Source organism: Petromyzon marinus, chromosome 6, assembly GCF_048934315.1.
Source record: "Petromyzon marinus isolate PM22_M1 ecotype Great Lakes invasive population chromosome 6, UKy_Petmar_22M1.pri1.0, whole genome shotgun sequence".
Classification (NCBI taxonomy): Eukaryota; Metazoa; Chordata; class Hyperoartia; order Petromyzontiformes; family Petromyzontidae; genus Petromyzon; species Petromyzon marinus.
The window spans coordinates 15,877,395-16,120,767 of record NC_133672.1 but is presented as its reverse complement, the minus strand read 5'-3'; the positions used below and the strand labels follow the sequence as shown (position 1 = coordinate 16,120,767).

Below are 243,373 nucleotides of genomic sequence, written 5' to 3'. Positions count from 1 at the left end.
AGGGACATTCAATACAGTGCAATTATCATGCGTTTACATTTGAAGGCTTTTAAAATCACAATAACGTCGTCATCACTGTTGTTGGACAACCGTTGCTGGACACATCGTAGGTGCGTGTCTTCAATACACGAGATATATTATTTGCGGTTTGCAGCATGAAGAGTTCATCTGTATTGTTTCCCTCCGGCGTACCACTGCACTTCGTGAAATGTTGCCGTAAAAAAAATAATTATGATGCAGTCACATTTGAAGAGGGGAGGAAGTGAGAGCCCAAGATAAATTGTTGTATCCGAGTACTGCTGCTATGAAACAAGGAGCGCATTGTTGACGTTTTCGCCTGGCAACATGCAGACAGTGGAGGCAGTATGCGTAGATCACGCACACAATTCCAATTTGTAACTACGAATCCATTCTCAATGGTAGAAATATCTTTACTGCTGTTCCTTCTGTTGACACTAATGAAAAGGGAGCCGTGTCATTGGTACGGCATGTTCATAATAGGACGTTTAAATACGGAACGCTTGCAGGATGTTTAGATTCTCGTGAAAACCAGCGTGGGTTTTGTGTTCACGCTAACTGTGATGGATGAGGAGGAACTACTCTGGGAAGTTGTTTTGGCATCACCTTTAGGCGATACACAGGTGCTTCTCATAGCCAATACATTCTGCAAATGATGGCGCTGGCAATGAGCAAAGCAAGTCTCGTCTGCACCGGGCACGTGGTTACGATACATTGGTTTGGCTGATCTTTTAATGTACACATTGATGCGTTATAAATATTACATTACATTAAGAAATATATTTTTTATTGCATGTATTTGTTACCGCGGTGTAAAAATACATCCATAATGCAGGTTTTTTTGGTTAGATCGCGGAAATATATAAATGTGTCGTTAAACCCGCCACAGCCAATTAGTAAGGGTTACATAAACAAAACATGACAATTACTAGTTCAGCACACTGGTGTGTTGGAGAGTAAACCCACAACATTTACAATTCAAGTAAAATACAGTTTGCTACGTGGTTGTTTTAGTGCATTTCATAACTTTGTCCTCGACAAAAATGGATTAAGTATCGCTGTACACGAATGTCACTAGCCCTGTACAGCGCTTTTGCTTGGCAACTGCACACCGTCAATGAAAGTAAGCTCCGGAAATCAGTGCATTGTCCTGAACAAAACGAAGACTCAATCCTCGCTCTTTTACGTCTGCAGAAATTGTGCAATCGAAATGACTCGCAGAATCACCAACGAGAAAACACTGTTTGCCTTCATTCTTTTCAAAACTGGGTTATCTCCTGGCCATCACTTTCATAGGCATGCTTATTTAAAAAAAAAAGTTAGACCAGGAAACTAGCAGCTTGAGTTTGCAGTGCTTGTTCTGACACGACTTTAACTGTAATATGTTAAATATACTCGCCCTTAAATCTTGACTTATAGCTTTCGTGACTACAGGAATTCATATTCTTGGGTATTTCGGTAAAGTCACGTAGGTTCAAAGAAAATAAAAAAAACTACAATGTTTCGATCGCAAAACAAGCGTTCGTCATCAAGAAAAAATAAGTATTTTTTGGTTTTTATTTTATTTGAACCTATCTACGTGACTTTATCGAAAGACCCAAGAATATATAGTCGCCTTTGTCTTTAAAATTGTACCCATTGAAGACTCTTAATTAACTTTTCAGGTTATAACTGGGCCATGCAAGGAGGCGAGTCTGGCAGGGTGTTGCACGGTTTGGTTTGCAGAATCACCATAGTACAGCACTGTCATTTTCATAATCTCATTCTTGTGCTCCATTATATGTAAAGCTGACAATTTGGGGGTATGGATAATTGCGGGATGTCCTTTCAGAAGACCTCTGCCGAGTACCTTAATGGGCTCGATGAGAAGGGAGGTGCTGCCCTCTATTGAAGGAAGTACGTGTTCTCTTGCAGCCTCGGTATGCGGGATGACTGATAAATAATTTAACGCAAAGAAACGAATACATCCCAGTTAAATCAACTTATTTTAATTCAGGAAATTAAGAGTCTCGCCAGCTTGGTCACCCAACAGCGTGCTTGCTATTTATGAGCATTGCTCAATGGTCAGGGTGTGTGAGGAGCCTGTGGCACGTTCTGGCCAGCAGGCAATTCAGCATCACTTTAAAACTTTTACTAAACAATTTATTTTATTTTATTTGACCAGGTAAGGCCCACTGAGCTCCATAGCTCTTTTCAGAAGTGACATGGCCACAAATGATAGCTCACCGAAGTGGCTAATCATGTGGACATTTATGGCAGCCAGAAACAAAGCAGCCAAAATACACTCGAAATGCAACGGAGGAGACACTGAACCCACTCCTTACGTGCTCCTGGCATGCTGGACTGAGTGAGGTCTCTATTAGTCGCCACTAGAACCATTCACATGAAAGCGGTGCCTCGTAGTTTGAATTCTACAACAACCGCATCAGTAGCCAAATGCAAATGCGATTTCTCGTGATCGAAGGCCTTCAACTTGTACTCACTCGTATTGGTTTCTTTAGCTGAAGTGCAGTGGCTGCTGGTGTGTGTGTGGTCAGGGTTGACGAAGCTGTTTTCTACCCAATGTGAGCCTACACACCCGTGTCGTGTTTGCGCGTTCATTTTGTGTGGCCTTGTGTTTTTCGTAGCCTTTAAAGCATATCTATGACCATTCAGAAAAAAAAGCATTACAACAATGAACAATGTCATTAAGGCTGTGTAAACTGGTTTTGCTAAACAAGGGGCATGATGTCTTATACCATCAAGGGCAGAAACACTTCTGTAAATCGAGCAGGGCCACTAAATAATTCAACCAGTATTGTGCAGTAATGCATCCCATTAGTATTGCCTTACCTCCTATAGGGAGTAACGGTGACCTAAATGCTCTAGGATCTCGGAAAAACCTTCGCTCGACAGTGGGTGCTGGAATGCACAGGGCATTGTTGATCTTGCTGCTGCACTAGATTGTGGTGACATCTTTGAATGGCCCTTGAAATCTCTTTCCCCAAAAAGTGATTTTATGTGTGGATGTTGTTCGTAACCTTATTCACCTGTGACTGTTAATGCTTAGTTACGTTTTAATGTTGGCCCATTGATGAACATAAACTATATTATTTAGCATTTGATTAATAATTGACTGGCAATTACCTCGTAAACTCTAGTGAACTTCATGGAAGTTACAGTCAGGTTATTAGAGTTGGATCTAGTCAAATTACAGTCGACTGTAGTACAAATTTGAATGAAATGTTTTAGTATTTTAAGAATTTACATTTTAATACTGCACAGTTTCTGAGTAAACTACAACATCGTTCTCAAAACATGACATGCCACATTCATCTTTGGAATCATTATCTTGGCAATTAATGTTTTCAAATATTCAAACAGTTGTTCTTTCATTGCCTGTATATAACAGTAGGTATTTAGTTAAATGTGATCGGAGGTAAATATCCTTGGAGGAAATATAATTTGCTGCATTATATCGCAAATGGAACAGTGGCGAGGGTATATATGTATCTATTTACAATATGCAGCAGTCAAATTTCGTAAGCGATAACAAGCGCGAGAATAAATTATGCAATTCAGAAGCGTTGGAATTTAGAATTCATTTTATACATAACAAACATTTAAGAAAATATTTTTTTTTATTGTTTTCAAAACAAGTGCATTATATCTGTGAGATCAAAAAGCGACTGAACTCCATTGCCATTTGGAAGAAAAGCTTGCGGGCACTGGGGCTGCGCTTTGAAAGAGCTGTGCGCTACGGAATCCCTTGGCTTTGTAGGTAAAGAGCACGCAGGGCTGCAGTTTTATGGCTCTAAAATCTCGTCCCTAGGGGCATCCATCAACTGGGACAATCATTTGGAGGGTTTCTCCTGAAAAATTCCTTTACTTCTGACCAATCAGACTTTAAAAAAAAATTGTAAGGTTAGTGGCTGCTGTGTATGGAAGTTCAAAGAAAATTTATGATTTGCAGCTGTTGAATAACTGTTTGGCATCGTTCACATTGGCTGATTGTTTTAAATGTGTGTACAAATCTATGGATCGTAAAAAAATGTACTATGTGTTTGTATATAAACATATAGAGTACTGTACTGTGTTCGTTAATATAGAAAATTGTAAAAAAAGGTTTTAGGAATAGGATAGTCAACTTAACCTCAGGGGAAGACCCTGCTATTCCAAATGGTCAATAGAAACGGCATATACGTGACACCAGTGCACCATAATCACATTATAAACAAAAAACATATGCACGATGCTTAAAAGTATGCCTCTCGTTTAATAAAAAATAATCGATTTTATAGCATCTACAGTACATACAAAACGATCTCAATACATTTGTTTAATTCAACTTGTTTAATGTATATTTAGTATTTTTACACACTCCATTCTCCATGCCTATATACTGAAAAGGCAGCTTGGAATCTGATGGTTTCATATCTCTGAAGCTGCATGCGTTTGTAATTTTCTCTGCTTGTGTTGGGATTCGAAAACACGAGGCCAGATGCAACACTGGGTGCACGTGACACAAGATGAGTGGTTGCGCTCCTTTCATCTGGAGCGCAGCCACCAACCCAGCACTGGGCCACAGGGCATAGTGCCACACCACCACACACTTCAAATTAATACATTGGCGGTACACCGGTGCACAGGTATTAAAGAAAATCGCAATAATTACTTATTTTTATTTTCCCCACGATTCGCAACCCCGATCAGAAAATATTGCGGGGTGCGTGAAAATCAGTTATCGTGATCTCGAAGCAGTCGGAAGACGAATGTTATGTGCAGCTGAACACAAAGCTTCACAGTCTGTTGCAGTACAGCAGCACCCAGCCTGATGACGATTGGCTGCTCTGTGTTTTGACTCGTGCCCTATACATGAACAATTCTGCCTATATTAGAAAACCTTGTCCTTAAGTAGCATTTGGTGTTTCACGAGAGATTTCTAGTTTGACCTCGTTGCCATTTCAATAACCCTAACCTAACGATCACAATGCTCTACTTGCCATACTATCCATCGGCGGTTCAAGATGACAACGAATACGATGTCACAATCTCCATTTATGGCTTTATTTTGGTGGTTTCTAAAAGTTTTTTGGTTTGGCCATGTTTTTGTTTATTATAGTACGGAGTTAGACTGATGGCCTTAATCTAAGTTTTCTTGTTGTTGTTGTTTGACTTGCATCCCACTGAGATTTTTGCACACAGCGTTGGTGTGCGGTGCTATTTCATGAATATTTTGATGTTTTTTCCTGGATTTTTACTTTGCACATGCACAAAGTCACTTTAAGATGTTTTCTTGTTCATGTTTTTTTGTTTGTTGCGGTTGCACCCGATTCAAGAGCCGAATGGCTCACAGGGCTATACCAAATAAATGAAACTATGAAAATGAAGGCAACGTCGGCAAGCTGCTGCTGCTGTTGCTCCAGGTGCTCGAACCTCCTGGTCAGCCCATAAAATCGCGTGCCACGGACCCAAATCAATGGGTCAATATTGACTTTTTTTTGGTTTTAGCAAGTTTCGGTAAACTTAATAAACATTCAGATCGCGTCAAACTTGGCAACAGAGTCAATTAAAGACTGATACACAGATTTTCTGATTAAAAGTTAGATTTTAGACTGTTTTATGAGGACCGGTGTGTTATGCTGCACCGGTGTACCGCCAATAAGTCCACATACACATGGAGTTGCACGACCTATAAACCGTGAAGAGTACGTGTTGAACCCAGTTGCCTTACAACGTCTGTTAAGACATTGGCTTTGCTACCGTTTAATTGGTCGAGATGCTGTGGTGTTGCTTGTAGTGACGAATTATGAGCTGTTAAATCAGCTGATCTTTTCAGGCAGTGGGCGAGAGCTTCGCAGAGACACCGGAGATAGCCTTTGGCGAGCAACCCTCGTTGCGTCAATGGGAAACCGACAGAACGGGGAGTTTCTGCGGCAGGAAATTGACCCCATCGTCGGCAACATTGCATGCTGCTCATGTTGTCCGTATTGACAGAATCAATGGTGTTGTTTATCGCTTCAGCCTTTGGGGGGGGGGGGGGCGGGGTAGGGAGATGGAAGTGTGCCGATGGTTTATTTTGTTTGACAGCAATTGACGTGTCTTACTGAATAAGGGAGGTGTAGGACAGAGCTCTTCCTGCCCCCAACATCAGCCTAAATAGCCAATAAAGGCAGCCTGGTCAGTGCAGCCCTGCACATCCCACCCCACGCAGGTCACAAATAAGCCATGACCACTACATTCATCACGCAAAGTGAATCCAATATTTACCGTTCAATGTATCAGTAGTACGGTAGGTCAGTGCCGGATTATCCAAGTAGCAAAAGCAGCAAATGCTACGGGCCCCGCACTTTCAAGGGCCCCGCGCTAAATGCTTTCGAGCTATCAATTCCGGTTCAGTGATTCTGCACTTGCTTTATTACTATAGTACTATACCGCCTTCAACTTTGATGACCGACTGGGTGTTTAAGGTTAGCGATTTGTCGTATTATCTGGCTGTACAGCAAATGAAAAAATACAATTACTTCACTATTCAAGTTAACAATTAGTGTTTTTATATGAACGTTTTTTTATAACATATGCTACATGCCCCGCACTGGCTTAATCCGGCACTGCGGTAAGTATTAAGTCATTCATAGCATGGTATGCCACATTTTCCTTACGACAGAAAGTAATGTGTAAATATAGATACATAGACAATGAGTCAGCCATAGACAATAATATTTTGATTTGTTTTACAGTGTTGCTTAAATGTGTTTGAATACCACACAGTATTTTCATATTTGGTGCTGTTAACATTCTCACAGAGCAAACATTCGAAATGGATCATTCAGCTGATGAAGGCTGGCAGAAGTGTTTTGGTTTCTTGGTTCTTTTAAATAAATATTTGTGGTTAAGCACAAGCACTGTCGAGGCATCGGGAGAGTATTCACTGCATGATATGTGCACTGTAGGGTCAACACCATAGTGCCCATCGAGAAACACGTGTGTGTTGGTGTACATAATGCATAGGATGATACCATTTACTGTATTTAATGGGTACAATCAAGTGAATGTCTCGTAACGTTTAGCAAACGTGGGATTTCTTGAAAGCGATATTTGTATCCGAGTGCTGCAGGTGACCTATGCTACAATGCATTAAAACATTTACAAGTCGTTTGCACACAATGCCTAACACATGGGATTATTTAATTGAGTAAAAACAATTTACCATTGGCAAATATTATTCAAGAAAAGTGCTCCACTGTGTCATTAAAACAGCGCAAGTTCTTTGAGAACATTTGTTGTTCTTTGTTTTTAAAAATAAAAAAAACACATTGGAGCCATGCCCTTGTAGCAGTCTGGTGCGATCTCCACTTCGACTCCCCACAATTATTAGCCAGAGCTATACCAGGGCTGGGCCTGGCGTCGCTACTTCCTCAGTAGCCAGCGGCAACGGCTTTTTGTTTCATCTGCTCGATGTGACTTTAACGAGCTGCGGCGGGGGGGGGGGGCGCGGTCGAAAGTCTCATTTGTGCTGAGCACGTGTAGCAGCGGTGGGGCTGCCGCTGTGTCACAACAACGCAGTCGTTTCTAGATTTAAAGCTTTCGTGACTGCAAGGATCCATACTCTTTGGTTCTATTGGGTAAAGTCACGTAGGTAAAAAAGATGATTTTTGTTATTTTTTTATTTTTTTTACCTACGTGACTTTACCCAATAGAACCAAAGAGAACGCAGTCGTTCACGGTCGACGGAGAAGGCGCATCAACGACGACGGCGGTAGCGGCGGCGGCGGCAACATCAGGGCTAAGGAGGTGCCGCGCCAAGAGTGACCGGTGAACATCCGAAGACAAAAGAACCCAGGGAACGCGCCCTTTAGCGCCGGCTGCAGAGAGCACTTGACACGAGAAACCCCTCGAGGGTCGGAGAGCGGCTTCACTCAAGTTCAATGGCGCATTGGCAAAGCGACAGGATCATAGAAAGAGGCCTGTACGGCAGCACAGCACCGAGTTGTAATATTGCAAAGCATGAGCAAAATAACAAACAACAGCATCAGCGGCGTGTTATGGTGACATTGACAAACACGGCAGCAATCTACACGCCAGAAAGTGGCTTAATTATTGTTGTGTTTTCATTGTCTTTATTTTTATTTCAAAACTTAATCGTTTAATGCAGTGGGTTTTAACCTGGGGTGCCCTTCATGGGAGTGCGAGACACGTGGCACAGATTGTTTTAGAAGGTAAATCATCGAAACACAAATTAAACACGGGCACGTAAGTACAACTACTTTGTTTCATCAAACTGATGTATTTACTAACATTTTTTTTTTACGATTGAGAACCAAAGGGGTGCAAGGCTGCAGTCAAGGTTAAGAACCACTGGTTTGATGGATCATTAAAACACAAATGCATGAGTCTCAAATAAAATGTATTATGTTTTATTTTTATTATTTTATTTCTATTCTACGTGACTTTACCGAAAGAACCAAGAAGATGAATCCCTGCAGTCACGAAAGCTTTAAATCAAAATTTAAACGCATAAGTGTCACGATACGTATAAAATATAACTTTATTTTAACTTGCACTGGCTTCCAAGCTCTTCTTCGAGGAGAAACAGCTCCTTACAAAGGTATCAAAGGCACCACGGCACAAAACATTTGATTCTACAAAAAAATAGAGGATTTATTTTTTAACATCGCATTGCATAAAATGTGCACAGCATAAATGCACTCAGCCCTGGATCGATAATATCGCTTCACGAGCACATCACGTCATTTTCAAATAACAAGGGCGTTTTATTTAAATGATTGCATTGTAAAACTCTATTGTCAAATACATCGAAAAAAGTTCCAATGGAATTTTAATTTCCTTCGAAAAAGTCTCAAATAATGTGCTGTTAAAACAACGCCATATGCTAAGTAAAAAGAGCATACAGTTTCTCGTAAAATTGAATACTGAATAAAATATCAGATAAAAAAAAAACGTTACAATATAACATTTTCAGATGTCAAAGTAAAACCTTGAAACTCCAACAGCTCTTGTACATATATCAATGTCAAGTCATGTAGAAGCACAACACATACACCATATTTTAAATATTCAGATTTAAATGTTTAATTTGTAAAAATGAAACTCACACAGGCTATTACCAAGGGTTTAATAAAAATGATATGAGCTCTATGCATCGTCTTCTTTTCCCGGGTTTAAATCAACCTTTGATGAACTTCTCATCTTTTAGAGCGTTTTAAAAGCCGAGCATTCACTGCTCACGGTGCAGGCATCGAATCTTGTTAAATACTGTGATCGGCTTGAGAAGCTTCAACTCCAGCTTAGCGCTACTCGGATTGTCAAAAAATTGCCACCTCCTACAGCGTCTGCACTTGTCCGTCTTCCGCCGACAATCCTTGGCGCGGACGTGGGCCAACTCACGTGATGGTGCAGCAGCGGCAACGCGTCGAGCGCTTGCATTTTTTCCTCTGCAGAATGGTCAGGATGGCCTCGTCAAACACAGCCTTGAGCCCCTTCTGAGTGAGCGCCGAGCACTCCAAGTAGCAGTGCGCACCTATCTGAAGGATGAAATTAGGCAAGAGTTAGGCTGCAATCATCCCCGTTAACTGCCTCAAGGCAGCGGTGGAAAATCCACATTCCTGTGGCAGGGGGATGAATTTATCCATACGACAGCCACTGCTGCCTTCCCATCGAGTGGTGAGATGAACCAAGGGGTGAATGCAATCATTTTTACATGACCCTTAAAATGGAATCAAACTACATCCGCAATGAGAGCGCGATATCGATCCCTACCGTATCCCCCACATCACTGGGCGGCAGTGTTGCGCGGTGAAGGGCACGGTAATGCCTCTTGAGATTGTATCATTTCCCAGCACATAAGCGTCCTCTGTGCGCCTACCTGCTTTGCGAGCTTCACTCCTTGTTGGTGAGTCATGGGCTTCTCCTTCAGCTCTTTTAGTCTCATGAGGGTTTTGGTTGCATCTCGCAGATCAATCTGAAGGCATCGTTTACAGACAAAACAACGGCCATGTGAAACGCTGTATAGATATGGATTATACCAAATTGTAAAGAGTGCTTCTGATTTGCACCGAAAAAATCAGTTAACCATTAAACACATTTACAAACAAACGTTAGATATGCACATACATTTGTATGGTCTTAATTCACTTAAGGCTAATCACTCTTTTTCGGAAACATGCAGTTGTAGCGGTGTATAATTATGGACACAATTCCCATTTTTTCCCTGGTCGGCAGGTTAGTACGTGAGCAGGCCGGCTTTGTGTGGTGAGCTGCACTCGAGAGCTTTGTCTCTGCGTTTCGTTGGCTTTGTGCCCAGGACTTGCCTGCGTGCCGACCAGGAGGTAGGGCACATCGGGACAGCAGGCCCTCAGCTCTGGGACCCACTCCTCCTTGACGTTGTGGTAGGAGGCCGGGTTCACCACTGAGAAGCAGATCATGAACATGTCCGTGTTCGGGTACGAGAGAGGCCGGAGCTGGTGATAGTCCTCCTGCACGCGGAGACCACGAAGGAAGTGTGGGTTATGAACTGTCTGGTGCCTTGTGTTTTAATTTTGTTAGGACGTGTACTCCAGCAAAGGTCAAGGTGCAGCCCTGCAATTGCTTGCTCATGCCACTGCTGGAAGAAGAAAGGACTCTAGTAGGGGGAGCTTTAGTTGAGCACCTCCCTTAATGGTTTGTGGCATACTCTTCCGTGCTGGGCTGACGTCTTGAAAGAGGTGAGAGTATTCACGACTTACCCTAGCACATATGCCCTGTTAATCGACTAACTCTGCAACAATCAGTAGCATTCAAATGATTTTGATTGTTACAAAAACATACATAACGTTTACAAATGGAATACAGAATGTGTCCACCATATGTCTCAGAATTGCCATGCAGTATGAGTGTGTTATATTCGAAGATTTCGTGTTTGCAGGAATTACTCTTTGGTTATTTCGGTAAAGTCACGTAGAAATAAATTTAATTAAAAGAATAATAATTATTAGAAAAAAATTAAATAACAATTATTATAAAATTTCTTTAAATAATTATTATTTAATTTAATTTCTTTTTCCGTGATTTGACCGAAAGAACCAAAGAGTATGAGTTTGTTGTTTGTATTTTATATTTCAATTTCCTATAATATGGAATAAAAGTTCACACATTGAAAGTTTTAACAGTGAAAGCAGTAGCAACGTATATATGTATATATAGCCATTAAAATGTTAAATTATACCTGTCTCTACGGATATTTATTTCAAAATAATGAATCATGCCTGCACATGTATTAATTCCTGCCAATATTCCTTGTGCGAAAATGGCATTTGGCATTTTGCAAATGGCATAGCACCATATAGCAAAATACCTCCGCGGCAAATATTAACGTCCGGGTTTGCAAATATTTTACAGATGAAAAACAAATCTGGGAGTTTTTTGTTTGTTAACGGGTGGTGGACGACAGTGGGAGGGGGGTGGCTGGCGGGCGGTGCGGCACATGGGCATGCGGTCTAGGGGCCGTGCGTAATTGGCCGGGGCCCTCTCTCGTCCGTGCCAAGCTATGAATAGCACACATTGTGTCTGCCGCCGCCACGTCACACGCTCCTCTCGGGAAGTCGAGCGAGCAGCGGAGGAATTCCGGCACCCCCACCCCCTCCTCCTCCTCCTCTCTCTCTCTCGCTCTCTCACCCCCAGTGCAGTTCGCGGTGCGGCGTATTGAGACCGGCAACTCCTCGAGGAGCCCGATGCGAGTAATCTGCAGTACCCACCTGTCCCGCCGTGTCATAGAGACCCAGGAGATAGCAACTTCCACCAACTTTCACATTCACTGCGGAGAGAAACGCGATCTTTACAATGCAGTAGTGAAGGCGATTTGCATCGATGAGCAGTGACAGATGCCTCTGTGCCCTCGTCTTTCACGCGGTCTTACGTGCGTTTGTAAATAACCAAATGAATATCCATCAATTCTAATTTCATCGACAGGTCTTCTTGTGAGCATTGCGGTGTGAGAATCATCATAAACGGCCTCCGATAGATGATCGACGGTCGATCGGGACGCGAGATTATTTTGGTTATAGCGAGCAGTGCCCTTTTCAATATTTTAATCCTCGATTCGCCAATCGGTCACCCGTGGCAAGTGAGCGTGAGTTGGCACTCTGGGTGTAATTGCTATTGGTGCATGGAGCAATGTGTGACGGTATAGCAATGACGGCTCATCTCTCCGCTGGGGAGAGGAATGCGGCGACAGGGGCGAGGGACAGCTGCCCAGGAATCTCGCACGGCACGATGCTCCAAACGCAATAAAAGATTGCCATTTTGGAAACAAAAAAGTGCCACTTTATAAGTCCTGTATACAACTGTACTTTCTTAATATTCTGGAAAATCGCCAGATGATGCTGGATGTAATTACCAGCGAAACGTCGTACTCAAATAATAAATGTTGTGGATTTACTCTCCAACACCAGTGGGCTGAAGTAGTAACTATTTGGCGTTTTGCTTACGTGACTAATCCATTACTAATTGGCTGTGTCGGATGGTGGAGGGTTACGACACATTTATACTTACGTGATCTAACCCAAAAAAAACTTTATTATGAATAATTTTGGTCGCGAAATCCTACGTGTTAAAGCGAACTAACTGCCTTTTCTGTTTTGTTTAACGCTTTCGCAGGCGTGACGGGTTGTCAAGGGCGCGATCATTTGTAAATATGTATTCGGTGTAGAAATTGCCATTGGGCTCGAAAGTGGGAGCAGAACGAAGTGTGAGCTCCCTGGTGATTCTATGAATCACATCAAAGAGTGGGTGTCCATTATAATATTGCATTGGAGGATCTTTTTCATGTAAATCCTCTTGTGTAATCTAATCTATTCGAGTCAATTCGTGATTATTCGCGTTCAATATATGTGTACGACACCATTAGTCAGGCCAATGTAGAACACAAATACGTTGGAATCCCCTTTGAATTGGAGAAACAGCAATATTTTTTTTGTTCATTTCAGCAATTAACATAAAGCTGTCGCTGCACATCGGCCGAATGTATTCCCGTGTCGCCCTCTCGTCTGCATTGAGGGGAGCACACACGACGGCTGTGTGCTCCCGTGCCTGTAATGTCTCGCGTGTACCTGCTTGTGCCCTATATTTTATCTCGTCTCTGCTGTATGTGCCGCTTGTTTTGTACTATCTTGTGCACTGTTCTGTCTGCCGTGATTACTTTCACGTCTGGTGCTGTCTTCTTTGCATTATCTCGTCTGTCCTCTTTTTTTAACTTTTCGTTCATCAATATTTTTATTTATTTATCTCGTGTTGTACGTCTCATTCTGTCTCCATCACCTTGCGAACCTCTCTGTGCTGTGTCAGGCAGGTCATTAGCGTGTAATTAACATATTCTTAGTGTTGCGAGTCATTATTTACATGATTTGGTGATGTTACGTGGCGCAGAAGCACAATTAATACAAACAACATTAAGTCGCCACATTCATCACTAATACTGCCTTTAAAATGATACATAATAGGTGACGTTTCGGGCAATGGCCCTCCTTTTGTATGCTATGAAGGGGCAGTCACATGAAACGTCGCTTATGATATGTATACATATATTTATTTAAGGCAATGTTGTTAACGAATGTGTTGAGTTTATAATATATTATTATTTGTATAATTTGATGACGATTTTACCGGGAGGTGTGGTGCTATTCGAGGAGTGAGACTCAGCAAAACGTTGAGCAACAAAGTGTTAAATGAAACTGTGGCTGACATATGTTTAGCAATTAAAAATACCATTATATACATTGTTTATAATATTTATTTTAGGGATATATAGTGTGCTAAAGAGCTTAAGGTATGTAATTTTCATCTGTGGTAAATCTGATTTATGAGGGAAGGTAACGATACATTAAAAGTTATTTACCGTAATGGATTTTAATTTAGAAACGACGTTTCTGATTTTGTGTGTGTAGGAAACATGAGGGAAACCATTAATTAGATCAGTGTGTTCAATATCTACAAATAATCCCGGTTAGACTTGAATGACATCATCCATAGAAAAAGAAATCAACACACCCGTTAACAACAATGCCTAAATAGAAAATATATACAATTTGCGACGTTTCAGGCAATGATCCTTCCGTCCTTCTTCATAGCACATCTATAGAATGTTGTTCCGACCAAATCTTTATACACCATTTCCATTTGTAATGTACTTAATCCCATAAATCATGATATACACACAATCACGTTACGCAATATCCCGGGGTTGGTAGGGCTCATTTGATGACAGTATTACCATCACATTTACATGTATAATGCTGGGTTTTTTTTTAAATACCAAGCGTAAGGACGGGATGGACAAGATCGTACAATCCACAATGATGACGATGCTGCAGTCACGGTAACTAAGAACATACTGCACAACAACTACATTTTTGTTTAAAACGCGTGCATCAACCAATCACAATGGGACCACTCAGGCGTGGTGAGGACACCGCGTGTCCGCGAGGACCTTGAGGTGACGACACGTCGTGCTCGGGACTCCCCCTGGGAGGACACGAAGCCACCAGACCCAAATTCAAGAGACTGCGGACGATTTAAGCGCATCGACAGCGCGCTCGTCGTGCAGGTCGCGCGTGGCCGCGCGAACGCCACGGCAGCTCGGGTGATGACGACGTGGACCAGGCGATTCTACGTGGACGACTGCACAATGGGACAGGTGACTATACACAGGGGCTGGTGATTTTGGGGCTTTTGGGAGATTCCTATCGACCAGACGACCATTCCGCACGGGCGAGGTGATCGTCCCCAAGTGCCAGGCTTGGAGGCCGTGGAAGTGGCCGTACCTGCGTAGTGGTCGAACACGGTTGGCACGTACTGTTCCGGGAAGGCGTCGTTGGCGTAGCTCATGATGAGGCACGTCTTGCCCACGGCCCCGTCTCCCACCACCACGCACTTGAGCAGCTCGGGCGAGCGTTGAGCGACCCCCGTGGACCCTGCCTCGACGATTCCCCCGCCCGGGCCCCCATCGCCCTCGTCCGACTGTCGGAGGCGGATGAGGCTGCGCGCGTCCGCCCTCCTCGCCATTGACCTCCCCACCCACCCCCCAGCGTGCGGGGGGGGGGGGCGCGCTCCGGACCAAGCCGAACCGAAGTGGGTCGGGACGCGATTGCACTCGGCGGTTCCAACCTTTCCCGCCGGGCTTCTCTCTCCACGCGGGGGGGGGGGGGGGATGGGGGACCTTGGGCGGGAGGGAGCGCGGTGGATTTCGGCGACTTTTTACGCAGTGCGCGGTTTGTCCCCGCACGGGACTCCGCGCTCGCCGAGCGCCGAGACCCGCTGCCCCTCCAGGCGCATCATCGTGATAGCTGCGTTCTCGCCGGGTGTCGAGGAGCGCCGAGAGCCCGCGGGGTGAGCAGAGCGAGGGGGACTCTCGCTTGGAGTGCGGCTGGGTTCGGGGAGGGGGTGGCACCCGCTCCGCCAGGAGAGTAAAGAGCCTCCAGCTGTGGATGCCAGACGGCGCTCTCGTCGGGGTATTGGGGAAAGGATCTCGCTCTCTCGCTCTCTCGCTCGGTGTGGGAGAGAGAAGGATCCCGTCTCGCTCGCTCGCTCGCTCACCGCAGGAAGCCGAATTGCCCAGCCCCAAGCGAGGAGGAGCAACAGGGGGAGGCCGTGACCCCGCGAGTCGCGGAACGGCGCCACAGCCGCGCCCGGACACAGCTACCCCCTCTCATGCCCCTCCCTGCCCCCCCCCCCCATCATCCTCCTCTCTACTGCCTGCTCCTGCGCTCCTGCCTGCACCATTTCCTCCGACTGCTTCTTGCTCCCTCCTCGCGACTGCCCGTGTAGCTCCCTCCCGTGAGGCAAGGCAAGTTCAACGGTGCCAACCGCGCCGGGCAATACGTCAGAACGATAACAACGAACAGGCAGAGAAGGTGCGCGTCATGGTGGCTCATCGGTTCGCTAACCTCTTCATTCATCGAGGTGACAACCCACGGATGTGGCCATTCTCTTTCGCGAGGGAGACCTGTGACAACAGGGGGAGGGTGGGGGGGGAGCAGTAAAAGGGCATTTCTGCAGCTTTTCTTTCCCGCTGTGAAATGGACAAGTGTAACAACATTGACGTCTATTCATATTCTTAGCTCTTTCGGTAAAGTCACGTTGAAGGTAAACAATAAAATAATAAAATATATATAAAACAATAACAAATTTCTCACGACGTTTCGACCATAACACAAACCGACACACCTGATGACGACCGTTTGTGTTATGGTCGAAACGTCGTGAGAATGTTTTGTTGTTTTATATATATTTTATTATTTTATTGTTTCCCTTCAACGTGACTTTACCGAAAGAGCTAAGAATATGAATAACTGCAGTCACGAAAGCTTTAAATCAAAATTTAACATTGACGTGTGTTGGCGGGAGGGCTCTAGCCCAGTGCTTCTTAACCTTCACTGCAGCCTGCACCCCCCTCTGCTTCTCAGAAAGGGCATCTCGTCCATAAATGACGTCACGCGATTTTGGACGATTTTTGACCCCCCTCCTCGTCACACGGCGTCACAAAAAGTCAGACCCCCCCTCAAATATGACGTCACAAAGCTCTGCCCCCCCCCCCCCCACAAAAGCATATTTCCATTTTGAAAATAATACATGCTTCAAATCGCTTTAAACTATTGTCATTGCAGTGCGTATTTAATGTGGCGCTGCACTCTGATGTTGTAGGAGTGTTGTTATAACAATTAGTATTGTTCTAACGATTCTATATTTATTAAATTTGCGCATTTTGATGTGACGTCACATTTCTCAACCCCCCCCCCCCCCTCGTCACACATCGTCACAAATGTCTGACCCCCCCCCACCCGTAGGTGCGTGACGTCATTTATGGACGGCCCATTAAGAAGAACCACTGCTCTAGCCTATAACACCCGTGCAACATTTATCGAACAGACCACTCACTGCTCCTCCCTGCAGATGAGACTCGGAGAAGCTCAAACCGTTCCGGGGGTTGGCCGCTAAAAACATTCTGCTGAAAAATATTGACACGCAAGTCTTCTCACAGGCGCACGGAAGGGGGACTTGACATTTCTACGTGGCGTATTGCCAGGAGAGTTAAGGCGAATCAGATGCCAATGTTTGTGTTTAATATTTTATTCCTTCGTATTTATTGGTGGAGAGGTTTAGGAGACTTCAGCTGAGTTGGCTGCGCTGGACCAAAAAAAACTTCCGCAAACTCAGCCCCGGGAGTGCCGTTCGAGCAGCGAGAGAAGCTCCCGACATCCTGGTCACACTCACATATACGGGAGAGACGTATCCTCTGACCAAAATGTAAAACCAGTACAGTATTTAAACTCGTCGATCAAATACAATGGAGGGAAAGCTTAAAAGTTATCGGTGAAGCATTTCGAGCCAAATGGTTGAAATGACACAAGAAGGAGGGACACGTGGATCTGAGAAAAAAACGCAAATCAGAGACGTGGTATTGACAGTAAAAAAAAATAGTAAGTGGGCTTGTGCAGAACACATCGTGGCTAGAATGTATGATGCTTCATGGACGACACAGGTGACAGAGTGGCAGTCAGCGGAGGCAACACGCTCGAGAGGATGACCACGGCGGAGATGGGGTGATGAGCCAGACGTATTGTGGCATCGCAGGACCATGGTGGATTACGACGGCGTACGAATGCACGCCTTCCGTCAGCAGTGGATAGTCCGTGGCTGATGTACGTAGCTATGTTGAAGATATTTCGCACCGTATCGGAGGTGCGGGGGAAGGACAACAAACTAAACACAACAAGCGGTTCTAAAGAAATCCGTTTTCAATCTAGTTGATTTAAAAGTGCACATCTTCAGTGGCTTCCTAATGTCGGACGGAAGAGCTTTCCAGACGGCCGCAGAAGCGCCATGACCGAATTCAAACTCATGTACCCAGGCTTAGCGTCACTTGAACCTGCGTGCTGTGCGCGTCGTGCATGCTAAGCGAGGCTGCTGCATCACTCCACGTAACATTGCGTGGGTTTACAACCCTTAAGCCCGCAAGGGCTCATTTGATCGTCTCGGGAGAGGGAGCGCAGCGTGCACAGACGACACGGTACCGCTGACCTGGCACTGGCTCCGGTAACTCGAACCCTGCAACGCGCCTCCGCACAGGTCAGACGCACGCGTGCGTATCACGTTGTCAGGTATCGCGTTATCCCCATTGCCCTTCAAGCTTCGGCTCTTTGTCTAAACACTGGCGGTCAGGAGGGAGGTAAGAGCATTCGCGAGCTGCGATTGTGAGTTTGACTCCATTTTCGCTCTGCTGTGCCAAATTCATCAGGAGATGGCTTATTTCTTTCACATTCACGCGACGAGTCCTCGATTTGAATGAGCGCCGTTATTTTCAGACGTTAATTATCGGATTAAATGTGCCGGTGATCATAGACATACGCCGACGACAAAATTTGCCTAATTGTGCCAGACCTCGGAGGCTAAGCAGAGCTGAGCATGGATAGTTCTGAGAAAGGTGTCCACCAGGGCTGTAGATGGTGGCAGAGCTGAAAGTCACCCGTTCGTATGCATGGTGGGGTTTCTTTTGGTATTCTGGTTTCATCCCACATGAAGCACAACTCTCACTCATGGAATTGGTCAACCATCCCAATGCAGGACACCCCTCAAAACGGCCTTGAGACTCAGTGAGGCTTTTATGGGTTAAATAATTGGCATTCCAAGCCACCCTTCTGGTTAGTGCATAAAAAGTCAATCAAGTATAGAGTGGAAAATAGTTACGAACATCAATTCTGCCAATTGTGATATTCAGAAGAAAAAAGCAATAACGTGGCTTTAAAATTGGGACTTCGTTGGACCCAGTACAGAAGCACAAATTAAATATAACTTTGCCATTTTAGTCATTAACACTGCCCAATAACAGAGTAATACATAATGGGCTAAATATTTTGGAAATAGAATTTCTTATAAACTATAAACGGGCCACACGTGGTGGCCACGACGCTCACCTGCAATCCAGCAACTTGCAAGCGCGGTTGGTGAATCACACAGAATCAATGAGCCACGCATCCGCAGTGAAACGAGGTCCCATCAATGGCCAACACAGCAAGGAGGTTTCTGCTCACCCATGCGACCAGCTCCGTAGAACCGCGCACAAAGGTGAGTGAGCTCACGACCGGTGCGTGGGGGGCACCAGTGTGTCTGTGTAGGACGAGGCTCACTATAGTAAGCCTATAGCACTGAAATACTGGACGCGCAGCACGTGCTGGGCATTAGAAGCACAATGAACGCCGCCTGCACGGTCGTGTGTGGACGCGAGGATCCGATAGCGCGTGGGTGGGCTCCGGCCCTTCCCGACTGAAACATGTGCCCCGTATCATTATAAATAGGGACAAGGGCGCGGGGCTCGGCTCAGTAAACAGTGTCGCGTTGCATCGGGGAACAACAAAGGCAAATGTCCCCCGTATAGCCTCCACAGACTGTTGGGGCAAGTGCTGTTAGCGAGCAACAATGAGGGCCGGCACGGCACACGAGGGAGTGGATGGCCAGTACCACGCATTTGTCTCCCCAGGTGCAATGTTTACACACTACACCAGGGTACTCATTTGAGGCTGAGTCGACCTAGAAGAGGCCCAGGAACCGGTCCAGAAAATCGTCACTGGTGTTGGCCGTGAGCGGGAATTGAACTTGGTTCATGTGTGTGTGTGTATGGTTGGAGGTTGCGGACACGCAGCCTGACCATGACCAGAGTGACATCGGCCTCTGTGGGGGGCTCGGCCCAGACACCCCCCTCCCGGCTCCCGCCCCCACTGGCGAGCCCCCCCCCCATCCCACCACGTGTATTGAGGCCTATTATTGGCTTACATCGTTCCATCGCGCCCAAGTACCGCACACCGTGTACACGAAAATAGCACGGTATTATATTTTGAACAGAGTATACGCTAATCGTAGCAGTAAAAAAAATAAAAATAAACTGTCATTCTTTGTTATTCCAGGAAAGCCTCGTGACGGTACTGCTCGGGATGCTTTGGATGATTTCGTTTCGTTTTCGCGCGTGGGGAAAGTTAAGGAAGAACTTGGGGGGGAAACCCCACGCAATGCGAAGAGAAAAAAAATGTAACATTATAAAGATCTACCTTCTGTGCTGCATCCTACAGTGACCTCGTCGCTCCCACTTGCGGGTGTTGCACGGGCACCGCAGCCCCATCTCTGCGTGACGCATGCAGGTGGGATAATCGGTAATTACCGATTTTTTTTAAATTGGAACACAAAACGCACCGGTGCTGGGCTAGCACCAGGCAAGTTGTCATGAAAACTCGCATGGGCTGCGTCCCCCCCTCCCCCTCCAATGTTTGGTGGAGAAAGGCTCAGCGCATTCCAGTTTTCTCCATGAAGCCACTTGCACGTACAGTGAGGGAAAAAAAGTATTTGATCCCCTGCTGATTTTGTACGTTTGCCCACTGACAAAGAAATGATCAGTCTATAATTTTAATGGTAGGTTTATTTGAACAGTGAGAGACAGAATAACAACAAAAAAATCCAGAAAAACGCATGTCAAAAATGTTATAAATTGATTTGCATTTTAATGAGGGAAATAAGTATTTGATCCCGTCTCAATCAGAAAGATTTCTGGCTCCCAGGTGTCTTTTATACAGGTAACGCGCTGAGATTAGGAGCACACTCTTAAAGGGAGCGCTCCTAATCTCAGCTTGTTACCTGTATAAAAGACACCTGTCCACAGAAGCAATTAATCAGATTCCAAACTCTCCACCATGGCCAAGACCAAAGAGCTCTCCAAGGATGTCAGGAACAAGATTGTAGACCTACACAAGGCTGGAATGGGCTACAAGACCGTTGCCAATCAGCTTGGTGAGAAGGTGACAACAGTTGGTGCAATTATTCGCAAATGGAAGAAACACAAAAGAACTGTCAATCTCCCTCGGCCTGGGGCTCCATGCAAGATCTCACCTCGTGAAGTTGCAATGATCATGAGAACGGTGAGGAATCAGCCCAGAACTACACGGGAGGATCTTGTCAATGATCTCAAGGCAGCTGGGACCATAGTGACCAAGAAAACAATTGGTAACACACTACGCCGTGAAGGACTGAAATCATGAAGCGCCCGCATGGTCCCCCTGCTCAGGAAAGCACATATACATGCCCGTCTGAAGTTTGCCAATGAACATCTGAATGATTCAGAGGACAACTGGGTGAAAGTGTTGTGGTCAGATGAGACCAAAATGGAGCTCTTTGGCATCAACTCAACTCGCCGTGTTTGGAGGAGGAGGAATGCTGCCTATGACCCCAAGAACACCATCTCTACCGTCAAACATGGAGGTGGAAACATGCTTTGGGGGTGTTTTTCTGCTAAGGGGACAGGACAACTTCACCGCATCAAAGGGACGATGGACGGGACCATGTACCGTCAAATCTTAGGTGAGAACCTCCTTCCCTCAGCCAGGGTATTGAAAATGGGTCGTGGATGGGTATTCCAGCATGACAATGACCCAAAACACACGGCTAAGGCAACAAGGGAGTGGCTCAAGAAGAAGCACATTAAGGTCCTGGAGTGGCCTAGCCAGTCTCCAGACCTTAATCCCATAGAAAATCTGTGGATGGAGCTGAAGGTTCAAGTTGCCAAACGTCAGCCTCGAAACCTTAATGACTTGGAGAAGATCTGCAAAGAGGAGTGAGACAAAATCCCTCCTGAGATGTGTGCAAACCTGGTGGCCAACTACAAGAAACGTCTGACCTCTGATTGCCAACAAGGGTTTTGTCACCAAGTACTAAGTCATGTTTTGCAGAGGGGTCAAATACTTATTTTCCTCATTAAAATGCTAATCAATTTTTAACATTTTTGACATGCGTTTTTCCGGATTTCTTGTTGTTATTCTGTCTCTCACTGTTCAAATAAACCTACCATTAAAATTATAGACTGATCATTTCTTTGTCAGTGGGCAAACGTACAAAATCAGCAAGGGATCAAATACGTTTTTCCCTCACTGTATTCGTCTTCCGAGACTGGGAAACCCCTGGAGCCACGACGGGATCCTGGGCACCGGTGTTGATTCTGGCCGTTGCTGGGTCGTGGCTGGGTCAACAGAGCCTGCTTGCCAGTGCTCGTGGAAATGAGGCCATCGTGCGTTTTGCACAGAGGAGCCTCGTGGTTCGACCCTCACGCTGGGAAGAGCCCTTACATGAATTCAAGAGAATAAACACTGCGGGCGCCCACTCGGTTCAGCAGACTTGAGCTGCGTCTCCCATGACTCGTGCATTCGCATGACTTTAATGAAACAGTCGGCCAGATTATAACGATTATTATTTATGTAATTAATATCTGTGACTGAGCCGCAATTAAATGTTGACTTAAAACATTCGTGACTGAAGGAATTCATATTCTTTGGTTCTTTCGGTAAAGTCACGTAGATTGAAAAACAATAATAAGAATAAAGTGAATAAAAATATAACAAAATAAGCATATTTATTTTCATTCACTTTATTATAATTTTTCTATCTACGTGACTTTACCAAAGAATATGAGCTGCAGTCATTATTAAAGGTGTGTGCGGAGGGTCAGTGTTTGCAAAACACACGCCGTTTCTTGTGAACACACGCACACAAATACAAAGTTCCCCCCGTATAGCCTTAACAGACTGTTGGGGCAAGTGCTGTTAGCGAGCGGGTGGCCAGCACCACGCCCGACCGCCTTTGTCTCCCGAGTGGCGATGTTTACACACCGCATCAGGTACTCATTTAAGGCTGAGCCGACCTATGGGATGCCCAGGACCGGTTCAGATGATCGTCACCTGTGTTGACCGTGAGCGGGAATCGAACCCGGGTCGCCAGGTTCATAGCGCAGCGCGCTGACCGCTAGACTACCGCTCCCCACGAACACACAGGCGTTCACACACACACAAACACTCACAAAGGCACACACACGAATAAACACGCGGACGACGCGCGATAACCCACACACGCAGTGTTTAAAGTGCCAAGGAGAACGACGAACTGCAGTCATGAGAGGGTTTTTTCTTTCTTCCCCTGTAATAAAAATAATAGTAATATTTATAAGTTTAGAATAACACACCAACTTGTGTAAACGCACACAGCCTTTATTGTGAAAAAATCCCCTCCCACAATTTCCTGAAGAAGTGCATTGCGTCTTGACTTAAAGCTTTCGTGACTACAGGAATTCATATTTCTTTGGGTCTTTCGGTAAAGTCACGTAGATAGGTTCAAAGAAAATAACAAAAAAACTAACGACGTTTCGATCGCAACACAAGCGTTCGTCATCAGGAAGAGACTGTAGGGGTCTCGCGTCTTCATTTCACCGGGTGACCCGGCACAACCACATCCAGTAAAATACCCGTCGCTCTACAGAGAGCTGTATATATATAGGGATTGTTCACGCGCCACCTCTACTCCGGTTTTGCCAGCGACCCGGAATATATTCGGCGAGAAATTAAAAACCCCGGGACCGTCTCGAACGTTACGAGCGCAAGGTTGTGACGACGTCTCATCGTTGACTCAACACCGACACCACGAGGACGCGTCGTGCGCATTTCAGAACTCTTTCACTTGCCAGCGATGCATGCGTGGTCAATTTCCACGGTGACACCACTACAAGAGCGGCACACGGGGCCAGCCATCACGACAGCATCAGTGAGCGGGGTTTTTTTTAAACGCTCCTACGCAGCAGGCTGGTGAAGTGCACGAGAAAAGCCAATGGCATCGACGTGTTTTACGCAAACTGCATCGTCGCAAGCAACCCCGTAACCGCGGGCGGGACACTGCTCTAGGCTTTCGTGTACACGCAAGCCACGTACAAAAACGCATTATGACCCTCACCGTCTCTTTGGAATGGGAGACAAAGGCACGGTATAAAATGTATCAAAATATCGCAATGACGCTAAACGTATCCGCAGCTGCGTCCGAACAAGACAGAAGCGCCATCGTTTATCGAGCAAGGAGTCACGAGTAGCCCCATTGTATCTCACGTGCGGCAATAGCGTCCCGTGATTTCGTTTCATCCTTCCCGCAACCATACGAAGACAACAACCACAACAACCTCAAGTGAGGCCTACCGCTTGGTAACGGCCATCAAACGATACAGTATGTATCCGTCACTACAAATATCTTATCGGTACTAAATGGGAACTTACGGGGAATATTTTCGACCTGCTAAATAATTAATACGAATGTTTGGAATGCAAACGCGCTCAGTAGTAGCGTCACTAAATGCGAGGCAGACACTCGCAGTAACACGATTGGCTGGGGATGCGTGCGGCAAAAAAATATATTTGGAACAAACAAAAACATCTGTACTCAGTAAGGCATTGTTTTTCCTGTACCCCCCCCCCGCTCCCCGTTATAGCGACCGTCTCCAACAGACACGGGTTATGGAATCCGGTCCCAGGTGTGTGTCCTGACCAGGAATGCGGCGTTTTTCATCAAAAACAAAGCGTCTCATACTCTTTGGTTCTTTCGGTAAAGTCACGTAGTTAGAAATAAAATCAAACAAATCACGACGTTTCGATCGCAACACAAGCGGTCGTCATCAGGCAAAATAGAGTATGGATTCCTACAGTCACGAAAGCTTCAAATCAAGATTGAAAGCGTCTCATATTGGTCGAGATCGCATAATAAAACAACCCGCGCTGACGGTTACACGCAGCCCACCACGTTTCATCTTCATCCAGACACGAAATCTTGTGCCGCCGACTCCGCACGAAGGCATGCACTTGCTTTGGAATGTAAATTCCCATCAGATGAGCTCGCGCATCTGGAACCACGCGTGTCCAAATGAGAGAGAGAGAGTGATTGCGCGTAGTGTCATTTCACGTGCCCGCTTCTCTATCGGCAGCCCTTTGAAGTTTAGTTCGCGTGATCCTGGCGGTGGCGCTGTATGCCAGCGATTTTTGACACGCAATCTGAAATAACAGAGCAATGGTTCTTATAACAATTTACTGCACCCTGCACCCCTTTGGTTTCTCAATCGTTAATTGTTCTATGGTAATAAATACATAGGGTTTCATATTATATGGTTCTTTCGATAAAGTCACGAAGATAGGAAAACATTATAAAAAATAAAGTGAATAAAAATTATCGCAACACAAGCGGTCGTCATCGGGAACAGGGAGGTTAGCCTCTGAGGGCAAGCTGTTTATGAAGGTATAGAGATGGGTGGGGCAGCTAATGTTAATGTAGGAGAAAGATAAACAAATCTGGCATGTCTCGCACCTCCAGAAAGGGCATCACACACCCCAGCGGTGCCTGCACTCCAGGTTAAGAATCATTGCCACAGCGTCCTAATTGCCTGTAAATCTCGCAGTTCACGAGCGTTGATTCAAGCAAGCCTCTGCTGATGAGTCACTGTGTGCCGGAACCATTCCAGAGTTTGCTCGCCTGGACACAATGCTGCTGAAATGATGCACTCCCATAAGGGCCGTTGTGGTTGTTGGTAGTGTAAGAAATGCAGTACTGTATATATATACTCTTTGGTTCTTTCGGTAAAGTCACGTAGGTAGAAAAATAATAGATCACGACGTTTTGATCGCAACACAAGCAATCGTCGTCAGGTGGGACAACCACAGCAAGAAAAAAACTGCTGAAGTAGGCGAGAGATCTGCCGTGGCACGAGGTTACATAGTAGGCCTCGGCAGTAGGGGGGTGAGAGAAGGGGGGAGGGGGCAGAAAGTGAACCCCGCGGCAGCACCCGGGTCACTGGAGTAGAGATCGGAGAGAGATGCACAGAGAGAGAGACACACACAGAGAGTCGGAAATAACAGCTGACATAGGCAGGTAGGATGGAAACATCACAGTCAGTTAAGACTTTACCTGGTTAATAACGTCCTTCCAATGATTGCTCAGTTGAAGTTGGGTCTGTGTTCATTTATCTAGATGGCTTCATGAACACATCTCTGATAATAGCCGGTGGGTTTGCAGAGTACCTTCGTTTTGGAAAAGTCAATTTCGTGTGAGCCCACTGCGTTAAAACAATGATCAGCAACGGCAGAGGTATTGGTCCTACCGTGTTTCAGATCTGCCTTGTGTTCGCGAACGCGGCCCGAGACATGTCGTTTCGTTTCCCCAATGTAACTGCTGCCGCAGTCACAACTCAGTTTGTAGACACCCGGGTATTGCATATCAGGAATTACATCGTTTACAGATGGGATCAAATCACGGATTTTGTTTTCTGTTTTGAAACGAACCTGGATCTTGTGTTTGTTTAAGATTTTGGAAATCTTTTTGGTAATCCCTGCTATGTATGGCAAAGTGATGGTATTGGTTGGATCCTCAGATGGTTGTCACCCCATGGCTGGGGAGACAGCTTTGCGGATTGTACGTTCAGAATATCCGTTCATCCTAAGGGCTTGGTGTACGTACTCCAGCTCACTGGCTAGGTGATGCTGGTTGGAGAATCAACGGGCCCTATGGTGTAGTGTTTTGATGAGGGAATTCTTCTGGTCTGGATGGTGGTAGGAGTCAGGCTTTAGATAGACATCCGTGTGGGTGGCTTTCCTGTAGACAGTGTCCCAACGAGCCATCGGGTCTCTTCTCGATCAAAACATCCAGGAATGGTAGCTTGCCATCCTTTTCCACTTCCATGGTGAATTTGATAGATGGGTATATGGAATTGATGTGGTTGAGAAATTGGTTCTATGCTGGCAGGCCATGTGGCCAGATGACGAACGTGTCATCTACGTATTTCTTCCACAAGGAAGGACGTAGGGTGGATGTCTGGATGGCATCTGTCTCAAATGTTTCCATGAAAACATTCGCTACCACTGGCAATAAGGGAAAACCCATTGGGGTACCCTAATTTTTTTGTAAAATGTACCATTCCAGGTGAAGTAAGTACTGTATATATGTTTCAGTGAAGACGGGTATGTGAAGCTGTCCGAATTATTTAAATGGTTGAGGAGTTATAATCCCTATCGGAGTCAGAGTAGCCCAACATTATCATCATCACCACCGTCATCACGTACATATACCACCCTTTCATCAATCCAATGCAGGGCGAACGCCTCCTCCACGTCGTGCTGGTCGTGGGGGTTCTTTGACCATACTTCACCAGGCCGGTCGGTGCGGGTTGGCGGAAGCGGGGAACTTTAATAAGGTCGTTTTCGAGTTCGCCTTTGACGAGCAAAAGTAAAACAGCGGCGCCGTAGCCGAACGGGAAACCCGTTAACGCCGACCAGCAGGTCAATGTTGCATGCATTGCTCCTGGCGCCGCAGCCGTCGCTTGATGGGAAACACGCGGGCAGAACTGACTCAAGATAATTTACTACTATGATGAGCCAAAAATGTCTGTGTGTCCCACGCGTGATGTCACTCCACGTCGACCAGCCCCCCGCATTCATAATCGTGAACAGGTTCCGTCCTCCACATGGACCCCCCTTCAGAATCAGAATCAGAAAGGGTTTTATTCGCCATGAAAGTTCGCACAGACAAGGAATTTACTTTGGAAGGAAGGTGCATACATTCAACATATAGGAATCTTAAATCTTAAATAAGTGGTACACAAGTCTAACTATACTAAAGGTACAAAGTCTAACTAACACTAAGGGGCTAAAGTATGTAAAATTTTGAATAAATATTGAATATAAATATAAGATACAATCTAAAAATACAAAAAAATACCAATAGTGTAAGCCCTTGGCCTTGTTGAAGAGGCCAGCAGTGGTAGGGAAGAAACTGTATTTGTGGCGTGAGGTTTTGGTCCTGATGGACCGCAGCCTTCTGCCGGAGGGGAGTAGCTGGAACAGAGAGTGTCCAGGATGGGAGGAATCGGCCACAATCTTCCTTGCTCACCTCATGGTCCTCGACGTGTGCAGGTCCTCGAGGGTTGGTAGATTGCAGGCAATCACCTTCTCAGCAGTGTAGATGATACGCTGTAGTCTGCTCTTGTCCTTGGCAGTGGCAGCACCGTACCAGACGGTTATGGAGAAGTGCACCATCATTGTCTTTGGCAGGTTGAATTTCTTCAGCTGCCGTAGGAAGTGCATCCTCTGTTGAGCTCTCTTGGTGAGGGAGCTGATGTTCAGTTCCCACTTGAGGTCCCGGGAGAGAATAGTGCCCAGGAAGTGGAAGGACTCCACAGTTTTGACTGGGGAGGCGCACAGGGTGGTGGGGGTGAGTGGGGCTGTATTCTTCCTGAAGTCCACAACCATCTCAACTGTTTTGATTTAAAGCTTTCGTGACTGCAGGGATTCATATTCTTGGTTCTTTCGGTAAAGTCACGTAGAAGGGAAACAATAAAATAATAAAAAATATTAACATATATTATTTTATATATATTATTAAGAATATATACATCTCAACTGTATTTAGAACATTTAGCTCTAAGTTGTTCTGGCTACACCAGGTCACCAGGTTGTCAGCTTCCTACCTATAGTCAGACTCATCCCCACCAGAGATCAGCCCAATGAGGGTGGTGTCGTCCGCAAACTTCAAGAGTTTGACGGACAGATGATTGGTGTACAGGGAGAAGAGCAGTGGGGAAAGGATGCAGTCCTGAGGAGTTCCGGTGCTGATGGACCTGGAGTCAGAGACTTGTGTTCCCAGCTTAACGCACTGCTTCCTGTCAGACAGGAAGAATGTGATCCACCTGCAGGTGGCGTCGGGCACGTTCAGTTGGAAGAGCTTGTCCTGAAGCAGGGCAGGGATGATGTTGTTGAAGGCAGAGCTGAAGTCTACAAACAGGATCCTGGCGTAGGATGCTGGGGAGTCCAGATGCTGTAGGGTGAAGTGGAGGGCCATGTTAACTGCGTCGTCCACAGATCTGTTGGCTCTGTAGGCAACCTGAAGGGGGTCCAGGAGAGGGTCTGCGATGGCTTTGAGGTGTGCCAGGACCAGGCGCTCAAAGGACTTCATTACCACAGAGGTAAGGGCGACCGGTCTATAATAATTCAGTCCTGTTGGCCTTAGCTTTTTGGGCACAGGGATGATGGTGGAGGACTTGAGACAGGCTGGGACATGGCATGTCTCCAGGGAGATGTTAAAAATGTTGGTGAACACTGGAGACAGCTGGTCAGCGCAGTGCCTGAGGCTGGCTGGAGAGACAGAGTTCGGCCCAGCTGCTTTGCGTGGGTTCTGCCTCTTGAAAAGTCTATTAACTTCTCCCTCTTGAAAGGAGAGAGTCGTCTCTGTAGTAGAGGTGGGGGATGGGGCCTCTTGGGTGGGAAGGGGTAGTTCAGGACAGTCCAATTGTCTTTCAAATCTACAGTAGAACTCGTTCAGGTCGTTGGCTAGGCGGGAGTCGTTAGTGGTGTGAATGTTTCTGGGCTTGTGGCTGGTGATCTGCCTGAGCCCTCTCCCGACAGAAGCAGGGTCGTTAGCAGAGAACTGGTGTTTTAGTCTCTCTGAGTACAGTCGTTTAGCCTCTCTCACCGCCTTGCTAAACCTGTTCTTCGACTCTTTGAATCTGTCTCTATCCCCACTCCTAAACGCTTCCTCCTTCTCCAACCTCAACCTTCTGAGCTTTGCTGAGAATCAGGGCTTGTTGTTGTTGAAGTTCACCTTGGTACGTGTTGGAATACAGCAGTCCTCAGAAGCTGATGTACGACGTCACAGCCTCTGAGTTCATCCAGACTATTGGTAGCAGTCGTGAACATACCCCAGTCAGTACAGTCCAAGCACGCCCGCAAATTCTCCACAGCCTCACTGGTCCACTGTTTAGATGTCCTCACAGCAGGTTTACAGAGTTTTAGTTTCTGCCTGTATGCAGGAATCAGGTGGACCATGGCATGGTCAGAGTGTCCTAGTGCTGCTCGGGGGACGGCGTGGTAGGCTCTACTGACTGTAGTGTAGCAGTGATCCAGAGTGGTAGGCATTTAATTAATTGTATGTATTTTGGGAGTTCGTGGCTGAGATTACCTTTGTTAAAGTCGCCAAGTACGATAACCAGCGAATCTGGATTCGCTCACTCCACACTCAGAATCTCGTCGGCGAGCATGCGTTGGGCCTCTTTTACCTGAGGACCCGGCGGCAAGTAAACTCCGACCAAAATGAGCGACGCGAACTCGCGAGGCGAGTAGAAATGTTTACAGTTTATAAAAAATGATTCAAGGAGCGGAGAACAATGTTGCAGAATCACTGTGACATCTACACACCAGCCACTGTTAATGTAAAAAAAAATACCACCGCCTTTCGTCTTGCCGGAGAGTGCTATGTCACGATCCGATCTTACAAGATGGAATCCTGCCAGTTGTAGCGCAGTGTCCGGAATCAAATCACACAGCCATGTCTCCGTGAAGCACAAAACAGAAGATGACAGAAAGTCTCTGTTTTTCACCATCAGTAGCTGAAGTTAGTCCATTTTGTTGCACAGTGAACGTACGTTGGAGAGGAAAAAGCTCGGAAGCACTGTTCGGATCCCGCGTCTGCGTAGCCGTACGAGAGCCCCTGACCGTTTACCCCTTGGGCGGCGTTTAGCTGCTTGAGCAAAGCCTAGCGCGGCTTTGACTAGAATGCCCACTAATTCTGCCGCTGGAAGCAGAAAAGTGGGAAATAAATCCACAGGAGTTGTTTCCCTGATGTTTAAAAGTTCGTCTCTTGTTAGGAAACTCCGAAAATCTTACCAAAACACTGAGCAGACAAAACAAGACAAAACAGGGGGCACCGACCGGCTGAGGCTACCATCATCGGCGCCATCTTCTCACCAGCACGGGTGTGCTGAACAGCAGGCCCCTCTCACCAGCACTGGTGTGCTGAGCAGCAGGCCCCTCTCACCAGCACTGGTGTACTGAGCAGCAGGCCTCTCTCACCAGCACAGGTGTGCTGAACAGCAGGCTTCTCTCACCAGCACAGGTGTGATGAACAGCAGGCCTCTCTCACCAGCCCTGGTCTGATGAACATGAATAATCATGAGCATGTGCCGTAACTCCACATGGAGCACCCTCCCCCCTCATTAATAATTATGAGCTAGTGACGTCACTCCACATCGAACAGCCCCCCTTATTAATAATCAATATAAGGTGACGTCCTACGAATGGACACCCCCCCATTCATAATAATTACAGGGTGACGTCACTCCACATGGCGGGGGGGGGGGGGGGTGCGAGGCGCCTCCTTCCCCCTCCTCGGCGTCAACTTACAACCCTCACTACAAAGGCAGAACCCTCACGTCATGCGATCTCCGTAACGCGATTGAGACATCGAAGTAAAAAGGACGTCATTATGAACAAGGGATTGTAACCTTTAAATGAAATAGGTCTGTGTCACCGCGCCCTTGCAAATTGCACACGCATTGATGTAATGAATATCACGCTGCGGTCTGGTTTTCGCTTGCAAGTTTCAGATTTACTGCAATACACCCGGCAAAATGCTAGTCATAATCTAATCATCGAGCACGTGGTAGGAAAGGCGATGGGTGGTGGACGGGGGTTCAATAAACACATTCCTGCAGAGGGAGCTGGTAGGAACGTTGGCTTGCTCGGTCAATGGCCAGGGTCAACGGCGGCACCACGTGGTGTATTCCGCAAATATGCCCGACTGTGAGGGCGGGCACAAGCCGGCGTGAGTAGGTGAAACGTTGAGTCTTATAAGGGCACCACGGGGTGACCAGCCCCTCCCCACCCAGCCCCACCCCATCCAGCCCCACCCCTCCCACCCCCCACCCAGCCCCACCCTCCCCACCCAGCCCCTCCCCACCTTCCCCTCCCCACCCAGCCCCTCCCCACCCAGCCCCTCCCTACCCTCCCCTCTCCACCCAGCCCCACCCCTCCCACGTGGACAGACATCCACAGACATACACAATAAATCCCCTGCCTCCTGTGAATTTATCCCGGTTGGGCTTCCAGTCCACTACGTTTCCTACCAGTATAATGAGATAACTCATCCGCGTGTGAGATTTTTTTTGTACAAATATTTTTGCTAATTATGCAAAAGCTATGCATCGTGGCTGATTATGGTGACAGCTATATTTACAGATTTAAATTATTCTTCCTGGTTCAGCAGTTCCACTGCTGGATTATTTTTTTCCACCTGAGGGCGACCGCTTGTGTTGCGATCGAAACGTCGTGATATGCTCTGTTTCATTTTATTTTTCTACCCACGTGACTTTACCGAAAGAAACAAAGAGTACAGATTAAATCATATCGCATATTTCACGACTGCATATTAATAATAGTTAATGCAACTGTGCAACATTTTGACAGTATGCCAACGTTACATTTTACACGACGTCACTCCCGTACTTAACACAGCGAAAGCGTGGGTGTTTAACTGTGTTCATTTCCACTGGAGTGACAACGCGCTATTGCGCACTATTAATATAAACGTTTACATACATCATTATTAAATAATGCTGCAACGTTTCTCTTTGCATTTAAGTATCGAAGTGCAACGTTTCTAGTGTTAATCAAAACACAAAAAAGCATCGCTTTGAATGCACACATTACGGTTGCAATTAAAATACTCAAAATAATCAACACCCTCGAATATAGTAACATTTAGTGGGAACTAGCGGAAAAAAACACACGTGTGCAGTGGCAACATGTCAGGCTTGTTGCGCACGAGAGAAATGCTATAGAAGTGGGAAAACACGCGGATCACTGTGTAACAAAAAATATTAGTTTTTTTGTTCCTGGGTAGTAAGTGTTATTTCCTAATTGCTCATGCCTCAAAAGTACAGTAAATGGCTATTATTCCCCACAAACTTTGCTTTTGTGATCAGGACACAAAAGCAACGTTAATAATCCACTCCATTAATAGCACTGTGTAACAAACGTCAAAAAAATTGTTCCTTGGTAGTAAGTGTTATTTCCTAATTGATCATGCCTCAACAGTACAGTAAATGGCTATTATTCCCCACAAACTTTGCTTTTGTGACCAGGACAGTGATATTATGAAATGTTCCTACCTTCAATGAGAAAACGCGGTGTGCATTTGTGTCGTTCTTTCACATATAGTCCCGGTCACAAAAGCAAAGTTTGTGGGGATTAATAGCCATTTTCTATACTTTTGAGGCATACGCAATTATAGAAAATTAACACTTACTTCCCAGGGACAAAAATCGTGTCCCACAATTCCTGCACCGCCTCGCTCGGGACACTGAACCTACGGATGCTCGCGAGCTGATTGTGACGACACGGGGCCTCGGCTGATCCAAAACTCCACGAGTCCACGCGACTGGAGAAAAGCGAATTTTTGTGTGTGTCTTGCGTGTGTGCGCGCAGCTAACAGCACTTGCCCCTACAATCTGTTAAGGCTATACGGGGGATCTTTACAGCTAGAGCCGCGGTAGCGACACCTTTTTTTTGGAGCGGACCAGAGTATCTCTCGGAAAATAAGTGTACAACGGCCGTAGACGTTGGAGCACCGTGCAGGATGATAATGGTTCTTGCTGCACTTGCCCTCTGGCGCCCCACATCATTAAGAAATCGCATCATCAAAATTGCTCCTGGAGTCAGAAGTGGTTATTGCGCAAGTGAGTCTGGCTTGTTCGAGATGCTGGGTCGTTCTGTCCAATGTTCACGCAGACGGCCAGGAGGTGACAGCACAGCCGTGGATTCTTGCATCTATCTGTGCGGAGCTTTGAATGTCAGCGCCTCGTATTTCATAGGGTTTCTACAGGAACTCTGATTTCCTCCTACGTGCCAAACTAGCATTCGTTGAATCGAACCAAACGTCCCCAATGCAGGAGCTTCCCGATAGCGAGTCTCGAGGCTGAGTTGAAGATTCCCCTGGGCAAAGAAGACAATTATTCCGTGCACTGCAATAGAAATCGTGGCGCTTTCCCGCCCGTTCCGCCGTGGGAAGAGACCTCGCGGTGGCGTCCGTCAGAGGGCGCTTGGAGCCAGATGACCCAGAATATTGCGGTGTTTCCATGGATCCTGCAGGGACCAGGCACTCCACAGGCAGTGCCCGATTATCCCAGTAGAAAAAGAAGCTACATATGTAGCTACATATGCTACGGACCCCGCGCTAAATGATTTCAAGCTATCATATTCCGGTTCAGTGATTCTGCACTTGCTCTATTACTATAGTACTATACTGCCTTCAACGTTTATGAACGACTGAGTGTTTAATGCTAGCGATTTGTCGTATTATCTGGCTTATAGAAAATAACAAAAAATGCAATTGCTTTACTATGCAAGTTAAACATTTGTGTTTTAATATTTCTGTAGTTATTTATTTATTTAGAGCCCCTTTATAGCATTTGCTACAGGCCCCGCACTAGCTTAATCCGGCACTGTACACAGGGTCCCAAAATGTTTACCCCACAGGGATAGATTCGAATTAAATAGGTTTGTGGGGGCCCTACCCCCCTACTGAACAGGAGTACCCCCCCCCCCCCCCCCGTAAGAGACAGGTCCTCTGAATGACTGGAGAGTCGGGAATAATGATCCATTAATCCAGGAAGCCACACGAAGCCGACGCACTTTTTCAGGAGGATTCTACATTTTGGATTTTTATTTTAAGACGTTTTCATCCAATTAATGCGCTACTGTAATCCATCAAAGTTAATTGCGTCCGCCCAACATCGCCACCACTTTCTTCCGTCTGCCAGATCCAACAGCATTGATACAATCGTCACGTAAGGGGCCGTCATTAAATGACGTCACGCGATTTTGGACGATTTTTTTACCCCCCCCCCCTCGTCACACGGCGTCACAAAAAGTCAGACCCCCCCCTCAAATGTGACGTCACAAAGCTCTGCCCCCTCCCCCCCCCAAAAAAATGATTCAAATAGCTTTAAACTATTGTCATTGTAGTGCGTATGTAATGTGCCGCTGCACTCTGATGTTGTAGGAGAAAACATTTATCAAAACGTCTATTTAATTAAGTAGAACGTGTTGTCTATATTTATTTAAAGTTGCGCATTTTTATGAGACGTCACATTTCTCAAACTCCCCCCCCTCCCTCGTCACACATCGTCACACATGTCTGACCCCCCCCCACCCCCCCTAGGTTTGTGACGTCATTTGTGGACGGCCCCTAACCTCTAAGGCCTGTCCGTACAGTCGCTAGGGTGTGGATATGAGCGTCTCCGCCCTACACACACACACAGACTTGCGATGCGTTCACTCGGTGCACCTTTTGCATACTGGGTCCTAGAAGTCTCGGCTGCACTGAGACCACGCAGCGTCCACACGAGTGTGGTGCACTGAGACTACGCAGCCTCCACACGAGTGTGGTGCACTGAGACTACGCAGCGTCCACATGAGTGTGGTGCACTGAGACCACGCAGCGTCCACACGAGTGTGGTGCACTGAGACTACGCAGCGTCCACACGAGTGTGGTGCACTGAGACCACGCAGCGTCCACACGAGTGTGGTGCACTGAGACCACGCAGCGTCCACACGAGTGTGGTGCACTGAGACCACGCAGCGTCCACACGAGTGTGGTGCACTGAGACCACGCAGTGTCCACACGAGTGTGGTGCACTGAGACCACGCAGTGTCCACACGAGTGTGGTGCACTGAGACCACGCAGTGTCCACACGAGTGTGGTGCACTGAGACCACGCAGCGTCCACACGAGTGTGGTGCACTGAGACCACGCAGCGTCCACACGAGTGTGGTGCACTGAGACCACCCAGCGTCCACACGAGTGTGGTGCACTGAGACCACGCAGTGTCCACACGAGAGTGGTGCACTGAGACCACGCAGTGTCCACACGAGTGTGCACTGAGACCACCCAGCGTCCACACCAGTGTGGTGCACTGAGATCACGCAGCGTCCACACGAGTGTGGTGCAGTGAGATCACGCAACGTCCACACGAGTGTCAACATGCACGGTAGCCAGGGAAAGAATAACCCAGGCAATGACCCTGACTTTTGTCCTGACGCTGATCCTAATGCTGACCCTTTAGTGTTGAGACGTGGGGGTGGGGAGGGGGGAGTGGAGGAATTGCACGGTGTCTTCTTTCGTGGGCCATTGTGTCCTCGCTTTTCCAATAGAACAATACAATTAAACAAAATAAATATTGGTCTCGTCGTCAGCTTTGTCTCTGTAAACGTGGCGCTGGCGATGAACTCATCTGACGCGTTGAACGACGTCGCTACTTGACTCAGTAATTTTCAGCCGCACTTGAAACAACACGGACTTCAACTGGCTTCAGTAAAGCTGGAAAGAAGAGCGCCGAGCTACAGAGAGACGGAGCTGCACCCCTCTTGAAACTGCACAATCCAATCCCACGCATGTGCAGTTGCACCCAGGCGGTGATGGCTATGATGCTGGGACGGGGATAATGATGGGATGATCATGTGGACGATTGCAGGTAAAAGGGGTTGTGTCCAAGATACGGAGCATAGTCCCAGTCCCCCTGAGACGCAGATACAGCATCCAGAGACACGAGGCAGACACGGGGACACAGACACAGCACCCAGGCCGACAGAGGCGCATGAGCTACGTAACCCCAGTGAGACACAGAGAGACGCAGTCTCCATGAGACAGAGCCGGCATTCAAGGAGAGAGAGAGAGAGATAGTCTCCGTAAGAGCCAGCGGCACAAGTCTCCGTGAGACACAGCCCCAAGGAAAACCCCAGAGACACCAGCGCCCGTGTGGGTCAGACGCCACAGAAGCAGAATCTCCGTCAGACACAGAGACACAGTCTCCGTGAGACAAAAGGGCAAGTGCTGTTAGCGAGCACCTATACATTTCAGTTTCATTTATTTGGTATAGCCCTGTGAGCCATTCGGCTCTTGAATCGGCAACAAACAAAAAACATGAATAAGAAAACATCTTAAAGTGACTGTGCAAACAGAAAATCCAGGAAAAAACAGCAAAATATTCCTGGAAAAGCACCGTACACCAACGCTGATGCCGGCACGCGGTGGGCGGACAGCACCACGCCCGACCGCCTTTGTCTCCCTAGTGGCGATGATTTAACACACCACACCAGGTACTCATTTGAGGCCGAGTCGACCTTGGGGAGGCCCAGGACTGGTTCAAATAATCGTTACTGGCGCTGACCGCGAGCGGGAATCGAACTCGTGCAGGCGGGTTCGTAGCGCAGCGCGCTCGCCACACAAAGACAAAGATCTCCCTCCCCCCCCCCCCTGTAACAGACTGTTGGGGCAAGTGCTGTTCGCGAGCAGCGCTTATGAAGGCCGGCACGGCACGCGAGGGGGTGGTGGTGGTGGTGGGTGGCCAACACCACGCGCGCGCACTCGGCCGCCTCTCCGCACACCCCCACGTCCAGCAGCGGGCGCCTCGCCACGCGCTTCGCATCAGCAGCGGCAGCACAACAAGCAAGGCGAGAGACACACACACAGTAGGAGGGTGGTCTCTCTCTCTCTCTCTCCCGACGTCTTCGCAGCGCGCAAGCGCCACCTCCCAACCCCGTGCTCACGCAGGCTGACAAAGCTCGCAGGCTGATACAGGGCACGGACTGCAGCCGCCAGCCACAGCGCTCGGACTGCAGCAGCAGCAGCATGCGAAGGCGCGTCCAGGTCGAGCGCGCATCCTCGCCTCGCCATCAGCGAGCTTCTTGCATCAGCAGCAGCAGCGGCAGCGAGCAATAAAACAGCAGCAGCGGCATCAGCCACTCAATCTCGCATCCGCAGCGGCATACGAAGGTAGGCGATGCAGAGGTTGTGCGCGCCAGACTATGTGCGTATGCATCGGCGAAGCGGCGTGTTGCATGTTGGCTTGTGCGCGCGCCTTATAGCGTCGATTCCGAGTGCGCCGTGTGTGTTTGTGCGCGTGTTCGCTGTGTACGAATCATGCTGTCCGCCCTGCTGTTTACGCACGCGCGCGCGCACTATAACCGCCCGGGGAACGAAAACAATGACATCGGTGTTGGTTCGAAGGGACTGGTTATAATCCCACGCAGAGCTCTTCTTAACCTTGATGTTTGCACCGCTGTGTGCTATTGATACTTCCTAAGCATCGTCGCATCACAACCATAGTTAGAATCGCATCGTCGTCTTCATCGTTCTGTCGTTCACGCTGTCGTCGGGGTCTTCACCGTATCATCATCAAATCACAATCGGTTATCGGATGTTTATATAAGCAGTAGAATGGTACGTGCATTTGTATAACCTCCGGTCGACTCGACACAAAGTGTCGTATTATCGTGGGGTATAACGTGTGAATGATCTGTCTGCATGGGTGTTCGTAAGCAGCTTATGTGTAATGAATAAATAGCTAAAGTATGTATGTATGCCACTGCGGGGTTTGTCGCTTGTTAAGAATCACCCATGCCCTTGATGCGCAAGACGTGTACCACGGTAGTTGATTATGTATTTAATTATGTAATACATTGTGCGCGACAGCATTGTATACGATACATTCATATCACCGTGACGTTCGTATTTTACATGGGCATTAAATATGAACCATCTCTCTGGCAAGTGTCCCTGGAATTGCTATAGTCGGGTTCCACGCAGTAGTGGTACAATGGTAGTGTTGTACCCTTGTTATGTGGCTGGCGCTCAAGGGTTTAATTTCTCACTCGATATTTTCCGGGAGCGCTGCCGATGCTGGCTTGGAGTAAGGTATTATCGGCGTAAGGCACTTCCACTAGAGTACAAGCTAAGCCTATCCATAATAATCCCGTAGGTTTAAACATAGAATAATGAGGACAAAATAAGGCGAGATGGATGTGGATCGGTGCCAATATAATTCCCGGAGCAGCGCTGCGGACTATTTCGGCTGAAATGAAACACCGGTTACAATTGGCACTCACAGTGCGTGCGGGGCCACTTGACCCATAGGAAAGCCACTGTGTTATAGCTATTGTACGGTATGGGGTAATGCCGATGACAATATCTCCCGTAATACGCCCGATTTCATCTGAAGGTAAGCGGGATTGAGCCTGGATGGTGAATGCTTGGGACGGGTGATCACCACAAATGAAATAGGTGTTGCAGGCTAATGCGAGACTACGTTGCCAGCAGAGGGCAGTGCAGGCAAATGATTCGTTGTACCCTACTTCTGTGCTCCCACGTGTATTGCTGCCGGCCTTCACCAGACCGCAGTGGCCAGAGTGGTGAAGCATGGTCAAATAATCACCACCACGACCTGTACGGCGTAGGGAGGTTCCCATCCAACAGTAGATTTATAGAAGGGCGTTTACGTGGTACGGTATATTATTCCTACCGTATCAGCTTTATAATTGAGCATACGGATAATTTGGGTAAGTGCAATGTTCTGGCTTTGAGTGTCACTGAAACCCATTTAAATTGATTAAATTGTTGGACCGATGTACTGAGAAAGAGTGACTCCGCGTGGGGGCTCTTTGTGAGTAATGGATAACAGCGTCTATACAATGTTCACGTTATACTTGTGTGTCTACCTGTCTATTACATTCATAATTTCTAGAAAGGCGAATTCCACCCCGTGCACAGACCTAAACTGTATAATTGTACGTGCCCTAATAAGAAGAAGTGGAAATGTTGACCGTAATATGTTTCTCAAGAGTTTGGGGGAAACGGTGTTGACACCGTGACTTTCCACTTCTCTTTGGTAAACGCCCTTGTGTGTCGCTACGGTGGCGAGATGTTAACTACTTCGCCTTGTATACAGGAGGGCGTGGGTTCGATCTCGACCCAAATGCAATGTATATTTGGATTTTATACTCTTTGGTTCTATTGGGTAAAGTCACGTAGGTAAAAAATAAAATAACAAAAATCACGACGTTTCGGCCACAACACAAGCGGCCTTCATCAGGTGAAGGGACGAGACTGTCTGGAGGACAGCGCTGGAGTGAAAAAAGCCACGCTCAGATCACGACCTTTAAGCTGTGTGAGAAGATATTTGGATTTTGTACGTTCTCCCCGTGATCGCGTGGATTTTTCTCCGGCTCCTCCGGTTTTTCCCTCCACATTTATAAACGTCCTTTTAGAGTATTTGGCTGCTATAAATTGCCACATAAGCCATTTCGTTGAGCTATCATTTGTGGACAATTCGCTTCTTAAAAAGAGCTATACACCTATAGCTCAGTGGGATATAGGTGTATATAGTTTTAGTTTAGTTTTACATTTGGAAAAATACGTTTAGAGTATTTGGCTGCTTTACATTTCCACACGATAAGCCACTTCGTTGAGCTATCATTTGCGACCAGGTTGCTTCTGAAAAATATATAAATAGCTCAGTAGGCCTGACTTGGTAAAAAATGATTGTGTGGACTTGAGAACATCACTAAACATCTTGTTCTTTTCGCTAATTTCAGTCGTCCATCTATAGTTGACTTGCCCTGTGTGTGAAGATAATATTGGCTGTCCTATGGATGAACTGACCCCTGTCACAGGAATGTGGAATTTCCACAATTGGCTAAGGGCTACCATTTGTAACGAGAGCTAATATTTGCATTGGAAACTTGAACAATCGTAACTACGTTTGTAAAGCACCATGGAAACGGCGCTATATACATCCGAAATATAATAGAAGAGATGCTGTCGAAATGACCTAATCTACAATAAACAAACACAAACTCTCATGATCGTGTTTTGGGCCAAGGTCAGCCTTTTAACACTTGCACTGGGTAGTGCGTCTGCGAACAGATAGACCCGACTAGGTCATCACGGAGATGACAGATGGTCCTGCCATCTCTGTGATGCATGCAATGGTCCGTAGTTTATCTTTCAAATCGACTCCAATTAGTGCCTGCTTCTTAATGGGAAAAATAACAATGGCACACACCATTAACATAACAGTTTTGTAACCAGTTATACACTTACATGGCTCACTGTGAATTTAAATACTGCACAGTAAATGCTATATTTGACTTTTTGTTGTGTCCCGTAAATCTCACCTGTATGTTGTAAAAACAAAAACACGACGTGCATGAGTAATTAAAAATCTGATCAATACAGTGATGTAACCAATGCACTCGCATGCTGTGTGCAGCAACATCATCATCATCATAGTGTGCCCTGAGAGGAGTGCTGTCGAAAGCCGTCCATTTCATTTGCAGCGATCAGCTCAAACCCACGGATTAGTCAAACATTAACAGACGCGTGGAGCCTGCTGCCATCGTTCGCTACGCGACGGGGTGGGGACGCGTCATCCCGCCGTTTGGACGCAAAGCAACTCACTAAAGAACCGGGGTACATGGAACGCCGCCGCCGCCGCATTTACAAACAGTTCCTTAGCACTCTACAAACACGATTGGTCAACACCGAAGGGGCTCCACTCAACACCTACTTACGCCGCCACCGCCGTGGCTAAATACTCGCCCACTTGACCGGGAAAAGGGGGCCTCCCTGGGCTGGGCAGTGTTGGTTGGCATGTGCGGGCGCAGCGTGCGCTCCTACGGCGATTGGTGAAAGTTGAACTCACACCGCGGACTGGGAATTGAGAGTTAATTTTAATTTACAGTCGATGAGCATTCTACTTCGTGATTCTCAGAAGACGTAGTGTGTTTGTGAGTTCAAGGCTGATCCGAGCTATTGCATCTGTGAAAAGTTCACACAGAAGGCACTGGCACGCTGTTTTTGTTTGCAGGCTCAGGCAAGTAATAATTTACAGCACTTCCTGTTGACTGCTGGCTTCAAATTCCTCTAAATTAGATCTTTACCCGACTTTCCTTTTGCTGTGACATACCAAGCATTCAGGAGCGGGGCATGCTCATGCAATGTGTAAACGTTGCTTTGCTTGTGGGTCTCGGTAGCGTTTTTAATCTGAAGAGTCTCTAGTCAAGCTCTGAATGCTCTATGGTTTTGTGCCAACACTAACACCCCCTGTTGTTTAGCAACAGTTGCTTATAGCAGCTAATGCCTGGATCTCATTTTTTGCAGGATTCTTTCTTTAGAATTCTAGTTTTGGATCGACGCCTTTCTCCGGACACCGTCGAGGATGCGGCTCTTCACGGCCACGCGGGACTCCTGACGCCTTGATCCTCGACCGGGACGAGGAGGAGGAGGAGGAGGAACGGAATCTTGAGAATCGCCGGAGCCTCGAGCCGACTCGCGAGCCATGGCGGCGCCCCAACGCACGCCGCACCTCGTGGGCAAGAGCGACCGCAACTTCCAGGACGTGATGCAGAAGCTGCAGGGTGAGCAGTTGCGATCGAAACGTCGCGATCTGTTATTTTTTTCTACCTTACGTGACTTTAGCGAAGGAACCAAAGAGTATGGTGAGCAAATGGTTAACGCGAGCCCGGCGGCATCAGCACTGCGGCGTTTCTGCTCGCACCGTGATGTACGGGCATCATCAGTTATTTCGCGTCCTATCGCAGGGAAAAAAAAAAGACCTTCCCTTGCATCCTCTCCTTGAGAGTAATGGTACATTAAAGATCTATTGATTTTCATACGCATGTATTATTTATCAGAAAAAAAATGTACAAATGAAATAAAGGGGCTATGTTAGCATGGTGCACGAGCACGATGCACAAGGCACGTCGTGAACGCTGAATATAGCTGAAATATATACATGAGGTTGACGCTCTGAGCACTGGCCCTTGTTCATCATAGAAGAGACATTAGCTGACTCGTAGTTGGAGATCACACTCTCTTAAAACCCTTTCTGATTCTGATTAGACCCTCACGGTATGAAGTGTCATCTCGAGCAACTTTATCGATCTGTCTGCCCTCTGCTGTGATTAAGAACTATTGCCTGCATCATTGGTGTACTACTGTACTACATGGACTTCTCTGTGATAAGACGGTATTAATAATGAATGCAATGAGTTATTAGTTATTTGACAAAGGCATTATCGTGAATAAATTACCACTGTATCCACTCGTAGTGCATTCTAAGATGATGCCAAAATACACTACTCTATTGTCTGCAGAAAATAACCGTCCTCTGGACAAGTTTGGAGGAAGGATACTTAAGGATTCATTCCAATTTTTCCAAGCCCATCGTCAAATTGACACATTCATATCCACTTGTGAAGGGTGCAGTTCGAATGTGAACGTGCACAACAATTATGATCGTATCGTGACTCATTGCAGATAGATTCATATATATTCAAATCGAATTTAAATTTGGCTGCTCTCGATGGCATCTGATGAGAGTCGCAATTAAATTTCCTTGCCACTGGCGATATTAGTTAAATATAGGCACGTCCCTTTATGAAAACATTATTTATGAACTCCGCTCCAAGTAACTGGTTCGAACAGGGTCACATTGTTTTGCTGGAATTAGCCATTAATTGTGGAAATATTTCCATCAAGGTCAGAAAAAAATACGCGAGCAAACGCCAATTAACCCCAATTTCCCCGCACCTCCGATTAGCACGGTTGGCTACGTACGTCGCGAAAGAAGTTCAACATACGCAGATAATCTATTTGGCGTACGTGTACGAAACGTGAAATGCCAGCAGCAATACAAGCCTAGGTCGCGTTGCAGCGCGACACCGAAGCCACGAGATGGGGAGCCAAACGCGCGCGTGCGAGTCGAATTGGTTGAATGACATTCCTGAGGATGCCCCATTACTGTGCACGGCAAACACAGAGCCCCCCCCCCCCTCCCACCGCCCATCTTCCCCTGCTTGGCACTGTGCCATTGTGATGTGTGCACATGGTGGGGTGGGTGGGCTCTGTATCCACCGCCGCGAGCAAGCAGGGACTTGCCACCTAGCCGTTCGCTCGTCTCCCCCGGCCACACCGCGCGCGACTCAATAGCAGCCGTTTCCCGGAGACCGGGGCCCGACCTGCCGGATTTGCCCTTCCCCGGCTGCACGTGGTCTTTTTTGAGAGACACTTTGCTCGCATGGGCTCAGTGTGTAAATGAAGCCGTCTCTTAGAAACGAGCATTGTTGTCACCTGGCTGCCATGGGGACGAGGTTTGGATGGTTACAATCAGACGTGCGAGTAATCGCGCTTCGGCCTGAGCACGGCACCGGTGTTGTTGGCTGTTTGGGATTAAGCACAAATGCGGTGATGCAATCAGACGGTGGTGTACTTTGGATTCAAGCACGACCGTGCATTATTACACGTGCAAATGTACAGTCCTATTGTCAATCCACTGCTGTATGATGGCCTCCGCCCAATGTCATACGGGTCGCGGGGTATTTATTTGACAATATTTAACCGCGCTGGTCAATGCGGGTTTATGCAGGCAAGGAGCAAAAACGTGGGGACATAGTAAGGTACAATGTATTATGAACTGCTCCCTGCTGGCAGCATAACAACCCTGCCGTGCATGGTGGTCATCATGAAAGCACTATCCAGGCTCGAGCCTACTTAGCTTCCTAGATATGATTTGGTCAAAGATCATCACTACAGTACTGAGTGTGACACACAGCGGTTGCCTTGGTGAACTTGGAGCACTCGAGTTCGCGCGATGGAGTGCTCATTCTTCAGGCAGTTAAGTGTGATGTTCACACGCTTTAAAAAACAACCTGAGTTGTAAATTACAATCGAGAAGTTAGTGTCATTGGAGCAATTCACGGAGAGGTTTATGTAAGCAAGTGATTGCTGTTGCTTGTCTCGGTGTTCAGTGATTCCACAGCCTCCCATGGCCCCGTGTGAGACTTAAGTGACGTGGAGCAAGTTGCCACCTCATCCTGCATCCTAATAAAAGCCCTGTGCCTGCGCGAGTGTGATGAAAGCGTGACAAATGGCTAGGGCTTAACAGAGTAAAAGGAAACATTCAAAGGCACCATAAGCATACAGTGAGGGAAAAAGTATTTGATCCCCTGCTGATTTTGTACGTTTGCCCACTGACAAAGAAATGATCAGTCTATAATTTTAATGGTAGGCTTATTTGAACAGTGAGAGAAAGAATAACAACAACAAAATCCAGAAAAACGCATGTCAAAAATTTTATAAATTGATTTGCATTTTAATGAGGGAAATAAGTATTTGACCCCTCTGCAAAACATGACTTAGTACTTGGTGACAAAACCCTTGTTGGCAATCACAGAGGTCAGACGTTTCTTGTAGTTGGCCACCAGGTTTGCACGCATCTCAGGAGGGATTTTTTTCCCACTCCTCTTTGCAGATCTTCTCCAAGTCATTAAGGTTTCGAGGCTGACGTTTGGCAACTCGAACCTTCAGCTCCCTCCACAGATTTTATATGGGATTAAGGTCTGGAGACTGGCTAGGCCACTCCAGGACCTTAATGTGCTTCTTCTTGAGCCACTCCTTTGTTGCCTTGGCCGTGTGTTTTGGGTCATTGTCATGCTGGAATACCCATCCACGACCCATTTTCAATACCCTGACTGAGGGAAGGAGGTTCTCACCCAAGATTTGACGGTACTGGCCCCGTCCATCGTCCCTTTGATGCGGTGAAGTTGTCCTGTCCCCTTAGCAGAAAAACACCCCCAAAACATAATGTTTCCACCTCCATGTTTGACGGTGGGGATGGTGTTCTTGGGGTCATAGGCAGCATTCCTCCTCCTCCAAACACGGCGAGTTGAGTTGATGCCAAAGAGCTCCATTCTGGTCTCATCTGACCACAACGCTTTCACCCAGTTGTCCTCTGAATCATTCAGATGTTCATTGGCAAACTTCAGACGGGCATGTATATGTGCTTTCTTGAGCAGGGGGACCTTGCAGGCACTGCAGGATTTCAGTCCTTCACGGCGTAGTGTGTTGCCAATTGTTTTCTTGGTGACTATGGTCCCAGCTGCCTTGAGATCATTGACAAAATCCTCCCGTGTAGTTCTGGGCTGATTCCTCACCGTTCTCATGATCAATGCAACTTCACGAGGTGAGATCTTGCATGGAGCCCCAGGCTGAGGGAGATTTGCAGTTCTTTTGTGTTTCTTCCATTTGCGATTAATCGCACCAACCGTTGTCACCTTCTCACCAAGCTGTTTGGCAATGGTCTTGTAGCCCATTCCAGCCTTGTGTAGGTCTACAATCTTGTCCCTGACATCCTTGGAGAGCTCTTTGGTCTTGGCCATGGTGGAGAGTTTGGAATCTGATTGATTGATTGCTTCTGTGGACAGGTGTCTTTAATACAGGTAACAAGCTGAGATTAGGAGCACTCCCTTTAAGAGTGCGCTCCTAATCTCAGCTCGTTACCTGTATAAAAGACACCTGGGAGCCAAAAATCTTTCTGATTGAGAGGGGGTTAAATACTTATTTCCCTCATTAAAATGCAAATCAATTTATAACATTTTTAACATGCGTTTTTCTGGATTATGTTGTTATTCCGTCTCTCACTGTTCAAATAAACCTACCATTAAACTTATAGACTGATAATTTCTTTGTCAGTGGGCAAACGTACAAAATCAGCAGGGGATCAAATACTTTTTTTCCCTCACTGTATGTGGGCAAACACTTCCCCTATTGTGACAGAATTCGGCAAAATTGAGAAATTACCCAAAAGTGTACGTTAAAATGGGAACTTGAGAATGTCATAAAAGCGACCGCCGTGATGAATGAGCGTCGGACACCCATTCGAAGGTACATCACACATGATGTCTGGATTGCTGAATGCTGGCTGGTGAAAGCACTCGGGAACTTGCGGACGCTCGGGAAGGCAGTCCCCGTTGCTGCGTTCGCACGTGCCGGGCAGTGCCAGGTGAACAAACGTGCGGCTATAGACGGCCAGGCTCACCGTGACATGTTCCACACGCAAGGTGATGTGCTGCACTGTCAAATCCTTGGGAGCTGCATTTTTTTTGCCCCCGAGATGCAAAAAAGCAATTGTTATATTTCCTGCCGCACTTGGCGGCTGTCTGCTACCCGCGCTCCGTGAGATGAGGGGTGGCATTTTTGTTGTTGTTGTTGTACCACATCACATATCAAGTCTGCGCTTAACATCCCACAAATTCATCCCGTCTGGGGTATTTTCTTTTGACGTAGCGGCGTTTAAGCCGCCGGCTGGTTCGCTCCTGTTGCTGCCGTGTGGTGTGGCAAGGCTAGTTGGGGTGGCAAGCGCTACACTACAATGCGTTACGCTTCCATATGCGCGGGTCACGTGACAGATTTGACGTCACAGCTCACTTGCCGTGCAAAAAAATGCATTATTGAGCTCCCGCCCCCCACACAAAAAAAACACAAAAGTGTATTTTAATAATTTTTGCATGGTGTGAGTCTGGAAAGTACCCACATGGCAAATTTCAAGTTTGTTGCATGTCGGGAAGTACGCTAAACATTTTGAACAGACACACATAATCACAACTTTGCCTTTTATATATATGGAGATTACCGATATGGCATTCTCTACGGTATAGAGTCTGCATTCAGATTGGTACTTAAACGATAGTCAAAATACAAAAAAAGCCTTGCAATGTATTTGGTTAGAAAGAGGTATGTTTGCAGTGGCCCTTAGCTATAGACAGCAGCTACGTTGAGTATTTCTCCTCTTAACCGTAGCAGCTCTCACCCAGAGTTTCATAGCCTAAGGGGCGAGTCCTTGATTTTCCACATCTGGCTCAAAAATCACTTTACGACGAAGCCACTTTTGCATTAAAGCAGAATAACTAGTTCTGCGGACGTCATCACTGATTGCAATTAGAGGTGAAATCTTTCATCATACTACCTGGTTGCAGTTTAACGACGAGCCTGGCACGTGTCGCGTGCGCTGTTCGTGTGAGCCACAGCAGTGCGTCGTGCCTCACCAGCTTCCCGTGATATGCCACGAGCGTTTTGTGGTTTATATTATTTTTTGCTGCAAGGGGGTGGGGGGAAGGCCTTAGCGAGGTTGGTTGAGGCTTGTGGTCGGAACCTACTCGCCGGGCGTGGCTGCGGTCAGCGCTCGCCGTTGACGCCCGCTCGCTCCGCGGAGCTCCCCAAACCGCGCCGTTGGGCCCTCTCGAGTGTGAATGGCATGATATTTGGACGTGACGGCGCTGCATCGGAATTAATGCCGTGTCCGTGGGCGTCTCCCGAGTTAATCTGATACAAACTTGGGAGTTAGCCAGTTTTTAAGGCCGCTGTTATAATTGAAGCTACAGAGAGAGCAACAAATGAAGTTGTTAGTTTATCACTCTGTTGGTGGGTTTTTTGTTGTTGTTGACATCTGCACGTTAAGCTGTTGAAATTATATTTAGCGAAGTTGCCTCGAGCAACGCTCTCGAGATATCGCGGTGAAGATGACTTGTTTACCGGATGAAAAGAATGGTGGTTGTGAAAAAAATCTACAGTTTCCACCAGTGTGATATTTCTTCAATTAATGCGCATTCCTTGCCTGGGCCTCGAGCTTGTAGAATTAACTCTGCGGGGGGGCCTGCCGGTTGCCTCGACGACGCCATGGGGCTGTGCCTTGGCCAAGGATGCGTGGAAACAGGCCAGCCGTCCCGAAAAAAACACAGTCGGGCCCTCTCTGACTTAACAGCAGTTTCTCGCAGTGGCCGTGTTGTTTGGCGAAACATCGCCGTTGATTTTTGTTTCTTTGCGTGGAATGGCTGTGCGTGAAAGAAGACGCGTTTCATACTGGATTGACACGGATTTAATTACTTTAATTGTACGATGATTGTCAATCAGTTGGCGTTCGGCCGATTTTGGGGCGTGCCGGTGTGGGGAAATGACAGGGCGGAGTCTCGCCTTGCTTTGTTGCCCCTGGCGCTGTCATTCCGATGACGGTGGTGCGAGAGCCTCGCGGCACAGGTGTGCTCCCGTGAACACGTGGATGACGAGGCCATGCTGATCACAGGACTGCCCCTCCCCCCACCATCCCCAGAGCCAATAGCACTTCACTGCTCAGAATTTTAATTATAGGCTCAATCACATTGCTTGAAATGTAATTGCATACTTAATGGGAGACACATTTTAATTAAGCCTTTTTTGTCGACTATGCATGGTTTAGATTAATTTGACTATTGCTAATTATTGCCGAGCAGGATTGTAGAAATATTTTTTTTTATATTCTACTCTGGTTGGGAAATATTAGTAAAAATTGCCAACAAGTAGAACATAAGAGCTGTATTCATGTCGATGCCACAGTGCTAGATTTCTTGGCATAATTCTCCAAAAAAGTTGTGGCTGAGTTTTGTGAAATGTCATTGTACAATGGCTCCATTCTTTTCTGGCAATTAGGACGCCATTGTGACTCAAACATTCTTAATCATGTGTGTGCCTTTAAGCATTTGATCTGGGCCAAATACCACCTCTAAATGGCTGACACGCCCGCGGTGTTTCCTTATTTCGATCTTTGTAAACTCCGCAAAACATTTATTTCCCAAATGCTGTGCGCTGTATTGTAGTTGGAATCAGGAAGGTTGTTTAAGCGTTCATTTCCGACGGGAAGTCATGGAACAGATTTTAATCTTTCATTTCACAAGCGAGGATCAATCAACCTCTTCAGTTGTGCGGCGAGTAGCCTGGTGGAGAGTGGAGCACTCCCACTGCCTGTTCACCGACAATCAATGACTCTTCCAGGCACACGTTTCATCTGGCCCCATGACTGTAAATCCATGGGCTTACAGTGAACGGACAGTTCTGAATTACGTTCACTTTCGGAGAAGACTGCAGTCCGCGCCGTGTGGTTGTGAACAGAATCACGATGGTTTTTTTTATTGAAGCAACAGCGGCCATTTGGTTTCTCTGCACCATTCAAGAGAGAGTGAAGCAAGAAAAGGCAGCCCTGCTGCAAGGAGTGGTCATTTCCTGCCCGTGTTTGTGGCAGGATGCGTGCTGTGGCTGCCATTTAGGTCCTGGAATCATTAGTCATCTCATTGTACTTCTCCTTCCAAGTTTGGCCACAACTGTGTCGAGAGCACTTCGTTTAAGTGGCGGGCTCTCTCTCTCTCTCTCTGAGGCAGAATAATGCGTTGACCTCTTTAATGACCAAAAACCCCACTTTTAATCTCTTTTCATACTTGCCAGCAATTCACCTGCCGTACATGCACGGCATAATGAATGTGCATATTAAGTTTAACGGAACCAGGGCGCGCGACAGTGACACTCATGTCTACTTGACATTTCAGAGTGTTGTGTGTGCCTTTTTTGTTTAATGTCTGAGGAATATCAGTAAACTCGAGCGCGATTCAACCACGTGCTCTGGTAGCGACGTTCCATTTATTTTTATTATTACATTATTATTACACGCTTTTATTTAACTCACTGTTGTTGTCGTATCCTCAAATCGTTTAACTCAATTTTAACCCACTTCCCAATGTCGTATCGACTGCAAACTCGGTATACTTATGTCATACTGATGACAATACTATATTGTATCATTAAAAAGAAAAAATATATTTTTAAGCAATCTTTTTTATATCTTATGTTTCGGCTTGGGTCTAATTGTCCACGCTCAACTCACGTTGGCTGTAAATCACCACGGTCCCCATTACGTTGTGGGGAAGCTTCGGGGCCACTTCCTGGAGTCGTGGAGTTCTGCCATTACTAGTAGGGTACATTTCATTAAAGCGTGTTAAAAAAAATGTATATTACTTATTTTGCCTGAAAACCCTTGCCTAGAACACACAGCGACTATGTAGCCCTATTCATAGTGAATCGGGGTCACATGCAAATGTCAGGGCGCACGGCATAGCCCTGTTAAACTTTTATTGAGGGACAAAAGCTCACGGCCGACAGACGCAAAACTACACAATGATAAACAGGGATAGAGACAATCGCGTGCTCAGACGCCACGCGCGACTCACAATTGTGACTTTACATTGGCCCAACGTGAGCTGGAACAACTGGTTCGTGCACTATTGCATCGATGACCACTTGAACCTGTGAAGGGCGTGTATTTTTGGGAGGAGAAAGAAAATAGTAATCTTGCTGTGCGTTCTTATTCGCTGCATCGGGCATTATTCATGGAGGAATGCGACTGTGGTGTCTGGTGGGGGCATTCCTCGCAAACGCACGAGGGGGCAGTGTAGCCCGGCTGGTATCACGAGTGAGATTGTTTACCACAAGTTTTTGTTAGTCGAAAGCGTCAAGGGTGACTTTCGGAAATGAACATTTTTTTATTTGTACTGGAGGAATCCGAAGAGCTACGAAGCTCCTTTTCACACATGTACAGTAGGGGCACGGAGTCGGAATGTTACAACAACAAACAATACAAAAAGCAGGGGTGGCTTTCAGAGATCGGAATCGGAATATTTACGTATACTGGAGAGTCCGATGAGTTATGAAGCTCTTTTTTCACCGATGTCCAGTAGGAGGCACGTGGTCAGACAGTTACAACAAACACGATAGGTGTGCAAAGTATAGGAAAGGTAAGCGAATCACAAAAAAAACTAATTGTATTTTACCACTGAGCTATTCGCTTAATTTTCAGAAGCGGCCTGGCCACAAATGATCGCTCAACGAAGTGGCTAATGTGGACATTTATAGCGGGCAAATAATTATCTCAACGTATGTTTATAAATATGGAGGGATACATCGCAGGACCCGGAGGAAAAAAATCCACACGACCACGGTGAGAACGTGTAAGCTCCAAATATACAGGCATCATATTCAGGGTCGAACCCCCGACGCTGACGCCTGTAGATTTGTAGTTTGGTTTGCCGAGTTGCACATCAAAGCAAATGCAACCACCGGTTAAAACACTGTAAATCCATCGGCCTAATTGAGGGGTGCTTTGAAAGCATGCACGGTTTATTCCACTGGCTGGATATTTCCCTCTGTGGTATGTGTGTAATTGTGTATGGTATATATGGTTCAGCGTGAGCGTCTTGTGTAGTTCAGCGACATTGCTGCATTCATTTATTAATATTTCTGCCACCCTCGTACGCGAGCGTGGATCATGGATGCTTGTGACTTGTAAACGCTCTGCCAGGGATGTGTCACTTTTAATTTGTCACGGATGGCTGCAAACCATCAACTCCTTGTTCCAGCGTTTGGCTTTTTTAATTTCATAACCGTGATTCTGGTGTTGGACCGTGACAGAATGAACCAGAGCGTGTAGATGTCCAAAAGACAAACAACAGTGTCGTTTGTGTGAATGTTCCATTGAAGTAAGCGATGCTAGCATAGCCCGAAATGAGAAGACCATTCAGTAAACTTGGAACACGCGAATCGTGCCCTGGTGTGTGACCTAGAGCCATCCCTGAGCGTGTCCACAGCACGGCTGCACCACATCGCAGCACACCTGTACCACACCATCCCAGCTTCACGGTGGCATGAGGTTACATGCGCAGTGAGTTACCCTCGTGTTCTCTGGTTCTTTCGGTAAAGTCACGAAAACTTCAAATCTGGAAAGTTACCCTCGTGCTGTACTCTGTGGCCCAGTTACACATTTCATGATGTCGTAGGCACTGGGTGGAAACCGATTGTCTTAATAATTACTTTAATTTATAAAGCATCTACATACTAAGAGCGTCCCATGTAGCTGGATGTACAAGGTGATTATATTAATATAAACAGTATACACAGACCGGGCACGTCGCACTTGGCGAGGACCCAGGGGCCGGCCCAGGACACGCTGGCGGGACTAAGTCTGGACTGGGAACGCCTGGAAATTCCCCAGTAAGGGGCCGTCCATAAATGACGTCACGCACCTAGGGGGGGGAGGGTCAGACATTTGTGACGATGTGTGACGAGGGGGAGGGTTTGAGAAATGACGTCACATCAAAATGCGCAACTTTAAATAAATATAGACAACACGTTCTCCGTAATTAAATAGGTTATTTAAAAAATGTTTTCTCCTACAACATCAGAGTGCAGCGCCACATTAAATACGCACTACAATGACAATAGTTTAAAGCGATTTGAAGTATTTTTTTTGGGGGGGGGGCAGAGCTTTGTGACGTCATATTTGAGGGGGGTCTGACTTTTTGTGACGCCGTGTGACGAGGGGGGGGGTAAAAAATCGTCCAAAATCGCGTGACGTCATTTATGGACGGCCCCTTACGTGACGATTGTGTCAATGCTGTTGGATCTGGCAGACGGAAGAAAGTGGTGGCGATGTTGGGCGGACGCAATTAACTTTGATGGATTACAGTAGCGCATTAATTGGATGAAAACGTCTTAAAATAAAAAAAATCCAAAATGTAGAATCCTCCTGAAAAAGTGCGTCGGCTTAGTGTAGCTTCCTGGATCAATGGATCATTATTATTCTCGACTCTCCAGTCATCCCGAGGACCTGTCTCTTACGGGGGGGGGGGGGGGTACTCCTGTTCAGTAGGAGGGTAGGGCCCCCACAAACCTATTTAATTCGATTCTATCCCTGTTGGGTAAACATTTTGAGACCCTGTGTACAGTGCCGATTGATAAATGTTTTCTCCTACAACATCAGAGTGCAGCGGAACATTACATACGCACTACAATGACAATAGTTTAAAGCGATTTGAATATTTTTTTTGGGGGGGGGAGGGGGCAGAGCTTTGTGACGTCATATTTGAGAGGGGGTCTGACTTTTTGTGACGCCGTGTGACGAGGAGGGGGGGGTCAAAAATCGTCCAAAATCGCGTGACCTCATTTATGGACGGCCCCTAAGAGCGAGAGTATTTAGAGTGTACAGTAGTGTATAGTAATGTAGTGCTAGAGTCTGTCGCCAGGTCAAGTGATGTCTGGACCACCCTACTCTCAACGCGCTGCCGCCGCGACCCTCACCAGGACAAGCTGATTAGGAAAACGAAGGAACGGAAGTACAGTATACACAGACAACACAAAAAAACATTTATGCAACAAAATTTAAAAAAAACGACAGCTCGGAAAAAAGCTTCGCTTCTTGAACATCGGTGCGATTGAGTGTGCACAAGCTGTCCCGGACACCTCGGCTCCCACGCCAATGATGAATCGCACTGCAGTTTGTTTGCAGCATAAAGAGGAAAAGGTGAAGAGGAGTGACAATTTGGTGTTAAGTGGGAGGGTGGAGAGGTGGGAAAATCGAGGAAAGGGGCCTTCGGAGAGTAACCACTATTAGCTAGAGGGCAGACCAAATGTGTGGACCTGTAGGGAAGGGAATCAGCACAGGAGACAACCAAGGGGAGATGATCACATGCATTGAGAGCAACAAAGAATAAAGAGGGAGCTACCACAGTTTAATTTTGGATTTCACCAACACCAAGTATAACCTAAAATCAAGAGAAAGATACCTTGAGGTGGCACCATATGCATTTGACAGCCAGGTCAAAGGCAGCGTTGCCTTCTAATGCTCGGACATATAGATGTGTATGTATAGGTGTACCCTTTGTCAGTCCACTGCTGGACGAGGACCTCACTATGCCGTGCAAATTATCGGGGCTATTTGACCATACTTCACCATACCAGTCATTGCGGTGTCGGTGAAGGCGGGGGAGCATCGACATGGGGGCATCAAAAGCAAGAGTACAATCAGGGATGGAGCCAGGATTTCAGGCCGGGGTGACATTCAACAAATTTTAATTTCAAGAATGATTAGAGAGTCAGGCTGTTGAACTAGACGCCATCGGTTGGCGGACACGCTCTGACAATGCAGTTGCACGGAGTCCGCCAGACCGAGTGTCGTACACTTACACGCAGAATGTCACCCCTGTCACCACCCCCCTGGCTCCGCCCCTGAGTGCAATAATGGGGTTTGCTGCACTACCTTCTGCTGTCCCGTATGAGCTCTGCAGGACGTGGCCGCACATGAGATGGGGCGTACGCAGTGACAATCGGGCTCGCAGTCCCTTCCTCTCAGCCGCGTGTGAGCAGGGCCAATTGCGTCACTGTCATTCACTCTGCTCTATATTTGGCCTCTCGAGTGCACGTTCTCCACATCGCCAGAACAATGAGACGATCAGTGCCACGTGGAGGGAATGCTTCACCTATCAGCAGGACAAATCAGCGTGCAGCCACGTACAGCAGAGATTGATCATTTGCCGGACATTGGAGGATTTGAAGCGGATGAAACCCAGATTTAGAGCAATAGAGAGCCCCATATGCTCTTTCAGCGTCTTCCACGTCAGGTGCTGCCACTGGATTAACAGTGAAATTCCAAGGCCGGCATGAAGGATATGCTTAGCCACTAGGATCAAATGTGTCTGATTGACTCCTGTGTGCCGATATTAGTCATAATCAGCAGTTTGACTAAACTTGCATCGAGTTTTTTTTTTCAACCCGTAATTGATTATGCGACGGCTTAGGGAGGCCTTCATTCAGAAATTGTTCAATCATGGTAGCGACATGTTAACCGCCTCGCCTTGTATACAGGAGGTCGTGGGTTCGATCTCGACCCTAATGCCTGTATATTTGGAGTTTGCACGTTCTCCCCGGTAGTCGCGTGGATTTTTCTCCGGGTCCTCTGGTGTTTTCCTCCACATTTCGAAATATGCATTTGGAGTATTTGGCTGATATCAATTTTGACATGAAAAGCCACTTGGTTGAGCTATCATTTGTGGCCAGGTCGCTTCTGAAAAATAGCTAAATAGCTCAGTGTGTCTTACCTGGTAAAATTATAAAAAAATAGTTTAGAATAGTTTTTAGAATGACACCGTGGTGTCTATAATCAGTTCAAGCATGCTTGTCGTGATGCTGTAGGCAACATTGAATGAATACTCATAGTTTGACTGTTTTATAAATTATTAATCTTTCTGAAAGAATACCTTTGTAAATGAATAACATGAGTACAATTACCATTCCTTATTTGAATTTGTAGAGGATCTGAAGGCAACCACATCACAAGATCGCATAAAACAGCTGGACACTTGCTGATCTCTGCATAATCCAACAACCCAACGGCTGAGTAGTTTCATCAGAGAAGTGCATCGCCACAGGGCCCAGCTTTTCCCCGCTAACGGGGAGCTGTTGGTGTGAGATAGTACAGTGAGGGAAACAAATATTTGATCCCCTGCTGATTTTTTACGTTTGCCCACTGACAAAGAAATGATCAGTCTATAATTTTAATGGTAGGTTTATTTGAACAGTGAGAGACGGAATAACAACAAAAAAGATCCAGAAAAACGCATGTCAAAAATGTTATAAATTGATTTGCATTTTAATGAGGGAAATAAGTATTTGACCCCCTCTCAATCAGAGAGATTTCTGGCTTCCAGGTGTCTTTTATACAGGTAACGAGCTGAGATTAGGAGCACACTCTTAAAGGGAGTGCTCTTCATCTCAGCTTGTTACCTGTATAAAAGACACCTGTCCACAGAAGCAATCAATCAATCAGATTCCAAACTCTCCACCATGGCCAAGACCAAAGAGCTCTCCAAGGATGTCAGGGACAAGATTGTAGACCTACATAAGGCTGGAATGGGCTACAAGACCATTGTCAAGCAGCTTGGTGAGAAGGTGACAACAGTTGGTGCGATTATTCGCAAATGGAAGAAACACGGGAAGATCTTGTCAATGATCTCAAGGCAGCTGGGACCATAGCCACCAAGAAAGCAATTGGTAACACACTACGCCTTGAAGGACTGAAATCCTGCAGCACCCGCAAGGTCCCCCTGCTCAAGAAATCACATATACATGCCCGTCTGAAGTTTGCCAATGAACATCTGAATGATTCAGAGGACAACTGGGTGAAAGTGTTGTGGTCTGATGAGACCAAAATTTAGCTCTTTGACATCAACTCAACTCGCCGTGTTTGGAGGAGGAGGAATGCTGCCTATGACCCCAAGAACACCATCCCCACCGTCAAACATGGAGGTGGAAACATTATGCTTTGGGGGTGTTTTTCTGCTAAGGGGACAGGACAACTTCACCGCATCAAAGGGACGATGGACGGGGCCATGTACCTGTCAAATCTTGGGTGAGAACCTCCTTCCCTCAGCCAGGGCATTGAAAATGGGCCGTTGATGGGTATTCCAGCATGACAATGACCCAAAACACACGGCCAAGGCAACAAAGGAGTGGCTCAAGAAGAAGCACATTAAGGTCCTGGAGTGGCCTAGCCAGTCTCCAGACCTTAATCCCATAGAAAATCTGTGGAGGGAGCTGAAGGTTCGAGTTGCCAAACGTCAGCCTCGAAACCTTAATGACTGGAGAAGATCTGCAAAGAGGAGTGGGACAAAATCCCTCCTGAGATGCGTGCAAACCTGGTGGCCAACTACAAGAAACGTCCGACCTCTGTGATTACCAACAAGGGTTTTGCCACCAAGTACTAAGTCATGTTTTGCAGAGGGGTCAAATACTTATTTCCCTCATAAAAATGCAAACCAATTTATAACATTTTTGACATGCGTTTTTCTGGATTTTGTTGTTGTTATTCTGTCTCTCACTGTTCAAATAAACCTACCATTAAAATTATAGACTGATCATTTCTTTTTCAGTGGGCAAACGTACAAAATCAGCAGGGGATCAAATACTTTTTTCCCTCACTGTATGTTTGACCCCAAAGAATTTGGACCCAGCTTTGAGAATACTTTGTTTTTTTTCAGACCTCCAGGCTACAAGTAGGCTCAGGGTTTGGGTTCTGATCCTGATCCGCCGGGGACATAATTAGTTCGGCTAAAAAGGGGGTTAACAAAAACCACCATAGATGGTCGGGTTCGAATAATAATACGTTATATTCTTGTTTCTTTTGGTAATATCACGTAGAAGGGAAATAATAATATATTAATCCCTGCAGTCACGAAAGCTTTAAATCGAAAAATAATACTTTAATTGTATAAATCATCATTCATCCGAATAGCATCCCTTAACGCTGTACAATTGGGGCGCTGCGGTGACGAGGTGTTAACTACCTCGCCTGGTATGGAGGAGGCCGTGGGTTCGATCCTGACCCTGAGGTCTGTATATTTGGAGTTAGCACGTTCTGCCCGTGGTCGTATAGATTTTTCTCTGGGTCTTCTGGTTTTGCCCTCCACATTGAGAAACATGCGTTTAGAGTATTTGATATACATTTGCACGTAAGCCACTTAATTGGACTATCATTTGTGGCCAGGTCACTTAAGAAAAAGAGCTATATAGCTCAGTGGGCCTTACCTGGTAAAATAAAAATAAAAAGTAGTTTAAGTAGTTTTAATATAAGGACCAGATCCCATATATACAGCCACTACCAAGAAAATGAAAACACTACTAGTGAGCAAAACAAAAATAAGAAATTACACCAAAACAAAAGGCACAAACAACAAAAGAAGGCTATCACATAATGTAAAGAGAAGAGTATTCTGACCCCGGGTTCACAATTCTAAGTGAGAGAGAGAGGGGGGGGGGTCCATAGACTATCTCACACTGGGTTGCTGGTGACACGAGTCGGTGGCTCGTCCACTGCAAGTGTCCGCGCTCTGAATGTAAAGGTCACACACACACTGTCCGCAGGGTAATGTTCTAGTGCCCCCACCTGTTGTCTGTGCTGCGTCGTTGGCGTCAGGAGGGTTACGAGGTAGGGGCTCTTATGCCTCTGGTGTTGGGGTTTTTTTGGAGCCTGCAGTGGACATTGACAGTGAGGTCACGGGGGTTGGAGGGGGTGGGGTTGATTTGTCCTTGCTGGTGGTCAAAAACACATTGGGTCATTTAGGCATTATGAGGCTGCTGGTGTGTCCATCATGGCTGTGGTCTGTCTTCCTAACCTTTTTGTCTATATAGTAATTATAATTATATCTTATCTGATTCCTGTATCTGATTGCATTAGTTTAATTATGTGCTTATTTGGTATAGTTATGACTGGACGGCTTACTATTTATTGCCATGAAAGACCGTCATTTTACGGAGTGCGCAGAGATTTCTTCAATTTGGATCATGAGCCAGACCCACGTGCTCAACCAAAATGGCATTAGCCCCTCTTCTAAAAATAAGATCCGATCAGGCTGGGTGCCAACATGTTATGTTCACCTTTACCCTACAGCACCACATTCAAACACCTCTTCCTTGGAGCACTGCGATCAGTCCGAAGCCATTATTGGTCGTGTAATTTATTCGTCCATAGGAATTCTGTGCGAGGACATTTTTTTACCTCATTATAGGGCGACCCGGCCTCAGGCATCTGGGAAACTCATTTCACGTCTCATTCCTTAGAGACCAGAATTACCTGCTGCACTGAGCAATTCATTCTATGGACGAATAAATAAGAAGAGATACACTTTTTCCTCCGTTCTCGGATAGCCTCTGGAACATTCTCATTTATGAATCTGCGATGAAAATTCCACATTTCTATTGCAGGGACCAGTCTTTAAATATAACAATTTGTTCTAAATTTGAAGTAATCGTGACTGCAAGAATCCATACTCTTTGGTCCATTCACCTACGTGAATTTACCGAAAGAACCAAAGAGTATAGAACAATTAGTGTTATACCTTTCAAAATGTGGTAGGTATTTTATCCACCCAGCAGGGATGGTGGTGGTAGTGTGAATCGTGTCTTGGCCAGGATTTGAACCTGCAGCCTTCATTTTATGCTTTCAGCACTCTTGACCACAGTCCATATCAGTGGCACACACAGAAACCACGACATGAACTACAGAGCACGGTCACAGCTTCTGATGGTACTGTGCGTAAGGATGCGCATATCTTCGAAGTGACAGGCCCTTTGCAAGGGGCCACTGGACATTCGTAACATCCAAGCACCATTTGATCTCTGCTGGTTGTGAGCGCTGGGCACAGGAGGCTGCCGGATTTTGTGCAGGAACGAAGCGACTGTTGTTCGAGTTGATCTGGCGGATGTGGAGTTCAGCCCGACCACACGGGTCCATGCGAAGGCTGAGGAGGCCGCTGTGTTTCTGCTTTCTGCCGGGCTCCATTCGTCAGAGCCGCGGAAGCTTTTATTGCTGCCTTAATTAAATGCAGATCCGAGGCATTAAGCGGTGTGCCCTGTGACTTTAAAGAGCTCACCTAACTGCGTTTCCATTCATATATATTTATGGCCACAGGACCCATGCCAGTGGCATCTTCGTGATAATTTAACGAGGGTTTTGTTGCATGCTGAGGCTTATACGAGCAACACAGAACTTGTGAGAAAACGTCTTGATTAAAATTCCACTTGTCTCCAGACATCTGGCTTAGTTTTTGGTTGCATTGTCCCCCCCCCCCCCCACCCCTCGGCTTCACAGAAAGACCTTTGACAAGTGTAATGTTCTGTTTAGATCGTGTAAACAAAATGAGCGATTCCTCGCCAAAACTGAACGCTTTAGGAGTTGAAAGTAGTTGCGTGGTGATGTGTAGCGGCTTCACTGCCGACAGAGAAAAAAGATCCCCTTTGTTATGATACATTTTGTGCCACATTGGGATAACCGGCAGCCCATGCATCACAAGAAGCACAGCGCGGCCGTGTTTATATTAAAGGGCTTTGGGGAGATTTTGCACAGGGCAGTGAGTGACACATAAACAGCTCCGTGTTGGACACGAACTCTTGATGCGGTGGGCTGCCACAATGCGCGTTGTCCCACCGCCACTCGGCCAGCCTCCACGCGGCCCCAGCGCTGTCCACGTGGCTGGACTCCGGCGGAGAGGTGGACGGCGCTGCTGGGGCTATGTTTAGAAACAAAACTTGCTCTCGGAGTTGCGGGCATATTTCCCGCCAGTGCCAATTTCAACTTTTCCATGATTGGCTGGTTCAGCGCAGAGTGCTTTTTTTTTGCTTTAGGGATATAGGAGGTAGCCTGCATTACTTTGAGGGGGAGGGCTAGGGAGTGGAGTGGAGAGAGAGAGAGAGTGGTGGGAGTGAGCACTGCTCGAACGGTCACCAGCTACAGGCGCACGACGCACGGCGCTCCGGCTACGGGATACGAGGGCAGTTTTCCCTCCACCGTCCGTCCATACGAGAGGCCGCTTAGGTGATGTCATTTCCTGTTGTTGAAGTCTTAAGTTTAAAAAAAAAGAACAATCTCGGCTGAAACTTTCCTCTGAAAAGGAGCTGACGGTGTGCTCAATGAGTTTGGTTCCACACATGAGAAACATCTGCGGCCGTTGAAGAGCGACGACATGAAAGCACGGCTCCTGATTTTTGGACTCACGCCTTGAGCTGCCATGGCTCAGAAGCAGGATTCTGAGATCCCCAAGGTGACATCCATCAACCTGGTGACTGGATTCTTTCAGTTCCTGCGCGGTAAGTACCAGACTCGGTGCCACTGACCTTGTCCGTGGCACCGCAGGAGGGACACGTGACTTGTTTATTTTGGAGCCAGCCTTAATGACGTGCCGGTGACCCACAGCTCCAAGAGGCACTGCCAATGGCTTTAGTGCTTACTGTCATGTATTTATAGCCTGAACTTCATGACAACGTATGTAATGTGCACGAGCTTACAACTTTCCACTGTGTCCTACACCGGTTCCTAACTTTGCCTGTGCAGGTTTCATCTAACCAGAGGAAATTGAGCTGTGTCAAAGTATTAATTGATTCATACCATCTGCTCAGCATGCACGCTTGTGGGGAACAGTGCACACCAGTGATTCACACATTTTCTCTCAGTTTTCTCGCCATATACCTGCCACAAATATGCCCGTGTACTTATGGCTTCTCTCTGTTACATGCCGTGGTTATAGACGCCTGCGTATGTACTGATTTTCAGTCTTGCACACTGTGGAATGTTTTGGTGTTACATGTTTTTGCCATGACTGTACGATGGCCCCCGGCATCGGGGGCCAGTTTCACAAGTTAACCAAATGGCCAGAACGCACGGTGTTGGCGATTTCAGTCGCCAAAAATCAGACGAAAATAAAAGATTTGTCAAAAAAACATTCTGGCCATAGATGTTTCCTGGAATCCCGGTTTAACCCTTTAAAAAAAGGAGGAGATGCCAAGGTGGCTCCGAGTTCAGAGCGCTGAGCTGACACCGCAGAGATCCTGGGTTTGAATCCAGACAACCGCCTGTGATTAAACTGGGTTCTCAAGTATAGTGAGTTGGATGAATTTAGACTGGTCACCAATCACTGCACACATACACACACACACAAAAAGCCCCAACACATTACATTTGGTTCTTTGCTTGGTTAAATCCCAGCTTTGATTGTTATTGAAAAATATATTGGTTTGTTCAACACGTATTGGTTTGACTGTCACGTGACGGACGTTACTCTCAATGGCTGAGCGAGTGAAAAAGTGCTGCCGCCCAATGTGTGGACCAGAGTTCAGAGGTAGTTCCTTGGAATTTGCCTCCGTGGGCCATTCTCTGACATGAAGGGTTGCATTGCTGTGGGTGGCTTCTTTGTTTCAGGACATGATGCTGAATGCACAATCAGGATAAATTTTGTTGATAAAAAACTAGAAAAAGTTGACCAAGAGTGGCCAAACCTGCTACGCATGCGCAAGGTTGCATCCCAATACAAGTATCCGCATGCTAAAATGTGTTTGCATTGAAATATTGATTAAATTGGATGACGTGACCTTTGTGATGTGGTGCTTAAAGTGAACTTTTTCACAGGCATCAGTGCAAATGTGTGTACATGCCGCATTCCTTCTTCAGAACACTGCATCTTAACTGGAGAATTTGTGTTTATTTTCTTCAGATGAACAAGAAGCGGTACAGAAGAGAACATTCACAAAATGGATAAACTCCCATCTGGCTCTGGTGAGGTGTGCACCGCTGTTGGCTATAAATTCCACTCTGTCTTGTCGAGATTTGCTCCTTGCCAGTATTCCCTTTCTATAAATCGATACAACAGATAATCGCCAGGCTTTGCGGTTGTTTCATTTCAATCGTTTGAAAAGTAAGTCATTGGAAAACTCAGCTTCATCCGTGGAGAACGTAGCTTGAACGCGGTCGGTGGGCTATGCCGTGTGGAATGCAGCTGTAATGAGCGAGTGAATGAGTAAACGAGTGGGGAGCATGCGGCGGTGGTGGTGGGAGCCGTCTGGGCTGTGGTTCGGTTGGCCGGTGCGCCCATCCACTGCTCTTGTTTTGGCAGTCGCTTGGAGACCATGTCAAACACAACGCGGAGTCTCGCAGCACCAGGCCCAAGCCAAGCCCAACACTTTTGTTTTACCGCAGTGGGGGGTAGGGAGCGTTTGTCGAGCAGTTTTTTTAGCGGGAAAGTACGGTGTGAAAAGCAAAAGTAGCTTTGCTTACTTGGGTTGTCGATAACACAAAAAAAGTGTAAAAATATACTACGTGGATTTTGCTCCGTTGATATAGGCTGGAATCTGTAACGTGCGTCTGAAACGTTCTTTAGCTCCATTGATCCCTGGGTCTCGAGAGCCGTCGGCGCACTTTGTATTTACTGAATTGGAAAGATATGGTTGGCCGGATATTTCTTGACTAGTGTTTAAGCATTTGAAATAGATATTAACACATGACAAATAAGGAATTTGTCCCTACAAAAAAACACGACCATTGCCATTTTCTAAGTTAGGCATCCCATCGTTGCTTGCTTTACATTTAAATAAGATGAAAACGATGTATGTGGTGTGTATGGTACTGTCAACTAAACACCATTGGCTTAATCCCCACACTGAAAGGGCCAATGCACAACATTTAAAGTGGTGTGATAGGCTTTTGAAAGTGCTACACCATTGACAAAAAGAGCATTGTGTACATTTTGGAAAGCATGTTCAGTGTGTGCGTCAACGTGCATTAATTGTGACGTAGAGGTTAGCGTACCATGCTATGAACCCAGATGCCCAAGTTTGATTCCCAATCATTGTCACTACTGGTGACAATTTTCTGATCTGGTCCTGGGTCTTCGCTTAATAGACTCAGCCTTAAATAAGTACCTGGAGTGTAAACATGAGCACTCGGGGACAAAAGCAGCCGGACACTGCGGGGCACGCCATCCCCCCTCGTTTGCAGTTTCTAGCCTTTATCTAGGCACTTGTTAACAACACTTGCCCCGACAATTTTCTAAAGGCTATTCGGGGGATCTTTGTCTTTGTCTGTTCAGCACAAGCCCCCGCTGGTGGTCGATGACCTCTTCAAGGATCTCAGGGATGGCGTGAAGCTCATCGCTCTGCTGGAGGTGCTGACTGGAGAGCGCCTGGTAAAACGTCTCACTCTTCTCTCTCCTCTCTCACGTGGCTCTATTCCTGGGCTGCTCAACAAATAACCGAATAGCGGCACAATGAAGGCTGCTTTTCTCACGGAGATCGTTGTTCTCGTGTTTTTGTGACAAAAGTGAATGAATAATCACTTGTTGCTCAAACGTGCGTGTGTAATGTCCCTACCAAGCACATGGCAACACATTAAATGGCAGCGATTGTATTTTTCCTCCGCGTACGCCTGCTTATTTTGCGTGGCCTAAAGCCAGGATTTGCTTTGTCTCGGCCGTTGCAGCCTTACGAGCAGGGACGGCAGCTGAAACGCATCCACGCCCTGAGCAACATCGGCACCGCCCTGAAGTTCATGGAGGCGCGGCGGGTGAGTCTCATCCACCCACCGGGGGGTCTCGCGGGGCCCCCCATCGCCCCCATCACAGTGGGGATTGCTCGCAAGGCTCCCGGCGTCGCGTGAAAGCAGCGTCCTCTTGTGTTGTTGGTGCAATGCTCTTAATCTGGAGCTCTCACCGAAGACCAAATCCAACAGTGGGAGAAAGTTAAATCGTCCAACTTTAGAATATGCTCTCATGTAGAACCCGCTTCATGTGCATTAATTGGAAAATGTACAAGTCGACATATAATATGCGGGACATTTACGCGATTGCCCGTTGCGCCCCCACACGTATCCCACGTGCTTTGTTTGAAGTGAACTAGGTTAACGCGAATGTGTAGCTCTGGACAGCAGCGTAGCGTCCCAGACATGTGGGACGTTGCCCTTTGCGATAATTGCAGTTCTAAAGTGTTGTTGTGTTCCCCGTTCGCCGCTTCCCGCTGCAGTCACGGCACGGCGACTCTCCGGTACGGTCCTCGAAGGTCACCGTTGTGTGTCGTTGCGTTGTGTGTGGGGCATTCGCGTGCGCTGCATTGTCCCACGCTGTGTCCGTGCCGCATTCAGGCGTGTTCCCATCGCAGTGGCTGGGTCAAAGGCAGTGCAAAGTCAGCAGCCGCGCTGTTGCCCATAACCTAACTTCAAAGCTCCAACATACGGAAGCAGTTTGTGAGGCCGTGATTAGAGTACTGCGTGGCGGAGTGAGGCATCGCAATGTGTGCAGGTACATTTGTAACGTTTACAATTTGCCGACAACAAAAGTGCCCTGAATGCACCCGATCTCGATAAATATCGGAAGCTAAGTAGGATTTGAATCTGGCTAGCATTGGGATGGGAAGCTGCCTAGGATTAATCTAGTTTTGGCTGTGAGGTAGCCAAAAGATGTCAGTATAGCGATGTATTCCTGAAACTATTTGCGTGTAACCTTTGAGTGTTTACCCCCTGTTTTTGGGTTTTCTCCAAATACTCCAAATCATTCCCGCATGCCAAACACCAAATCATGGATTTTTTTTGCCAAACATCTCAATGTAGGAAGCTACTAAAATAAACACTCGACACTCAGGGAGAGTAAACAAGGACAAAACTGTGAATATGACTAGTAGTGCAGTGACATTTGAAGATAAGGTCACAAGGTGGAGATATCAGCAGTGTTTTTTACTTGCCACCGACAGTTACCATGCTGCACAATTACTTTTTCTGTAACCATTCGAAAGCTCCACATTCTCCAGTGTGCCTAGTTCGATAGCATGGGAGTGCGGCTGCTAACTTTACTCTTTGACAGCACGTCATGGACAAGGAAATCCTCCGATTGTCTTTTTTCGTGGAATCATCATTTCACCCTGACGCCGTATTTTTCCACCGAGCACCGTTGTATTTTTCTCTCATAAACGTGCTTAAGAATGAGGTTATGCGTGCCAAAATTAATACATCATGCTCATCAGGAAGCTTGCTTTTCAAAAAGAGCTACCAACATTCACTTTTGGCTGTGCATTGAGAAATCAGTTTATTTAGAACTGTAATAAAATACACCGTAACATATGAAATTTTGTTTTTCCTTCAGATCAAACTTGTGAACATAAATGCCCCATACATTGCCGACGGAAAGCCGTCCATCGTGCTGGGTTTGATATGGACCATCATCCTCTACTTCCAGGTTCGTTCACGAGCAGCACTGCAAGTTGCTCAGTGATGGTTTGAGTGGTTTCCCAGAACTGTTCTTCACAGAAAACCGCTTCTCTGGCTTGGATTTTTGAACAAATTTCTCTCAAAGCGCCAAACTGCCAGGTTCATGCGCAAACAATCACCGTGTCTCAAATGTGTAGACCGTGTGCTTCGTTATACAACCGCATGTATATAAAATGCTTGTTACTCTCTTGCAGTTCTCTTTGTGTGATGATCCGCATTGTAATCCGTGGCATACCCATTTTAACACTCAACTCTTGTGCTGTTGCTTAAACACGGGGAGCGGACCGTTTGGTAGTGTATTTGTCACTTTTTGCAGAGGTTCGTGGTTCGAATCCAGCTTCCGCCCTGGTTATTGCTCCGGGTGTATCAACCATAAAATACGCACCGTCTGCTTCACAGGTGGACATTAAAGATCACGGGACATTATTCGGCAGAGTATGCCATTCTGTGCTGGTATTTTTGTCCAAATTTTCCGAAATTGAAAATTCACCTGCAAATTACTCAAATGGGAATTCACGTAACAATTAGCGCCCCCCTACTGCAGAAACTTGACAGGAACTTCCTGAAAAAGAGTCATGAGCCTCAGTGAGCTTTTCCTGGATAAAACAGTCATGATATTAATACCTTTGGACGGCCGCACATTAACACAAACTTGTCATTGCAAGGCTCTTGTGCTTGAATTAAATATTCCCCACTTGTACCCGATTAGTGTAGCTAAGATGCTTGCAGTGATGGATAACAAACATTTACGCGCTGTTTCGAAGTGGTAGAACCTCACGTGGTGGCAAGCCGTGTGAAATCAAATCACAGGTCATATGAAATGAAGTCGCAGGCCATAGCTTCCCCACTCCCCCGCTGAAGCAGCTGGACAATGTCGTCGGAAGCGCGTATGATGCCCGCTTGCTGTTCCCCCCAATGTGCGGACGCGTGTGTGAGCAGATCGAAGAGGCGACAAACAACCTTCTGCCCATCTCGCCGTGGAGCAGCGAGACGTCGCTGAGCAGCATGGAGGGGTCCTCCACCGCCAGCCCGCAGCGCAAGCGACGCCAAACTCCCATGCGTAGCACCGCCAAGAAAGCGCTGCTCAAGTGGGTGCAGCTGGTCGTTCCCAGGTGAGAGGGCACGGCCCTGCGGACTGTGGGCTTCGGTGAGCCGTGGAAATCATATTGGAACGGAGGTTTTGGAACTGGGCCATCTGTGGAGATGGGAGATGGTGGAGAGGAAGTTTGCGAGCCTCTGGAGAGATGCGCTGAAGGTGAGAGAGATTAAGTAAGAATCAGAGATGCATGCATGTATGTTGAACTTCTTTCACACCGTACATAGCCAACCATGCTTATCGGAGGTGCGGGGAAATTGGGGTTAATTGGCGTTTGCTCGTGTATTTTTTTCTGACCTTGATGGAAATATTTCCATAATTAATGGCTAATTCCAGCAATACAGGTGCGGGGGAAAGACAACAAACTAAACACAAGGAAGGACAACAAAGGAATATAACTGAGCCGCGTTGGCGATTAAATACAAACACGGACACAGGTGTTGTTTATCCTGTGAAGAAAGACATTGAAATTACTGAATATTCACGTGAATCAAAATAATGTACTGATTGTCTAAGTGTAGCTCGTTTGTCATTCCACTATTGGATGAGGGCCTCCCCACGCCTGTATGGGTCATGGGGGTTATTTGGCCAAAGTTCACCACCGTGGTAACTGCGGGTTGGTGAAGGCAGTGAGCGTAGACGTGGAAGCAGAGACGTGGAGTACTGAAATGGTATTGTATTTTTGAAACATTAATATTTGACGAGAATCATTTTCGTTAATTTTTTTGCTGCCATATTTGATTTTACAAACGGCTCAATGAAATGCAATAGAACCGTTAATATCCTTATATCTTGATTTGAAGCTATGTCAGCAGTTCTCCTGCTGTATCTGTTCCACCTGATGACGCACGCTTGTGTTGTGATCGAAACGTCGTGATTTATTTTATTTCATACCTACGTGACTTTGCCAAAAGAACCAAAGAGTATCCTTATATCATTTACAACCAAAAAAAATGTATTTCACCCGAACAACAGCCGCACGCTTTTAAAAATAGACTCGATAGAAACGTGTTAGTTATACATTTTTTTATTCGATTGCGGAGCCTGTTACTGGTCCTATTACAGTCAAGAGCCCGGCTGTTGCAACGACTGTGCTGCCATGGGGGTACTCGAGAAGACGCGCTGGGCATCAATCACGTGACTTGTAAAACAGCCGCCAATGCAGCTGAAGGGCTCGGCGGGAGGCAGAGCGCGGGGAGAGATGAAGGCAGCCGCCTCGGCATGCAAAATGGAGTGAGGAACAGTGCGCGTGGGCGTGCATGCGCCACTGCAATGCTCCTCCTGGGAGTCTGGGAGACGCTCGGAGACTGCGAGTGTAGGAGGACGCTGAGAGCGTTGCAGGAGAGAGCGCGGTGCGGGTGCCAGTGCAGATGGCAGAGCCAGCGCTCGCCTGCCGTGGCTGCCCATCTCCCGCGCGCTGTGCTGCGCACTGCCGCTTGTGGACAGGGCACGCGTGAAAAACCCCATCCATGCATTCGGTAGCGTGGGCTGCTTGACGGGTGCGTGGGCAATGGAAGTGGTAGGTTGTGTTGCGGGGCATTCGGCGCGGAGGCTTAAGCGTGCGACTCGTCCCTGGCAGCAGACGCTCATGCCCATGGAGCGAGTGGGAGTCTTGTTTTGAGTTTGCTGCGTGACTGACGTTGGGCTGTCATCCTCACCTGGCTCTCCCTTCCCCTGTCACCGGGCCGTCACCTCTGGTCTGCGTCGCTGCCCTTCGTTCGTTTCCCTTCGTCTGGAAAGTCGAGTTGGGGGCACCGAGATTCGCGACTTCGGTGCCAGCTGGCGCACGGGCATCGCCTTCCACTTGATGATTCGCGCCATTCAGCCAGAGCTGGTGAACCTCGAGCAAGTCACGCAGAGGTCCAACCACGAGAATCTTGAGGAGGCCTTCATCGTTGCTGAGGAGAAGCTTGGGATTCCTCGCCTGCTGGATCCTAAAGGTGATGTCCTGGTTTCGGCACCGCCGCCACCTATATATTAAGAATACAACTTTACATAGTTAAATTTATAATTAATTCTGCCATGCCTAGGCTTATGACTTGCCACCTTTACCAAATAGATCCTCCCACTGTTTCCGTAACGCATCTCGTTGTCCTTCCCTCGCACCTCCGATTAGCACGGTTGGCTACGCACAGTGCGAAAGAAATTCAACATACTCACACGCATCTTGAGATGCAGTCACATTTAAACACCGCTATATCAATGTGAGTATTGCAGAAGAGATCCGTGCTGACGTGAACATAGGTGGTGCTCATCTCTGTTGACGGATCTGAGCCGTTGGTGGAAATTATACAGAAACCACCAGTCTTTCCATAGACAAGACAAATCATTGCTAAATAACAAAACGACAAACATCTGGCATCATTCAGCGTCTTCTACTGGTTCCTTGGGCAGTCGCTGCGGTTTGTGTGCGAGTGATGCACACGCGCAAGCTCCCCATCTGTCTGCCCCGCCCGCGGTAGACGTGGACGTGGACAAGCCGGACGAGAAGATCATCATGACGTACGTGGCGCAGTTCCTCAAGCACTACCCCAACGCGGCCGAGTCTGAGGGGAACTTGCTTGGCGACGAGGTACAGCACAGAGCCCCACCCCCCGTCTCCCACGTCCCCCACGTCCCCCACGTCCCCCACGTCTCCCGACCTCCGTTGTCCCTGAGTGAAGTGTGTTCATCTCACCATCCTCCACTGCCTATGGAGTGTCCCGCAGCTCACTGTCAAACCTCTCTCTTTTTTTTTCTGCGTGTTGTCTACAACGTGCTCGCTCTTTGTGTTGCATTCGAGATGCTGTTCCTCCGAGTTGACGTCGTGATGGGTAATACGGCAACATTGTGTACCACTCTTGTCAGGTGTGCCTGTCAACCATCCCTACCTTTGCTCTGTCTGTTCCTAAGCTGCAGGTAAGGCCTGGGTTGTCCGCTCGCTGCTACTGTGGTCCAGACTGCTGCTAACAACCTGCCGTCTGCTGTGTTACACTTGTTCCAGCCCTAACGACGTTTCTTGTGCAGTTTGGAGTTTGCAACTTTTTTTTTCGAGTTTGCATATTACACTAACTATGCTGTGACACTGATTGCATGGTACCGGTTTAATTTCTAATTTGATTGCTGGCACAGAGGCATCCGATCGTTTTCACACTTTAATTGCCGTTTGAAGTGCAATGATAAGAGCACATTCAAGGCACCGTGCCCATAGAGAGTGTTGTCAAGTTGGCTCTGACCTAATTCCCAGCATTAGCATTCCTTCTCGTTACATCTAACTCACCATAGATACACTTGGAAGGGATACTGACCCCACAATATTACAACAGCGGCAGTTTCCAACAATGCAGTGATTTATCATTGCTGCATGCTGTTACTTGGTGCAGAGAGAAGACAGGATAAAGTTCATGGAGCTGCAGGCATGGCTAAACCAAGCCATCAAAGATGTGAGCTTGCAAGCAACTCCTGAGGCCCTCAAGGAACATTACCAGGTGGGAGCTGGCTTTGCTTGGGTTTCGGTGGATTTGAGTGACTTTTGTGTGAGTTTGACTTGGTTTAGTTTGTCTTTAGCTGGTATTTACTGGATTAACCTGGGTTGAGTTGGTTTTGGGTTTACAGATGTAACCCTTAGTGCTGAATAGGATGAAGTGGATCCTTGTCATTGTTGGTACTGTGCTCTTACCATGGCTTTGCTGACTGTTAATTATGGCAGGCTTTCCGACGAATCAAAGTTCCATTCGAGGACAGGAAGAGCACAGTGCTGTTGATGTTGCAGCCCCTGAAGGGGAACGGGAAACTCTCAGTGGAGCAGTCGACCGCGAAGAAAGATTGGGACCTCCTCTCGGCAAAGGCGAGTGGTGAAATCTTCCTCTCTTGTCCACTACTTTCTCTCGTGCACTCGATCAGCACATGAGCAGAAGAAAGGGTTGTCTTGTCTTGGAATGCTTTTTGTCTGTGTGGCCGGTCTCCTGATTCGTGTATGGAAAAATAGATGACTATCATTGCTTTTTGGCTTGTCGGATAGGATGTGGAAATTAATTCCTTTCTGTTTATTATTGGTTAAAGCAGTTCTCATGATATGCGTCACCTCAATTATTAACTCCGGATCGATTCACTGGTGTGGGGAGAATTGGGGAATTAGATTGGCGTGCTTCCTCACCGTGACCCTTCATTCCCTCTTACCGGTGCCGTTTGCAGCTGTGGGAGTGGCAGGGCCTGCTGGACGGAGCGCTGCCGCCGCCCCTGGCTGAAGTTGGCGTGTGGCTGCACCGCGTCGAGACGGCGCTGGGCCAGGGGGCGTCGCCCGGGCGCGACGCGGGCGAGGAGGCGGTGGGGCTCGTGCGCCGGCAGCTGGAGATCCACCGCGTGAGTTGCGCCGCGCCGCCACGCCGGCACCCCGTGCTCGCATGGTCCCCGGGTAAGCTGCGGTGTTTTTTTGTGCTCGTGGCGGCGGGAGGAGAGACGCTCGTCGCTTGCGCTGGGTGCAGGAGATTTCCCTCGATCTGGAGCGACACCGGCACTTGGTGGAGAAGCTGCGGAGGACCGGGGCGCAGGGGCTGGACGTGTCAACGGAGCAGCTCGACGATCTGACCACACGGTACTTCCTCCCAACACACCCTTTATTGACTTGGGAATAATAATAACAACAACAACAATGCCCTTTATTTAGCCAGGAAAGCCTCATTAAGTCTCAAAACTCTTTCAGTGTTTGGCATGTTGGAGCAAACTGCAGTATGTGGAGAATACCCGTGTGCATATGAGGGAGTAACACTCACACAAGGACACATAAGCCATTGTACTGCCATTTATGTACTGCTATCTCCTGACCACTGTTGTATATGCCGGGTATTGAAAATTTGCTGAAGATAATAAAAATAATTGGGCTTAGCTTCGTTGCCCAGGGTCATATCATCAATCGGGATCATACAATTAATTGTATGAAGTTATGCAGGTGTGCTGTAAGTATGCTAGATTAAGCTCGGCTTCGTAGTCTAGGTTTGTATTATCAATCAGTATAATACAATTATTCTTGCTTTAACATTTATTGATTATGTATTAGTGTTCATGTCAGGTCTCCAAATTTCTAAACAAAACCTTAACACTCTAATATGCGAATTCTTATGCTTGAAATTGTCAACACAGTACTCCTGGAGATGTTCCCCTCATTGATCCATACATTTAACCTTCAATGATCACGTTTGTTAACTGGGTAACAGAACAATCGATTATTCCTCAGAGTACGCGAGCATACACGGCGATAGGAACAAAAAGTCCTTGAAAATTCATGCAACAATATTCATACGAGGGGCAATAAAGAAATATGTCCCGAAGGCAAGAGTAGTTAGCAATTAATTCATTGGCAAGATTATGCAATTAACAAAAACGAATGACTAAAATACTTCTACAATCGTATTCATGTAACTCGACGGGCAGCAATGTTCTTCACGATCAGTTGATATTTAACGCACCACCTTGGAATGACAACCCTTCTTGAAACACAGAGATAACTTTTCGGAACAATCTTATTTGTCCCAATATGCGTGTTGTGTGTCTTCTTTGCCACTTGTTCAATTCTTTGCGTAAAGCAGACGCCAGGTGATGCGTTGTAATGTGTGGCAGTGTGCGTATCGTACGGGCGGCCGGAGTTCGGTGCACGGCTGGTTGGAAGAGTTAGCACGACGCTCGCCGTCGGTGCGCGATGATCCCGTCGTCAGGTAGCACCCACAGCTCGTCCGCTGGCAGCTGACACCCTTGCTCGGTGGCGCTGGCGGTGCGACTGCGCCCTCTCCGGCTCCGGCTCTCTGCCGATGAACGATGCTTTCGTTCGTTGATGGCAGGTTTGGTCGACGTTTGGCGCATTCCGCCCTCTCTCGCGGATGATGCTGGAATTCTCGTCAGCTTAGCTCGAACTGCAGTGGCTCTTGTGAGTCGATGCCCAGAGTGGAATGATTTTCGAGCGATACTTCTTCTGATGGCGCCGAATTTGCACGGCGTAGCATGTCGCTACTCAGCGAGCCTCGCCATCCTGGATGAGTTACGGAGTCTTCTTCTGCTGGCAAGCTTCTTCTGTTTCGGTGGTAATCTCCTGCGTCGGTAGCTGGTCATCTTCGGTAGCTGATGGTCGCCGTCTTCTGCCGCTGGTAGCTGCGATGCAATGTATGTCTCTCTTTTTATGCCGAAATTTCTTCCTCTGGCTCACCTTCTCACAAAGGATCGGAACTTCCTTTGATATCGCTTTGTGTTGTGGGGGGGGGGGGGTTGTACTGTACGTGTGTCCGTGTGTGTGTGTCATTTATTAAGCCATCTGTGTCTCTCCCTGGCTTGATTACTGTCGCCCACTTCAAGCCATCTTTTCATCCGTGGAACACAGATGCCCCACCTGCAATAAAAGCTCTCTGTAAGAGTAATTTCCCTCGCTCTGGGCATTACATTCTTTGCTATCCTGTGCCGCGGGAAGACAAAGACGGTTGGGAGGCTCTTTTCCCATGGGATACAGTTTATCTTGGTTGTGTAAGTTTGACCTATTTCGCCTCATCTCTTCTGGATAACCCTCGGTTTAATACTGCATAATTATGATTTGGTTTATGTTTCCCAAGATTTGTGATTTAACATTATCATCACCACGTATTTCTTAGGGTTTATTAATTTCGTCCCCCCCGTCTGTAACCTGGGTTTGTGCCGTTTGTTCTCGAGTTATTGTTATTATCTGATATCCCGAGGTTAGAGAATTCGTTTTGGCTTAGGAATAACCCTGACTGCCAGAATTCTTCTCGATGCTTCGGTCAGGTCGTGTGGAAAATTATTAAAGGTGAAAATAACATTAGTATTGAATTCATGAATGAGGAGTAATGATCCACTGATGTAGATTGTAGCCTGGTTTTTAATTGGAGCGAGTGTGAGGATCGATAATGTTAGCTTCATCTTTGGTCGCTAAGTTTTGGAATTTTTACCATTTGTTAGAAGAAGCATGTAACAGTTAACCAAAACGAAACGCCTGTTTGTTATCCTTCGTCCGGGGGGGGGCGTGTGTGTGTGTGTCTTTATTTATTTGACTTTATGACTGACCCTTTCCGTTGGTGGGAGGGGAGGGTGTCATTGTCTTTGCGAGAGTGACAAGACAGCTGCTCGAAAAGGGGGGGGGGGGGCGGTTCCGTTTGTTTGTGCTCCCAGCGACCCCGCGAGTGATTTTATATATATAAAAACAAATATTTTGGCAAAATCATTATTAATATCAAAAACAAAAATGGAAAAGGGCCTATATATACAACACCACCTCATATTAAACATTCTGACGTAAACACACACACACCAAGTGTCTCTATTGGAAAAAAATTGGTACGACTCCACTTTGGCTTAGCTCCTTTGGCACGTAAGAGCTGCTCATTAGCGTAGCGACCAGTGTTACAGCCAGTGCCATAGCGAGGGAGAACTGTCACGATGATGACGAAGATGATGAGGTGTCACACCATTAAATCTGCTTATGGGCCCTGTAGGATGTTCTCGGGGCCTGGCGGAGTCACGTAGGTGGAAGGGGGAAGGAGCGGAGGGCGATTGTATTCACGCTGATTGGAGCGGAGTAGGTGTGGCACAGTGATTTGAACCTGGCACAGATTCCGTTTCGTGGAGACGCGTCCGTGCTGGGTATGCATGACTATGGCCACGAAACGTGTCTTTTTTTTACCGTGATACTCCTTCTACATGGAAAAGCACTACATGTCTCGTCTCCTATGTTTAAGCAAATCTATTACTTCCCAGCCACAATTTAACTGGTGATTTAATTAATTGCTTGGTCATTATAAATGTAAGTTATTTTTAACAGTATCCTATACCTCAGTTGCATTCAGAAATTTCGTTATTTTTTTACTTAATCCTTTTTTTCTCTCTCTCCAAATAATGGATTTTTTGTGATTGATTTAAGATTGCTTATATTGTTTTGTTTCTTAACATGTATACTATATTGTTGGCAGCAGAGGGCAGTCCAGAAAAAAAACCGTTCTTACACATTTTTTTACAAACCTGTGCCCCCTCTTCTTCACCAACCCGCATTGGCCAGCATGGGGAGGCCCTCATCCAGCAGTGTATTTACAAAAGGGCTGTACATGCACGTGTGTCACGTGTGACATGCAGGCTCTCTCAGCTGTCGGAGGCATCGTCTCGGCAGCTACCACGACTCGAGTACCTGCATTGCCGTCACAACATCCTGGAGTTGTCAGGTCTAGCAGAGGCTCGGCTCAAGGCCTGGACCATCAAGTATGGCCGCAGGGAGGCTGTCGAGATGTTGCTGCACAACTACATTGTGAGAGACACGCGTGCGCACTTGATTACCATGCCGCTGGTTTCAGGTCACCTCGGCCACTAATGCATGCCCCACCCTGGTAAATGTTCATCAGAGAGCCATACTAAATCCATTTCCAATACCAGGCTGCAATACAAATAAATGCCTGTAGTTATCTATACTGTAAATAATTATTTCATACATAATACGTTGTTTAAATAGTTTTTTTATATATATAAAAGAACAGAAATAATTCATTTGTTGTTTTTTTATGACTGAATTCAGTGTGTGATCTATTGTATTAATCTCGGCAGGACTTCATCGAAGGAAAAGCATTTTTTGAACAGTATGAAGCGGCGCATCAGAACCTCACAAAGTGCACCGAAGTTTACTTGAAAACCAACGTTGCACGTAAGTTCGGCACCCGGGTTGTTCTTGTCGGTGAGCGGCACCGCACATCGCTGGCTTTGTATTGTCCGGTCAGATAGAGCTGCTGGCATCCCTTCCTCTTAGGGAACCTCTGTTTTAAATCCTGAAAAACTTTAAACAGCGGCGGAAGTTCGTAAGTGGCAGTCCATGCACACATCTGTTGAACTTGCTACTCCTTAACCGCTGAAGACGATCGGTGGCAATCATACTGACTAAGACGTTTCAGGACACAGTCACTGTGTATTTGTGTCCGTTGTAATATCACAAACCTTATCACTGCCTATTGGGTTAGAATTAGTGTATGGTGACTGATAAACCGACGATGGATAAAACTCACAAGAGGCAATGAGAGTGAACCACAAATGACAATCAGCAATAGTAGAAGCGGAGTGGGTGGAGGGCACTCTCCTATGTGCCCGGTGATCGTAGTCCGAGTCTCAGCCATGGCTATTGTCAGCTGCGAATGGTATCTGAACTAGTCCTGAGTCTCCCCTTCACCAACGCGCATTGACCAGAATGGTGAAGTGTGGTCAGGGAACCCTCACGACCGGCACGGCGTGGGGAGCTGTTCGACGGGGGAAGTGATTTGACAAAAAAATGGTCACTGCAACGCACGCTTTCGGGGGTGCTTTTGCGGCCGTCCGGAACGCTCTTCCTTCAGATATTAGGAAGCAACTGGAGATATGCAATTTTAAATCTAGATTGAAAACTCATTTCTTTCAAACTGCCTTTTGTGTTTAGTTTGTTGTCCCTCCCTCGCACCTCCAATTAGCACGGTTGGCTACGTACAGTGCGAACGAAGTTCAACATACATACATGCAAACGGCCGTGAGTTTAAGGAGTCGACGAGCGGCTGACGTGCAGACTCTCAGCTGACGGTGCCTTGGTTTTGCCGGTGTGCTCTGCAGAGGAGGAGCGCGATGGCGCACGGCGCTTCCTTGCCGAGGTGTCCCAGCAGGGGCGCGGGCTGACGGTGGAGCTGCGTGGAGCGCGCAGCATGCTGGAGGAGGTGCTGCTGCGCTGGGGCATCTACTCCGGCACCGTGGAGAGCCTGCAGGCCTGGCTGGAGAACGGGGAATGCATGACGCACCAGTCGGATGCGGCGCAGAGGGTATGTAGTCGGAGCGCTTGGGAGGCCTTTGTCTCCGGCATGAGCGAAGGATTCTGCACGCGCATGTCGTTTTATCAGTGGTCCAACAGCGTCATCGGGGCTACTTTGTACAGACCCACACATATACGATTTTTAAATATAACAGTGATATTAGTTTCATTTCCTTCCGTATGGTTACAATTGTATTTTAATCATGTCAGCCATTCCACGGCAATCCCTGGTGGTAGCTGTTGGAGTCTGCTTTTTCCTCCAGAATATGCATGTATTGGGCAGTCATCAGTGATTTGCCTGATGGTTTGCACCTCATGAAAGAGATGCAGATGTCACTTAAGAACTCTTCCAGAGCAGTGCATTACTGCGTGTTAGAGAACGGCACGTGAAAGGAGATATTACAGAACGCATAATAATACATATATTTTGAGATACTTTTAAGTGACCTGTTCTGTCTACACACAGGAAAAATGTTCATTGCATTGCGGTTAAACCTACATTTCTAAATTATCGGACCTGCCTTGTAACGAAATTGAGTGAAAAAAAGTGTCGATTTTTGTTGTTGTGCAGAGTCATTGGTGACCAGGCTGAGACCACCAACTCGCTCCACTTGAGAACCCGGTTTAAATATCGCTGGCTGCCTGAATTCTGACCCAGGATCTAAGTAGTACCGGCAAAGTGGTCTGACCCCTGAGCCGCCTGGCCATCTTTAACAGGCCGGTCAGAGTGTGACCGCTGCCGACCTTCCTGCCGCAGGAGTTTTTCCGTGACCTGCCGCAGTGGATGCAGCAGCACACGGCGATGAACGAGGCCGGCAACTTCCTGATCGAGGCGTGCGAGTCGCCCGTCTCCCGCGAGCTCAAGCAGCAGCTGCTGCTGCTCAACGGCCGCTGGCGCGAGCTCTTCGACAGGGTCAAGCAAGTGAGCGGCCCGCACCTCGGCACACCGGGCGTGCGGTCACACAAGTGTCCTGTAGGAGAAGGGTGGGTTGGGGGGGGGGGGGGCCCATCGCTTTCATTGGGCCACGCCGTCGTGCGTGCAAAATGTTCGGCTGAAAGCGTCGTGAAGAACGAAGGGTGAAAAAAAATCAAGTGATCTTCCAAATGTCTTCGTGGCAATAGTGAAGGACAAAGTTAAGTAGAATTTAACGTTTTAAAATATTTTTGCAAATCTGCTTCAAAAATACATGAAAACAACACTAATAACAACAACAGTAGCAGCAATAAAGTAATAATTATGGCATCAACAAAGTAACTAAACTTTGGAAATTATTTCCCCGCCATAGAAATGAGGAATTTCCACCACTGGCTCACAGCCACCAACAGAGACGGACACTGCTTTATGCGCTTCTGAGCGTGGAAAATTTTGACTTTGAGCATCATCCGTAGCAATAGCGTCATTAATAAAAACACTAGGAATGAGTGCAACGGTAATATCACTAACATTAACAGCAATGCATGCATCGCTCTGATAGGAATAACACTGACGTCGTTAGGAATCGGTAGCACTGGCATCGCTGGGAATAGGAGTAATGCTGACGCTGACGTTGGGCTGCCGGCTGTTCTGTGCAGTACGCGCGGGCCGACGAGGTGGACCGGCTGCGGCAGGAGTACGCCGACGGCCTGGCCGCGCTCCAGGCCTTTGTCGCGCGGACGCAGCCGCTGCTTGCGGGGCCCCCCGAGGCCGCACCGGCCGCCATCGCCGCGTACCTGGGCGACCTCGAGGTGCTCCTACCACCCTCTACCGTCCCCTACCGCCTCCTACCACCTCCTACCGCCCCCTTTCACCCCCTACCACCCTCTACCGCCCCCCTCCACCCCCTACCACCTCCTACCGCCCCCCTCCACCCCCTACCACCTCCTACCACCCCCTACCTCCCCCACAACTCCCTACCACCCCCTACCACCCCCTACCACTTCTTACCACCCCCTTCCACCCCCTACCACCTCCTATCGCCCCCTTCCACCCCCTACCACCCTCTACCGCCCCCTACCGCCTCCTACCACCTCCTACCGCCCCCTTTCACCCCTCTACCTCCCCCTACCTCCCCTACAACTCCCTACCACCCCCTACCACTTCCTACCATGCCTACCTCCCTCTACCACCCCTACCTCCCTCTACCTCCCCCACAACTTCCTACCACCCCTACCTCCCTCTACCACCCCTACCTCCCTCTACCACCCCCTACCTCCACCCTTGCCCCTGCTCCCCCCCCCCCCCTCTTCTTGTTTCAGACACTCCAATCACACATCTCACCTGTCTTTAAATGGGTATTGAGAGACCGATGCATGTATTTATTTAACCATGTAAAGGCTCTTATCAACAGACTGGAAAACAAAGTGAAAAAAAAACTAATTTTACAAGATGACACATAACCAACAGAACAGCAGTGCTTCAAACATATACAAGTACTATGTCTGCCAATCAATGACTCAATCCACATGGCAGAAGCAGACTTTAATTCAGAATACCGTTCATAAAAATAAATATGTTGTCAGGGCTACATACTTAAACAATATCGAGTCAAAGGTTGAACTTCTCGCGTAGTAGTATACACCTATTTTTGTTTATATTAGTTTGGTACTAAATTGAGAATGCGCTTTCACAGCACGAGCCTGACTGATAATATTAATGCTTGTGGCTACGCTCGGTCCTCATGTGCCGCTCTCGAGTGGCCTCTAACTCGACTTGCACTTTCAGACCATGAAGCAGAGGATCCCGAGCATAGAGACGCAGTTCAAGGCCGTGTCAAAGCTGGCGCAGGTCCTGGTGAAGGACACGACGGAGGAGGAAGTTAAAGGCATGTTGGACGCCATGACAGTCATCAAGGACCAGATCGTCAAGGTAAGGCTCCGTTTTGTGTGCGTGTGGGTGCGGGCCGGCTCAAAGCAAACCAATGCAAGGCCACTGGCTCCAATTCAACGGCTCCGTCTCTCCGACTCGCACCGCAACACTCAAACTAATAGCTCATGTTTTATCGACCCTTGATTTCGCTGGTTAAGAGGCCCCTGTTGAAGCTGTTCCTCCTTGCGTGCGCGCGGCGCAGACGAGAGAGCAGTGCCCCGTGCTGGCGCGGGAGGCGCAGCAGCTTGCGAGCACGCTGGAGGAGCTGGAGACCGGGCTGGCCGACACGCGCGAGTGCCTGAGCCGGGCCACCCAGACAATTGGCAGCCTGGCTCCCGGTGCCAGCAAGGAAGACGCCAAGGTCCAGCAAAAGGTACCACACAGCTCCTGGTGTCAGATTATGCCAGATTCCAAAAATGTTATGCCGAGCTGTTTGTGCCAAAAATCTTAGTGAATAACACACGCACTAATTTAAATCGAATTCAATTATACTGCATTTAAATGTAAATGTGTTTCACAAGCATAGCGCCACTATTATTATCATTATCAGCAATGCTCTATCCACGACTGGATGAAAACATCCCCACATTGTCAGCATTGGCCACAATCCACAACGCGCCTGTGCATGAGCTCATCTTATCCCTGCGAGAATAGCCTTGCGAGAGCATAGCTCGTACAGACACAGGATTCTGTGCATTCGTCAACTTGTACACCACTCCGCCGTATTGTGCATGACAGTTTAAAGTCAGGGCAGTACTAAAGTTGCTCCGTTGCGGCGTCGGACCCTAAGGACGTGGAGGCGGCCACCAAGAGCTGCCAGAAGGCGCTGTCCCGGGCAGAGCGTGCGCTGCAGGCTGTGCGCCACCTCCTCAAGTCCAGCCGGACGCTGCAGCAGCTGGACGCCTCTCCGCACGAGGCTGTCGTCGGCGAGGCTCGCTCCGCCGTGCACGTGCGTCGGGGTAGAGGGGGGCCGGGGTCTTTGTTCCGCGTTTGGTGCACTTGGCGCGTGCAGGTTAAACGTGATGGGGTGCGAAGGGTCACGTGCCAATGACCGAATAAGCCGCGGTGGGACCGATCCTGTCAGATCCGGGAAGCTAAGCAGATTTGGGCCTGGATCGTGTTTGGAGGGGCGACCACCGTGCATGTCACGGGTTCAAATAACACCGATCCACACGGAGTGTCAATGCCCTCGTCTAGCAGTGGCTGCAGTATATGTAGAAGGAAGGGCTACAACCCTGATGAGGGCAGACAGCAGTGGCCTCAATGGCCACTAAGCCAAGGAAATCGATTTAATCGACCATGAATACATCTGCCGCTAAACTAAACGAGAGGAGATAGATTTTTACCGATTCTGACAGCCACTCGTTTTGCTGTAATCGTTAATTTCATGGTATTGGTGTAAAGTCGCTGTCCTTCTTTGAACGCACGCCTGTATATGGGTGTGTGGGGAGCGGTCGTGTCGCGGTTAGCTTGCTGCGAACCCGGCCGCCCGAGTTCGATTCTGAACCAGTGCTGGGTCTCCCCTAGGTAAACTCAGCCTCAAATGAGTACCTGGTGCGGTGTGTAAAAGCATCGCCACTGGGGAGACAAAGGCGGCCGGTCGTGGTACTTGCCACCCACCCCTCCGTGTACCGTTCCGGTCCTTCACAGGTGCTCGCTAACAGCACTTGCCCTAACAGTCTGTTAAGGCTACACGGGGGAATCTTTGTCTTTAACTCTTCTGTGTGTGCGTGCAGGCGATAGGCACGGAGGCACCGGGTCAGCTGGCTCGCGTGCGCTTCGAGGCGGAGCAGGAGAGGTTCGTGAGCGCCGTGCAGCGCTGCGAGCTGCAGTTGGCGACGGAGAATCGCGCGCTCAGCTCGGCCAGCAGCGAGCAGCTTCTGCACGGGCACAAGGTGAGCGAGCCCAAGCGCCGCCAGCCCAGCGCGTTGCCAAGTGTGCGTTGCCCAATAATATGCACGAATTTGTACGCACTTGTGTTTGAACCTCTTTCGCGCCGTACGCAACCCAACCCTGATAAATTGGATGGCGAGGGACGAAGCGTAACGTATTCAGGCTGCGTTTAGTGGCAAATGGGCAAAAACTCGTCAGCGGTACATGAGTGCCTCTGTTGGGTTGCGATTGTGAGAAATGACCATCAATATGACGTAGTATTGTTTACCAAGCGGAATAGTAAACCAAAATACCTTCTAGTGGGGCTCTGTGGAGCTCGACTTAGTGGAGGTTCTTCCACCAGTGATGGCAATTGCAGGGCTGCATCTTTATCTTTTTATTCTATACAAAATAGCATGCACTTTTTGGGCTGGTTTTGCCAGTAGTGAGTGTGGCCTTGTGTCACAGCTTTTGTAGCTACTGCCTCGAGTGAGCCCAGGTCCACTTCGGCACCTACCTCAGTCGGCCTCGTATACTTTGACAGTCTGCTTTGTAAAGACCTCACTGCACAGCATGTGTGTGTGTGTTAAACTAGTTTCGCATTTTACGTAGCCAACCGTGCTAATCAGAGGTGCGGCCACATTGAATAGTTGCGAAGGCAACATCGTGACGGAGAGGTTTTATCACTACCCTCTATCTGCATGGGGTTGCTTCCTGTACGCAACACTTATTTGTTCAGTTGGGATGATGCATAGCGATCATCGCCCCCTGGAGGCAGATTGATGCCTAAATCACTCTATCCTGGTCTCGTGAGTTCTCCTCCGGTTGAACAAAATTAACTTGGAATTTTTTGTTTGTTACTTGTGACGTGCAGGAGTTTTTCTCGGAGGCCGGAGTGTTTGGGGAGTGCCGTATTCGGCTGGCGGCCATGCGGGAGGCCCTCTCGGGCCTGCCTCCTGGCCGTGTGGAGCAGGGCCTTCGCACGCGACTCGCGCACGCTGAGGAGCACTTCCAGGAGCTCCAGGAATACGTGGCGAGCACCGCACAGCAGCTGCGACAGCACCCTGACAAGTGGCGTGAATTCAACTTTAGGTGAGCCCTGCCCTTTCCTGCCCTGCCCTTTCCTGCCCTGCCCTTTCCTGCCCTGCCATGCATTGCTGTGCCCTTACAATAACACTGTCTTGGTATTGTTGTCAAGTGTCGTGGCTTTTTGCTGTTAATTTAACAGTGTTGTGTATGTCCGTGTGTTTACATTCGAATATCTGGGTGCAGTTTTATTTGATTTTTTATGTATTGATTAGTTAACAGGTTCACTTGCCCTTCGACCTTTAGTCAGTTCAAGTCAAGTAATTTAAACTGAATGTGTAAAATAACTACGGTTTGCTGAGCTCTTGCTGCTTATACTCAGGTTGCTAAGGTCGGCCGCCATGCTTCCCTATTTACGGCAAATATCGCATGTATGGTTTCTCCCATGGAAGGACATCGGTGTGCCGCCACCTGAAACCCTGTGCTCCTTCTTGCCAAGGTGCTGTGTCACGCAAAACTCTGAAGCCTTTGTGTTTCTTTGCTCTGCAGGTTTTCGAAGGTTAAGGAATGGTTTAAAGCCACAGAAGCGTCCCTTGGTGAGATTCAAAGTCAAAGCAAGAGGGACGATGTTTTCGAATCTCTCGGAGCAAGGTTGCAGGTGCGTGCGATAGATATCGCTTGCAATTGGACAATGGTTATTTTTCTTTTTTATTCCAATTCCCTTGGGAAAAAATGTTATGCAATGTGAAGTCAGTTTTTAAACTTTACGTGACCTTTCCCTTTTTATTTTGTTTTTACTCGTGTGTGCCTAAACCAGGCTCTGGGCAATGAGAGAGATTCCCAGAACTCTGAGGTGAGCTGGCTGAAGATGCGCCTCGACGCTTTGACCGAGTTCTGCAGCAGAGAAGACATTTCCAACAGCAGAAGTGAACTGCAGGGTCTTTCTGGGGACCTGGCAAAGTTGCAGAGGATGTTTATTGAGGTAAAGAGGGGACCCTTTCCAGTTTGTTTTAATGCCCATTTGCCATACTTCAACATTCCTCTCGTTATCCCCCGCAGGGTAAAATGTGAGTGCTTTCGCCCGCGCAGCTTGTGGTAATTTGACATCAATCACGACTACGTGGCTTTGCCTGGTCTGCAGATCGAGGCCCAGCTGGTGCAGGCCGGGGAAGTGCTGCGATACCGCAGGGAGGTGCAGACCGTCCTGCGGGACATCGGCAGGTTCCTCCAGGAGGTGCAGGCTGAGGCTGAGGCCACGGTGGAGGCCGCTACCTTGGAGGAGGCCCAGGATATGTGGGCCTCCCTGCAGGTGGGACACGTGTGGTCAGCAGTGCCGCACTGCTGACCACAGTACACATTTACATTGGCATGTAAATGTGTACTGTATTAAATTGTATTCACTGTGCGCCTTGGACGGTAATAGATGTCTGTAGTTTTCAATTTAACGGGGTTTTTAGATCGTGTACATGGGCAGGTAACTATTCATATCCTCCCGCCCCATGCACCCACCACTGAGTGATTTGATCAATTGACAAATCCCATCATGGGAAATGAATTCCCCTTTTATTTCATGTGTACCATCTCATTAGTACTGTTTGCCTTTCTCCTTTGTAGTTTTATGTCGGTAATTATCATAAGAATTATATCCGCATATAATTTGCATGATCAGTAAATCATCGTTTATGCAAACGATTGCACCGTGACTGAAAGGATTCATTCATTGGACGATGGATGCGTCATTGCCTGACTCCACAGAAGCATGTGACGGCGCTGAGGGGCAGGAGACCGCTCGTGGAGCAGCTGCTAGGCCGGGGGCAGGGCCTGGAGGCCCAGGACGAGGGCGTGCGCGCCGACCTGAAGCAACTCCGCGCACTGCTCCATGAGCTTGGTCCGGCTCTCGACAAGAAGGAGCAGGAGACAAAGGTAGAAAAACGGGGGATGAGGGCACCCTTTATACCTTCAGTACATCACCACTGACCTCGTCACCGTCACGTGCATCATCGCCCTCATCGCCGTCACGCTCATGGTTGCCGCCAGCACGGTTAGTGGCGTCGTTCACACGCAGTTTACGCTGCTGCTTTGCTAACGTGTGGTTTTTTTACGCTTTGCACGGCAGACCCAGCTTCACAAGTGGCAGCACTTCGAGGAGGAGAAGGCGAGCCTGCACGAGTTTTTGGGGGTTGTCGGCTCCACCGTGGAGCGGCGTCTGCAGTTTAGTAGCCCGGAGAACCTGGAAACCGAGCTGCAGCAGGCCAGGGTACGGAAACGCTGTGACCCTCGCACCCTGAAACGCGACCGCTCCAGAATCCCGTCTCTCCACTAAATGTCTGGTGGGCTCGACGAGCTGCTGTTTGTGTCAGAGCACCAGGATGGCACCGCTGAGACACTGAAATTCAAGCTGCGCGTGTTCACCCGAGACGCGAGTTCCTGTGTAGTGAGTGCCGTGGTTTTCATTGCCGGTACCTGAGGCCTCTATCTTTCCAGCAGACGGCAGTGTAGCAAAATCCATTGGCTGTACGTACAGTACTGTACTACACTCTAATGTCTATGCTCCCCACCCTTATCAACACACGCTCACTGTGGTGAAGTACGGTCGAATAACGACCACGACCTGCATGGCATGGGGGAGGCCCTCAACCTCCATTGAATTGGCAAAAGGGGCCGTACATATACAATAGAGGCCTATTGTAATGACGAAGGAAGCAACGACATTGTGGGGGGTCTTCCAGGACCGTTCCTAATTTTGATGGAAGCCTCTTGCAGTAACACACAAACGACTGCACTACATTGGCCATTTTATTTTCGGATACACCGTGCTGCATGTGTGTGTGTCGGGCTGGGACGTACCCAATATGATGACGATCCCTGACGGACGATCGTCACGGTATGCTGCTCGTCCCCACAGGACCTGCTGGTGCGAGCCGAGGGGCAGGTGACGAGGGCCGCGGCGCTGCAGGAGGAGGCGCGAGCGGCCCACTGTGACGCGGCCCGGGCCGAGGCCCTGCGGCACGACGCCAGCGCGCTGCACGACAAGCTGGCATCGGCCACGCGCATGCTCGCCAACAAGTGGGCGCTTTCTCTTTCTAAATACATGGATCGGCTCATTGATGATTGCGAGTGAATGCTTTCAGCCACTTGTTTTAACATCTGTGGCATATGTGTGGGTGTGCTTGTGTGTGTCTATATATCTGTGGGGAGCGGATTGCGCTACGAACCCGGCGACCCGAGCTTCGAATCTTGCTCACAGCCAACACCAGTGACGATTATCTGAACCGGCCCTGGGCCACCCCTATTTCGACTCAGCCTCAACTGAGTACCTGGTGCGGTGTGTAAAAACATTGCCACTGGGGAGACAAAGGCGGTCGGGCGTGGTGGTGGCCACCCACGCCCTCGTATGTCGTGCCGGCCTTCATAGGTGCTCGCTAACAGCACTTGCCCCAACAGTCTCTTGAGGCTTTGTCTTGTCTTGTATATATATAGAAATGAATGTTAAAATAAAAACATGGTGTCTTTTGTGACTTTCAGAGATCTTAACATTTCAGCTTTCAGGAAGTACGAGCCTATTCTTCTTCCTTGATTGAAGGCATGTTGGTTGAAATGTCAAGGTGTTCCTTTCCTCTCGCTGGAAGTAAAAAAAAACCCCGTTATTATTTCTACGTAAGCTGCTGTTCATTGTGAGAGCTCACCGACTAAGCTGTAGCTTATTCAATCAACGCAGTCATTTTTTTGGGACGTGTGCGTGCCCATTGCAGCATCGATTCCATGGAGCGGGTTCGGTTGAGCTGGGAGGCCTTCCTCCGCCACCACGAGGAATTCGCTACGTGGATCTCGGAGAAGGAGGCACAGACCCATGACGCAGAGAGCCCTGGCAACACGGCCGAGACGCAGCTTCAGAAATCCCAGGCAAGCCTCAACCTGCACACACGTGGTCAGCCCTACTGTGCCCAGCAGGGCTTAGCTTGTTGTTTTGTGGGCTCTGAAACGACGGCGTCAAAGGCAGTGAAAGGGTAGACACCTTTCACTCACCTTTGTTGTTTCGTACACTTTACACGGAAGAATCCCCGCACGGCACAAAGCTGTCAGCGTAAGGTCGCCGCTTGAGCAGCCCCCGCCTGCCTTTCAGGCTCTGCTCCAGGAGATCGAGGCCCGGCGGGGTGAGGTGTCCACCCTGGAGGAGGAGAGCCAGGCGCTGGCGTTGCACGTGCGTCCTGCCGAGGTGTCCCACGTCAAGGCCCGCCTGGCGCAGCTGTCGCGCCGCACGGAGGAGCTGTGGGCCCTCGCGCAAGCCACTCACGCCTCCTCTGTCGAGGCCGTGGCTCTCGGGGACAAGTTTGAGGCCGAGCTGCAGCAGGTGGCCAACGCTACCCCACATTTTCTGACCATCCACAGTAGATAAATGCATGTCGGTAATGGTCTCCTTGTGCCAGAGATACCTCAGCCAGGCTTCCACAGTAAATGCAGCAGGTGGATAAGGCTTTGAAGCAGTGCCATAGTGTGGTTGCGATGGGCCCTGGAGCGAAGGATGAAATGAGGTCCCCTGTCCAATCCCTCCTCACCCCTTTTCGGAGCCTGGTGCCCTGGGCCTCTGAGGCACACGGGCGCTGCTGCGGTCGCACCGCCGCTGCTTTGGAGGAAAACATCAAAGTTGAAGTGTTGCACTGTCAACAACGATTAACCCCATCAAGCGCTCACGTTTGCCTGTGCTTGTCTCCAATGGGGCAGTCCAACAGCAGCTTCATTGTACGAATGTCAAATGCTTCGTCACACTAATTCCGTCCTCTAACCTGCTGCGAAGACCGGGAGTTGAGAGGTTGCCGCCACCGCTGCTGCTGCTGCTTGCTCGGCGCGCCCGTTGCCTTCCTGCTGCTGGAGCGCGGCACCGTGTGTGGCTGCCCGTGTGCGTGTAGGCCTTGCGAGCCCTGGGCGGGCTGGAGGACCTGTTGCATGCTCCAGTGCAAAACTGCACTTGTGTTGCGCAGACGTACAAAGCGCTGCTTGCTCACATGGTGAGGGGGTTTCTAACATCTCTTAACTGTCCGCTATCGCCTCTTGCTTTCTTATGAACTAAACCGGGTCTAATGCGCCGGGCCATGGCACGATATATGCACGTAAACGGGAATTAACGAGGCTGTGTAATTTTTGTGTTTTTAACTGCTTCGAATATGTATTCACAATGCTACTCTTAACATCGTTAACACGAATGACCTTTTCCCATGAAGGGGGAATTTTACTTGCTCGTAAATTATACGTGAATTTCTGTGCTTGCTGAGGAAGGCATGTGGGGCTGAAACTGATTAACACTCATAGCAATTTCACTCGCGATAAGTGCATTCATAATTACAGCACAATGCTGCCAGAAATTATAACTAACAAATCGTTCGCTCAGTTGCCTTTGTTAATTGACCTTTCATACGAGCTCCGTTCAACCGCATTTGCCAAGTCCGGGAGATTGTAAGGGCCAGCAAATGCTTTCATTGCGAAGGTTTGCCCTGATCGGCAGTTGAGTTGGAGGTGCGAGCTGTGTGGTGCATTGCGGGGCCCGCAGGATGTCAGGCAGGCCCTCGAGGTGGAGAGAGGCCGGCTGGGCGGCTTGGCCGGAGAGGCCCCGCGCGTGAGGGACGGTGGCCACGCTGTTGAGGAAGTGGAGGTGCTTCAGCAGCGTTACCGTGACGACTTGACGCTGGCCGCCGACAAGCAGCAGCGGCTCGAGGAGGTTCTGGCCGCGTGGCAGAGGTGCGGGCGACATTGAGAATCGGTGGCTTATATTAAACTTTGATTTTTGCTAGATCTCCATGCACAATGCCTCGGCAGGCTCTGGTTCTAAATCAGGGGTGAATTTTTTTTTTAAGTTAGGGCTGAACAGGGCTTTCAAATACTATTGGCAGACAACCACGCTAATACATATATATTGGTCACTTTGTTGCTTCAGGAGTTCCTTGCAGTGACCAAAGCGACTGAGCGCACTGAAGTTATAAACAGTTTAGCCAGGTCCAAGATATTCCCCTCCAGCAACCAATTCACGCAGTGATGGATAAATATCGTTTGGGGGCCGTTTAGAAGCGGGAGGACTAATGTGGCCTTGGGCCGTTTTAAATGAAGGTTCCCTACCCAGTATCTAAACAAAGGCCAATGAATTTATGAGCTGGAGGCTGGAGACCCTGAAAGGACGCACCACCCCAAGCAGCCCTTAGCAATGTCAGGCTGGCCGCTGCATCTTTAAGGAGGCTGCAAAAGACTGCACTGTTTTCCCACCGCTAAGTAGAAACATCGAAGGCCTGAGTGTGGGTCACTGTTATCGCACGTACGCCTCGGCAAGGTAAGGTAAAAGGTATAAACAATGAGCCTACCTTTACCCTACCTTTTACCTTACCACAATACACTCTACCCTTACCTTTTACCCTTTAGCAAGGTAAGGTAAAAGGTCAAAAGCAACGAGCCTACCTTTACCCTACCTTTTACCCTTACCCCATACAAATGACCCAATTACAGGGTAATTACTGGGGTACTACTATACATGAAGAAGGTTTGTAACAGGTAAATGCTATGAAGAGCACTTTATTCGTATAGAAGACTCTCGATTCCAATTTTAAATGGAGGCCACGGACTGCGCCACGGAGCTTTTAGCGAGTGGTAAACAAGGTGTTTATGGTAAACAAGGTATTTACCGGGTAATACTTCGCGCTACCTTTACCCTACCCTTTACCTTACCCCTTGGCATGTCGACACCTTTACCCTTTTAACGGGGAAAAAATGGTAAATTACCTTACCTTGCCGAGGCCTAATGGCACGCAAAGTTGTGTTTGGTGCTGAATTCCTTTAAGGTCTTGTACACAAGTCAAAAGGATGCCCGTGCTGTTCTGTTCTTCAGCGTTCAGAGCCTCCTTGGGCTGTGCTCATCTTCAGTGGCAGCTCTGAGCCAGTGTTTGACATTCCCATGGTAGGGGGAGTTTATGCTGTGCTGCCTGCACATTGAGAACAGTTTTGTGTGCACCATTCTGGACAGCACTTTCCCCCAAAAGTCTATAAGACAAAAACATGGAGGTTCACTCTCTGCGCCGTGCGTGTCTGTGTGTGTGCGTGTGTGTGTGTCTGTGTGTGTGCGGAACGTGGGCAGAGCGGTAGTGTAGTGGTTAGCGCGCTGTGCTACTAAGGGGCCGTCCATAAATGACGTCACGCACCTGGGGGGGGGGTCAGACATTTGTGACGATGTGTGACGAGGGAGGGGGGGTTCGGGAAATGTGACGTCACATCAAAATGCGCAACTTTAAATAAATATAGACAACACGTTCTACTTAATTGAATAGACTTTTTAATAAATGTTTTATCCTACAACATCAGAGTGCAGCGCCACATTAAATACGCACTACAATGACAATAGTTTAAAGCGATTTGAAGCATGTTTTTTTTTGGGGGGGGGGCAGAGCTTTGTGACGTCATATTTGAGGGGGGGTCTGACTTTTTGTGACGCCGTGTGACGAGGAGGGGGGGGTGGTCAAAAATCGTCAAAAATTGCGTGACGTCATTTATGGACGACGTGAGTTCGATTTCCGCTCACGGCGAACACCAGTGACGATTACCTAAACCGGTCCTGGGCCTCCCCTAGGGTAACTCAGCCTCAAATGAGTACCTGGTGCGGTGTGTAAACATCGCTACTGGGGAGACAAAGGCGACCGGGCGTGGTGTTGGCACACCCACCCCCTCGTGTGCCGTGGTGGCCTTCATAGGTGCTCGCTAACAGCACTCTCTCCAAAAGGCTGTTAAGGCTACATGGATCTTTGTGTGCGGAACACCAGGTTTGAGAAAGAGCGGAGTGCTTTCGTGGTGTGGCTGGAGAAGAGCGAGGCGGCCGCCTGCCCACGCTCCCCTCACCTGCCGGCCGACCAGGCTCGCCTCGACTCAGAGATCCTCAACCTCAAGGTCGTGTGTTGTGCACGTTGCGTTGTGTCCTGCGCGCGTTGTGTATAACGGGCGTCTCGTTTTTGCGATGCACGCATTGTATCGTGTGCGCCGCGTTGCTTATTGCGGGCGTCCTATGCTGCGTGTGGTTTTTGTTGTCGCCTTTTTGGCACTGCGAGAGTTGTCGCGCGTGTCCTGCGCCGCTGGGTTTTTCCGTACGATGTGTGCGTGTGTGTTGTGTGCGCGTGTGCTTTTTTTGTAACACGCGCGTGTTGTGACGTGTGTCGCGTTTGTCGCGCGTGCTGCGTCGGGCTGCAGGAGCTGCGCAAGGACGTAGAGGCGCAGGAGGCCCCGCTCGTGTCGCTGGACGGGCAGGTGGAGGAGCTCCTCGTGTCGGCGCCCGCGGACGGCGCGCAGGAGCTGCTGACGAGCCGGCAGCTGCTGCGCGCCAGGTGGGAGGCGCTGCCTGGCGCGCTCACCAAACGGTACGTGCGCTGCGTGTACGCCACCTGCCGTGGTTTTTGCAAGTAGCCATTCTGGGACATCTGTAAGTCTTCCCGGAACGTTGTGCATTGAAAGTCTCGGTGTGTTGTTCCAGAATGTCGAGTCTCCAGGACGCGCGCGCCGCCCATCAGCAGTTTGAGGAGATGCTGGAGTCCTTCTCCGAGTGGATCCTGCACTTCCAGACGGCACTGCAGGGCTCCAGCGGGATGAACATTTCTGACCTTCAGTCATCCGCCGCGCAGATCAAGGTGAGCGTCTGACCACCTGTGTCGACCTGCATCAGAGGTGCGCTGACAAAATCTTAAATTCTGCAGCTCGGTGCAGATTCACAAAATTTGAATGAAGGGTAACTCGGTAATGAGTAAACCCAAAGTAAACTTGTACACACATGGTATTTTAACAGTAGCTGAATGGAGGGCCTGGTCTCCACAGTAAGCACGTTACATTACCATCACTCGCCCAGAACTACCAATTACCAAAGAAGTTAACACTGCGTAATGCTCGCCTAACCTTATTAAAATGTATCATATAGTCAAGTTATATATTTCGATTTAAAGCTTTCGTGACTGCAATGATTCATCTTCTTTGGTTCTTTCGGTAAAGTCACGTAGAATGAGAATAAAATAATAAATTGATAAAATAAAATAACACAATAATATTCTCACGACGTTTCGGCCACAACACAAGCGGCCTTCATCAGGTGAAGGGGGCGAGACTGTCTGGTAGGACAGCCGCTTGTGTTGTGGCCGAAACGTCGTGAGAATATTATTGTGTTATTTTATTTTATCAATTTATTATTTTATTCTCATTCTACGTGACTTTACCGAAAGAACCAAAGAAGAAGTTATATATTGTTGAGGAATAGGTTTTACCCTTTTAACTGGAACAAAAACTGACACCTTTATTCAAGGCATCATGTTTGCAATAACCACAACACAAGCAGTCAAAATGCAAACAAAAAAGACAACTCTGATAATAATATGCACTGTCCTTGAATTTGATTGCTCCACACCCGAGACGGCTTTTCTTTGAGCCTAGTCTCCATTGGTGTTGGACCAGAAGACGCCAAAAGGCGTACAACTCAAAAACAGCACACTATCAGAGTATTGAGGGCTCGGGGTGAGCATTTACATTATGAGACCTCCTTTGCCACGCCCGTTATCATCTTAGTGGCTGTCTGACGTAGTATTGAGAAAGCTGCCCTTGTTTTTCAGGACCAGATGGCGGCCGTGAGCCGGCAGAAGGCAGCGTGCGTCTCCATGGAGGCCCAGGTAACGGCGCTCTCTGATCTCTACGACACGCGGGACGCGCAGGCCCTCGCGGCTCGCTCCCAGGAGAGCCTGAACCTCTTCCACGAGCTGAGCGTGGTGTCCGAGAAGCGCGGCGAGTCTCTGGAGCAGCTCACAGGGTTCCTGGACGTGTGGCACGGCGCAGAGGGGAGGCTGCAACAAACCAGGGCCTCCGTCAAGCAGCAGGCCTCCGTCATCGACCAGGCGAAAGTGGACTGCGTTAACGGCGAGCTGGATGAGATGGAGCCAGCTTTGGTGGAGGTGGAAAGCCGCTCGGCTTCACTAGACGGGCTCCTCACGCAGGCCCAGCTGTGGCTGCGCGAGGGGGGCGCGGAGAAGAGGCTGACTTGCCGGGCTCTCGCGGACCGGCTGCGGAACGAGCAGGAGAGGGTGAGAGCCCTCCTGAGCTCACAGCTCAGTCAGGCAGAGGAGACGCAGGCCCTGTGGCAGGCTTTCCAGCAGCGCAAGGAACGTCTGCTGAAGAACATTGAAGACATCGAGGAGAAGGCTGAGAAGGAAGCCTTGAAGGAGCCGACGCTTTACGCTTTGCAGCAAAGGTAGTGCGTTGTTTATTGACGTGGGAAATGAACGTTGTTGAACAATTAATCTCCAATATCAAAGTACATTATTGGAATTGAACATTTGTATGCGACCACGTAGACATTAGCTTACAAACATAATTTAAACTCGCCAGGTTCATCATGAACACTGGCTTGTAACATAAATGTAAGAGGCTGATGTTTTGAGCAGCATAGCAAGTCCATGGGGTGAAAAAATGTACCTCACTTTTCTGTTACGAGAAATAGCTAACGACGAAAGTTGCGAGTTTTATTGTCAATCTTTCCTTACGCTTGAGTGAGTCTTGCGGTAATGCGTGCAATTGTGCGCCTAGGCTGAGAAACTTCAATCAGCTGGAGAAGGACCTGGAGCCGAGCCAGCAGGAGCTGCAGTGGCTCGTGGAGCGCTCGGAGACCTTGGCTCAGCGAGACGTGGCCCTGGGGGAGGAGGCGCGGCAGCACCTGCACCTGCTCAACCTAGCCTGGGAGGACGCGCACAAGGGCATTAACCTCAGGTGCATTCACCCACATATCCATTGCCCCAGCGTGGGCCTCACCATAACTGTAACCCTTTACAGGTGATGTTTGATATTCGTGACCGTGTGCTTTGTTATTTTGCTCTGCATAGTTAGTAATTTCATTGGATTTTTTTTGTCTACATTTATCTTTCGTAGATTAGTTCGTATAGTTTTCATCGTCAGCTGCTGTATGACGATTCACGGTAGAGAAGAACGTTTGTCTCAATAGGCTTCCATATTGTTTGGTTCTTTCGGTAAAGTCACGTAGATAGAAAAATAATCATTAAAATAAAGTGAATAAAAATAAAAATAATAAAATAAAAATAATACTCTAGCCTGGTTCTTAATTGGAGTGAGTGTACTTGCGGTCCATAATGTAGACTGTAGCCTGGTTATTAAGTTTGGTGAGCGTACTAGCAGTCTATAATATAGACTGTAGCCTGGTTCTTAACCTCGGTGAGTGTACTGGCAGTCTATAATGTAGACTGTAGCCTGCAAAAATAAAAAAATAAAAAAATAAAAACAAACAAAAATCCACGACGTTTCGATCACAACACAAGCGGTCGTCATCAGGAAAAGGGGGGGTTAGCCTCTAAAAGCAAACTGTTTATAAAAGTTTGGAGATGGGAGTAGCCCAAGTGTCTCAGCAGCACCAGCAGCAAGGGCGGGGTAGCTATTGCCAATGCCGGAGAACATCAATCAAAGGGCCGCCAGGCAATCACTGCACCCCGCTCCACACACCACACTGTTGACGGTGGAGGTTGATTGACAAGAAAACACAAGTCAAGTCATGACCCAAAGTGGTTGATGACATCTTTCAAATGATTGCTGAGTTTATAACCATCCTCTCAGTTGAAATTGTGTCTGTGTCTGTATATATGGATGGCTTCATGAACAACTTTAATAATAGAGTTTTTCCCCTTTTTTCTGGCAACAAAACTGAAACCTTATTACAAGGATTCATGTATGCATTAACCACAATACCTGCAGTCAAAATGCAAACAAGAAACATACTATGATAATATATGCATTGTCCTTGAAACTGATTGGTCCACACCAAGGGACGGCTTTCTTTTGAGCCTCGACCCAATTGGTGCTCGACCAGATGATGCCAAAAGGCGTACAGCTCAAAGACAATGCACTATCAAAATAATGAGGGCTCGGGGTGAGCATCTACATCATTAGACCTCCTTTGCCAGTACCAAAATGTAAAAATAGGGTGTTTCCCCTTTGATAGTGCATTGTCTGAGCTGTACGCCTTTTGGCATCATCTGGTCGAGCACCAATTGGGTCGAGGCTCAAAAGAAAGCCGTCCCTTGGTGTGGACCAATCAGTTTCAAGGACAATACATATATTATCATAGTATGTTTTTTGTTTGCATTTTGACTGCAGGTATTGTGATTAATGCAGACATGAATCCTTGTAAAAAGGTTTCAGTTTTGTTGCCAGAAAAAAGGGGAAAAACCCTATTATTACATTTTGGTACTGGCAAAGGAGGTCTAATGATGAACGAATCTTTGTTGATAGCCAGTAGGCTTGCACAGTACCTTCATCTTAGAGAAATCAATTTCGTGTGAGCCAGCCGCATTTTATTATTATTTTATTTTTATTCACTTAATTTTTATTATAATTTTTATATTTACGTGACTTTACTGAAATAACCAAAGAATATGAATTCCTGCAGTCACGAAAGTTTTAAGTCAAAATAGGCTTCCACTTTGTAATTTGGTCCAAAGTTTGACAAACTAAAAAAGGACCTGTAAATTACTCAATTGAGATTACACATAGCTATCGTCCCTTTCTGTCAAACTAATGTCCATTTTCAGACCAGGTGCTGAGTGACCTTGTGCCTGCAGGGATAGCTGCCACTGGGGGTGGGGGGGTACGAGACGCAGCAGCATATATAGCGCTCTGTAACAAACAAATCATGTATAAATTTACGAGTTTTAACACAGGTGCATCCATTGCATGTTTGATAAACGTTCGAACTCTCTACACGTCGTGTTATTCCTCCGGTACCCTCCAGGATTCGTGGATGTTGTTGTATAGCTGCGGCTCTGATTGAAAGCATTGATTGTTGTTTCCGTCACACAGCCAGGACCAGTGCTGTGCCCTGGTGGCGCTGATGCGAGAGTACCAGGGATGCAAGGCGGCGCTCAACCGCGTCGTGGAAACGGCCGAGGGCGTCGTTTCCCAGAAGCCATCACGCACCGACCGAGAGGAGATTCGCAGACTTTTGACAAAGGTCAGGGGTCAAGCCGTGAACACTGTCACCTATCTCGCTCGTCATCAAGACAACATGGCTGCACATTGGTGATAGAGAGGGGGGACATCTTGTGTGTTTCATCCACCGTCTAAATAAAAGTTGGAAATTAATGTTATTTTGAGCCTCAGTGTTAGGTTACTCGTGCTTTAGGTGACAGTGTGTGTGTGGGGAGTGTTGGTGCACATGGCCTGGCACAAGCGTCGTGGTGACGTCACCGTGTGTGTGTGGGGAGTGTTTGTGTAGTAGTAAGTGCACTGCGCTACGAACCCAGTGACCTCATTTTGATTCCCGGCCACAGCTAACATCGGTAGAGAGTAATATCTGAACGAATTTTGGTTCTCCCCCTAGGTCATCTTAAATGAGTACCCGACACAAATTGTAAACATAAGCACTGGGGAGACATGACGATGAGCGGTGGTACCGACCGCACCACTATCTTGTGCACTGCTTTGGCCTTGATAGGGCTTACCGACAGCGCTTGCTTCAAATAGCCGGCAAATACGTGTGTACGTGTGCTTACGTGTGGCGCAGCATGAGGCATGCAGGGCTGAGCTGGCGTCGTGCCAGGAGCAGCTGGAGGAGTTCACTACGCGCAGCAAACAGGTGGTGTCCGAGATCAGGAAGGTGCAGGGCTGTGACGTCACCTCCCTCAAGGAGGAGACGGAGAGCGTGCTGGACGGATGGCTCGATGTAAGTCGCCAATTACTTCCTGAGACTTTCACAGACACAGTCACCTCTCTATCATCCGGGATAATGGTGGTGGGTGGGGGGGGGCGGAGGAGGAGTGACACGGATAAATGTAAAACATACATAAATGAGGCCATATGCAGTATGCATTGATTACCTTAAGTACAACAGGGGTGAAGACGTAGCTAATGATAGAACCAGCGTGCGTGTAAAAATATGTTATTAATGTTTTTTTGCAAGCTTGGTTAATTCTCAAACCCGGATAATCCGCTGACGGAGGGCAAACTATACGTATATCTTGTTCAGTTGCACTTTGTGCTTCTTACGCGTAGTTTCTACAACTGAATAGGAAGGCCGTGTTGCGTTTTCTGCTGCTGTTGTTACAATGTCCACGAAGCTGACAGGGGTGGGGTGGACGTGTGGCTGCGTTACGTGTCGGTGTACAGGTGACTGACCGGCTGGAGGAGAGCACGGAGAGCCTGAAGGTGACGGTGTCTCTCTGGGAGGATGTGCACCGGACCGGTTCTGAGCTGGAGGCCTGGTCAGCGAGCACCCTGGCTGAAATCTCTCAGACCATGGCCGACTTGAGCAACAGTGCCGTGCTCGAGAAGCGCCTGCTGGAGGTGCAGGTGAGATGTTCCAAGTGTCACCGAGGTGTTGTCTCGATGCCCTCTTCTGGATTCACGTGTGGCCTTTTAAATTGCATTCTGATCAAACTCCAAGTGTTAAGTTTTTCTCTGTGACTTTACTCCGCATCTTCGTGTACCAGAAACAAAACCTCATCTGTGACGGAAACCACACCAGCAACAGTACCATTGTCACCTGGGAAACTGTAACTCGACTTTCACGAGTCTCTATTTGCCACATTTGACATTAGCTCTAAACGCTACTGCGTTGTGCTCAACATTGTTGGTTCGGCAGAATGATTTATGAGACACTGTGTCATTGCACCAATCCAGGCCGAGGTTGAAAACGAGAAGAACAAGGTCGAGTCTCTGCACAAGAACATTACGGAGCTCCAACAGCTTCTGCAGATGTCAAGCATCCCATCAGAGCTCCAGGTGCATTTTCCACGGCATCCCAAACTATCATACGTGACTTCCCGTGCGTGTCACCTGAGCAGCGTCGTGCCGTCGTCAAGGCTTGGGAGCGTGCGCGTTTGTCTTGATCGATGAGTAACGAAGCCCTGTGTTGCGCAGGCCCTGGAGTCGGATGTGCAGCAGAGGGTGGAGCAAGTGGAGGAGGCGTGCCGCTCGGCACGCGGGACGCTGCGAGAGTTCGGCAGCCAGAGGAGCCAGCTGGAGAGCTACATCGTGGGGCTGGACGAGTGGCTGGGATCCGTGCAGAGCTCGCTCAACGCCCTGGCCGTCAGCCCTGGGGCACAGCACGTCCAGAAGGCCAAGGTGGGGAGGGATCGCGGCAGGGGAGGACTCTTGGCCTGCCTGGCAATTAATCGTAACTAAAATGTTTTAACGGTTTATTGTCCACCAGCCAACCCTTTGATTGGTGGAGACCCGCCGCAGGAGCTGTTGCTTCCTCCTACATTAACATGAGCTGCCCGGTCATGCTACTGACACACTTTGGCTACGCCCATCTCTAAACCTTTATAAACAGTTTGCCTTTAGAGGCTAACCCCGCCCCCCCCCCCCCGTTTTTCACGATGACGACCGCTTTTGCTGTGATCAAATCGTCGTGGTTTTTGTATTTTTATTTTATTTTTTTATTAACCATTGCTACAGTCTACATTATAGACTGCCAGTACACCCACTCCCATTAGAACCAAGCTACAGTCTACATTAGTGTATTATTATTTTATTATTTTTATTTACTTTATTTTTTTTTCATCTTTCTATCTACGTGACTTTACCGAAAGAATCAAGAATATGAATGCGGTTTATTCCTGTGACCTCGTTGTCACCTCTTGACGTGCATGTCGCCGTCGGTGTGTGCCGCGTTTCCCAGGAGGTGCAGCAGGACCTGCTCGCGCAGCAGAGCAACATTGATGCCGCGCGGGAGCACCTCAACGGCCTGTGCCGGCGCTACCACGCGAGTGAACTGGAGGCCCTGGGCGCGCGCGTCACTCAGCTGATCCGCTCCTACGAGACGGCCAACCAGCTGTGCACCAGCACCCGGGACCAGCTGCAGCACATCATGGACGGGGAGTTCTCCGGTACGCACGGACACTCGGGCCCAGGAGGTAGAGGCACATGAATGAACAGAACAAAGCCAACGACATTTGTTCTGGTCAGAAGTGTCGCCCTGTTTGCGCAGGGAACGGATTGCTCGTTTACATACTTTTACCTAAGCCAGTGGTGGAAATTCCATATTCCCATGGTAAAGGGGCCAGCCTATTCATAGCAGAGCCACTGTTGACTCCTCACAAAATGGCACCGATTATATAAACCCGGAAGTTAACAGGCTGAGTCAGCTCCGAACTAGGATTTGAACGGGATTAAATGTTTCACTTGCCAGTCAATAACTCTCACTGAAGCTCGATATTGGGAGCAACATTTGTACTTGGGCGTTATGTAGTCACACTATGTTGCATTTTGGTAACGTCAGCTTGAGCTCATTTAAGAATCGAGAGCACCTGGGTTAGAGGGCGTTCTGAATTGTTGTCTTGAGTTGGTTTGCACAGCTGCCTTTTCGCTGTATTGCAGGGGCCTTGCAGGTGTTCAACAAGTGGTTTGCCGAGGCCAGGGTCAAGGTGAAAGATTGCGCGGACACGTCGGGCGACGTGATGGTTGTCGAAGAAAAACTTCAGAAAATCAAGGTGCAATTCACAGCATTACCTTTTTCTTTAGCGAATAAATGTAACTCGATTAAACTCAGCTGCACGTGCCACCACATTTTGCTGTTGGAAGGTAATCATTTAAACGTGGTTCTACTGACAGTTCATAACCCACAGTGGAAGAATGTGACATTTTTTGGAATAAGCATGCCTGGAAATTACATTGGTTCCACCATCCTGCCTCTGACCACACACAAACAAAGGTTTCTTCCCACTCGTGTCTTGGCCTTGCAGAGTTTCCTGGATTTTAACTCTCAACATTTCACCGATGGTTCAAACACTCTTCAGCACAGCTTGCCGTGTAGCAGTTACATTTGCACTTGTGTAACGAAACACAAACGTGTCTTACCATTTGTGTCGTGACCACTCATGCTGTGGCTTTGCAGAGCCTCCTGGACTCGGTGCCCGAAGGTGAGAAGTTGTTGGAGTTGGCGGCCGAGAGCGGGGATCGCCTGGCAAGCGGGATGCCACGCGCCATGGCCGAGCAAGTCCATGGGCAGGTGCACAGTGGTCGCGCCGAGTGGCAGGCATTTGTGGCCCAGAGTCAGCACCACGGCGAGAGCCTGCAGGACGCCCTCGCTGAGCTGCAGAGGTGCGTACGCCCCGCGCCTCCGATGAGCATGGTTGGCTATGTACGGTGTGAAAGAAGTTCAACATACATACACATGCATACATACATACCTACACCAGCCAGCTCATCACCTTAATCATCGTGAATGCTGTAAATGCATTTTGCCACGTGAAGAGCCACTTGAGACACACGCCTCTTCTGTAAGGAAGAGCTGGGGTGTAAAGAAAATATGGTACAAAGTACAGTAAAACCTTGGATTGCGAGTAACTTGGTCTGCGAGTGTTTTGCAAAGCGAGCAAAATTTTTAAATAAATATTCATTTGATAAACGAGCTAGGTCTTGCAATACGAGTAGTACCTATACGCTTTGTCTGCCGAGCGTCACGTGATCACAACTGATATACGAGTGCTTTGATATACGAGTGCTATGGATTACAAACACGTTTCCGGAACGAATTATGCTCGCAATCCAAGGTTTTACTGTATCTCAACATATTGGGCTAACTCTGATCCTATGAACGAAGCTGTCTCGAAGCACATTATCTTGAACAACGTTCTAATTGAATAATGTAATTATGAAATCAACGAAGATGGAAAAATAAGTGTAACTATCATGTAAAATGTTAGATCATTAACCAGGAATTGCAGACACACGAATACGTCTCAACGGTTTAGTGTCCAAACCCCAGCTTCCCCAAATTCTCTCTACCTGAGCTGATCACCTACAAGTCAGTGGTCATTGCTATGGTTGCTTGTGTTGTATATCCACAAAACATCTTGACGATTGCCAAAAAAGTGACAAACCTTATGGAATGAAACTTAACAATAATGGTCGGGGTGCCGTGTGTATCACAAAGCCTCGTTAAGTGTGGACAAGTTTAACTTTCATTACCTTTGAGGTTCGATACTCTCAGTATCGTCTACCTTAACCACAACGTGTCTCCCCGCTTATGTCTGATGCTTTACTTAAAGTGTAAACGTAAGAGATCATATTCTTGGTTCTTTCGGTAAAGTCACGTAGAAGGGAAACAATTAAATAATAAAAATATAAAACAATAAAATTCTCACGACGTTTCACAGCAATAAAATTTTCTTGCTGTGGTTTTCACACCTGATGATGATTTCTTGTGTTGCAGTCGAAACGTCGTGAGAATTTAATTCTAGATTTGAAGCTTTCGTGACTGCAAGGATCCATACTCTTTGGTTCTATTCGGTAAAGTCACGTAGGTAAAAAAATAAAACAACATATTTTTTATATTAATATTCTTGGTTCTTTCGGTAAAGTCACGTTGAAGGGAAACAATAAAATAATAAAATATATATAAAACAATAAAATTCTCACGACGTTTCGAATGTAACACAAACAGTCATCATCAGGTGTGACTTTACCGAATAGAACCAAAGAGTATGAGAATTTAATTGTTTTATATTTTTATTATTTTATTGTTTCCTTTCTACGTGACTTTACCGAAAGAACCAAGAATATGAATCCCTGCAGTCACGAAAGCTTTAAATCAAAATGTAAGAGATCATGTTGCGGTTTTCTTTCTCCCATGTGTGTCCGCCACTGTGGGTCCTGCCAGCTGTGAGGGGGAGCTCAAGAGGCTGACTCTGTGGCTGCAACAAATGGAGGAACGTGCCCTCACCGAGGAGCTGGGCGCCAAGAAGCAGCACATCCCTGAGAAGAAGGCCGAAGTGGAGAAGGTGGATGACTTCTACCAGGAGCTCCAAAAGCAGAGGTGATGACGTAAAAAAAACAGCTGTTTTTAATGTTTATCGACATCATCATCATCACCAGCAGCCATGATCAATCCACTATTTCTCACGATCCTGTGACATAACATTTCACTTAATACCTGCACATAAGCTGATTGGTATACGGCCTAGTGCCCTCCAGAGGATACACCCAACAGCAAAGGATGCTGTGGGTTCTGCCAGAACCTACACAGCTACATCTTTAAGTAACTACTAAATCCTACATTTTATTGTTCCATCTCCATGGTGGACATCCTCTTGGGTACGGTTTCCTTCTCTGGCTGCTTTGGCCGCCGTTCCATCGTTTGTCTCAACCGTACAAAAAGTGACGGGCACAAAAAAAACGATCGCGTGGCGACTCCGCGTTTTAAACGGCGCCGCCGATCTGATGGTTGTGCTCAGGGAGGCGATTGAAGCGCTGGGACTGGAGCTGCAAGCACTGGCGGACGTGGAGCTGTCTCGCCGGGCCACGGTCGCCACGACGCGATACCACGACCTCAGCGCCTCCGCCAGGGAGAAGCTGCGAGCATCGCGCGCCGCCCTAACGGTATCGCCCATCGCGCGGAAGCATTATTGGTCGCTGATTGTGACACAGTGCAATTGAACCTAAAGATATACAACACAAAAGAACGTGGATTTGCATAGCAATTAAATGCCATGGCATCTCAAAATGCTGTGCGATACACACACACACACTCACCTCGAATTAAAATTTTAAAAATCGTCGCTGAAAATCCAGACTCAAAATTGGACGTGGAATTGCACGACCGAAGATGGGCTGTGAAACGTGTGCACGTGACGTGAAGTGGAATGTGTCGGTGGGTTAAAGTTGCGGGTCCCTTGGCGCACGATGCCTGTTCGCAGTGGTTAAAGTCTCGCTGGCTGTGCATGTGCAGGATCACCAGGCTTTTGAGGAAGCCCTGCAGGGGGCCTGGGCGTGGGTGAAGGGCGTGCGTGACCGGCTGCCTGCCATCGACAGCACCATCGGCAGCAAGGCCACACTCGACAAGAGGATGTCACAGATCAGGGTACGCCTGCCGTCGCCGATCCGCAACTCCGGGTGTTTGTTTGTGAGGAGCTATTGATCACGTCATCGCAGCTGTGAACGTCGGTAGGGGATAGAATCTGGGTTGAGCCTGCCTGAGGCTGGCCAACATTGCTGTGTGTGGTGATTTCTGCAGGAGATCCTGCTGCTGAAAGGAGAGGGGGAGGTGAAGCTGAACCTGACGATCGGGAAGGGAGAGCGCACCATGCAGAGCAGCAGCGAGGCGGGGCAGGACATGATAAGCGGACAGCTGCGTGATCTGCGTGACGTATGGAAGGAGGTGCTGGACACCTCAGTAAGCTGCCACAGGTGCGTACGCAACAGCACAGGTACACGTGCTGCATTTACAAAGGTGCTCTCGACAGCCTGAGCAAGATGTGGCTGGATGTATCATTTGCATGGAAAGTAAAGCGATTTCGATTTTCTCAAGTGGACTGAGACATACGTTTGTTGAGAATCTTCCAGATGACTATTTAAATTGAACACCAATTTGTTGGAAGTCAAAAGTAGGCATCCTACCAGAGGCTGATTCCAGAAATAGGAGTGTGTCATATCCACCAGCAGTTCGCACCTCCGATTAGCGTGGTTGGCTACGTACGGTATGAAAGAAGTTCAACATACGCATGTATGTACCAATACCCACCATTCGCCACTTCGTGACGGTGACGTCACCACGGCACCTGTGCTAGGCCAGGTGCGCTTTGAGGCCACGCGAAGTGTCGAAGGCTCGCTGACAGGAGGGCTCGGGACAGACCCAGCAGGTCCCATGGGTTGGATAACTGAGTTGACTGGCAGATGCACCAGCTGTACCCCCCTACTGTACATACATAAAAGACAGCCAACATCGACGAGCACCAACTATTGCCTGCTTAAGCACACGCAGGAGGCATTCAGCTATCGCTTGCCCATGCCAAGCCACGAAGTTATTTGAAAGAGACTGACAGCATCGCTGCTGCTGCTGCTGCTGTGGTGCGCGGTCATGGTGCGCAGCCGGCTGGAGGCAGTGAACCAGCATTGGCAGACGTACCTCGAGAGCAAGGCGCACTTCTCCGAGTGGCTGGAGCGCGTCGAGCTGGACCTGGCCGACCCGCCGCCGGGCGCCGCGCCGCTGCCCGCGGACCTGGCGGAGAAGACCGCGCGGCTGGAGCGCTACCGCGCGCTGCTCGCCGAGGCCGAGGGCCGAGCCGGCGGCCTGGAGCGGCTGGTGGAGCGCGCGCGTGAGCTGCTCGAACGCACCGGGGACGCCTCGTTCCGCGAGGATGGCACGGGCGAGTATCGAGCACACTTCAACGACGTCGTGGCCGTCGCCAAGGTGGGAACCCGGCCCTCGTCCCCACCCCCGCCCCACCCCCCCGAACATTCTCACAAAGAGCGTCAGAGTGAACTCTGACCCCCAGCGTAACCGCCTGCAGCGTCGCGGGCGGTTGTTTTCAAGTCATTCGTCACGTTACGCGTCTGTCTGCGGGAGCACGCTCTCGCCGTCTGACCCGTGCGGCTTCGTGCCGTTGGGCATGCAGGGCAAAGTGAAGCAGCTAGAGGAGACCGTGCGGGAACATCAGCTGTACCAAGAGAGCGTGCGCGATGTCAGCGACTGGCTGCACTCGGCCAAAGAGGAGCTGCAGCGCTGGGCCGACGTCTCGGGCGACACGGCCGCACTGCAGCGCAAGCTCAACAAAATCAAGGTTCCCGTTGTCTGTGGACGCACACCTTGCTCTGCACCCTGCCCAGTGGAGCGACTCCTATTAATAAGTTTAACAAGTGGGCAAAGCAAGTTTAAATTTACATTAATTTCTTTACTTCCAGGAGCTGTTGGCCTCTGTTGGGAGCGGAGAGGAGCGGCTGGCTCGGGCTCGTGCCCTGGCCGCTGAAGTGAAGAGGAAGACGGCGCCGCTGGGCTGCGAGGCAGTGGAGCGTGAGCTCAGCGGCCTGGAAGCCGACTGGCAAGCCTGGGAGGGGGCGGCGAGGCAGGTGGAAGCGGCCTTGGAGCAGGCGCTGGAGCAGGCCCTACGTTCAGAGCGCGAGTTTAACGCCATGTCGCAGCAGCTGGAGAGCGAGCTGGCACGTGCCACGCATGTCCTCGAGGAGGCGCTGAGAGCCATGCCGGCGGCCAAGGAGGCCGGAGACACCGATGAGGAAATCGTGGACATCTGGAGGAGGGCAAAGGTTCGTGTGTGCGCGAGACGATGGGCCCGAGCGGCGTGACAACAGTTGCGCTAAAAACAAGAGAAACCAACACTACGCTTCCCGGTGTGCAAATGAGTGAATCGCTTTTAGTCGGTGACCCTTGGTGTGCTGCTGTTGTTGTTGGCAGGACGCACAGAAATGTCTTAAGGACATGGAATCACTCAACGAGAACATCAAGGCTCAGCTGGGCAGCTTGTGCAAGTTCCCGCAAGATGTCAGCGCAGCCTCTGAAAGGGTCTCTACAATAATACGAGACTGCAATAGGTACAGTATTGGTGCTGCATATGCTGTTTGTCATGTTCTTCATGTTACATAGCACAGAAATGTGGCATGATGAGTAAATGCCGTAAATGGTCGAGCCAATGGAGTGATTGTGGAGGTAGTGAATGGGAACTTGGGGAGTGAATGTGGTGGTAGGTGGAGTGAATGTGGAGGTAGTCAGTGGGAAAGTAGGGGAGTAAATGTGTTAACGGAATGAATGTGGCGGTAGTAAATGTGAAGGTAGTGGAGTGAATGCGGATGGAACGAGTATAGATTTGATGGAGTCAATGTGGGCGCCACCGCACAGGGCCTACCTGCAGGGGTCCCAGCGGTGCCTGGCGCAGGAGAAAGCGCTGGAGTCGCGGTTCCGCTCTGCGCTTCGCGATGTCCAGCTCTGGATGGCGCAGGCCCGGGCCTCGCTCGTGCAGGGCTCGGACACGGGCGTCGCCATGGTAACGGACAGTTTACAGAAGACACAGGTGCGTCGGGAGGGTTTCGAGTTCGCAGATTGCCCCACCGCCGGTGCCCCGCCGCGACACGGCACGCCGTTAACGGGGCCGGCTGTGCCGCGCTGTGTTTTGTCACAGGAGGTGCTGTCTCAGAGCGAGGAGGGGCAGAGCAGGCTCAACACGCTGGCGTCGAAGGGAGAGCTGCTCATGAGCGTGCTGGGCCACGAGGAGGCCGGAGGGGTGCAGGCGGAGCTGGCCTCCGCTCGCGAGGAGTGGAAGGCCCTGCTGGGCAGCCTCAACAAGCAGGAGGCTCAGCTGCAGGTGCAGGATTCACCACCAGTCTCTCCTTCATAGGGGGCATGTTTAATCATTTGTGAGATTCAGGTCTAAATTTACATTGTGACATCACATGCTGGCGCTAGAGCGTTGTACGTGACAGCTGAGCTAATTCGAAATCATGAATACTCTTGCCTAAAGATAGCAAGCTCTGTTTGTGTATTATATTTGCCAACAACTGCATATACTTCTCAACACACACACATAAAATGTAAAATTAATTTGCCACACTACTGAAGGCCTTGCTCTGGACAGATTCAAATATTACTCTGCCATATACTTCCAGGCATTACTCTAAAATGCTCAGACTCAGGGATAATTTGTTTAACTTATTTATTTTATTTATTAACTTTTTCCTAACATAGTAGACGTCCAACAACAGACGTACTGCCCAAACATTATAGGTCACATTCACCCTTAATTATATAACCTATAATTGGGACTCCACATGGGTGGCCGATCTTTTCTTGTAATAAACATCAGAGGGGTGGGGAGTCGCGGCCATGGGAAAGTAAAGAGCTCTGCTGCAAGTTGGTTGAAGGGGATCTAATACAATTAACAAGGTGTTTAGGGCCAGGTCAGGGATTCGTTTTTATCCTGAGCATGCTCCCCATTCTCCTCGCCTCCACGTACCATCCTCCAGGGCCTACAGGAGCAGCTGGAGGAGCTGGAGGCCAGCACGGCGCCTGTGCACAAGTGGCTCGGAGAGACGGAGACGTCGCTCGCACAGGCCGCCGACGGAGGCGCCCAGGCCGATCTCCCGGCCAAGCGGCAGCTTCAGCGACGGCTGCAGGTGAGCGCGGGGAGACGCCCGCAGCAGCCAGGCCCGACAGCCGACTCAAGCAGCGCCGGCACCCAGGACTCGCTCGCCCCGACGGCACGATGGCCCGGCCACCCGTGGGCTCCTCGTCGGCAGTGCCTCTGCCCAGTGTTCCTGCTCGTTCTCTTGCTTTGCGTTTCTGCGTTCGTGTTGTTTAACTTGCACGGACGCGGTGAGGTTCAGTGACCGATGGTTAGGGCTCGTGCTGTTGATAAACGGAGCCCTCCGGTTGGAAGTGACACGAAATGTTATTTCGCAGGATTGAAGAAAATTGCACTCTTTTGAAAGCCATTTCACTTTGTTCGACAATCAGAGAGGGTGACAATCAAATACGTTTTTTTTATAGTATTTCACAGAAAATTCCTTTTCAAGTGCGAATTTTTCTGCTCCGGGATTTTCCTAAAACTAGTTGAAGGACAAAAGCATGTATTTATAAGATAATTTAAATCTCGGAAATCTTTAATCATGCCAAGTGTTGTAGTTATTCGTTTCGGAAATTCTCACATAGACAGCAAGCTGCAATATTTTGACGGTTTATTGGTCTATTCCAAAAGTGTTACTTCACATTATGTTTTTGTAAGATTTTTTTTTTAAACAAAAAGTATTCCGCTTGGCCCATTCCACTTCAGCCACATTCTGCGATGTGCTTGTCTTGTTATGAGCCACCCTTCAGTGGGCACGTGATGAGTGGGTCACAGCAGCACACTTACAAATAAACAACACATTCCTCAATAACACTGCCTCGGAAGGAAAATATACAATAGGTTGACGTTTCAGGCAATGGCCCTGATGCAAAACACACACAAAATGGGGAGGGGGGGAACAAAAGAGCTATCATGGCACGGAGTTGTATTTTTACTAAAGGCATTCCTTACATCCGTAGCATTCCATGAAGGACAGACCAATCACTCTTCATGTCCAATGCCACCTACTGAGAGCCAGTAAGGTCTGGTGTAATTATTAACAGGCATGTCTTGTTAGAAACAACTGGATTTGTACCCGCCCGTTCTGTGATTTTTATTTCTTTCCTGATACGGGAGCAGAGCCATTACTCGCACGAGAGAGGTCTGTTGCAGCAACTCCAGAACGAGCGATGTAGCGATATATCGTGGCACGCTTTCCTGGCATGATGTTGGGCGCTTCTGACTCCGCGGCGAGTTGTGGAAGACCGATTCTTTGCCACATGACGTGAATCGTTGCACGGTTGGGATGCAAATTGTGATGGATTACAAAGTAGAGGAGTTGGTGTGGTGCCGTGTTATGGTCAAGGTGTGGACGCAGCACTAGCGTTTTACTGTGCGGTGACATTTTATGCAGCACGAAATAATGTCACTGTTCGCCATTTCACGTTTATGTTGAACACATTATTTTATTGATGGTTGTCCTTCCTAATTGAGCTTGCTTTACTGGTGCTTGATTACATGTTTCTTTGGTATACCATAAATATATTGTATCCTTTGCTTTCAGGTTAAAGTTCTAAAACTCCTTATATTCCAATCAGACGTCAATATTTTTGGGTGTTTGTCATTAATCATTACAATGTTATGATTTACAAAGAAATGCATCGTGTTTTCACATCACTTGTTTACTTACACGTTTTATGTAACTTTCAAATTCTCTTGTACTTTGAAAATTCTGTGCTTCTTATTATACAACTAAAACTGACTTCATGGTCAAACGTGTGCTGTTTGGATTGATGTATCCTAACTTCTAACAACGACTGGAGCATGATGGCCTGCTGTGTTCTTTTGTGGTTATTACAACGCTCAATCAACAGTCACCAGTCGAAAGCGTGGCATCAAAACAAGGCACCGTTGTAGGCTCATGCACTTATCGAGCCCTTCAAAATGTTCCCGCACCGCCTTCAGTTGCAGTTGGCACAAATGCACAGCTGTGTCGGATGCTGCCACCGCAGTCTCGACCCACGACGGTGCTAACACTATGCACTGCTGTGAGCAAGCCATGCTTGGCATTAAAATGTTTCAAACGTACGGCCATCGCCAGTGAAGTGTAACCCCCCCTAAAGTTTTGTAACTCAAATTTAAAAAAACGTTTATTCATTCGCCTTTGTTCACACCCCCCCGCCCCCCAACCACTCACTAATGGGCAGGCACTAGAACGTAAAGATGATGCAATGTGAACAAAACCTTTCACTATAAAGTTGTGTTGCTACTTGGGTCATACGCTATTTAAGACTGGTCAAATTTATCAAAAGGGTTGTCCACAAATTGAAGACACAAACCAGAGCAAACAGCACCATTTGCAAGTAAGCGCATGTATTTTTTCCCCGACCCATCGGCTTCCACACTGCTGTTTAAAATACCTCTGAAGACCAAACGCACGTTTGGAAGTGCTACACAAGCCATGAATATGCACGATTTTCCTTCCCCGAATTCACGGCCCGGACGATCCCACCCCCGCCACGTGTGATGCGCTATCCCGGGTTTCACACTTCGCACAGCACCCCAACTCGTCCGCTAAAGCCCGGCCATGTCACCGCGTGCGGTGTGCGCGTCTCTGTGCAGTCGGTGCTGGAGGACGTGGCTTGCCACGCACCGCAGCTGGCGCGGCTGAGGGAGAGGGCCCAGCAGATGGCAGAGGCCTGTGCCCCGGCCGCGCACAGCTTTGGCCTCAGGGTGTCGGCGCTGAACACGCGCTACCTTGCCCTGGCTAACCTTGCCAAGGTGAGTGGCGGGGACCATGCTTCCCTGCTGCCCGGGATGTGCGACTCAGCAATAAGAGTTGCTTGCAGTTAATTGCCCGGGAGTGCATAGGGAGCTTTTTTTCCGACAGTGTAAATAATGAAAGAAAATGAAGGCTGCTGGACAAAGAAAGTTGTATTTGTTTTGGGTTTGAAGAGGGAGGAAACATGTTTGAGTTAAAGAGAGTTTTTGACAGCTCTATCGCTTGCTGCATCAGCAGCGGTTGTAACTCTTGTGTAATGTTTTACCCCAGAAAGACCAAGGCTTATTTTCACTCCATGCCTACACATTCAGATTTATGGAAGGAAAAAAAAGATAGTCTGGGAGCAGTCATGAAGATTAATTTGTTACAAAAATAACTGCAGGGTTTGTTTACGGGTAGAAAAAAAAACAGTCCAATGGACTGCACTTTTTTTAATTCACAGTTGCTGAACACGGGCCCAAAGGTCGATAACTCCAAGTAGCCAGCAGCTCGTAGCACGGATAGCAGTGTAAAGGGCTTTGGATAATCGTAGTGGTGAGAAATCCTGCATGAAGTAAATACCTCGGCATTTGTTATTTTAACACCTTAAAATTAAGTGCCAATGAACACAAAAAATGTCGTCATAAACATCCACAAAAAAGTTTCTGCTGGCTTTCGTTAAAGACCATGAGCATAGTGAGGCACTACCGCAGTTCTTTGCCAAACATGTGGCAGAATATCATCGAATGTTGTGTTTTCCCAAACACTATAATCACAGCATTTCGACCGAGCCACGTGACATTCATTGGCAACGTGAAGACAGCAGTGCCTTGTTGCGTCTGAGTACGGCGGCGTCTGCCAGCGCAGGCAGCTGTCTGCGCGCTATTTCCCCTGTAGCGCCCTTGCTCGATATCTGCGCAGCATCATAAACATTACCGGGCGGACGGCTGAGAGTGAGCGCTGGGCATTTCCTTGTGCACATGTCCAGGACCAAGCCCAGAGAGCCACGCGTGCCCTGCAGGAGCACCAGCAGTTCGAGCAGGGCTGGCGGGAGCTGCAGGACTGGCTGGCAGACAGTCGCCTGTTGCTGGACACGTACCTGGCGCCCAGCGGCGATCGCACCGTGCTGCGCAGTCGCCTCGCCAAGGTGGAGGTATGGCCTCGCGCCACCGCCTACGACAGCCCACGTGGGGCCAGCATACCGTGGCATTCGGAACAGTTTCCTCCCTTCACACACAGCCAAGATGTACTGCACAAAGGATTGCCTGTTGACTGTCTCCGGCCAAATATCGATGATCTAATCCATGGCCATCTCTCTCTTTCTCAGCCTCGCCTCTTTGTCGAGCCATTACTCCGGTCTTCCCCGTGTCAGGCATAAGCAGATGTTTGCACCCAAAGCTGTAGATGTCTCTTGGCAGGAGCTATTAACCACCACGTGCATCCTGACGTCATCTTAAAGGACAAAACTAGAGCCACTTGACAGAGATTGTGAATATGAGGCTCCCGGTGCAAATTATATAGTTTGTACACTTGGACCATTTAAAACATTTCCAACACCCGACAAAAAAAGCATGAACACGCCACTTATTACGAATCAATATTGAATATTTTTAACCATGAGCTCATTTCAAACATTGGTCAGTTTGCTTGAGATCCACCGCGCGGCTCAGCGTCCGAGCCGAGCCGAGCAAGCAGAGACCGTGGCCTTCTCGAGACTCGAGCTCACTCACCTGGGATGAGCGCGAAGGTTCAACCCCCCTGAGCCATCGCGAGTTAGTTCCCCATCGGACGGGCGGCCAGACAGTAGCATGTGTGTTTGTGCGCAGGCGCTGGTGGCGACGCGGCTGGAGAAGGAGATTCAGCTGAACCTCGTGCTGAGCCGTGGCGACACGGTGTTGCGTAGCACCGCGCCGGTGGGGGCCCCGCCGGTGCAGCAACAGCTGCACGAGCTCAAGGAGGCCTGGGACGTGCTGCTGTCCGCAGCGGTGCAATGCAAGAGGTGCTCAACCGCTCCGCCTCACTCGAGTTCACCCGCTGCGGCTCACCGCCCCGGCTTGGCGTGCGTGAAGCGGCGGAGGCAATCGTGAAACCCAGTGCGGAGTCTGACCTTTTAGTGCTCGCGATGCTATGAGCGCGCACGCACATAATCAAGGGACGCTCTGTGTTATCGGCCAAGCGCACGAAGCGAATGATGTCCATCGTGTGTTTGGCATGCCCTGGGCACAATGCAAGCCATTGTATAAACCCGCAACGCGATCGCCCAGCCTTCGAATTGTTCCGCCGTCGCTTGTTGAAACGCGGCGCAGCTTTGAAAGCAGCCCCCGCTCTACCTTTGTTGAGACCATCGCCGTGCTTGCCCCGTGCCCTTGACTGCAGCCACCTGGAGAGCGGCCTGTCCCAGTGGGAGAGCTACCAGGAGAGCTTCGGGCAATTTGCGAGCTGGGTGGAGCGCGCCGAGGAGAGGCTGGGGGCCCTGCGCCATCCCTGCCCTGAGCTGAGGGACAAGCAGGCTGCCTTGGACCGAGCCAAGGTAAGCTTGTGATGTCATCACGCGCACACGCGTGATGACATCACACAACACACTGAGAGGCCGAAAGAGGACCACGTGGTTTGGGGAACATTAACAAGCCAGAGATGTCGTATTGACTGTCAAGAAAGGGTTGTGGGCTTGGGCATCACATGTCCCTTGGAGGATGACAGGAGCCCAAGGTGGGAACATTCTCATGACTTGTGTTTTCTCGTCAATCAACCTCCACCGTCAGCAGTGTGGTGTGTGGAGCGGGGTGCAGTGATTGCCTGGCGGCCCTTTGCTGCAATGGCATTGCTGCTGCATTGGCATTGATACCCCGTCCATGCTCTTGGTGCTGCCGATGCACTTGGGCTACGCCCATTTCCAAACTTTTATAAACAGTTTGCCTTTAGAGGCTAACCCCTCCTTTTCCTGATGACGACCGCTTGTGTTGCGATCGAAACGTCGTGGTATTTTTATTCACTTTATTTTTTTTATTTATTTGTTATATCTCCGTAACTTCACCGAAAGAACCAAAGAATATTTTCAAGAGGCTTGGGGAGGCCTTCATACAGTGGTGGTAATGATTATTGTTTATGTTGATGATAATAGGAGTGATTTGGCACATACACTGTAGCTTTCCAGGGCTGTCAGGTGGTTGTACGTCGTGCAGCACAGACATCTGCTTGATTATGGTTGCAGCTGGAGTTCAAATCCCGCTCATGGCCAACATCACAGTGATGATTATTCAAACCGGTCCTGGGACTCCCCTAGGTCGACTCAGCCTTAAATGAGTACCTAGTGCAGTCTGTGAACATCGCCACTGGGGAGACAAAGGCGGCCGGGCGTGGTGTTGGCCACCAACCCCCTCGTGTGCCGTGCCGGCCTTCATAGCTGCTCGCTAACAGCACTTGCCCCAACGGTATTTTCAGGCTACACAGCAGGATATTCGTCTTTGCTACTCGCACCTCACAGCAACACACTGGGCTTGTGTATGCAGCTGCTGGAGGAGGAGGTGGGAGGCCATGCGGAGATGCTGCTCATGCTGCAGGAGAAGGGGCGAGGCATGGCGGAGCACGCGCTCACACGCATGGAGCTGCACGACCTCCAGGATCGCCACGCCTCGCTCTGCGGCCGCGTCACGGTACCCCTGTGGTCATGTGCGGCACGCGCGGTTCTCGGCCGCCCACGCCTGAACACACAGCGTGGATGTTTGGTGGCCAGGAGCCCAGCCGTCACATCGCGCAGTTTGGTGCCAATTGAGTGACATTGGTTGTTGGGGGCACTGGCAACAAGAAACAGGGACGCAAACCTGATAGAAAAGTTGTGCCGCACGGCTGGCATGAGTGAAACGTTCCTCTCTCCGCAGGACACGGTGGCAGAGGCAGAACAGATGTTGCAGTTGCACCAGACGCTGCGGCAGCAGCTCAGTGAGTGCGAGGCGTGGCTGCGGTTGCAGCAGGACTCGCTGGCCGGCTGCAGTGAGAGCCCCGGCGAGGAGGACGAGCTCAACTCCAGGATGGTGCAGCTGCAGGTCGGGCGCTAACGCCTTTTATTTGAGCACTCATCCCCGGGAAAACCACAGCTCCGTGTCGCTCCGTTACTCTGCGGTATTGTGCACACCTTGGAGAGGGCCATGGAAAACAGGCTTGTAAGACAGACCACTTTGAATGTGTCAAGCCATGAGTTGCATTTGGTGTAACAACGCTGTCTCTTCTCTTATACATTACTCAAGGTATGCATTGCTGCATACAAGTCACGAAAGAAGCAGCTTTGCATTCAGTCTTCGTTTGCTCCGTGCATTTTACTTGTTATTCACGCCGATTGGCCTCTGGACTGAGGCCAACAGAGCGGGCTCGGCTCTATCCCTGCCTACTCGGGAAGGGCCGCACGCGAAGTCAAAGCGCCGTATCGGCCTCTGCGGCACAGGAGCTGCAGGCGCGGTGCGGGGACGGCGAGCGGCTGCTGGCGGACGCGGCGGCGTGCCGAGACCGCCTGCTGGGCGGCGGGGAGCCGTGGGTGGACAGCAGCGCCCTGGAGCTTCTGCGGCAGGACCTAGCGTCGTACCGGCAGCAGCTCGGCCACGCGGCGGCGCGGCTGGGCGAGCTGCTCGCCGAGCACACGCGGCTCGCCGAGCGCTACCGCGCCGCCGACGCGTGGCTCTCCGGCATGGAGGGGGCGGTGAAGACGCCGCCAGAAAGGCGCACGGACAAGGGGGAGAAGGCACGGCACATCGAGCAGCACAAGGTGTGAGAATCCGAGTTGCCGACCTCGTCAAGGAGCGTAAACCACCACGCGAACTTCGGTCGCCGTCGTCGCAGCAGGGAGTTTTAGCTATCCATGGAATAAAGACGATCACCGCATCAAACGCTTTCGGATGCACTTCTTTGGCCATCTGGAGTGCTCTTGCTTCCGATATTAGGAAGCCACTGGAGCTATGCACTTTAAAATCATCCATATTGATAACAAATTTTCTTTAGAACTGCTTTTTGTGTTAAGTTTGCTGTCCTTTCCCCGCATCTTCGATTAGCACGGCTGGCTACGTAGAGTGCGAAAGAAGTTCAACATACATACATACGTACAAAGTTGTTGGGCTGGAAACAGCTGCCACCAACATCATCCGTAAAAGAATATGTTGGGAAAGTCAGTTTTTCAACTTGATTTGTATGTTGCTGTCTTCAGAGTTACTGCAGCGAGATCGCAGACAAGAAGGACGAGGTGGGGGCAATTTACTCTTTGGCCCAGAACATCATCAAGGAAAGCCACTTTGTGACTCGAATGGGCAGCTTGGCTACTCAGTTGTCCACCAGATACCAAGCTGTGCTCCTCTCTGCTAAGGTAAGACATGGACCTCCCGAGGAGCAGCTGTTTCAATTCTTAATTTGTTCATATAAAAGAAACACAAGGTGTTTGTAATTGCAAGCATGACAATTTGATTTTGCAAGAAAAGTCAGAGTGAAAACATTTTTTTTATCCGTGTTAATATGTCCCAGGACCAGACAAAGTCCCTGGAGAAAGACCTGAAGATGGTGGAAGAGGCGGAAAGTGGACTCTCCGCTGCTGACGACTGGTTGAAGGAAGCACAGTGCAACTTCGCCAACTTGAGCAGGAGCTCAGACTGCATGGACATGGCGATGATCACAGAATGCATCAAGAAGATACAGGTCTGCAACATCGTTTGACACTGTAAATGAACACGCGCGTTCGTTTGTAAAGTAACAAAAAAAAAGCAAACGATGCTAGGAATACCGGCGAAGCACAGGGTTTGGCGTTTGCGAGCGCCGTTTCACGAACCGTCGCCACCGTTTTGCATCTGCAGGTGCTGCAGGCCGGGCTGGAGAAGGGCCGGAAGCTCGCGCGTGCGGCGCGGGAGCGATGCGAGCGCGCCGCCGAGTGCTCCCCCGCGGAGCGGGCGGAGCGACTGTGCGCGGACGCGGCGGGCGTCTGGGACAGGCTGGGCGAGCTGGAGGCCGCGGTCAGGGAGCACCTCGTGAGGCTGGAGCGCTGGCGGCAGCTCGGGGCCGAGCTGGACGGGAGGCGGCAGAGGCTGGCGCGCTGGCTCGGCGAGCAGCGGGAGCTGCTGTCCACGCCGCCGGAGCCCAAGCCCGAGCTCTACGAGAAGAAGGCCCAGCTACACAAGCACAAGGTGGCGTCTAATGGGGGGTTAACGGGGTCACGGCGTAGGAGTGCGAAATGCCCACTGCCGGATGAGAATCGGGAATAAGGTGACAGCCATAGGTTCGTGCTTATTTGAGCAGGGATAAACGTTGGCTTTTGGTTTGACTTGTAGTTCAGGCGGTCCTTAACAGGTTGTGAGCAATTGATTTAATGCAGAATGAACCACATGTTGTAGCAGGTTGCAAACTATGTAATCTGTTCCTGTGGGGGTGGAAAATTCAATACTAATTTACCCCAAATACTTTCAATTGGCTTGATTTATGTCGTCTGCAAGCTGCGTGTGGTAGTGACAAGTCGTTCTCTTAAATTCAGCATGAGAAATATCAGAATGGCACCATCCACAAATTGTCTACTGGACGATCCTACATATATATATAACACACTGTGCTCTTCCAATCACCTCCCCTGTAGAGTATAATGCAGGCGATCCTCTCGCACGAGGCCGCGGTGGCCTCGCTCATCGAAAAAGGCCACGCGGTGCAGGAGTTCACTGCGGACCCTTCCATCGGGCAGAGCCTCCTGGACCTGCAGGGGGAATTTGAAGAGATCCGAGAAATCAGCAAGGTAGGTTGAGCGTTCGTCAAGCTCAGCGGCACCTTCATCGGCGCACGGAATCCGTGTCCGGTCCAACGCCGTCACCTCGGCGGTGGTTTGTGAACGCGGGGGAAGGGAACACGAGAAGCTGCGCCAACGCCGTCCCCTTGCGTGTCGACCCAGCGCTACGTGGAGGATGCCGAGGCGTGGCTGAGGCAGCACGAGGAATACCGTGGCCTGCAGCAAGCGCTGGAGGAGTGGCTCCTGCACGTGTCCGGGAGGTTGCTCGCTCCCACCACCATTCCCGGCGCCACGCTGGAGGGCACCACACAGCACATGGCCCAGCACAAGGTGGCCCACCAGCGCCCAGCCCGGGTCGCTCTCTCGCTCGCGTATTCTCACAACGCCGTTTGGTTTTGCCGATGTCGGACGATGCCCTGCCTGGTTGATTTCATTTAACGAGACGCTTGTGTCTGCGGTGGCTTCCGATGCACATGTGAAAGTGTCGGTAAATGAATGAAGGTCAAAGGGTACGCCCCACATTCTCGTATAAGAAAGGGGTGTTGCTCATCTCCATTGGCGGCCTTGAACCAGTGATGGAAATTCCACCATCTCTCTGGTGGTGCAATGACGCAAAAATAATGTATCTATGTAATATGTAAATTATACATAATATGATACGGTTATGTTAGATTGGAGGACAATGGAGTTATAAAAACGTAATAAAAACAAAACAGAAGAAAATACAAATAATATCAACGTGAAGTAAAAATTATACCAAAAATATTATTGCATCAAATCGATACTCAAAACCATGGAAATGTAACCAAATGCTGGACATTGGGGTCAACTGTTAAATATTTACTGAGTACCACTCAGTAGATATAGGCAGCTGCTGCTGCCGATGACCAGGTTTTCAAAGCTAAGCAGAGTTAAACCTCGATACTGTCTGGATGTGGGACCACCAAGTATAAAACAAGTGCCATGGCCCATGTCAGCAGCAGAGGATGGTTCAGCAAAATCCATTGCCATTTTGGACATCTACACACCCAACAACCCGTGCTGGACAGCGTGGTGCAGTCTGGTCAAATAACCACCACGACCCCTACAGTGTTAGAGGCGCCTAATCCAGCAGTGTATTGGCTTGCACGCATACCTAAGACTGTAACGTAGAGGGTGTGCACTGTGGTCCCACTTAGGCGCTCATGGAGGAGATCGTGGGCTTCGAGCAGCGGCTGGAGCAGCTGAAGAGCAAGGGCGAGCAGCTGGTGACAAGCGGGGGGGAGCGCAATGGCCCACGCCTCCGGCAGCACGTGCAGGGCAATGTGCAGGCGATCGAGAGCAGCTTCCACGCTGTGTGCACCACCGCCGACACGGTACACTGGACGCACGTGCTGTGGTCTACTCCCCTTCACATGAGCTCCAGCCTTTGGTCAAAACTGTTGACAATCCTCTACTGGAGAGGAGGTTGCTTTTTCTGCTGCTGCTGCTCCCGTTGTCTCTGATTGTCTTCCTCTTGCTGTCTGCACTGCGCTAACCCTCTGAGATGCAAGTCCAGGCTCAGGATCTTCCGCTTTGTTTCTGCACATGACGGCCTCAGGCTCTCTGAAGTGTCTTTATATGCACTTCTACCATAATGTAATTTCACCTCCCTCTCTGCCCTCTATAACTCTTGCCTTTGATCAGAGTCCCAGCAGAAAGGCCTTAAGTCAGTGGGAGAGATGTGTGGGGGGGGGGGGGGGGAGAGTCATGGCAGCATTTGTCTGTATGTATGTGCGTTTTGTTTACACAATAAATAACAACAACTTTGGCTGTGATGACTTCTCGATCTTGATGTCGGCGTTCCGATGTTTACAAGCGGCGTCGTCATTCTTGCTGGCGCGCTGCAGGTGCACCAGAGCCTGGAGCGCGAGCTCCAGAGCCGGGCCAGCTACGAGGACACCCTGCAGCAGGCCAACAGCTGGCTCGACACGGCCGCCCAGGAGAGCGGCACCCTGCAGAGAGACCCGGCCCTGTCGCTCGAGCAGGCACACGCCCAGGTACACACCACCTCGCGCTTGCGCTCCATGAAGCTTGAGTCGTGATTTTCCCGCTTCGGAGGCTGCGGTGACAGCACGTGCGTGTGTGAACGTGCGGCTGCCCAGGCAAGGGACGTGCGCACGCTGCAGGAGCAAGGTGCCACGTACCTGCAGCTGCTGTCCTCCCTGTCCGAGCCGTCCGACGAGGTCACGCAGCAAGCGGCCGCTCACATCCGGCAGGCCGGGCTGCAGGTGAGCAGGCGTGAACTCGTCTGGGTGGCTCCCGCTGCGGGGACAGGCCGGCGCGCGGACGCGCTGGCCGCAGCTCGTGCTGGTGGCGGGATGTTGGTGTTTGCCTGCAGCGCCTGCGGTTTAACAGAAATTCCAACAAGCCTTCGATGAATCGTTTAGCCAGTGAAATGAACCAGCTGGAACAATGCGGTAGTAGCAATGTATTAGACAAAATGTATGATCACTTCAGAACGTAGAGTGTTTTGTCGTGCTATATTTACATTAGGAATGCAGTGTCGATCAATTTGCTTGATTCAGGGTCATTTTCGTTTTGTTACTGTTTCTTAGGTTTTGTCTCGTGCATCCGAGTCTTTTTTGACAACATTAGCATATCACATGCACGCATACTTGTAAACATTGCACTCTCACACACACCATTCAATGCATGTATCCTGAGCATAAGAATCAATTAATCAACTCGTGATAACGCCTTTAACTAAAATCACGGAACACACCGGTGATGCACAGTAGCGCGATTGCGTCCGTGCCATGCGGCAGTACCGTCGGAGACGATGATGACGATGATGATGATGATGATGCGTGGACGTGCGTCGACGCAGCTGGAGGACGTGCTGGTGAGCCGCCATCAGGTGGTGCGGCACTGGGAGGAGGTGGAGCAAGGCAGGGCGGAGCTGCGGAGCTGGCTGGCGGATGCGGAGGAGGCGCTCATCAGCCTGCAAAGCCAGCCCAGCGAGTTGGAGGGGAAACGAGCACAGAGCAAGCTCGCTCAGGCACAGGTGAGGCTCTGGTGCACCCTTGTGGCTAGCCGATGTTTCACGGTACACCCGAGTCCGCCTGCTTTTAAAGACATTTTAAATAGGTGCATTGTATTATTTATTCATTACAGTGTCTTGAGATGCTGCCGCATTTGAATACACCGCATGTACATTTACTGTGGAAACGGGTATTGTGCAGATTCTGTGCATTTGCACCTTAAGTGGACGAGGTGAGTCTCTGGCTGCCGTACTCCGATGCGCCGTTACCCAAAACGTTCACCCACCATTGCCTTGTTCTGCGATATCGGAGTCGCACTGACAGAGGGAAGGGTCGGCGCTCTTGTGTCGGACTTCGCAGACGTTCACCGAGCAAGTGCTGGCGAAGGAGGCGGCCCTGCTCGCCCTGTCGGAGCGCGTCTCCGCGCTGACGGACGGGCGGGATTCCCCCGAGCACGGCGTCCTGGAAGACGTGCGCGCGCGGTGGCACGAGCTGTGCGTGTGTGCGGGCGAGATGTGCGTGCGGCGACAGCGGGACGCGGAGAGGACGAGCGTGTACCGCCGTGCCGTGCTGGAGATGCAGGAGCTGCTGGACACCCTCGCGAAGGAGTGGGATGTCCTGGCCAGGTGAGTTCGCTGGTGCCATGAGGCACTCGCTGGGACCTTAAGCAGCCACGCGATTCATACTTTGGGGAACTGCGATTTAATTGCATATGGCCTTCCACTTTGAAACTGCAAGCATCTTAGCCATTCTAGAGGGTATGTTTTAGACGTGGAAAGACTGTATTTCTAGTTTTAGCAAGCTCATTTATACCAGCTAGGCTTGAAAGTAGTGCACAGTCAATGTATTAAAGTTCTATCGTGATAAAAATTCAGTGTTAACTAATCTATGACCCACTAAAGGTATTTAAAGTCCTAATTTGGCACTCAGTATGAAAATAGGTTCGCCCCTGGTGTAATGTAAGGCAGTGATATTGATTGATGTAGAGATATTTACAGTGGTGTTTGAAGACATTTTTGGCAGTGGTGTTTGCACACCACTGCCAGGGAAATGTTAAGCTCTACAGGGACATGACAATTAACAGTACTGGTGCTGCATCTCTATGGGTGGTGAAATGCATCGGAGTGCATTGCTTGTCCATTCTGTTTTGACTCATATTAATGCAACAGTGATTGGTGGCATCACCTCAACCTTAAAGTATTCTTAGAACAACAACCAGGATGTCACGTGGGGCCTCAGTTTACATAACACGGGTTGTTTTTTTTTTTTGCAGGGCTGACACAGACAGCACCGCTGCACACCTGGAAGCCCTGGGGCAGCTGGCAGAGAAGATGCAGAGACACCAGCGGAGCCTGGATAAAGTGAAGCAGCAGAGGCAGAGGGTGGTGGAGCACCTGAGCATGGAAGATCGGGAGCTCGTGCGTGAGCAGACATCCCACGCGGAAGAGTGCTGGGCGCAGCTTACTGCCCAGGTGGAACGCAGGATCCAGGTGTCGGTGGCTGCTCTGGAGGAAATGGAGCGATGTGACTGTCTGCTGCTTGAGCATATGACCTGGTTCTTGAGCCAGCGGGAGCACCTTGGGGAACTCTTGAAGGCTGCCTCCGAAGCCCCCCAGTCTGATATTGTCCACACACTGCTCAAGAGGCACGCAGAAATGAACGCAGAAATCGAGGGTAAGCTCCTGGAAATGAGTACTGTTCTAAAGGATGCTGAAATGCTGCTTGGCAACCTGGGTAAAATCGAAAGGCTGAGGCTGGAAAAGACATTGGTGGATTCCCAACAGTCCATGAATGGAGCAATGGAAGCTGCGACGCTCTGTCGCAGACAGCTGCAGAAGAAGATATCAGATCAGGCTCAGTTTTTCCGGCTCATTCAGCAATCGCAATATTGGCTGCAACAAGCGGAGAAAAAACTGAGTGCGGAAGACCACGTGGCACTGATGCCGCAGGACATTAGCAAGCAGTTGCAGGTTTGCAAGAGCATGCACAGCAGCTTGAAAGTCTACCAGTCCGAGCTCACAGCTCTCTGGTCAATGAACAGGGAGCTATTGGCTGATGGTGAGTCGGAGAAGCCCGAGTTGGAGATGGGACTGCGAGATTTGCAAAAACAGTACGATTCGTTGGTGCTCAAGTCTACGCAAAGGTTGCAGGAGCTGGAAAAATGTTTGCATTTGAGAACGCGTTTCAAGGCAGACCTGGACAAGGTGAGCCAGTGGTTGAAGCAGGCTGACATTGTGACCTTCCCTGAAGTCAGTCTAATGTGCTTGGACTTTGAGCTGAACGCTCAAATTGAGAAGTACCAGCAAATACTCTCCGAAGTGCCTCAGAATGAAAACCTTTTGCTCTCTATCCAAAGGAGTGGCCAGGAAATGATTGAATCGCTAAATGAGTTTGACCACTCCTTCCTCGTGGAGAAGATGGCAAGCCTTCCTACTCACTTCAAAGTGGTTGTTGCACTCACGCGAGAAAGGTGCGAGTGTGTGCAGGAGGCCTTGGCGAGCCGCAAGGAATATTCTGCCCTCATGGAATTGGTGAGAAATTCCGTTGAAGAAATTGAGCAGCAGCTTCAAACTCTAAGCAAAGACTCAGTGTCTCTCCCTGCAGATGAAACGACAAGTAAGCTCGAGCAGTACAAAGCCTTGCAGACTAAAGTCGCCGAGATCCGGCCGTCCGTCGATCACCTCAAACAAAAGAAAGAGGGTCTGAGCAGCACTGGCCAGCCATGGCTGCCGGACGAGATGGTGGGGGTGACGAGTCTCTACCAGCGGTTAGCTCGACAGGTGGAGTGCAAGTTGGAGGAGATGCAGGAGGCGGTGGCATCGCGTCAGCGTTATCAGGCCACAGTGGAGATGCTCGAGAGACACCTGGAGGCTATTCACCTGGAGTTGGAGCAAGTTGACCAGGAAACGACGCCAGTGGAAGAGAAGCTTAAACGCTACCGTGCGCTCTCCAGCAGGCTGCAGGAAGCACAGGCGTTGCTGCAGCAGACGAGGGAGCAGGCACAAAATTTCATCGCGGAGTTGGACGACCTGACACAGGAGACGGTGAATCAGCAAACTCAAGTTTGGCAAGAGACGCTGCACTCCCTGCAGAGTGGACTCGGAATGTGCGCTCTCGACTGCGAGGCCAGGCTCATCCAGTGCCAAGACTTCCAGTCCGAGATCGACCTCCTGATACGGTGGCTCCAGGAGAACGCAAAGGACCTGCAGAAGCCGCTTGCCATGGGCCTGAAGACAGCCACCGTGCAGGAGGAGATCAGGAAGCTTCAGCTTCTGCGGGAGGAGATGCAGTCCCGGCTGCGCATCATGTCGGCCCTGAGCAGTCGCGCTGCCCAGCGGTATGCCGAGGCGAGCGAGCCCGTGCCCAGGGACATGGAGCGTAAACTCGCCGAGCTCCAGCAACTGCATGAGCTATGTCAACGGGCACTGCACAATAAAGAGGTGAGGCTGATTTGAAATGTCAGTATTCCACACATAATGAACCTACTTTTAATGGTTATCAATACAAAGGCCCCACCAACATTCAGACGCATATCGTGTTAAAATATTGCATTGCATTTTATTTGAATAGAAATTAATGACGGATTTTTTTTTATTTTCCTTTGCAAACATTAAGGCGGCGCTGGAGCAAGCCGCCAAGGTCCGCCAGACATTTCAGAAGGCTCTACAGGACGCCTCCGGGTGGCTGCAGGACCTGGGGTCACGGGTTCAGCAGCAGGGCGTGCTCGCGGAGGGCCTGGACGTGGAGAACTCCCAGGAGAGTCTGGAGAACCTCCGTGGGCTCCTGGGCAGACAGGCGGAGTTTGAGAGCAGACTGGTCGAGATGAACGAGGCAGCATCGCAGCTGGAAGACAGCACGGGGGAGGAGGGCAGAGGGGAACTGACGAGGACCCTGCACTCACTTCAGGAGCAGAAGTCGATCATTACAACACAGGCTAAAGACAGACAGCAGCAATTTGAGAGGTGCAGTAACCTAACCCGGCACATCCCCCAGTAAACACTGCCTTATTTGTCATGGGATAGAAGGTTGGCCCTGATCAAATGGGAACACAGATGATACCAAACATGCATTAATCGGCATAACAAAAACGCATGTTTTTTTGTTGTACCAATGCAAAATGGAGGTTAAGAGCTAGAATGTGTCATCTGTTTATATTGTTTTTTTTAAAGTAATCAGTTTTTGCCTGCCAACATTTTTGTGGTCACCAGTGTGCGTGCAAACATTTAACTTCACATTTTTTTGCAATCCGCAGCTTGGATAATCCGCGTACGAATAATTAAGAAATAACTGTATCATGAAACAGAATTTTGCAATTCTGTTTTTTTGCAATTCTGTTTCATGATACAGAATCACTCATATTGTTTTATGAGTGATGCCATAGTGTAATGGATATCGCAATGGACTTGCAATCCAGATGCCAACGGTTCGATTTCCTGGGCATGGCACGATAAATGTGTCCAGCACAGTTATTCGATCAGTGGGGGGGTGCAGTGTGGGTACTCCTACGTCTTCCAAGATATATGGCCTGCATGGAACAATTCACCAAAATACTCTTTAGAGGGGCTCTCTCGAATTCTCTCTGGCGAATGCCTTTCCCCAAGCAGTGGCTCGGGTAAGCGATTGCAGGACTGCACCTTTATTACATTCACCACGTTCGAAAACCCCGTCCACAGCTGTGCGGCAACATGGGAGGCGTTTCAAAAAACGCGGCAAGAGGTGATCACACAGCTGAACGGCACGGAGGCCGAGCTGTGCAAGCTGTCCGCCCCGCAGACCTGCTCCGCCCAAGAGGCCTCCGGCAGGCTGCAGCAGCAGGAGGCAAGCACTGGTCATCAAGCCATTTTCAGAGCACTTGAACACATTCCTAAATACATCTTTCGCTTTATGACTTAAATCACCTTAAATGCACCTGATCTTGTCAGATCTCGGGATAGTGCTTAAATGGGAGACCACACTCACTAAATCTGGCGTTGAAGATGGGGCGATGTTGCCAGCAGAGGGTAGTGTAGCAAAATCCATTGCTGTTCTTTCCTCTGCTCCAATATCTGTGCCCCGAACCTCTACCATTCCTCTCTGGCCAACGTGATGAAGTATCGTCACAAACCGCGCAGCATGGGGAGACTCATCCAGCCGTAGATTGACAAAAAGACTTTGCATGTCAATGTAAGCTTCCTCATGCGTTCAACGCATGTTACATCAAATGTCTATTACACACGCTAATACTTTCTTGTAAGAGGAAATGCACGAAGCGACCGTTGAAATCGAGACCTGCCGTGCATTGTGCATGACCTTGTGAGCAGCTGCTGCTGGCGAGCGTGAACTCGCTGCAGGAGAGGTTGGCCTCCCTGGAGGAGATGGCCTCTCAGCTCGAGGGCCTGGCCAGTGGGCCAAGCAAGGCCGCTGTAGGCCGCAGCATGACGGCGGTGTGGCAACGATGGACGCGGCTACGCGGGACGGCTCAGGAGCAGGAGTTGAGCTTGCAGCGAGCGCTCAGTGGCTGGAAGGGGCTCGCCCAGGAGGTGCGCGCATGGTCTGCCTTCGCCTGTGAAATGTAACAGGATGTAAACTCGCGCAGTGAAGGGACGGCACGAGGAGAGGTGTTTTGGGTGCTTGTTTTAGCGAGAAAAACTGAAAAAAAATGTGTTAAAAGACTTTTTTCGAAAAGCAAAAAAAAATCAACAATGTTCCACGTGCTTTTCAAACGTGAGCGCGCGGTATTTAGTGTAATAGTTCGCAGGAATAAATGAACGGATTTACCACCTGTGCTAATGAACAGTATCAGAGATTCCTGAATGGAGACGTGGCGGTTGTGCGGTGGCAAGGGAGGCCCATGCCCCGCTGCACATGGTGACCCGTGGGTGGCAGGGTGGTGCAGTCGTAACATTTGTGCCTCACAGCGAGAAGGGCCTGGGTTCAATACCCGACTCGAGTGCCTTCTGTGTGGTGTTTGTTTGTTCTCTCTCCCTGTTTCTTCTGGGTTCCTAGGTTTCCTCCCATAGCAAAGCATGTATACAATGCAACTGATATTGGCCTCACGTTTCTATGCTATTTGTTTTGGTGCCATTTCTTGATTTCTTTATTCATTTTACAATTTGCTTAGTAGTAGCTGTATGTAGGATTTTGACCTCATATATAGTTAATGCACAGCATTATTGTATGCAATTAGCATTAATTACACTATATCAAATAAAAGTATTATTATGCTGAAAATATACACTTAATTATTCATAGCAACATCACCCCCCCCAACTGCAAAAACTTGCAGAACCCTCCTGAAAGAGAGTCTTGAGATTCAGTGAGGCTTCTTGAGTCAACGATGTATAAATAAATAAATAAATACTGCCACGCCACCACAGATGCAGAAGGCGACGCTGGTGCTGGACGGCCTGCAGGAGCGGCTTCCCGACAGCTCCGTTGAGAAGGCCTCTCGCGCCGAGCTGCAGCAGCTGAGCGACTACACGGAGAGCTTCGGGCGCGAGGTGGAGCGCGAGTGCTCCGTCGTGGCCTTGCTACGCCAGCAGGCCCTTGGCCTACTTCAGCCCACCGCGTCGCCACCACACGAATCGCTGATGATGCAGGAGATCAAGGCTATGGAGGATCGCTACGAGACGTGCGTAACCCGACACTGCCGAACGCAATCTCTCGGGAGTGTGCGGGCATGATTCGTGTCGAGTTTTAGTTTCACACTTCACAGCACGAGTGAGAAATTCCACATAAGGGATTGTGACAAGTATATGCGACCGGTTTTGGGCCCGATTCTCACCGTGCGGAAAGGGTGGCAGCAATTGCAGCACGAGTAGTGGCAAGAATGGTTTTCGTTGTTGGGGAATCAGCTTCATATCAGATGGAAATATGTGTTTCTACCAAAAAAATGGCAGCATGAAAGGTAAAATAACTACATAAATTGGCCCCTTTCTTTTGAAAATGAGTAATGCAAACACTTCTTAGTTCTGCTCGTGCTGCACGCCTTTAGTAAACTTACAATGTCATGAGTAAGTGTGTTGTTATTTACATATGATATGCACAAGCTGCATAATTAAATGCTAAAGCTCAATTAATACATCTTCCCCACAGCAGTTGTGGCAACTGGCAGAGGGTAGAAAGAAGTTGGCAAGGTGTGGCATCAATGGTTTTGGCCGCGATATACATCTTGCTTTCGAACCCAATTTGTAAATGAGAGATCCACGTAGGGAATGTCTCTGTGCAGATTGAGACAGAAGGTGAACAGGAGCCGGAAGTCAGTGGAGAGGGAGATGGCGGAGAGAGCGGCTGTGGAGCTTCAGCTGGGCTCGCTTCAGACTTGGAGCTTGGAGGCCGGGGCCTTCCTTCACAACCCTGGCAGTGGGAGTCACGAGGAGCATCTGCGCAGGCTCCAGGTGACAGCAGCAGCACGGCACGCTCCACGCAGCCCAGCAGCCCGTGTGGTGCTGCGTGTTTCACTGTCGCGCAGTTAATGATAGAAATGTTATTGGTACAGCTAGATAAAGATGCGTCTTAATCGTATATTTTTTTTTTTTACAAAAGAAAACGATGTTATACTGAAGAATCATGTTTGCTGATGTCTTCGAGTAACATTTTATGTTTAATTAAATACAAACAATCACTTTGTCAGATATGTTCAGCAATGTCATTATTGGGCCTGAAATGTTTACATTGTTTTCAGATTGCTATGAATTTATTGTGTTTTTACCATGCAAAGGAATAATGTTTAACTCCAGTGTAATAAGAATACAGAGCATCGTCAATGTAGATGTGAATATATATACGTATGTATGATCACATCACTCCATGTCGGCGACGCCTTTCAATGCGCTGTATCGGCCATGCAGGAGATCCGCGAGGAGGCTGCGTCACACCTGTGCGCCGTGGAGGAGCTCACGGGAAGAGAGCAGATCAAGTACCTGGAGTTGTACACCATCCTGCCGGCCGAGATGTCCACACAGCTCGCTCACATCTCCATCGCTCTACAGGCCGTGCTTGACCAAGTACGTGTCTTTGTGCGGAGCAGCATCTGTTTGACAAGAGCTGCAGGCCCCGTTACTTTATTTTGATGCACAGTTCAGAATCAGAATCAGAATATTTATTTATACTGGAGGAATCCGATGACCTATAAAGCTATTTTTACAGATGTCCAGTAGGGGCGGGTAAGAACATTACATCACCCAAACACATACAAATAAAACTAAACCATCCCCTATTCTACTAGGCAAAGCCCACTGAGGAATTAACCTATATTTCACCAGCAACCTGGCCAGAAATGACAATGCAGGCAGGGCGGCCGGGATAATGCATTCTGGTTTCTGACAATTTGGCTGGATTCGGATTGTGCTATGAGATGGGTACATGACCATCCCTATCCCATCTCATCCCCCATCAGCCCCACCTTGTCTCACGTATGCAGAAACGGGCTTGTATTTTTGCCGCAAATTTCTCTTGAGAAGTTTAAGAATGTATATTTGAAATTTTCGTGACTGCAGGGGATCCATACACTTTGGTTCTTTCGGTAAAGTCACGTAGGTATAAAATAAAATAAATTAAATCACGACGTTTCGATTGCAACACAAGCAATCATCATCAGGTGGGAAAACCACAGACCACAGCCAGAAAACGTCGTGATTTAATTTACTGTATTTTATACCTACGTGACTTTACCGAAATAACCAAAGAGTAAGTTTAAGAATGATCGAGATTGTGCCGGAGTGTCCAAAATTATTGGCGTAATCAGAGCTTAAATTTTCCCGGGTCTGTCTGGGTGGGTGACCAGGGACATATTTCCGCACCTGTCACACCACATCCAATATACGTCTTGCTACGGCTGTGGTACTTAGTCACGCATTAGCTCTAGCTTCCCAGCGACACGGAATGTTCAATAACAATTGAAGCCCTGGGCGTAATGATGAAAAACGTAAGTGGGAAAGGGACCGCGCACTCTTTCACTCATTGTGCTCATGTGTGTCCTTCAGGCCCAGGCAAAGGAGAAGGCCCTGCTTCAGGCCAGCAGCGCACAGGAGGCGTTTGAAAGGAAGATCACCGACATCACGGAGGGGCTGTGCTACATTGACCGTTCCCTCAAAAACAAGGCCACCAACTTAGCCCAGGCCAAGGCTGATCAGCAGGTAGGGGGGGTGCTAAAGCCACACAAATGGCTTATGAGGATCCCCAAAACTTGCAACTTGTGTTTAACAACATGGACCAGATTTCAAGTGCAGTATCGACAAAGTGTTGTAAATACTTCACCTTGACGATTTGTTCCATCGGTGGAATGAAGACATTGGGCATGCTTTCGCCAAAAAAATATATGGGGATGAAAACAAAATATGGATCCACATGTCTCTTTTGGGAATTGGATTTTTAAAAAATCAAAATTACAAGCTATTTTCTTTAGAACTGCTTTTTGCGTTGAGTTTATTGTCCTTCCCCCACAACTGATTAGCACAGTTGGCCACATATGTTCGGTTGTTAAAAATTGATTAATACTGACACCTAGTGGTAATGTGTTAAACGTCATTACAATAGACTACACCGTTTTGATAGACCTAGGCCGGATGAGGAATATTGTCTGGGTTTGGTCTGTGGAAAAGGTGGCAACCCTATAAGAAACATTTGCAATAACATGTGCATCTGGACCAACATTTAGTCCTGTTGATTGACTCTTTTGAATTTATTTAGCCACGTATGCAGAAACGGGCTTGTATTTTTGCCGCAAATTTCCCTTGAGAAGTTTTATCTCAAATTCCTCAACAGTATTTGTAATTGAATCTATCTTGGAATACTCTTTAGTGCTCCTCTCTTGTTACCATTGTAAAATTAAATCCCCCATTAAAAGAGCACCCGTTAAATTAACTGTAAATGCATTGGTACGTTGGGAGGGCTCCAGGGCCTGGACGTGCAAAGACAACGATCTCCCATATAGCCTTGACAGACTGTTGGGGCAAGTGCAGTTAGCGAGCACCTGGCCGTGCGCACACTGAGCCACGAGCACTGTACAGTGAATTAGAGGACCAACAAGCACCGGCTTATGCAGCGGAGGGTTCGACTCCCAGCAAAGTGTCGACATTGTTTTCCGCAGCGCGTGTGGGAGCGTCTGGATGGCTGGCACGGGCGGCTCGTGGAGCTGGACGCTGGCGTGCAGGACTTCACCGAGCAGAACCCCGAGCTGGGCCACGCGATGAGCGAGCGCACCCTCACGCTCTCACACCTGTACCAGCAGGTGTGCAGGCAGGCCGAGTACCACTCTGTCCTGCTCACCAAGGTATGGGCCGCACAGCTTCCAACAAATACCCATACGCACCACAAAACATTGCAGGTGCTGGCATCGTACATCATAGAATGTTCTTTGGTTCTTTCGGTAAAGTCACGTAGAATGATAATAAAATAATAAATTGATAAAATAAAATAACACAATAATATTCTCACGACGTTTCGGCCACAACACAAGCGGCCTTCTTCAGGTGAAGGGGGCGAGACTGTCTGGTAGGACAGCGCGAGACTGTCTGGTAGGACAACGCTGTCCTACCAGACAGTCTCGCCCCCTTCACCTGATGAAGGCCGCTTGTGTTGTGGCCGAAACGTCGTGAGAATATTATTGTGTTATTTTATTTTATCAATTTATTATTTTATTATCATTCTACGTGACTTTACCGAAAGAACCAAAGAAGATGAATCATTGCAGTCACGAAAGCTTTAAATCGAAATCATAGAATGTGTGTTTGTAAGAAAAAAAAACGTGATAATCTCCAAACGGAGCAGGGATGAATTCAGATTTTTGTGAATGTGTCGTTGGTTTCCTACAGGCTTTCACTAAGTTTGACGAGTACCAAGACCTGCACAGTGTGGTGCTGAAGTGGATTGAGAAAGCGCAACACTTGACGTTGACCGACATCGTTTGGAGCTCGGCAACCAAACTCGCTGAGCAGCTGATATCTCATCAGGTCATTTATCCGATTTCAGTCTTCTTTTTTTTGCTTGCCACTTACAAATTCATGACATCTTTTAAGGAACTACATTTGCACTTGTGCACATCTGCCGCAGTCATTTTTAAATGCCAAGAGACTAACGTCACTTTCATTTTTACTGGGGCCTTGGTCATCTCTGCAGACCATTCTGCATGAGTCGGCTGAGACCCTGGTGGACCTAGAGGCCATGCTGGGCAAGGTGGACGTCCTGTCGGCCGTGTACGAGGTGGAACACCTGGTGCAGGAGATCACGGAGCTTGACCAACGCATGGCCTCACTCCAGAAGGACCTCCAGGCCCGCCTGCAGCTCTTGCTGGATGCCACCAAGGTCAGAGCCCTCTGAAGTCAAATTTTCAGCACTGATGTGAAATCTGCACATAGGGCCCTTTTAGGTCCATTTGTATGTTGAACTTCTTTCGCACCGTATGTAGCCAACCGTGTCAATCAATTGGCTTCGTATGGTAGAGCTTTCTAACACGAGCAGACCGGTGGTGGATTTTCACAGTGGAATGTGTTGAGGGATTTCTGTTCTTAAGTGGAGTGTCGCGGGGCGTGGATCTGCTCAGGACATCGAGATGCTCGAGTCGGAAGTGCAGTCACTGCAGGCGAGCGTGAGACAGGCCAAGGCCATGCTCGCTTCCCCAGAGCTCACCCAGCTGGCGCTCAAAGAGCAGCTCGCGCACAGACAGGTTTGTGGAGAGTTCGCACAGAAATATACGCAGGACGGGCATTCTGGGTAGCCACTGAAAATCAGTTTGCGGAGGTCTTCATTGGCTCTAATTGTGTAATATCACACTACATTGGAGAAAATGATCTCAGGTTACTTTGGCATATAAAGGCCAACAATAAATTTCATTGATTACTCCGATTAATCTACAACGCTTTCAACGTTGCTAGCAGTACACATCGCTTTGGTCATTTGGAACACGCCCCCCTGTGTTTTATACTATGATCGAGCGAACGTTTCCGTACGTCGACTCGCCGCGTCACTTTGTCCTGACTGGCGCGTCGTGTCTCGTGCGGCCGCACACCCAGCGACTCCTGGCCGACATGGAGCTGTTCAAGCAGAAGGTGGCGGCGGTGCAGCATCGGCAAGGCGGGCTACGCGTGCCGGCCGAGGTGCTCGTCTCGCTGCCCATCCTCGGCACCGCCGCCCGTCTCCAGGACGAGGCCAGCCGCCTGCAGCACCGCCTCATCCGGCAAGTCAGCCTCCTGCAGGTGCGTGCCCGCCACTGCCTTCGCGAGTGGCCATTGCGCAAAACGTGAGGCCGCTTGTGCAAGCGCTCCTGTGTGTTGTTTCTTGGCATGGTGTTCGACTTTTCGCTCCGCGTCCATCGATTCACGCCATGTGCTGGGAGCTTCTTCAGCAACTTAAGGAGCGAAAGTGTTGAACACTTGGAGGAATTATAGGCTCGGTTGAGCTCTGAATAGGATTGAGTTAAATAAAGTTAAATGATTGTGAATCAAATGCTCTAACACAACACGTCCAGTGCGAATCATATTTACAGATGATGAAAACATGTGCCCCGAGTGTGGACAAAGGGGTCTTCTGAAGAGTCTTCAGAAGTAGTTTTCTGACGTCATCTTCTCGAGCCGTTCTCTGTCACGGGGTGATACACTGCTAGCTGTAATATTCCATAGGGAAACATTCGTCTCGTGACGCGATACCAACGACGCAATTAAAAAAACAATTTTTGGAGGGGCCGGGAGGTGGAAATCATCTATTCAAAGTAGTATTGTGCTGCAGCATAAGTAGCGGTAGCGATAGCACCAGCGCTACCCAGGGCTCGCGTCAGCGGCGTGTGTCTGTGCCGTGTACGGCGACTGCTAGGAGGCAGACGCGCAGGTGGAGCGACAGGAGGCGGAAGTGCGGCGCGTGCAGCGCCTGCTGGAGGAGGCGCGGCTCGAGATGGAGAAGGCCCCCGTGTGCCCGGGCAGCGTCGCCGAACTCACCGCACAGATCGCGCGCCATGAGGTGACGTTCGCACCTCGCGTGGCCACGGCCAACCGAGGCCTACGTGTGAGGCCCGAGGCCTTCGGGTGGATTGCCACCGTTGCTATTGCAAAACTGATCAAACCGCGGTAACAATGTCTCAGGGAGACATATCGATTTGTTAGGACAGCGACTTCAAAAAGAGTAATATCCTGAGAAAATCAGGGCAGGAGGCAACCCTACTTATGCGTGAAGCCGAGGCACGCTACTCAACTGCAGACTCCCATGACACGAGCGACGTGCAGTCCAACGGCTATGACTACTAATTTGTTTACATCAGAGCCTTGCCGTTCCAAATGTATGCATCAGCAATATATTGTGACTGTATAAATAACATAAGGTGTACCCTTGGAAGGCCTGACAGGGGCCATAGGAGAGCTATTATTTGAGAAGTTTACGGTGAAAATGTCTTCCGGCTGAAGTGAATGTTGGGCAATGCTCATATTTGTCGATGGTCAAGAGGCAGTGGTGGGACTTCTGCTTTGCTATCCATTGCCAAAAGGAAAACCGCTGTTAATGTCCCATTAAACAGTGTTCATTTGATGGACCACAGAGGCATCATGAGGCTGAGTAAAGCCTACACTGGGATTTCAGCGCAACATTAGTGCGTAATCATTAAGTGTGATTTATGAAGTAGAATACTCGACAACAAAATCTCGTAAAATACCAATTTGATATGTTTTCTTTTGCCGTAGCGGTTGCTGGATGTCATTGTTGTAGGCTAATGCCAATGTGAATATGTTGCCCTTCCTTTTGTGTTATGCGGGAATAGGAGATTTCGGACAGGATACAGAGGTACAAGGAGCGGATCCTGGAGCTCACGGCACAGAGCCGACACCTGCTCATCCAGACAAGGGAGGCGGCCATGCTTCTTACAGTCGACGAGGATGGGGGAGACGCATCCTCGCGGGACGGGGACGACGACGACGACGACGAGATGGAGTTACATGCGTCACCGCGCCACCTGAGCACTTCCGTCGTCATGGTGAGGAAGCCATTGGCAGCGCCACAATTTTGCCAGTAATATGAGAACCACTGCCGTCATGGTGACGGAGTGCCTGCTTGACGCCGTTCCCGACATAAGGGAAGCCCATTGAAATCCCAACTTTATTTCCTCCAATCACCCGATGCAATTCATTCTGTGAAAATGCAAAAAAAATCTTGGAAATTCTGTGATGCTCTCATGTTCCGGCATTGCTTTGTAAAAATTGCGTGTTTGTGCGCGTCGGTTGTAAATTATTTTTTGACCCACCCAAAATGCAACGCGCGTTTTGTCACACAATGCGCAAAGAAAACGCGTGGCGATTTTTTCCAAAGGAGACGCCATGGTCAGCATTTGCGCACGTTTACACGTTGCGCACGATAAGCCGGTCGCTCAGAGCTTGGTCGTTGGGAGAGTGTCCTGCGCGTCTTCGGCGGGTCTCCCGTGACACAGCGCGAGTTGTGGTTGACTCTTATTGAACTGGGGCCGGGGGCTGCTCACGGCAGGTGACAGCTGGCCGCTGTCACACCGTGCTGACACCCGTCAACGAGGAGTCTGGGGAAGAAGACGAGGCCAGTGAGGTGGCCTCTCCAGCTGGCTTCCTCTCGCCGACCAAAACCCACAGCTCATTTACGAGCCTGTCCACAAGCCAGGTACCAGCGAGGGTCCCGCTGCTGGTGGTTGGCATGGGTGGTCTAGCTTGGCTGTGGCTGAAGGACTGTCTTGCAAGACTTCCCTCTGCACACTGTGGCTGCAGCATGGCTCCTGTGGCTTCTTCTCCAGGGATGAGGGCATGGCATGTCTTCATTGTATCTCCATGCCCCCGTGGCCCCTTGAGCAGCATGGAACTTTGATTTCTTTTTTTCTCGTTTCCTTGGTTCACTTCGGTAAAGCATGGACCCTGAAACTGCTCTTGATCACACATGTTGATCTGCCAGACCCTGGAGTTGCTGTACACCTTCCTGTCCTATCCTGTGGTGGTGGCGCCGGTATTAGCCAGAATTGTATGGGTAACATGGAAAATCCATGACATTTTGAGGCATGGATTTAAACCCCATTTTTATTTTTGTGATACCAGCATGGACCTTATTTCTTACTCTCTGAATGATATACCAAAGTAATTGTGTCTCGTTGGTCCTGTACTGTTGGATGAGCATGGCTATCAGAGAGAAGGTATGGTAAACGTGACACCATATCTCCACTACCCACTTCTTAATGTTCATTTGTACATGTTTTTATTTTACTTGCTGTGAACATGAAGATTATCTTCTAAAGGTAAAGTATCAAAAAATAAATCCTCTTTTTAAACGGTCACAGGTCTGAAATAACACAAGCTCATTCATTTGCGTCATCATTGGTCAGTTTTTTTGTCCACACGAGAACACTAAATATATGGTGCACGTTGTCAAGAATACCCAGCAAGAGTTGTGTTCATAAGCATTCATGGACTTAACAGTTGTCAGCACGGTTTGCACCGTTGTCATTGGCTACAGTTGATGAAAATAAGTGCTCATTCCCCTGTCGACCCACGTGTGCAAAACAAATTGAACCCAGGTGTGCTTTTGTGTCTAATAATTTATTGGCTCAGCTGGAAGTTTGTAATCCAGCCTCTTTGCTTTTAACCTGCTGCGAGCTCGCCTCGTGCAACCACAACGTTCTATTAAAGATGTGACTTGCTTACTTCTGCTAACCTCCAAATTGCATTTGTACGGTAGGTTACCGGCAGCGATTATATAAAGCCCAATCGTCAACATAAATGTGAGAGGCCAATCGAGTTTGTGATCAACATTCACGGCCTTATATTATCCGAGGCGTTTTCTATTCAGTTATTTGTTTTTCCTTTCTGTTGTTTGAATGATTTTTTTTTTTTAAATGCGACGCATTACAATCGCATGACCCACTTTGCACCGAGTACCAACCTACAGGGGTTGTTTTGTTTTTTCCCAGACTCAATTCATGCAGTCTCAACAGGCCCAGCACGCGGCGTTCAAAACGGTCACGTTGAGACTGCTGCTTTCCCAGTGCCTCATTAAAATGTGTGGCCCAGTTTCATTTCGTTCCTTGTCATTAACGTGGCCAGGGTCGCAGGCCCAGGGAGAGCGGAACGGCCTATGAGGCCTCCGTGTTGCACCTCGCCGCTCGCATGGAGGAGGCTGAGGCCCTGCTGAAGGTGCTGGGGACGGGTGGTGGAAGCCCCGAGGCACGGCTGGCTGAGCTACTGGTGAGATGAATCCGTTGAACTTTTGTAGCTGACGCTGCGTGCAGCCAAGCCTCCACTTGTTAAGGCATTACGGGCATCCACCGTGTCGTAATCATGTTGGATGGAGGGCAAGTTGTAGCATGCGCACACCCAGTTGAATGGAACCATAACTGGATATGCACTTGTACAAATGTCTTGCAAGCCACGCACTCAATGTCGACGTGCAGCACAAGTGGCCCTAGGGCTTGGCTGATGTTGTAACAGGTAAATAAGTTGTGCAATTCCTGTCGTGTGGTCATATTAAACCCAAACAAACCTTAGCTCAGCTCCCACAGTGAAGTTAGACCACTTATAGTGTATCGGAATACTTGCATGCAAATACTCTTTCGTGTGAAATTACATTTATCTTTTATGTGGTTCACTGAAAAATGCAATGTTTTTCATTGTCTTCATAATTATTCAAGTGAGAGATCGTGACATTTTGTGAGTAATTTACCACATTCGTTTAAAAGGCGCCCTTTTCTTGTAGCAGCATTCCAAGGCGTCTCAGGGGCCTTTTGAAAAGACGGCGAATGTTGAATACGCAAGGAGCCGCACACCTCAAATTCTCTCTTCCTCACTTGTCTGCCTCTTCACACTTTCCGCCACCCCCCCCCCCCCACCCCATACTTTCCCACCCCCCGCACCCAGCGGGTGCAGGAGGATGTGTGCAGCGTGCAGGACGGCGTGCTGGAGCTGCAGACCCACTTCGCCGAGGAGTTGGTGGACGAGACGCTGGAGGGAGACACGGCCGAGCAGCTGCACACGCAGGCCGAGCTCACCGCGCTGGCGCAGCGCGCCGCCACCCTGCGCTCCCGCGCGGAGCAGCGGCAGCAGCAGCTGGAGGTGAAGGGCGCACGAATGGGGTGCGATGTCGGACGGGGGATTAGGATCGGAAACGATCCCGGAGTGGTCCTTCCGCCCCATGGTGTTGCACATCGAACATCCGTCAATCGGCATGCGCGAAGATAGGCGCCACTTTCCACGAGGGGCTGTTGTTCTCACAACAAAGGTCCCCCGTATAGCCTTAACAGACTGTAGGGGCAAGTGCTGTTAGCGAGCACCTATGAAGGCCGGTAACGGTACACGAGGGGGTGGGTGGCCAGCACCACGCCTGACCGCCTTTGTCTCCCGAGTGGCGATGTTTACACACTGCACCAGGTACTCATTTGAGGCTGAGTCGACCTAGGGGAGACCCAGAACCGGTTCAGGTAATCGTCGCTGTGGTGTTGGCCGTGAGCAGGAATCGAACTCGGGTCGCCGGGTTCGTAGCGCAGCACGCTGACCGCTACACTACCGCTCCCCATTGTGTAACAGTAACTTTTTTTCTTATTATTTCATGTTAAAGTGTTTAATTTGGAAAATCCCTTGAGATGGAGCGCCTCCTTTGCAAGAGTGTGCAGTTTCCAAACGATGCTTCCGCACATCAGACAACGTTCCAAAATCTTGACGTGATTTTCATCGGCGACTGCCTTCATTTGCACCTTCCTACGTGTTTACGGCTTCTTATTCGTGCGGACGCTATTTTACTGTTTTTCTGGTCTGCTCATTCTCTAAAACCTGCATATGAGATAATTATTTTCCTCTTCACTCTCCTGTGTTCATAATTGTTCATTATATCCTCCCCTTCCTGTGTCGTTAACTCGGTCCAAGCCTCTGTTGAGCGCGAGTGAATTGGTAATTGGACGCGATGTCGGGGAGCAGGCCGCAGCGGAGTTGCAGCACGAGATTAGTCTGGGCACAGACAACGCTGAGGGTGGCGATGTCAGGCACGTGGCTGGGCCTCGAGCCAGAACCTGGGGCAGCGTGGTGATTGCGTCGGATGGGAATGCGGGCGGGCCTACGCCTGCGCCGTCCCCGCTTTCTCACAACGGCGCAGGTGTGCTCACCGGTGAGACCGAATCGTTGCAATCGAGTACTGGTGCACGGACGGAGAGAGGCGCAGCTCATCCCGCGCACCTTCAACGCGTCGACGTTAAAGATAGCGCCGACGCGGAAGGAAGTGCGTTCACCGCAGAAGGAGGAGGAGGAGGAGGAGAAGAAAACATGCAAACCGAATGCAGCGGCAAAACGGCCGGCAGAGGTTTTCACCCTCGCGATGACAATGCGGAGTCGGCACAAGATTCTGGCATTTGCTTGTCAGAGAATGACGGTGAAACGAGCCTGCTGGCGCCTACCAAGCCCGGTTTTGCTGGAAACTTGTTCAGCGGTGAACGCTTCGGGCCAGCCAGTGCACGAGAACAGCAAGGTGCGGAGAATTCCGAGCGCTCCTCATGGCCCAACGCAGAGGGGGGAGCAATGACGGACTCACCTGTGGTCGCTGGACTGTCTGAAACTAGGGTAGGCGATTCTCGACCACCTGACTCAAGCTCGTTGGAAGCAGAAGGTAACGTCTTCATTGAGGGCGGCGCACGAGATGCTGGGAGTGAGGTTGGCACCAACGTGAGTAACGCGGCAGTTTGTGCCGCAACGGCACATGCGCTCGGACAGGATGGTGCCGCTTCCACGCCCTGCGCGCGTGCACAAGCAGGGGGTGAAACTAGCGCTCGCGGGCACCTGGATCTACACGCAGCAGCAGCAGCAGCGTCGCCGCAGCTGGTGAGCTGTGGGCAGGCCAGCGCCGTCGAAGAAGAGAGGACGAGGCCCGTACCAGGCGGTCAGGACGGGTCGGTCGGTGAGAGTGATGAAACCCAAGTGAGTAGCAGTGCAGACGTTTGTGAATTCCGGCAACTGGCTGAAGCCGTTTCGAGAACTTGCCCCGCTGATTCTCATGGTTCACAGTTGGAGAGAATAAAGAGTCAAATGATTGAGAACATAGAAACCGGGCTGTTCCCTGAAGTTAAAAGCGACGGGTTTTCTGGTAGTTACACTGCTGCCATTGTTTGTGAAAACAACGTTACCACTTCTTTCAGCGCAGAGATGGATGTTGGCAAATATTCTGCAATTGATTCTTTCAGTGTAATAAAAAGCAGTGATGCAGACACACGTTCAATCCGCAAAGATTTCGAAAGCACTCCTACTACGTATTGTGATGACAGCGGAGGTTTAAAAGGCGACAGTTCTGCAAATGTAGAAACCGATAGAAATGAGTTGGGAAGCGTTGCTATGTTAGATGTCAGTGTATTCTCAAATTATGGAAGTATTGCATTGACAGACCCAAATAATATAAAAGTTGATCTTCCTGATATATGTACTGAGATGAAGCACTCTTACAAAGAGTTGAATGATGGTGCTGCAGGCACCGAGGTTTTTAAAGACATAGATGTAGTCAGTGCTGAAAAAAAGGCAGCTGCTGCAAGCGAAAGTGGAGTTGTCTCCACGCACATTGGTGGACACGTACATACAGACTCCCTCTGTCACCCATTTGAGCTTCCTCCTCATGGTAATGAACTCAGATTGCACTCTGATGCACTGACAGAACATGAGGCGGGGCAGCATGGCTTTTGTGCTGGGGCGATGCACCAGGGAGAAGAGTCTGCTCTTATGCTGCCATGCGCATCACAGCCAGACTCACGTGGTGACATACAGAGAGCTGACATCTGTCATGCATTTTCTACTGGAGGTCTACAACAAGCGGACACCCAAGGTGATTCAAAGCTGATTTTCCTGCCCGAGACGGACGTTAATCAGGCCACTGTACTTGCCAGATGTGCTTCTCAAGATAGTTGGCCAGAAGGTCCAGGTTGCACTGTCTTTACTCCGGAATGTGATGAAAGTTTGGAGAGCTTTGTCGGTTCGGTTTCGTCGGGTTATGTCACGATATCCAGCGCTAGCAGAACAGAAGTGGAGCCTGAGGAATCCAGCATTGGGGCAGTCGATACTTTTCCAGATAAGGGTTATATACCCGCGGGTGATGTCACTTTGGAATTTTACCAACCTCCTCCCTGTGCAGAAAGTGTGGGTGTGCATGCAAAGTGTAGTGCCATAGATCCAAAAACACAGAGCTTTCCCATTACGAATGCAAACAGCAATGATGAGGAAAAAGCCGTGACTGATTCTGGCGTTACTTCGCCTGACCAAGCACGCCTTGGTTATGGGAGCCAGTGGCACCATTTGTGGCAAGCAGTTGATTCTCCCGACAGTGACTCAGAACCAATGCGCCGTGCCATCTCCGAGTCGATTACCGAGTTAACACACAATACCGAAAGACTCAAAGAAATGCAACGTAGGATATCGGACAGCGGTGTGAAAGCTTCAGGTTATTCGTCAATGCCCGAGTTGGACGGTGCACAGAGCGCACTTGCACAAAACAACGAAGGTGCTTTCAAAGAAACTGAGCATGTTCCTGAAGCCGACGACGTGGAAAAGACCTGCCGTGCTGAAAACGTTGAACCTGACGCGGCGTCACCTGACGAGCGTTCCGCAGAGGACGACTCATTCGTAGAACGCGTCACGTTAGAGAATGCAACCACAGCCCCTACCCAAGCTTCCAGCTTCTTCCGTAGACTCCTTTCCAAAGTCATCCCTTCCTTCCTCTTCTCTTCTGTGAGTCTCTTTCCACATTTAAACATTTTCAAAATTGTTTTTAATATAATTTTCTCAATTCGCATTTTAATTCTTTTTCTTTCCGCTACTGCTGCATCTGCACATTGTTTTGCCTTCTGTTCTGTCACTGTTCACCGCAGCCCATTGTAGAAAGTGCAACATGCTCCGATTCGCCGCGTCACTCCCCGCTGCTGGTTAGTGTAAGTAGCGTGTGGCAGTTGCAGCCGTGTCGCCGTTGATGCAATTTGTCACGTTGAACAATCGTGTGTTTGGCACCTAATTTGTGTGCGTTTTACACCTATTGAAGATAATAGCTGCATTTTTGAGCCAAAGCCTCATCGTAAGCCGACGGCAATAACGAAGCATAATGCGAAAGGAGAGTGTCAATTGTGACAATGGGCCATGACCTGGCGCTACGCGTGGCGGTGTGTGTTTGTGCCAGGAGCGGCTAAGCGCCGACTTGCAGCAGCGGCGCACGCTGCAGACATTTGAGCAGGAGGCTGCAGAGCTGCAAGCGTGGCTGCAGCGGCAGCACGAGGCCCTGGGGGTGGGCGCCTGCTCCTCGGCCGACAGCCCAGCGGGAATGGAACTGCAGCTCCTCGAGTGCCAGGCAAGCGGTGCCATCGACGCAGCGGGTGCAGGGCGCACTGAGGATTCATCCTCGTGAGAAAGTACTTTCGATTACCGTAGTTGACATTTAATTGCCCCCCCCCCCCCCAGTGGCTCTGCGACTGTGCGTTCACGCCGGACATTGAAATGCATTGACCTGTCTTTCCCCGCAAGGGTTCATGCGGTCATATGGTGCAGTGGAATTAGATGGGATAGACCACTGAGCCTGGTGGTGCTGTGCTTATTGTTTTCGACTTGCAGTTGCTGTCCATACAGTTCAAATTATGGTGGAGGAATGAGTCAACTCGTCATATATTTGGGTTGAGTAACATCAATACCGCTCTGTTGGAAGTCTCTAGTGGTCGTCCTATGGATAGCGTACCCCTCCCCCCCCCACCCTAGGAATGTGGAATGTCCACCACTTGCTCAGAGAGCCTCCGGTGGAGATAAGTGCCTCCGCGTTGCTTGCCAGAGCAGGGCAAGTTTGAATAAAGAGCTCGCCCCGGCTATTGTTGCAGTCGATGTTGGGCGAGATTGAGCGTAAGGTGTCGTGGCTGGAGAGGGAGGCGGGCGACGCGGGGGGAGCGAGGCACGAGGCGGAGGAGCTCGCCGACAGACTCGGGACGCTCAGGGCCGCGTTGCTGGAGCTGCAGGCGGCGCTGCTGGAGAGGCAGAGCAGCATTCAGGTACCGCGCAGAGTGGAGTCGGGAGTTGCCGTCCGGCGTGATTACTCGCACAGACACAGGGTGACTGCTCACCCAGGTCTTGTGTGACTTCACTTGCCAAGCAATACCCGCCATATAATTATTAAGAGTAATAATAATGTACAGTCCCCGTGCCGTGTCCATACCTGTCAACCCATACAGTTTACCCATATTCTTGTACAGGGAAATTGAGTATTAAAAAAAATGTTGTCTATTTGTTTGTGTTTCTCCCTTATGATGGGACTTTGTAGGATGAACGGTGAGATGTATAAGGGCATGGGGTGACCAATACGGTCTGAATTGGTCTGTAATAAGGTAGGGCACTGATAAGGGGTTGATAGGTATGGTATTGTGTAGTGTGTAGTAGTGTAGTGTGTAGTAGTGTAGTGTATAGTGTAGTGTGTAGTAGTGTATAGTGTAGTGTATAGGATGATCGTTGATATTTATAAGGGCACGGGGTGACCAATACGGTCTGAGTTGGTCTGCAATAACGTAGGGCATTGATAAGGGGTTGACAGGAATGCGTGTCAGTCATGAGGATTGTTTGTTGGACCATACAGTGAGGGGGGAAAAGTATTTGATCCCCTGCTGATTGTGTACATTTACCCACTGACAAATGAATAATCAGTCTATAATTTTAATGGTAGCTTTATTTGAACAGTGAGAGACAGAATAACAACAAAAAATCCAGAAAAACGCATGTCAAAAATGTTATAAATTGATTTGCATTTTAATGAGGGAAATAAGTATTTGACCCCTCTGCAAAACATGACTTAGTACTTGGTGGCAAAACCCTTGCTGATAATCACAGAGGTCTGACGTTTCTTGTAGTTGGCCACCAGGTTTGCACACATCTCAGGAGGGATTTTTTTCCCACTTCTCTTTGCAGATCTTCTCCATGTCATTAAGGTTTCGAGGCTGACGTTTGGCAACTCGAACCTTCAGCTCCCTCCACAAATTTTCTGTGGGATTAAGGTCTGGAGACTGGCTAGGCCACTCCAGGACCTTAATGTGCTTCTTCTTGAGCCACTCCTTTGTTGCCTTGGCCGTGTGTTTTGGGTCATTGTCATGCTGGAATACCCATCGACGAACCATTTTCAATGCCCTGGCTGAGGAAAGGAGGCTCTCACCCAAGATTTGATGGTACATGGCCCCGTCCATCGTCCCTTTGATGCGGTGAAGTTGTCCTGTCCCCTTAGCAGAAAAACACCCCCAAAGCATAATGTTTCCACCTCCACGTTTGACGGTGGGGATGGTGTTCTTGGGGTCATAGGCAGCATTCCTCCTCCTCCAAACACGGCAAATTGAGTTGATGCCAAAGAGCTCCATTTTGGTCTCATCTGACCACAACACTTTCACCCAGTTGTCCTCTGAATCATTCAGATGTTCATTGGCAAACTTCAGACGGGCATGTATATTATTGCTTTCTTGAGCAGGGGAACCTTGCGGGCACTGCATGATTTCAGTCCTTCACGGCGTAGTGTGTTACCAATTGTTTTCTTGGTGACTATGGTCCCAGCTGCCTTGAGATCATTGACAAGATCCTCCCGTGTAGTTCTGGGCTGATTCCTCACCGTTCTCATGATCATTGCAACTCCACAAGGTGAGATCTTGCATGGAGCCCCAGGCCGAGGGAGATTGACAGTTCATTTGTGTTTCTTCCATTTGCGAATAATCGCACCAACTGTTGTCACCTTCTCACCAAGCTGCTTGGCAATGGTCTTGTAGCCCATTCCAGCCTTGTGTAGGTCTACAATCTTGTCCATGACATCATTGGAGAGCTCTTTGGTCTTGGCCATGGTGGAGAGTGTGGAATCTGATTGATTGATTGCTTCTGTGGACAGGTGTCTTTTATACAGGTAACAAGCTGAGATTAGGAGCACTCCCTTTAAGAGTGTGCTCCTAATCTCAGCTCGTTACCTGTATAAAAGACACCTGGGAGCCAGAAATCTTTCTGATTGAGAGGGGGTCAAATACTTATTTCCCTCATTAAAATGCAAAACAATTTATAACATTTTTGACATGCGTTTTTCTGGATTTTGTTGTTGTTATTCTGTCTCTCACTGTTCAAATAAACCTACCATTAAAATTATAGACTGATCATTTCTTTGTCAGTGGGCAAACGTACAAAATCAGCAGGGGATCAAATACTTTTTTCCCTCACTGTACTTCCAAATTCCAAATGCTGGCCTCTGCAGCTTTTTAAAAGGGGGTGGGCAGACGGGGGGGGGGCATCAGGACTGATTGAGATATCACTGATGTTAACCGTGGTGTTGAACTCATGTCATAATATGATAGTTCAGTGTGCTAACCACGATGCCACCACTCCACCCTATACATTACAGAGTGGATGAGTAAGCAGCACCAAGTGTAAATGCTTTCAAGTGATTTCTCACGTGTGTGTGTATAGCAGTCAGTATTTTGTACATGGTTGCCAAAAGTTAATTTAACCTTCATTGGTAAATAATTTAAATTATTTAACTTATGAACGTAGCGGAAAATGTTTATATTTTACAGTGACTTTAATTTGCAGTGTTCTGTAATGGTCATTTTTTTTACTCTTATTATTGCACGCGATGTATGAACCTTGTTTTGCTGCAGGCAAAGTTGCCTTGTCGTGGCGCGGCAGCTGCGAAGAGAGAAAATAAAACAGTAAAGTGCCTCTGTTCTGCTTGTGTGCAGTGTGCTGATAAACCACAGAGTACCACAGATACATAATTAGCTGTTTGCAACTACAGAGTACCACAGATACAGATACATAATTAGCTGTTTGCAGTGTCGCTTTCTTGGTCAATGAAATGGAATCATGTGAAGTAAGTAAAGGAAATATCCAAACCTTTTGGGAGGACATTAATATGCTTTCACATTTTATCACCTTTAGTATGATGCTGATTTACATTTCTTCAACTATATTTTTGCAGTTAATCATATTCCTAACTGATTTAAAGTTCGATTTAACAAGTCATATGTTGACAAGATTGCCAGTTTTTTTTTTAATGTCCAAAGGCCATTCAAGTGAAACACAGGCTAAGTTAAGTAGTGTCACCACAGGGTCGAGTTTGGAGAACCACTCAAGCGTTAACTTCACAAGAGCTGTGTGCTCATCCCATGAGGATGAAAGCACTTATTTGTAAAACCTCCAGCGTTCGAGTTAATGACCGTGCAGCACCACTTCGCAGGCATGAAACAAATTGTTGATATATCCATTAGAATCCATTCTGTACACTCATGATACCCGTGCGTGCGTTAAAATGTTGCGTGGAAGAATTGACAATTTGACAAGTCGTGGACAATTGTATGTAAATATGCTCACGGTTGCGTTTACAGAAAGTGAGCGAAGAAAAAAATATGTAAAAACTAGGCAAATAGAGGGTAATCATAACATTAACACAAGACAGTAAGTTAATGATGCAATGTATCAAATCATGACTCCGAATTTGTGGCAAACCATCGCCGTTGCAGTGTTGGGAGGTGCCAGGAGGGAAGTGAATCAATGCGTGCCAAATACTTACTTACCTCGTGTTCCACTTCAGCCAGAGCTCAGGCTTTTGCGTGGCTGTCGATGCTGCGTGCCGCACACACCGTGCTGCTGCTGCTGCTGCTGCTGCCGCCGTCGTCGTGTCCCGCGCAGCTCCTTGACCCGGGCGCGTGTCCCGCACGGCAGGAGGCGTGCGTGGGCATCGCGGACGACGGCACGGTAGAGGCCGGGCCCAGCATCCAGGAGTGGCTGAGTGAGGCCAAAGCGCGGCACGTGGTACGCCAGGACACGCTGCAGAGGCAGAAGGTGAGGACACCTGCCCTGGCCGCGGACACTCGCTGCTTACAGCTGCAGGCTCTCTATGCGATCGCCACTGGCGTACCGCCGGTGAGTTATGAGGAGTGGAACGTTAACTGTGGAGGAAAACGGTTTGTGCTTGCTTGAGTGTGCACCGAGTCTGTCCGTGCGGCGTTTTGGGTGTTAGCCCCTCGTTGCTTGGGTTTTCTCCCAGGTGCTCTGTTATCATCCCACAAGCCAAATACTCATTAATGGTATAGGTCGATCATCCCAATGTAGGATCCTCTTAAATAAGAGCAATTTGACTCGTTGAGGCTATCCTGTATACATAATTGGCATCATTGTTGGAGGCATTGATGTCTGCATCAGGAAGGCTTAGAAAAGGAAGTGAGAGACAACCCAATCGAGTCAGGTTATATGGGACTGGAAAGAGAGACGACGAGAGACAGAGAGAGAGGGAGTTCCAATGGCTGTGCTGTACGAGGAGAGGGAGAGGGCAATGAGTCGAGCATCAAGGAACGCACGTGAAGTCAACTCCGTTGATTGTGGCTGATGATGGTGTGAACGGTGCCGCCGGTTGTATTCACGCACGGGGTTTCAGCAGGAGCTGGAGCAGCAGCTGGCGGAGCAGAAGAGCCTCCTCAAGTCAGTGGCGAGCCAGGGGGAGCTGCTTCTCTCGCACAGCAATGAGGCCCAGAGCGGGTATTTCCTGCACGCACGGCATCACAGGAACACACACCAAAGCCTTTCCGCATGTGTCTCTCTCGTCATTATGGTGTATTCTAAAGCGGTGTACTGCTATGTGCATGACAGGCTCAGAATTCCGTTCAGCTGGGATGTTTTGGTTCAGCTCAACGCAGCTGTTTTGTTGCCGGAAAAAAGGGGAAAACCTATTCTCATATTGTGGTACTGGCGAAGGAGGTCCCATGATGACTTCTATTACGTGAGCACTTGTCACCACGTGTGTTGTACAACGTCCTGAGATGCAATTGTTTCTGCCATTGTTTCTGGGCACTGCTCGATAAATCCACGTCTTTTATATATGTACATACGTATGTTGAACTACTTTCGCACCATACGAAGCCAACCGTGCTAATCGGAGGTGCGGGGGAAGGACAACAAACTGAAGACAAAAAACTGTTCGAAAGACGTGAGTTTTCAATCTAGATTTAAAAGTGCCTTCTTAATATTGGAAGGAAGTGCCCTCCAGACGGCCGTAGAAGCGCATCTGAAAGTGTGCGATACCGTCTTTGTTGGCTGGCTACGAGGATGACTAGAGTTCATGTGATGGTTTATGCTGCTTGACGAGATCAGCCAGGTATTGTGGTTGTATTGCAATAGAGCCGTGACATCGTAACCCGTGCAACATCAAGGTGAGGACACCTGGCCTCGCTCTCTCTCTCTCTCTCGTTCATCATAGCCAAGCGGGTGGCAGTGTCGTCGCGGGACCGGACTCTCTCTCCGAGGAGGTCTCCTTTGAGCCAGAGGATGGCAGTCGACAGATGCGTAAGAAGTGGCAGCTGCTGCGCCAGGAGGTGGCCAACAAGCAACGGATCCTGCTGGAGACGCTGCAGCAGGACACCTCCATGCAGGTGCAGCTCGAGTAGCGGTTGCTGCTGCGGCTGATGTGAATTCCTGTTTATTTTCTTCATGTTATAAATGAGTTGCAGAGATTTCAATGGAATAGTTTTACATTTTACTGGAGGACAAAACTAATTCTGTAAGGATTCAGTACATATCGTGGGGGGGGGGGGGGGTGTACATGTGTCCAAGTGTCTGAGCTCTGATCGTGTACACAACTGCAGATGCTGCGTGTACGTGCCGTGTGTATGTTCCGTACACACTCTGTATGTACACTTTCTGAGTGGGTGCCGCATGCGTGTATGCGTAGCGATTAGCACGCTGAGCTATGAACCCAGCAATCCGGGTTTGATTCCCACTCACGGTTGACACCAGTGACGATTATATCTGAACCGGTCTTGGGACTCCCCTAAGTCGACTCAGCCCCAAATGTGTACCTGGTGTGGTGTGTGGTAAACATCGCCACTAGGGAGACAAAGGCGGCCTGGTATGGTGCTGGCCACCCACGCCCTCGTGTGCCATGCCGACCTTCATAGGTGCTCGCCAACAGCAATTGCTCCTACAGTCTGTTACAAGCTCTATCGGGGAACTTTGTCTTTGTGTGTGTGCGTGCGTGCGTCGGCCACATGGTGAAGGTGTACGGCCGAGCAAGTGGCACTGCGGGCGCTGGGGCGGTGCCATTCCTGGTGGACCACGGGGCCCTGGAGCGCTCGCGAGACTCCGTCCTCGTCACCTACAGCAGCCTCGAGGAGGCTCTGGACGACGCTGGCCTCCAGGTGCTGATCGAGCAAATATCAGCTCCCCCACCACCCTCTTTTCGCCTCTGCTCCAATGCTCGATGGACTCATGTTGCACGGAGTTCACTCTGCACACAGTGTTGTGCACATTTTGTTTTCAATGTTTTATGCGCAGCATTGTTAATCATTTATAACTAATAACACTGCATGTGATATTGTAATGAAACAGAAAGTTAACAAGATGATTCTATACTGTTGTACTTTGGGAAGCTCGGAGTTAGTGAGGCCCTAAAGCTATTTGTGTGCGTCTGCGTGCATGTGCCTATGTTTTTTTTACATATGCATGTATGTATGTATTGAACACCTTTAGGCGCTTACTAACGGCCCCTTCCCCATCAGTCTCTTAAAGTCTCTTTGTTCACGTGGAAAAACAGGGCAACCCTGTGCCGGTGGAGCTCGGTCTCGAGCTAGAGCAGAAGCTGTTCACGGCCTCCAAGGCTACGAGTGGTTGGCTCGACGGCGTGGAGGACAAGCTGTTTGCCAGTGCTGCTGCACCGCCTGACGAGATGGACGCGCACCTGTGTGTGCAGGAAGTAAGGATTTCGTGCACCTGCATGTGTGTATGTGTGTGTGTATATATACAGTAACACCTTGGATTGCGAGCATAATTCGTTCCGGAAACGTGTTTGTAATCCAAAGCACTCGTATATCAAAGCACGACGTATATCAGTTGTGATCACGTGACGCTCAGCAGACAAAGCGTCTACGTACTACTACTCGTATTGCAAGAGCTCGCTCGTTTATAAAATTAATATTTATTTAAAAAATTTGCCCGTCTTGCAAAACACTCGCAGACCAAGTTACTCGCAATCCAAGGTTTTACTGTATGTTGAACTTCTTTTGCAACGTACTTTGCCAACCGTGCTTATCGGAGGTGTGGGGGAAGGTCAACAAACTAAACACAACGTAACTTTACCGAAAAAACTAAGAATATGAATTACTGCAGTCACGAAAGCTTTAAATCAAAATTTACAACAACAAGCAGTTCTTACTCACCATAACTGCAGTTGTTGAATAAACATGTAAAATCTGTTGACCTTCAACACCAATTTAGACATTGAATCAGTGCTATCTGTAAAATGACACATTCAAAATTGAGCCATTGATGCATTTTCATGACCGTACAGATAAGCCAAGTGTGCGATCAGTAACCGCGAGAGAAAAAATCGCACAGGAACATCGTCTATCGTTGACTGTCGCCCCTTCCAGACACTGTACAGGGACGTGGCGCGGATCGCTGAGGAGGTGGACGTGAAGAAGCAGATGTTCCTGAGCGTACTGCCCGCAGAGACCGGAAACGGGGCAGAGATCGGGGCGACCCTGGCCACGCTGCGGGAACGGCTCGGCACGCTCGAGCACATGGTGCAGCAGCGCTCCGACGCGCTGAGGGGGCGCCTCGCAGAGGTCACCGAGTACCAGGTCCGCAAGTGGGGTTCACGGCGTCGGCATTTTTGAACATTTCACATCGTCACGAGCTATACTCAATTCACAGCATCGTCGGTTTTGACGGTCTCTCAAAGCTATTATCATCTCTCGCGGTCCTGCGGTGAAGCAATACACCTGCCGTAGCACTGATTTCGTCGCTCCACTTTCACCCATGGTGGACATCCTCTCGGACGTGTTCGATTCCTTGCTACTCCAACATTTGTCTTGACCACCGGCCATCACCCCTTCTCTTGACATGTCCTGCCAAAACTCACTATTCTTAAGTCTATAATATGCCTCTAACATTCAAGTGTCTTCTCATTCATGTGTTCCTCGTTTTCTCTCTCCATTTAATTCCAGACATATGTCGCTCATGTCTCCCTACTTCTTTCTGCACTCATTAATGTTTGTTCTTTTTTCTTTGGGGGGGGGGGGGCATTGTCCAAGGTTACCAGGTCTTATGCTCTAATTAAAAACGTTCTTCTCGAGGAAAATGTGTATATTGCTTTTCATAATAACATTCAACCTTTCAAAAGCACTCCAATCCACCTTGAGCCGTCTCTTTATTTAATCAAAATTCACGTCCACAACAGATAATAATAATAAATGCAGTGCCACTTCGAGATAAAATGTCTTGCGTACTTCACCTCAAATATCCATGCTTGTCGCCGTGTGTTCAGACGGAGCTGAGTGTACTTCAAGGGCTCCTGTCTGACCATAAGAGCTCCATTCAGCAGAAGCTGGCTGACAGCTTGGAGGATAAAGTTTCTGAGCAACTACAGGTACACAATGCCTTTTATCTGCTTAAAAATTATCACGATTTATACACGCACTTCGACTAGAATTGGGCATTTCACACTACAAACGAAAGCACATTGATAAACAGTACACGTCGTATTGGTAAATGACGTATCCTGGCTGGCGATGCGTGTGGGCACGGTTATGTTTTGGCTGGTGATGACTGCTGGTGTGTGAGGTGATGTGTGCCCCTGCGTCATGTGATGGAATCCTGGTGTGTGTGATGTGCACGTGTACCGTGTGCCCTGTGTGTGCAGGTGCTGGAGGATCTGGAGGCAGGCCTGCGTGCTCTGGAGACGCGTGTGTCGGCGTTGAAGGATCACCATGAGGAGCTCGACCCAGCTGTCCTGCAGGAATCTCACAGGCTGCAGGTGACAGAGCACTAATGTCTTTGAACTGCCAAATCTAAATAATATTGCATTGAAATTCTATATATTTTTTTATATGTAAAAAAAATATATTCAGCGGAAATATATCTTTAGTTAATGAATGGATGCTTATCTTATCGCACTGTTAATTAAGCGGATGTTACATGCAATCGTTATTATGCATGAAGAAAAAAAGTGCGTGGTGTCCGAGTAGACTACAAGAATAAAAACATGTTACGAGTGAACAGCATTTGTCAAACTCTGCTTATTATGGGACATTCATTATCTTACTGTACATCGTTGGCCATTGTCTCTGAAATAGGGGGTTAACTGAGAACTAAAACACCAAAACATGTTTTGTTAAAACACAAAAGCTAATTATGAGACAATGCGTGTGTGTTTGTATGCCTGCTGCTGCTGCTGCTGTTGCCTTGCCAGGACACGTACGAGGAGCTGATGAGACTGCTGGGGGCACGGCGAGCGGAGTTAGGCCATGACCTGGCACTGGAGGCACAACTGGAGCGAGCGTTACGCGACCTCTCGGACATGATCGATATGGGAAACAAGAAGCTGGCGTTTGGCACGCACACCTCGGCCAGCAGCCGGGAGCAAGTCTCCAGTCAGCTACACAAGCACAAGGTAACGGGCCACACTGGCTCCAGTATACTCACACGGCAGGACACGATCAAACTGTTCATATCTTTATTTTACCAGGTAAGGCCCACTGAGCTATGAAGCTCTTTTTCAGAAGCGACCTGGCCATAAATGATAGCTCAACAAAGTGGCTTATCACGTGGAAATCAATAGCAGCCAAATACTCTTCAACGCATGTTTCTAAATGTGGAGGGAAAAACCGGAGGACCCGGACAAAAATCCACGCGACCACGGGGAGAGCACGCATGCTTCAAATATCCAGGCGTCAGAGTCGAGATCGAACCCATGACCTCCTGAATACCAGGCAAGGGAGATAACATCTCACCACCACAGCACCCCTGACCGGGCCCTGCGGGGGGAGCCATCTAATGCACTTGAGCGCACTGTACATTTAACTAATTAAAAACCCCCATGTGCTTGACGTGTGCTTGACGTGCGCACTCGCAGGATTTTTTCCAGAGCCTGGCGGGGCTGCAGCTGAGTGTAGAGGGCCTGGCTGAGAGGGTGTGCCGTGGGAGTCGGCAGCGCCACGCCAAGCTGCGCTCGGGGCTACTGGCGGCGGCCGCCGCTCTGCAGGACAGGGCGCACGAGCGCGGCGTCCAGCTCGAGCGCATCCTGCAGGTGCCCTCCTCGCTGGCGCGCGGCTACGTCACACCTCGCCCCGGCAGGCTCAACCTCGGCCTCGCTTTGCTCTGCAGTCTCCCTCCCCGCTACGCACCTACCATGCGTGCCGTGCCGCTAACCGTCACGCTGGCGTCATGACAATGAAGCGTTTGCCAACGGAGAAGTCGGTGTACAGGTGATCACCGCCTGCCTCCGTTGCAGATGTGGGGCTCTGTGGAGGCGGAGTGCCGCAGCCTGGAGGAAGAACTGCATGCCATGGAGAGTGGCCTCCCCACGAGCGGGACGCACGATGAGACTGAGGAGGCGCTCGCCAACCGTGCTGCCCTCTACAAGGTCACCGCCGCTGCCATGCAGTGACACTGCTACTGCGCTGCTGATACTGTGTCATCGATACTGTTCCACTGACAACATGCCACCAACATCATGCCACTTTACACTGTGCTGCCGACATTGTGCCATTAATGCTACTCTGACTTACCTCCACGTAAAATTAAACCTGTGACTGCATTGGTCTCACGGGCATGGCATATCCTTTGTGACTTTCTGCGTTTCACTGACGTACTCCACGATACCATGAGGTCCCCAAGACCGATGCTAATTGTTTGCTCTACTTGTGCGTGCTTTGCTCTGCGCCGCAATCGTTAACGACAGAAACTCAAGGAGAGCCTTGCGGAGAGGCAACCTCGGCTGCACGCGGTGCTGGAGGACGGGCGGCAGCTGCTGGGCTGGCTGTCGTGCCCCGCGCTCGACTCGCAGCTCACGGAGCTGGGCGAGCGCTGGCTCGGCACCTCGGCGCGCACCGAGCGGGAGCTGCAGCGAGCGGAGGCGCTGCTTCAGCACTCGGCCAGGTCTGCGTTGCCCAAGCTCGCACCCGGTGGCCCGTGGCAGAGATTGACACCTGTTGTTGCGTTGCCTTGCCGGTGTTATGTCATTGCAGGGCATGAGAATTCGCGTTTGATTTCGTATGCTAACTGGTCAGGTTTCAGAAGGAGAGCGCTGAACTCTCCGAGTGGTTCGAGGCCTCGGAGGCAAAAGTGGATATCTGGAGGCAGCACGTTCACAACGAGCCGCAGGACCCAGATGTGACACGCCAGCACCTGTCAGATTTCCTGGTTCGTTGTTTCTCCACACTCTGATATTTTTTCCAGGCAGACTGAACTGTTCCTACGAAGCACTGTAATTATATACACATTGCAAGAATTCAACTGGGAAACTGTATACGAGCCGAGTGACACGCGGCGCACAGCTCTGCGTGATGTTGCAACAACAATGTTCACATCGACGGTAACTGTGCCTGTTATTGCCCCCTCAGACCTTTTCGAAAGAGGTAGACGCCAGGGTGGCTCTGAAAGCGTCGGTCATGAGCACGGGGGGCCAGCTGCAGCGGCTGAAGCGGGCGGATGTCGCTGACGTGCGGACTCGCCTGGCGCAGCTGGACGAGCGCTGGTGCCGCCTGCTGGCACTCGTGCCCCTGTTGCAGGACAAGCTGCAGCAGGTGCGACGGGCACATCGACACGGCTCGCCGGCTGCAGTGGGGGGCACACGGACGGGAATTCGTGATCACAAGGGAGGCCAGGGCCATCAAGCAGAAAAAGGCTGAGATGTGTTTTGTGGCTTTGATGAGAGGAAACTCGAGTTTTACTTCCTCAAACTATAAATATCTCACCAGCAGCGATTAAATACTGCCTAATAACAGAGAGGTGGTGCAATAGGCTAATCTTTAGGCAGTGACTTAGAGTAGAGAGAAAGGATAGAATGTATGTAATTTTAAACAAAAATTATATAAAAACATGGGTTCATTTGAAAACACGGGAAAGGTGAACGAATTGTTCCATTCGGGTTCATTTCCATTTGTTTTTTGTGTGATGCAAAAATGTATCGCTTCTTCATCTCAGTGACATCTTGGTGGCACTGCAGGGAAATATTTCTTCCATGTACGTTGTTGTCGCTGGCCTCTCCATGGCTTGCCCGTGTCCGCTCCCTTCCAGGCACAGATGGAGAGACTTCCGTCCCGAGAGGCGATGACCGAGATGGGAAACTGGATGGAGCTGATGGAGCAGATGGTGAAGGACGATGAGATCAAGATTCAGGATCTGGCGGGAGCCGATGCTATCAAGCGACACCTCCAGAAGTACAGGGTGAGGAGTGGATCTGCAAATAGCACCACATGCATATGCAGATGGAAGTTTTAGAGTCCTGATCTCATCTTTACCGTTGTTTTTGCACGACTAAGCAATGACACTGTTACAGTTTACAATTTTAAACATTGCATGGATAGGCTTGCACCCACTGAAGGAATGTGGAATATCCACGGCCAGAGATGAGTAGTGCCCATCCCGTGTTTAAGCACGGAGACACTCTCACTTCACGGATTCTCGTTTGACTCATTACATGTGTTGAGGTGCAACAGACGACGCAGACGCAGTTCTTTAGTGGGGGAGGAATGCCAAGATTTATTAAGGGCTAATGCCGGGAACTTATAAGGGCTTACGCCTAACAGTTGGCAACTTAGAATCTCCCCAGGGGAAAAGGTACTGGGAGGTCCCTAGCGCCTCCCAGACTATTCGTGCCCTTCCCTCAGCACCGACCGAGAGGTCATCTAACTCGGTCGGCCGGGTGAAGTAGCCCCCCTAGCCTGGTACTAATTCTCCCTACCCCGGTCCCGACTCTCTCAACTCTCTTCGATCCTGGCCCCGCTCGACGACCCCCCCTTACATCACGGGTACCCCCTTATATCCCCGCGTCATGACGTCATCCACTCTCTCTCCCAGAGTGACATCCCGTCATCCACCACTCGTCTACACGTGTTAGAGAAATACTTCTTCTTGGTTCTTTCGGTGAAGTCACGTAATAAAATAATAAAAAAATAAAACAATATTTTTTTATTATTTCCCTTCTACGTGACTTTACCGAAAGAACCAAGAAGATGAATCCCTGCAGTCACGAAAGCTTTAAATCGAAATTTAGAGAAATACTTGCAAATGTACAATTGACATTGCTCTGCCAGTGCGGCAGTGCTTAGTAGCGATGCGCTTTGTTCGCGGTGGATGCTGCTGTTCCATCGCAGGGCTACAAAGTGGAGCTGGGCAGCAAGCAGCTGGTGATCGACTTCGTGAACCAGTCGATGCAGCACGTGAGCGGCCAGGACGTGGAAAGCAAGCGTAGTGACAAGACCGACTTTGCCGAGCGACTGGGAACCATGAACCAACGCTGGCAGCTCCTGCAGGCCACGGTCACCAACAAGGCAAGAGTCTGCGTGAAGCCTCAGGACTCCACACACCTCCAACTGCAGCCTCGTGAATGATCCAGTCACAATTTGGGATCGCGGTTCATTTTGATAATCGACTGTCTTACGTCTCATTTTTATTGTCCGATGTGAATTATTTTTACATTTGCTTTGTCGATGAGGCGAATATCGATTCATCGATGAAGCGAATATCGATTCATCGATTGCATAATAATCCTTCCACATAACCTGTGTAAGTAGAAATTAAATCTGCACCGTTACCTTCTTCTCTGACCGTTTCAGTAGATAATTCATGTTTGGGGTTGACAGGTCCAGGAGCTGGAGGCTGTCCTGGATGGCTGGGCTGAGCACGAGAGCAGTGTGCAGTCGCTGCGCTGCTGGCTGCAAGAGCAGAGCACACGGCTGCAGGGCTTCCAGCGTGCCGGCGACCAGGCGTCTGTCCGCACGGCGCTCAAGGAGTGCCAGGTCAGTTTTCTTCGTTTTGCCGGTACGCATGTATGTTTGACGTCTTTCACGCCGTACGAAGTCAAACGGCGTTCCAGTGGTGCCTCTCTCGCCGAGCTAACCCCGTTGCTACGTGGTCCTTATACGAGCACTCTTCTGATTCCCTGGCCTCAGGACATGGAAGAGCAGCTGCGGGTGAAAGAGAAGGAGGTGGAGAAGGTTGAGCACTATGGGCTCTCTCTGGGGCAGGGCCGAAGCCCTGCGGTGTCCGAAGCTGTCATGTCCACCCTGAAGGACCTCAATCAGCTCTGGGCCAGTGTGGACCATCAGGTCACATAAATGCATTCCTCACAATGTTATTATATAACAGTGTCATTAGAGGCTTTGATTGGATTTTTACATTGTTATAACCTTATTGGTTTAACTATGCTACAGATAAGAGAAAGCGTGTATGATGGTAACCATTCACACTTGCAATGAGTTGATGAAATGTCATGGTTTGGGGTGATTGATTTGATTTAATAATCGTTCTCTTGCTTTAATTTATACTGTCTAATTTGGATCATTGTGCATTAGTTTTTTTTCTCAGATGTATTTCCTTATTCACTCCCTAAGCCTAGGTTTATCAACTGCATAGTATCTGCTCATTATTTGTATAAATAATCGCTTTGTACACACGCTCTTCAAAAGACGACGCATTGTTACATACGTAGTGTCTGAGCGGAGGGTGCTGTGGACATGCACCGAGTGGAGCGGGTTTTTGCTGCAGGTGGGACAGCTGAAGATCGGGCTACAGGCCGCACTGGAGCAGTGGCGGCTCTACAGAGAAGCCCTGGAGGACGTGAACGGGAGGATGATGGAGAACAGCTACAAGCTGGCACGGTACCAGGCCCTGTCAGGCTCCCTGGAGGCCACCGTGTGTCAGGAAGGGAACCTCAAGGTGCGTGTCTCTCCCGCTGCACCTCAGTACAGAAGCGATGCCGTCGTGCCGCCGAATTCGTGGTACGACTGTGACAGCCGCGCTCGGTGTGGCCCCGCAGACCTTGCAGGAAGAGGTGGAGAAGTACGGAGGGTGCATCGGCAGATTCAGCGCTGCCACGGAGCAGCTCACGAAGGGGTTCCACCCGGCGAGCAACGAGAGCCTTAAAACGACTCATCGAGATGTCACGGAGAGGTGAGGCTCAACGCAGCACCAGCAAACTGCAATATTAAATATATTTATAGATGGGTAGTGGAGTACGAAGGTGTGTTGTGGAAACTGCGCGATTGCATGATCACACGGACAGTGTGGGGTTATTTGGGGTCGGCCTATGGAGAAGGCATAAACATCGTGGGTCGTCTTAGGACAGCCAGGTGCAAAGGCTGAAATGATGAGGTAACGGTTGGGCCAATTAAGCCAGAAGATCAACAACGGCGGTGATTGGTTGGTACTGTTGCTGGGGCTGGAGAGGCGTCGAGAAGTCTGGCGAGAAACAGGTGCGATGGTCACGCGGAGCGTCGGTTGAGATGCGGGTTAATTAATTGGGGGTGTAATGAGAGCGGGTATAAGAGCGGGAGTCGGAGTCAACTGGGGGGGTTGTTGAGAGGTGGTTGAATGGTGAAGAGCTTGGAGATGGGTTGAAGTTGAAGACGCTGTGTGCGGAGGAGCTGAGGAGAATAGCCAGCAGTGGAGAGAGCAAAGCGGAGCTGAGAAGAGACAGCAGAGTTAACAGAGTTATAGTGAACGAGATAGCTAGCAGTGGAGTGAGCGTAGCGATAGCGTAGCTAAAGTCGCTGTGTGCGAAGTCGCTGTGTGCGAAGACGCTGTGTGCGGATGAGCTGAGGAGAATAGCCAGCAGTGGAGAGAGCGTAGCGATAGCGGAGCTGAAGACACTGTGTGCGGAGTTGCTGAATGGGGACTCGCTGTGTGGTGAAGACGCTGTGTGCGGAGAAGTGAAGTGAATAGTGGGGGAGACAAAGGTGGTGAGCGAGACGGGCGGAGCACGGCGAGCGGGCCGTGGTGACCAGGATACTGTGGAGTGTGGAGGACATGTTGAATGATGTAAATAAAGCGGTGTTTGAAGAAAGACAGAAGTTGTCCGCGTAAAGTCAAACACTACAGATGTAATAACCAGATAATAAGAATGACAGTCATACCGCGTATATCGTTTCAAAGACCACCCCAAGAAAGCTTACGATGCACAATTACAAAAAAAAATCATCATTAAAGTACTGTGTTATTGGTAATATTACCCTAGGAAATGACATTACAAATTTCGTCCACGTGCTTTCCTCTTTCGTCCGATTTCATCCAAAACCTTCCATGACGTTGGCGCCACGTGTCATCTTTTTCGTTCAGTCTTTGAATAGAAGTCATTCAGTGAGCATCTCTTATATTTGTGTTTATTCATATATTATTCATACTGTACTTATTTCTGTGATTATACTGTAAACAATTCATAGTTATTTTTGTGATAACAGTATAATACTACAGTCTTGATTTGAAGCTTTCGTGACTGCAGGAATCCATACTCTTTGGTTCTTTCGGTAAAGTCACGCAGGTAGAAATAAAATCAAATAAAACAAATGCATGACTTTACCGAAAAAACCAAAGAGTAAATACTACAGTGTTTACTTACGCAAGAATACAAATATTTCAAGGTATCATTTTGTATATTTAGTTTCGTCTATTTATTTAGTGTTTATTCATCCTTATGTTTATTTTTCTTTTATTTCTGTTTCATTAGGTTTCGCACGCACGTGTTATAGAGTTACTGTAGTTATTTGCATGTACGTTTTTCGCCGGCCAAAATAAATTTGCAAGCTAAATAAAGGCTCTGCTTTAACATTCGTCCATTTTTGACATTCGTCCATGCTCTGGTCCCTAACCAGACGAAAGTGCATGGTATTCCTGTAATCCCCACTCGCAGTCCCCACTCGGTGGGGCAGCGAGCCCAAACTCCTCCTTCCTCTAAATTCAGGAGCACAGCGTTCGGAACCTATGTCCGCGGAGTTTCTGTACCCCCCATGTTGCGGTTCATGCTTTGTACTAGGCTCCTACTGAAATAAAAAAAAACGACCCACTCTGTTCAAGTAAACGGACAGAGAACCGCTCAGATGTTCTGCCATTAACTGTTACATCCCGCACAGGTGGAGCGCCTTCCAGCGGGAGCTGGTGGAGGCTCTGGCCTCGTGCAGGGCCCTGCTATCCGTGTGGAGCACCTACCGCGACCGGCACGCCGGCTTGGAGGAGGAGCTCCAGCGGCACGAGGAGCGTAGCGCTGAGCTTCTCAAGACCACCTCCGCCAAGGACAGCGTCGACGGGGATGTGGCACTGCCACTGCTCGAATGCCAGGTGGGCAAAGCGGCGAGCGGATCGTGATTCGTGCCATGAATTTCTGGCTCATTTTCTACTAGTTAAAAACCAAAGGCCCGATTCATTTGGATTATTGTTTTCACACTTTTGTGAAACTTCACCGTTAGGTGGGAAATTCCAACAAAAGCAATTTCACTTTCTGAAAAAAAGCCCCGCATGTAATAAGTAGGCAAAGAGTGCCATTGGAAATCGGGGGCCATACGTGTTGATGTTTTGCGTGCTAGCCTAAGCGATAGGCCGAGCTGATCAATCAGGCAATGTCCATCTTGCACACGAACGCACGCACACGCACACGCGTACTCTGCCGTAATCCCTGACTAACCCCACGTACTTTATGCCGTAACTGCAATTTCATAAAAGACTAGTCGTCAAATGGTGTTGTGTTTTCATATCGAATTCGCTGCACAGGAATTGCAAAATGCAGAACGGAACCAATTCCATACAAATACGTACCTCATTCTGACAAATCTCGGCGCAATAACGGCCGAAAGAGCCACATGAATTGTACCCCAAGACAGATGGTAACAAAATAATATTTCCTTTGATCTGTGTCACGTATTTTAATTGGTTTGTAACTCCAGGACCCCCTTGCAGAGTTGAGCCGGTTTCATGTTTTGGTAATTTTTTGTTGATTTACGTCATTTTCTGTCAGGTGGTTATTGCGAGATGTTGACATTTGTGTCCTGTCAGGCCCTGCAGAGTGAAGTGGAGAAGCTCCATGGGCCCCTGGTGGAGCTGTCACAGCTCGGGGAGCAGCTGAGGGCACGGCTCGATGAGAAGGTGGCCGCTCGGATCAAGGGAGAACTTGCAGCAATCACTCTCCGGCTAGAGAACCTGCAGCAGGCACTGACACGCCAACAAGGCAGCCTACAGGTGCGTTCATCAATCCACCTACTCAACCATCATTGAAAATGACCACATTCTCGTTTTGCCTGCTTTGAGAAAATAAAGATTTTGATGGAATATACCTGCGTGTCCTGCTATGCTCAGGGTGGGCTGGAGGAAAACAACAGGTTCTTCCAGAGTCTGGAGTCACTTGAAGGATGGGCCAAGGAGTCAGAGGAGGTCCTCAAGCCCAACGATCCGAACAGCACGGCCACACAGCAAGCCATTCAGGACAGGATGCAGCAGCTCAAGGTAATGATTGTGCTGAGGGATTTAAAGATAGATCAAGTCATCTATTAAAATTGATCCTTACGCTCACGATGCATAACATGAAAATACCGTGCATGAAAGTTCATGATTTCCTTTCTTATATATTGAGTACAATTGGGTCATGTGATCTCCACAGCCACTACAGTTGATATTTTCATCACATCAAATAATTGATTATTGAATTGGATCGTGAACCCGAATTGTGATAGTCCATTGAACGGTGAGAGTGGCTGCTCGTTACATGCTTAGATACCCCGGCCAAGTCATCAGCTTCCCAGTAAGAGATCTTTCCCCGTTGCGCTGTATTTTAACGCATTGCCTTTATCGGATTAGACACACGTCGACGGGTGATGTGTCTGCAATTCAGGAGCAGATGCTGAAATTTGGGGGCTTTGTGCCGGAGCTGGACCGGCTCAATGAGTTGGGCTACCGGCTTCCCCTGGACAACCAGAGCATACGGCGCTTGCAGCTTCTCAACCGCCGCTGGACACTGCTGTCGGCTCAGACCTGCGAGAGGTTCAGGTGTGCCCTGCTTCCCACTGCATTCCGTGGCCTCTGCGCTCGGTTAATTCCAGAAAAACCTGTAGCCAGTGAACGGATGTCGGTGGTGGTCTATACGTTTTCCTCGTCGTCAGCAGTGATAAAAAAAAAATGTTTGGTTGAAGGCCTCACCAGGCTGCCACCGTCTCTCACGGTTTTTGTGGTGTAGCAGTGAATTGTACGCTTGATGATATAAATTGTTGATGACTCATGTGTCATGATACATCTTAATCTCATGGAAGAAATTAGGCAGTGTAACTATGCAGTGATTGGGAGTTATTCATACACTCACAATGCATGCATCGATTTGATGTGTGTCACAATTGATGATTCATAATGTAAAGAAATGCGAAGGGATGACAAAGAACGATAGAAATTGGTTAAAAAAAGAAAAACGAGATAGAAAAGATGTTGATGGAAAAAAAGCGAATCGTGAATCGAGTCGCAATTCTGAAATGGAGCGTTGAACCATCACATATCTAACAGAAATGCAGTCGTAATTTAAGACGATTTCTTTTTTCTGGAGAACATTACTGATATTTACTCGCCATGTCGACGCCTTCCTGCGCTGCGCTTTGCAGCAAGCTGCAGGCGTTTCTCTTGCAGCGCCAGAGCTTCCTGGAGAAGTGCGAGAGTTGGCTGGAGTTCCTGGAGCACACGGAGGGCGCACTCGCCACAGAAATCGCTGGCAGCCACGATGCCCTCCTGGCACAGCAGCGTTCCCACGAGGCAAGCCTCTGAACCCGGCGCTTGCCATTGCCCATGGCGCACTGCCCCTGCAGTAATGCCCACCGGGGGGCTGTGGCCAAGCTTGGAATTATTTAAGCCCCGCCTACTCCCCCGCCCTGACCCCTACCCCTCACACTTTGATGAATTGTCCCAATTCGGCGTCCTGATTCAATTCAAGACTACACCCGTGTGTAAAAAATTGTGATTGGATACAGGCGTCGTGTTAAACAAGTACATGCAAGACATATGAATTAAAACAAAATTGGAATCTCAACACACACATCATGGGTCAGTCAAGTGAAATTGGTAAGCTGCTCTCTCAAGGTACTTTGGGGAGTTTTTGGCTTCCAACAAAGGGGGTGCTATAATCAAGTTTCAATCTCCCCCCTCCCTTTATAAGATTCTCTAGTGGCTGATTAGGTCGGATTCAAGTGTTTTATCTCTAAAAAGAAGGGTGTTACGTGGTGGTGGGGGGGTTGTAAATGTATAGTAAAGATGTGCTTTATCCCATTCGGTCAACGTTCTAAGAAGACGCTCCGCCACTGTGTATGCATCATTGATGTAGACTGTGTGGAGACGACCCACTTGGCTATTTCATTGTCGTGCTGAGTCAAAAGGCCCTTTTGAGCCATGATCTACGGAATGTTAGTTTTTCTGAGGAGAAGAGTGGCTATGTCAGCTCTAAGTTTGTTGAGATGCGGTGTGGTGTTGTTTTCCTGGGGCTGGACACTTGAGCAGCTCTTCCAGGCGGAGATGTTCAGCCGCCAGCAAATCCTTCACTCTATCATTGTGGACGGACACAGTCTCCTGGACCAAGGCGAGGTGGAGGATAGGTAAGAGCACGGTTCGTCACTGCTCTCTCTCTCTGTGCAACGCATGGCAAAAGATTACAGTTATGAGTTGAATTCATAGAGTGGCTAAATGTGACCACATCTCAAGATGCTGTACAAAATCGAGCACACACGTACGTCAAAAAATAAAGGGGATAAAGGAGCATTTATCTTTTTTAGAGGAGGCAGTGAGGGGCTAGAAGGCTATAGGACTGGCAATGGAGATGATGCTATGGTAACGGTGTGGTTGAAGACAGTTCAAGAGGCAGCCGGAGAAAGAGATGGTCTTGAGCAGAGGCAGGGTGAGGCAATCCGCAGTGCATCGAAGATCCTGAAAGGGGTGCATGGTGCACTTGTCGAGATTGGCACCGCTCTGCCCTCGGTGCACACGGCAAATTATTTCTCACGCACTTACCTTCCGCTGCAACGCACTCACGCTTGTAAATGTGCTCATGCAACTCAAATCCGCACACGTGTGCACGCAGGGATGAGTTTAACCTGAAGCTGACGCTGCTGAGCGACCAGTGGCAGGGCGTGGTGCGGCGGGCGCAGCAACGAAAAGGCATCATCGACGGGCTGCTGGCGCAGTGGCAGCGCTACCAGGAGCTCGCTGCCAAACTGCGTGCGAGGCTCGAGCAATGGGCCGACCTCGCCAGGCCGCAGCCTCTCCCGCCGAGGTCGCTCAGCCTGCAGCAGGCCCGCGCACTCCTTGATGACCTCCAGGCAAGCTCACGCACACAAGCTAATGGAAGGAAGGCTCTCCACTGCAAGAAGACGGAGTGATGAGATCCGCTCGTGCACAAGAGCTAGATGGATCATGAGACATGGTGACGGATTGGAGAGACCTTAATCTAGCAGCGGATAGATGATCCCTGATTATGATTCTATGAAAATGAAAATATATATAAATGTAAGCCTATTATATGATTTTAGCATCAGCGTTGTTAATTAAGAGCATTCTCTATGTCCGTCACTACGTGGCTCAAGCAATGTTACAGTATCTGTTTAGCCACACCCTTCACATTTTATCACTTGATTTAAGCCCCACATTGGACAGAAGCCTCGCTGATGAAGCCTGTGCATCGCGCTGTGTCTTCCCGCGGCCTGCAGATGCGTGAGAAGGCCTTCCTGAGGCAGCAAGGTAACTACATCGTGAGCGTGGAGGCGGGCAAGCAGCTGTTGCTGTCGGCCGACGCGTCCACGGAGGAGGAGCTGCAGGCTGAGCTCACGGGATTCCAGCAGAGCTGGAAGGCGGCCGGGAAACATCTGGAGCAGCGGCGCCGCCAGGTCGCCACACTTCTGCAGGTGGGTGCCGTCTGAGCGCGGCGCGCTGGCGGAGAGGGGGCCGTCCAGCGGGCCGTTCCTGCAGGCGTGCTGGTGTCAGCCTGGCTCGCCGTTGCATTATAAATACAAGGGTGTGACAACATGGCTGACCTTCTGGATCACGTGACAGTGCAGATCATTTCAAGGAAAAGTGGTCAATTAAGATAAGTGTTACGTCTGAGAGAGTTCACCAACATTTTTTTCATGGGATTGGTGGTGCGTTTTGCATGTCGGTTTATTTTCCATAATACAGGTTTTTTTTTGGGGTTAGATCGCGTAAATGTAAATGCGTCGTTACACCTACCACCCCCCGACACAGCCAATTAGTAAGGTTTGTTACGTAAACAAAACGTGCCAATTTGTTACTAGTACAGCACAGCGGTGTGTTGGAGAGCAAATCCACATGACTAATTTGGCTGTGTCGGGTGGTGGTGGGTTTAACGACACATTTATATTTACACGATCTAAACCAAAAAACCTGTATTGTGGATGATGTAGGTTGCGAAAGCCTACGTGATAAATCGGTTTATGTTGTATGGTATTTTTTATTGTGCTCTTACGACTCTGTTACAGGAGTGGGAGAGTTGTGAGAAAGAAATGGCTGAGTCACTGGAGAAGCTGAGAGGCTTGAAAATCAAACTTTCAAAACCTCTGCCAGAGCACCATGATGACCTCAAATCTGAGAATGTCAGCTGCAAGGTGAGCACGGTCATAGGCCATGGCATTGTAGCAACAAACCCAGGTTGAGACAGATATCTCAATAAACATATCCTTTATTTGATGTGCCACACCACATGCCCATTCAATCATAGGAAACGGTTTCTGTCTTCCATTGTAGTTCTACTTGTTTTTTTTTTAAATAAGTAAATGCTCCTAGGAAGAAACATGCTCATTAACTCGGTATGAAACCTGGCCTCACGCTCCCGAGGGAAGCCAAGGTTTAAGTTGCCCAACGTGCACTTGATGGTGCCCCCAGGAACTGGAAAGCAGCGTGGAGGAGTGGGCGGCCGAGCTAGCCCAGCTGACCGCCATGAGGGACGCCCTGGCCCGGCACTTTGGGGTGGACGACATCTCAGGGCTGCAGGAGCGCATGGAGCTGCTTCAACGCCAGTGGGAGGAGCTCGGCCAGCAGGTGGGCCCCTTAAAAAGATCACCTAAAATTAACCCACCCATGGATATCAGGGCATCCTCCCGGTCAGTAAGATTGAGGACACGCCTCGTTTGCATGAATATAAGTACACTACTCCTATCCAAGACTGTGTGAGGACCACGTCTATCTGGGTCTGCAATAATATCGTACTACTTGTGAATGTAAAGTATATATGCTTGTAGGAATACCCCATACCCGTGTCTATGGGATGAGATGCCTACCTCAAATCATCTCCGCTCAACGCGTACTTTTCGTAGTCAACGTTATGAATCATCATTGATGTTTGCAGTTAGGCCAGGTAATGATCTGACAAAACGTCATGCTTATCGCAAGTATAGTAATGTACACAATAAATAGTAATTAGTGGAGTGTTAAAACGCTTAGGCACTACGTGACAGTTTGTCTGAACGTGTCGGGTTAATGAAGCACGTCGCCACACATATTTGGTCAGGATCACATTACTATCCACAAACACAATCAAACGCCCTCTCTATTTGTGAAAAAAAGATCACCGACCTAATCATGATGATAAGAACACCTTCCAACGTATAAGGTAACATAATACCCGGTTTTACTATGAAAATAAATACTAGCCTTAAGCATATACCCTGCTTTGCAATTAATACTTCTGAGCTAAAGTAAGTTACAAGTATTTAAAAACTATTGATGTGTATGTGGTGTGTTCTATGTGTGTCTATGTATACCATGAGGAGTGGTTGTGCAACAGTTGGTGCGCTGCACTACGAACCCGGCAACCCAAGTTCGATTCCCACTCACGGCCAACACCAATAACGATTATCTTAATCGGTCCAGGGTTTCCCCTAGGTCGACTCAGCCTTAAATTAATTCCTGGTGCGATGTGTAAACATCTCTACTAGGGAGACAAAGGCGGCCGGGCGTGGTGCTGGCCACCCACCCCCTTTTGTGCCGTGCCGGCCTTCATAGGTGCTCGTGAACAGCACTTGCCCCAACAGTCTGTTAAGGCTATACGGGGGATATTTGTCTTTGTATCATTTTGCATATGCTGCTATAGCTTTGGCCTCCTAGAACACGTGAGTCACTTTGAGCTGGAGATAATAATATTTTATGATTGTCGATTCAGGTGTCACTACGCAAGCAGATGATAACTGAGAGGCTGAACAAGTGGTCCCTGTTCAATGAGAAGTACAAGAAGCTGTGCGAGTGGCTCGGGCAGATGGAGAGCAAGGTGACACACAACGGAGACGTGAGCATTGAGGAGATGCTTGAAAAACTTCAAAAGGTGTGTATATATATAAAAAACTACACCTTTGCACAATCCGAAGCTCTTGCTTTTCTTAAAATCAATGATTGCACTGCTTTGTGTCAAAGAAGACGACTGCTCGAGTACCGTCACAGCCTCTTCTGCCCTTTGTGCTGCTGCGTATCACCCAGGAATACCAGCAGGAGATGAACGCGGGCGCCCAGCACCACGTGCATCTGGACGAGATGGGACGGCTCCTTATGGGCGCCAGCAGCGAAAGCACAGCCTCAGAGATTGAGTACAAGCTGAGCAAGGTGGCTGACGGCTGGCGACACCTGCAGGACCTCCTCACGGCCAGGTGTGTGGACCCAGGACTAATCCTCTTCAGTGGCACATGGTCAGGGGGTAAATAGATTTATAAATAAGCGGACTGCGGGGGTAGGTGGATGGGGGGGGGGGACAGTGGTGCCTAATCATGAATCCAATTAAACTCGCCAACCTCTTCATAAACTATGCATTTTAACAGGAATGTAATATGAGAGTGGCATATTGGAAAATTGAGAGAAAAGACCATTACCGATATTGTAATTAACATGCATGTATATATGTTATCGGCAAGGGTTAATGAAGAATGTGTATTTGAGCGAGTATCAGGGCCTCTGGCTCACTGACTGCCAGCTTTATTGATTTTCTTCGCATAGCCTACACTTCAACCTGAGGCTTCCACAAAAGACCCGTGGATATTTTATAATGATGTTACTATAAAATGAGGGCAAGATATGGAAAACTTAGGAATAAAAAAATATATTTTACATGTATAAAAAAATACATATACTCTCGAAAGTGAATATTGTGAAATTTTGACTTAAAGCTTTTGTGACTGCAGAAATTTATATTATTGGTTCTTTCGGTAAAGTCACGTAGATAGAAAATAAAAAAAAGAATAATAAATTATAGATTTTAATAAAAATAGTTCATCTTGATGAAGACCGCTTGTATTGCGATAGAAACGTCATGGGTTTTTTGCTTTAATTATTTTCAATTTAGTATTTGTATTTTTTGGTAATTTTATTTTATTTTTATGAATATTGTGAAATTACGCCCTGGACAGCCGCTGTACTCTTTGCGCCTCGCGCACGGTTGACTTGAGACCTCGCCAAGGTTGAGCGCGGCACAGCTGACGGATAGCCTGCGAGTGGAGCAGGCACACAATGCACATCGTCTACCGTATACGCAACGGCTCACGCTCAGCACGTGTTTCTCAAACGCACACTGAGCGCTCTTCAGCACCGCACTTCGTCCATTCGCGTGCGTGCCACATCCCCACCCCCACCACCTCCGCCTCTCCCGTCTCTTTTAATTTTTTTAAAACTACGACAAGTGCTGCATCACGCAGCCCTCCTCGCAGTCCTACGGCCTCCGACGGGCAGCTCATATCAGCATGCAGAGCTCTCCGTCATCTGCCACCGAGCACACGGCCTCCTCCAGCGCCCACTTGCTCCTTGAAGGCCGGCACGGCGTGGGTCAGCCGCTCTCCCGTCTCACGACGCACATCTTACACCACCGCGATAGATGCGCTTCAGGTCGATTCGTATTACTGCAGGCGATTAAAATCATAGCCCTCGGCAGTCCTCCGCTTCCGCGATGAAGGCGGGGTCGGCATGGTCGCGCGAATTCTAATGGTTATTGAAAATTGCGGCAGAGACGCGTGCCCTACGGATAACATTTCCCTGGTGGACTTGCCAGCTTTGTGAAAATATGAGGAGTTGACGACGCGAGGGAGCAGCTGCGTTTGTTTATTCGACGACATTTTCCTCTGGAGGGGGATGGGGGGGAGGAGTTGTGGGGTGAGGTCGGCCACACGGACGCACGACAGAGAGCGCCTTGTGCGTCCGTGCGATCCCACGGAGCTGAACGGAGCAGATGTGTATAGTAGTCGTGTTCACAGCTGCCTTGGAACAGCCTGCTTTCCTCGGGCAGCTGCAGGCTGTTTGCTGCACCCGTCCGACTGTTAACTCCCGTCGATGCTGTGAACAGCTGCGTGCGGCAGCGATAATTACGCTCCTCGCTTTTTCTTCTAATAGCTCATTTAAGCTTTAGGCGGTTGGTCTATTAATTCTTTGTGTTTACAGAGGAGATGGTGCTTTTTTGGGGGGAGCTGTGGGTGGAGTGAGGGGTGGTGGGGTGGTCACAATGTGAGCTGCCAGGTATATACGCTGGCGTTGTCGTGAATGCCTTCCAATTCACCCACGTCAGCGGTGTATTTTTTTGTAGATGATCGGCCTCTTTGGCTGCTTGCGGACTTTTCATTTTCCAACAGTTTGGAGTGCACTGTAGTCACTGTGCGAGAGTGTCAAAGTGGTTTTGTGGCCAGTAGGTTTGCGGCCGTGTGGATTTTATCAAAATAGCAAATCGCCCGGCTTTGCCTGTTAACTGCAGATAAGTGTGTAGAATAATATATAATGGACCGGTTTTAGGCTTTTCGATAAGTGCTGCACTTTGCGTAAGCATATGCTCTCTCTTTAATACTTCTTCTGAAAATATTGTTAGAGTGTCAAAGGAAAAAAAATGCGTGACATTTTATTTTCACACCTCCAAGTCAGCGCATACGCGGTGTGGACTTACAATGTACACCATACCTAAGACGGGTGCTTTAAAATGTTTCCGTGAGATGAACACCAACATAATCAAAAGCAACACCCTTGTGTCGTGAGAAATTATGTTCGTTCAGTATTTATTACTTTGTAGTTATTTGTCAACATCTTAAACGCGACTGATGTACGATTTAGCCTCGTCTTTTGAGGGAAGTGTATTTTGTCACTGAATAAGTTCACTGCTCACTGAGCAGCCAAGGAGAGGTCAAGAGCAGATGGCGACTCGAGGTCATCGTTTCACCAGAGCCAGGAGGCACACTCCCCGACTCGCAAAAAGTAGTGGTTTGTGGATGGAGGAAGGGCCCTGTTACAATGACAACTCTGACCGACTCGCCGCATACGCAGGAGCGCGTAGTTTGGTGCACCACTGTCCATCCGCGTGTGTTGCAAGGCGAGTGCAAAAAAAAAACAAATTATGAGCAGGCTGCAGCGCCTTCCCAAAATAACAAGCGACGAGTCACGCGGCCGTTATTTAGGGCGGCCGTTATCTAGTGCCGCTGCTGGTGGCTGTGGGGCGCAGCTGCTGACGGGGCCGCACTGCGTCACGCGCACACGGGACGCTTCCGCCGGCTCTCGATTCACACCACGAGCTGCTCCTGCGTCGAGTTGCCCTCGATTTCCTCGTCTGATGGAATGCCAGCAGCCTGCCGCTCAGACGTGTAACTCCTGCTGGATGTTTAACGATGGACAGCAGCTGTCCTCATAGGGACGCGAAGGAGCTGCCGGAATGCTGCTGTGACACCGACAGGCGTGAGATGGTTCTTGTTTGGATGTGACGCATATAGTTGTGTTTCTGTGTTGCGATGTGTGACACCTCTGAAGCTTTTTCCTCGCGTCATACTTTAAAGCTTGTGTTCAGTTCCTTGTTAAGCCTCGGCTACACTAATCATGAGCGGTTGAAAATACTCCGTCTTCATTCGTTATTTTTGGTTAATAGTGTTTGTGGCTTTTTCAGTGATGTCCTATATTAATGCAGCACACTACACAGTTATGTAACTGCTGTTTTTTTTAAAAATATAGAGTTATGCCAAGGCAATGTGCAATTTATTAATGATCCATGTTCAATTATGCAATGTTTTTCAATGTCTAACATTTGAGGGCAGACTAAATAAAGACCATTTAGGCTTCATTGAATGTGTTTACTCTCAGAGGAGACTATGTGGAATTACATTCCAGTGAAGAGACACTTCACAATGAGAATTCAGATTCAAGTGCTTTTCAGTTTGGAATTACCTTAAAGTTTCACGAACACGCACCATTAACCATTACCATACAAACAATAGGCTGCGTTCTCCAATGGCCTCCATCTCGAGCCGTTTCCTATGCTACCAAGGCCACATGTGTGCAGCAATGGCCCTGCTCGACTCTGAAGTGAGGTCACCCCGCATGTGGTTGTAGCGCAGACGCAGGGGCTGCGTTTGTGGCTCCTGCTGATGCTTGGCGTGCGTGCGTACGTGGGTCGGCCTGGCCCATGGCCACTGCAGGGTGAAGAAGTTGAGGGACACGCTGGTGGCCGTGCAGCAGCTGGAGCGCAACATGAGCAGCCTGCGATCCTGGCTCAGCCACATCGAGGCCGAGCTGTCCCGGCCCCTCGTCTACGAGAGCTGCGAACGCCGCGAAATCCAACGCCAGCTCGGGCAGCAGCAGGTCAGCCGCTTGCACGCGCGCGCGGGAGATGCTCGCCCCCTCGCCACTCACCACCACAGCGCACCTCCGATTATTGGCTATGCACTGTGCGAAAGAAGTTCTACATATACGTACAACTTAGCACCGCCATGCGGATCCACACATGCATATGACACCCTGGTGCTTGATTTCAGCCAGATCTTTGTGGGCCAGTGACCCAGAAAATTAATTTGCACATACGGCACACCAAATCCATAATACGTCTTGCTATAGCTGTGGCTAATAAATCACATGCCTACTCCAGTTCACCGATGTCCCAGAAAACATTAAATGATAAACTAAGCCCTGGGCTTCTGCCGCATGGGCTACGTTTCGTACAAAGCTTTTCTTTGGGTTGGGGGGGGGGGGGTGGGAGACGCAGGAAGTTACTTTGTCGTGCCTCCTTCCCCACGCGCAGCAACTGCAGCGAGACATCGAGAAGCACAGCGCGGGCGTGGGCTCCGTGCTGAGCCTATGCGAGGTGCTGCTGCATGACTGCGATGCCTGTGCCACCGAGACGGAGTGCGACTCGATCCAGCAGGCCACGCGCAACCTCGACCGCCGATGGCGAAACATCTGCACCATGTCCATGGACCGCAAGTACAAGTACGATGCAGGAGGGTGGCGGATGGGGTCTCTTGAAGAATGCTCACATCAACCTCCTACCGCAGATGATCCGTAATTTGGCTCATTTGGAGTCGTATGCTAGGGAGGTCCATATTGCCAAACAAGGTTGTATTGCATATGGGAGAATTAATGTGGGAGAGGTGCTTGACTGTACCTGCATTGTACCTTGCAGCTCTTAAGTCTCACTGCCTTGGTTTGAGGTTCATATACCCAAGTAAACTTGGAAAACACACTTTTATTTTATTTTGCACAAGGGGAATTGTTTTCGGCAGACATGCATTTGAAAAACACAACACTTCTCCACCTGAATACGTTATAATCTACGCGTTTAAAAATGCACTGCTCGCAAAGCAATGCAATTTCTGCTGCAGGTGGGCAATTGCTACCGAGGGATGGGTATGGGAAGGGAGCCCGCTTGCCCATCATGTTAGGGGAGAGCCCGCAGGACTAGTGCCTGAGGGGCTAACACCTGATGGTTTAAACCTTGTTCTGTGATGTATAGTTCGTCACAGAATTCCCTAGAGGGTCCCCACATCCTTGCCTGCTTGCCACGCTCTATTTGGTGACGTTTTTGTCACGTGTCACAGGTGGGTGGCGCTATCCCAAATATCCGGGGTTGGGACCACGGATAAATGGAGTCATTCAGAAAATTCCTCCAATTCTCTGGGGATACCCATGATCACACCCGCCAGATAAACGAGTGAATGGAACTCAGGTCTTTGTGATCAGAGTGAAAATCACTGTGACACTGCTCCGCACGATTAACATTTAATTTAATTTGGAGTGTATTGTGAAGCAGTCCAGGATTTCGTGGTGGTGGTGGTGGTGGTGGTGGTGAAAAGTTGTAATAAATGAGTCACTGCAACGATTTTGTCAATTCTTGCCACGTGGTGAATTGTACAGGATTGAGGAGACCTGGCACATGTGGCAGAAGTTCCAGGAGGATTACTCGCGATTCGAAGAATGGCTCCGGAAGGCCGAGAGCACAGCCGCCAGCCCCAACACTTCAGGCATCGTGTATCTCGCTGCACGGGATGAACTAAAAAAATTCGAGGTGACGTCATGTCCATGCGTTCATTAAAATCGGTCCTGTATATCAAGAGAATGCCCTCTTGAAATCCTACAACTTTAACGAAATAAGAAAGAATTACACAGATCTCCCCACATGGCAATAGTATTATCTTGATTTACATGTTTTTGTACGTGGAATTTTGCAGTTAATTAAATATAAAAAGACAAAAAAAATTCTGATGAGGGAATACATTACTCTTTCCTTAGCAAAATTATATATCTGAAGCAGGCCAGATGATCCAAAAAGTTAAGTTTTTGTATTCTTGTTTTTTTCTGTAAAGTCACGTAGAAGGGAAACAATAAAAAATAACCGCCACTTTTTTTTCAAATTTTCTTGCTGTGGTTTTCACACCTAATGATGATTGCTTTTGTTGCAGTCGAAACATCGTGATAATTTTATTGTTTTATCTTTTTATTATTTTATTGTTACTCTTCTACGTGACTTTATCGAAAGAACCAAGAATATGAATCCCTGCAGTCACGAAAGCTTTAAATCAAAAGTTAAGTTTTTGCTTAACGCCATATTTATCATACAAGATAAAAATGCTAAAATGTATAACAGCATCGCAATGCACTGGAATCTTGAGACCCTAAAATATTTGCTGAGGAATGCAAAAGTCTTGCTTAAACAAAGTTACATAAGTGCAGTGGGCACAAACGGACACTAAGACGTACGTTGCAACACATTTATTTAACATCAACACGTTAACACAAAGGGGTAACTGCCCCTTGACCAAATATGGCTCTACGGTGGTGGTCCACCGGGCTAACGACGCTAACTCTACTGAGAGTAGCTACGACGGACGGGACCCCAGCCTGGGTCCGGGTCCCCAGCCTGGGTCCGGGTCCCCAGCCTGGGTCCGGGTCCCCAGCCTGGGTCCGGGTCCCCAGCCTGGGTCCGGGTCCCCAGCCTGGGTCCGGGTCCCCAGCCTGGGTCCGGGTCCCCAGCCTGGGTCCGGGTCCTGTGTTGATCTTCTCTTCAGGCGGAGAGCAGCATGTAGATTCTTCGGGATGACAACAGCGCTCGGTCCCACTGGGAGATCGGCTTTTATCCCCGTGGCGGGGCTTGCCCCGCCCCTGGTCACGACCCCCTTCTCGAACTCTCGAGAAGGGTTCCTCCTGGACACGTGGTCCCCCCCAGCCCCCCTTTTGGGGGTCCCCGGGTGGACGCCCCCAGTCACGTGTCCTCCGGGGTCAACCCGAGTGCCATGGCCCCCGGGGTCAACCCGAGTGCCATGGCCCCGTGGAACCCCGTTCCTGAAGCCGGCACCCCCCATGCACCCTATCCACTAGGGCTGGCATTGCGCCCAGCGCACGGTGTCGCTGGTTGCTGGCAGTCCGTGCTCCTCGAGCACCGCTAGGCCCGGTACTGCATCCGCCTTTGGTGGCGTCCTTGATAGCAGTACGTTGTGTGGCGTGCCTTTGGCAGGCTGGCCACACACACAGCGACATCCAGCAATGTCGCGACATAAGGATCATAAACAGCCGTGTAACATCAGGGGGTCTGGATAGGGCTGAGCCCGACAGGATCATGCTACAGGGTTCATTAATTATTATCTGAATATATCTTGTTTAAAACAAAGTTTAATCATTGATGATGATGATGATAATAATTTCAACAATTGTTTCCTTTGAGAAACTGTAATTTATACCGTATTAACGATGAATTTTCACCGCTAGGTCAGGACGTGCACCAGCGGAGATGACACACCGGCACTGACAATATAACGCGTACGTGGGTGGTGCATTCTCGTGCGCCTGGCAGGGGTTCCAGCGGCAGGTGCACGAGAGCCTCACACAGCTGGAGCTCATCAACAAGCAGTACCGGCGGCTGGCGCGTGAGAGCCGCACGGACAGCACCTCGCGCCTACGCCACATGGTGCTGGATGGGAACCAGCGCTGGGACGAGCTACAGAAGCGCGTCGCCATCATCTTACGGAGGCTGCGGGTGAGGCCTTGTCTGTCAGGGCGTCGACGTGCGAACTCCTTGGAGAGGCACGGCTACAAATGTATAACGAGCAGAGAGGAAGTCAGTTTTTAACCATGTACGCTTAAGTCTATCGAAGCTGAACTCCAATTGATTTCCTTTGGTTGTAATGACCTGTTCATCAACATGTCTGAGGTGATTTAAAGCTTTCGTGACTGCAGTAATTCATATTCTTAGCTCTTTCGGTAAGGTCACGTCGAAGGGAAACAATAAAATAATAAAATATTTATAATCTTTATAAAACAATAAATATTTTATTATTTTATTGTTTCCCTTCGACGTGACTTTACCGAAAGAGCTAAAAATATGTCTGAGGTGGTTCATACTTTCTCCGTTTCTGTTCACACCTTTATGTCTCCAATCCCATTTTCAGAAGAAAAAAAACATCTTGTTGCTGTAAATAACTTTGTGGAAAGTGTTTTTTCTTGTCTAAAACCTTTGTGTCACGATTATTTTATTACTTCACGCAATTTCAGTATCACATTTTTTTCAAATATTTGTTTTTAACTTTTTTTCATTTAGGCTTTAGTTGGCAAGATCATGGATGAACACATCAATTTCTACTGGGTTAGGTTCCTTTTATAGTCAACAAATGCGAGGCATAATGTTATTTGATATTAATTAATTTCTGCGCAATTACTGAAACAGTATTGTCATCTTCTGGGTTCTTTCGGTAAAGTCACGTAGAATGGAGATAAAATAATAAAAATAATATTATGAATCCCTGCAGTCACGAAAGCTTTAAATCGAAATATAATATTGTCGGCCAAATATGTCACCCTGCTTGTGCCGACAACAGCGGAGCTGCTGTAAAAAACTAATTTGTGAATGTTGCTTCCATAGACACTGGCATCACCACTCCACGCTCCACTGTGTATAATTACACTTGTGATTCAAAGGCCCAAATGTTGTGCAATGGCACCGTGACATTTGAAAATGCAGAAATAACATTTGTTTCTATTGAATTCAAATGAGTTGTTGTGGCTTTGGCTTGATCAAAATTCTAGTTAAAGAAAACATGTAAGGTAGTATTCTTCCTCAGGTTTGTGATTAAAACTGTAAGTTGAAAGATACAAATTCCACGAGGACGTGTTGTTTCTTATGCAAATGTATAAAACTGTAATCACATAAACTAAGAGGAGTTTCAATTTGGGGCTTAAGCGACGTTGTTTTTTTATGCTACAACGTCAATCCCAGTGACATCGTGGGGAGCGAGAAACCGTGACTCTGGTATATCATCGTGGTTCTTCATTTCCCTGGCAGCACTTCATTGGGCAGCGCGAGGAGTTTGAGGCGTCACGTGAGACCGTGCTGGTGTGGCTCACCGAGATGGACTTGCAGCTCACCAACGTGGAGCACTTCTCTGAGTGTAGCACCCCGGCCAAGATCCGGCAGCTCCAGGTGAGCAGGCTCACATTCTGAAGGGTCCGAGTTCAAATCCCAGCTGAGGGTCAACGATCGTCTGTTTGGGGGTCTAGAAAATAAGTGCCACCGAGTAAGGAGCCAACAGTGGTCTTCCTGTAAAGAGGCTGGCTCACACAATGGAAATATCGAATTTTCACCACTGGCTCCAGGCCACGTATAGAGATGAGTAGCGCTCCGATGTTTCCGAGAGCCTCTTTAGGACCTGAAATCTTAAAAAGAGGAGATAAATATCACACATTATGCCGAACAACAGCACAACCCAAAAAAAAACACAACGAAGAGCTTACACAACGCAACCTCAAAAACCCACGTGGCGGTAAAACATAGATGAGTACTGGCCCATTGCACATTTGAGCAGAGAGAGACTCCTTGTATCACTACCGCTGGGTCTTATCGTGGACAGTAAGCGTGTGAGACTTTCCGTGCAGGCTTTCCAGAAGGAGATTGCGCTGAATCGCTGCAAGCTGGGCCGGCTTGAGGACATGGGCCAGCGACTGATGGTGCGCAGCGAGCCGGGTGACAGCGCCGTCGTGGAGGACGAGCTGGAGGAGTTGCGCCGCTACTGCGCCGAGGTGTTCGGCCGGGTGGAGCGCTACCTGCGCAAGCTGACCACCACCGCCATGGTCAGCGCCATCAAAGGGCAGCACGGCACTGACGTGCGCGCGCACGGCAGCATGCAGCTCTGTACACTGGGTGGTTTATTTCCGGTGTAAACCAAAGTAGGAACACGTGGGTACATTGAATTTGACAAATATGAGCTCCTTGATGAATATAATTATTATTATTAAATATGTGCTTAAACAGGACAGGTCCATGTTGTAACAGTGTTAACATTTTAAATGTATATAGTGGTTGAATGTGGTTGTTTCTCAATATAATTTTCCATTAGGCTGGCAAGGCACCTGCATGATTGTTCAATGTGTTGCTGCAGTCTGTTTGAAAGGGAGAATGCATTTTGTGTCTACATTCCATTATGTGTGAGAATAAGGTCACTTTCTAACAGGTCCAAAACACTCATAAAAAATAATCTTAGCCAATATCCCAATGGAGGATCCCCCTAAAGCGTCATGCGACTGAGGATGGCTTACTTGGCTAAATAATGGTATAATTCTTTTTTTATTAGATATGCTGATATCTTCATAGCAATAGCTTCAGTCTTCTGTTAACCAAAATGCACAAATAAAGTGGACAACTACAGCATTTGTCTTCATTTGTCTTTGCGTGCTGTTGCCTGTAGGCAGCAGAAGAGGCTGTGGAGGAGCTGGGGGAGGTGGGGGAGCCGTACTCCATGTCCTGGTATGAAGATGAGCCATCTTCTGCATCCCGTAGCCCTGGCTCACCGGCACAGCACGCACGAGGAGTAGATGCAGGGGCCCTGCTGGGTGACAACGGGGAGCACTTTGCCGGCGAGTCTTCACACTCTCCACTCAGGAGCTATGGGGATCACTTGTTCCCCGACAGCTCACACAGCCTTCTGCCATTAAGACCCAGAGACCCCTCAGTCCCTGAGAGCTCGCACAGCCTGTCGCAGTCGAGACTGGAGCGCGAGAGGGGCCTTTCGGGACGGGATACACCGGCCAGCATCGATTCGCTACCCCTGGAGTGGGACAACTATGACATCGGCAAGGAGTTGGATGCTTCCACCTCCATGGTGGAGCGGCTGCTGTTGGACGAGCGTCTGGCGGGCGGCGAGGATGAGGAGAACGAGGTGTCGGACTACTACTCGCGCAGCGGCCTCTCGGGTGAGACTGTGTGAGCGTTTGAGCTTTGTGTTCCAGGATTCGATGCATATACGTCATTCTGAGAAGCGTTGGTTCACATTTGACTGCTCTAGAGTCTGCATCACTTTATAATAAGAGCATGCATGCATGCTGCAACTGCTTGCCATGGACATGAAACATACACTTCAATAATGCGGCTTGAGTACTTACAAAATGGAATGCGAATACAGTTTTCCTCCTTCATATTTACAACATCAATAAAAAGTGTACTTGGCTTCTTAGTGACAGTTCTGTTTTTATTTTAGGCGGTTTTTAATACGAAACAGATTTAATTCCCGAAGTGTTTACACTATTTGAATACTGATTATGTTTTTGCAGATGTAGTCATCCCTGAAAGCCCTGAGGCCGTTGTGTGGCTAACTGAGCAAATGCTAAAAATGACCTCTGCTATGGAGTACAGATACCCATGATAGTGTGCATTTTCATTATCCGCTTGACCAATTGCTCTTCAACTCAGTCCTTAGACCAGTTGCAGCTAACACTACTTGTCAGCCTGGCTTTTTTATTTAAGTCTTTATCAAGACTTAAGGTATGACGCACCTTTTTAATGTTGTACAATAAATATATGTATCTGACCTCTTAGCGAAGGGTTTGGTTTATTTATCTCTCATTATATATGCTTAAATAATGAAAATTACTCTCCTGAAATTGATCAAAACTTACCCTCCTGAAATAAAATCTGGAAATAAAGTGTAGGTTTTCTGGGGTGTACAGTTGTTTTAAGTTCCATGCACTTGATAACACCCCAAGGAATTACATTAATCGGGACGGACTGCATTGGAAGTTATGAACGCAGCATCGTGATGGCGGCTAAGGACTGGTGTTTTAGAGCAGTGCTCTAAGTGCTAGAAAATCATCTATAACCGTGTGTCCTGATCTCTAACAGTGTGTCTGCATGCGAAACTGTGAAATTATCTTGGATAGCACGTCTGTAAAAGCTACCACGTTTCTACGCTTTTAGCTATTTCAATTGCGAGTACTTCAACTGTACGTTACATGTCACATTCATAGTTGGCAGCCCTTTGGGGAATATGAAAAGGCATTTGATTCGGTGGAAATTGATGCAGTCATCCAAGCTCTCACAAACCAAAAAGTCCCATATACGTATATACAGTATAAATAATAACAACCATGAACAATAAAGTTAACAGCCACAGTGGGATTGCATGAAAAATATAACAGTACTCTACATATTAAAATGAGGGATCACACAAGGAGACCCACTTTTTACCAAAGGTATTCACAAAAACAGAAGTTTTCTGAAAAGAAAAAAAATAATTGAGAAGTTAAGGGATAAACATGAATAGGAGAAAATATCGAGTGTCCTCAAATTTTCTGAATGCATCGTCATCGTTAAAAACAATTGGAAGTAAAATAATATAACGGCTGTGAAGTTGATGCTCGAGATAAACATCAGCAAAAACAAATTGTCACGTACAACAAGTTCATTAAACAACGTAAGAGATCTGTTGCAGGGACATAACCGAAAAACACATCAGAGTGTGTATATGTAGGGAAATTATTTCAGGGAGACTGGGATAAAACTGATTCAATAGTAAGGTGGACAAGAGCAGGCTGGAGTGCATTTGTATTGAGCTTGAAAATAAAAGTAATTTATCATTTAACCTAACAAATACTCTTTTGGTTCTTTCGGGAAAGGTCACGTAAATTATTTGTAGATCACGACGTTTCGATCGCAACACAAGCGACCGTCTTCAGGTGAGAGAGAGAGAAAGCTACTGAAACAAGGCCTTGTGTAGGCCTGAGATGGGTGCAGCCTCAGGGTAAGAGGACAGGGCTAGAGATGGTCTGCCTGAAGCTGTGGAAGTGGCCATTGTATTGTGCGAGATTAGCATATCAATGCACGAGCTTAGTATGCCGCAGCATCGGTGACTTGCCGAGTATGTCGCAGCATCGGTGACTGAGTGAGAAGGACATCCAGCCCGTCAATACAAAGACATCCAACCTAATAATGCAACTCAGAGAGTCAGCTAAAATCACAGGAAGGATGGAAACATCACAGCAGGTTAAGACTTTACCTGGTTAATCACGTCCTTCCAATGATTGCTCAATTTGTACCCATCTTCTCGGTTGAAGTTGTGTCTGTGTTCATATATCTGGATGGCTTCATGAACAAATCTCTGATGATAGTCAGTGGGTGTGCAGAGTACCTTCGTCTTGGAAAAATCTATTTCATGTGTGCCCACAGCATTAAAACAATGATTCGCAATGGCAGAGGTATTGGACCTACCGTGCTTCAGATCTGCCTTGTGTTCGCGAACACGGTCCGAGACATGTCGTTTCGTTTCCCCAATGTAACTGCTGCCGCAGCCACAACTCAATTTGTAGACACCAGGAAATTGCATGTCAGGAATCACATCCTTTACAGATGGGATCAGATCACGGATTTTGTGTACTGTGTTGAAACGAACCTGGATCTTGTGTTTGTTTACGATTTTGGAAATCTTTTTGGTAACCCCTGCTATGTATGGCAAAGTGATGGTATTGATTGGGTCCTCAGATGGTTCTCTCCCCACGGTTGGGGTGACAGCTTTGCGGATTGTACGGTCAGAATATCCGTTCATCTTGAGAGCTTGGTGTACGTGCTCCAGCTCACTGGCTAGGTGGTCCTGGTCGGAGATTCAATGGGCCCTATGGTGTAGTCTTTTGATGCGGGAATTCTTCTGGGCTGGATGGTGGTGGGAGTCAGGCTTTAGATAGGCATCCGTGTGGGTGGCTTTCCTGTAGACAGAGTGTCCCAACGAGCCATCAGGTCTCTTCTCGATCAAAACATCCAGGAATGGTAACTTGCCATCCTTTTCCACTTCCGTGGTGACTTTGATGGCTGTGTGTATGGAATTGATGTATATCCACAGCATTGATTTCTATACACAGCCTTACGATATGTGGGTGAGCTGTTTGTAATCCAATTTGGGATGCGTGTTGAGCATTTTTTCTCTCACGCTGTCGGCACACATTACTGCGGGCATCTTCAGGAGCTGAACTTGCCACTGTAATCTTACCCAGTGTTTAATACTTGTGTACTCCATAACACATGTTTTTTGGGTTAGATTGCGTATAAATATATAAACGTGTCATTAAACCCGCCACCACCCGACACAGCCAATTAGTAAGGTTTGTCACGTAAACAGAACGTGGCCAATTCGTTACTTGTACAGCACACCGGTATGTTGGAGAGCCAAGCCACAACATTTACAATCCGAGTACGACGTTTTTCCAGTGATTACAACCGGCATCATCAGGCGACAGCCGATACTTTATGTACTCTTTGCCTTGAGTCTGTTGACTCATCAATGCTTAGAAGCCATTTTGTCCTGGGCACCATTGAAAAGGATCTTCCTAAGCTCAATGGGACGTAACCGAAATTAACGGACCGACTGACTAGACATACGGAATATAAATAAAATATGAAAAATTGGCGAGATGACCTAAGTTATCTCCTAAAGGTGCACGCGGCAAAGCGAGGCGAAGGCTTGAGAGAAGAAACGCTCAAAACGCAGCCCAAACCGAAGACCACTGCTTAGATTAACAAAGTATTAACTGACTATTAACTATGTTTATTTTACCAGGTAAGGCCCACTGAGCTATTTGATTGTTTTTCAGAAGCGATCTGACCATCACAAATGATAGCTCAACGAAGTGGCTCATCACGTGGAAATTTATAGCAGCCAAATACTCTAAACGCATGTTTCTAAATGTGAAGGGAAAAACTGGAGGACCCGAAGAAAAATCCACGCAACCACGGGGAGAATATCCAAACTCCAAATATACAGGTGTCAGGGTCGGGATCAAACCAACGTCCTCCTGATAAGCCACTTCGTTGAGCTATCATTTGTGGCCAGGTTGCTTCTGAAAAAGAAACTAATAGCTCAGTGGGCTTTACCTGGTAAAATAAAACATTTTCAGATTTTAGTGATTTGTTTACCTTCCCTATACTTTAATTTCTATCGTGTTGTTGTATTGTTAGCTGTTGTAACGTTCTGACCCACATTACTGGACATCTGTGAAAAGGAGGTTTATAGTTCATCAGATTCATCAAGCATAAATACATTTTCTGATTCGTAAACCAGGCAAGGTAGTAAACATCTCGCCACCATGAGCTTGGGATGGACACGTCGCAGAAATTGATGATGGCCGGTGGTCGAGACTAACCCTAAAGTGGCACACTAAGGAGGGGAATGCCCGAGAGGACATTCAACGTGGAGATGCAGAGGTGGGATCGGCTTGTGTGCATGAGACTGCGATGGAACACGACAGCTTGGGGAGGTCTTCATCCAACAGTGGATAGATCATAGCTGATGATGATTCACAGTCTAGGTATAAACTGGCCATGTGTGTATAGCATTCAAGGCGTGCGCTGCTCCTTTTTAGTATGAAACAGTTGTACGCAATAACATTTGCGTGTGTTTAGTATTTATATGCACCTCTTCGTTTTGATGGTTTTAACTAAAATATTTTAAAATATCTCCATATTGGACATGTGACAAAGCTAACTTATTTCACATCAGTGCATTCGGGCTGTGGGAAGTTAGTGGTTGCTGCCATGTGTTGTGTTTGGTGGTCTGATGTGGTCTAGAGACATTTCTGTCATGTCTTTGTGTGTTTGTTTTTCCATATGGGTTTGTGTAATGTGTGTTTGTATTTTTGTCTGTGGTAAACTCAGCCTCAAATGTGACCTGGTGCGTTGCATAAACATCGCCACTCGGGAGACAAAGTCGGCCACCCACTGCCTCGTGTGCTGTGTCGGCCTTTATAGGTGCTCGCTAGCAGCACTTGCCCCAAAAGTCTGTTTTGGCTATATGGGGGAACTTGTATTGTCTGTGTTGCGGAGGAGCAGTAGTGTAATAGTTAGCGTGCTACGCTATGAACACAGTGACCCGAGTTTGATTCCCGCTCACGGCCAACGCCAGTGACAATTATCTGAACTATTCCTGGGCATCCCCTAGGTCGACTCAGCCTCAAATGAGTACGTGCTGCAAACATTTCCCGTAGAGAGACAAAGGTGGTCGGCTGTAGTGTTGGCTACCCACCCCCTTGTGTGCCGTTCTGGTCTTCATCGGTGCTCGCTAACAGCACTTGCCCCAAAGGTCTATTGAGGCTATACGGGAGATCTTTGTACAGGGGCTCACTGTCTTTGGTGTATATACATAAGTTTGTGCATGTTCCTTTGTGTATGCGTGTGTGTTTCTGTGCGTATCTATGCTTCTGCTGGTGTTTATATATTTGTGTACATCTGTGTGTATATCTGTGTGTCTGTGCGCATGTGTATTTGTGTACATTTCTGTGTGTGCAACCATATGTGCCTATGTGGTGCTTGTATGTATGTTTGTATATGTATACATGAATCAGTCGAGCGGCATTATCTTTTCATCGGCTGCGTAACGCTGTGTGGAAGCTACGTGGTCTGTCACTCCACACAAAGCTTCGGGGCTTCTCAGCCATGGTCATGTTCTCCCTTCTGTATGCTTGCGAAATGTGAACCCCTCTAATGGAGCATCTTCCCCGGTTATAAGCATTTGGGCTGGCCTGCGTACGATCCATTCTGGGTTTAACCAGGCTGGATTGTGTGATGAGCTCACAAATCCTTGAAAGATCTGGACAAAGTCCCATCGGTGTGCTCCTCCGGCAGGCAAGGCTGCGTTGGCTGGGTCATGTAGCCCGCATGTCCAGCCACTGCATGCCTAAACAGCTTTTGTTCAGCCGGATAGAGGGGGATAAATGGGCGTGGCATGGGCGAGAGAAGAGATGGAGTGATGTGGTACAAGGATGTGGAACTGAGTGGGCTTGCCGATGACTGGTACCAACGGTGTCAAGATCGGCCTCTGTGGAGGAGGCTCGTGAAAGATGCTACTGGGCAGTTGGAGGCAGTCACCCTCCAGCACCAACGGAGGGCGGAGGAGCGACGCTCACAACAACAAGCAGAGCACCAGGTGGCTAAAACGCAGCAAGTTGGCACAGTAGAGGGCAAAGGTGGTACATCGGCCAGTCATCTCAGTCAGTCAACCTGTGTGCCTGGGTCTGTCCCGTGGCCTGACAGCGGGCGTTCGACACTTCACGTTGCCTTAAAGTGCACTTAGCCTGCCAAAAGCGCCGTGGTCACGTCACCAGCACTTAGTGACAAATGGCGCTTGTTGTTGTTGTTGTACATGTATATTTGGAGAGCGGTAGTGTCACAGTTGCATTACGAGCCTGGCAACCCGAGTTCGACTCCCGCTCGGTGATGATTATCTGAACTTGTCCTGGGTCTCCCCTAGGTCGACCCAGCCTCAAATCAGTACCTGCTGCGGTGTGTAAACATCACCACTGGGGAGACAAAGGTGGCCAGGCATGGTTATGGTACCCCTTCATGTGCCGTGCCAGCTTCATTAGGCGCTCACTAACAGCACTTGCCGCAAAAGTCTGTTGAGGCTATAAGGATAATCCTTGTCTTTGCATGTGTGTGACTGCACGTGCGCATGTCCACGTGTGCGCCCCTGGTGCACCTGCAGGTGATGCAGTCGGTGCCGAGTGTCCCGCACGTGACCTGGGTGACATCCTCACCGACAGCGAGCGCCAGCTGCAGCGCGCCGAGCGAGCAATCGGTGGCCACGCGCCAGCTGGGCCCGGGCTCGACTCCGAGTACAAGGGCTACGTCAGTCTCTCTCCTCCCCACAGCTCAATCATCACTCATTCGCGAAACTATGAACCGTGGGGATGTTACTTTCATGCACGTCAATGCAGCGCATCACCCAAACGCATCCTGTGGTGGTGGTTTCCGTGCAGATGAAGCTGCTATCCGAATGCCAGAGCAGCATTGAGATGGTGAAGTGCGTCAGCGAGCAGCTCAGCGAGGACGACAAGATGCCAGGGCTTGACGTGATCACCACCTCTGAAAAGCAGTCCTCTGGTACCCATCTACATATATCTGTTCCTTTCCGTGCTTCATATCGCCAGGGCAAGAACGCTCGTAATTGATTGCGTTAATTTGAGAAATGCTCAAATGATATATTTACAGTCATGCTTTGCAATCACATTGCTGTATAATTAACAAGCATTGTTTTCATGTTTATTTCTATATTCCTAAGTTGTATATATTTTATAATAAATTAAAGCTCTTCACAGATGACCACTTGGCATTAATGCCATGATAGATACTGGGAATAACACATTTTTCATTATCTCTGGCATTATCCACATCTGATGTTTTGAGAAAAATGTGATTTTTGAAGAACGAGTGTCCTCAGGCCCCTCGCCCTCCTGTCTGCCATCTCTCGCAGGTGTCATCGAGCGCTGGGAGCTCATGGAGGCACAAGCTCTGGGCAGGGAGCTGCTCCTGCAGCAGGACATGCAGCAGTGGGACCAGCTCAACTCTGACGTGGAGGCTGTTTGGGACTGGCTGAGCCAGGCCGAGGATGAGCTGGGCCAGCTGCAGCGCTTGCACACCACAGCCGACATTCGCACCATCGAAGCGCGCATCCAGAAGCTCAAGGTTTGCGTTCGAGTGATGCTTGAGCTTCGCCCCGCACCTCTGACTCATGCCAAGGACTCGCTGTACAAATTCTGCGCACGCAGTAAATCGAACATTATTATTGTCGTCATCATCATCATGCTGAATGCTCACCTGAGATGTCGACTCTCAGGTGTGTAAAAAATCATAAGCAGCGTGGTTGCCCCTCGCAAACCACGCCATATTTACTTTCGCATGGTTTTGTGTTATTCAGACATGAGTCGTGCATCACATTTTAATTTGTCTGTGCACGCAGATTGTGTGACGGTGCTTTTGTCTGCTTCGTTGTGGAGAGTGGAAAACAACGTCTTGCACTGCTGTCCGTATAATGAAGTTTCATTTATACATTGTTTTACTATTATTACTCATGTGGCTATGAAAAGCTGTTATTTTAATTAAATATGAAAAGTTTGATTAAAGTGACATGAAATAAGCTATTTTTGTCAGCACACCTCGAGGGAGGTGGGGTTCGCGTCCGGGCAGTCACCCGCAATTAAATCATGTCGCGAATTGATGGACTCAGCACGGTCAGAAATGACTGTATGCAAAAACCACCATGTTACATTTATTTTACTTTTGTGGCTTTATATCAGCTCTGCAGGATAAAATAAAATAATTTAAATGCAACAAACAACTTACATAGCAGAGCATGTGAGAACGTGGACCACCACTTCGGTTAGATAAGTGGCAGTTTTAAAAAGGATATTAGAATTAATTATTCGATAAAACCCTGCATGGTCGCTCTAAAGTCTAAACATTGGGTGATGTTGAAACTACAATTGGAATTTGGGTTAAAAGAGGCGCATCTAAAGAGAGGGTTGTGTGCCATTTCATAATCGCGTTCTATCGTTTTGCCGTTGTTAAGTTAGCCCGAGTTTACATGCGCGCGCTTTGCTTTGTGCATCGCCCTTGCAGGAACTCCGGCATGGCATGGAGACCCGCAAGGCAGTGCTGCTCTCTATCAACCTGTGCAGCGGGGAATTCACGCCGGGCAAGAGCGCCGAGGTTGGCCGGCTGCGGCAGCGCCTGCGGCACCTGAACCAGCGCTGGGAACGCGTGGCGCAGATGCTGGAGACCTGGCGGCTCTCGCTACAAGATGCACTCATGCACTGTCAAGTGAGTGCCGTGATCAGTGCTCTTACATAACATGCAGCGCTGCAACAACATATTATAAGCACTCGGACAAGCACTTAGACAACGCATTTCCACTTCCTTTTACCGCAAAGCCATCCATGACCTTACAACGAGGGCCCCAAAAAGCAAAGACATTATGCAAACACCTTTGAGTTAGTGTTGCCCTGTCTGAGACTGCCAAAACAGTTCATTCAGACTCCTCAGACACAAACCATCTATTTTCTACCAAAAGTAATCAAAGTAACCCAGGCTGCCCGATAGTGTCAACCTGTAGTGCTACTCAGCTCATTATAGTTACTTAGACCACATGACTCCAATCGTGCACACATTAGCGAGCAACATTAAAGGCACCAACCGTGCCCTACAGCTCTTCAATAATCTTAGATATCACGGGTCCTCAACATTCGGCTTTTACAAGAGACATCATTTCCTTGTCCCCTATCATTCTCAATAATGATGACTTATAAGCACTTCACATTTCTTCAACACATCAATCGATACACAGATAAAAACACCCAAAGCATCGTGAAAAATAATAGGCTTTACCCTTTCCGGCAATAATACACGTGTTGCAAGTATGCATGTTGAACTTTTTTCGCACCGTACGTAGCCAACCATGCTAATCTTCGGTGCGGGGGAAAGACAACAAACGAAACACAAAAAGCACTTCTCAAGAAATAATGTGTCATGGTTAATTAAGTACTTTTTAATGCATTTTCCACAAATTGTACCAATTGTTTTATTACGTGTTATCGTGCAAAGAAAAGCAATGCCGCGTGTGAGTTGAATGTTTTAAAGTACCCTATATACAGTCGGCAGAGTTAAAAAAAAACTTTTTTGAGTTTCTGAAAACGCGAGAGCAGTATTTTTTGCATATTTGACTCTCCACACATGTTTTGCAGGATTTTCACGAGATGAGCCATGGTCTTTTGGTTTGGCTGGAGAATCTGGACCGAAAGAGGAATGAGATCCGCCCCATCAGCCCAAGTCTTGACCTCGAGACTCTGCAGGATCATCACAGAATGCTCATGGTATGCTTACCCCTGAGTATCATCAGCAGCAGCCACACCTCCCCAAATAGAGCGATGTATGATCGCGAATAGGTTCCATCTCGGTACCCGAAACATGGGTGGATTATCTACCGACGTTTCACTTCGCGTTCCTGAAGAAGCTGCGAGCAGGAGGAGTGAAAACGCCAAATGTTATTCCAAACAACGCATCGGAGCGCTGTGGTCTGTTGTTACCAGCAAAATAGTGATCCATCAATTTATTATTTTCATATATTATTTCGGTCATGATGCATTCATAAGATTCAGCGTGTAAAAATATATTATTTTCAAAAATTTACATATGGGCAAGACAGCGCAGACAGAACATACAAATACAAATGAAACGGTACAAATGAGACAAAAAAAGAATGGATTTTTATATTGAATTGCAAAGTCAAATTGTGACATCACAAATCAAGTGGGTTGGGAGTGAATACCCCCAGCGGTTGCTTCCTGTGCACTTTTTATTCATGAGACCTCCGGTGCTTGTTTCGACAGCGGTCCTCGACCCAGTAGTTTCTATTTTCTGTTTAAACTACAGCAAGTGAAGTGTGAGCTGCAGGCCACCCAGGAGAAGGTGGCCTCCCTGCAGGACATGTCGAGCCATCTTCTCGTCAATGCCGAGGGTCAGAACTGCTTGGAGGCCGAGGAGAAGGTGCACGTCATAGCCAACCGCCTTAAGCACCTCCTCAATGAGGCCGACCATGACATCCGAGTGGTGGAGCGCTACATGAGGACCTCCACCGACGAGCTGGTAAGCAATTGACCCCTCGCAACAGAATTAAATCACGATCTTAGTTTGTTTGGCCAATATAAGCATCATCATTATCGGTCATGATCTCTCCACTGCTACAAGAAGGCTTCCTCAATAACATCCACATCCCTCGTGATCCCACGTTGCCAAAATCCATTTTCTACACATGAGCTGATCTCATCGCTCGATCTCTGTGATGGTCGTCCTCTCAAGTGTATTCCCTCCTTTGGTAGCCACTCCATCGCCAGTCTCAACCATAGCCCAGGTTCCCTCCTCACGGTGTTTCCTGTGCTAGCCCCCACTCACTTGCTTTATTTGAATGGTCATAAAGTTCCTCAATATGTGTGTTCCTCTGGCTCTTATTTTAATTACCAAGCATGCTTTTTTGCCCACTTTTAATATTTAGTTATAATCTCTTTGCCAGTGTCCATGTGTCCACTCCATATATCATAGGAGGCAATATGCACGGATTGAAAACCTTCTTCTGTAGGCACATGGGTGTTTTGCTTTTCATTGTCAAGTTAATTTCTCCAAAAGCACTCCAATGTAATGACATCGTCAAACAGTTCCCAATAGAAGAATGTGTTTCATTTGGTAGGACTCATCATACGGTTCACCAGACGAAGAATTGAACTGTCCGATGGCCCTGCCATCATCTCAACAGCAGCAGCAGCAGAGACGGGTAACAATGTCCACACTCTGCTCCATCCCACGTGCATGGCATAGTCTAATGTACATTGGTGAATACTAATTGTAAACCTGTGCACAATTTATATGGAATTTAACGTGCGCTGTGTAACTGTTTTTGCGTGGTGGAAATAATAACTTACGTGTGTGTTACAATTGATCCTTTTGTCAGTGTGATAACTGTGGCACTAAAGTATTTAATATTTAAATTGGATTATAGTCGTATTCAGGGCCTGTATCGGACACAATTGTAGTCATAGTTTGAAAAATAAGAACCAAGAAAGCCATTCGTTTTTCAGTGCTGATAATCAGGTGTGTTGGTATGCAACATGTACGACTCTAAACCTTTAATGCTTTTTTTGTTGTTTTTACAGATTTTCTAGTTTAAAAGTTTCCATCTACATAACTTCACATTGTCACGTGTGCACTCCGCTGTCTTTTTGTTTTTGGATTTAATTTCATCCTTGTGTGGTTCAGTTGGTGCCACAACTCTCTGGGTCACTGTGGAGCTGGACTCTTCATCCGCATAAGTTTTTTTTTAAATACCTGTTTTCTCTTGTACTCAACATACGTTTTGTTTATTTTCCTGATCCATTCACATGCAGCTCCCAGGCAAAGATAGTCTTTCTCAATCTGGAGCAACCAGTCAAGAGCTCAGGTATACAGCTTAGAATTTTCATGCCCCTTTTTGCCCCTCTTTCCTTTATAGATGATGGAACAGGCAAAGCGGTTTAGATGTAATACACATAGCACAATCATCTCCGCATTTTGTGTTGTGATTCTCATCCTATATCGCTCCCACAGTCTGCATAAATCACCGTCGGTGGCACTGTTGGTTTCTAACCATCATTACACTTTTTTTACCCATGTTGATTGCATATGCAGTCCCGCCCCCACTTTCTTTAATGTAGTTTCACACGGTTGCTTAATTCCACTCATTATCAGGCACGTGTTAAAAAAAAAGGTTCCCATTGATCCAAACGTAAAACAAATGTTAAGTTTGATTTAAATTTTATTAAACGGTCAAGCAAAGAACCTTTCCTGTATTTGCTAACAAACCGCTCGGATCGAATCATAATGGGAGCTTCCATCATCTTTCAAAGTGCTTAAGTGGCTTTCACAATGCTGAGCGCCATCTGTGGGTTACGGCGCCTTGCGGCGGCGACGAAACGAGTCCGACCCCTCTCCCGTAAAACTCACGCGGCTTTCCTGTTTTATTCCTGCCGACACTGACGTGGCCTGCAAGAAGCAGCGGTTTGTGGAGTCAGGAATGCCACTTCTTTTTGTGACATCGCTGTAATGCCCTCTGAGCTCTCGAGATGAAATGGCAGCAGCTGAAGAGGGGGGCTGTTTTTGTGCGCACCCTGCCGACTAACCTTCCTGCAGGCAGCCTGCCCTGCTTGAGCGGCCTGCTTGCACACACAACCAACTGTGCTGATCCTCACCTTTCAATGATCAATGTGTATAATGTGCTGTGCTTCACTTATGCTGAAATAAATATTTAAAAAAAAGCTTTTAATGACTAATATAGGATGCTTGAATGATGCTGCAGCTGGGCTGGCATGGACTTCAATAGAGCTTATGCATGCGATTACATTTTTCCGTGTATGCCAATAACCTTTTTATACTCCTCTGCATACAATACTTGGTGGGATGTGTATTTATGTACCATATATCTTATTAGTGTATATGTACACTGATTATGTTATGATTTTATCCAGTTATATAATACCATTTTTTGGGTGCTTATGCAAAAATGCCTACAGCAGGTTACGATTAAAGTTACTTCATGGTGTGTAATACCGTTGTAGTAGTGCCAGATGTAATACAGTGGAGCAATTTATTTCTTAATTTTTGGAGAGGCATAATAATTCCAGTGTGGAGTTTCCCCCCCCCCCCTTCCCCTTCTTTTTAACACGATATCAGATCTGAATCGTTTACTGTCTTCCCCACCCATAGCCAAAGTTTGCCAGGGGTGCGTGGCCATTCTGGTGAGCGGGGCCGTATGGGAGCGGGCGAGCGCCCCAGCACGGAGCGCTCGCTGCTCCGGCGCGTGTTCCGCGCGGCGCTGCCGCTGCACCTCTTCATGCTGCTGCTGCTGGGCCTCGCCTGCCTCGTGCCCATCTCCGAGCACGACCTCAGCTGCACGCTCACGAACAACTTTGCTCGCTCCTTCCACCCCATGCTCCGCTACACCAACGGACCGCCACCAATATGAGCGCCGCCAGATCGGCCCCGCTCCAAGTCAGTCGCGGATTCTGAATGTCCGTGGAATAATCGTGGAGTGATCTCAAGAGATTGCGAGCCAACTCTGGCGAGAACTGCGGCACGAAAGGAAAATACCTTAAGTAGTCTGAAATTGTCATAATTTATTTAACTGTGAATGGGATTATCGTACGGCGAATCTGGAATGTATGAAGAGTTATTTTTCACGCTGAATATTATTATACCACTGTAATATCTTTGGCCTCCACCCACTCTGCCATGTCGCTGCCCTGCAAAGTAGACTTGGGTGCATGTTGAGAAAGCTTGAATAGCAAGTGAAAACGACACTGTACGGTTCTTCATAGCCACTTGAGACATAAAACATTAGACGTGTTAATAGCATGTGCAGCTCACGTCCAGTATTCTGTATTAAGCTTACTGTAATATTCAGTGCCTCTAACTATAATGTATAGTCACTGAAAAATACAAGGTACGTGGCAATTACTTTTAAGAACCATGTGACGAAAGTAATAACGAACACTGTAATTCCACAATTTCATAATAGCACTCTTGAGAAATGTAACAAAAATCCCACAGAACCTGCTGCTGTTATCCGTGCCCTAAAAAGTCTGCGTGCACAGGTTCATTGGTAACGTGCGTCAAGTGAGTGAACAAAGAATGCCGACCACGGACGCGTTGAGATGATGGCAAATTATGAGTGAATGCGTGTGCCGGAGTATATAAGCGATAGGTGCCCGTGCCCTCGCTTCCTGTAGAACCGTGGCCAGAGTGGCGCACGGGCAGCAAACGCTTTGTGCTCCACTGCTACACGGCGGCTCTCACGCCACATGCCGCGAGAGAGCTGCCCGCTGTGTTGAGTTATACCTCAAGCTGTGCTTTTTCTGTAAATATTTTTTTTGTTTGTACGTGCCTATTCTAATGATTACTTCTGCAGTCTGTCGATTATGGTTAATGTTTGCTCTTAGAGTTGGACGCCAAAGGGGTATTCATGTTTGTGTCCCAGCCAGCGGCGGAAGACACCATATGTACAGTAACATGAGTGTGGATGCAGAGTTATGTGAATGGAAAAAAGCTTGTAAATGTTACAATGTCTGAAAATCTTGGTGTAAAGTAATTTTAATAGTGAACTCGGGGAGGATATAGTTGTATTTTTAAAGGAAGGAAATTTTTAAGACATGATGTATAATGTGCTTCCACCTTAAGCTGTATTTATGGTTGATAGAGTTTGACACAATTTTACTTGCAGCGTGAAACACTTTGTTTTGATTCCATAACTTTATTTGCGTTTGTGTTTTGCCAAAAAAAAATTGTTAAAATGTGTACTGTATTTGTTGAAAAAAATTTACATTTGTATTAAATAGCAACAGTATTTAAAAAGAAATGGTCTTGTGATAATTATGCTCGAATTTTTACGTGCTCGAATGTAATGTACGCCTTGTTGGCGGACGGACTGTAATGGCACAAACATTGCCTCAATTTGTTCAGCCAGTCAGAGGGGGAATAGCAAATGTCAGGCCAATACACGCAGCTTGCTCTAACCAGGCTCACGGGGACAGGCATCACGTTGAAGCCCTTACATTCTCATGTGACAGTTGGAGTGGCCATTCACTGAGCCTTGACATTCAAGTTGAACCACCCACACGTGGAGATAGGGACCTTGAGGTTTAAAGTGATTTGTGCACCTCATATAAGTATTATAGGAGTGTAACGATCTCACGATTAATCAATTGGAATTGATTCACCAGCGTAAGATGTATGCATTAACTTGGGTGTGTAACACTCCATGGTTTTTGTTTATAATTCACTAGCTTTACTACCCGGCTTCGTACGGGACTTGGATTCACCACGCCCGGCCGCCTTTGTCTCCCCACTGGCGATGTTCACACACCACACCAGTTGCTTGTTTGAGGCTGAGTCGACCTGGGGGAGGCCCAGGACCGGTTCAAATAATCGTCACCGGTGGTGGCCGTGAGCGGGAATCGAACTCGGGTCGCCGGGTTCGTAGCGCAGCGTAGCGCTAACCACTACACTACCGCTCCCCCCACACACACACACACACGCGCGCGCGTCCATAGGTACACATACACGCACTTGCTGTAGACACACACAACTTTCAGGGTGCGTACGGCAGTAAACGACTGAAATAATAAAGCAATGCTGCGCGAAGAACACCTTAGACCTGCAACACATTTGTATGGCACTTTACTCGCGGAGGGTTGGGGGGTGGGGATGCGTGACGTCAGCAGGCACACTGTGTAACGCTTCCACATGCGCGGGTGACATGACAGATGTGACGTCACAGCTCACTTGCCGTGCAAAATATATCCATTATTGCACCCGCCCCCCCCAAAAAAATATACAAAAGTCTATTTTTATAATTTTTGCATGGTGTACAGTCTGGAAAGTACCCACATGGCAAATTTCAAGTTTGTTGCATGTCGGGAAGTACGCTAAACATTTTGAACGGACACATTCACAAATTTCCCTTTTATATTTAATTAATATATAGTATGGTACATGAACAAACAGATGCGTATGAACACACAGATGATCGCGATTGAGTGATGTAAATTCTCATGTTCCAGAATAGCTGAAATTTGGCACTAGTACGGCACTAGTATTGTCATGTTTGATCTTGATATTTAGAAGAGAATAGCCAGCAGTGGAGGGAGCATAACGATAGCGGAGCTGAAGAAGAGAAGTAGTTAGCAGTGGAGAGAGAGCGTAGCGATAGCGGAGCTGGACACGAGAATAGCCAGTAGTGGAGAGAGCGTAGCAATAGCAGAGCTGACGACGCTGTGTGCCGAGTTGCTGAGTGCGGAGTCGCTGAGTGCGGAGCAAGCGAAGTAATCGTGGGGGAGTGGAGAGACAAAGGTGGCGAGCAAGTCGAGTGAAGCACGGCGAGCGAGCCGTGGCGACCTGGATACTGTGGAATGTGGAGGACATGCTGAGAGATGTAAATAAAGCGGTGTTCGGAGAAAGACAGAAGTTGTCCGAGTGAAATCGAACACTACATGTACACTAACCCAGGACATTAGGCAGAGCGATTTTTGTACTTTGTAGTGTAAGTCGCCTGCCTTAGTTCTGGAGAGCACTCGGTTGCCGATAACATGACATAATGCATCTCACTGCTGTTACATGAGAGTATTGGAGACAGTACTGCACTACACCACTGTGACAACACTTAGAATGCTGCACAAATTAGGCAATGAAAATCTTACTTGCAAATAATACGACCGTCCACAACCAGGCTCATTTTACTGTGCCACGCACCTCTTTTTCCATGAAAATGACACCGTACAGCCTCGGACAATACAGAAACGATGCTACTAAATTACGCAATATTCCGTGGATAACTCTGCATACGTCAACCTGCACAATACCGTACGATACTACATAACCTTATCGCTGCCGTACGCTCCGTGCATTTGTTTGGTGTGGCCGTCTTTGTGAGGAGTACCCAAGGTTTGCCGTACACGTGAAGGTTGCACCTGCGCCAGATATCTAAGCGGTGCCCACTTTAGCTCACTTGACCTGGGCTTCCTCCAGCATATCGGTGAGCAGCGTGCGTAGTGGGATCATGTGTTTCATCTTCATGATGGTCAGATGTTGGATCCCCTTGTTACTGTTGGGCACAAAGAACAAAACACAGAATGCTAATTGTGAGTGAGCAGCCACTTTCCCCTTGTCTGACACACGGCACTGCATTGACACTGTATCTCGTCGTTGTGTCATTGAGTTGGGGCTTGTGTCAAACTAGAGCCCACATCTGGCCATACACCAGAATTGATTCAAGCAAGCTCGACTGCTGATGAGACGCTGTAAAAACCGGTCCAGAGTTGACTCATTCTGAATTAACTAGCCTTTTGCCCGTCCAAGGACGGGTGTATTGCAGTAAATCTGAAACTTGCAAGCGAAAAGCAGACCGCAGTGTGATATTCATTGCATCAATGCGTGTGCAATTTCTAAGGCCGCGGTGACACAGACCTATTTCATTTTAACGGTTACAATCCCTTGTTCATAATGACGTCCTTTTTACTTCGATGTCTCAACAACAGCGTTACGGAGATCGTGTGACGTGAGGGTTCTGCCTTTGTATTTAGGGTTGTAAGTTGACGCTGAGGAGGGGGGATGAGGCTCCTCGGCCCCCCCATGTGAAGTGACGTCACCCGCTAATTATTATTAATGGGGGGGGGGGGGTGTCCATTTGGAGGATGTCACCTTAAGATTATTAATGAGGGGGTCTGTTCGATGTGGCGTGATGTCACCTGCTCATGATTATTAATTAGGGGGGAGGGTGCTCCATGTGGAGTGATGTCACCTGCTCATGATTATTAATGAGGGGGGGGTCCATGTGGAGGATGTAACCTGTTCATGATTATTAATGAGGGGGGCTGGTCGACGTGGAGTGACGTCACGAGCGTTGCACACAGACATTCTTGTCTCATTATAGTTGGTAATAATGGGGGGGGGGGCGGTGTCCATTTGAAGGACGTCACCTGCTCATGATTATTAATGAGGGGGGCTGGTCGATGTGGAGTGACGTCACGAGCCTTAAGGTCAGACATATTCCTGGGTGATTATAGTCGGTATACTGCTGAAATTATGCACTCCCCCCAGAAGGCCATTAGGCCAATGGATTGTGTTCAGACTCCGTTTATTCCTTACATGGAGAAACAGGTATGAAGGAGACATTGTCTACTCATCTAGTGTGATCTGAAGCTGATCAGGAGAGCTCTTGACGGGCCAGGATAGTCAAGGTCTGTACACAGCAGCAAAACCAAAGTGGAAGTGAAATGTAATGGTATACATATGAAACAACACAATTAGACTGCAATTAAAAATTAACTGGAGCTTATGAACATTGAAATATTTATGTTGGTATGCCGAACAATAGCCACCATCACTTTAAAGCTGAACCAATGTATTCCGTGTCTCAATAAATGAAGCCACTGTGATGGTAGTTGCACACAAACACGATTAAATAAAAATCCCTCATTGCAATAACTGAATTAAAATAGTGTGTCCAAAAAAAATCATAGCATACTGTACAAAGCAACCCTCATAACATGACCATAAAATAAAAAATAAAAATTCATAATAAAGTAGTATGGCAAGAAAACAAAACATAAACACAGCTTTGGCAGATTTAATGCCTTACAAATTACACACACCCCAAGCCATCACAACCACTACAAACCCCCACGCTGTTGGGGATTGCACTGCAGTGTGCAACGAGATATGAATACACTACATCCCTACATGTTGTGCAGTGGAGTGGATATAAATCGGGGCAAAGGAGTGATGATTAGAATTGAGGTAGGAGGGCAGAGAGGTATGGAATTTTGGAGAGAATGTTATTCGGGAAGTCGAGAGTCAATGGTAGAGGAGAGGATGAAGGACTTCAGTTTGCGTCTGCATTAAGAGAGGGGAGGAGGAAATCAGCAGCGTGGGCATCAGAGACAGCAAAGGGGAAGAAGCGACATACAGTTTGGAGGTTGATTTTGGAATCCGTCAAAAGGCTGCTTGAGTGAAGCGGCGTTCATCATTAGCACTGTCAGAGGGAACGGTGAGACTCACTACTAGATGAAGATCGCACTTTACTCTTGCTCACAGCACCTTAAATGTGCAGTGGAGATGGCTGGGTGACTCAAGAGTAAGAGCATTGAGCTAGCACAACTGAGATTGTAATGTAATTTTTCACTGAATTTCGCAAAAATTCCAGCTCCAATAATTAAATTAACACATCAGTTTTCCAAAATCACAATCTCTGCAACAGGCCATGATCGAAACAAGGGTAGATTAATAAAAAAAAATAGCACTTGAAAGTATTCGGAGGTTCAGAGCTGCGAAATCTCCTTCTGCCGGCTGTTCTCTAACAAAGGTGGTATGTTTAACACGTGCGGCTTTCGCGACCAATAATTGGCATGCTCTGTTCTGCGAGAGTTTCTAGAGGACACTTTGTCTCAAAGTCACGAAACCAACAGCACAGCTGGCTTCAAAATAGAAAAAAATAATTTGTCAACCTCTTAAAGTTGGAATTGAGATACGAACACGTTTGTCCACGTGAATCAGGGTGCACTCACGAGGCTATGTAGCTGATCTGGTGGATGTGGGAGAGAAGCATGAGCAGCCGCGTTAACCGGTGGAACTGCTGCCCCTCCGACAGACAGCTGTGCTCCAAGAAACTGACCAGCGCATTGCTGACAGTGTCCATTATCTTGCAGACCGCCTTGATTGCATCTGGCTGCTCGGTCAACATCCAGTCTGAGCACAGACCTGAACAAAGCAGAGCTGTTGTCAACGCGGGGTAGAGCAGCAGCATCATGCATTCACAATGTGTTGCTTTGTAATCCAGTAAGTATTTATGCGAGGCTGTATCAGCCATTAGCAAAGGCCCACGATGTGCAGGGAGGGCTGCTTTTGTAATACGTAAAGAAAAAAAGTCGAAACATCTTCATACTAAAAAGTATAATGGGACAGTACTCATCACCATTGATGGCTCCAAGCAAAGGATGTAAATTCCACATCCCCCTGGCGTGGAACAAGATACAATGCATTCAGTAGTGTAGTTGTAGAAGGGCCCTCCTTTCCAATCATGACTTCTCAAGTTCGTATAACCTTGCTCAGCTCAAAAAAAACATATCAACTCTTATCTATGACACCTTCACTTGTGCTGTTTGCTGCTGACTTCTTGGCATTGCGGACCATTGAACCCGTGCTCAGCAACTGAAAAAAGTGGGTAAACAAGACCATATTCCATATCCCCCAAATGAGAAGTAAATAAATCCGATTTACCTGGCATTCATTTCCCCTTAAACAACGAGACACTCATCAGAGAGATTGCGTGCAAGGTGGAAGAAAATAATCGTAATGGTAATACGCGCAAAAAGTTATTGAGACCGGAAAAGATGCGATTGACCACTGGATGAGTCCTGCCACCATGCCTTGCAAGTCACATGACATCACCTTCTCCGAACTTTAGTTTTCTGTCCAATGGCAGGACTTTGGCAACACCATACTGTTCTTCCATGCGCTATGCACACTGCTGTGTTTTAAACCACCAGTTCATGTTTGCCCTCGACAGCACGGCTGAACGCATTCTATTGTGCTTACTGGAAGCGAAGGCCGACCGATAAACATACCAACATTGAGGAGGACCATAGCCTTGAGACAGGCGTACTCCTCCATCCGCAAGCACAGCTCGCGGAAATGGGTCACGATAGCCAGCACCTGGTCGAAGATTTCCATGGTGCCTTCCATACGGCTGCCGTCAGCCCTGTTTGGATTAATGGTAGACAAGCGAGACGAAGGAAACATTGAAAACATTTATTTAGAGTTTACTTAGCAAATTACGCATTAAAAATGTAGCTGCATTGCGTGAGAAATATAAAAAAAATCTAAAATGCGCGGTTATTTTATTCTCCGGTTTTAGTTGCGTTAAGCCACACATATACTGATTTGAAGCTTTCGTGACTGCAGGAATCCATACTCTTGGTTCTTTCGGTAAAGTCATCACGCAGATAGAAAAATAATAAATCACAACGTTTTGATCGCAACACAAGCAATCGTCATCAGTTGGGACAACCACAGCAAGAACAAACTGCTGAAGTAGGCGAGAGATCTGCCGTGGCACGAGGTTATATAGTAGGCCTCGGCAGTAGGGGTCTATTCTTTTTCTACCTACGTGACTTTACCGAAAGAACCAAAGAGTATACATATATACTGTTATGCAATACTGCATTTTGCAAGAATGTCAAGATAGGATCAGGTGCAATTGCCTTGTAAACACAAGGTCTGAAGCAAAGACCAGAGTGTCCTGTTGTTCCATGGATCTCCAAATTAGTCCGGTGATGAGTACTTCGACCCAGGAGTTCTCCAGGAGCTGTATCTTAACTGGCAGGTCCAGCTCCATGAATCCTTCAGGGAAGAGTGGGGCCCAAAACCATCAGCATTGGCGTTCACTGGCTGGGTGTGAACAGCGATTCATTCCACTGCTACCACTTCTCTTCACTGTTGCTTCTACACATTATGGCTTTTGACGGAACTGCCAAGTCACAAGGCAGAGAGTTATTTCATGAGCAGTGTCTCGCGTTCATAATTTCCCACACAAAATAAGACACGTATGCAAGTCCGTGGCTTTTTTTATATTTTTAACAACAAAAAACATCTCCACATTATAGAGTGTACTAGTGTTTCAACTATGATTAGCATGTGGAAGTAATTATGGTGTAAACAGCGTGCGGCTGGCACCTTAAAAAAAACAAACCCAGCAGGCGCTTTAACAGGCACAGTAGTAAAGTGTGGCCAAATTAACTAACGATTGCGCAGGCTGCTAAAGTTCGTGCCTCACCAGGAATCTTCTTGGCCCAGGAGACTATGTGCACCATCTCCTTGGTGGCCAAGTCAGTGAACAAGGTCATCATGGAGGCCTCGGTCAGTGGCTCGCCCGGGGATCGCATACACAGCAACTTCGGGGGCTCGGCCTCCAGGAGGATGTGGATGATGCCCATGCCCTCCACGTGTGCATGAGGCACGGCTCCTCCAAACGACCTGATGCCACCCCTCCGAGCATCACTTTTGAAGCCTCTGTACCTTAGCAATGAGCAATCGTTGTTCACTCTCCCTCTGTGGCTCCTCCAGTGACCTTTGCGATCTGCTTACGGTGAACACAAGGTAAACTGGACAAGTTTTGTATTGTATAAATGCATAAACAGATCAAAGTCTGTCCCATTACATAGCATAATTAATGTTTTTTTTCTATTCATTGGCTAACATTCCTTCCAGAATAGTGTTTTAAAGCAGCATCAGTAATGAGTTATGCAATCAAACTTCTTTGTTGGTTCAGAATAAACCTTATCCACATTATATATTTCAGGTCAAAGGGAACACCAATGTAATACAATCCAATGCGATATGGTACAGCATGTATATGCGACCACATCTCAAAACGCTGTAAACTACACAAACAGCGCATTTATTTTATACCGCGATGCAGTTATAGGCAAAGGTAAAAAGGAAGGTTTTGAATATGAATTCGAACAGTGGAAGGAAGACGACAGAGTGGATGACTGGGAGGAGGTAGTTGCAGAATATGGGAGCAAGCAGATAATAATGGCCTACTTGTTGAAGGCTGACTGGGTGCTTCAGTGGAGAGCCTTGGTTGCTGGGGAGGAGAGTCTGCCGTTGGAAGTTAAGTGAGATGAGACGGGAGATACAGGCAGGGGGCGGAGTCTATGAGAATCTTGATCATTGTGAGTTTGATGTTAAAATTGATCCTGGATTGGATTTGAGTGATTTGGGTATTAAGGAGAGGTATTGATTACAAGTGCAGTTGAAAATTCTTGGCAACGCCATTTTGGATCACCTGAAACTTGGAGATGAGGGATTTGGAGAGGCCGTAGAGGTGAGAGTTGCAATAGTCGAGCCGGAGTGTGATGAAGGCATGGATGAGAGGCTCAGCAGCAGCAGCAGCAGCTGGGGTAAGAAAATGGCATATGCGGTCGATGTTGCCATGATGGAAGTATAAGATCCTGTACCATTAAGATATGTGGAAAGAGAATGAAAGCGTGGGATCACACATTCTGCCAGCGTGATGTCATAGATTAGCAGCTACATGATGTCTTGTTTAAATTAAGCAACAGACGAAAACATTACAGCTTTCCCTTACTTCCCTCAATGTTATATAATTTAAAATTAATTGGTTATGCTGCATTGGCAGTGTTGCACAAGCACTATTAAAAAAACAACAAGAATTGGCAGTAACACTGCCTTAAAAGGAAAAAAATATATGATCATGTTCCATAGGCAGATAGCCCATAGGTGTCCACTGCAGATTTCATCATTTGTTTCCAATTTCCTCTGCCTTGTGCCAAGATGCTCAAGTAGTGCCACATCTTTCTGGCACCAATCTCGTATGTCGTCAAGCCATTCTCCGGTTCCTTAAATTTTTCCCAACAACACACTTTTAATTTTCCTGTTGTTGTCCATCCTACTACACGTGTGTCCACATTGCGCCAGTTTCCTTCTCATCACTGCCTGCATCATCAGTCATCAGGTTGTCTTCTTCTAGGTGCAACCTTTTTCTTACGTCTTCGTTGCTTACTCTTTGGGTCCAGCTTAGATGCAGCAGTATCCTTCTGTAGCAATGCATTCCGAGTGCTAATATGTTGTACCTGTCAGTCTTTTTAAATGCCCAAGTCTTGAAAACATATAAAGCTGTACTCTTGCCTTGAAGATCCTCGCTCTTATGTCTGTCGTACAGTTCTTGTCCCATGTCAGTAGACTTCCCAAGTATACATATTCCTTTACATTCGCAATCTTTATGCTTTCTGTTATTACTTATATCTCAATGTCCACCCATCCAAACACCATCATTTTGTCTTTTCGACGTTAATCCTCAGTCCTGCATCCTTTCCTGACTTATTCAGCATATGACCATAGCCACCTCAGCACGCTCGCCGTTGAGGCTGCTCACCGATCTTACATTAACATGCAAATTTTTACCTAGCAGCCCTTTAATTGGTGGAAAACCCACCACCGTCGCGGTCGCCGCCCACCAGCTACATTAACATAAGCTGCCCCGCCCATGATGACATTTGGGCTACGCCCATTTCAAACCCTTATAAATAGTTTGCCTTTAGAAGCTAACTCCCCTTTTTCCTGGTGACGACCGCTTGCGTTGCGATCGAAACGTCGTAGTTTTTTGTTATTTTCTTTGAACCTATCTACGTGACTTTACCGAAAGACCCAAAGAATATGAATTCCTGCAGTCATGAAAGCTTTAAGTCAAGATTTCGCCTGTAGGTGTTTGGGCAGAAGTTGCATTCCTGATTCGGATATAAGAAAAAAACGATTGTTTCTATGTTTATTGTCAGTCAAATATGATTTCCTTAATTTACATATGATTCATATAATTTGATATTAAAATAGTGTATTATTAATTCATATCAAAGGTTTTTGGGTTAGATCGCGTTATTTATATAATGTGTCGTAACCCTCCACCACCCGACACGGCCAAACAGTGAAAAATGTGTCACGTTGACAAAAGACAAAATAGTTCACTACTTTAGGTGATCACTGCATCTGAATGAGTTAAAGGATGACGTCACCCTGCTGCTCTATTTAAGACCGGGAGCAAGTGAGGGCTTCACCATTCTGGCAAATTGCCCGGTGATGCTGGATGTAATTACCAGCGAAGCGTCGTACTCAAAAATTGTAAATGCTGTGGATTCACTCTTCATCACACCGGTGTGGGCTAAAGTAGTGAACTATTTCGTCTTTTGTCAACCGTGTCGGATGGTGGAGGGTTACGACACATTTATAAATAACGCGATCTAACACCAAAAACCTTTATTATGAATAATATTGGTCACGAAAGCCTACGTATTAAACCGTATTATTAATGATTTAAGTACGCATTGCTTCCTTTATGCAACATTATCAGGGACTGCAGGAGATGTAGGAGGCACTACAGATGTTCGTTGTTAAATATTAAAATGTTTCTTGTTAAATGTTTGTTAAATCATATGTATTGTTCAATGTTCTTAGATATGATAAGCGGCTGTTATCATAATTGAGATTTTGGTGGACTCAATGCTGAGGAGCTGAGCTGTTGTGTGACGTAGAGGGTGACAGGGGTGTGTCTGGTTATTGTTGCGTATACGCAAATGCTCCTCGGTAGAACACTTTTCAATAAAGCATTTACGTTTCACAAACCTCGAGCACCCATCTGTAGTGGAGTCGCCAAATTCTCAGAAGGACAAAACACTGAGTACAGTATGTACTCTTCTTTGGTTCTTTCGGTAAAGTCACGTAGAATGAGAATAAAATAATAAATTAATAAAATAAAATAACACAATAAAATTCTCACGACGTTTCGGCCACAACACAAGTGGCCTTCTTCAGGTGAAAGGAACAGACCTGTCTGGACGACAGAGCTTCAATGAACGTTGTTAAGATTCGTAGCGTCTTTTAAGCTGGTTTAGAGATGTGAGGCACCTTGACATAGGGGTTCACATATCAAACAGGAGAATTTAGCATTGAAATAGCTGAGTGATTAGCTTGTGACTGGTCTTACAAATAGCTATGTTAAAGTCAAAGCTTACACATCCACAGAGGCACCTAGTACAAATCAAACAGGATAATTTAGCATTGAAATAGGTGATTAGCTTGTGACTGGTCACAGAAATGGCTATGTTAAAGTCAAAGCCTACACATCCACAGAGGCACCTAGTACAAATCAAACAGGAGAACTTAGCATTGAAATAACTGAGTGATTAGCTTGTGACTGGTCATAGAAATAGCTATGTTAAAGTCAAAGCCTACACATCCACAGAGACACCTAGTACAAATCAAACAGGAGAATTTAGCATTGAAATAGCTGAGTGATTAGCTTGTGACTGGTCACATTTAAATCGAAAAGTATGTACTCTATTATTGTTGATAATAACTTTATTGTTATTGTTGTCTATTTAGCAGAACTGTCCCTTCCTGTAGAGGAGCATGGCGGGCCGACTACGCTTTGATTTGTTTATTACACGCTTTATTTCACTCACTCTGTCTGTTGTTGTTGCTGTCGTATCTTCAAATCTTGTAACTCTATTTTAACCCACTTCCCAATGTGGTATCGACTGCAAACTTGGTAAACTTATGTCATACTGATGACAATATTATATTCTATCATTAAACAAAAAATAAACCATCTTATTATATGTTATGTTTCGGCTTGGGTCTAATTGTCCACGCTCAACTAACGTTGGCTGTAAATCACCACGGTCCCCTTACGTTATGCAAAGCTTCGGGGCCACTTCCTGGATTCGTGGAGTTTTGCCATTACTCGTACGGTACATTTCATTAAAGCGTGTTTTTAAAAAAGTATTTTTAAATATTACTTTTTTTGGTAGAAAATAGATGATTGGTGTCTGAAGAGTTTGAATTGATGGTATTGCCAGTCTCAGGTAGGGCATACTTACTAATAAGTGGTTGCATAATGTCTTTGACTACTTGTTGCGACTTAGCTGTGAGGTCTTTGTCGACTTTGCCGTAAAAGGAAATTACAGTCTGTTGTCTGACTCCTTCCTCTTTGTAAAGATTGGTGTTATTTAAAATTGCATTACTTTAGCACAATAATGCTCATTTACTGAGCCATGTTACATGCCAGGTGTTTACCATGACTGGCGTTTTTTTCAAGTTGCTTTAGTGATTTAATTACCATGCAAAGTAAAATCCTGTCTCTCGAACTAAGCATATCACTATGCTCATCTATATTGGTACTATTGCAAAGCCACCAATGCAAACTGCAGTGCTGTAAATTGCATCGTACAGTATTCGTACAATGGAGGGCCACTGTGTACTTCTCATAACGTGGCACTTATTTTATGATGAACTCTGAGCTGAAACCCAACTGGAATTTAAGTCATGGTCTTCAAACAGCGAGGTGGCTGTGTGCGCACGGCATCACGCCACCAAATGTCTCCCTTAAGGGAAGAATGCATAATAAAACCGCAGAAAACATCTAACTAGACTTCAGGACACTCCGTCCGTAGCCAACACACTAAACACTTCAAAATCAACTATATGATCACTAAAAATATAAAACCAATTAAGAAAGTAACTTCAATTTTAAGATCAGCTTAACAATGAATTGTACACTGTAATTTCAGAAGTACAGCCTTCTAATCTGAAAACTATTGATAGGAAGTGAATGAAGAGAACGAGCCGAGTATGATGGCTAAATAGGTAATGTCCTATTTAATTAACTGTAGCTCGTTGAGTCCTGCTCTGGGATATTTTAGTATGACTTCTAGGCACTTCTCCAGCCTGTGTTTTTAATAGTCTACTATTTACTAGGAACACTGTGTGAAGTGCTCCAGACAGCAAATACACAAGCCCAACTTATAAATATAACCTTAGCGATGTAGTGGAATAAATATGCGCATGGGGGTAAATGGTGAGATCGAGCGGGGGCAGGACAGTACGGGTCATATTGGGACAGCCAGGTGCGATGGTTGGGACGATGACGTAATGATTAAGCAAATTAAGCTAGGGAGCCAGAGACGGCTGTGATTGGCTGGTGTTGTTGTCAGGGCCGAAGTGGCATCTTAATGTCTGGGCAAGAAACAGGTGCATGAGGACGCGGAGCGTGGGTGGGACGCCGGCTAATAAATTGGGGAATAATGAGAACGAGGATAAATTGGGGAGATGCGAGGATAGTGAGGAGTTGGATTCGGGGACTGGACGAAGCAAGACGTGGAGCGGAGCTGAAGTGAAGGCAGCCAGCAGTAGAGAGAGGAAAGCGGAGCTGAAGTGAAGACAGCCAGCAGTAGAGCGAGGGAAGCGGAGCTGGAGTGGAAGCAGCCAGCAGTGGAGAGAGCACAGTGAGAGCGGACAGCAGAGGCGAAGCAGCCAGCAGGGGAGAGAGCACAGTGATAGCGAAGAGCCGAGAGCAGAGATGAAGCCAGCAGTGGAGAGAGCAGAGTGATAGTGGAGATAACGGAGAAGCAATGATAGTGGAGATAACGGAGCAGTGATAGTGGAGATAATGGAGAAGAGGTGATAGTGGAGATAACAGAGATGCAGTGACAGCGGAGCTGACGGAGAAGCAGAGATTGGAGAGGCAATGACGGCGAGTGAGTCGAGTAAGGCGCAGCGAGCGAGCCGTGGCAAGCGGGGGAACTGTGGTGTAGGAAGAAAGACAAAAGTTGTCCGAGTGAAATCAACCACTACATTTGGTGTCAGAAGTGACTAAAAACCATGCCGACATGTCGAAGAAATCGGCCAAGAGGAAGAACGTGCCAACGGACTCGTCCGACGACAGCAACGACGTGGACGTGATTCCCGTGTCCGGCCAAGTGGCTGTTACTCCTCCGGAGGACCTGGTCGAGCAAGTGTCTGCAGAACGGGACGGCGGTTCAAGCGGGGCCGAGACCCCGGGGCCGACGGGTGAATGGAGAGTCCTCATGGCCCAGTGAGAGGCCAGGCTGGCGACCATTGACGGAGGCGTTTGACCGCTTTATGACGACGGAGCGAGTGCTATCGACGGTGTCAAGTCATGCTGCAGCTGTTCCCGCGGCGTCGAAACGCGCCGACGACGGACCCGCACCCTCCGGGGAACGGCCAGCAGAATCGGACGACGATGGAGCACCGCCATCGAGAGCGGGATGGCGACTTCACGTCCAGTGCTTCGAGGCCAAAGTTGTCGGTTGGACGGCGTTTACGAGACGGTTCTGAGCGGCATATCGATCACTCAAATGGACTGAGGGCGACGCGCTGCGGGCACTGCCGACTGCCCTCGACGACGGCTCGCTGGCGACGTTTAATGGGATTCCGGCCGCCGTCCGATCGACGCTGGACAGGGCGTTCGCGGCGATGCGGAAGGTGTACGAGCCGCGGTCGGTCGCCCAATGTAGATTCCAGCAAAGGAAGCGGGAGGGCATGGAATCCCCCCTCGCGTTCCGCAGCGCGCTGTTGGCCCTCGCACAGGCAGCATACCCGGCGATGGACCAGGAGGCCCTGGACTCCTTGCTACAGGAGAAGCTTTTACAGTTGGCGAAGGAGCTACGCGTCGTCCTTTCGCTACCCGACAGCAACGACGACGACATGTCGTCTCTACAGATCGCCAGGAACATCCATGTCAACCTGGATCTCCGCGACGAGCCAGCGGTGGCGGGTGCACAGCCTCTGATGGTGAGCGCCACCGCGTCCGGGAGCACGGTGGAGGTGGAGGAGACGCCACCCACTGCAGTGACAGCCGGATTGCCACCCGCGGACATGCTACGTCGCCCCGCGGTGTACGGAGGTGGCACGCAGCGGACGTGCTACGAGTGCGGACAGAGAGGACACCTAGCTCGCGACTGCTGGCGGTGCAGGAGCGGCCTTCCAAGGGCGCCAACCAGCTACAACCGAGGATTTTCCCCGAACCAAGGTTTCCAGGTAAGTCGCAATGCATTCAATACACGGCCGCTTTTTCCACATCACCCATCTGCATCATCTCACCCAATAACCTCTAATTCATATATTTCGCACGGTCAGGACGTGTGGGGCGCATTGGTACATCGTGTTTTGGGCGCTGCGCCGGGCTCGTCAGACGTGATGGCGCTTATTCAAGGGGTGATGGTCAGGGTCATTGTTAATACCGGGGCTTCTGCGACCCTTATCTCTGTACAAACTTTTCGCTCGTTGCCAACTTCGCCCCAGGCCCTAGAACCGGTTGACGGGCCGTGCATAGCAGCAAATGGGGGTAGCCTCGGGATTTTGGGCCGTATGGTCGCGACAATTCAGATTGGGGAGGTGTGCGTAACGGGAAATGTTTTGGTTTCCACGGCCTTGGCGGTGCCGTGTTTGCTGGGAACAGATTTTTTTACAGAGGATGGTGCTTAAGATCTCCATAGAAAAGTGGTGTTTGGAATTGCCATCTGGAAAATGTCTTAATTTCTTGGGTACTCCGTCTAAATTCGCTGTGGCGAATGCCGTGGTGCAGGCCGTGGTTAGCCGCACCGTTCGTGTTCCGCCTGCCACGCAGATGCTCGTGCCGCTGCGCTTTAAAAAACGCTTGCCTTTAGACGATCAAAGGGGGGGCATATTGCTGACGCCCTCCAACGCGGTATCACGCATGCCCGCTTTGGTCGGGGCTTTAACTATGGTACCGACAAATTGCGACCCCTTCATACAAATTGTAAATGTGGGGCACGAGCCCATCGTCATTCAGGAGGGTACCACGCTAGCGCATGCGACGGCAGCGCCGGGTCCAGAGGGGGAGGCGTGTTTGGCAACAGGACAAGATGATGCATTGCCGTCGGGCGGAGATGACCCGGACTGGTTGCGAGATCTATATATGCAAAACCCCGAACTGACGCCTGTGCAGCGGTTGCGTCTCCATGGGCTGCTTGTGGAGTTTAAGGATGTTTTTAGTTCCGGCAAATATGATGTTGGTCGTACGTCCTTGTTGCGGCATCACATTGATACTGGGGATGCACCCCCGATTCGCTTAAATACCCATCGCGTGAGTCTGCTGGAGAAGGATTGTATTCGGCAAGCCGTTGATGACAGGAGATTATTTCTCCTTCCTCCAGCCCGTGGGGGGCTCCCATTGTACTTGTTAAGAAGCGTGACAGGGCCATGCGATTTTTCTGTTGACTATCGGAAACTCAATAAGGTTTCCGTTGTGGAGGCGTACCCGCTCCCACGCATCGATGATTCACTAGACGCCCTGTCCAGCGCAAACATTTTTTCGACCCTCGATCTGTTGTCGGGCTTTTGGCAATTGCCCCTGGACGAGGAGTCTAAGCCAAAGACCGCTTTTCAAACTCCACAAGGCTTGTTCCAATTCAACATGCTTCCGATGGGACTCCACTCCACGCCGGCCACCTTCCAACGATTAATGAAACTCGTGTTGTCCAGACTGCAGTGGGAATCGTGCTTAACATATCTTGACGACGTTATTGTTTTCGGTAAGGATTTTGACGAACATTTGCAGCGGTTGCGTGCCATCTTTGGCCGAGTGCGGTGCGCTAACTTAAAATTTAAGCCCCAAAAAGGCCATTTGCTGAGGACGTCTGTTAAATATTTGGGTCACCTTGTTAGCGCGTCAGGGGTTGCCACCGATCCAGAAAAGACGAGCTGCGTACGAACATGGCCAGTACCAAAGACAGTAGCTGAAGTGCGTAGCTTCGTGGGCTTCGCGTCATATTATCGACAGTTCGTTAAAGATTTTTCCGCGATTGCGAGGCCGCTGCACACGCTAACCGGTAAGAGCATGAAGTTTCGGTGGGGGGACGAGGAACAACGTTCGTTTGAGGCATTGCAGGCCGCTTTGGCGGACGCGCTGCCGCTTGGATTCACGAAAATGTTTATTCTTGACACGGATGCCAGTGACATGGGTGTAGGCGCAGTCTTGTCGCAAAATGTTGACGATATTGAGAAAGTTGTGGCATACGGCAGCCGCGTGTTGTCTCCGGCTGAGCAAAAATATTGTGTGACGCGCTGAAAGCTGCTGGCCATCGTGCACTTTGTTCGATTGTACCGACCGTACTTGTATGGCAGGGAATTTCTGATCCGCACTGATCACGCGGCGCTACAATACTCGTTGCGGGTTGACCAGCCGTCGGGCGAGATGGCCCGTTGGCTCGAAATCCTGCAGGAGTATTCCTTCATGATTCAGCATGGGAAGGGGACGCGTCATGTCAACGCCGACGCTTTGTCGCGATTGCCGCAACCGACGGGTTCGTGTCGGTGTGCGGAGGGCTCGCTGCGTTGCGGTCCGCCGCTGCAGGGCGTTCCGGCTATGGTCGCTGCAGCGGATTCAATTCGAGCGGAAGCGATTCCCGCTGTGGGATCGGGTTTATTGGGGTTGACTCTGACCCAGTGGAAACGCCTACAGGCGGAGGATTCCTCCCAGGCCAGAATGAGGCTTCGGGCCTCTCGTTCAAGGGGATCGGAAGATCGCCCCTTTCTGCGACTCGTTGACGGTCTCCTCGTTCGCTGGGATGTCGAAGCGCAAAGATTCTGTATTGTTGTTCCGTTAGCGGGAAGCTCATTCGCGATACCCATGACAAACTGATGCACTTGGGGGAGAAAAAGACCGCGCTGACCTTGGGGAAAGAGTTTTACTGGCCGGGAATGTATAACGATGTACAAAGAGATGTTAAGGCATGCCACGAATGCACACGGCGGAAGGCGCCGGCGCAACCCTATCGCGTACCACTGCAATCGATACGGGTTTCACGCGTCAACGAAATTGTCGCCCTGGATATATTGGGTTCGTTTCCCATCACCCCCCGGGGGCACAAGTATTTACTCGTGGGTGTAGAGTACCTTACTCGTTGGCCTATGGCATGGCCGCTAGTGGACCAATCTGCGGGGTCGATCGCAGAAGCTTTCCTACAAAGATACGTTCTCGATAAGGGCGCCCCAGAGCACTTGCTCACCGATCAAGGCAGGAATTTCTCGTCCCAATTACTTTAAGAAGTGTGTGATTCGTTGGGGACTAAAAAGATTCGAACGTCCCCGTACCACCCGCAAACCGACAGGATGGTCAAACGCCTGCATAGGATGCTAACGTCTATGCTATGCCACCAGGTTAACTCCTCGCAGGATGATTGGGACCTACACATTCCGGCGACCCTGGCCGCTTATAGACTGGCCCCGCATGCCTCGACGGGGTACTCGCCTTTCTATTTGATGTATGGTCGCGAACCGGAGGCACCAACCTTGGTCAAATTGGGTGTGCGAACACAAGGGAAGTCGTCGACAGTACCTGCTCCCATGCAGGTGGCATTGGACCGTCTGAAGGAGGCTAAGGAGGCCTCGTTGGGTAACACAGCACGGTGGCAAGCCGCCAACGAACGATTGCATGGTACGCAGCCTCCTCGAGAGCCCTGGCGTGTGGGGGACAGGGCTTGGTTGCACTGCCCCATGGTACCGGTGGGAACGTCTCCGAAGTTCCATCGGCCCTGGCAGGGTCCCGTCGAGATGTAGAGGCTTTCCGGGACCAGAGTGTACGGATTCGGTTTGGTCGTCGCACATGGTATGTTCATCCGTCGCGCCTTAAGAAATTTATATCGCCCTACGACGCGTCATCTCCCATCCCAGAGCGGCCTGTATTGGATGTGTCCGATGAACTTGTGGTACGGTCGCATGTGAACGCGCCTCAGCAGTCTGCCTCCCGTGTGCCTGCAGGACCATCCCTATCGACTCTGAGAGAGGGTTCTGGCAGATTTACTGGCCGGAAGCCGGCTGACCGGCCGCAACCTCGGGATACAGTCCGGAACGCACAGGAATGGGGGGCGGTCCCGCCGGCGGATGGTCGCCGTGACAGGGACGGGCATGCGTCAAGGACCGGACGCAGCCCTGAATTAACATGGCAGCATTCCCCACTCTTGCCCCACAGTGTCCCGTTCAGGGGAAATGGGCCGGCAGCTGAGACTCGCTCCCAAGGAAGAACCTTCCGTTAACTCTACGTCTCGTACGGCTGTTGTACAATGTTCTTCTGTGATGCATTGTTGTTATGTCATTGTTGTACTCCACTACCCGGAAGTCGATTTATTGTCGTAGCCGGGACGGCTAGATTTTTCATCAGGGGGGGGGGGGTGGGGGGGGGGGTGATGTAGTGGAATTAATATGCGCATGGGGGTAAATGGTGAGATCGCGCGGGGGCAGGACAGTATGGGTTATATTGGGACAGCCAGGTGCGATGGTTGGGGTGATGAGGTAATGATTAGGCCAATTAAGCTAGGGAGCCAGCGACGGCTGTGATTGGCTGGTGTTGTTGTCAGGGCCGAAGTGGCGTCTTAATGTCTGGGCAAGTAACAGGTGCACGAGGACGCGGAGCGTGGGTGGGACGCGGGCTAATTAATTGGGGAATAATGAGAGCGGGGATAAATTGGGGAGACGCGAGGATAGAGGGGAGTTGGATTCGGGGACTGGACGAAGCAAGACGTGGAGCGGAGCTGAAGTGAAGACAGCCAGCAGTAGAGACAGGAAAGCGGAGCTGAAGTGAAGACAGCCAGCAGTAGAGAGAGGGAAGCGGAGCTGGAGTGGAAGCAGCCAGCAGTGGAGAGAGCACAGTGAGAGCGGAGAGCAGAGATGAAGCAGCCAGCAGTGGAGAGAGCACAGTGATAGCGGAGAGCAGAGACGAAGCAGCCAGCAGGGGAGAGAGCACAGTGATAGCGGGGTGCCGAGAGCAGAGATGAAGCAGCCAGCAGTGGAGAGAGCAGTGATAGTGGAGTGATAGTGGAGATAATGGAGATAACGGAGAAGCGATGATAATGGAGATAATGGAGAAGCAGTGATAGTGGAGATAACGGAGAAGCAGAGATTGGAGAGGCAATGACGGCGAGCGAGTCGAGTGAGGCGCGATGAGCAAGCCGTGGCAAGCAGGGGAACTGTGAAGCATTGAGGACATGTGGAGAACTGTAAAAGTGGTGTTGGAAGAAAGACAAAAGTTGCCCGAGTGAAATCAACCACTACAGCTGTAACAAACATTAATTCACCTTGCACGTATGTACTGCAATATCAAGTTTCCGAAAGAATGTTTACGGTCATGGGATATAACATATGAAACAAAAACAACATTTCGAAGAAAATATAATGGAAGAATATCTGAAAAGCACACAAAAAGCACGGGTTTATGCTTGGAATTAGACTGAGAGGCAGAAAGACAAACACACGGATCAAAGAACAAACACAAATTATTCATATTAACTTAAGAAAGTGGACCTGGGGCAGGACACATCGTTAGACGGGATGCTTCGTGGGGCTAGTCAATAGAATGACAGTCAAATGAGTGAGCATGCCTGAAAGGAATACCACCACGATGACGGAGCAATGAGATCAGCTTGTGGATATTGGCATCGCGGGATTGTGAAGGATGGCGATGTCATTGAGAGGCCTTCGTCTAGCAATGGATACATCATGCCTGATTCTAGATTTGAAGCTTTCGTGACTGCAAGGATCCATACTCTTTGGTTCTATTCGGTAAAGTCACGTAGGTAAAAAATAAAACAAAAATCACGACGTTTCGGCCACAACACAAGCGGCTGGAGTGAAACACAGCCAAGCTCAGACCACGGCTTTTAAGCTGTGTGAGAGGGATAAAGTTGCCTTGACAAAGGAATTAGCATAAAAATTTGCATTTTAATAGGCTGACTTAGCATGATGAAAGGTAGGGAGGGGGTCGACCTGTGCAGGCTGGCGAGGGGGCACGGCAGCGTCCACGTGCTGGTGGTGTGAAAAGGGGATTTTAAGCTGCGAAAGCTTGGGGTACCACTACTTTAAAATATACTGTACCATTGAAAAATTAGTTTAATGTTTGGTTCGATTTAGAACATCTTTCCAATGGTTGCTTAATTTGAAACCATCTTCTCGGTTGAAATTGTGTCTGTGTTTGTAGATCTGAATTGCCTCGTGAACAAATCTCTGATAGAAACCCGTGGGTTTGCAAAGAACCTTGGTATCGGAGATGATGGTGATGATGTACCACAAGCAGTTGAAACGTGCAAAAAAACAATGCTGCCGATCCCCCTGATCTTAGTGAGGGTCAGCCCACCACCCACAGTGAGACGGATCTGATGTTTGAATATTTCATTTTTAAATAGCGTTCCAAAACTCCGCAAATATACGCAATGGAAACCCTTCCACGACGGTGCTCGCAGATGGCATTGCAGCTCTTGCGTGCTGCTGAGCTTCGCGTAGCAGCAGCAGCACAGTGATTGGGGACGCGGTCATTCTCACCGTCACGGATCATCCCAGCCTCGTAGCACTTTCTCAATCGGCATGCCTGGCAGCGTCGCCTTCGGGTCTTGTCTATCGTGCAGTGGTTTGTCGCCGGGCACACAAAATTATTTTTTCCTGCGAAAGAAAAATAGCCCGACAATCTGTCACCGAAACCGACCGTCCGATCCAGGCTGACCTCTTCCAAATCTGTGTCATTATGGTCGTGGGGTGGGGGGTGAGGGAGGGTCCTGTGCTGGCTGGATGTTATCGATTGCGGATGGCTGTTGCATTTGTATATTCCCAGTGCTGTCGTGCGGGGGGAGCTTCTTTACCTTGTACGCTACGCTTGAAGAAGGCCTTGCAGCCTTCGCACGTCCACACACCGTAGTGGTAACCGGAGGAAAAGTCCCCACAGACGGAGCAAAGCTGCGTGGCTGGACCTTCGACTGGGCTCGCCAAAACGGGCCGTTCAGTAATGCTGCTACTGCCCGCGGAGAGCATGAATGTCGACGTTGGCAACCTGAGTGTAAATGCAAGAAAGTAGATAAAGTCACGTAGGCAACACAAGCGTCCGTCATCGGGTGAGAAAGCATGCGCCCGAAACGTCGTGATTTATTTTATTTTATTATTTCATACCTACGTGACTTTACCGAAAGAACCAAAGAGATTCCTGCAGTCACGAAAGCTTCAAATCGAGATTAAAGTAGATCAATGTTTTTTTTTATATAATAGGAATGTGGTATGCTGACGCTACTGTTGTTTAAACGTTCCACCCTCCACTTGAGGACGCTCTCGACAGCCCCTTCTCTGGAGGGCTATTTGACCTCTTTCTTACACGCCTTGCCACATAAGTCTCGAAATAGGTGGGAGAAGCCACATGGTCACCCACATGCGACCTGGTGTCGCCCATGTATACAGCTTGGGTTGACAGGAGCGGTGGGTGTTAGTTAATGTTAGAGGCTTGGGGCTTAAATAAACTTGCCCATTCAACTGCCGCGCCTGGAGAAAGAGCTGACGACATCTGTATTGCAAGTCCAGTTTGCTGATAACAATTACAACCGCGGCAGAATCTCAATATTGTGATATTGTGAGTTACATTAAAATTACGCATTATTTGTAATTTAAGTTCACTCGATTCTACAAAAAAGTGTGTACAGTAATACGGTTACATAACAGCACACTTGCGGATATTTTGTGCCGCGACTATTTAAACATGGGCGAGACATTTCTGACTGATGATGCCCGTACAGTATTTAAAAACTCGCATCACAAAAACAGCAGCATTTTTCCCGAGCATCCTCCTTACCTGCTGCAGTTATTCTGTGTGTCACCGAAGGCTGCCACCAGGCCGGGTGGAGACGTCCCAGGTTGGTGCAGATGCTGAGTGCAGCATTCGGCCGAGCAGCATTTGGGTGGCGGTGCGGACATCCAGGACTTGTGTGCAGGCAGCAGGATAGAACTATGGGGATGGCAGGCTGCATCGTACTCCTCTTGCTGCTCCTTCATCCCTCCCAGCGTGGACAAATGTTGACGTGTCATGGGCGGGCGCCTGGGCCAAGTTGGAAGCATTTTATAGCCCTTCAGGAGGCTGCCGATCGTAATGCGAAACCGCTGCCTCTTCTCTTTACAGTAAACTCACGTTGCTGAAAAACGAAAACTAACTGCATGAACTGGCGGATGTGGACTGATAAACATCTTCATCTGGGGCTTGCAATGATTGGCTGGAAATTTGGCACGGACACAATTGCGTTTTGGCAGCCATGGTTTCACCAAATGACGACTTACGAAAGCAATTCTGAAGCACCACTTAGCAGGCGAACCTTTTTCAGAGCCACGGCGCATTGTGATTGACTCCTTTGCAATCATCCTCCAATACCCACCCTCCATTAAATGCGGAAACTAATTATTGTTAAGTTTTGCATTATACGAAAATGTTAAACCTCCCAAAGGGATGTTTTGTTTCGTACGAACACATGTTTTGAATAAACAAGTAGATAATCCAAATAATATATTTCTATACATATAATGTCGCTCATGCAAAATTGCATCTCATACCACTGGTTGCAATTTATTTTTAAATTGTACATTACTTACATTTTGATTTAAAGCTTTCGTGACTGCAGTAATTCATATTCTTAGCTCTTTCGGTAAAGTCACGTTGAAGGGAAACAATAAAATAATTGTTTCATATATATTTTATTATTTTATTGTTTCCCTTCAACGTGACTTTACCGAAAGAGCTAAGGATATGTACATTGCTTATTAGTGTTGATCATTTTTGATATGCTGCGTATGCTTTGTGTGTTATCAGACCAAGGATGCCTTAATGGTATATATTGTTTCACATTGTGTCAACAAACTCTGCAATGGTTACATTTAACCAAAGATACCGAGACATCTTCTTTGGTTCTTTCGGTAAAGTCACCACGTAGAATGAGAATAAAATAATAAATTGATAAAATAAAATAACACAATAATATTCTCACGACGTTTCGGCCACAACACAAGCGGCCTTCATCAAGTGAAGGGACGAGACTGTCTGGAGGACAGCGCTGGACAGTCTCGTCCCTTCACCTGATGAAGGCCGCTTGTGTTGTGGCCGAAACGTCGTGAGAATATTATTGTGTTATTTTATTTTATCAATTTATTATTTTATTCTCATTCTACGTGACTTTACCGAAAGAACCAAAGAAGATGAATCCTTGCAGTCACGAAAGCTTTAAATCGAAAAATACCGAGACCTGTTCGTTGTGTCAAAACCGTGTAATTTGAATGCCCTGCAGTGGCGATATCTTAAGATAAATAATGGTAAAACATTTTATTGGCATGCCTCACATTTTCATCTTCACCATATTTAATCAAACTATATTTGCTGTTTCAATTTAGTAAATGCCATGGACATACTCTTCTCATACCATTGAATAATACTCGATTTCTACATTTCTATGTGAATTGCGCAGCCACTCGTAAGCACAATCGCAAATACACATGGAAATACCTACTTAGAGTATTTGGGTCGCATTATTCATGCTGCTGCTGCTGCACATTATAGGTCCCTCTTCAGCAATTCGTTCCAAACTCTACGTTTCAAGTTTCATTTATTAGGTATAGCCCTGTGAGTCATGCGGCTCTTGAGTCTGGTGCAACCGCAACATACAAAATATGAACAGAGAAGCATCTTAAAGCGACGACGCGCAACAGAAACATCCTGGGATAAACCGGCAAGACTACAAATCTCAAAAACTCCATTGAATTGTTGGACAGGCAAGGATAGATCATGACGTTCGTATATTACTGTGAATGATTCAATGTTGATCATGGGTCAAGTTAAATTACTTAACGTGAAAACTGATTATGATCATTTGACCCTCAAGCCTATGCTGCCACTTGCCTCTCTACGTAGCTTACATAACCGCACTTTGTTGTGTATTTCAGCGTTTTACATTTATACATTGCTAGCGTGCAACCTCCTGGCTCGATATCGAGACGACACAGCTGAACAAAATGGCAACAACGTTTATGAGAGCACGAAAAATTGCTTGCCTGTTGAGACAAAATGCCGAATGGTGCGCACTGAAATAAAAACTCGTAAAACCTTGCTTTCCTGCACGTAGTGTGTTAACACGGCTCACTCCAGACATCCCCTGTTGAGATGAAGGTGTGGATGAGCCTCCTGAAGGAGGGACTCTAATTTGTCTAAAATAAAATATATAATTTTCTGGATATATAATTATGTTTTTCATATTCTCTAAATGGTGGCATTGGAAGGTTATTTTAAGTGCTAAATAAAATGCAATGTACAAGATACATCTCTGCACACGTAAACATTGTCCTCTTGTTATGTTTGTGTTATTATGTTTTAAAACACTGCCCAGATAACTGTCCTGAATTTAAAGCAGCTGTTACATGAGGTCAACAACTCACTAACCACTGCAAGATCTCAAAATGAATCAACGCTTCTCTATTCGATGTCAAACTTGTACATTAAATTATTTAAATATGGAAGTTATTCGTAGTGTACTGAAAACGTGTTTATATGGGGCATTGCACGCAGTTAAGGAGTATTGAATAGGGCATGCGGGAACTACGTGTGCACCTGCTTCTTATTTTATAGGAATTGGTATTTCAAATGTTGTTTTGTAGAACAGGAGTTTAATTGACCGCTCACCGCTCTTGTAAGCCGTGACGCAATGCCAGCATGAGCATTGGACAACATCATAGCCCCATCTGCTGGGCCCAAACCGCCGCTTTTGCTGCTGCTGTTGCTGCATGAGTTTGGCTGGGCAGTGTTACAACCCCGTTCCTGAGACGCTTCCCGCAGATCTCTCCAGGAAAAGGGAATTATCACAGCAGCAGCCATGATCTCTCCACTGCTGGACAAAGGTCTTCGGAAGTCATCGCTGTCCACAACGACATCGTGATACGATAAGCCATCTAGCTCCTGCTGTTCAATGCTCCATCTCTACAGTGCTACATCTCTACAGTGAGCCTTCTCGGCCGTGTGTTCACGTCTGCTACTTTATCGTCGACCATGACCATTGGGCCATCAACACTTCTTGCGACGTGTCCTGCCAAAACCCACTTAATTTTATTTCCATGTCAACATGGTCAATATGATGATACGTCGAATCGGTGTTAATTATCTCACCCATTTGTTCCTTTCACGGTCTCTCAATGCAGTTTCGAGCATGCACGTTCTTTTGCACACTTTTCAGCCGCCTTTATTTAAATTTCATTGCCAATGTCCAAAGTTATTATGGTCCCTGTGTCATCGCAGGTCCATGTGCAATGATTGAAAACGTCCGTAGGCACATTGGTATGATGCTTTCCATTGATCAAGTTCAGTTTTCAACCAGCACGCCAATTTCATCAGAATGAAAATATTTATACTTGAGGAATCCGTTGAGCTATAAAGCTCCTTTTCACAGATGTCCAGTAGGGGCAGGTCAGAACTGTACAACAAACAATACAAAAACACGATAAGAGTGCAAAGTCGAGGAAAGGTAAACTAATCACTTAAAAAATAGAAATGAAACTAAACTATGTTTTATCTTATCAGGTAAAGCCCACTGGGGTATAAACGCCCCCACATATGTTGATTGACTACGCTTTACTCAAACTTACAACAACACCACTAGCTAATGTGCCAATCATTTTACTTTCATTAATTGTGATTGTTGATTACCCGAAATGAAAAAAAACCCTTAAAACTTTACTCAACAAAATCATGAGTGTCCTCGTGGACAGTGTGCACTGTGTTGAACTTATTTTGCACCGTACGTAGCCAACCGTGCTAATCGGGGGTGCGATTCATGAATAATAATCATCAGGCAATGCCCCCTTCACATATACGTCCTTGCCTGTAAGATCGGCAGGTCACCAGCATTGCTTCATGCAATGATGAGAACGCTGAACGTCAAAACTGATCCAGAGTTTTCTTGTCCTAAAACAACGCTCCTGAAATGTTGCAGTCCCCAAAAGACCGTGGGCGGCTCATGGTTTGCGTAACTCACGCAGCCAGCTATGGCTCTACGATTTGGTGTTACATGTTATTTATGTAGTTTATTGTAAAAAATTCGGTCACAGTCCCTGTGATCACTGTTACGTTGCAATTATGGCTTTATTTTTTGGTGATTTCGAAAACGTTTTTTTTTGTTTGGACATGTTTGTTTTGTTGTAGTACGGAGTTAGACTGATGGCCTTAATCTAAGTTTTCTTGTGGTTGTTGTTTTACTTGCATCCCACTGGGATTTTTTGCACACAGCGTTGGTGTACGGTGCTTTTTTTCAGGAATATTTTGCTGTTTTTTTCATGGATTTTCTGTTTGCACAGTCACATAGTCACTTTAAGATGTTTTTCTTGTTAGTGTTTTTGTTTTTTTGTTGTGGTTTCACCCGATTCAAGAGCCGAATGGCTCACAGGGCTATACCAAAATAACTAAAACTGAAACTAAACTGAAATACCCTCGCTCGTTTACAGGTCTACACGGCCAGCAGGTGGCAACAGCAGAACTGTTTTTCAGCCTCGTGATGCTCCTACGTGTTTGGCAATGAGTGAGTTAGGCCGACAAACAGCGCATGGATGTATCAGTTTTTGGTTGGGTGTAAAGTGGAAATACTGCATTGGTGTCTCATTAACTTTCCTGTGCCTACATGAACAAATCACGCGGAATTCACCTGACACCCCCCCCCTGCCCTCCAGACCTCGGAAGCTAATCAGGTTTGAGCCTGGACAATGCTTAGATGGATGACCACCAAGCATAAACACACATGTCGTAGACATTGTGGGAGAGCAGAGTGCAGTAGGAGCCATTTGTTGTTCTGTTTAATCACCCCCCCCCCCCCCACTTTTATCAGCGAGCATTGTGAAATATGGTACAACAATCATTCTCACTGCCCAGACTGCGTCGGGACGAGGCTCTCATTCGGCAGCGGATTGACAAAAAGGGCCTTGACGCTCGCCTCCCCGCACCGACTTGTGCACGAATGGTCAGCAGTGCAGCAGACGCATACGCAAGTAGGTAGGTAGGTTCCTTTGCAAAAAGAGCCGGGAATATTTTGGAAAACGATTTCCATGGTGCCCCCGTACACACCGAAGGTTTACATATGTAATTAGGACTTTGACATGTTAAATGTCCACAAACAAGTGGACTGGACTGCCATGTTTATATTGAATTTGTTCGCGGTCTCGCGTGGGATTTGATGAGGTTCTGTCATGGAATGCAGAAGAAAATGCGTGAAGCCTCTAGGCTGGTGAGAGATGTTTCTATAGCGCTCTGCTCTCAGATGAGTCTTCGGATTGTACCGCGTGTTGTCCGGAATTATGTCCGACGCTTCGCTCGACACGACGGAAGCTTCTTCAGGAACTAAATGGAGCCGCTCACGTTCTTCCTCGATTTACACGAAGCGTTCAGCTCGTGGAGCAAACCGTCGGACATCATGCCTTAGCAATGCACAGCACAAGTCGAAAGTTCACCCGGAGAGCTATACAGCGTGACCGTGAAAACCTGCACAGCAGTAAGAAACGTTTCTAATCAAAACCAGGTGTCAAGAGAGACCTGGGTGACCGTTGTGGCATCTTCTTTTCAAAAAAATGGTGATATAAGAAAGCATATGAGTAAAAAGTTGCAACTTATTTTCTTTCGTGTTTTAAACAGGAATTATATTTTGTACAGTACGTGAAGCGACTCAGATATTGTTTAGCAGGATTTGCTTTTTTTAATTAAAATGTGGCAAATCCAATTATGTATGCCTCAATAGCTGATTAAATTATAAAAGTGTGGCAGTGGGTAAGGCTGTGACCCTCCCCAAACATCTTGAATGAGCTTCTGCTCTGCACACTCAGCGATTAATATTTCATTTACCCCACTAGACAATAGAGTGTGGACTGCATTAAATCAAAATTCCTGGCCCGGTTTCCTTGAGATGTACAATGCGACGTTATTAAAATATAAAAGATGCGATTCACAAGTAGATGGATCTCTCCCCTTGGTCCGCCAAGACACTTCCGCTAGCCAAATTGTACATATCTTGGACAGCAAACGTTTTAATTGACTACTTTCGGTAATTTAATGCCAATGAAGGAGATGGATCGATGCGATCAGTCCATGTGCACGAGTGAGATGGATGGTAGACCACTGGTCCGGTGAGGGATGGCGACGAAGTGAGCAGGCCTTCATCCAGCTCCGGATAGACAATGGCTGATGTTGATAAATCGGCGAGATTTTGTCATCCTGCAATTATTCCAGACACCTTTTAATATTTTACAGAGTATGTAATAACAGCCTACCATTGTGGACTTTGCATGTATAACTTGTACAGCCTGTGTGACTTTAAAAAAAACACATCAGTTTGCTCATGTAGAGTATTACAAGAAGACTTCGATGGGTTTTTAAATTAATCAAATTCGAAAATATTCCTCGTGGATATAGAACTCTTTCATTTTGTCTTGCTGTGACCTGGTGGTGCACGTGAGGCTTTCAGTGCGACGGAAAGGGCAAACGGAAGCAGGACCACTCATCCTTCCTGCCTTTGTTCGTCACTCATTGTCATTCCCAGCCAGGGAGAATCACTGACTGAGCACAGCTCTTTAGTGAGCATTAGTGCACTGCAGCCTAGGCTGCAGTGCATTCTGCATCTTCCTCTTCTTCTTGTATATATTTGGCTTTGTATAGAAACTCGTAAGTCCACGTGCAGGTCTGACAAGCAATGGACAGCCCCCGGGGGAAATTAAATGGATGTCTTCCACGTCTCGACTATTCACAGTGGTTCACACAAGGTGGTCGGTGGCTGACGTCCAATAAAATAGCTCTATAAGCATTTGTGTGAAAAATACTGCGGCAAGTGTTTACAGAATGCAATAAAACAGAAACAAATTATGTAAAATCACGGATGAATGTTACAACAGATGCATGCATAATGTGTTGAATATCCCAGTGTGTGTGTGTGTTTGTGCAATGTAGCATCTTTAGAATTACAACTGAAGCATTGACTTTAATGAAGGCTGAGTTAATATTGGGTGCTATGTGGTAGTTGAACACTCGTGTGGTTCCAGTTTGTACGAGGCATGCAGCACACAGGGCTCTGATTTTCGTCATTGCAGCAAGCCACGTGTTGCTTAATCAAAGCCATATTTCAGCAGCAGTCACATTCACAACACAGTGTGAAGACAGGTCTACGTGTGTTTTTTTTTTATGTCTCGTCCATGTGTGGCTCAGCAGATTAAGTTTTTTGGTCTGCGCACGTGTGCACCATGCCTATGCAGTTTTAAATAAATATATACTGTGTGGATGTATAATGCATTATTTGCACTTTTGTGAATGTTCATCAAATAAAGCAGTGGTAAAAAGTTAGTATTTTCCTGTAGAAGGCCCCTTAGTCAAAACGTCGTCATAAAGAGATGTATTCATCAATACACTTCGTAGTCTCTAATAAGCAACTATTTTTGTGTGCAGAATTTATCCAAACTGTGGGTATAGTCGTTGGGCATGTTAACTACAGCAGTCTCAGGATCGTAGTGAGAAATGTGCTGCTGCGTGAGCACCCACAAATTCTTGATAACAGCAAAGGGCATGGAATTCCACAAGGTTAGCGTTTGGTTGCACAGCTTAGAAAAAAATATATTCTTTGACAGAAAAAATGTCATGTCACGTGTTAACATTGAGAATATTTCACAATATCCATGTCGTAATGATTTATTAAAAGCTGTGCAAAATGTTTGGCTCACTTAACTACAAATGCAGTCGGCATTGAAAATAATTATATAATTGTTCATCCATAACATCGCCTGGCTTTGAGTTTGTCAGGAGAATGTTATTCAATTAGGTTTGACTTAACAAAGATTTCATGTTCTCTTAGCTTACATATGATTATTTTGCATGTTATCCAATGAGCTAGTCAAAAACTATTTTGATAGAGATGCTCTTAGGAACAAGAAACATCTGCAATAAGCCATACACTTCCTTTTTTAACATACCTTTACTGTCACCTCTCCAGGTGTGCTTTTCACACGGCACTCCTCACACCAGACCATTTGTGCCACCGATCCCACCAGCATTCAGTTATATAAAAAATATAAAGTCACAATTTGTGTCTTCCAGTTGACAACCCCATCCACAAACCCAGAAGATTATGTCTATGTGATACCAATACCACACAGCTTTTTGGCGTCATCTGGTCGAGCACCAATTGGGTCGAGGCTCAAAAGAAAGCCGTCCCTTGGTGTGGACCAATCAGTTTCAAGGACAATGCATATATTATCGTAGTATGTTTTTTGTTTGCATTTTGACTGCAGGTATTGTGGTTAATGCAGACATGAATCCTTGTAAAAAGGTTTCAGTTTTGTTGCCAGAAAAAAGGGGAAAAACCCTATTATTACATTTTGGTACTGGCAAAGGAGGTCTAATGATGAAGCTTTTAAACTATTTGTGCCGTATGCATGAGGGGGGTTTATGGAGCCACAAGAAGAAGAGTCACGTATTCAAAATATTAGCACTGTACATACTTTCCAGAGTGATATGATTCTACCAGTGGGCCTGTTAACAGTCGTGCATCCTGGTGGTTTACATTATCTAGCTTTGGAGTAGATATGACACAATTGTTGGCATTCTAAATGTTCCGTTGAGGAAATCTTCAGATTTTTTTTAAACCTAATTTTAAGTTGAGAGCCAGCCAAGGAACGCAGCCAACTTTCCATCTCCTCCAGATGGGTGACCTCGGAGTTGAGAGATTCTTGATTGAGGCCTTTGGTCGGGCCAGCTGCAACCATCTCCCCCTTAGTTGACCAAACTGATAACTGAGGATGATTTTGGTTCTCTTTCAACGAAGCCCTCACAGCAATCGCTCACAGTGATGTAAACTTCCAGCTGAAATGGCTCCCCTCCATCTGGCAGACCTCACGTTTTGGATAAGCCTTCTTGATGGTCTTACCAAAAAAAAACCTAGATTATCGATATTTTCATTGGGTCCTAAAATGCACAATTGTTCCAATACAGCTTAATTGCAAATTTGTATTTAAGATCTGACATAATTATAAGCGACAGCGGCGCACGTCTCTAATCCAGCACTGCGGAGGCAGTGAGGGTTCATGGATCATCGCACAAAGTTGCGAAACTCCATTCCCATGGGTGTCGAGGTACCTTACCCTGGCTTGCCAGTACAATGGCAGTACTACCAATGTGTGATAGTGTTGCCCCCCTCAAATGCATGGTTTTTTCTCCAAGCGCCTCCCTCATGGAAATAAATTTGTCCATGACACCTTCATATATAGAGGACCGCAGAGCTTGGATAATTATTGGTGCCGGCTAACGGCCAGTCTGCCTAACCCGTGTGTCTGTCGTTCTTCGTGCTTGTGATTCATTTAACCTCTTCGAGAGTGATGAAACACTGTACGGCACATGACAAGTTCAATATGCTATTGTCACAGACTCATTTCTCTAAGTCGGTGTATACGAGCCTCTTTAAGGAAAACAACCACTCACACTATTCTCATTTGCATAAACAGTTTCATTGAACAACCTATTACTGCAGCTTGATGAGGTCCGGTTGCTCCGTAGATTATATCGACAACATTGATCTTATCTCACATTTAAATATGCTATCATTAAAGGGTCCGTGTAGAATTTAACATTTTGAAATGTTTATTGTCGCACATTGATTTGTGCACAATCGCAGGTTTTTTTTTTAGCTACATCAGCATTATTTTTTGTTCGGTTGCTGTATGTAATTTTGTCCCCTTTTAGGCAGCCCCCATTACACGTGGGATTTGGAGCGTGCTGCGTCTTGCATTTATAAACAAACACTGTGTTCGCAGCTGCAGCATTTTGAGATTGCATTTTACATGGAGACGTTTGCATTCAACACCCAACAGGAACATATTTCATGCAGCAAGCAATGTTGCAGTGTAACATCAGACAACATGAAGAGACACTAATGTAGTTGAAATTCCAAATGACTCATGACAACCGTGAGAAAGCCTTTGCATACACATTCCTCAAGTGGTATTCCCTGCAGCAAAGTCAAATATATTTGGTTGTATGCCTTGTTACACTGTTAGGCAGTCTGAAGGTTGATTTTAGGCCATAGATGGCTTTTTATATTCCTATGTTGTACGTTTAGTGAAAAAAATAACTAGTGGTAAAATCGTAAAGTGATTACATGCATATAGTACCGGCCCTTGAAAGGTCATGTGAAAATGGCAAGGATAAAGGTTTCCATCCACGTGAGAGAGTGGGGGTTCATGATTTGTGCTTTAAAATGTTATCTCACAGAGTGCAGACGAGCAGGTCGGGTGAGGCAGGAAGGCGGAGGTCCCTCTTCCATATCCCTTATCCCACATCCCCTTACACCCCCCCAGGCTCCCAGCTCTTTCCCCCACCTCTCACCAGTGCATCGGTGGAAATTCCTCACATATCAAATGCAGTGCTGCTGCAGCCTTCACTATAGCCTCGTGGTTCTTAACCGGGGGTGCACGCACCCCCTTTTTGGGACGTGCCTGATTTTTTTTCGAAGGTAAATCATCGAAACAAAAAATAACCACGGGCACGGAAGTGCAAGTACTTAGTTTAATCAAACCTATGTCTTTATTAACATTATACATTTTGTTTTACGATGTAGAACCAAAGGGGTGCAAGTTTGCAGTGAAAGTTAAAAGTAAATGCTATAGAGCTTTCAGGAAATAAACACACACTTTAACATATGTGAAATAGACGGATAGTTTGAGCAATGGCTCTTCTTCAGTGTTTTATATATCCTTCTGCCATAAATCAGCGTTAAAGATGAACACCGAATGTTTTTTTTTCCAATGTGTGTTTGTACACCATCGATATACATGTACATATACCGTTGTAATAAGAGTGCCCGAACGAACACATTTCCAAATGTTGAAAGCACAATTTGTGCTTGGTTTGCAGAAAGACAAAGCGTGCTTTTGAGATCACTGCGGCAATCACTCTCTCACAGGGACAGAGGTGGCCAGCTGTGTCCGAGTTTTCTTGGAAAATTTTCATCATCTACGTTGCTCGCATGCGTGGGATGTCCTCACTTAGCCCACGAGGCTTAAAGCCCGTGTGAATAAGGTTTTAAACAAAAAAAGCATTCGCCAATACTCATGCGACAACTTCTCGTATCCTCCCATTAGTTACGCGCCCATTTAGTCAGAATTCGTTTGGTCTCGCAACACATTCGAGGTTTCGTGGAGGCTGATATCGATCTCCATAGCTCATTTATTTAACAAACAAAAAAACTCATCTTCCGAGCTGAATTGTGAAGCTCTGGTAGCAGCAGAAAAAAAAACACGCTGTTTTATATCAGGATCTGTATTTTGTTTTTCAAACACACTCCATGATTTGTTTTTTTTTATTCTTCTTAAAAATGAAAACACAGCCACAGAGTGATGGGGAGGGGGGGACATGGAGGTGAAGGTTGAGAGTTAGAACGAAACAGGGAGGGGGGGGGGGGGACATGGAGGTGAAGGTTGAGAGTTAGAACGAAACTGGGAGGGGGGGGGACATAGAGGTGAAGGTTGAGAGTTAGAACGAAACTGGGAAGGGAGGGGGGGGACATGGAGGTGAAGGTTGAGAGTTAGAACGAAACTGGGAAGGGGGGGGGGACATAGAGGTGAAGGTTGAGAGTTAGAACGAAACTGGGAAGGGGGGGGGGGGGACATGGAGGTGAAGGTTGAGAGTTAGAACGAAACTGGGAAGGGGGGGGGACATGGAGGTGAAGGTTGAGAGTTAGAACGAAACTGGGAAGGGGGGGGGACATGGAGGTGAAGGTTGAGAGTTAGAACGAAACTGAGAAGGGGGGGGGACATCGAGGTGAAGGTTGAGAGTTAGAACGAAACTGGGAAGGGGGGGGGGGGGACATTGAGGTGAAGGTTGAGAGTTAGAACGAAACTGAGAAGGGGGGGGGACATCGAGGTGAAGGTTGAGAGTTAGAACGAAACTGGGAAGGGGGGGGACATGGAGGTGAAGGTTGAGAGTTAGAACGAAACTGGGAAGGGGGGGGGACATGGAGGTGAAGGTTGAGAGTTAGAACGAAACTGAGAAGGGGGGGGGGGGACATGGAGGTGAAGGTTGAGAGTTAGAACGAAACTGAGAAGGGGGGGGGGACATGGAGGTGAAGGTTGAGAGTTAGAACGAAACTGGGAGGGGGGGGGGACATGGAGGTGAAGGTTGAGAGTTAGAACGAAACTGAGAAGGGGGGGGGGACATGGAGGTGAAGGTTGAGAGTTAGAACGAAACTGAGAAGGAGGGGGGCATGGAGGTGAAGGTTGAGAGTTAGAACGAAACTGAGAAGGGGGGGGGGGACATGGAGGTGAAGGTTGAGAGTTAGAACGAAACTGGGAAGGGGGGGGGACATGGAGGTGAAGGTTGAGAGTTAGAACGAAACTGGGAAGGGGGGGGGGACATGGAGGTGAAGGTTGAGAGTTAGAACGAAACTGAGAAGGGGGGGGGGACATGGAGGTGAAGGTTGAGAGTTAGAACGAAACTGGGAAGGGGGGGGGGACATGGAGGTGAAGGTTGAGAGTTAGAACGAAACTGGGAAGGGGGGGGGGACATGGAGGTGAAGGTTGAGAGTTAGAACGAAACTGGGAAGGGGGGGGGGGGAAGCTGAACGAAAGGCATCGCCTTCTCACACGTGGCCAAGCATTGCACCCAAGGTCGCGCACGTGGACCCCCAGCACCGCATTTTTCGTGCGACACAATGTAATCTGCAACCTAGAGGAACGGAGGTATGCGCCAACCAGGGTGACGGACATGATGTTTGTACAAAGCCGCCGATTCTTGATCATCCACAATCGTTACATTATCGTTGCATGCTCATTTGTGACATCTTCGGTTGTTGTTTATTCATTTCTGTCTGCGTTTGAAGCGTGGTCACTGATGTTCGACTATAGAAATCATCGCAACTTCTACAATGTGCCATAATAATAGATCGCGAAGTACGCAAATTATGTTAAGAAATGAGCAGAGATGTGGGGTTTACGTTAAAGATTTAACACAAAATAAAAACTTGTAGTGGAACGTACTGACGGTAACACCTGGTCCAGTATTTGTATAATACCTAACATACCAAAACGTATTTTTTAGCAGACCTCGAAAGGAACATATCTTCGATTTAGCTAGTTGCTTGTTTATTCTAAAATATCCTTCAGATCGCACCAGTGTTTAATGTTTAAGGCATTGGTTTCCACTTTCCCTGCCAGTGTCTTGGCTCATATTTCCACTTGGAGGCCAAGTTTTTAGTTTGGTGTCACGTGGAGATGATTACTTTGTTGCTTTTTCTCTTGAAGGACAAGGCTGGCTTCTCTTCACTATCTATTTTCTCACGCCAATACTTTGTAATCCAACACCTTTGCATGTTCAAAAAACCTGCGTTCATTTTAAATCAAACACATCTGGCCATTGTGCATGATATACCCACCCTTAAAAGCCACCCGTCACAGTTACAATGCTTTGTCTTTTTGAGGAATCTCACGTTTGCGGTGCTATGCATGAACAATATTTCAAAAATGAAATTCTATCGAGCTGCTCTTTCCCTCATCTCGTGTGCCCTCTTCAGTCAGGGCTGTTTATCTCATCACTGTTCTCTCTCCAGGCGCCTACATCCGCACTTTGTTCCAGGCAGCAAATGCCTTGAACCATTATGTGGTGTGATATTTCCTCGAATTATGTTCCTTTTTCCCCATCATCCTGGATACACGTGCCATTTTGCCACCAAAACTGACGCTCAGTACATTATACAGTCATAGGTAAGAGATTGCTACCAGAGAGATGTGTACAGTCTCAGCATGTTGGCACAGGATAGAGCATAGAGGAAACAAGTAACGAAAATTGCAGTGGACACCAACGGGCTTTCTGTCCATGGAACTTGATTGATTGATACAGTCATCGCTTGTTTGTTTTTCTTCTTTCGTATGGCTGATGTAGATGCAGAGCAACAACTAGAATTTCATATATTCAGGTGGTCAGACCAGATAACTGCATCAGGAGCAGTGGAGTGTTGTATCGCTGTAATGTCTCCTTCGTATTTGAGGATCGGGCATTGCTTGTTGATATATTTCAAAAGGTCATTATTTTCACACCCAGTAATGGCTTTCAGGGTATGTTATTTAAATTTAAATGAACATTATGGTGTGTTTGCTATATTCCAGGATAACATATATATGACTTTACTAAAGATGAATTACATTTTGTGGAATTGAGATTCATGTTATATAAAATTGACCATGTCTGGAGGTGTCACCACAGATTAATGAATACCGCCACTGCTTAAGTAGCGCACAACACAGCAACATTTTAATCCTTTATGTGCTTGCTGTTATTTGTGGATAAGGAAAGTGTCCCTTAATGACATTCCCAGGAATGGTTTATGAAATCAAATAGTTTAAACTATGTTTATTTTACTAGGTAAAGCCCACAGAGCTATTTCTCAGAAGCGACCTAGCCACAAATGATAGCTCAACGAAGTGGCTTATCACGTGGAAAATGTATCGCAGCCAAATACTCTAAACGCATGTTTTTAAATGTGGAGGGAAAAACCGGAGCACCCGAATAAAAATCCACGTGACCAAATATACAGGCATCAGGGTCGGGATCGGGATCGGGATCGAACCCACAACCTCCTGCGTACCAGGTGAGGTATTTAACATCTCGTCACCGTGGTGTAGATATATATGCTGTAAATTATATACATATTTATTGCGTAAATATTAAAACGGTCAAAATAATCGAGGCTTTTGAAAATTTGGTTTTAGGATTTTTTAGCTGTTAATTCAAAAATGTTTTTGTAGCAAGAACCAAGTACAATGTTGATTTAAGTGTTAAAATATTGACGCTTTCATAGTATACGTTTGTATTTAATTCCAACAATAAGCAAATATAAAACAAATTAAATAGTTTTGTGAAACGAGGAATGTATGGACAGACACTGCATTGTATTGCATATACAGTATATAACCAAACCACATCAACATAACGGCCCTTTCACAAAAACAATCAGAATGAAACACTCGCTACGCGCGAGTTTCACATATTCGCGAGTTACTAAATATATACTATATCGAGACCCCCCCCCTCGTACTCCAATTTTCGCGAGTGCATGTAGTGCCTACAGACCACTGACACCGCGGAGGTGGGCGCAGAATGTCCCCACATTTGGAACTGTCTACGACCAAGATTAGGCACGCCACCTCGGATGCCCGCTTAGTGCTCCGTTTCGCAGTAATCTCGCTCTGCACTCGCGACGTTTACCTTGTACGCAGTACTTACAAGTGGACTCGAATATACATTTTGGTATAAACGAGTCGACTGTGAGGTCCATTAATAAGAACGCGAATGCAATCAGGAAAAGTGTTGCGACAAGTGGTCCCCCAATGTGCTAAAATGATAAAAGCTGTTCGGCGTTGTCACTCTCCTGCATGCCTCACCATCACCACCGCCTCTAATCGTCGTAAAACCATCATCAAATGGTAATTAAAAAAAAACACATTGTTCTTTATAATGTACTATTTATTTATTGTAGCCATTTGTAGCCATTGTTGTTAAACATTTACCATTCCCCCCCCCCCCCCCCCCAATGTCCACTCGTACCAGGAACGTAACCCCATTTTTCCAATTGTAACGAGGTTTCTGCGTTCGCCGATTCTCCATTCGCAAGCGTTTTGAAGAAAGTAACCGTCGCGGAGAGAGGGGGTCTACGGGGTTCAAATTATGCAAGGATGTTGCTCTTGACCCATACACTGCAAGCATTGCTACACATTAACATTAAAAGGGGAAATGCACTCAAGGAAAGCCTGGTGTTCATAAATTTAATGCAGGATAACATCTGTGAAGAGCACGAAGATATGTTTCCAGTATGCCTCGCAGTCCTGAAGGAACCCAGCTTGGATCCATATAAATATTTTTTATCCCCTGTTGGATTTTTTCACCATCTCTGTGTCAGTTCATTAAGCAGTGTTGAGGCATTGCACCTTGCAAAGGAGTAAGTAATGTCCACAGATTCCAAGACTGCCAGGAATGTTTAAGCATGACAACAGGTGCTCACATCAATGAATTGTGCGCCTTGCAATAACAAATGATAAACTGTTGAAGAAGCTAGGACATATCACGAATGTTCATGGGGTTTTTTTCATTTTCCACTCCCTATGTGGCCTCAACAAAGCTGTTTTTCTTTTTTTCTATTTGTATTCGGAGCGGTGGGAAGGACATCGGTTTCCATGCAGCCAATTCCTCGGGTGGAATGGACCAACTGGTGTCCAGATAATGTTTTTCCAGCACTGAGACCTGTTTCATCTCGGTGCACCCGCAGACATGAGTTATATTTTAGTTTTTTTCGTTGTTAAAATTCGGTTCACAAGTGCCCTATAAACTGTCAAGCCAATTCCACAGTATCGACACAAAAAGTGGAACTTCTTTATCGGATCACTGCCGAATTCTCAGTTTAGGCAGTTTTTTTTTTAAATGGAAGATTGTCTTTATCTGTTAAACATACATACATATATACACGTATTTAATAATCTAAAAAGTCAAAATGCATTGTAAACAGGCAATGGATGAGTAGAGTGCTGCCTATAAATACAAGGGAAGTATTTATGTGGCTTCTCAAAGACAAACGAACAGCTGCAGAATGCCAACCCTGTGAGACAAGTCCACAGAGCATGCACATCATTTAGAATGCACCCACTGGATATTTTGAATATTTCAAATTTGCAAAAGGTTTGCCATAATCCCCCATTGCATTCTGAAGGACACATATCTTGCTATTTAAAATTTTGCCTATTTTGAGGTGTGATGGCGTAGGCAATTTTCACGTGTGCAATGTTGATACGCGATTAGACTGGTGTTGAACTTGAACATATTTTGGGATATTTAATGGGGTTGCCTTTAATTTACGCTTAGGATTCAGTTGATTAAAAAAATGCCGTGAACAAAAACGTTGCTTTAAAAATTATTTGTAAAAATGTATTTACAATAATAAACTACAGCGCTGCAATTTAATTTAATCAGCTTGCGTATAAACAAGCCAGATGTCCTTTCTTAAACATTTTGCTTCATACTTGCCTGGAGCAGATGTCTTTTGTTGAAAATTGTGTTATGATTCTACCAGCCAACATCATAGAGGGTGTAATTCTAATTGCACAACAAAGCGAAGGCCAAGCAACATGGCGACTTTTAGACGACCACGCTCTGAGCCAATGGCCACATAGGGTGAAACACCAAAACTGGAAAGTGTTAAACTCATATACCACGTGCAGGTGGCGTTTTTAATTAGGTGCACTGCTTATAGCAGATAACTAATTAAGAGGGCTATTTATAGTGGTCAACTCATTATGAGTAACATGAAAAATTAACACCCTGACACTAACTAGATATGCTGCATAACCATATCATATATTTTATTAATTTCAAGGGTTTATTTAAGGAGAATGAACATACGTTCTGAAGAAAAGGTCCATGTTCTATGCTCTAAATTGGATCAATATTTTAAATATCTATTTAGAGTTTAAACTTAACTGTCCATCTGTCCTGTCATCTTGGTGACTTTCATCTCCACAACAGTTCGTGGCTGCAAAAAAACCACACGACAAATGGAAGCTACCTGTAAATTCCCATCCTATCATCTCTTTTCGCAAACTCTTATAAAATTGATCATTTAAAAACAAGCATATGAACTATGTTCTATTACACACTAAAGACTGTTGTTGTTTGTTTGCGGCCTTTGAGTCTACACACAGAAACCATGTTTTAAAAAAGAAATCTGTTGATTTTATGATCGGTGCTAATGAAATGACTTGGGTTTGACCATTATTAAAATATTTATAGTGCCAATGTATTATCAATGGCAGGGTCCAAGCACGGAAACCAAGTGAATCTTAATCAGGGTAAGACATGTAGCTGAAGGGAAGGTGAGGTCTTTGGCAGGGGTTGGGAAGTATGTTTCATTTTCAACAATATGTTGATATGGCAAAGGTTAATGGAGATTATGGGGAGGGCTAAACAATCTCATTTTACAGATATTGTATCAAAAGTAAAAAAAAGAACAATATGAGAAATGGCAATAATAACCTCATCTTTGGCTGGGGTAAATAACGGACACGTAAATTCGTCGTGCCAGCACGCAGTAAACTCTGCAGGACTCACGCCAACACTGGTCTGGTCAACATCACTCTGGGAGCAGCCACCTGCAATCTCAGCTGTGACCAACACATGCCACTCGGCTTCATTCTGAGCCAGGACTTTGTTTTAATGTTTGTGAAAAACATGTGCATTATACCAGGGTGTGGTGCATTTCTACAATATTTGCGAATTTTGTACATTGTTTTCAAGCGTATCAATTGCCTGGCATGGTGCTTAATGGCCTTAGAGTCACATTCATGGGCAGACGTGAGAAACGAAGCTCATACAATAATAAGCGCTATGCAAATAAATGATGCTGCTGCACTGTGCAAAGCTATTCAATTAATACTCTGCTAAATATACTGCATTTGTGAAAGTTTAATGAAGTTCTAAGAACGCGTTGCTCTCTCTCTCTGTGGCATTGCAGCTTTCTTGAGATGAGATCAATACGGAGAATGTGATAATACAGCTGCGGAGAAAAAAAATATTAAATGTGTGTTTGCAGCTGCAGGGCCTGGGGAAGCACCCATGGGATCCGTTTGCCAGACAAGCCCAAAATGTGCAGAGGCCATCAGAGGGATGGCTCACCACCACTCCCCATGTGCGGAAATATTTCTAAACTTGACACATTCTAAAACACATGTAGTTATTTTACAATCGAGTAATTTAGTGTTCGTTTGCTAACGCTAACAGTTTTGGTTAGTTAGCGGCAAAAGGAGAATTATAACCACGCTACGTTTAAAAGCGATCACTTCATAACTGTGAGATCTTTGCGACAGTTACTGGGTATTTCAACCTGCATACGATCAGAAATATTTTTCCCACACAAGAAATATTTTGAGAGTATGTGGTTTCAGCTCAAATGACGAACTACGACGGGAACTGTGAAAGTGCTAAGCTAAGTTGGGCTCACGTGGTCTTAAGGAATGTTCGCTAAAGTATTTACGCGAAGTCGAGTTTACGTCTCATAACATTTGCAGCTCCGAGTCTGGGAGATTTAAATGTTTAAGTGTTGTTTTTAGCCAGTGAAATAATCCGTGAAGGTGCTACCTTGTGAAGATAATATGTACAGATTCGAAGTTCATTTGAAGTTTACGTTCAATAGAACAGGCAGAACTTTGGAGACAGACAAAAATATTATGATGTGAATATAACGTTGTTTCTACAGACAACATTAAACATTTTTCCAAAGTTTTATCACAGAACAGTGTTTATTGAATTGGACATATTTTAATGCAGGAATTGCCAACAAACCCGGTTCACTTTTGCAGTTTTTATTTACACTGTGTAAGCGCAGAGGGAAATAAAAATGAATGCCATTCAAGGCAATAGCGAGTGTTGAAATCAGAGAACATCATCTCAAATATATACTCAGAAACAATAATACAAATATAATTTGCTTCTCGCACTGCTAAAATGTAACTTGCCTGCAGTACCACTGCGTAGGTTTTCACAGTTGTGCTGCATAGCTCTCCGATGGGGCTCTCGGGCGGGTACCACGTGTTGTTTGGTATGATGTCTGACGTTTCACTCTACGTGATGAGAGCTTCTTTAGGAACTGAACTGAACAGCTCACGTTCATCCTCGATTGTATAGTGTTGCCGGCTGCTGATGTGTATGATATGGCACCTCCGATTAGCTCGGATGGCTACGTAAGGTGCGAAAGAAGTTCAATATACATATTATAATATGTTAAGCTTACTTTTTGTTTGTATCGCAACCTATGTGACCACGATTGTAACTTAGATCTGTACTGTAGAGCATTTGTACCGTCGCAGGATGCCCATGAAATACAGCCTAACAGCTTATTATTGAGCCCTTCCTGCTGAAATAAATACAATCTATCTCTGATTGCCGGAGCCTTCTTTTTGTCTGTGGCATTTTGTAAGATTTGTTTTTTTTCTCACCCAAAGTGTAATTTTGTACACACTTTCTTTTAACTCACTCTGTTGTTATTGTCGTTATTGTATCCTCAAATCTTGTAACTCAATTTTAACCCACTTCCCAATGTGGTATCGACTGCAAACTTGGTATACTTATGTCATTCTGATAACAATACTACATTCTATCGTAAAAAAATAAAAAAATTACATTCTTTTTTATATGTTATGTTTCGGCTTGGGTCTAATTGTCCACGCTCAACTCACGTTGGCTGTAATTGCCCACGGGCCCTTACGTTATGGCAAGCTTCGGGGCCACTTCCTTGAGTCGTGGAGTTCTGCCATTACTAGTACATTTCATAAAAGCGTGTTTCAAAAATAATAATATTTCTTATTTATTTAAATGTATAATGTACGCCAGTCTTTAAGGGCAGCGGATATTTCCGCGATGTATAACTGTCAGCACGCTCGACTTGCAGGCCAAAGGTCCGCCGGTTTGACCTCCCGGGTGTGGCGATTAAAACAATGGGGCAAGTTTCTTAATTTCTACCACCTCTGTCCACTCAGCAGTACACCACCGTTAGTTGATCGGCGGGTCACGTCATGGTGGAGTAAAGTGCGGGTACCGCGCCATCTCTTCCAAGGAAAATCCAAGGAAATCTGGCCAGCGTAGAAAGAATCGGGACGGATTCTTTCGAGAGCAGTGGTTTCCGTGATAGGTGAAATGCCGGAGGTCCTATAGGCTTGGCCGTCGCAAGTGGCCAACAAAACTCTTGCAAGATACAATTCTCGTCTCGCAACACCACAGGCTTCATTTCCGCACGGTGGTCCGCGAAACAACGCTGACGGTTGACATTGATTGGTGCATTGGGTCGAGAAAGGGTCGTGGGAGCAATTAGCTCTTGCAGGGGCTCTGGAGAGTTCACTCGAGTGGAGACCTTTCCACCAGCAGTGGCAGAAGCAAGGACACTGCACAATTGCACATTCACCCTGAAGTGCAGCAGTGGAGTGAATCACGTGTGTGTGTGTGGGGGGGTGTACTTTCCCATGAGAGGTTTTATATATACATTGGAGGTGTCGCCACAGAACATAAAAAAATAAACACCTTTGACAGTGCCATTTGTTTATTTAACAGGTGTTGCAAGAGTTTCTGAGGGTCATGATGCCCTGTAACACAGCAACACTGTTGAATCACCAGGATGTGCCCGTTGCTAGTGCTTTACCACTGAATATTTGTTTAACAACTGTACTTTTAATTACAGAAGTACCGTATTCATCCTTACGCACTGTAAACCAATAACTAAATTACTTCATGGTTTCTACATGATTTGTTATGCGACGGAACAGTGGCGAAGCGGTGAACGCACTGCACTGTGAACCGGGTGATCTGAGTTCAATTCTCAACAATCACTGATTATCAGTGATATGTAAACGGGTCCTGGCCCCCACTTCACGAACCCAGAATGACCAGCCCTGGTTAAATATTGGCAAACAATCCCCATAAACGACGCAGTGTGAGTGAATTAACAAACGGCTCTAAATGGTTGTATTACAATATTGTTAAGCATATTTCCATGAATCGATGTCTCTTTAACCAGGTGAAAACTACCGGAATTGAGATGATCTTGCCAAGAGAGTGTCGGATAACCAAAGTTAAGCAGGATTTTTTTTCTCACAAATTATCTGGGCACTTTTTACGTTTGGAATTTTAGCGATGATGCTGGCTTGGATACAGTACACTGGCCTGCTATTCACGTCCAATTTATGACGGGCAATTCCATTTGGTTATGATGTGGCAGGTAAAAAAGTTTTACTATGCTCTTTGACTTCATACGAACCGGCACAGACGAACGTTTACTATGGACGACTGTATTGCGACGCGGGTTTTTCGCAGATGTGCTGTGCAACTCTCCGATGTTTTCGGGTTGTACCGCGTCTTGTTCGGCATGATGCCCGACGTTCTACCCCGTTTGCTGAATAACAAATATACATTCATGTTTTTGAATACTGCCTTTTTGTACTACGCATATAGTGTCAATACTGTATATTACTTTGAAATGCAAGTGATCAAATACAAGTTATACTGGTTAAATAAAGCATATTAAGCAAAATACTATTCCATACTCCAATTATGAATGTGTAAGGATCATATCATCTTGCCCCAAGCCAAAAAAAAAATTACAATGCCTGGAGATTGGTACAACAAACATGACCTGCAGATGTGGCCCAAACGCATGAGTTTCAGAGTTGGTGATTGCTTGGGCAGGGGGCCAGGAGGGCCCACAGTTCTTTGCCTGGTGTTTGTTTGGATTTGGGCACTGGCCCTGAAGGAAGAAGCCAAAACACACACTTTGCATGCCATTGTGAGGCACTCTGAGGGTCCTCTCTAGCCAGCGTTCATGTTCTAAAGAGATATTCCTCACAACAAGATTGTGTGCAGGGATGAAGCTAGGTGCCGGTGTATTAAGCTGTTTTAAACGAGGCGAAAATTACAACAAATAAAATGTCAAATTATAAAGCGATAGAACACAATTTGTAATAGATTTTTTTGGGGTCAGATCGTATCAATAAAATGTGTGTCATAAGCCCTCCTCCACCCATTACAGCCAATTAAGAAAGTTGTGACGTGAACAAACGTGCCGATGTTGTCCTGCTTCAGCACACCCTTGTGTGAGAAAGTAATCTCGCAACATTTACAAACCAACGTCATCAGGCAGTTGCCATAATTGTGAAAATGTCCTCCAGTCTTGGGCCTTCGATAGGGGGTGTAATGTCATCAATTTGCACTCACGAGGCAGCAGGGAGTGGCACGTGGGTTTACGACGCTCATTTTGTTCACAAGATTTAACCCAAAGTTCAAATATGAATCATAGTGTTGGTCGGAAAAGCCTACGTGTTAGAAATAACATTTTCTGAACGTAGAACAATGGAAAATACGTATTCTTGTTGTCATGATTGCTTTTCAATTGAGAGGAAATTGACAATTTTTTTTAACTAATGAAAGATGTTGCAATACGACTGCTATACCCCAATGGTAATTACTGAGGAATAATATATCATGTTTGACTTTTTATCTGAAAATGAATCACACGTAAGGTATTATTTCCATGAACCATCTTGCGAAATATCGCCAATATCAGCCAAGCCTGAGTATCTGCTTTTTAAAAGGAATGCAATTACATTGAATTAATAATTGGCACTTGAGTCCCCGTTATGGTTTAATCTCTCTCTCTTTAGTCATCTGCCATTCTTTGGCTCAGACTCCGTCTATGCTGTCCGATCGTAATGTTTTTACCTCCATTTCACTGTAAATCGTTTAATAGCCTATTTTTTTTTTCAAATGTAACCTCCACATACAAGTTTTAACTTGCCTGCTGCTAATACAAGCAAATTGGTCTTCTCATTAATCCAAGGGTCGTCACTTCACTCCTCAGTGCTTGGTTATGCTGAACAGTTCAGTTGGGCTCTGGCACTGAGGAAGGGGCTTCACGCATTTATTGGCAATACACACGAGCACTGCCAAGTGGCCACTTTATATACTTGAAAAATAAACATATATATATGTTACATTTCATATACACTGATTGTAAAGTGCAGGTTGTTATATTAAAGTAAAATTATTGTTTTTGATCATTAATAACTGTTCGCTGTCCCGTTTGTGTTTGATCTGTGGGTTTTACACGTACAATCGTTTCGATGCCCCATACAGTGTGCACATAATACAATAATACGTAAACAGATCGGGGTCTGTGTTGCCGTGTACAAAATAAAATAAACATTTCGGTCATAAGCCCGTTAGAATTCTGGACCAATTTTTCAGCAGGCAAACTCTGGAGCGATTTTATCTTTATGCTTCTCGCAAGTAGAGTGTTGCTTCCTTTTATACAAAATGTGCTGCAAAACATTACACGAGGCTAACGGCTGACGTTACGTAGCAATATTATTTTACTAGGTGAAAGAGACCCGTGTTTATTGTTATTATTAAATATGCAAAACCCACCGTATATACATTGTGTAAAATGTAATATACATAACTATTAAAGTTAATTAAATTTGAATCAATGGGTATACATTGCTTTACGTTTCATTTATTGCAATAACGATATGCTTTGCGAGTAAAAGTTAAATCAATTGACGGTATACTTTGGAGAAATTTCTCATCTGAGGTGTCGATTGAAGAGCCATTTGCTAAACATACAATTTGCTTTTGAATCGCCACTCTTGAGTTTGATCGGTGGCCCAGATGACTTAAGGAAAGGAACTGTTTCGCAGAACTGTGTTTCCTCCCCTCCCTCTGTGTAAACATAAACATTGTCCCACACGCCCTCCCACATCAACAAAGACCACAGCACAATCCCTCTTATTGTTCAACAGTGGAAGGCCAAATACTGGGAGGTGATGTCAATTTACAACCTGGGACAGGAAGTTTGATTTCAAGCACAGCCTTCAGCTAGGCGTTTGCATTTATCCTGCAGCGTTTCATTCAGCAATCTTCACCTTTGCTGTTTGTTCTTAAAACCGCAAGTTTATTTATTGCTACTTACCCGGCAAAAACAGCTCAATAACGATATGGCCTCGTGTTTTAGAAATCGATAACACCTCGTGCAATAGTGCACCTTTCAGGTGACTAAACTAACTTGCCATTCACACTTGACTTTAATAACATCTCAAATAAAACAGCTGGGCAAAACACGAAAGGTGAGCCAACTTTTGTGGAGAAAAGTCACGCTGACACCGAGTGGATATAAGGGGGCATCTTCAGCGTGCAGCTTGCCTGTTCCGTAAACATGCCAACGTTGGACTAACGTTGGCCCAAGGTTCCAAATGTACTGGGTGGCTGCAGAGACTGGCTCCCCTCTCCACGTGTGCCCGTTGAGATTGCTTGTTTACAGCAGCTTAGAAGGGAATGGTGTCCCATGAGAAACTATTACAAGTTAAAAAGTAATCAACATCTAAAGAGCTTTTAATTTTAGAATTCCAAACAAGTGTTATGGTTATGAAAACTGTCTACAATAACATATTACGTGGATACAGTGTGTAAATAAATATTATACTACGTGTGAGTGTCGAGCCGTGTGGTTGGTTGAGTTTCAATCAACAAATATTTGTTAATGTTTACTCGATCAACCGTTTACTTTATGAACGTAATAGAGTTAAAACTAAAACTTCATAAAAACATGGAAAGTAGCTTTTCTCTTGCCTACACCTGGTTTTCCTAAACAGGAGTCAAGTGTGTCCATCACAATATGGAACGCCATTCCGTGCCAGGCTTACTGTAAATAAACTATCTTGGAATAAATAAATAAAGGCGTGCGCAAAATAACACTTCCTGTTGCCGTCCACATATTCCGTGGCCCTGTCATCACATCCCATTGCGTGACCCCTACCCAAAGAGTCCTCAGTTCGAAGACTTGCGAAGCTAATCAACAACCCAATCAGAGATTTAGAACGGCGACCGTGACACCATCCACCCAAGGCCGAATACATTACAAGGTCGCGCTCGTTACGCACAAAATGCTTGCCACAAATGAACCACAATACTTTGCTGATCTCGTCAAGGACCATGAACCATCACGTGAACTCGGCGGCGGCTTTTCGCTGGCCATCCAACAAAGACGGTGACTGCATCGTGCGCTTTCAGATGCGCTTCTGCGGCCGTCTGGAACGCTCTGCTTTCTGATATTAGGAAGTCACTGGAGCTATGCACTTTTAAATCTAGATTGAAAACTAATTTCTCGAGAACCGCTTTTTGTTATAATAGGGGGTTTTCCCCTTTGATGATCTGCTTTTTGTGTTTAGCCTGTTGTCCTTCCCCCGCACCTCTTAATTAACACAGTTGACTACGTACGGTGCCAAAGAAGTTCAACATACATACATCACATTCAACCAGCGATTCAGAATGGCAACCATAACACCATCCACCAAGGCCACACTCTCGCTCACTCTTGCAGAAACAACATGGCCAATGAGCAAAATTATAATTAAATTCAAAACGCAAACTTCCACCACAACTCAAGAGGGGAGAAGGGAGGGAGGGGGAGTACGTTGATGGCTGCCTAAGCAAATCTGGTTGAGGTGGGAACCTAGCCATTTGGAATTTTCTTCACGGCATTCAATGTGTAACAGAGCTACCCGGAGGTGGGCACTCAGGAATGTTTTGCAAGCTATCGAACCACTGCTGACAGAGGACTGCGCGCCCAAATGACGGGGTCCACCTTCCTTTGCGCATAACCGTGCAGTAAAAACAGCACCAATGACTCCCATATATGAGCCATGTGTTTAGTTGGTTGTCCATCCCCCGCACCTCCGATTAGCACGGTTGGCTACATACGGTGCGAAAGAAGTTCAACGCGCATACATACGTGTGGATTTTCTTCTGAAACTCAGCAGCAGCTCCGGCATCTCCACTGGTAAACTTAGAAAACGCGACCCCTCTCAATATCTATACCACTAGCTGGAACTTGGCACGTCACGGGCCAAATATACCGGCGTTGGATTCCACATTGCTGGGCCGAAAATTATCCAGAAGCATTCCTCTTTATGCAGAAGGCTTGTCCTGGGGTCTCAGTAAACTTTAGGGAGATCCGAGCCCCTACTCTTTTGGGTCCGCTTTGGGAGATTTCTTCTCCTGGCTGCCATTTTCTTCTTATCACCACCTCTGACTAACTGAACCCCCACTCAAGTGCTCTCTGGGTTCTCCGTAGCTCCCTCAAATTTCCCCTCGCCCCTCCGAGGTCAAAGTTACTGTCTGTCGGTGGGGGGGGGGGGGTCTATGGCCTCGTGGCAGCTGGAAAAGAAAAAGTATGGCCTGTAGTCGAGACTAACAACAGAGTGACGGCAACAAGGAGGGTTCAGCAAAGGTGGAGAGAGGACGACGTGCACCATGGAGATGGAGTGATGAGATCAGCTTGCACGCAAGAGCTATATTGATTGTTATTTGACGTGACCATCATGGACCAAGATGTGGGGAGGCCTTTATCTGGCATCAGATGGGTGTCTGCTGATAAGTAATGAATGTTCACGTACTGTCTAGGATTTTGGCTATGATCGTGGTAGAAAGTGCCTACTATTGCAAACACTATAGATTCTGCACAATCTTAAATGCCCGCAAGTACATAAGGTGTTTTTTTTTGCTTGATGCTTTAGAAGCTGGCTGAGGAAAATGCATTGGTGATAAAGTTCCTCAAACTTAGACGTACATGACACTATGTCTGTAAATTCATAATTTAGAGCATATCGTCTGTCAACATGTTGAAATCGTGGAGCATATTGAACTGTTTAAGTAATGGTAATACAAGAGTAATTGTGTTCAACAATAAAGAGAATTAACGTTTAGTGTTGGGATGGGAATGCATACTCAAGAAAATATGTTTTCAGTGATCCAATCTGTGCCCTGCCCATGTGCAGTCAATTACTATACTGTACTATATTTTGAAAACACGGTCGATGTATAAACATTGTTTGTCAATAAATATGATACATATGTACGTAAATTGATAACAATGCAGTGGATGTGTCTGCTGTCATATGCACCTTTACTTAATGACATGCAAATTGCACGACAAAATGGGTTCTACCTGGTTAAGCCGATAATTGTAACGAAAAATCCCGATGTATATGTACGACTATAAAGTTGTGTGTTTTACTCGCCAGCTTAAGCGTTCCTCCGCACAAGACGTGTCCTGCATCACACCAGCCGATCCCATCCGATGCCGGGAGTGGTAACATCAGCTTGCAATTAGAGGAGGGTTATGATGGTTCATGAATCTCAGATTCCACTCCTCATCCATCATATTGACATGGCAATTATCAGAAGTATCTTTGGGAAAATCCCGGAGCATTTGAGTACTCCTGCTGGTTCCTGTTCAAAAAATTGTCATTCATCAATCACAACTCACTCTACTTTTCGTCATGAGTGGTATTTACCTTGTAATACTTTACAAAATAACTTGACTAAATCTGGCTTCCTCCATCAGCCTGAACCTCAACTAGATATCGGGGTGGAAGTTCATCCAGTCGCACCCAGAAATAACTTGTCCACAATAGCACCGTCAATAACACCACCACCATTCTTTACATTGCACAAATGTATAACTAGTGTGCTGGCTTGATTCCAATGGCGTGTGAGGGTATTATAAGAACTGCAATTCATTGGATGTATAATGCTGCAACATTTGTGGTCGTGCTATTAAAGGTATTGACAAAAACGCTTGTGTTTTGTATGTTATAATTGAAATACTGCGATTTATGATTGATGTACTGGTAAATATGTTTTACTGTTATCACAAGCCATGCTCCATCCACTGCTGCATGAAAACCTTGATCTCCACGTTGTCGCCATCCCCCCCCAGACTTGTCAGGCCACAATCCATATCGGTCCTGCACACGATTTAATCTTATCACTCCATCTCTGCGGTGGTTGTCCAATCTAGCAGGTTCTCTATTTTGGCTGTCATTCCATCACCAGTCTTATCCATCTGTACCATCCGTTCTTACATTGTATCAAGCCAACTTACTTTTCCTTGTAATCAACACGATGTGACTAATTTGTGTTTGTTGCCTGATCCACGTGTTCCTCTTTCTGTCTCTCAGTCTAATTCCCAGCATGCATCGCCCCATGCTTCATTGCACATTTTTCATGAACATCACTTTTATTTTCTAAAAGTTCAATGTCAACACGATTGCATAATTCATATATTTAAAGTTATTCATTTGTGGACCATACACATAAAATGCACGTGTTCATATTTGAATAGCTTTGATTGTACGTTCATTGCTCGTATATAAATACGAGCCTTAGGTATTTATTACTGATACACCCAACTGCCAAGCCCAGTTTACTAGTTTGTTTTGTCCAATAGTTCTTGTTACAGTCTTGCTTTGTAAAGCCACTGATTTTCCTTTCTATTGTTCTGAATTTTGTGAGGTTTACACTGCCAGAAAATAAACCAAGAAAGTGAAAAACATACTTTAAAAATTTACTAATTCTGAAACAGCCCTGTCCATATTTGGAGCATGGCCATGCCACAGAATCAGTAACAACAGGCAGCTGTCCAAACAAGTATGTCTGCTTCGCATGGACCCATTCCCCACTTGCAACTGTCGCGTGAACGAGATCCGATCTGGAGAACATCACTTGTGTTTGCATCTGTAGAGAAAGACACGCATTTCCATGGTATAAAAATATGTTTTAAGTTTCAAGAATATTTAAGTGAAGAATCTAAGCGTTTGTTATTGTGTGGCATAAAAGTCAACAATAAGTAAACGTGTGTGAAGTTGTGTGGACTGAATGAGGGAGAGAGGTGTGTTTATATCTGATACTCAGAAGCAAGTGCGTATGGAAAACAGGAAACTTTAACACATGATTGAAAACAACTCCAGATAAAAAACATATATTTCCACAATTTTCCAACAATATCAAGGAAACAATCAGCAACACACATTAAAAACTTTTGTAACATCCACAATATTGTATGACAGGGTTTGTTGCTTTAATTTTCTTTAGCTCTTGAAGCAGAACAATTGCCTGATAATATAATTGGTACTGCATTACTCTATTTCCTTATATATTTGGGCAGCCTTATGGACACGTGACATTAGTCACACCTTTATTAAACTAGTTGGGATGGAGGGGTAAAAATATGACTGATTCCAGGATACAGTCAAGGCTAAGATAAGTAGCCAGTGCTATCTAAACTGGTCCTGGTTAACCACCCCGATGCACCAACCTATACTTACAAGCGCGGTAAAGTATGGTCAAACAACCCTCATGACCAATAGGGCTTGGTCAGGCCTTTCTTCAACAGTGGATTGAGGAAGAGCTGAATGTATTTATTTACTTATTTGATTGTAAGGGTTGTATTTACTAAATATGGCAGTGTAGCTGAAACATTTTAAATATGTATATATCTGTCATGACACTTTGAAATACAAATACAGTAATGTTTATTTTTCAAATGTTTGCTAAAACAGGTTGTCTGGGATGTCACATGACATGCTATTAAATATGTGCAGTCTTTAGCCTGGTGTAATTTACACATATGTGAACCTTATAGTGTGCACATAATGTTTGACCCAGAACATGAATTAATCATAATATAATAGACAGTGGCTTTTTCAGATGTAGTCATGTTTTGGGGGGTGATGTGACTACCGGAAAAAATGCGGCGGTTAATGTGAACATAACCTTTTTTTCGGTGAAATGTTATTTGTATCTTCCCATTTGAATTTCATTCAGCAGAATGTTTAAATGCAACCAGCTGCATTTTCTGTCAATGTAAGTTTCCTTTCAGGAAACAGGGAAGTATCCCCTTTTGGACAGAAGGAAGCCGACACAATGCAGTACCGTGCTGAAAAATGTAAATGCCCTGCTTGGGAAAAACACATTCTTAGTTCTCAGTTTCCTTTCAAAGAGCGCAGAACAAAAATATCATCATAAACACGTACAGTTAAACAAACAACTTGCAGAAGAAATGTACCAATAAGAAAAATCTGTTCATAACATACAGTGCTGTTTAAGATTTTAATTAGTTGTGAATACTTGGGGTGTGATGACGTGTTCCCAGGAAATTGGGATTACGTTGGGTCATGTATTGCAGCGTGACAAGAAAACCAAAACAAGAAGGAA

General features: G+C 47.5%; 3 protein-coding genes across 8 annotated transcripts; 1 reads left to right on the top strand and 2 right to left on the bottom strand.

Annotated features, from left to right (window-relative positions):
- Positions 1 to 4,253: 4,253 nt before the first annotated feature.
- On the bottom strand, positions 4,254 to 15,660 carry LOC116939404 (rho-related GTP-binding protein RhoQ-like). Its single transcript, XM_032947684.2, has 5 exons — positions 14,814 to 15,660; positions 11,751 to 11,809; positions 10,329 to 10,493; positions 9,884 to 9,979; positions 4,254 to 9,542 (listed from the first exon to the last, which is right to left on the bottom strand). The coding sequence occupies exons 1-5, from the start codon at positions 15,052 to 15,054 to the stop codon at positions 9,402 to 9,404; spliced, it is 702 nt and encodes a 233-aa protein (XP_032803575.1). The 5' UTR covers positions 15,055 to 15,660; the 3' UTR covers positions 4,254 to 9,401.
- A 21,404-nt stretch (positions 15,661 to 37,064) lies between these two features.
- Positions 37,065 to 190,417, top strand: SYNE1 (spectrin repeat containing nuclear envelope protein 1). Of its 5 annotated transcripts, XM_076065125.1 has the most exons (146): positions 37,065 to 37,481; positions 41,646 to 41,902; positions 61,994 to 62,055; positions 63,365 to 63,460; positions 63,754 to 63,837; positions 64,293 to 64,313; positions 65,405 to 65,497; positions 66,469 to 66,641; positions 68,366 to 68,565; positions 69,088 to 69,197; positions 69,988 to 70,092; positions 70,314 to 70,451; positions 70,799 to 70,966; positions 71,089 to 71,198; positions 74,729 to 74,897; positions 75,191 to 75,287; positions 76,214 to 76,416; positions 77,164 to 77,328; positions 77,979 to 78,131; positions 79,108 to 79,251; positions 79,454 to 79,624; positions 80,042 to 80,200; positions 80,988 to 81,146; positions 81,998 to 82,215; positions 82,699 to 82,807; positions 82,967 to 83,131; positions 83,291 to 83,458; positions 83,905 to 84,072; positions 84,266 to 84,406; positions 85,055 to 85,215; positions 85,902 to 86,052; positions 86,273 to 86,500; positions 87,057 to 87,155; positions 87,695 to 87,882; positions 89,943 to 90,066; positions 90,364 to 90,530; positions 90,644 to 90,797; positions 91,764 to 92,395; positions 92,731 to 92,910; positions 95,008 to 95,158; positions 95,711 to 95,869; positions 96,313 to 96,495; positions 96,826 to 96,927; positions 97,066 to 97,269; positions 97,829 to 98,036; positions 98,527 to 98,639; positions 99,044 to 99,249; positions 100,811 to 100,966; positions 101,385 to 101,529; positions 101,879 to 102,010; positions 102,164 to 102,336; positions 103,018 to 103,339; positions 103,545 to 103,709; positions 103,831 to 104,190; positions 104,339 to 104,475; positions 104,780 to 104,951; positions 105,060 to 105,242; positions 105,901 to 106,050; positions 108,603 to 108,761; positions 109,730 to 109,894; positions 110,568 to 110,740; positions 111,118 to 111,271; positions 112,251 to 112,394; positions 112,620 to 112,784; positions 113,180 to 113,497; positions 113,933 to 114,088; positions 114,244 to 114,414; positions 114,570 to 114,896; positions 115,340 to 115,492; positions 115,646 to 115,813; positions 116,662 to 116,838; positions 117,352 to 117,501; positions 117,607 to 117,732; positions 118,332 to 118,508; positions 118,846 to 119,111; positions 119,759 to 121,925; positions 122,101 to 122,447; positions 123,159 to 123,303; positions 123,786 to 124,004; positions 124,842 to 125,095; positions 125,693 to 125,861; positions 126,315 to 126,470; positions 127,449 to 127,601; positions 128,555 to 128,737; positions 129,279 to 129,416; positions 129,583 to 129,768; positions 130,007 to 130,129; positions 130,476 to 130,658; positions 131,272 to 131,415; positions 132,206 to 132,418; positions 132,922 to 133,068; positions 134,496 to 134,636; positions 135,306 to 135,500; positions 136,308 to 139,139; positions 139,280 to 139,339; positions 139,582 to 139,749; positions 140,267 to 140,434; positions 143,054 to 143,104; positions 144,117 to 144,236; positions 144,829 to 144,929; positions 145,648 to 145,819; positions 146,444 to 146,584; positions 146,980 to 147,138; positions 147,815 to 148,024; positions 148,711 to 148,812; positions 149,086 to 149,199; positions 149,635 to 149,835; positions 150,298 to 150,471; positions 150,676 to 150,807; positions 151,126 to 151,322; positions 151,454 to 151,586; positions 151,787 to 151,969; positions 152,463 to 152,612; positions 153,542 to 153,718; positions 154,031 to 154,186; positions 154,340 to 154,495; positions 154,935 to 155,105; positions 155,206 to 155,339; positions 157,295 to 157,499; positions 158,211 to 158,393; positions 158,511 to 158,657; positions 159,043 to 159,197; positions 159,797 to 159,944; positions 160,683 to 160,777; positions 161,260 to 161,497; positions 161,885 to 162,079; positions 162,671 to 162,796; positions 163,074 to 163,229; positions 164,350 to 164,508; positions 164,661 to 164,827; positions 168,608 to 168,770; positions 169,207 to 169,394; positions 170,319 to 170,469; positions 172,252 to 172,434; positions 173,737 to 173,874; positions 174,327 to 174,521; positions 175,136 to 175,640; positions 182,189 to 182,331; positions 182,463 to 182,586; positions 182,957 to 183,168; positions 184,102 to 184,302; positions 185,223 to 185,351; positions 185,911 to 186,123; positions 186,722 to 186,805; positions 187,416 to 187,468; positions 188,770 to 190,417. In XM_076065125.1, exons 2-146 carry the CDS (start codon positions 41,824 to 41,826, stop codon positions 189,026 to 189,028), a joined length of 29,022 nt encoding a protein of 9,673 aa, XP_075921240.1. In that variant the 5' UTR covers positions 37,065 to 37,481; positions 41,646 to 41,823; the 3' UTR covers positions 189,029 to 190,417. The 5 variants fall into 5 exon arrangements, with proteins under 5 accessions (XP_075921240.1, XP_075921241.1, XP_075921242.1 ...); XM_076065126.1 differs by lacking the exon at positions 143,054 to 143,104 and having other exon boundaries at positions 188,737 to 190,417; XM_076065127.1 differs by lacking the exon at positions 187,416 to 187,468 and having other exon boundaries at positions 188,770 to 188,947.
- Positions 190,418 to 191,512: 1,095 nt separating this feature from the next.
- LOC116939407 (estrogen receptor beta) lies at positions 191,513 to 213,111 on the bottom strand. Of its 2 annotated transcripts, none has more exons than XM_032947697.2 (8): positions 212,555 to 213,111; positions 211,581 to 211,768; positions 211,267 to 211,383; positions 197,390 to 197,692; positions 196,818 to 196,956; positions 196,182 to 196,315; positions 195,123 to 195,315; positions 191,513 to 192,661 (listed from the first exon to the last, which is right to left on the bottom strand). In XM_032947697.2, the coding sequence occupies exons 1-8, from the start codon at positions 212,815 to 212,817 to the stop codon at positions 192,562 to 192,564; spliced, it is 1,437 nt and encodes a 478-aa protein (XP_032803588.2). In that variant the 5' UTR covers positions 212,818 to 213,111; the 3' UTR covers positions 191,513 to 192,561. The 2 variants fall into 2 exon arrangements, with proteins under 2 accessions (XP_032803588.2, XP_032803589.2); XM_032947698.2 differs by having other exon boundaries at positions 195,230 to 195,315.
- Positions 213,112 to 243,373: the final 30,262 nt, after the last annotated feature.

Bases quoted from the DNA above. Each gene is read 5' to 3' on its own strand.
- LOC116939407 (XM_032947697.2), bottom strand. From the start codon at position 212,817: ATGCTTCCAACTTGGCCCAGGCGCCCGCCCATGACACGTCAACATTTG. The intron at 196,957-197,389 runs GTGAGGCACGAA...TCTTCCCTGAAG, and splicing joins CTGGGCCAAGAAGATTCCTG to GATTCATGGAGCTGGACCTG. The intron at 196,316-196,817 runs GCAATTGCACCT...TAATCCAAACAG, and splicing joins TCAGACCTTGTGTTTACAAG to GGCTGACGGCAGCCGTATGG.
- LOC116939404 (XM_032947684.2), bottom strand. From the start codon at position 15,054: ATGGCGAGGAGGGCGGACGCGCGCAGCCTCATCCGCCTCCGACAGTCG. The intron at 11,810-14,813 runs GTACGGCCACTT...TTCTCTCCGCAG, and splicing joins CGTGTTCGACCACTACGCAG to TGAATGTGAAAGTTGGTGGA. The intron at 9,980-10,328 runs GCAAGTCCTGGG...CGATGCCTTCAG, and splicing joins ACCTCCTGGTCGGCACGCAG to ATTGATCTGCGAGATGCAAC.
- SYNE1 (XM_076065125.1), top strand. From the start codon at position 41,824: ATGGCGGCGCCCCAACGCACGCCGCACCTCGTGGGCAAGAGCGACCGC. The intron at 90,067-90,363 runs GTCGTGTGTTGT...GTCGGGCTGCAG, and splicing joins CAGAGATCCTCAACCTCAAG to GAGCTGCGCAAGGACGTAGA. The intron at 150,808-151,125 runs GTCACCGCCGCT...CGTTAACGACAG, and splicing joins ACCGTGCTGCCCTCTACAAG to AAACTCAAGGAGAGCCTTGC.